Source organism: Saccopteryx bilineata, chromosome 6 (assembly GCF_036850765.1).
Source record: "Saccopteryx bilineata isolate mSacBil1 chromosome 6, mSacBil1_pri_phased_curated, whole genome shotgun sequence".
Lineage (NCBI taxonomy): Eukaryota > Metazoa > Chordata > Mammalia > Chiroptera > Emballonuridae > Saccopteryx > Saccopteryx bilineata.
In genome coordinates, this window is record NC_089495.1 from 126578235 (window position 1) to 126824459 (window position 246225).

Consider the following 246225-nt stretch of genomic DNA (forward strand, 5'->3'; position numbering starts at 1 on the left):
CTATGATCTCTCTCTCTCTCTCTCTTTTTTAAAATTGATTTTAGCAAGAGAGGAAGGGAGGGAGAGAGAGAAAAAACCAAGAACATCAATCTGTTCTTGTATGTGCCCTGACTGGAGATTGAACCAGTAACCTCTGTGCTTTGGGACAATCGCTCTGAGCAACTGAACTATCTGGCCAGGGCCAGAAGTACAATATTAACCACAGAGTTCATGGAGGGTAATGACAGCTGACAGAGGGGGAGAAAAGTGAAAGTGATAAAGACCCAGTAGAGCCAGAAGGAGGGAGGAGGGGCTGGGACTGGGGGCGTGGGGTGTGGTGCCCCCTACCACTCTGGGGGCCTAGGCTATGACACCTGGGCTCTGTCTCAGTGTGCCATTAGTTCCTGCTCAGTCTCCTCTGTTACAGGATAGAGCATATCAGTTTGTGCACCTGCATTTTATCACGCATCAGGGGGAAGGATGATACGTGAACTTTTTACTCTTTAAAATTTAGTGAATTCCATTTAAAAAATATTCTCTTTATAACTGATACTTTAAAATATTTTTTAAACCCAGTAATACATGTTTACTGAAAATATGTAGGAAAGCTTTCAACGGTGAAATAAAAAATAAAAATTGCCCATACACCTGTGGTCCAGAGATGGTCATGGCCACTGAGTCATCTTCCTTCTGAGTCCATCCGTCTCCTGTGCACGCAGGCTCAGTGGCATCCGTGGCTGGGTTACTGTCTCTCTCCATGCATGTATACACAGCATTTTAAAACAAGTAATGATGACAGTATTTTTATACATCTGTGTCCTGCTTCTCACTTAACTTCCTTATCTTGCCTCCTCCCATCAGGGGCTTAAAAAACAAAACAAAACCAAATCCACATATCAATGTTATGTGATAGCCTTCAGCTAAGATTGCCAGATTTTGCACTTAAGAATATAGAACACCCAGCTAAATTTGAATCTTGGCTAAACAATGATTGTCCCATGCAAATATGAGATGTATTCATACTAAAAAAAATGATTTGTCATGTATCTGACACTCAGATTTAACTGTCTTATATTTTATCTGACAGCCCTACTTTCTTCTGGGTGCTGAGTGGCTTCAGACCCTGGGGACTCAGGTATCCTGGAGGGACCGAGTCTGCTCACACCTACAGACACAGGGATGGACTCAACCTGTTCCCAGTACCTGGCAGTTGTCTCTCTGGCCTCGTCCCACTACTCCCTGCCAGGTTCCAGACCAGGTGTTTTACAGGCATCTCACAAGAACTGTGAAGCCCATTTTCCAAAAAAGGAAGGCGAGGCCTGAGCTGAGTAATTGCCCAGGGTTTCTCAGCCAGAAAGAGGATTTGGGTCCAGGTCTGCCCACTGGGATCCCCCTTGCTTGAACTGAAGAGCATTAAAGGCAGCTGAGCCAGGAGGCCAGTGAATGGGGCCCCAGGGCCTAGCCCAGAGTGCCACTGCCAATGCCACCTTCACAAAGGAGACTCCTCCCCTGAACAGCCGTGGGACAGACTCTGGAGACAGCCTGGAACCCAGGACAGCTGGAGGAAAAGCCATTGACTGACCTCAGGGCTCAGGGCCTTTGAATTGCTGGCAACAATTTCTTCTGAGCCCTCAAGGGCTTATATAAATGGAGTTAAAGTGCTCTGGTCCCTGGTGAGAGGGGTTAAGTAGCAGGGCTGGAGGATTAAGTCCTGGCTTGGGGGATGGGCAGGGCCTTTGGAAAGCTCTGAAACCAGTCTCTCTGTCTTCCTTCTCTCCCTGCCCTGGACCCCTGCAGACTCACCCTGCTTCCCCACCAGGCCAACCTTGTGTTCACCCTTCACTCTCTTGTCCTCACTTAAATGTGGATGCATGTACCTGTGATCAACTGCAGAGAGGCAGGTACAGCGTGGGCCAGGAGCGCCCAGGACTCTGCATTCAAGCAAGCCAGCCAGCCTCCTTCTGAGTGCTCATCCCCAAGACCTCACAGTGTAGACCCTGCCCACACAGGTAGACCTCAACCAACACTTACTGAGTATTTGCCCATTTCCCAGTGTTCCAGATCAAAAATATGTGACGTGCATTGTGATAGTGTGGCAGGCCCATTGGCTAGCTGGGTGGTCAGGAAGACCCCTCTGAGGCCCTGGCACTTAAGCGAGGCATGAAGGACAGTGCTGTCATATCCTGTGTGTCCAGGTAGGGAAGGAGTCGGTATCTGGCCACCTTTGTGGGGAGGGAGCTCATGGGGCTGAATGGGAGACCGAGGTAAGGAAGTTCATTCTATTCTGAAGACCAGGCATGCCTCTGGGCTCCTGCAGGCGAGCCCAGCCCTGCTGGGGCGGGGTAGAAGGGAACAGAGGCAGGAGGACAAGTACCGAGGTGTCTCAGGCCTCCAGGAGTCTGTGGTGGGATGGGCGTGGGAGGACAGACAGAAGGATGGCTCCAGTGATGGCTCTGAGAGGGTGGAAAGGGAAAGAGCTTCTGGCCTTGGGCGTCTGAGAGGATAGAGGTGTTCTCCTGGGGTGGGAAGCCTGGGAGGGGTACCTGTTGGCCAGGTAATGTGCTGACGTTCTGAGGACACTGTTGGAAACTGATGGGGCTCAGAAGTCAGAGATGGACACAAGATTATCTCTGGCTTTCAAAGCTGGCTCCTCTGGTTTCTGTTCAAGGTGGGGGAGCCCACTTAGCACCCACACATGTGCAAGCACAAGTACAACCCTCGGTCACCCTCCTCCAATGGGAGGAGGCTCGTGATAAACACGTTTCTCCCTTTGTGAACCATGGTCCCCCAGGGCCAGGCACCGGTTGCCTGTAGTGATGGCAACTCCAGAAGCATCCTCGTGCTGGCCACTTCCTCCCTGCTTCCCTCTTCCCCTCCTCCTAATCCTTAAGGTCCCTTTGCTGTCATTTGAGAGAAACCAGGAAATCCAGGATAAGCCATAATCTTGAATGAAGAGAAGTCTGGAGCATGAGCTGATGCATTAAACAATTTATATTTAAAGTAAATTATCAAGAAATTAGGACTTAAGTCTCTTTTGTTATTGATTTTCTACTTGCTTGTTCTGTTTCTCTTCTCTCACCTTTCCGTGGCTTCCTGGGACATTGAGAGTCCATGGTGATTTATGAATGAATAGTAATTTTGGTGTGTCTGTGTATCCGTATAGTTTTCCTAGTGGTTGCTCTGGGTATTACAACACACACACACACACACACACACACACACACACACCCCCTCATAACCAGTGGAAAGTGTCAACATTTAACCACTTAGACTGGAATGTGGACACCTCCTTCTCATTTAGGTTCCTTTAAACTTTTTCAGATGGGTTGGCAAGTCTCAGGATACAGAAGGAATTAAAGACAGAGTGAATCTTGGCTCATGAAGATGCCCACACCCGCCAGCCCCTTCCTGTCCCCCAGGGGCTGTGGCAGGTCCTCCGAAGGAGCTTGTACCATCGCAGACTTCCTCCTCAACTCTGCCCTGCTGGCCCAGCCAGCCAGGAGTTGACATCACCCGCACCTGCTGGGCTGAGACAAGCACTCTGCAATTAAATTACTAAGATGGAGTCTCGTGAGCAGGAGGGAAAATAAAGCAATTTCCTGTTCAACACGTCAAAAACTGCTCACTCAAACCACCCCAAAGAGACATCGAGCAGAGGGAAATTGCATCAAGGCCCCTGAAAGAGACACTAGCAGTGGGGAGGCAGCAGTACCCAGCCCCCTTTCCTCACCTGGTAGTGAGGCTGTTCTGTTTGTAGGGATGGGGAGGGGAGGGTGGGAGCCAGGTGTGATGGACAGGGGTGCTGGGCATGGGGTGCAGGAGCAACCACAGCCTCATCATATGGGTGCCAGGACGTAGAGAGGCTGCCACAGCAGACCAAGTGGTCTACATAACCCTTGCCAAGGTTTAGGTTGGCTGCCCTGTTCCCCACAGCCCTGCTGCCCATCTTCTGCTTCCCTGTGGCTCCACCCCTCACCCTGGATCTTCCTGCTGGAGCATGCCTGGAACACGCCCTTCTCCCCATGCTGTACTTGTGATACATGTATATGTGTACATGTGTATCGTGTGTGTGCATGTGTCATGTATGTGATGCTTATGTCCACCTGATGTGTGTGTATGTTTGTGTTTGTGTGTGTGCATGTGTGAAGTAGTATATGCATGTTTGCACATGTGTATCATGTTTAACTTCCTCAAACTGCCAGAAGCCCATACAATTTTTAAGAAACAGATAACAGCAAAAAATAAATAAAGGATATAAACATTTAATTCATAAAAAGGTGATTTAAATGGTCCATGGAATTTAAAATGTATAAAGCCTAATCAAACATGACAATGTTATTTAAGGATATGAATGCAAATACCACATTGTTTCTAGTGGGCAAAATGAAAGAACGTGACACCTCACTCACAGGGATATTCAAGTTAAGACAATGAAATAACACATTGTTCACTCTTGAGTTGCTAACATTTAAGATAAACACTAAGGAGCAGAAGTTAATCTAAGTCCATTGAGACAGAAGGACATGTCCATCCAAGATTTGCTACAGAGAAAAAACACACAAGAAACAGATGTTGTATGATATGTTTTCTTATCATCGAGTTTTAAGAGTTCTTTTTATAACCATCACACAATCTGTCATTGACTATATGATTTCCAAACATTTCTCCTAGTTTGTGTCTTTGCATTCTCTCAATGGTATCTTTCAACAAGCAGAAGTTTTAACATTGTTCTTTAAAAAATTTTTTTTTTAATTTTTTAAAAAAGATTATTCATTTTTTACACAGACAGAGAGTGACTCAGAGAGAGGGATAGACAGGGACAGACAGACAGGAACGGAGAGAGATGAGAAGCATCAATCATTAGTTTTTCATTGCGCGTTGCAACACCTTAGTTGTTCATTGATTGCTTTCTCATATGTGCCTTGACCGCGGGCCTTCAGCATACTGAATAACCCCTTGCTGGAGCCAGCGACCTTGGGTTCAAGCTGGTGGGCTTTTGCTCAAACCAGATGAGCCCGCATTCAAGCCAGCGACCTCAGGGTCTCGAACCACTGCGCCACCGTCTGGTCAGGCTGAAAAAAATTTTAATTTTTAAAAATTAATTAATTTAATTAATACTTAGTTTTATGGAGATGTACTTCACATACCTTACCATTGACCCATTTAAGTGTACAACTCAGAGATTTGCAGTATAATCACAGAAATGTGCACATACCACTGCAATCGATGTTAGAATATGTTGAACATTTTTCTTACTCCCCAAAAGAAACTTCATCCCATTAGCAGTCACCACCAACTCCAACTCTAGACAACTGCTAATAAAAGTTTTTAACTTTGGTGATTCTGATTTATCAAGTTCATCTTCTGTGGATCACACTTTTGGTATTATATCTAAGATATCTTTGCTGGGCCTGACCTGTGGTGGTGCAGTGGATAAAGTGTCTACCTGGAATGCTGAAGTCTCCAGTTCGAAACCCTGGGCTTGCCTGGTCAAGGCACATATGGGAGTTGATGCTTCCTGCTCCTCCCTCCTTCTCTCTGTCTCTCTCATTTCTAAAATGAATAAATTTTTAAAAATTAAGATATCTTTGCTGGGTAGCTCAGTTGGTCCTGATGCACCAAGTTTTCAGGTTCGATCCCTAATCAGGGCACATTCAAGAATCAACCAATGAATGCATAAATAAGTGGAACAACAAATCAATGTTTCTCTCTGTTCCTCTCTCTCTAAAATCAATCAATAAAATTTTTTTTTTAAACACAAGGTATCTTTGCCTAACTCAAGGTCACAAATTTTCTCACTTTATATTTTAGAAGTCCTATAGTTTTAGGTTTTACATTTTGGTCAATAATCCATTTTGAGTTAATTTTTATATATGATGAGTGGTTTGAATTGAAGTTTATCCTGCAACCTCACTAAACTTACTTATAAATTCTAGCAGTTTTTTTTATAAATTCCATTAGATTCCCTACATAGATAATTAATGCTATCTATATAAATAAAGACAGTTTTGGGGTTTTTTTCCTTTTCGATCTGGTAGTTTTTTTCCCTTTGTTAAATTTAGTTTGTTACTGTACCACTTTTAATGAAATCTTGCTTAGAATGTTTGCACCTATGTTTATAAGGCATATTGGACTATTGTTTTTTTCCCCTTGTAACACATTTGTCTACTTTTCATATCTGGGTGACACAGGCCTCAGAGAATGGGGTGTTCCCTGTGCTTTGGTTTTCTGAAAAAGCTTGTGTGCCTTTGGCATTATTTCTTCCTTCAGTGTGTGGTAGATTTCACCTGTGAAGCCCCCTGAGCCTGGGGTTTCTGTGGAAGTTTCTTCACAGTTTTTTTTTTGTTGTTGTTGTTGTTATTGTTTTTTAGGTGAGAGGAAGGGAGATATGAGACAGACTCCTGCATGTGCTCCGACTGGGATCCATCCGGCAACCCCATCTGGGGCCAATGCTCGAGTACCAAGCTATGTTTAGCACTTGAGGTTGACATGTTCAGACCAACCCAGATATCCTTAGCATGCTGGGCCACGTTCAAACAAATTGAACCTTGACTGCAGGAGGGAAGGAGTGAGGGAGAAGCAGATGGTCGCTTTTCTTGTGTGCACTGACTGGGAATCAAACCTGGAAAGTCCAGACGCTGGGCCGATGCTCTCTACCACTGAGCCACCAGCCAGGGCCCTTCACACTGTTTTAATGAGTCCAGACAGATTATTCCATGAAGGAGAAATGTGTAGAGTTCCCAAACAAGCTCATTTATTTGTTTGTTTTAAAAAATGAACTCTAAAATAAAAGTAATACATACATACAGATTTTTCAAATGGCGCCAAAAGCATATATAAGTGATAAGCAGTAACTCCCTTCTCTCCTTTCTGACTCGGGGCCCATTCCCCAGAGGCAAGCACTGTGAGGACCCTCACTCAGTTCTTTCTGGCTCATTCTTCTATAGCTCAGATGGCTTCCTATTCCATTATCCACTTGACAGAGGTTTGTTTACTGAGGGCCTACCAGGTGCTGGACACTGAGCTAGGACCTGTGGAACATCATGAATGAAACAGAAAAAGATTCCTGCTGTCCCAGTGAGGGATGGGGAAGCTCATCTTGGATAAGACGGGCAGCAAACAATATACATCAGGAACAATGTCATTTAGATGTTACCTGGAAGTGCAGAGGAAACAGCCAGTGCAAAGGCCCCAAGGTGTGAGTGTGCATAGTGTGTTCAAGCACCAGCCAGGTAGCAGGTGGGCTGCATGGGCTGGGGGTCAGAGAGAAGCTCAGAGAGGATGGCCGGGGCCCCAGCACTTGGGCCTTGCAGCAACAGTAATGTCTTCAGCCTTTTCTACCTCCTGAGTAAAAGGAGGAACTAGTGTTGGACTCTGAGCACAGGAATAGCACTGACTTGATTGATTGGAGCCTCTGGCTTCTCTGCTGAGGATCGACTCTGGGGCAGCAGAGATGGACAGCAGGGAGATTGGCTGGTAGATTCATGCACCAATCCAGGCAAGAGACAATAGTGGTCAGCAGAGCCAATAGAATATGTTGATGGAGGTGGGGAGTGAAAGAATGAGGGAGTGTTGGATACTCTGAGTTTTGTTTATATATATATATATATACAGAGACAGAGTCAGAGAGAGGGATAGACAGGGACAGACAGACAGGAACAGAGAGATGAAAAGCATCAATCATTAGTTTTTCGTTGCGCGTTGCAACACCTTAGTTGTTTATTGATTGCTTTCTCATCTGTGCCTTGACCGGGGGGCTACAGCAGATGGAGTAACCCCTTGCTTGAGCCAGTGACTTTGGGTCCAAGCTGGTGAGCTTTTGCTCAAGCCATATGAGCCGGTGCTCAAGCTGGTGACCTCGGGGGTCTCGAACCTGTGTCCTTCGCATCCCAGTCCGATGCTCTATCCACTGCGCCACTGCCTGGTCAGGCTGGATACTCTGAGTTTTACCTGCCTGAGCACCTGAAAGAAGGCGTTGCCAATGTTCTGCTGGAGAAGTTGGTCAGTGGAGCACATGTGGGGAAGGTCAGGTGTCCAGTCCGGGCCATGTTAATTTAAGCTTGGGCTGCCTCCTTTTAAGCCAGGTGGAGATGTCGACTCTGTAGTCGGATGTGGCTGACTGGAGTTGAGGAACTGGTCTCATATAAACTTAGAGGTGTAAACTTAGGAGCTGATGCACAAAGATTCTATTTAAAACCATGGGCTGGAGGAAATAAGTGTTCATGTCTGATCTCTTAATCCTCAGTGAGATACTATCTACTACTGCCTGCTGAGGAGTAAGCCCATCTCACCAACCCATCTGATATGAGTGGGCCACTTGTACACCCCCTGATGCTTACCCACCTAACTGTGTTACATCTCTTTTTTGAAGCCGCGGAGGACACTGTCCCAGCAAGTCCAGACCTCCCTCTGGGAGTGAGAGTGTTGGAACCCCTGCCCTCCCCCACACCCACCCTCTGGCTCTGCTTCTTAGGTATTGCCAAGGCTGCTGAGGTCGGTAGTCTGCTCTGTTACCAGTTATGATCCGTGCTTTCTGTACAGGTGGCTACTAAAAGCTGAAGATCAATATGGTTATGTTATTATGACTGTTCATAAAAATTCAGTGCATAGCTGAGTAGCATAGGACTGTGGCTTTGGCGATTTTCCTTGAGCCCCTGTCTGTCCTCTCTTGGTTGGCATTGCCTGCCTTTGTCATGTCCTGGCTTCTTTCAACTTGTCAATAGCAGGTAAAGTCTCTGGAATGCCTCTGTTTTGGCAAAGACTCTCCGGAGGTCTTGCCTCTGCTCCAGAGTGGAGGGTGACTGGTGAGTGCTGCTGCTTGGCCACCGTCCTGGGACCGAGTCGCCTCATGCCTCGCCTGGGATGGAACCGCAGACTCCTGTGCCCCATTGCTGTCCCCAGTGCTGCGAGTGCTCCCAATGCTGTGAGCGTTATTACTACAGGCAGGACCACTACTTCTTCTTTTTCTAAATTAAGGTGGAATTCACATTAAATAAAATTAATCTCTTTTTTTTAAGTGAGAGGAGGGGAGATAGTGAGACAGACTCCCACATGCTCCTCAACCAGGATCCACCCCACAACTCCCATCTGGGGCTGATGCTCAAATCAACCCAACTATTCTCGGTGTCCTGGGCTGAGGCTTGAACCAGTCGAGCCACTGGCTGTGAGAGGGGAAGAAAGAGGGCACATGGGGAGGGGAAGAGAAGCAGATGGTGGCTTCTTCTGTGCACCCCGACCGGGGATCGACCCCAGGATGCCCACACAGAGGGCCAACGCTCTATCCATTGAGCAAACCAGCCAGGGACTAAATTTTTTAAAATTGATTTTAGAGAGAGAGGAAGGGAGAGAGAGAGAAACAGGAACACAGATCTGTTCCTGTATGTGCCCTGATTGGGGATCAAACCAGCAACCTCTGCACTTCAGAACAATGTTCCAACCAACCGAGCTATCTAGCCAGGGCTGGTATGATTTTCTTCATGTGAAATGTCCAGAATAGGTAAATCCACAAAAACCAGAAAGCAGATTGGAGGTTGCCAGGGGTTGGGGTAGGGGCTTAGGGAGGTGCTTTCCTTCTGGGGTGATCAGACTCTTGAAACTGAATAGAGGTTGTGGTTTCACAACTTTGTGAATGTTCATATGCTCAGCTGGTTGGCAACCTTAATTCCATCTGCGGCCTTAATTCTCCTTTGCCATGTGACCTAACACATTTACAGCTTCTGCAGTTGAGGACGTGGATGTCTTTAGAAGGCTATTATTCTGATAACCACAGGAATGGACGCAGTTTCAGAGGCTTCCACTTGCTTTCCGAATTACAACAGCTCCTGCTTCTTGGACTAATGAACTAATGTGGGGGTGGTGTTAACCACAGGGCATGTCTACGCCAGTGACACATTTAGGGACCGGGAAATGAGCAGTGGGTTGGCTCTCACGGCCAGGAAACCAACTATGAGCCAGACCTAGTCCAGGACAGTATCGATCCCTTGGCCCTCCTATGCCTACATTCTAACAGGGGCCATAATGACACTGGGTCCTAAAATATAAGCTTTTTCCTTCCTTCTTTCTGTAGTCTGTCTCTACTTCTTGTGGGGTCTTTTTTGTTTGTTTGGTTTGTATTTTTCTTAAATGAGAACCAAAGAGACAGACTCCTGCATACACTGGACCAGAATCCACTTGGTACACCCACCAGGGGGCGATGCTCTGCCCATCTGGGGCGTTGCTCTGTTGCAACCGGAGCCATTTTAGCACCTGAGGCAGAGGCCATGGAGCCATTCTCAGCACCTGGGCCAACTTGCTCCAGTGGAGCCGTGGCTGTGGGAGGGGAAGAGAGAGAGACAGAGAGGAAGGAGAGGGGGAGGGGTGGAGAAGCAGATGGGTGCTTCTCCTGTGTGCCCTGACAGGATATTGAATTCGGGACTTCCATATGCCAGGCCGACACTCTACCACTGAGCCAACTGTCCAGGGCTTGTTGTGGTTCTTTTATCTGCTATTTAATGCTGCTCTAAATAAAGAAAAGCAAAAAGTAAATTTTATAGAGAGAAAAGGAGAGAGAGAGAGACAGGAACATAGACTTATTCCTGTATGTGCCGTGATGAGGGATCCAAATGGCAACCTTTGTGCTTCGGGATGATGTTCTAACCAACTAAGTTATCTGGCCAAGGCGAAAATTTAAAATATATAAGCTTCAGTTTTACCATCCCTTCTTGTATTGCACAGTGACAATCATCCCTCCTTGTATGTGCGCTGACAGCCATTGGTTGCAAGTGTGAGAGCATCTCATTAGTACATGGATTACCCGTGTGCAGTGTGCCCCTGCATCTGCATTCTGTTTTCATAGGAGAAGCAGAGACACCGTGCAAATGAGCTCAGCTGTTTTTATTTTATTTCACTTCTGGTACGTGTCAGTGTCCCCTACCCGCTCCCTGCAGCTCCTCCTGGGAGGAGGGCGGTGCTGAAAGGAAAGGAATGTGGCTGTCTTGTTGCTCCTCCCTACACCATCATTTCAGCGTGAGGGGCGGGCTGGCACAGCAAGGGCAGGACAGGCTTTCTTGGTCAATCATACTTCTTAGAAATCCTTTGCATTTTTCCTGCACTTGAGGCGGGCTCTGGCTCAGACAGAAGGCAGGGCCTCTCAGAGCTGCTGGTGACCTTTGTTAGTCATAGGCAAATATTCTCACCTGTACTCACTGGGCATCTCACCGAATCCCCACGGACATGGGTCACCAGAATGCTGAGTTCACAGGCAATGAGAATGCCATGCCTGAAGGGGCTATAGATGATGAGTTTCTGCTCATAAGCATGTTCCATTGTCCCATGGAATTCACTTACACAAGTTCAGAGGTAAAATTATTAAGAATTTTGGGATGTCAACGGCAGAGTGTTAACTCAAGAGTAGGGCTATCTGGGCAGGGGATCCCCCATATACCTGCAGAAGTGGCTTTCCTGTAGTAATACCTGCCCTGACTGTGCACGCAAATCTGTGTATGTGTACAAACCAGGCAGATGTTTTACACCTTGCTCCTTTTACTTAATAATATACCTTGGAAAACTTTCTATATGAGGATATATTTTATATATCCTGTAAAATAGATTAATTATTTTACATTGATGCATAAAACTCCATGGAATGCGTCAGAATGTGTTTAGTCAATATTCAGCTTATGGATTCTTTTTTTTCTCCTCAATTTTTCACTCTTACAAACAGTGGTGCTGGCCCTGGCTGGGTACTCAGTTGGTTAGAGCGTTGTCCCGACACGCCAAGGTTTAACTCCAGTCAGAACACACACAAGAATCAAACAATGAATGTATAAATAAGTAGAACAACAAATTGATGTCTCTCTCTCTTCCTAAAAAAACCAAAAACTTTAAAAATTTTAGAAAAAGGTACACTTAAAAAATGCTGCTATCGCCTGACCTGTGGTGGCGCAGTGGATAAAGCGTCGACCTGGAAATGCTGAGGTTGCCGGTTCAAAACCCTGGGCTTGCCTGGTCAAGGCACATATGGGAGTTGATGCTTCCAGCTCCTCCTCCCTTCTCTCTCTCTCTCTCTGTCTCTCTCTCCTCTCTCTGTCTCTGTCTCTCTCTCTCTCTGTCATCTCTAAAAAAATGAATAAATAAAATAAAATAAAAAATAAATAAAAAACTATGTTTAAAAAAAAAAAAAATGCTGCTATCATTTACTTACCTCTGTGCACTTGAGCAGATGTTTCTGTCCCAAGGCTCCTGCCGGCTGTTTCCAGAAGCAGAATTCTTGCTTCACAGGGTGACAGGACTGACTTTTATGACAGAGACCAATGAAGTACCCACTTATTCGCCCCCAGCACTGCATACAGCACACTGCTTTCAGAACACCCCCACCACCATTTGGGTATTATTAGTTTTCATCTTTGCCGACTAGATAAGCAAAAATATCCCATTGCTGTTTTTACTTACTCACTTATTTATTTATTTAGAAAGGCAAGGAGAGAGAGAGAGACAGGAACATCGAGCTGTTCCTGTATGAGCCCTCACTGGGGAATCGAACCAGTAACCTCCTTGCTCTGGGACGATGTTCCAACCAACTGAGCCATCCGGCCAGGGCCTAACTTTTCTTAATTTTAGAAAGACAGAGAGAGGAAGGGAGAGAGAGCAGAAGGGGAAAGGGAAGGGAAGCATTTGTTCTTTCAGTCGTGCATTTTTTGGTTGCTTCCTGTGTGTGCGCTGACTAGGGATTGAACCCTCAACCTTGTTGTTTTGGTACAATGCTCTTAACTGACTGAGCTAACCAGCCAGAGCTTATTTTATTTATTTTTAATTACAGTTGACATTCAATATTATTCTGAGTTTGCTTCAGGTGGACAGCATAGTAATTAGGCAATTGTATACTTTACAAAGTGTTTCTCCTTTTCTTTAACATTAAGATTGAGGATTTTTTTTTTTTAAACAGGGACAGAGAGAGAGAGTCAGATAGAAGGATAGATAGGGACAGACAGACAGGAACGGAGAGAGATGAGAAGCATCAATCATCAGTTTTTCGTTGCGACACCGTAGTTGTTCATTGATTGCTTTCTCATATGTGCCTTGACCGCGGGCCTTCAGCAGACTGAGTAACCCCTTGCTCGAGCCAGTGACCTTGGGTCCATGCTAGTGAGCTTTTCTTTTTTTGCTCAAACCAGATGAGCCCGCGCTCAAGCTGGCAACCCCGGAGTCTTGAACCTGGGTCTCTATCCACTGCGCCACCGCCTGGTCAGGCAAGATTGAGGATTTTGCCATATTTATTCACCCACATCCAGTTCTTTTGTAAACTCTCTGTACCCTTCAAATGTTATTCCATTGCCTTTCTTTTTGTTTTCATTTATGTTTTTATTTATTGATTTTAGAGAGAGAGGAAGAGGGGAGAGAGAGAGAGAAAAACATCAATTTGTTGTTCCACGTATTTATGCATTCATTGGTTGATTCTTTTATGTGTCCTGACCAGGGATTGAACCCAAAACCTTGGCATATCGGGATGATGCTCTAACTAACCAACTAAGCTACCCAGCCAGGACCTGAAATAAACTTTTAATGCTACAATGATTTTTTTTTTTTTGTATTTTTCTGAAGCTGGAAACGGGGAGAGACAGTCAGACAGACTCCCGCATGCGCCCGACCGGGATCCACCCGGCACGCCCACCAGGGGCGATGCTCTGCCCCTCCGGGGAGTCGCTCTGTCACGACCAGAGCTACTCTAGCGCCTGGGGCAGAGGCCAAGGAGCCATCCCCAGCGCCCGGGCCATCTTTGCTCCAATGGAGCCTCACTGCAGGAGGGGAAGAGAGAGACAGAGAGGAAGGAGAGGAGGAGGGGTGGAGAAGCAGATGGGCGCTTCTCCTGTGTGCCCTGGCCGGGAATCGAACCCAGGACTTCTGCACGCCAGGCTCTACCACTGAGCCAACCGGCCAGGGCTGCTACAGTGATTTTAGACTTACAGAAAAGATTTGAGGCCCTGGCTGGTGGCTCAATGGATAGAGCATCAGCCAGGCAAGTGAACATCCTGGGTTCAATTCCTGGTCAGGGCACACAGGAGAAGTGACCATCTGCTTCTCTCTCCTTCCCCCTCCCCCTTCTATCTCTCTTCCCTCCCACAGTCAGTGGCTCAACTGGTTTGAGTGTGGCCCTGGGCACTGAGGATAACTAGTTGGTTCAGCTTCAGGTGCTAAAAATAGCTCGGTACTCAAGCACTGGCCCAAGACGGGGTTACTGGGTAGATTCTAGTCAGAGGGTGCATGCAGGAGTCTGCCTCACTATCTCCCCTCCTCTCACCTAAAATAAAAAAAAGATTCAAAGACAGTACAGAGAGTTCCTGTTTTACACACACGTCCCCACTATGGTCAATGTCCTACATTAGTGTGGAACATTTATCACAAATAACAAACTAATGCAGGCACATTATTAGTAACCAGAGCCCATACTTTATTTAGACATTCTTCATTTTTTATTTAATGTCCCTTTCCTGTCCCGGGAGCCACACGGCATTATTTCTTCTGTCTCCCAGGCTCTTCTTGGCCGTGAGCTTCTGACCTCCCTTGTTCCGGTGACTTTAGTGTCTGGGGGAGCACTGTCAGGTGTTCACGCAGCACCCTTTCCCATGTCTGATGTTTTCCTCATGACTGAACTGGGTGATGAGTCTGACAGGGAAGACTGCAGAGGTGAAGGGCGCGCTCATCACCTCCTACGACACCCATCTGAGTGACATGACATCACTGTGGGTGCTGAGCACCCGTCTGAGTGACATGACATTATTGTGGGTGTTGACCTTGATCTCCTGGCTGAAGTCGTGCTTTCAGGGTTCTCTGCAGGCAAGTCATTCTATTTCCCCTCGTCTCATGCTGCGGGGATGGCACCAGGCGTCTTCTGACTCCTCCCCCAGAGTCAGCTGTTTGGGCCCAGCAGTCTCAGGGCTCTCACCTCTTTTGTCAGCATCTCCCAGGACCCTCCAGGCTCCAGATCATTTTCCCATGTGGTCAGGGGGGCTGCCCTCAGTGTCCTGGCCCTTGGCTTCTGGTTCCAACACTGGCCTTGCCAGAAGTGTCTAGCAGGGTCTGGCTGCACTGCAGGTTTTAGGATGACCCGCTGGAACTTCAGTCTCTATGTGTCCAGAATGAAACACGTCTCCCAGCCACTGCCCCTCATGTCCTCACTCCTCCAGACATTCCCAGGACCTGCTCCCTCCTTCCCTGCCTCATGCACGATCTTACCCAATGTGTGACAAGGGCTCTGGCCAGCAGGCTGACAAACTGCCGCTCGGAGCGTGGGTCTATCAGAGCTAAAACAGGACGGATGTCAGTGAACAGCTGCGAGGAAGTCACTCCTAGAACTTAAATCCCATGTCATTTCTCTCCTGCTGAAGACACCTAAGCACTCCCAGGATAAAGCCATCCCATAGCACGCACACGAGGCCCTCACCAGCTACCTGCCTCCACTTCCCACATATCTGTCCTCACCCCGGTCTGGGGGAAAGGTGATGTGTGCAGACAGACAGAGTCCTGATGTCTTCAGACCACGTTTCCTTTGCAGGAGGCCCTGGTACGGCCTCCTCTGTGTGTCCTGGGTGGCTGAAGCGATTCAACACAAAGCGGGGGCCTAAAACAACAGCCTCAATTGGCCCGGAGCCTGGAATCCAGGTGTTGGGGTGCTGGTTCCTCCTGGAGGCTCAGGGAGAGTTTTAGCTTCTGTGGTCTGTGGCTTGGCTTTCTCACATCACTCCAATCTCGACCTTCATCTCTGCATGGCCTTCTATGTGTCCCTGTGTCCTCTCCTCTTCATCTAAGGACATCAGTCATTAGGTTTAGCGCCCACCTTAAATCCAGGAGGATTGCAAGATCCTTAATGTATCACACCTGCTAGGACCCTGTTTCCTCCTTGCTGGAGGTTCTGAGCAGATGTGGATTGAGCGAGGACACTCTTCAACCCATCGCATATGTCCTGGAGGTGGGCTGTGTTGGCGGGGAAACTGAGGCAACTGTCTGCACCAGGACGGGGCATAAGCTCTGATGAACCCGGCCTGGCCTTCTCTGTGGAGCCTAGTTACTTGTTTGCAGGGTGGGTCCCCGGGAAGCAGACTCTGAGCAGGAGACTCATGGTCAGAGGGTGTAATGGTTCTCATCTGAGGTAGTTCCGAGGAAGACTCACCAGCCCCGGGGAGTTCTGTGGATGGGGTGACCCTCAGAGCCCCACATTTGGACAGAGGTGGATGGGCCTTGATACCTGCTTCACTGGTCATTGGACACCCTCTTCCCTGGGTGGGGGCAGTGCCCTTGGCTGAGGACCTCTCTGCCACTGAGGGAACCCCTCCCCAAAGGGGAGAAATCAGCTCCTTATTCTAGAAGGGGGTCTTGGTGACCACCACTCAGCATGTAGGTGGACCTTTGGGTCCACGAAGCACCCTGGTGCTCATAGGGCCTTGGTTTTTCAGGGCAAGTCAAGGTGATGACCCCTGAATCTGGCCATGCCCAGAGTGTCCTCCCCAGAGAAGCCAGCCTTCTCCAAGGAGATTCTTTTCCTGTGGGCCTGACCAGCCTGCTCTCTACCACATCCCAGCCTGAGAGGCTTCCTGAAGCTTGACCACTCACCCTCAACACCCAGGAGGCATTGTGCCACTTACAGAGGGGAAACTGAGGTCTGTGGGGGAGGGGCTCTCCCTTTTGTTGGTTTAGTCTGTCCAGCTCCAGAGGCCAAGATCTCTCTGGTTCAGACTTTCCTTGGGGACTGAGGGCCTCTGAGCATCCCCAGCCTGGGTCCAATTTCCTGAAGACACCAGATTCCCTGGAGATTATAGCTGCACTGAGTGATGGCCACCAGGCTGCCGTCTTGGCCCCTTTTGGGAAGGGATGTAAAAATAGATGGGCTGACCTCAGAGAGCCAACAGAACCCAGAACGCCCCACACACACAGCTGCCCTGCTCTGGGCCCCAGTGGCTGGGAAGGTGCCAGCTGGCAGACACTATTGAGGGGCCACATCAGAGGCCCCTATAGCTAGGGAGGGGGCAGCCATGGCCACAAAACAAGTGGACACGTTTGAGTATGAGGAAGAGAGGGCACTGGGAATTTTCGCAAAGTTGAAAAAGATTATGGGGAAAAACTTTTCAGAACCATGAGAAATAGCTTAAAACATGCTAAGTCGCCAGGGTTAAATGTATGGGGTGGGGAAGGAGCCTGAATGACTGAGTGGTGGGCCCTGAGACAGGTCATCTCTTACGGTCAGACACATTAAGACAGGACAGTAATAATAATGACAGTATTAACATTAATTCTTCTAGTAATAAAATAATAACAGCCATCACTTGTTAAGCACAGACTACATGTCAAGCACTTTGCATATATCATTTATTGCACTGAGCCCTCCATGGACTTTGGGATCCAGTATTTTTAACCTCATTGTACAGTAAAGGAGCCCCAGGCTCAGAGAGGTGAGCTAACTTGCCTCAGGTCACACAGCTCGAAAGAAGCAGAGATGTGAAGCAGGGTTGCTGGCATCTGCCACTATGTCCAGTGTCTTCTCTGTGCCAAGTTGAGCCCGTGGCCCACCCACACAGTGAACTTTTCTTCTGCAGGAAGCTGGCCGCACCTGTGATCTCCTGGGCTCCCCTGGGCTCGAGGGCAACCCCTCCCGCTTCCCCATGTGCCAGCGGGCCAGCAGCAGCGTAGTGGAAGGGAGGGCTAATCGTGGCTCCTTATTCACGGTCATATCCCTGTCCCCTGAGTCAATCAGGATCTGACGAACAGCTCCCCGACCAGCTGTACAGCGCTGAGCAGACCAAGGCGCCAGCTTTTGCATCCCTGTTAGCAGGACTCAGGCCCTGATTTGGACACTGACCCCCTTGATTGAAGGTCAGAGAGCTCTCAGAGCAGACAGGCTAACCCAACCTCCTGTCCCTGAGCACTATGTCCAGGAGTCTGCCCCCCTGACCCTTGCCTGCCCCAGATGCCTTCTGAAAACCTCTCTTCATCCCCTCCCCCAGGCCCCAGATAGCCCTGGTCTTCACTCTGGGGCTGAACTGCCTACTGTGATCCCACCAAGCCCCCAGGTATCCTCCCTGCCCAGCCTCCAATGGCCTCCAAGGTGCCAGGCAGCTGGCCTGATTCCTGGATCCTTTCCTTTAAAAGGCCAAGTGCAATTCCCACCAGCTGGGAGGTGACATGCAGGACCAGTCCCACCTAGTCCATTCATCCGTTTGTCCACCAGTTTACTGGGCCAGTTCCTTTGCAGAGCCCTGGGATACAGCTGCTCAAAACACACTCCAGGCTAAGGGTTTGCTAAGGGCTCAGAGTGGCAGTCAGGCTGAGACCCTAATGCTGCCCCCCCCCAGCCGACTCCCTCCCAGACAAGTCCCACTGCCTGACTCTTGGAGGGTCACCAACAGCCTTGTCAACTCTGTTACTAGACATTGCCACTAGGCAGGCCTTTGGGCACCAGGGGTGACCTCTGTCCTCAGGAATGAAGGAGGGTGCCCGCTAGCCTGCCCACCTGCCTGGTGGGGTAATTATTGCTGGACTCCTTCCTGACCTCTCCTGCTTGTTTGCCCTGAGGGGAGCCAGCCAAAGCTCACAGCCAGAGTGGGTTTCAGGCCAGCCTGCCCACCACATCCCCTGCCTTGCCTACCTCACCTACCTACCCACTGGCCCTGCAACGTTCCCTCCCCAGGGAGGAGCTGACCCCTGGCTGCCTCTGCTGTGAGCCACGGTCCCCTGAGGCGAGCTGTGCTGGTCCAGGGGCTCGGCTGGGGCTTCACCGGCAGGACTCTGGATGCATCCTGCCCCTGGCTACTGGTGCACAGAAAAGAACAGCTCCTCTGATTCCTTTACCCAGACAAAGTCACTGTTAATATTTTGTGTGTTTCCTTTCTGTCTCCTCACTACATATACCTGTGCACATATTTTTAAAGAAAGATGAAATCAGATGTAAATAGTGGTTAATACTGTCAGGAATATTTCCCCAGGAGACTGAAAATCTCCTACAGCTTTATGGAGATATAATTAATTCCATAAATTCTCCCGCTGAAAGTGCAATATTCAATGGTTCTTAGTGAATGTAGAGAGCTGTGCAACCAACACACATCTGGGAACATTTGCCCCCAAAGAAACCTGTCCCTACCAGCAGCAACTGCCATCATCCTCCCTGCCCCGGCCCCAGACAAGCTCTAGTCTGTCTGTCTCTACAGGTTTGACTATTCTGTTTCCTACAAATGGACTCACAGAAAGGTCTTATGGGACCTTAATATACTGATATTTTTGGAAACCCCATATTAGATGAGTGCTGAGTGTTCTGCTCTGCGGACACCAGCGTCCTCTTGCTGGTGGTTTCGGTCATCTCGAGCATTCCTCTGCTCCGGGAGGACTCCCTACCGCGTCTCCCTTGCAGATCTCAGGTGGGATCATAAAGGGGAGGCCTCTGCACAGAGCACACAGCCCCACTGGAGGGGTGTGTAGTCCTGCACAGTCACCAAGAACGGAGGCAGCCTTCTTAGCTCACAAGGGTACCCCTGGGCTGTCAGTGTCTGCCCAGGGGGGGTGTTGACTACACAGAGATCGAGCTGCCACCTCTCTGGCAGGCAGGGTGCCATGTGGGGCCCACACTCAAGATGGGTCTGGGGCTCCTGGCCACTGGTCCTGGGGCAGCCTTTCTGGTGGGAGATCATCATTCTTTGATGATGGCAGTGATGAGTGGAGGAGGCCCCCAGATCAAGTGGGAAAGATGGGCCGTCTATCTAGGAAGAAAAATTTGATGTAAAATCAAGAGCCTGACCAAGACGAGGCCTGAATGAGGCTGCAGAGCAGCGGGAGTGGGCTCTTCATGTGTTCTGTCCACTGATGCTGAAAGACAGTTCCCAAAATGTACTGGGCTAGGGCCGACCACTAAAGTCACTCAGTCTCTTCCCAAAGTTCTGGCTTCTGGGTGACTCGAAGCTTGGGGACGTGTGTCAATGACTTCCTTCCTGCAGACCTGGGCAAGGGGGACAGTTCTGGCCACAGGGCAGGGGGTCCCTGCAAAGTTCGTAATATGTCAACTCCCTGTCATGGCATAATTGCCTGTGTGTTCCTACTTCTGTAGGGCCCAAGCTATTTGGGAAGAGTGTCTTCCTTCCTGCGTCCAGAGAAAGATAGTTTGGAGTGTGTGTGTGTGTGGGGGGGGGGCAGGTGAAGTAGCAGCTGACAGTACCTTCTTTACAGAGGCCAAGAGCAGGCCTGAGGGTTGCCTGCTTCTCCCAGGGACCCCTGAGTGCTTCTACCTGCTGGTTCCGTGAGCCCTTCCCATGAGGACACCCCCAACCCCCACTTCAGAAATCCTGCCTCCTCAGCCCACATCAAAAGGCCTCCCTTCCCCAGAGCGTGCACAGTGCCCACCTTCTCTTGCCTCTCCCACAGGGTGGCTTGTGCCCAGGGACACATGGCGAGGGGACAACCCATGGGTCAGCATGGGGAAGAGTCAGAGTGGCTCTCCAAAGGAGATCCTCCTCTTCTACCTCTCCAGGATGCTGGGGAGAGAGAAAACTGTGGGTGTCAGCACATTATCTAGACCAGGGTGGCTCACTTTTCCTGAAAGGGGGCCCTTTTGAAGTCATAGAACCTGCTTCCGATGGCAAGGGCACTTTTAGAATCTGATAGTAACAAGACTGGCTTTGAATCCATCAGACCCTGGAGAAATTTGGTTTTTATCACAGCAGGCAGTCCAGAAGTTATGGAATGACTCTTTTGTGAGCGAGTGATCACAGACTGGTTCTCAGCAGACCTTCTCCTGTATTTGTGGGCACAGAAGTCCTGGAATCTGACAGGACCGTTGGTGCAAGCATCTGGCTATGGCCCCTAGTGGTGGACGTCACAGTCTGGGACCTCCAGTCAAGACAGGGGAGGGAGGGGACCTCCCATGGTAGCCTCTGCCAGTTCCCCTAGCCAGGTCTTCAGGGGTAGGTGGACTAGGGGCTCAAATGTGACCTCCACCAACCCCCCACGCTCAGCTCCAGCAGGTGGCTGGTTGGCTTCCCTGTTCTGAGACCTCACCATTCTGGAGACTAGAGACATCGAAGCCCTGGGTGCCTCCCTCCTCAGCTGCCCCCATGTCCCAGGGGAAGTGAAACAGCCCAGGCCAGGGGAACCGTTGGGCTGCACCTGGCCGTGAGCCCCAAGAACGGCACCTGCCGGCCCTCAGCCAACCTCTGCACACCCTGCCCCGCAGCAGCCAGGCCTCACTCATTCCTTCGTGTGGACAGTGCCTGGATGGCTCCCAGAGGCAGAGCCGAGCAGTGGCTTCCCAGCCCTGTGCCTGGTGGAGGCCTGCTCCCAGATCCAGGAACCGCTTCTTCTTATAAGCTGGAGAGGGTGGTCAGAGAAGTGCAGGCTCCGGAGGCCACCACCCACCGAGCACAGGAAAGGGCCCTGTGCGGAGCGGCTTTCCAATCCTGGCTCAGGTCATCGCTCGCTGTAAAACCTCGGGTAAGTAACGGAACCATGCCAAGCCTCCGCTTCCCTGTAAGGAAATGACCCATCTTCTGTGAAAAGTGACCCTTTCCATCTTCCTGGGACACCCCAGGCAAACAGCCAAGGGGCATGGCAGCAGGCGAGAATCGCGCCCTCTCGCGGGGAGGGTCAGTGCCCAGGCAGGGATGTCCAGCGATGGGGGTCCCACAGTTCTCCCACGACTGTGTAAGGGAAGCGAGAGGCGGCCCCCAGGATGGGGAGGCTTAGCGGAGCTGTGGTCCCACGCCTAGAGGCACAGGCACCAGGCCCTGCTGCCTGGATTCGGGTGCCCCAGATGCACGAGCATCTCCACAGGCAACCACGTGGAGGCAACCTGGCACAGGGCAACCTGCATGCCCCAGGCCTGCCGCAATCCGGGGAGTCTGGGGGGAGGGGGCGTTCCGTGGTTCCATGCAGCCTCAGCCTGTCTTACCTGGGGTGCTGATGACAGGGGGGCCTCTGGGCCTGCCCCAGACCTGTTGGCCTCTCCCTGCAGGTGCTGGAGGGGGATAGGCAGCCACGTGCTGGCACCTGGGGGCGGTAAAAAACCAGGGCTTCGCTGGGTCCCTGGAAAGCCCCTTCCATCCTCCAGAAAGAGAATTTGCAAGGCTCCCAGGGCTGGGCAAGGAGCAAAGGGGCTGCAAGTAGAGACACCTGCTGAGTCCCGGGTACCGAGAGGTTTCCCCGGACACCACCGGGGTGCAGTGCCCATGGATGGGGTGTTGTTTCAAGGGTTGGAAACTAGGATGTCTCAGATGAAGTCTCTCTGGAACCCCCTGAGGACAGAGGGAAGCATCAGGGACCCCAACGCAGCCAGGATCATCCACAGAGCTCTGTCAGGTTTGGGGTTGTCCCCTTGGGGTACCTGCATTTGAGGGTGACATCAGCCTCTTCCTGCACCTCCTGATTTAGTATTTCCTCACCACATGAAGTCACACACTCCAACCCAGAAGCCACAGGATTCCACATCTGAACCCCAGGCCCAAGTCCAGGATGCGGCGTGAGGCAACTGTGTCAGGCTTCCTTGTAGGGTTACCAGTTACAAGTACTCCGCCTGATTGGTGTGTGAGCACATGGCTGTGTCACGTGTGTATGGCCTATGTAAGGCTATGGATGATTGCAGTCAGGGGGATTGGGGATTGCTTGCCTGCAATTGTGAGGGACCATTTTTGCTGTTTGTTTGCCGGAGAAGCCATTTTCCCCCGCCCGTGAGCTTGTGCGCCATTGTGAGATTTTATTAAACGGAATGGCCCAACGCTTTCCGGCTCCACAGTTTCTCTACTGTGTGCCTGAATCCAGTGTGGACCTGCCTGACCTTGGCCCCTGGTGTCAGACAGTCCCTGGACTAGAGACAGCTATGCCAAGCTTGGGCTCAGTCTTGGGCAGGATGTTTGGGCTGCTGCACAGATGAAATAGATGTAACTAGTCTCCCGAGCCAGTGTGTGCCCGATTCTACAGCATATTGTCAGCACCTGAAACACGGCTCGGCACTCACCCCAATTCCTGTCATTCCCCCAAGCACCCCAGTGACCCTGGTGGGTCCCGGGGTGCTGAGAGGGGCACACAGGCTAAGACTGCAGGGCTGCCGAGTCCCAGCACCATCCACACATGGCAGCTTAAAATATGTCTTTTTTTTTAAGGACTTTATTTATTCAATTTTTAGAGAGAGGATGGCGGGGGAAGGAGCAGGAAGCATCAACTCCCATATGTGCCATGACCAGGCAAGCCCAGGGTTTCGAACTGGCGACCTCAGTGTTCCAGGTCGATGCTTTATCCCACTGTGCCACTACAGGTCAGTGACACACATGGCAGCTTAGACCCCCATGCTTGTCTTCTCTGGGTTCTGGGAAACAATTCCTCCCCTACTTCAGGTCTCTGGGGCTTGTTTGGCCCATGCCACCCCTCAGTGATGGGGAGGTTCACTCCCCCCCTCCCCAGAATCCCCTGCCTGGCCTCAGAGGAGTTTAATTGGGTTGGACCACCTCCCGTCTAGGTGACCTTGAGCAGCTGACTTGGTTTTCCTGGGCCTCAGTTTCTCAGTCTGTAAAATGGGGACAAAAATAAGGCATTAGAAGATTAAATGAGAAAGTCAGCATGGGTGGTGTTCAGAAAAGTGCCTGCTGGTGCCAGTCTCTCCTTTCCTGGGTCCCCTCCAAGTCCTCTCTGCCTTCCTCCTGTCTAACCTGCATCCCACCCCACCCCACCCTGCTTTTCCCATTGCTGTTTCTTTCTTCTTTGCCTCCTTCCCCTCTCTACACTTCCACTTCATCTTTCTGTCTCTGCCCTTCCCTTTTTACTCTTAGTTTCTTTTCTTTGCCAGCATGTTTGGTGGGTGAAGTCCTGCAGTGTGTCTTGCCCAGTGGCGGCTTGGGTCCTGCCTGCCTGCAGCTCAGGGGTTGGGGCCGGGTGGCAGGGACAGGGTGCTGATGTCACGTTTATCAGTTTCTCCTGCCCAGTGCAAATTTCATCCTCATTCTCTCTGAATCAATTTACTTTTATTGCCTCAGCTGCTCAAAAGCAATTTTTCAAGAACAAAAAGGTCAGCACGTCCAAAACTAATCAATTCTGGGAGAGCTCCTGCCGTCACCGCAGGGGGACCTGGGGACTGGCACCCCCATCCCCCCCCCTGCCACCAACCCCATCACTTTTATTGCTTCATGATGCCTGTCATTAGCAGTGTGTTTAAGATGCCCCACAGTGTTCTTACAACATAAAAACCTGGGCCACTTGCAGACGGGGGGGGGGGGGGGGCACATTTATAGCCACTCCCAGGCTCTGGACAGTAACAGCTGAGCTGATAGATGGCCTACGAGGGAGCCAGAACAGAAGCATACAGCCACTTGTTTGAAAGCTCGGCTGCAAAGGGCCACGCCAGAAGAGCCAGAGCCCCCCTGGTCTGCTCTCAGGCCCTCAAGTTCCCCATCACTATGGCCTTGGCGCCTGCCATCTGTCACTCTGTTCAGGCCTTTCCACTGAAGTCCACTCTGGTCCCCACTGCATTCCTGCTGAGTGACCCCCTTCCCCAGCACAATGCCAGGCCCCTCCATGCCCTCCATCAGGCCTAACATCAGAGAAGAGAAAGGAGCAGACCCAGGCTCCAAACATTTATGTGACCTGCCTGGGGTTGCTCAAATGAGCCAAGCCCCACAGAAAACCAGGTCTCCAGGTGTGGGCTCTGTTCTTTCACGGCCCCGGCTCTGCTTGTCCCACACTGCCCTGATGACCCCTCTGTCCCCACATCATCCTTAGTATGTATGACTCATGTATATGCCCATTTTACAGATGAGCAAATAGACACAAGGGGGCCAGAGTCTGATGCTCAAGCCCAAACAGCTGGAAACATGCCACAGAGGGCCCAACAGGCTGCTTTCTGCTCTTTTAAAAATGGCTCAGAATGTGAAATAGCAAGAATGGGCAAACCCACAGATGCAGGAGGCAGATTGGTGGTTGCCGGGGGTACAGGGAAGAAATACTTAGCAGGTATGGGGTTTCCTTCTGGGTGATGGAAATATTCGAAAAACTGTGAAGGCACTAAATGCCACTGAATTGTACCACTTAAAATGGTTTTAACTTCATGTTATGGGGACTTCACTTCAATAAAACAAAACACAGCTTAGGTTTTTCTGTCACCTGCTTGGCAAGAGGCTGGGTGACTGCCAGCTCTGGATGTCCCATTGTAGGTGCCTGCCTGCTGTTGCTCTCCGGGGGGAGATATGACAGCAGGAGAGATTCTGAGTCACTTCTTCCAGGAAGCCTTCCTGGCTCACCCTGCCTGCTCTGAAGGCTCCACCCAAGCACCATGGCCTCATCAGAGTCTGGGGATGTGTCTACATTTGCCTATGAGCCATGGGTAAGAGGCCTCTATATATTTCCTCAGTTAGGCTGCTGCCTTCTCATCTGGCTCTATCCAGGGGCTCTGCAGGGTGGCCTATGACTCTATTCACAGCATGCAGGGCAAGGTGTCCCTAACTGCCCCCCAGACAGGACCCATGCATTTCTAGCTCCCCTGCCTCCACCCTAAAGTCTGAATCAAACTTCTAGAACCTCTGGCTTTCCTTTTAGGGTTCAAAGGTCATCTGGTAGACCCTGAGCCTGCTAACCAGCAGCCCTTCTAGGCTTTCTTGCACTGTACAATGACACTCATTGCTCCCCCACAGGAAAACTCTACCTACCAGAGAGTTCTTCCTGGATTGAATCCAGGTGTGTGAGTCACTGTCGAGCCCTAGACTGCCTGCCCTCTCTATGGAAGAGCAAGCCTGTCTCCGCTCTGCAGGACAGACCAGCACACGCGGGGGCAGCTCCTAGTCCTCACCCAGTGGTCTCTAAAAGTCTCTGCTGTAGGCTTTTTCCTGCCTGGCAGCCCCTCTCACACCCTCCAAGGCTGTGCCCAACAGGAGCCCAAACCCTTGAAGGTCCCTGGCTAAAGGACGATGATGTCCTGCAGGTCCTCTTCTGCTGTCCATGTTCTGTCCCAGGGGCCTTGGGGAGCCTCTGTCCCCAGGTCAGAAGGGGTCTCAGAGCAGAAGTAAAGCCTGGGACTGGTGAGCCTCCATGGCACCTGGGTCCTGGGGTCAGCCAGACGGCCGGATTCAGCCCTTGCCAGGAAACTACCCCCAAACTGACCATGGACGTGAAAGTGCTCCCTCTCCCTGTCAGGAGCCTGGTGAAGTGCTCAGAAGACAGCAAATACCATGTCTTCAAGCACATTTTCTTTAATGATGATGATGCCTGCATGTGACCTGTCTCCTGTTCTAGGCACGGTGTCAAATGCCAGCTAACCATGTCCCCATTTACCCAGACCAGCCAGCAGAGGAAAAGTTAGGCTGGGAGGGGCCACTCTGCAGACAGAAGCCATGAGGGGCGGGGTAGCAGGAGGTCCCCAGGAAGTGTAAGGTCTCAGTGTCCACACCAGGCACCTTGCCGCCCATACCTCCTGCCAGAGCGCCTGGCTTCCAGGCCTCGGAACTGAATCTGTTTCCCTGTTCCGGCTGCTGGAGCCCCTGCCAAGTCCTTCTGAATGTGTAGTAACTGCCAGACATTCTAAGAAATGCCTCCTGGGGCTTTTCATGAGCTTGGGTGAGGCAGGAAGTCCCCTGGGCTAAGTAGTCAGTGTAGCAGCTGATACCCAGAGCTCTCGGCAGGGGACCTGTCCTGGGGGCCCAGACTGGTAGACTGGAGCCAGGGGCTCCTGCTGGTGGTTGGCACCTACACATGGACTGAGGTTTCCCCCTGGCAGGTGGGACTTCACAGGGACCCTATTTACAGATTGTGGGCCCAGGAGAGCCAGTGTGCCCAAGGTCACGGAGCTACACCAGCAAGGGGAAGGGGCATCCCTCTCTTGGTCCCTGACTCCTTCCCCATAGCAGCATGTGGCCAACCAAGGGCACACATCTGATGGCCCATTGTTACTGACATTCAGATGAATCTGTATCAGCTCTATCCAGCCACTGAGTCCTATCTGGCTCACAGAGGAGGTGAAAATTATAAACCTATTTGATTTCTTAGTAACTGAAAAAACACTGGTGTTTTGACAAATAACTACATATTTTAAAGCCCAGCCAGTCCAGTTGATACTATTCCCAGGTGACTTGAGCAGAATAATGTCCTTTAGCTGCTGAAAGACTTCCCTGATTATCTCTCTGGTTGCCTCTGGGTCCCCCTTCTCTTCTCCGTCCCCTCCTCCCCAGCCTCCACCACCCTTTCAAGCTTCGAAACTCAAGGGTCACACCTGAACAGACCAATCACAATGGCATCATTATAGTTCTAAATCTGCAACACGAAAAAAGGTGTATGGGGGTGGGGTGGGGGAGGGGGGTCTAGGAATTCAGCCGCACCCAGGAGGGCAGTACAATCAGCTATTGTTGTGTTAGAAGTGTCCGTGATAAGAAGGGTGTCTAGAAATGCCACTTTCTGATTGCAAAACAGAATAGAAAGTTCAAGGACAAGAGATAACCAAGAACAGCGCTCAGAGAGCAGCCTCTGCAGGTGGCCCCCAGGCACTCTGCTGACCAACACCTTGGTAACAGACAGGTGTGTTCCTGTGTCCATGCTCACTGGGCTCCTAGGAAAGGGGAGGCCTGGCTCACTAGCCCCCACATCTTCCCTCCTGTCATAGGTGGGATGTCGGAAAGCTCTGTAGAAATTATCTCAAGCAACTGCAGGTGGTTGAAGGTGTGCTAGGTGCCAGGCACTCTGTGACAGGCATAACTTACCCCAGTGTCTTACTGACTCCCCACACCCGCTATGTAGAAGGTGTTCATGCCTCTCACTTGGACAGGTAGGGAAACTGAAGCACACAAATGGGAACAAGATGCATAGGTCTGTGTGTCCCTGCTTTCTCACCATCCCACGCTGCCTCTTGATTATCTCATAAGACTGTCCGTTTGGGCCCTGGCTGGTTGGCTCAGTGGTAGAGCATCAGCCTGGCATGCAGGAGTCCTGGGTTCAATTCCCGGCCAGGGCACACAGGAGAAGCGCCCATCTGCTTCTCCACCCCTCCCCCTCTCCCTCCTCTCTTTCTCTCTCTTCCCCTCCCGCAGCCAAGGCTCCATTGGAGCAGTTGGCCCGGGTGCTGAGGATGGCTCCATGGCCTCTGCCTCAGGCGCTAGAATGGCTCTGGTTGCAACAGAGTGAAGCCCCAGATGGGCAGAGCATTGCCCCCTGGTGGGCATGCCGGGTGGATCCCGGTTGGGTGCATGCGGGAGTCTGTCTGACTGCCTCCCTGTTTCCAACTTTGGAAAAATACAATAAATAAATAAATAAATAAATAAGTAAATAAAATAAAATAAAAGACTGTCCTTTTGGACGTCTGGTTTGTGGGGAGGACAAACACCAGCCCTGAGCTTCATGGGTCACCTCTTGTTGTTGATTCCTGCATTCTCTCCCTTGGGACATTAGCTGAGGTCCCAGACCAGGTCATAGTGCCCTCTGGTAGGAGCCACCCTACCCCTGTATCTGGGACCTGACTTGGGCCAGTATTTCCTGGGGACACTGTCCTTGAGCTGTAGTCCTCATTGGTCATCAGCATTAGCAACCTAGAGGGCAGATGGTGAGGGCAGGAGGGACTGCAGTGACATGGTTGGAATGGGGGCTCTAGGGCCAAGCTGCCGGGTTTGAATCCCATGGCCACTGAGCAGCTATGTGACCTTGGACAGGTTACTTAATCTCCCTGTGCCTCAGCTTTCCAATCTAGAAAACAGGGATAATAATAACCCTACCTCGTGTGGCGCTGTAAAGCCAGTATCTAAGGCCACCATGACAGCCGCCTGGCCCATGCAGGTTCGCATTGGATTTGGACAGTCGGTAAAGAAACAATGGAGCCAAAAGTTGATGGGCCATCATCTTTAATCCTAGTTTGCACCCGGCGGGCAAGTAAAAACACACACTGGGCTCCAAAACCCACTCACATTCAGTGCTCACAAAGCTACTGACTTATCTGAGTTTCCTAGAATCAAAGGTTTCTAGCTCACCAGACTTATTCACCTCTGTTCCCCATCTCCTTCCTGCACAAACTCTGCACAAACTGGCTTCTCCCTCAGCACTCCACCATCTTGGCTGCTTCTCCTGGCCTCTTCCACGTGGCCTCTCTCTGCTCTCCTCTCTCTGCTCTCTCCTCTAATGCTAATCTCAGGAACCGAGAGAGAGCAACCTCCCATTCTGCCCCATTTTATAGTGTAGAAATCAAAACCTTTAATCCAATATACAAAATAGGGAAGTCTCTAATACAAAGTCACTTATCTAGGGCATGATGGGATTGCACCCACATCAAAAAGGGTGGGAGGCCCTGGCCGGTTGGCTCAGTGGTAGAGCGTCGGCCTGACGTGCGGGAGTCCCGGGTTAGATTCCCGGCCAGGGCACACAGGAGAAGCGCCCATCTGCTTCTCCACCCCTCCCCCTCTCCTTCCTCTCTGTCTCTCTCTTCCCTTCCCGCAGCCAAAGCTCCATGGGAGCAAAGTTGGCCCTGGCACTGACGATGGCTCTGTGGCCTCTGCCTCAGGTGCTAGAATGGCTCTGGTTGCAACAGAGCAACGCCCTAGATGGGCAGAGCATCGCCCCCTGGTGGGCATGCTGGGTGGATACCAGTCGGGTGCATGCAGGAGTCTGTCTGACTGCCTCACCGTTTCCAACTTAAGCAAAATACAAAAAAAAAAAAAAAAAAAGGGTAGGAAAGCACCCTGAACACACCGGATCTCGTCTGATCTCGGAAGCTAAGCAGGGTCGGGCCTGGTTAGTACTTGGATGGGGGGAGAAAAAGGGTGGGGAAGGCTTAGTCCTAAAACCAAGCCCCAGGCTACAAGGATCCTGCCTGCCCACAGCCCACCCCCAACACACATTAATATCACCGGGGCGACAGGCTTCCATGTGGGCAGCGCCATCTTTAACGAAGTGAGCATAATATATTTTATCTGCCCAATAGGCCCCCAGGAGGAAGATCTGACAGTGCTTGGCTGGGTCCCTGCCATGTTTAGGGGCCCAAATCCTTCACCATATAGACCAAGCATGGGACCAAAAACTCAGGGCTTCCCTTGTCTGAACTTGAGGCTATAATCAATCACTGCATCATGCCAGACTCCTGGCTTTTCCCCAACAGGCATAAGTGTGGGAGTGGGTGGTAGCTGGGGTCCTTGGGCCACAGCCACAGGTCTGGGGCATGTCCCAGATGAGTCACTGCAGGTGAGGCTCTTGTAGGGGCAGGATGGCACTGCCAGTTAAGCCTTGTGACATCACCGCTCAGCTCTCTAGCCTTCTCAGCTAAGGGCCCCAATGCCCCACCCCCAGCAGGTGGTTCCTGGCCAGCAGGCCCATCATAGTGGTATCTCCAAGTCCCTCTCCCAGGGCAGGGGCCCTGGCCCAGTTTCCCTGGCTCTCTCCCAAGGACATAAGACCTTCTCGAGGTGAAACCTCCTCTGTTCCCTGGTCTCTGCCTCTTGCACCTGTCATGGGGCAGGCACTGTACCCTTGGCGAGGTCCTGAGATGGGGCCTGTGTGACAGGGGCAGTGCAGGGCAGCTGAGCTGGGGATATGCCGAGGCAGGTGAAGCCTCGCTCCACATGAGGCAACCTCATGAGCCAGGCCAGACACATGGGACGTGTTTTATGTTCTCCCGTGCTTTTTGTTTAATTCCTGAAATGAGTGTTAGAGGTGAGTACTGTTACATTTTACAGGTGAGCAAGGCTCAGAGAAGCTGAGTAACTTGCCCAAGGTCTCACAGTGAAAGAGAGGCCTGGGGTAGAACCAAAGGACCCACAGTGCGCAGAAGATTCCAGAAAGCAACAAGAACATTCTCAAACTCCACTCTAGGCAGAAAACTCATCTCCCCCATCTGCCCCCCTCCCCCATCCCTTGGTGACCTGCTGAGGCAGCCTCTGGACTCCAAGCTCTAATCTTATCAGTCCATCAGCACTTGTCAGAGCTGCTTCTATGGTCTGTGTACTCTGACATAGTCCGTGTTGGTAGTGACGTGCCTTCGTTCTGACAATATTTGCTGAGCGCCAGGGAGGGGCCCTTGTTTATTCATTTATCATCAAGCACCATGAGGCCACTGCAGGCCAGCACTGTGGGGCCTGGGGGCTGTGGGCAGAGCCTGGGATGCACTGCCAGGTGAGGGTCCCTATGGGAGGTCCCGGGTGTGGTGGGTGTGGGTGAAGAAGCCAGCTCTGGGGGTAGAAACCGTCCTAGTTGCCGGGACTCTAGTTCAGAGAGGTCACAGGATGTGCTGAAAGTCCCAGAGTGGATAAAGGAATTTGGGATTCAAACATAGGGCCCCTCCATCCCGTACCCCTCCCCCACCTCTAACCCCTGCTGTGGAGAGTACTTGAGTCAAAGTCCACATTAAGAGAGTCCCCTGTTGCCTAGGAATGAATGGCCTGCTCTGGGAGCAGTTGTGGGCTGGGGTGCCTCGGGGAGACCCAACCTCTGCAATGCTCCTCCTGCAGACTAGGGCCTGAAGCTGTAAGGTGCAGTGGGGGGATAGGGGAGGGGAGGGGCCACTTGGTGACAGCTGGGCTAGGCCTTGAGGCCAGCTGGCTCCAGCTGAGTGGAGGTGAGAGCAGTGTGACGCCCCCCCCAGGTGTACCAACCCAGGGGCACTGCAGCAGTGGCCCCAGAGAAGGTGGCAGGTGTCTGGCAGGCAGGGCAGGTCTGGCAGGGGACCACCAAGGATTTCTGGGGCTGGTTCTTCTCTTACAAGGGGTGTGGGACACCTTGCGACCACCCCAGCTCAGTACTCTGGAAAATCAGCCAGTCTGTGTACTTGCCAAGGTCTAAGCTTAAAGAAACAGGAAGGTTCTACTTCTGTGGTTTCCAGAATATAAAAGAAGGGGTGGGGTGAGGTGAACAGCCCCCCCCTCACCCCCGGCCAGGGGCCTCCCAGCACCTCCACCTGGGTCCCAGTGCCTCCCCTGGGAGGAGGGTGGGCACCTCCCTGCACCCCCTTGAGCACCCAGACACTGGGTGCTAGAAACCCTTCCCCAGGAACCCCTGCAGCCTCAGAGGTTGGTAAGGAAGGGGCAGGGAGGGGCTCCAGGCTGCACTGGAGAGCAGCCCCTTTAGAGGGCAGGGAGGGGCTCCAGGCTGCACTGGAGAGCAGCCCCTTTAGAGGGCAGGGAGGGGCTCCAGGCTGCACTGGAGAGCAGCCCCTTTAGAGGGCAGGGAGGGCTCCAGGCTGCACTGGAGGGCAGCCCCTTCAGAGGGCAGGGAGGGCTCCAGGCTGCACTGGAGGGCAGCCCCTTCAGAGGGCAGGGGAGGGCTCCAGGCTGCACTGGAGGGCAGCCCCTTTAGAGGGCAGGGGAGGGCTCCAGGCTGCACTGGAGGGCAGCCCCTTCAGAGGGCAGGGGAGGGCTCCAGGCTGCACTGGAGAGCAGCCCCTTCAGAGGGCAGGGAGGGCTCCAGGCTGCACTGGAGGGCAGCCCCTTTAGAGGGCAGGGGAGGGCTCCAGGCTGCACTGGAGGGCAGCCCCTTCAGAGGGCAGGGGAGGGCTCCAGGCTGCACTGGAGAGCAGCCCCTTCAGAGGGCAGGGAGGGCTCCAGGCTGCACTGGAGAGCAGCCCCTTCAGAGGGCAGGGGAGGGCCATTCACTCTGAGGCTTCAGAGGACCTTCAAACAGGGCCCTGAGACCTGTGGGCCCCAGGTGGGCCTGTCCTTGCTTCCCCTTTCTCAGGGGCTGCCTTCTCTGCCTTGGGGGTCCCTGAAGCTAATGGCCCTGCCTTCCACCCCCAGGACCAAGCCTAGAGGTACAGCCAATTGTCCCTGTCCCGCAGGCACCAGCCTGAGAGGCCAGGATCTGTGCGGTTTCCTGCCAGCCTGTTTCCTGGGAGCAGCCCCTGGCACCCTCAGCCTGGGTGACCTTCTAAGTGGTCCTTGGCTCCTTCCCGCTGGGAAGTGGGGCTTCTGTCCTCAGGCTGGGTATCACACCCCAACCTCCTGCCCAAAGACAGAGGCCTAAAGAGGGCAGGGAGTAGCCCGAGGTCACACAGCAAGTCCAGCCCACACATCAGCCCCTTACCCCAGGGTGGGCATGAGGGAGGATCCAGGGAGGATGAGCAGCTCCATTCAGAGTCAGGTAAATTGAGACTCAAGGTGCCAGCTAGACAGTGCTCAAAGTGTCCCCTCCATTAAGGAAGGATGACTCAACGCCCTTGTTGGGAAACAGCCCGAGCACAGGGAAAGGGGAATCAGAAAGACCTGTGTGGGTCTTGGCTCTGCGCCTCCCAGCTGGCTGGGTGACCTTGGGCAATTACTTAACCTCTCTGTTTCCTTCTCTATGATGTGGGGTGAAACTAGCACTGCCCCCATCTGGTTACGGTGAGAATTGAATGTTTCAAATGCCCAGTGCCTGGTAGTGCCCAGCCCCACCCTCTGGCCTGCCTCATCTGTATATAGGTCTCTCGTGCTCCTGGCCAAAACACAGCTCCTGATGGCAGGTAGTGAGTTCTGTATTATAGGGGATATTTCAGATGGCAGGATGTGGCTGGGTGGTTCAGCCCCAGCCTGGAGTGGGACCAGAGTCTTCCCTGACTTCTCCAAGAAGGCCTCTTCACAGCCAGGGGGAGGATCAGCCACCCCGCCCTCCTTGGAGTTTCTCCTGAAGACAGTCTTGGGGACAAGTGAGGACCAGCCAGCGGGGCCTGCTTAGCCAAGCACAGAAGAAAAAGCCGCCTCTGCTGCTGCGGTCCAGGAGCCAAGTTGCCTGTCCCGACAGGCTGTCTGTTGATCAAGGGCCAGGATGAGTGAGGGTGTCTGGGCGGCCTGATGGGAGTGCCAGGTGCGCCCTCCACTGCACCCTGCGCCCGTCCTCATCCACGTTGCCCGGCCCCAGCTCCTCCTGCTCGCTGGACGTGGTTTTCCACGTCAACGAAAACCTGAAGAGCACCATTACTTCACACAAGGGACCTACATCAATCTTGATTTCAAGAGAAAACGAGCCCCGAGAGCTGGTGCCAGGGCTCCACCAGGCAGACGGTGCAGCGAGGGGCCGGGCCCTGGACCCAGCGAGGCCTCTCCCCACCGCCAGCACGGGCTGCTCTCAGGGGCTGGGGCGTGGCCCTGCTGAGGCGGTCAGGCCAGTTGGCACAGCTAACAGGCCCACTGCCCGCTAGGGAGCCCTAGGCACCCAGGGGCTCCTCTGAGGCCTGAGGTTCCCTTTTCTTTGCCTCCAGGGGGAGGGGGCTGGTGTGTATGCTCAGGAGAGAGAGCATCAGCCAGACACAGAAAGACAGACAGACACAGGGGGAGGATGACCAAGCTGAGGGGTGAAGGCCCTGGGACAGGGGACGGGTGGCAAGGTACCCCAGCCTCAGGCTGGCTCCCAGAGTAGTGCTTGAGAGCAGTGGGGGAGGGCAGAGGTGAGGAGGGTATGGGGCTCAGAGGGCACTGGAGCCAGAGGCTTGGTCAGGTCCTGAGCGTGCTGCCTGGGTAGGGGAGCTGGAGGGGGGGTCAGCCAGCAGAACTCTCTAGCAGGGGTGTCTGTGGGGTGAGGGTAGCTTCATCTTCCTCTCAGGGGCTCTGTGTGGCTTCCGCTCCCAGCCCTTGGGTCTCACCGGAGTGTTTCCTTGGCAAAGCTGCCAGCTTGTATGGTGTCCTTTTAATTAGATTCTCCCAAATTCCCCTCTGTCACTGGGTTATTAATATTATCTGGAGTGCACCTGATATGATTGGATTATGGGCCCATGGAGGGGACGCCCCTCCTGCCCCTACCCCTACCCCCTGCCTCTTCCACATTCCCAGCGCAGCCCCCTTTCACCTGTGCCCCTTCTGCTCCTCGCCTCCCCTCCCCTCCCTTCCCCTTCCCTCCCTCCAGAAGCCCCCCAGTCCCTGTCCAGGCTCAAGTGCCTCTCTGGTCCATGTGTTCCTCCCTGTGGGTTCCCCCAGGTGGAAACGTATGCACACAGCAGCTCTGAGGAGTGTGCTGGGCATAAGGTGGGCTCACCACTCAGAGGAAAGGCCCACAGGGTATGGAGGCAGGGAAGCAGCAGCAACACCCCTCTGCAGAAGACAGGAGGGATCTAAGTGGTGCTAGCCTCTCCTGCTCCAATGGAATTAGCAAGGGGCAGGATTGTTGGGGACATGGGCCCCATCGACAACTCCTTCTGCTCAGGCACCTGTGGAGCAGCTTGGGGAGGCTGTGGACTGGAGCTGAGATATGAGCGCCCACCTCCTTCCTTCCCCCCCCCCCCCACCAGGAGGCCAGTTCCTGGTGAGAAGCCCAACACAACCGACTAACCAGTGCTGCAGTCCCACAGACCTGCCTTCCTGCAGGATTCCTTAAGACAGCTGGGGATAGGACAGGGCAGGGTGAGGGCACCAGGCAGCCTGCCTCCAGCCTCAGCAAAGCTGCCTAGTCTCCCAAGGCCTGGGGCCAGGGCATACTGAGCAGGCCCCCATCTAGGCTTTGGAACTTGCTTTCTAGAAAGGAAAATATCCTATGGGGTCCTGGTCCTGCCTGGAATTCAGCAGTCTTGGGTCCCTTTTATGGCTTGGTTGGAAGCCACAGAAGTCTAGAGCCATCACTGGGACCCTTTCTGGTGGGCTGTCCCCTCTGACTGAAGCCATCATTAACCAGCTGTTGGGGGCCCAGCAGCCCACTCTAAAGCAGATCTGGTCTGTGGTCACTGTCAGGCATGTGAGGAGGGTGGGGTTTGTGCAGAGACCCAGGAGCCCAGACCAGGCTGGTGAACCTGCAGCTGTGTTTTAGACCCTGGGCCCACTCTGGAGTTACCCTGGAGGCTACACTCCAGCCCAGAGGACCAAGGGGAAGGGTCGTGGTGAGCAGTCCCACTCTGGACCCGGGATGGTCCCATCAGGAAGCCTCTCAAATCTACAGAATCCTTGACCCCTGGGTGGGGGAGGGGAGATGCAGAAGTTGGGGGGGAGCTGCAGGCTAAAAGTGAGGGGTACCTACTCCAGCCTTATTGTACTGTCCCACTTGTGGGCACCTGAAGAAATAGCTGTGAGGGCAGCACTTCTTTCTACCTCCCCTAACCTGAGTTCGGTTCCTGAGTCTCACCCACCCTGCAAGACTACCCTTGCCCCACCAATAGCTGTGAGGTGTGCATTCCAGGCAAAATCTGAAAGTGCAAGGTTCTTTATCTCAACCCCACATCCCCACAAAGCCAACTGTTCACTGCCCGTGAAACACCTTTACCCCAACTCCCTGTGTAACCAACACCCCGCACCACTCTGTTTCAGACTGGCCAATTCTGAGACCTAAAAGTTCACTTCTCTTCATCTGCCCAGCTCAGGTGGTCATGTGGCCCAACTGAGCAGTGAAGCCAAACACTGGGGGAAATTCCCATCTAAATTAATCATTTGACAGAACCTGGGGATTTATCAGAAAACCGAGAGAATGCCTGGGCTTTGGAGAAAGACATTTTTGGTTGCCATTTTTTAAAATTCATTTTAGAGAGGCGGGAGGGAGAGAAAGAGAGAGGAAGAGAGAGAGAAAGAGGGGAGGAGCAGGAAGGATCAACTCCCATATATGCCTTGACTGGGCAAGTGCAGGGTTTTGGTTTTTGTTTTGGGTTTTTTTTTTGTATTTTTCTGAAGCTGGAAACGGGGAGACAGACAGACACCCGCACGCGCCCGACCGGGATCCACCTGGCATGCCCACCAGGGGGCGATGCTCTGCCCATCTGGGGCGTCGCTCTGTCGTGACCAGAGCCATTCTAGCGCCTGAGGCAGAGGTCACGGAGCCATCCCCAGCGCCCGGGCCATCTTTGCTCCAATGGAGCCTTCGCTGCGGGAGGGGAAGAGAGAGACAGAGAGGAAGGAGAGGGGGAGGGGAGGAGAAGCAGACGGGCGCCTCTCCTGTGTGCCCTGGCCGGGAATCGAACCCGGGACTTCAAGTGCAGGGTTTTGAACCGGTGACCTCAGTGTTCCCAGATCGACGCTTTATCCACTGCGCCACCAGAGGTCAGAAAGACATTTCTGGAAGTGGAACTGACCCCCCAAGGACACCTGACCAGATGTCTTGGGGCAAAAGGTACTTTTTCTCTAAAGTTTGCCAATAGGGCAGGAGGTGGGCAGAATGGGGGGGGGGGCTGGATACCTGGGACCGGCTTTGGGCGAGCCAGTCTTCTATCCAGCCACCCTTTCTGGTTGGTTTCTGTCTCAGTTGTCACCAAGCACACTTGGATTTCCTTTTATGGAAGGAAACCGAGCTAAGACAAAAAGCCAAAACTCCCCATCATGTTTGCTTGGACATAGTGAGGGGCCCTGAGGGACAGGCTTCTGCCCACAAAGGCTGAGTGCCACACTGGAGTCTGCAGGGCTCTAGCAGGCGACGTGGACAGGGCTTGAGTTCAGTGCCTCTAGTGTCTCTCCCGATGCTCGGCCCCTTGGCAGTGCCTTTGGGAACAGCTACTGGGTGCTCTCTTCCCTAATTTATAAACCCTTGATAACATTTATTATCCTTCAATCTTTTAGTTATTTTGAGTGTCCCTCTCAGAATCCTCTACCTGCCCCCTGGAGTTGGTGTCCAGCAGACACTGACCACCGTTCTCCAGTGAGCCCAACCCAGAGCTCTGACCTTCCACCCCAGAAGGACTGGTGTGCTACTGTTAGATTTACAAACTGCCAGAGCACTGTGCTCACTCATCATTAACTTGTAGCCATTAGGACCCTCGATGTCTCTCTCTACTGTGTTTATTCATGGCCAGGAATCAATGATCTTTATCAGTAACCTTTACGTCTGGCCCTTGGTGAAGCCTTCCCATTTTGTGGGACTGTGTATATCTAATCCCCAAAACTAACCCATTTTGTTAGTTTGAGGGGATTTAGAACCTGCTTCTGCCTGCTCCTCCAGGCCCAGGCACCAGACCACTGCTGCACCCTTATTTCTGCATCCAAACACGCATTTAGAAAGGCAAACCATTTTAATGACTCAGAAGAAACAAGTGCCCTTTTTTGTTCAGATTGCTGATGGAAGAGCAGTGGCATCTGACCTGTCACAGAGACTGCATGGCATATTTGCAAACCACTTTGTCTAAATTATAGTACACGCCCAGGGAGCCTGGCAATCTAGTTTCTCTCGTGACATGTAGGGAGGGTGGGGAAGGACTGGATTATTAAGTAGGACTTGCAAAGTGTCCCAATGCCCAAACCTGAGTGTGGCCACGAGGCCACTGGCAGGATCCTCTGGTTTGCAGTGAGGTCACCCTTGTGGCCCAGCCACTTGAAGACGACCATGCTCTGTCCTCACAGTTGTTCCTGCCAAGTGTTTCCCAGATCTTGTCAAGCCCTGTGCTCCTCTCTGTTCAGGAGGCAAATGCTGTGGGGTGGACCGAGCCTGCCTTCAGTCTGCTGTGGGTTCTGTTCTAAGAGGTGGTGCTCCTGAGACGAGGGAGGGGGCGAGAGGGCACTAGTGACCGGGGAGAGGAGTGGTCTGTTTGAGGCCTTTCTTGTGTGTGTACCAGGCCTCTCCATTAGGGTTTGCTAAATGTTTACTGAATGAAGTGTGTGTGTGTGTGTGTGCGCGCGCGCATGCGCGCCCTTTTGGTCCCAAGGTTGTGGATGCCCAAGTGACCTTTCCTGGTGGCTTTGCTCATTGAAGGGTTTGCAGGGTGTATGTAGGCCTGCCTCAGAGATCCCAGGGACCCGGCGTGCTCTGGCCTCAGTCCCCTGCAGTGGGTCCACAGTGCAATGGCACCAGGCCTCTCCATTAGGGCTTGCTAAATGCTTATTGAACGAATGCACAAGTGAATGATGTGGAATTGGGCTGTGCACAGGACATTCAGTCTTTGAAGTGAACAAGGCCCCTAAAACCTCCTCAGGGGAAGCCCAGACTGTGATGATACAGATGGCCGGCCGTCTACACTGCCACAGACGAGCCATTCCCAGGCCTTTAGGACCACTGGACAGCAGAGGGCAGGCCCTTTCCGGGCCCCACCCTGAAGTCTGGCTCTTGGGCCTGCATGGTTGTTTATGAGAACCAGAGCAAAAGCAAACATCCTGACTTGGGCCCCACCCAAGGAACCAGCTGCCTCATGGGTTGGAAAGGCCCTTTTGAGAGGGGCAGGGGCTACTCTCTGGCCCTAGGTGGGGGTCAGAATGGGCCTCGTCCCCCTGTGGGACTGTCTTTCAGGGGCCCTTGATTCACCTGCTGTTTGTTCACAGTGCCCATAGCAGCCTGCTGTGGAGGGGGTGATGGTAGGGCTCCTGTCCCTGAACGCCAGCCTTTGTCTCTGCCTGTGTCCCTCCATCGGCCATGGCCAGAACTTCAGACCCCAGGTCAGGGCTGGGGCTCGGTGTCCAGGCACGCTGGGGAAGCAGCCTCTCCCACCCCAAATGACAAACTTTCCTTTAAGTGGAGCCACCAGTCACACTGGGTAACTGATGTCACCTGGGCCAAGGGCCCAACCTGCCCTTTGGTATCTCCCTAGCTAGCCTCCACCCCATGCACCCACAGAGGGGTGATGAGTCTCTCAGACATCTTAGCCATGGCCAGATAGGTGGAAGATAAGAAAGACCCTGCAGAGGTGAAACCCCCAGGGTGTAGCTGTGCACACGCACCCTCTTCCCCTTGCAGGCAAAGGTGTGCAAAGGCCCAGGGAGCCTGCACCGACCACCATACTCCAGTAGAACCAGGAACAACCTGATACCCTAACCACCCTCCCTGTAATCCTGGGGCATGTCTTTGCAGCAGGATCCTGGGTCTCTCAAGGAGCTGATGCCTGAATTCTTCCTCTAACTCCCACCCCTGACAAAGCCACATATGCACAACTCAGCTTTTCCTGAAGTGGGAGTGCTGGTGTCTAAGCCTTGGTGCTACACTGTGTGTTCCAGTCTCAGGGCCACAGGCTCTTTCCTGTTCCATAAATTCTCCATTGAACCTCTACATCAGGGGTCCCCAAACTATGGCCCCCGGGTCGCATGCGGCCCTCTGAGGCCATTTATCCGGCCCCTGCCATACTTCCAGAAGGGGCACCTCTTTCATTGGTGGGTCAGTGAAAGGAGCACAGGATGCGGATGCTGGAGTACCGTATGTGGCGGCGCCGCTCACGTACAGTACTACTTCCAGTGACACGGGAAGCATGCGTCACGGCTACAGAAGTGCATCATATCACTTGTTACGGCTAGCAGTGACAAATATGGAACTGGACATTGACCATCTCACTAGCCAAAAGCAGACTCATAGTTCCCATTGAAATACTGGTCAGTTTGTTGATTTAAATTTACTTGTTCTTTATTTTAAATATTGTATTTGTTCCCATTTTGGTTTTTTTACTTTAAAATAAGATATGTGCAGTGTGCATAGGGATTTGTTCATAGGTTTTTTTTAATAGTCCGGCCCTCCAACGGTCTGAGGAACAGTGAACTGGCCCCCTGTGTAAAAAGTTTGGGGACCCCTGCTCTACATGATGGAGGCAGAGCCTTCTGCCTCCTGGCCCTCCCCCTGCAGCCCAAGAACCCGTTAGCACCATGGACTTCCTGGGAGGAGCCTGCCTGCTACCAGCCAGCCCTGCTGGCTCCCCCAACCCAAAGGACACTGCCACCCACTAGTTCCATTTGCTCCCCCCCACACACACACCCTGGACCAGCCCTTGCTCTTCTGTGGGGTCCTTTTTGCCTGGCACCAGAACCTGCTACATTTTGATCTAACCCACTGGCCAGTCTCCTGGAGGCGCTTAAGTGCACAGGTTTGTTGCCAACACTTTTTTATTTACTTCGCATTGGAATCTGTGAGAGCCAGAAGCATTGTCGGGGTCGTGGCCAGCAGGGGCCACGTGACCAGTCCAGGCCTGACCAGTGGTGATCATGTTTAAAAAACAAAACAAAATACAGAGAAGGAATCAGTTGCTGTGGACATCAGTCATTTCTTGGTACTGGTGTCATGAAACTTTCCCTTAAACAAGAAAAACCTGTCCTCTTTAAGCCCAAGATGCTGGAGAGAAGATGGCCATGTGATTTGATCTCCCTTCAAATTTGAAATGTTACCTTCTTACTTAGAAATTTGGACAGATGTCTGCAGGCTATTTGTAGCCCCACCCCCACCCATTCTGCTCCTTGGAGGCCCAGGGACCCAGGAGGCCAGGGTCCAAGCTCACGTGGTTTTCACAGTTGAGGGGTGAGACCTTGATCACACATACCACGTCCCTCCTCAAGAGCCTTGCAACCCACATCCACACAGACACACACTTCACAGGGCTGCCAAGGTTCTGGGTCATGGTTGATTCTTTTTCATGGCAAAAAGTCAGGTGGTGTGAGGTGAATTTTACAGAAAAGAGGCACAGAGCGGTACTGCACTGAAGGGAGTCCTTGAGTCCCGAGCAGGACACTCTCAGCCAAGGTCTTTGAAGGCCAAGGTCAGTGGTCTCTTCCCTGAGTAGCAGCAGGTGAGGTCCCAAGAACTAGATAAGCCTCTTCATAACAGCTCTCACATGGAGTACTCATGTTTGTTCTGTGAAGTAGGGATCACCATTCATTCCACAGGTAAGAAAACTGAGGATCAGGGTGGTGGAAGGCCAGGCATGGGAAGGGTTGGAGGCAGGATAACCACCAGGTACCTGACCCCTAGGTGAGTGTCTTCCTGAAATGCAGGGCTGTTCACTCCCTACAGAGAAACCATCCTGCAGCCTCACAACTTTGGGAGAAATGAGCTGTTTAGTTTGGGGTGGTTACCTCTGAGCCAGGGACAGAATGCTCTCACTCCAAGAGACACCTTGCAGCCTGGATAAGAAACACAGGGCTAATTGATCCTGGGCTGCCTGGTCCTCTAGGGTCTCCAGGGGAAGTGCCCAGCCTCAGGCTGGACCTGTAGGTTCCCTCACTTCCCCGTGCCCCTGGCCCTGGTTGCACCCACGACACCCTGCAGCCTCCCTGCAGGGGGAGGGGAGGTGGGATGGAGGATGGAGGCTTCTCAGGGCATAGCCATGAACAGATTCCCATCACCCAGGAGGCTGCCCCCCTCCAAGTTATTTCTACCAAACTAGAATCAAGAGCCCAGAGGAACCTCACATAAACCATCGGGAGAACCCTTCCTGCCCACCATGGTCCACTGTCATCACCCCGTTTCCTATGTCTACCTGTCAAAGGTTGGAATTGGGTGACCTCTGCCAGCCACTCCCACTTAGCCCCAAGAAAGCCCACACTCCAGGTCCATGTTCCTCCTATCCGCTAGCTGCCTGTCCCCCAAAGAGCAGCAGGCAGGGCTCTTACAGAAACTCAGAGGACACATGGGTGAAGTCCTGGATTCAGTAACCTCCATTCTGATGCTTGTCCAATCGGGACACTATGGGGCAGCCTGCTGACGGCATCCAGACCGTGGCTGCCCTTCTGGACTGCTGACCATCCCCCCTTCCCAAATGGCTCAGGGACACTGATTCCCATGACTGTGAGTTCCAAGTCACCCTGCTCGCACTTGTGTCCAGAATCTTATGCAATAGCCCTGTTCCCCTCTAAGCCTTGAACGAACATACAAGGCTCCCTGTTCCAGCCCAGATCACGGAGTGCCAGTTAAGACCCCAACCCAAGCACCTGTGTCCCCCACCCTCCAGCCCTCCCAGGCTAGGAGCCCCACCACAGTCCCCCTTCCAAGCCAGCACGTGTGTATCAAAGGTTCCTTCTCTTTCCAGTGGCCAGGTGACATCCTGTAAGGTCGGCACATTCGTGTGGGGAAACTCAGGTATGTGTGTGCACACACACCGGCCAGTAACATTGTCATTTAAAAAAATCGGTTAAATAAGCAGCAATGAGGACCGTGGCATGGGCTGATCACCCCCTATTTGCACATCCTGGTGGTGGGAAGACTGGAAGTCTAATGACTGAATTATCACCCTAATGCCTTGTGCTGGGAATAATCCCAGGCAACAGCTGCCTCGGGGTTTCTGGCTGGTTTCCTCTAATTGCATCCAGTTTAAGGGATCTGGGCAAAGGGGGGCGGCTTCTCTAGCCCTCAGAGCAGGGTGTTCCCCCCACCCACCCATCCCCACCCCCACCCCCGAGCCCACACATCCAGGGCTTCGGGGCTCCTGGTTGTTCCAGGAGACAATCTCACAGGGCCCAGGCCAGCTCTCAGGGATGTGGAGTGGGAGCACTGAGGGCAGCGTAGCACTTGGTTCAGGGTTTTGGGGAGCTGTGGGAGCCAGAAGATTCAGGATAAATGCTTTGTACCAGGACCCTCCAAATGCAGGGATCTTGGACACCCCCCAGCGGCCCAAAGTATTGCAGAACAATGCAGGACTCTGCCACTGCAGCCTGGGGTGGGGGTTCCTCTTCCACTCTCGGGCACTCCCTGCCTCTCCAGGGGAAGTCACGCCCCTGCTGGGTAAGGCGTGTTCCAAAACACTGTTATTTGGGCCAAGACTTCCTGGTGGTGATGAGACTGTACCAACTGCCCAGTCACCATGCAGCTCCTCTCACTACAGAGACAGACAGTCCTTTCCCACCCCTTGATGCTGAGTCTGGTCATGTGACTTGCTTTGGCCAACAGGATGTCCGCAGATATGACTCCTGCCAAGGTTTAAACAGGTGTCTGAGCCTTTCTGCTTCTGCACCCTTTCCCTGGCTAGGGCTAACCTGCAGGAGAGGTGCAGTGACATGAAGCAGTGCCGATTCCGACCTCCACACAGGTGAACACCCCCCGAGACTTAACAGCAGGTTGACCCCCCAACATGGGAGCAAAGCCAACCAAGGCCACAACTGCCGAGCTTAAGTTGCTGATCCTCAGGCTCACATGTGGGACAAGTGCATGCAGTTTGGGGCCACCAAGTTTTGGGGTTGTTATGCAGCATCACAGTGACAATGGGTCACTGACATACCTGTTCATGGGGACCTGGTTTCTAGAGGAGGGTCAGTGTAAAACGTGGTTAACTTGAGAAAATTTTATAATGGACCAGGAACCAACACAGAAAAGCAATCCTCTTTTCCCAAAGCAAAGTGGATGTGAAGACTCCCCCACTCAGCCGGGGCCTGTGCTACTGGACCGTCGTGGTCAGCACCCCAAGATCTGGGCATAGATGGGGCTCCACGATGACCTCCCCAAGAGGCTCTTGGACAGGAGGGCCAGGAACTTGGACTTGCCAGTCTCAGTCACCTTGCCTGTTGGAGGACTTGGGCTCAGGGAGCAAAGAGAATCTGAGGAGAGGAGGCTGCTCACTTCTTCCTTCCTGTTGATAAACATCTTTCTAAATATTTAAATGGATAGCACCCCCAGCAGTTGTCAGCTCCATCCAGGGAGAAATGCTGAGTAGAAAGAAACCCTCAGTTGGGGCTGTGCCTCAACCCTCATACCTCATGGGGTCTCCTCCCCTGAAGAACGTGCTGGAGAGCTGAAGCATCCTCACTCCCACCAGTCTAATGGCTTACTGCACAAACTGCTGGGAGGACTCCGCCTACCCTGGTCCGTCCACTTCTAAATCCCAAGGAGCAAGCAATTTAAAATGTTTTGGAGGAGGGAGAGGGTGTTGGGAAGACCTGATTCCTACCCAGAAAGCAGAAGTACCCTGAGTGCTGGCTCCTTTCTTGCGGTCGCTCTTGCATCCAACCACCTAGCTGTTTTCAAGTGCCTTGGTCTTGCTGGGTAAGTTAATGTGTGTACTATCATTTCCCTCAGACATTGCCAACTCTGTCCAGAGGGTTTTGTGTGCATGTGCATGCATGCACACATGACACTAGTTGATGCATTTGGTGACATTAACCTTAATGCCAAAGGACTTCATGCAGAAATCCCCCAACTCAGGGAGAAAGCCAGCATGTCTCCAATACCTCATGGCTCAGGCTCGTGGGCAGGCAGTTACCTTCACATATCAGGGGTGTAAAATGTTTATACAGACACTGGGAAAGCCCCTAATTTCTCAACCTCCACCCCAATGATTACACCTCTCTATCCTGAAATCAGTGGGATATTATTTTTAGAGGGGAGGGGGTGACAAATGTCTTTACGTCAGAGTTGCCACTGTGGTCGGAGAAGCTGCAAGGGGTAGTTGGCTCGCTCAGAGTGCTGCCTGATAAGTGGGGTGTCCTGCTTGCAAAGAAGTCTCTGCATGGGGACCCCCCTTCTGTTCTGCACCCCCAGGCGTTGGTGGGTAAACTAGACCTTCTTTTCCTGTCCCCGCCCTTTCCATTGCCTGGCAATGCCCTGCGTTTGCCAACACAGCTGGAGGAAATCCTGGGCCTCATTGAGATGCATCAGAGCAAGGTGACATGACACAAGAAGCCAGCAAGCCTGCGGCTCTAGGTGTAGGGGTTGTGTGTTCCAGTCCTGTTGTTTGGGGAGCAGACTTTCCTCTGGGCGGCTGGCAAGACTTCCTTCTCTTACCTTCAGACTCTGCTTTCGTGGTTAATATGAAAATGTTCCCTCATGTCGCCTAAAGTATTTTCCTTATGTTTCAACCACCCTGTCCTGTCCACGCCCATCCCCACCCCCTCCCATGCCCTCATGACCTGGTGAAGTCCCCTCAACAGTGTAGGGAGCCTGACCTATCTGTGGAAACCAAAGCCTTCCTGAGGTGTCTTTGGGCCCTTCTTGCATTCTCTGGGGGGCTTGGGTGAAGGCATCTCCACCATGCCCCCATAGGGACAGCTCTCCGACCCTGGGTGGTGGCCTGTGCACTCCACTGCAGGTATGTAACCGCTGTCCCACATGCCTGTCCCACACAGCTTACACAGGTCATGCAGGCTGCAGGGGATCCGGGGCAGGAGGCGGAACTGATACAGCAAACTCCTCGCCTGCAGAGAGAGGATGGGAGGTGAGGAGGGGCAGGGGACAGCAGTGGCCAAAGAGCACCAGCAGCAATGGCCAACACCTGGGGCTGACCATGTGCCAGGCTGAGTCGAGGGCTCTGCCTGCAGTATCCCATTCAACACTACCATGGAGGGACCCTTGGTCCAGTTGCAGCGACAGGAACCACGGGGTTCTTGGAGCCGTCTTCATACATGGCTCCAGACAAAGAAGGCTCCCCAAATAGCCTGCATTTCCTGAGCCCTCACTCGGCCCCCACATGATGCTCTGGGGCTCTGCCTGCCCCACCACTCCACCTTGCAGCCCCAGTCTGTTTCCAGGTTCAAGCCCTCTTCCTATGCCCTGACCACGGACCCCAGAGGAAGACTTCTAGGAAACTTTAAGAAGCAGGAGTCTGGGAAGTGGAATGGCAAAGCTCACCACCCACTTTTATTCCGCTGAGCCTGGATGAGAAGTAGCCACTCTCCCCACAAGCCTTCTATTTTCCTGGCTCTGGGCTGCGAGTGAGGTGCCCCAAGGTGGGGAACTTGTCTAACAACCCCGGTGATTTGTTCAGTCCACATGGTGAGAGAGGCTCTTGTGTCATGGCCTCATGGGTGATGGGGCCTAAGGAGCCTGCAGCCTGGTTCAGGCAGTGGCCATAGCTCCTACCCAGCTGGCCTTGGTGGGGAGCTCCCAGCACTACCAGTGGGGGTGGGGCCTGAGTGGAGGAGGGGGCTCTGCATGCAGGGGAGGAGCTTTGCACATGGGTGGGGCTCTACACATGATGGGCTTGGCTCTATAAGCGGAGGACAAGGCACTCACCTTTCTGAGTACCAGTTCCCCATTCATGTGCATGGCCAAGTTTCCAAAGTGCAGGAGCATCTGGTCGGTGGCCAGCTGCTGCTCAATGACGTCATCCCCATAGATGGCCATGATGGCCACACAGATGAAAAGGTGGAAATAATCTGTCTGGGGAGTGTGGAGAGCGGGGTTCAGACAAGGCCCCTGACCCAGCCCAGGGCCCTGCGTGCAGGTGGAGGCTGAGGCAGAGGGCAGGTGAGGATGTCTGGGTGGGTTAGAGGCCCTGGGCAAGCCACTCCGCCTCTTTTGTCCTCAGTTTGCCTACCCGCAAGGGCCAATGTCAGTGCCTATAATAGTCTCCACAGGCTGCTATGACACCCAAAGGGAGGATGCTGATCCTGGCTGCCACAGCTGCTGGTACTCTTAGGGAAGCCCTTGAGGTGCTCTCTGTCTGGGAGGCAAAGAGCATACTTCACCTGAAGACTGGCCAGTGCTCCTTCTGATGCCTTGTTGGTGAAAGTCTTGAGATATAGTGGGTGCAAAAGGCTAGGTCAGAACACACACCGGCAGCTTGTGGCACATACCAGTGAGAATGAACCTCCTGGTAGCTGCCCACTGGTCACTGCCTTTCTACCTCCAGGCAGAACATTCCAACTCCTGCCCTAGAGATGACTCTTTAAGTTTTTGCTAGAAGGTGGGAAGAAAAGCGTGATGGAGTGAGCATGGCAACCCCCCGAAAGTCCCCACAGAGTGGCAACACCTGACCCGCAGCAAGGAAGCCAGAACTTGGTTCTGACCTTGGTACATCCTGTTCACTCTCCTACCCGGATGCTCTGAAGGCACGTGGACTTTGATCCAGATGCATTTCCGGGAGCAGGGGAAGGACAGGGAGCACCAGGAAGCCCGTGTTTAGTCTCCTAATGTTGACTACCCAGCCTGATGGAACCATGTTTCCACACTGGGCTGGGCGCAGCCCACAGTGTGCACAGATGTGAGGGAAGCAAACGGCCCGTGCCCCACCTGCCCTGGAAAGGAGATGCCCCCGGCTGCAGGGCCCACACTGCCAGCCCCTTCCTTCGAACTACCCTGGAATGGTCTTGTTTGGGCTCAGAACGCTCCTTCCATGGTAACTCTGGCTGGGGCGGGAAGGCAGCACAGGGGTTCTAGGAAGGGGGGTACCCAGCTCCTCTCAGAGAGGACAGTGGGAAGGAAAGGGTGTCTCACATCCTAAATTGGGCTGGACAGGAGTACAGGACTAATTTCAGTCCCCGGGACATGGCCCAGGCAGTCCAGACACCGCAGGCAAACCAGTGTTAAGTGGATAGAACAGAGCCTTTCTCACTCAGGGGTCACCTTAAAAGGTAAAGGCAGCACCTGGTAGTGCCCTCCACCCAGAGCTCACTGCTGATAAATTTGCATCCCCAAACTATCATCATCCCCCCACAAACACACACCTGTTATTTGACCAAGGGGAAGCTGAATGTGGCTAAATTTAGCCTGAAGTCGGGAAATGACGTGAACTTGATTTATGGACCTCAAGCCAAGAGAGGCTGCCCCCGAGAATTCTTTTTAAGAGATCACAGTAGCTGGCCCTAGCTGGTTGGTTCAGTGGTAGAGCGTCAGCCTGGCGTTCAGGAGTCTTGGGTTCGATTCCCGGCCAGGGCACACAGGAGAAGCGCCCATCTGCTTCTCCACCCCTCCCCCTCTCCTTCCTCTCTGTCTCTCTCTTCCCCTCCTGCAGCCAAGGCTCCACTGGAGCAAAGTTTGCCAGGGCACTGAGGATGGCTCTGTGGCCTCTGCCTCAGGCGCTAGAATGGCTTTGATTGTGGCAGAGCAACGCCCCAGATGGGCAGAGCATCGCCCCCTGGTGGGCGTGCTGGGAGGATCCCTGTCGGGCGCATGCGGGAGTCTGTCTGACTGCCTCCCCGTTTTTAGCTTCGGAAAAATACAAAAAAAAAAAAAAAAGAGAGATCACAGTAGCAAAGTCACCATGAGAAAAGGCCTCATCTGTTGGGTGATGTTCAGGGTGCACTTTTAACATTAGCCTACACATGATGCAATGAAGGTGGCCGAGTTGCTGCTAGGGACACACATGTCATGAGGCCTTGCAAAGCAGACGCAGTCAGAAAACATATGTTGCAGTGTTTCGGACCGTGCACGCCAGTGCTCGTCCTCATGGGCAGACATTTCCTCCCAAACACGCGCGTGGGGCTCGGGGTGCCCCCGCCTAGCGCGTGGTCTGTGTAAAGAAGCTGCTTGGGTTGCCGCAGTGAGAATGGGTCTGTGGAAAGGGTCCTGGCCACCTCCCAATGTGTCAATCCTGTTTTGTTTTGTTTTTAATTTATTTTTCCCAACATTTATTTTATTATTGTTATTTTTTTAAAAAAACCTTTTTCCCATTAATTTGAAAGAGAGGGAGAGAAATGGGGGAAGGGAAATAGAGCCAGAGAGAGAGAAGCATCGACTCTTTGTTCCAGTTAGTCGTTCTACTTACTTGTGCACTCATCGATTGCTTCTCGTATGGGCCCTGACTGGGATCAAACCCATAGCCTTCTCAAGCTGGGATGATGCTTTATCCACTGAGCTGCCTGGCCAGGGCAATCCTGTTTTGTTTGTTTTTTAAAGCTTGTGGAGTCAAAGAGACTTGCCCTTCCTTTAGTATCACCAGCTTGGGGCTCATTTGGGTGTAAAAGCCATGTGACAGCACTGCTTTCTCAGGGAGAGTTGCTGAGGAGAAGCTAATCACAGTGTACGGCAAGGGGAAATCGACATGACAGGGAAGGGATGGCAGGATGGTCCTGGGCTCTCTGGAGGAGGCGCGGGGTCTCGGCCTATTCCCTGAGCCATCCCAAGGGGAGAAGATGGGTGGGCACTGGTTCCGTGGGCACCAGCCTCCCAGGCTGCAATGGGCCTGCCTGGCCCTGGAAATGTCTTTCACACTGATTGGTTGTGACAGGAGCGAGCTCAGCCCCAGAAGGTGGTAATGAACGCAGTCAGTGGGCAATTTGCATCGATTTCAGTTCCTTGGGAAGCGAGTTGCAGGTCTGAAGCCAGCCACATGGGACAGAAGGCGGTGGTAGCGTGAGGGGCTGACCTGAGGCTAGTGGGGGAGCTGCGGGTTTCAGAGGAGGGAGACTCCCAGAGGAAGTCCTGCCCTCCTGGAAGACAGGGTGCAGCAGCATGACTGTTGCCCCAGGACAAGCGCTGACCAGCCCTCCCCGGCTCACCTGGTAGTGGGCCCAGCAGGCCTCCCAGATCCGCAGAGCCTCCGCCTCGGGGAACTCCCGCTTGAAGCAGAGCAGCAGCCAGCGGTGGCAGAAGAGCATCTGCAGGCCGTCCTCGCCCAGGGAGACCAGGTGCTGGTAGAAGCGCAGGTGCATCAGCCGTAGCAGCTCCCGTAGGTACAGCTGGGGTAAGGCAGGGCCAGTTAGTTCCCCAGCCCATGCTGGCCTGCCACCTGGCCCAGGAGCCCACTACCACCAGGGATCTGAAACATACACCTTCCGCACACAAGGTCACTCTGTGCTATGTGCCTGTACCTGCTTATTTCATTCTATTGCTGGACTCTGACCCACACCTGTCTTTGCCAGTTTATCCCAGACTTGAGACTATTCCGGAGGCCATGGTGTGGCCCAAGGCAGGTTGAGCATAGTACCCCGCTGTGGATGGGAGTCCAAAGGCAGCTCTGTGTTGAGAAAACTCCCTGGGCCTCAGTAACCAGATGGGGCTTTTTCTGACACCCCCTACATCCTCTGAACCCCAAGTCCACCTTCTTCTCAGATTTGGAAACCGGATTTGGAGCTGACACTGAGCAGGGAGGATGCAGTTCTGAGCCCCAGGATGCTCGCTCCCTGCACTTAAAGTCACCCTAGTGACATGGGACAAAATCGAGGCTATTTGTGGCTGCCCTTGGTTCAGGCTGCTGACTTCATCAGCACCATTGAAAAAATCAATCTCCAGCAGCTAATGAGTCACAGGGCCACATGCTTTGTGAGCACATCAGGGGCGAGTGGTGTCAGACCCTGTAATTGCCTCCCCAGGTACCACAGAAACTTGACATCACATAGAAGTGGAGAGTGAGGCAGGCTTGGCTGGGATCACATGCTCCCAAGATCACAGCTGGGGGATTCTAGGGCAGGGGCTCAGTGACTCACAGGCCCCTTCCCATACAAGCAGCCCTTTGTTCCTGCTTGAGACAGGAATGGGGCACACGGGCCCCTTGTAGGAATTGATTCTGCAGGTCCTTCCCATCATCCACTTTCTCCATCCTGCAGCCCACAGCAAGGTCAAGTCCGTGCATGTGGCTAACCCCTCCCTCACAGATGTCCCCCAGCCCCTCTGCACAGATGCCTCTCACCATCTAATCCACACCTCCCTTTTTTCTGGCTGCCTTTTTTCAAATCCTCTGCTGTGTTCTCCTCTCTCATCTGCAGAATTCAGCAGCCCCCTAACGGTTGCTCTAAAGGACATGCTCCTTGCTGTGGTGTTCAAGGCCTTTACTGCACACAACACATGTAATCTAACATGACTGGGCTGTGCAAGGTCACTTCCCAGAACACACTGGTCAGCCACGTCTTGGCAGTGTACAGGGCCTGACCTTGTGCAGTGGAGTCTGTTCCATCTGCCTTACTACTCATCCATATCGTCCCCCCAACCCCCAGCATCCTCCTCTCTGTCAGCTCTTTCCAGGACTGGGGAGTCCAGACCACATCCTAGAGCCCAGCACCTGGCAGGTACCTGGAACCCACAGGTGCCCTAGTGCCCTCTCCAGCTTTGCCCACCTCCCTGTCCCCCAACATTTAGTGCTGCCTGGCCTAGGTGTAGGTTACAGGAGGATGTGGAAGGAGGAGTGCTGGCTGGGCACTACAGGGAAGGCATGGATGCCCTTGGGGGACTGTGACTACTGCCGAGTGGGCCTCAGGGTGGATTCAGGAGCCCCTCACTCCTTATCCCCACTCAGGAACCCTGGCTGTGTTGGACCCAGCAGGGAGCAGCACAGATGTACCTGAGCACTCGTTCTATAAAGCTCAGGGTCAGGTGTGGTGGAGCTCCCGCCTTCCCTGCCCAGCTGGGGAGACTAGGCTGGGAGACCACGTGCATGCAGGAGGTGAGGCCACAGGGAGGGCCCTGTGCAGCCCAGCCTCTGTACCTGCAGTGATTGTAGGGTGGGGATGAAAGAATGCATCCTGGGACCCAGGAGCAGCATGTGGCTCTGCCCCAGAGGCCTCAGGCTATGCCTCCTATACCCATCAGCAATGCCCACCCTGTTTTTTTTGCTGACCCACAGCAGCCAGCTAACAGGCAGCCACCAAGACCTCTCCACACACATCCCCAAGCCTCACCAGCTGCTTCTCCATGTCCTCATCCCGAGGAAAACTGACGAAGATTGTATTCTGCATCAAACCCACAAAGCACCAGAAGGTATCTGATTCATCTAAGACCTCGGCCAGGATGGGCGCCACCAGGTCCGACATGCCCTGGGAGTAGCTGACGGCTGGGTTGTACACCGCGTAATTCAACAGGATCCTCCTGGCGATATGGTCCAGAGATCAGGCAGGTCAGTGAGGGTGGCCGAGACATACCTACCCTTTCTACCCTAACAGTGACATGCCACCCGGGGCCAGTAGAAGCCCAGGCTGGAGACCTCAGGCTGCCTGAACCACTGTCCTTCGCCTCAATGCCAGGGGGAGGCAGGCAGTGTGGGGACCATCCCCAGAGCCTCGGGAAAGGTAATGGCTGGCAGGTAGCCATTCATAGGCCTTGAGTGTGGGGGAAGGAGGAATGTGGGTCTGATTTTCTTAATGGTAGGCTGCCTATGCCAAAGGGCTAGTTTGCAGGGACATTTTTATGGGCTGCTAATTTTGTGCAATTATTTGCTAGGCAGCAGCCGAATGTCAAAGATGCCAGCCCCAGGGCTGGGCATGGCTTCATCACCTGGAGGGCCACCCATGGGAGACAGACACTCCAGGAGGCTCAGCCATGGTTCGTGTGAGCCAAGCAAGGCCTGCGTGGATGCCCAGGGGATGATGGTTTTGTTGGCACCCTTGGGAGAGACCTACAGGCACCCAGGGACACCATGACTATAGGGGCTGAGTGCAGCTGGCTAAAATAACTAATGGAATTATTGTATGAACCTGGAAGAAAGACCCCCACCTTCTAGGAGGCACAGCTGCTCCTCCACTTCCCAGAAGGTCACCTGAGGCCAGAGGGGCAAGGCGGGTAGATACCTCATGCTCTCCACATTCGGATTGCCTTCGCCTCGGAAAAACTGGTTGCTTCGATCTGTCCGGACCACATCCTTGTCCACAGTGAACTGCACGTTTCGCCAGAATGCTCTGTGCTCCTCAGGACTCATGGAGAGCCTGGTGCAGAGCAGGGAGCCCAGCAGAGGTCAGCGAGGGCCATGGGCATTTCATCCCTCCCAACCCCTGACCCCGATGAGAACTGGGGACCCTTCAGCTCCCCACTGACTTAGGGGGTGGGCATCCCTAACATGTCCCCCAGCATACACCCAGCCTAACTGGAGGAGAGCTGTCTGCAGCCCTGGGATCCACAAGACCTAGGTGGACATCCGCTGTCCTGGCTTCCATCGGCTACTGAGGACCCGCAGCCACCCCAGAGCCTAGTTAAGTCTGTTGGAAAAGAATTCTAAAACATGTGGGCTAAAAGGCGCCTGGGACGATGACCGCACTCCGCTGGGGAAGGCCATTGTCGGAAGAGGTGGGTTACAGAACAGACGACTAAGGCCAACGCACACCTCCCACCGCCCTTTCCAGCGCCCTCCCTCTGGACTCAGGAAGCTACCTCCGCTGCTGGATCTCCGTGTATTCCTTGCGCTTCTGTGTGCGCAGCGCCTCCCTCTCGTCTGACGTGGACTCGTGGCTGTAGTAACGCAGCAGGAAGGGCCAGACCTCCCCCCGGATCGACACGTCAATACCACCGAAGAAAATGGCCTGGAGGAAGAGGCAGCAGTTGGGGTGGGGCCAACGCAGGGCCGCACCCAGCACCTCCAGGTCCCCCCACCCCCACCCCAGGCCCCCCCACCCCCCAGGTCCCCAGGGACTTGGGTTTCGGTGGATGGCTGCGCCATCTGACAACTGATTCCTAGATTCAGGGGGCGCAATTTGCACTTGTTTGGAAGGAGAAAGTGCCGGCCTTCTATTCCGGGCTCATTAAAACCTCAATGTCCCATGTCCCATGTCCCATGTCCCATGTCCCTGCCCCTACACCGCCCCTCCCCCCGGGGGGCGGCGCTTGGAGGAGCATGTGGTTCTCACATCACGGCCTAATCCCGGAGTGTGGACGTGCTGCAGGGCACCGCGCGCTCTTTCAGATGAGCGGGCGCGGTACTCCCAAGCTCCACGAGTGTGGCTCTGATTGCGGCGCCCCGCGTGTTCGCGCGGCTCCTCCCGCGATGGGGGGGAGGCCACCCCGGTCCTGGCTCTTCCCCGCGGCAGCCTCACCTTGCGCAGCTTGTACTCTTCCTCCACCTGGCCCAGCTCGTTCAAGTGGCCCAGCCAGGCGGACACGTCTAGCCTGCGGTACATGCTTTCCTCTGGGTGCGTCTCGCGGGAGGGCAGTTTGGGTCGCCGGATGGAGAATTTCATGCATGTCTTCTCGTCGGCGACCTGCTGGACAGGAGAGAAGGGGAGAGGTCAGTGTCCATCCGCGGGAGTCGAAGCCAGCGCTGATCTTCCGGGGAATAGAAAAGCCTCCCCCTCTCTTCCAAAGGGAGGGTCGCTTCACCTCTGCGTACACACCCCGAAGTGGCAACTGTAATGAGATGCAATTAAGATGAAAATACCTTAATCTTCACGTCGGTTTTCCTGGCCTGGGCTCTGTGGCTGGCTCCCACCGGACCTGCCGCCTCCGGAGCCCCCCACCCCGCCGCCAACCCCCTCCTCCCCACCCCCCCATCCCCGCTCTCCCTCGGACCCCCAGCCGCAAAATGGAATTAATGCCTCGTTGGGCCCAACTTCCCTCTGCCTCTGCCAGAAGGGCCTGCAGTAAATTACATGTGATTGGCCACATACAAAGGGATTGCTGTTTAGCGAGCAGGGAGCCTGCCTGTCACAGGCAGTCACGAATCCAGGGCAAAACTGCAGCTGACATTTAATTCAAAAATCAAAGGTTGTTCAATGTGGGGGGGGGGTGAGGGGGGGGAGCCACGCTACTGTAATAAGGCGAGCCAGCAGGAGGCTCCGTGGGAAGGAAAAGGGTTTTAAAATCAGCCCCGTTTCTAATAAGCATATACAGTATCTTAAGCAGCTAATTAAAGAGCGCTCATTACATTTGTATGTAGATTGAGCAAAATATGGCAAGAAGGCCTTGTCAAAACATGACTTTTCGAGTGCAGAGCAGTGACTTTACAGAAGCCCAGGGCACTTGTTTCCAAGCCAGAGTCGCTGCCCTATCAGCCACTAGCAACCATGGTCACAGCCCCCCAGGCCCTGGGTGAGGGGAAGAGAGATGTGCAGGGGAGACCTGGACACTGATGGAGGCCAGCAGGAGGCTCAGCAGCCAGGTGTCTCCCAGGGGCTTCTCCACTCGGCCACTACCTGGTCTTTGAGGTGGGTCTCCGCACAGTACTTCCACTGCTGAAACACATCCGCCAGCTTGTCCAGGCCACCGTGGTGGAAGTGGAAAACTTTGTACTGGCTCTCCCGGCTGGCGACGACCAGCTGGCCACTGGTGCAGGCCTCATCGCTGAGTGGCCACCACAGGAGGGGGAGGAAGGGGATGAATATGTAAACAAGGGTTTTTATTTCCAAGTATGTATAATCAGTGGCAGCTATCACTGACCTGGAGGCAGGAAACAGGAAGTCCTTTGGAGTTTAGCTGCTGGCCCAAGAGGGGAACAGAGTTACATCCCAGCAGAAGCCAGCAACCCATTTGCTGAAGAAGGCAAGAGCTAGTTCCCTTCTAGGGAGGCAGGCACATAGGATTGTCCCCATAAACTCCCCAGGAGACTTGCCAGAGAGGCCTTCTGTCCCCACTGTGGACTGCCAGGCAGTATAATCCCTTCTTTCCAGGAGAGTGGGGGCGAGGGGTAGATGCTGTTGGAGGAATCAGATTTTGAGCCCGAGGGGGCAGTGGTCAGAGAGCCACCTCCAGGGTCTTCTCCAGCAGACGTGGGTGGCACTCTGGAGAACCCTCCTGGGAAAGCACCACGTATCCATCCATCAGGGCTACCAGCTCAAACTTTGATGCCCTTCCAGGAAAGGCTGGAATGTGGCCCTGGGTCTGGGAAACCCCTTGGGTAACACTCCTGCTATTCTTAGCACAGGTCTTTGGTTGGTATCATTTTACAGCTGGGCTACCCTGCCTTTCAGGAGGGATTTGATGTGGCTATTGGGCAGGACACCAATAGGAATGGTCCGCCCATCACAAAAGAAAGGGTGCCTCCCTCCAGAAAGCCCCCTCCCATTTCAAGAACCACTTGCTGGGATATGGGGAGCAGTCTTCAACTACTAGCTTGGCTTCCCCCCCTCAAGCCAGAGCCCCAGGCAACAGCTGGCCACCACCACTCTGAAGGTGGTGAATGAGTTTGAAAGCTATCCTAACCCACTTCTTATGGGGCACCTCTCCCTCTCCCTCCCATTGCTGACAACATCAGTGATGCCAGGGCCCTGGCCCCGAGCACCACCCACAAGGACACTGCACACATGCCCACCTTCTGCAGAGAGCCAGCTCTCACCTGAAGAAAAGTCGCAGGGAGAGCATGTGTCCCAGGTCCACGCGGAACACACCACAAGTCTGCTCCAGGGCTTGTGCCCTCTGCGGTTTGTCCCAGCGCGGGGTCTGCAGGAGACCGTTGCTGTCCAGGAACTGCAGGTGGGCATCCAAACTGGAGGGGGAGTTGGGGAAGCATGTAGTATGATGGTCACATATCTCTCGGGCCTTGCAGCCCACAGGGAAGGACAGGGAGGGTGTGGGGGAACCATTTAAACATGTGCACCAGGCTTAGACACTCACAGATGGCCAAACATGCATGCAGGTAGCAGCTCTCCAGACGCCCATGAATGAATGAGTGAATGAATCCAATACAAGTCACACCCAGTGACATTTACATGTGGATGGGAAAGCATTTTCTTGATTAAATTCCATTCCACTTTATAATGGCAGATGAGGTCATACTGACAAGCCCTCGCTCTGTGACCCTGGGCAAGTTACCAAGCCTCTCTGAACCTTTGTTTTCTCATTTGCAAAGTGAGGCTAATAACAAGACTTAGTGTAAGAGAAAGGATTGTAGAGTGCTCAGTACTGGGCACCCAAGGTCCTTGGGGCTGACCATTTTAGACAGCATGGGGCTTCTGTTAGGGTTCAAACTGGTTCACTGTTTTCCTGAAAAAAATATTAATTCAGTTAGGAAACATTTGGGTTATTAATATTATTAATACTAACAGTGAACATTTATTAAACACTCAGTTTGGGCCTGGCTCTGGGTTAACCACTTCTTGTGTGCTATTATCACCCTCACAGTAATCCTATGAAACGAGGAGTGTTATTACCCACATTGCACAGAGGAGGAACTGAGGCCCAGAGAGGTTGAGTAACTTTCCAGAGGTCACACAGCTAGCAGGTGGTAGAGTTGGGATTTGAACCCAAGCTCTGTAGCCCATGTCCTCACCAGCTTATTTTTACTGCTTCTAAATCCGAAATTTAACAATACAAACCAATTTATTTTGCTTTAAGAAAAAAAATTCAGGAATTTGTTTAGAACCCCAGATATAAAATGTTTTATCACATAGATTCAGCCACACTACAGGTGAAATGCAGTCTCTTGGGATTTAACAGTTATATCTGCCAAATGCCGGCTAAAATACAAGCCAGTATGGCTCTGGTCTGCGGCCCCAGCATCCAACTAGGTGCAGCTGCAATCATTATATCCTGCTTCCCTGTTTCAACCCAGAATCTCAGTGCCTAGGGAACTGACGAACCCCCAAGCACCCCTTCTTCAGGTGGGCACATGTCTCTACGGAAGCTACTCTGGATTGTCTGAGCATAATCCCTCAGAACGGGGAACTTCCTGGTAGACAAAGACATGACTTTTTAGGGTCAGCCAGTGGTGGGATTTAGCCAGTTCATACCAGTTTGGCAGAACCATTACCTAATTTTTTGTTGAATTTGGCCAACTGGTTGTTAAAATGGCACTTGTAATGAGGGTTCTCTCTAAGGTGGGCGCTCGGGCAGCTGCCCAATGTGGAAATCACAAGTTTACATTCCTTATTCTTTTTTAATATTCATCTATGCAACAGCGTGTTCTAAGTGCCCGTAGTAATGTTCATTCCGTCCATAGGTGAAAAAAGTTGCAAGTGAGGATGTCAATCAAGAAGCAATACGGAAACATCTTAACCCTTTGAGTAGTAGGAACGTTCATGTACGTCCTCATGCCCTCCTGACCATCCAGAGTACAATCACACAAAAATTTTTATTTTAAAAATGTCTAAAGCAACATTAAAAAAAGGCAAATGTATGTTCTTCTTGTTTCCATAAATTGGTTATCAAACAAGCATGGTTTTAAGTTAATAAAACTGGAACTGGAACTAATTTCATTTTTTGAAAAAAACTCACTCCAGTGAACATGAAAATAACTCACTACTCAAAGGATCAAATAATAGTTTTATTTTTTTTGGTCAGGTATTAGTTAATATTTTTTCATTAATATTTTTAAACTCTTATAATTTAGTTTTGTGTACCTCTTTTATTGTTCTTATTTAAATATTAAATGCATGAAATAATAAACTACCTTTTGGTGTATCACTTTTTTATACTTAAAACGGTCATTAGGGGCCCTGGCCAGTTTGCTCAGTGGTAGAGCGTTGGCTGGGTATGTGGATGTCCTGGGTTCGATTCCCGGTCAGGGCACACAGGAGAAGCGCCCATCTGCTTCTCCACTCTTCCCCCTCTCACTTCTTTCTCTTTCTCTATCTCTTCTCCTCCTCTCCTGCAGCCATGGCTCGATTAGAGCAAGTTGGCCCCAGATGGGCAGAGCATCGACTCCTGACAGGCTTGCCGGGTGGATCCCGGTCCAGGCGCATGCGGGAGTCTATTTCTGCCTCCCCTCCTCTCATTAAAATTAAAAAAAAAAAAAAGCAAAAAAAAAAAAAAAAAAGGTCATTAGGACAGAGAAACGGTTGTTAAATTATTTGAATCCCGGCCCTGGCCGGTTTGCTCAGTGGTAGAGCGTCGGCCTGGCGTACAGGGGACCCGGGTTCGATTCCCGGCCAGGGCACATAGGAGAAGCGCCCATTTGCTTCTCCACCCCCCCTCCTTCCTCTCTGTCTCTCTCTTCCCCTCCCGCAGCCAAGGCTCCATTGGAGCCTAGATGGCCTGGGCGCTGGGGATGGCTCCTTGGCCTCTGCCCCAGTCGCTAGAGTGGCTCTGGTCGAGGCAGAGCGACGCCCCGGAGGGGCAGAGCACCGCCCCCTGGTGGGCAGAGCTTCGCCCCTGGTGGGCATGCCGGGTGGATCCTGGTCGATCGCATGCGGGAGTCTGTCTGACTGTCCTCCCTGTTTCCAGCTTCAGAAAAATACAAAAAAAAAAAAATTATTTGAATCCCACCACTGGTCATAGCAGCTTCTGGAATAACACCAAACCTGCTGTGTGGGCCCAGGTGGCTTTTCCTCCCTACCTGCCTAAACAAGTGTGCTGAGCCAGGAGCACCTGGGCTGGCCAAGGAAACAGACCCAGGTGAAATAGCCCAGAGTCAGTGAGTAAACTGAATCACTGTGGCCAGAGGGCAAACTCAGACCAAAAAGGCTGAGAGGTTAGCCTGTCTACATGGACCCTGACTCCGGCTGTACTGGGCGATAGTTATTGGCAAAACAAGGCAAGTTGTAGATCTGAAGACAACCCCCCACCAGGCCACTTCATGCAGTGCTTCATAATCTCCTTATTGAACAGTGAGGCCACCGCGGTGGTCAGGAAAGCCTGCTCTCAGCCTATCTCTCCTGCTGGCTGGCCTTCCTGGCTCGCTTCCAAATCCAGCCGGGGAGGGGCCAGGGACCATCAAAGAGTGCCTTTATTCCAAGCCCTCTCCCTAATTCTCCCCACCCCCACTCCGCACACACCCAGCACCACCCTCCAAAACCTGCACATCCTTCCCAATACACCATGTCATGCTGACCCCGAGGGGCAGGCCAAGGGTTCCAGAAACCTGATGCAGGACAGACTCGGACAGTCATGGGTGGAAGACCCCTGCTCCACTGCTGGGGCCCAGAGCACTGGTTCCTGTCAGGGAAGGAACCCTGGAGAGTCAGCACCCCCCTAACTCCCTACAGTAACTTACCTTCAGGCAGAAGTCTGCTTAAGCCCTTAAGCTCCTTAGGGGGAAATTATTTGCGTAAATTAATTGATTGATGAATTAATTCAAGATACTATGCTTTCGACCTATAGCTGGGGTTTCACGGGTTCATCTGGGGCAAAGCTGATGGCAGCCTCAGTTCTTTATTCCTTAGGACCTGTCACAGCAGATGACTGCATGGTCACCTGGGTCCCTAGTACGACAGCTGTGTCCCCCTAAAGACAAATTGCCATAGTGTTAGGGGCCAGATCATGGTAGCCTCTGCAAGCCCAGCCCCCAGCACCAGCTGGGCATAGAACACAAGACATTTACTACTCCTGCCTGAACTGAAAACATAAATGTCTGAGAAGCTTGAGGTTATAGAAAAAAAAATCATAAGGAAATAAAACCTCGGGAAAACTGAAATATATGCAGTTTCAATTTTTTACCATGTTATGCATGTGGAGCAATTTGGTTTTAGAAATAGTCATATGTGCTGCATATAATTTGGCTTGTCCATAAAATTATGTGTGGTGCATTAAAGTTAAAAGGATGGTTTATTTAGGTAGTAACTTTCATTGTGCCGTAAGTTAAAATGCTTTGTAGCTAGAAGATGCTAAATGTTAAGAAATGTCGTGTTTCTCAGTATTTTTCCTTTTCTGAGGGTCATCAAAACACAGAAACAGAAATGAAAAAGGAAGCCAGCATGGTCAGAGTGAACAGAGCAGGTGAGTTCTCACTACCTCATAGCTGATGCAGCCCCTGGCCCTGAGGTGGAGATTAGGAACGGCCTCAGAGTCCTTGCAACTCATCCCATTTGTCCATCCCTGAATCTGGGTAGGCCTTGCGAGTTGCTTTGGCTAATGGGCTGCAATGTAAGTGACACTCTGTGAGTTTCAGGACCTGGCCTCAAGAAGTCTGGAATCAAGGGACCATGAAGAGAGAGAGACAGAAAGTCAGCACCTGAACCCCCAAAGCCTGGACAGAGGCCATCTCAGATTCTCTGCCCCATCCTGACCCCAGATGGCTATAGTAGTCTGAGCAAGCCCTAGCAAAACACCCTGATTTAGCCAAGCCCAACCAGGACAACGGCTAGCAAATAAAAGTTTGTTTTAAGTTGCCACACTTTAAGTCATTTGTTCACAGCAGTAGATAACTGATGAATACAGGAAGTGTCAGCTTTCAGAAAAAGCTTGAGCGGGGAGGAAGAAACCTCCAAAATGACTTCAGTTGTGGTTCTCAAGGTTAAAGAGAACTTTGGGCCAGATTTTAACATTTTCAAATAACTAAACGTATAAACTGGCTCTTCTTTTTCTTCATTTTGAGACTTTTTTCTTAATTGAAAAGCGGGGAGATAGAGAGAGACTCCTGTGTGCGCCCTACTGAGATTCACCTGGAGAGCCCACTAGGGGGAGATGCTCTGCCCATCTGGCCTGTTGCTCCACTGTAGCCGGAGCCATTCTAGCCCCTGAGGCAGAGGCCATGGAGCAGTCCTCAGCTCCCAGGCAAACTTTGCTCTAATGGAGCCTCGGCTGCAGGAGGGAAAGAGAGAGAGAGAGAAGTCAGAGGGGGAGGGATGGAGAAGCACATAGTCGCTTCTCCTGTGTGCCTTGACCCAGAATTGAACCCAGGACAACCACACTCCAGGCCAATGCTCTACCACTGAGCAAACCGGCCAGGGCCCATCTAAAACTTTTTAAGTCCACTAAATAATAAGTTGCTAGAACTCCAGTGGTAAGTCCCAAGCATAGTGTCCTGAATTAATTCATCAATCAATTAATTCATACAAATAATTTCTCCCTAAGAGTTAGAAATGGCTTAAGCAGACTTGTGCCTAGAGGCAAGCTGCTGCAGGGAGGTGGGAAGGCTGTCTCTCTGGGCTCCTTTCCTACCAAGGACCAATCCTCTGGACCACAGCAGTAGAGAAGGGGTCTCCAGGCCATGACTTTGTCCAATGAGGCTCTGTCCTGCATCTGGTTTCTGGAAACCTTGGCCTACCCCATGGGGTGAGCAAGACGCTGAGTGTTGGGAGGGGCGTGCAGGTTTTGTAGGGTGGTGTTGAGTGTGTGTGGAGTGGGGGTGGGAGACTTGGGGAGAGGGGCTAGAAGTAATGCCACCCTTTGATGGCCCAGAATTTGGAAGCTAACAAGATCCCCTTCAGTAGGTGAATGGATAAACCATGGCACCTCTGGATAATGGTATTATTCAGCCTGACCTGTGGTGGTGCAGTGGATAAAGCGTTGACCTGGAATGCTGAGGTTGCTGGTTCAAAACAGTCGACATTGGGAAGGTGGTAATCTGACCAAATGTATCTATGTATTTATTCAACCCAATCCTGACCAAAATTCTAGCAGGATTATTTGAGGGTAAATATTGACCAGCCGACTCTAAAACTCATATGGAAATGCAACATACCTCAAATAAACAAAGCAATTATATATATGAAGAAAGTTGGAGGACTTATCTGATTTTGAGACTTGTTCTAAATCTACTGTAATCAAGACAGCTTCGGTATTGGTGAAAAGGTCGACTTTCAAATCAATGAAACAGAATCAAGGGTCCAGAAATAGACAGATAATGAACAACTGATTATTGACAAAGAAGCAATTGACAAAGGATAGTTTTCCACAAATGGTGTTAGTGCAACTGGATATCTGGTTGGAAGCATCAACCTTGCCTCATGTCATACACAAAAACTAACTCAAAATGGATTACAAACCTTGATATGATACCTAAAACTAAAAATTCTAAAAGGATCCATGAGAAAAAACTTTTGTGACTTTGGAAGAGGCCAAGGTTTCTTAGAACATAAAGTACACAAACCACAAAAAAATTAAGTAAGTAGAAATTAAAAATCGTTTTCTTCAAAAATCTGGCAAAAAAAAAAAAAAAAAAAAACCCCACAAGCCACAGCCTGGGAGAAAATATTCACAACACTTGTACTCATAAAAGACTTGTACCCAGAATACATATAAGCAACTCTTAAAACTTGATGGCATTGCTAGGCAAAGATTTCTTAGCTATGACCCAAAAGCATGAGCCATAAAAGAAAGGGGAAAAAAACTGATAAACTGGACTTAGTTAAAATGAAAAACTTCTGCTTGTTGAAAGACACTGTTAAGGAAAGAAAAAGACAAGCTGCAGACTGGGAAAAAATATTTGCAGGACACGTATCTGATCAAGGATTTGCACGCAGAACCCTCAAAACTAAGCGATAAGAAAACAACACAAGCCTGACCAGGCGGTGGTGCAGTGAATAGAGCATCGAACTGGGACATAGAAGACACAGGTTTGAAACCCCAAGGTCTCCGGCTTAAGCGTGGGCTCATCAGCTTGAGCACGGGTAGCTGGCTTGAGCAAGAGGTCACTGGCTCTGCTGGAGCCCCTTGGACAAGGCACATATGAGAAAGCAATCAATGAATAACTAAGGAGCCACAACGAAGAATTGATGCTTCCCATCTCTCTCCCTTCCTGTCTGTCTGTCCCTATCTGTCCCTCTCTCTGTCTCTCACTCTGTCTCTGTCACAAAAAAAGAACACCATAACATGATTTTTAAAAATTGGCAAACGATTTGGAAAGACACTTCACCAAACAAGGTGGTAAAGAAGCCTATGACATCATGGGTTATGAAAGGCATGTAATGGAGCCATGATATGATATAAAGCAGGGGTCTCCAAACTTTTTACACAGGGGACGAGTTCACTGTCCCTCAGACTGTTGGAGGGCTGGACTATAAAAAACACTACAAACAAATCCCTATGCACACTGCACATATCTTATTTTAAAGTAAAAAAACAAAACGGGAACAAATACAATATTTAAAATAAAGAACAAGTAAATTTAAATCAAACTGACCAGTATTTCAATGGGAACTATGGGCCTGCTTTTGGCTAATGAGATGGTCAATGTCCGGTTTCATATTTGTCACTGCTAGCTGTAAAAAGTGATATGACGTGCTTCCGGAGCCATGACGTGGGCATCCCGCGTCACCGGAAGTAGTACTGTACGTGAGTGACTCCGTGCTTTGCGCGGCCGCCACATACAGTACTCCAGGAGTACTGTATGCATCCTGTGCTCCTCTCACTGACCACCAATGAAAGAGGTGCCCCTTCCAGAAGTGCGGCGGGGGACAGATAAATGGCCTCAGGGGGCCGCATGCGGCCCACGGGCCGTAGTTTGGGGACCCCTGATATAAAGGAACAACAGGGGACATTGTGCACCTGTCATAATGACTATGAAGCCAGTGAATGAAAACGGACAGCACAGAGTGCTGGCGAATGCAGTGCACCTGGAATCTCATGCACTGCTGGTAGGAGTGTGAAATGAACAATGAATGTAACATAAAACTCAGGAAACAGTTTGTAGGTGTTTGAGGTCAAACATCTCACGCCTAAGTGTATATCCAAGAGAAATGAAAAGTGTTCACACAAAATTGTGTGTGAATGTTACAGCAGTTGCCTTCATAGTTGAAAAAACAGGAAGGAGCACTCTTCCCCCTGATGGATACAGAAACAGACAGAGGGACATCGGTACAATGGAACAGCACTCAGCGACACAAAGGAGCAAACTGTGGATACACAAACAGACTAGGGGAACCTGAAGGAAGCCAAACTCAAAAGGCCACATGAGGCCTGACCTGTGGTGGCGCAGTGGATAAAGCGTTGACCTGGAACGCTGAGGTCCCCAGTTCAAAACCCTAGGCTTGCCCGGTCAAGGCACATATGGGAGTTGATGCTTCTTGCTCTGCCCTCCCTTCTCTCTTTCTCTTTCTCTCTCCCCTCTCTCAAATAAATAAATAAAATCTTTTTTAAAAGGCCATGTGAAATGCTACTCAGCATCATTAGCAATCAGGGAAATGCAAATAAAACCACCATGAGCTCCTCTTACACACCTGCTGGAAGATTAAACTCAAAGACTGACCATACCCAGTGCCGCTGAGGACAGGGAGGAATGAGAACTCTCCCACACTGCTGCTGGGAATGTAATAAGTTAGACACCTCCCACATGACCTGGCCATTCCACTCCAGTACTGTGTGTGTGTGTGTGTGTGTGTGTGTGTCAGAGAGAGGGACAAATAGGGACAGGCAGACAGGAAGGGAGAGATGAGAAGCATCAATTCTTTGTTGTGGCATAAATGTGCCTTGCCCAGACAAAACTGAGAGGACTGGATGAAACATGAATCGACATGCCCAGAGCAGTGAAGCTTCTAACGGTTTATACAGGATCTCCACTGCCCTGTCAGCATGCCCACTTTTCACATGTGGAAACTGAGCCCCAGAGAGGCCCAGTCCTGGCTGGAGGCCACATCGTGCCATGACCACAATGCTAAGTTGTTTTCTTTGCAATGGGGAACACATCCACCTACTGTCATGTTCCATGCATGAGGCATTGTCTCGTACTGGGCTTTTAAGCACTGGCTGGCTGGAAGAACGGCAGGTTCTCTGGAGTGTGAACGTATGAGGAGATGATGCAGGGTGACCGGGACGTATCACAAGGTGGAGTATGTCCCATCTGGTAATGACCAGGAGCCAAGGACAGCTAAAAATAGCCCTTCTGCAACATCTGTGCTGCAGCCTTATTCAGCCATCACCCCCTGCAGTGATGGTGTCCCTGTGGTCTTTGCACCCTCACCCTACAGGGATGCAAATGGTTGACAAGGGAAGTCTCACTCTCTGCACCTCAATTTCTGTCTGTGCAATGTGCCATGGAGGTGACAGTGGCTGGACTCTCTGAAACCCCATTAGGCTTTCAAATTCCCAAATGCAATTTCCCAAGTGCATACTAAGCTGATCAATCCAAGCAAAACCAGAGGCGCTACCCTAATGAACATCATACATGTACACAGCAGTGTGGGATCAATCCACCCACTGGGTTAGATGCTGCCTGGCTCCCACAGACCACCAAGGCCTGCCCAGTGCAGGGGTGGGCTGGCTTTCACAGCACCAGGAGCACAGTCAATGCCGGCCAGAGCAGGCCACCTGGACAATGGTGGCCACTCCCACCACCAGTGTGCGCACTATGGGCTTCAGAGACCTCGAATGCAGTGGTCAAACAAAGGCCTCCAAAGATTCCATTATTCCAGCCCTTAAAACCTGCGGTGGCTGAGCTGGGGAGGAGAGATGTCATCAGCACACACCTGGAACCAACAGCTGCAGGCTGGGCAGACAGGCCGAGTAGGGCATAAAGCACAGCTCCCAGGACCTGCAGCCCGGCATGCAGAGCGGGAGGACAGCGCCTCACCCGGTGATCAGCCAGCCCTGTCATCCTGACACCACGTGAGCTCGCTGAGGGCTAATTACGAAAGGTATAAATTATGGGGAGGAGAAGAGTGGACACATTCTTCAGGTTTATTACCAATACAATTTAGCAAAAGATAACATCTCTGCTGCCTAGGGAACGTGCTGGGCTGGCCAGAACCCAGGGAGAGGATGCACCAACCTTTGGGTGCTATTTTTATTGTTAATTTTTTTTTTCCTGAGTCGAAATAGAACAACACTGTCAGAGTTCTAAGTAAAAATAGGAACAACTTTTATTTACCCAACCCAACTGCATTCATGAGTCTCAGCTTCCTGCATCAGACGCATTCATAATCGCTAAGCAGGTAGATGCCGGCTGGCCACGGAGGCTACCAGGGCTTTTCCCACTTAACGTAATTATTCGGCACCATTCATTATGGGCAGGAGACTCTGACGGCAGAAATCATTTGTTTTTCTTTTTCCCTGAAAGCATTTGCAAATATGCTTGGAGGCTAAGGGACACAGGGTACATTAATAAATAAATCAAAATAATTAATAGCCCCAGCAGCCTAGAGACCACGCCTAGCTGCTACAGAGCCAGGCTGCTGAGAACCCATTGCTCCGCTCTGCTCCTTACTGATTGCATCCTGTGACAACTGCACCAGGAAGACAGCAGCAGAGAGATCTTTCTGAACCCAGAAAGAACAAAAGTGGAGCTATGCGTTTCTCCCCAGATTTCACAGGAATTTTGCGATAAGAAATAGGATATTTCTCTCTTTTTTAAATTTATTTTTTGACAGAAATAGAGACAGCGAGAGGGAGAGATAGAGACAGACAGACAAGAAGGAAGAGAGATGATAAGTATCAATTCTTCATTGCAGCACCTTAGTTGTTCCTTTCATACATGCCTTGACGGGGGGGGGGGGGGGCGGTTTCCAGCAGAGCGAGTGATCCCTTGCTCAATCTAGCAACCATGGGGTCATGTCTATGATCCCATGCTCAAGCCAACAACCCTGCACTCCTGCGACCTCGGGGTCTCGAACCTGGGTCCTCCGCGTCCCAGTCCGACGCTCTACCCACTGCGCCACCACCTGGTCAGGCAAGAAATAGGGTATTTCTAAATCAAGGCATTCTTATTAGCTGTATGTGTTCGACCCATTTCTGGTGGAACCTGGGAAGTTTTCTGTGACTGAGATAAAATGAAGAGCAACCCCAGTTCTGGCAAGATCCAGTCCCTGACAGAGGCAAACCCCCCGGGAGCCACCCTGGCAACTCCCCAGCTGGCAGAGAAAGCCAGAGCCTCACGCTTGTGCTGGGTTCACATCTGCTCCCAATGCCCACCTGACATTATGAACTCAGGGATCCTCAGGGTCAGGCTCAACCCAGTGCTCTGGCCAGTCATGTGACTCTTTCCGACATGAAGTATTCACCCCCACCCAAACCAACACTGAGATGCTTGAGGAAGACAAGGCAGGGTGGGAAGAGCAGGAGAACCAACACCCGGGTACCATTTACTAGGAAGAGACTTGGTCCCTCACAGGTCAGGGTATTCGTGCACTAAACAGGTGCTATAGTGCCCATGTGTGGTTTTTTTGCAAAAACACCTGGAGTCTGTTGGGCCCCAATCCCACAGGGCTACCTACTGGGAGCAGGAAGGGACCCTGTCTTCCACCGCCACACTTTTTGGGAACATCACAGCTACCAAACATCAGCCCCAGACTACAGGACCAGCAGAGTCTGAGGACAGACTAGGCAACTAAGTAACTAAGAAACACAGTGAGTGAGCAACAAAGAGTGGGCTTGGTGGAGAGCATCACTGACTCCGGGTCTTGGTGTGGGTGATGGGCACCCATTCCAGAGCCTGGGTGGATGAGGCCTAGGTCCACATGTGGTTCCCTGCAGGTTTCTGAGGGCAAAGACCGAAAACCCTCAGGTGTGCCTGACCCCACTATGGGCAGCCGCTCCTCCTGGACCCTCTGGCTGCTGGTGTGGGTACCACCGGCGGCGGGTTCATGGTTGTCAAGACCCTGGTGGTCCTGGAATGTCCCTTGGTGCTGCAGAAACAGAATTGTCACCACCCAGGCTGGTGGTTTCCCAAGTTTTCCAATGATGTTCCCTTAGGCTATTTAAAAATGGAATGAATACTAATAATAATTTCACTAAATTTAGGTGTTCCCCTTAGGCAGCTGATTAAATTTCATGAACTCTTTTTCGGGCTTGCAGCCCAAATGCTCCTTCTTTCTCTCAGCTTCACGCGAGGACTCCTTGGCCACCCCGTGGGCCCGTGAGCTCTCTGGACAGGCTTGGGGTCCCTTCCCAAAGGGAGGAGAAAATGGGAAGAGGCTGACAGGGGTGTGGAAACCAAGGTGTGAGTACAGGAGGAACATGTGGTTACAGAAGCGCCATAAAGATGAAAGGAGCCATCAAGACATTGTCCTAACAAGAACACAGAGGGGCAGAGAGGGAGGGGACCAGCTGAGAAACACAGCCATGGAAGGAAGGGTGGAGCCAGAAGCCAGAACCTTCCAATTATGAGCTCTGAGCCTGGTACCACTCCACGCACTTGGGCCCCAGTCCCACTTAGCCAGTCTGGGTCCCATGAGCCACCTCAGGAGCCCCTGTGGCAGATGGCCAGTCCTGAATGGGTCATTGCAAACACGCTGTCTGGGACGCTCACAATGACTTCCTGGGACCGACTGCCCAAACCTGTGCTTGCCCATTACTCAATCCTTGCAGGGTGGGCGGGTCACCGTGAGTGATGTGAGACTCACACTCAGGACTTAGTAAGGGTAGCAAAATAGCTGTTCACACATCTGGGAGGGTGGGCTTAGAAAGGCTCTTCTCAGGGCAGCACAGCCATCCCGTCTGTCAGCCGGACTCTGCACCCCTCACTGGAGCTCATTGACTGCCTAGACTGCCAAGCAACTGTCCGTCCTCAAAGCTGGTAGAAGGAAAGGAGACCCCTGGGCATCACATGTGGCAGATCCCAGGGGAATGGTGCATCTCCTGCATGAATTATGGTCTCCATGAACATGGTTCCAGCAGGGTGGCACTGAAGGGGGCTTTAGGAACCCTCCGAGGAGAGCTGACACCTTTTTCTCTTTGACTCACTCTTCTAAAACATCACAGAGACCAATGATGCATACTTCACAAAAGGAGAAACAAAGGGGCCCTGGCCAGGTAGTTCAATTGGTTGGAGTATCCTCCCGATACCCAAAGCTCGTGGGTTTGATCACCAGTCAGGGCACATATAGGAATCAACCACTGAGTGCACAATTAAATGGAACAACACATCAATGTTTCCATCTCTCTCTCTTTCTTTTTCTCTCTTGCTAAAATCAACAAATAAAAATTTATTTAAAAGAAAAAGAAACAGCATAAATAAATAGAAACATATTAAAAATCGTCAGTCATAAAGAAAAGCAAATGAACATGGATCTTCAGCAGGTGTATCAGCAGTGGATTGTTTCCAAACACCCAAGGCGACCTGACTATCGGGTCTCTACCCTCCCCATCCGCTCACCTGTTACACACCCAGACACTCAAAAGTGTGTACACTTCCAGAACTGCGGTCCCCTATCCCTCCTTCCGCATCAGCCCAGATCCAGTCTCACTCAATCCTGTGTTATGGCTAAGTTTTTTCACACCATATTTGGGGTCTTTGGTCCGTACATTGGGTTGGCCACACCTCTTTTTTTAAAGGGCTGCTTCAGATTCCATGGTTTATTTAAACATCCACTATAGACAAAGACTTAGGATGTTTCTCATTTTAATCTTTCTGTAAACTAAATAGCATCACATTGAACTTTAGTGTGTGTGCATGTATGCATACAGCGGTAGGTATTGAATGTCTGTGCATGCACACATTTATACATCGGACCTTTCTACATGTATATGATGGAACCTGTGTGTACGTGTGTGTATACATGTATTTATGCTTTTGTGCACACTTGTGAATTTGTCCACAACCAAGGCTCAAACCTTTAAAGCAGCAATGGGCAACATGTCCCCAGAATGACAAACTATTCTCTTCCTTTATGGGGAACCGACAGAAGGAATAGCCCTATTTGTACACAAGTGCCAAGCACAGATGTGTTCCTCCTAGGAAGAGCTGAAAATCAGAAACAATGAAATATTTGAGAGGTGTATGGTCAAGTGTAACATCATATATTCACCCAGTAAGATATCCTGTAGGTGTTAAAAATGATGGCCCCTCAGAAGGCACAACAGCTTGGGAAGAACTTATGATTGGACGTGAATTGGATATAGCAGGATGGAGCCCACAAGGTCCTGGTGGTGGGCGTGTATGCTGGCCCAACACCTGCAAAAAACAGTGGGTGCATCTTATGAAATTGAGCTCACACACACCCAGGTGTGCCCCCAGAGGGATCTGCTCCCCTGCACCAGGGAGCTGTCACAGTGGTACTGCTTACAGAAAAAGACCCCGAAAACAACCAAAGGGTGAGAGACAAGAACATGGGCATACTAGAGCACCATTGCCACTTGGGATCTGCGTGGCAGTCAAGAGAAAGGAAGCACTGAATCTTAGATACAGCTGGATCACAACGGGTGGCAAAGGGCAAGGACATTTTTATAATGCACACAATCAGACAAAGCTAATAGATGCATTGTTGGGAAGTATACACATATGTGGACAACCTGCTTTAAAAGAGCAAGGAAGTGACGCATACGGCATTTCAGAAAGGATGCCTTCCAGAGACCGGATTCTGGGGCTGAGAAGGGAGGAAAGAGCCGTGGTTGGTTGCCCCGTTCATGGCACTGCCACAGCCCCAGGCGTCATGCTATTAGTATGCTTCATGGTTTGTTTACACATCCTACATGTATTTTTGCACATATCAAATATAGCAAAATTTTAAATTATGGTTTAAATTTTTTTCTAGTGATTGATTATTGAGAAAGAGAGAGAGAAACATCAGTCTGCTATTCCACTTATTCATGCATTCACTGGCTGACCCTGCATGTGCCCTGACTGGGGATCAAACCTGCAACCCTAGCATGTCAGGACGATGCTCCAAGCAGCTGAGCTGCCAAATAGCAAGCCTATACTTCTGTGAAATAACTTAGGCCTCAGAAACAAAACAAAACAAAAATAAACACACACAAGGCCAGAGGAAGCATGCCCAGATGCTAACAACGGCTGTCAGAAGCAGAGCACTGGTAGGGTGTCACCCCTTCTCTTATCTGTCTTTTCTTTATTTTCTAAACTTCTTTAGTAAGTAGGTATTACTTTCATAATTAAAAAGAAAAAGACATCCCCCTAAAAAAAAGCATCAGAGGCAAAAATCAGAAAGAGCGAAAAGCTAACCTCTATAAACAAAAAATTACACTGAGCAAACCAGTTTCAGCAGAGAAAATGAAACAAGTAGGTCAAATGGCCACACCTGAGTCAGTCCTTAGACGGTAAGAAGACAAAGGCTGTTCTAAGAAGACAAAGGCTGTTCTGGCACCGTCCTCACCTTCCCGGGGCTCCTGCTTCCTTCTCTCATTAGCCCTTCTCTGGCTTCAGACATCAGCCTCCCACTCTGGGCCTCCTACCCCCCATGGACCGAGGTAAGGTCTTTAACAAAGTGACAATGTTTCCCAGGGTTGCCACAACAAATTGCCACGAACCAGAAGCCTTAAAACCACATGAATTTATTCTGCCATGATTATGGAGGCCAAGAGTCCAAAATCAAGGTCTCCATGGGGCTGTGATCCCTCTGAAGGGCCAGAGGGGAATCCTCCCTGCTTTTCCCAACATCTGGCAGCTGCTGGCCTCCTGGAAGCCCTTGGCTTATAGAAGCATCACTCTAAGCTCAGCTTCCTTGTCACATGGCCTTCGGCATGTCATGTGCCCTTCTCAGTCTCTTATAATAAGGTGACCAATCGTTATCCTTTAGGGAGGACAGTCCTTCTTTTGTAAGTTACATCCTCCCTCAAAAAGTGTCCTCCACATGTCCTCCTTTTTGATATTGGAAGACTAATCTGTAAATGTCCATATTCAATCTATGCAGAGTCGATCCATTGTGTGTGATATGATGTATCTGTATCTAAATGAGTACTTTTTTCTTACAATAATTATTAAAAATTAACAGGTATGTAAGCATAATTATAATATAAAGTGTTACAAATGTTTTTATTATGCATTTATCATATTATAGTGTATTATTGTTTCAATGAATAAAATGTTTCTTTTATTTATGATATTGTTTTCTACAACTTATTTTTGTCCTCCTTTTCATTGTAAAATAGTTGGTCACCTTACTTATAAGGGTGCGCACTGGATTTGGGGCTCACCGTCATTCAGGATGATCTCGTCTTGACCCTTACCTTCTCATTAAGGTCCCACTCTGAGGTTCTGGGGTGGAGGGACATGGATTTTGGGCACACTATTCAGCCCAGTGCAGACACATATGAAGACATATCTAATTTTTGTGACGGGGAAGCTGGGCAGCGAGTGTGAGGAAGGATGGCCACTCCAAGGCCAAGCAGATCTCTCAGGTGGCAGGCACCTCCCACTGTCTCAGAGTGGCTGTCTCCCACTCTCAAAAGGGATAGCTCCTGGGGACACGGGCTGGTCTGCCTCATGGGTCATGCTCGGGTCCTTCCATTCAACCCACTAGGGAATTCCCACCCCACACCCCAAGACAACAGGACTGAGTAGACAGGAGGGGTGGATGCCAGTTGGCCAGAACTATCATCTCCTTTGGCAGCCGTTTTGCAACAGTCCCCACTTCCATCCCCCTCGTAAACTGTGTTAAATGCTATTTAGAAGCTAATTAACTTTCTCTCTGAAGACCTCTCTAATTGCACTCCCCCCCCCCCATTTCTGACCTTCGGGAAACAGAGCTGTCCCCAGGCATTTGTCCTGCTCCCCCTCACTCAAAGGCACACCTTCCAACCTGACAACAAACTACCAATCAAGGCTATCACGGTCAAGGGAGACCAAATTCGGAGCCCCCCCATTACTGCCAAACTTGCTCAGTGAAGCTTAATTTAAATAGAAAGCAAAAAGGTTACAGAAAATATCCCCCCTCCCCCGTGAAAGTCTTTGCTCTCTGGAATGGCTGATTTATTTTTCTTTCAAATGTTATGGCTGGGATTGGTTTATATTTTGAAGGCGCTGGCATCTGCCATCCATCAAATGGAGAAGTAGTCAGAAAACAGAAGCGATTGCTGAGCACTTGCGTGATCAGCACAGTGCCGATGACTGCACGGTGCCCAGGTGTGGGAGCCATGAGTTTGGTCCCCATTTCCCTGCCGTGAGTCAAAGCCATTGCTCCACCTATGCCCTGGACCCAGACCTTGCATTTTTAGGATGCACTGGGCACAAGCTCCACGTCACAGGTCTACATTCCCTTTGGAAATGCAAGGATATCTCTGACCGTCCTCCAAGACAGAAGCCAACCCGAGCCGGACGTCGGGTCAGCGTTCAAGAGCAAAGCCCTCCACCTGCACCCTGGCACCGCCACAGCAGCCACGCAGCCCCCGCTCTGGAGAAGTCCTGTCTGCAGAGCATCTGGGTGACATCTTCCCCTCGAGAACCTCATCACACAAGACAAACAGGAGGGGCCAACACCAGCCTGAGGTGTTTCCCACCTTGGAAAGCAGAGGCACCGGGTGGTGACACCGTTCTGAAGGATGAACAACAAGGGGTGCGTCAGCTGGGCACTCGCATGCCCAAGTCATCGCCCAAGTCATCGCTTTTTATTAACCCTTTGAGTAGTGAGTTTTTTTTCATGCTTGCTGACCCCGGCGAGTGAGTTTTTCTTTTTCCAAAAAATAAAATTAGTTCCAGTTACAGTTTTATTAACTTAAAATCATGTTTGATAACCAATTTATGGAAACAAGAACATAAATTTGCCTTTTTAACGTTGCCTCACACATGTATGATCGTACTCTGGATGGTCAGAAGGCATGAGGATGTACATGAATGTTTGTACTACTCAAAAAAGAGCGAAGCCACTACAGTGAATGAATCGGTTTGATCTCAGAAACCAATGTCCCTGCTGGGTTTTCCATGCACCAGCAAAGGCCTGCAAACCGAACCCTGCAGGAAGCTGTGCTGAGACCAATGTCCTCAGTGGGACATGTCACCGGTTAGGTCAACAGGAAGGTCTGGTTGAGTGAGAAGCCTAAAGCCACTCCCATGTCTGAGGCCCTTCCCTGGGCGGTTGGGCAGGGCTGGTAGCTGGGGCTTTGAAGCACAGCCTGGGCTGAATATGTTATGACTGCTAGGAGGAACTAGACTTGAGGCTAAATGTCCCTTCTCATCCTATGGCCCCCTCCTGGCAGCAGCCTGGTAGCAAAGCCATCTGGGATATAGCTTGTGTCCCTGGAAGGCCCCCACATGGGGGGGGCCAAGCACCTCCCCCGTGGGCAACAGAGGGTCAGGACCAGGGTTGACCCTGGGGCTGCAGCCAACTTCCCTGCCCAAGGCAGAATTGAACCTCTAGCCAGGAGCAGGCACGAGGGAGCATCTTTTCGGGCCATGGTCCCAACCCTGCAATAGGAGGAAGCATCCCAGCTTGGCGGGGTGGCGAGTGCTTCTTTGAGGATGGCTATTTTAAAAACAAAATAAATAGGTGCCTGGTGACCAGGAACCACTACTGTCAGAGAGTGAGGCTGGAGTGGAGAAGGGGACCCAGGAAGCACAGTTGTTCCCAGCTTTGTGACAGGGGCCTCACTCCTCCTGGAGAGCCCTGGGCTCTGTCCCAGACAGTTTTCAGGGCAAAGGGTGTTACATGAGAGCAAGGAGATCTTGATTAGAGGGTGCAGGGGCTCTTTACACCCATGGCTGGTTACAGGCAGACAGGACCTGTCCTTCCTGGAGCCTTTAATCTGTGTGCAGCTGGGAAAGTGTGTGTGTGGGGGGGTGCCGGCCTGGGGCTCCCTGAGGGTCTTGGATGATATGCCCAAGTGCAGTTCGGAGGGGAATAACACATGCTTGCAGGAATTAGGCAGCCCAGCAATTCCAAAAGAGATTTAATGCAGAAACATGAGGGGAAAACTAAACACGCAACAGAGAGTGAGAGGGTAGTGAACATTCTCTTCTGACTCATGCACATGTGCATGTGTGAGTGTACGTGTGTGTCTGTGCATGTGGTGTGTATGATATGTGTATGTGTGTCAATGAGTGTGAATGAGTCAGGACCCCCTGTTCCCAGTTCCAGGCCAGTGTTCAGTTATGAAAGGACGAGAGTATCCCTGTGGTTGCAGCCTTGGCATCAGGCTTGGGGCTCGAGGAAGATCTCGTGCACACCCAGGAATCACTGTATTTACTTGCTTTGCATGTTTTCCTGATGCCTACCAGGGAGGGGCTGTCCTGGCTACCAGCCGGGACTCCTTGACAAGTGGGCGTCTGCCTAGCCTTTGACATTCTTTCCAAAGTTACAAAACAAAAACAACACCAGCTGGAAGAGTCATACTGGCCGACGAGCCTCTTCCCCCAGCTTCAGGGGTGATTGAGGCTAGTTTGTCCAAACTGCAAAAAGTTTCTCCTCATCCACTGTCAAGAGCTGGGCGTTAAGCCCAAACCGCGCACACTCAGCTCCATCGGGTATGTTCCCCAGGGGTGCAGCGGGTTCTACCTGATAGGGCTCCAGCCACGGAGCTGCCCAGGGGCACAGCCCGCCTGCACCCTGCTGAACCAGCCAGGGCTTCTCCTGGTGAATTTAAATCTTCAATTTCCAAAAAATTCTGTCAGCTCAGCAAACTAATCAGAACACAAAGGGAAGGTGGGGCCAAATCAAGACCTCTAGGGATGAAGGCAGTTTTTCCTGAAGGTTCTATGGGTGGAATGTTAGTCCTTTAATTGCAAATCAGTTCCAAGCAAACCTCAGTGGCCCCCACTTGCTTTGTCAGTTATAGCCTTGCAAAATCGAAATCTAATTCTGATGAGTACAGTGAAGTCTGTCTTGACCCTGTCTTTGACACGGCCACGTCTCCTGGGTTCTGGACAGGCTGGATGGTGTCACCCACATCCCCACCCAAACCTGCCCTCCCATCCCAGGCCATTTCTGGAGACCTAGTGCCCTCAGTCCTGCTGAGGAAAAGCCTTTCAATCAATAAGAGAGAAAAAGATTCCCCCAAAGGACAATCCTTAAATTAGAAAAAAAAAAAAATAGCAGAGGAGGTAAGTGGGGACATTTTCCACTTGTCCATTATACAAGCCTGAATTCTGGGTCACTGCAATGAATATATTCATGGTCAGGGAGCAGTGACCTAGGAACCCCACTCACAGGATTCTGGGGAGCCCCAAGTGCGAGGGACCACAAAGACCCTCCTACGCAGTTCTGCTTTCCTTAATAAAAAACCTCTTCGAGCCCAGGCCGGATTTTACCCATTTAATACCCGGAGTACAGTCCTCCAGCCAAGCCCCTCCTGGACCCGCTCCTGGGTTCTCACTTCTCATGTGGGTTAACCACCCACGTCGCCTTGACCGGGTCACCTACATGCATGAGCTTCATGAGCAGGCTGAGCTGGCAGGGCACCTTTCCACTCTGAGCCTTATCTGAGTGGCAGAGAGGCCCCCAAATGCACACAACACTGGGTTATTGTGAGGATGATGCCAATGTGATTTTGGTGTGCCACACAGAGAGCCCTGATAAGGGCTGGTGGCCTCTTCTTCTCCCCACCACATGTGTGATGCAGGCCTTTACAGGGTGCAGGATTGTTCTAAAGACTTCTCCACATGTGCGCAGGCTGCCTGAGTCTCCAGGGGACAGGCAGGCCTCCACAGGCTCCGGACGGCCCTGTCGCAGCAGGGACGGGTGCTGAGTCATTGGGAATTGGGCTCCGGCTGGGTCATCCTGGGAGAATTGACCCCAGGTGTGGGTCCCAGGTCTTCACTGGGGGGGACCTTGCACCCTCAGGGATGCTGGCCTTCAAAAGCAATTTTCAGTCTGATGTTGGAGCACCCACAAATTCAAAGGTCATGTGTTTATTGTCTGTTTCTGGACCCCTGAACTTTGCATCAGTGTTCCTGCAAGACGACAGGCTCTGGCCCAGGACCTCAGCCCTCAGCTGTACCCCAGCCCCCACTGCTTTGCTCCAAGACAACAGGGAGCATGCTCTGGGCCCGGGACCTCGGCCAGAGTGTGGCTGTGTGGCACGTTCAGCACGCTAATGGGAGGTGAGAAGTAGGAAACAGGCCACTAGCCCGGATTCTATAAGCCAGGAGCCCTCTGCTTGCCTTGTCACATTCTGGGAAGACTCTAGAACCCTCATTCAAATTAGAAAAGCCAGTGCTTATGCTACAAGACACTGGTCCCTGCCCAATCTCATCATACTGTCATTAAAAAAGATTTCTGGGGTTACAGAGGGGTCTCTCTGTGCCTCAAAGCAGGTGCAACCAGCCAGCCCCTCCCTGACATCCTCCTAGATGCTAGCACTGGCCACAGACAGTGGGTCAAGGTGCACTGGTTGACACATACCCTCCTGGGGTGGCCAGGGGTTCGGGGGTGGTGCTTAGAGAGCCAGGCCCGTGGGTGCCCTGCTTTCGGCGCAGGCCCAGCGCCACCCCCACCAAACAGGCATGCTCACATTTCCCCATTCCCAGAAGACAATGCAGTCTCTTTTTCTAAGTTCTGGAAAAGGCTATAAGAGCTCCCCCCACATCAGAAGAACAAGATTCCAGGTCCAGCTCCAGGATCTGCTTACAGCTGATTTCGAGTCAGACGGGAACATGGACAGTCATCTTGTAGGAAGGTGTGCACCTGACCAGTCCCGGTGCTCCAGCCAGCAAGAGGACACGGGGCAGGACCACAACCAGCATGGTCAGTCCCAGGCCTGACCTGGTGCTGAGCCTGGATTTTCAAGCCTTTCCTTCCAGCTTGGGCAGAGGTGATGGCTGAGGGTTGCCACAGTCCGCAGACCTGGACCACACCGGCAAGCTTCCCAGCCCTGTGGCCAGAGCAGGGACAGTGTGGGCAGGCTTACTGGACCTAACCCAGAAAAGCTGGTCCTCAGGATGGAAGGAAGCCCAAGGTGGCTTCTCACAGTCCCCGTTACCCTAGTGCCTCACTTCCCCTTCCTCCTCTCTTTTTTCTGTTGTAATAAAAACACATAAGATAAAATTTACCATGTTAGTTAGCCCTTTGTAAACCTACAGTTCCGTGGTGTTGAGCACATTCACATTGTTGGATAATCACCTCACCATCCACTCTAGACCTCTTTCATCGTCCTAAACTGAAGCTCCATCCCCATTAAACACTAATTCCCTCTCCCCCAGGCCCTGGCACCCTCCCTCCCACTTCCTGTCTCTGGGAAGGGACTCTTCTAGACACCTTACGCAGGTGGAATCACACAGTATTATCCTTCTGTGATTGGCCTGTTTCACTTGGTATAACATCCTCCAGTCCCCCATGCTATAGCATGTGTCGGGCTTTCCTTCCTGTTCGAGGTTGAGTCATACTCCACTGTGATCACTGTCATCCACCCACAGGTCTGTGGTTGCTCCCATCTTCAGCTGCTGCGAACAGGGTGTGCACATAGCTTTTCTAGTCCCTTTGGGATGACTTCTCCTTATTTCTAACATGTTTATATTGACCACATATTATCTATATAATAATCGTAATAATTTTTTAAAGAGCAGGGAGTTCAGCAAAGTACATTCTAGACAAGACCACCCTTAAGAGTCAGCATGTCAACACAGAGGAGTGAGAAGGACAGGAACCGGGCTGCATCCCTGTGTCCGGTTGACCCCACCCCACCCTGGGTCTAACATCAGCTGAGTGACTCTGCTCTTAGGTCAGAGGCCAACACTAGAGAGAACTTGTTTGGTCCCTGGGAGGCTGTGGTTGGTATGAGGTGAGGTGGGGGGCAGGTTTGCTGTAGAGGAGAGAGAAGGTCTGGGGAGACAGTGGTGAGCTCAAAATAGAGACAGGACACAGGGAAGAAGCAGCTGGTGGCCCCACAGCCCAGGGAGGCTGGCTGAGGTCTGCGCTTGCATCCTCCTCCCTGACAGCACACAACCAGCCAGCCTTTAACTGTCCCTGATCAGAGAAGAAACCCAGCTTGGGAGAAGGTGGTGACAGGTGAGGGAGGAGGGCAGGTAGGCCACCAAAGGCAGGTGGAACTTCCTTCCTTGGGTCATCCTTTAGCCCTTAGCAGCTTGGTGGGGGCCCTGAGGGTGCGGGTGGCAAGTGGCACCCCTGGCTGATCTGGGGGAAGCCTGCCACCTGCTGGGCACATGGAGACTCCTCCTTAGGACACTTGGTGCCACCACCAGGAAAATGGAGCTCAGTGGTGGTACCTGCAGTCTTGTCCTTCACCGGGGAAGTGACAGGACCTGATACCCAGACAGACCCGACTCTGGGGATGGAGGAAACGAGCCATCCCTTTGCCGAGAGCAGGGCCCAGGTAGACCTTAGTGCCCCGTGTCCACACCAACCAGCTTGGGTGGCACGTGCCCCACGCGTCTGCACGGTGGGCCCGACAAAGACTCCTGTCTGCTGGCTCCCTGTGCTGGGACACACAGTGCGTCCTTCCACCCCAGGTGGGGCCACTGGGGCACCAAGACCTCCCCGTGCCCAGAGGCCCTCGCCCTCCACTCTGCTGCATGCAGTTTGGAAGCTCAAGAAACTGTCACTTTCAACTACCGTCAGGGAAACTTCTGAGACGTGAGACCCACACTTGTCATGTTGTTATTTCCCTGAAGATAACAGCCTAGAAGCCTCTGTCCATGCTCTCCCAAATGGGGTGGGGAGACCATGACCCCAACTATGACGTACCATTGTAACAGTGACCATGCTAAGCACAGGCAGCATGCAGTGAGCCATCTGTCACCTGACACCCTGCCCGGCAGCCTGCCAGGCTCAGAGAACGACCATAACTACCAAAAATAATCTTCCCGGTGTTTAAATATTTACAGAAGCAGAGGGATCCTGATGCCTCCACCATCCACAGGGCCTCCGTGACTGCCAGCCCTGCGGCTCTTGCAAGAGGCCACTCCCATCTTCCAGGTCCCTGTTCCTCTTCCCTTCCCCATGACATGGGTGGGTCTCCTTTCCCAGGACCCACAAAGGAGCCAATCTGCCTCCTTTCAGAACATTTCCACTCCAACTTCTTGTTACTTTGTTACCCCAATCCTGTCAGGCACCTCCTTCTTATAGCATTTTCTGGCCCAAATGCCCCTGGGAAAGACCTCCTTTCTCTAGAGGGTCTGCATCCCATTTTGGAAGCCAGAAAACAAACTGTGACGGTAGGGTGTGCCCATTGGACCCCTCGGGCTGGTCTCAATGTTTCCTGGGCACTCGAGGATGAGATGGGTTAGGGATGGCACCCGGTCATGGTTCTCAGGACCTCCGGTGCACTCAGAGCCACTCCTCATGACAGTCTCATGGGCATGTGTGGCCCCTGTCTCGCCTCATGGAGAAGAAAGTGAGGAAATGAGGGTAATGACTCGCTGCGGCCATCAGCAGGCAGAGCTGAAATGCGACCAGGTCTGAGCTCTAGCGTCGTCACACTCAGGGACCTTGTGTCACCACCTGCGCTTAGGAAATCAGGGACGTGTTTTAGGCCACCTGCTGGACACTGCAGTCCAGGCCTGCCTCCTGATATCTCAGCTGTCAAATGGCAGTCAGTTAGGAATGACCTGGGTGGCTGGATCTTCAGCGGCCCTAGATCACCATGGAAACCACATTTTCAGGTTCCCCAAAGCAAAGCAAAGAAGCAGTTCTGGAGGGGCCATCAGGAGCCCTCTGTCCCCTAGACATCCCAGGCATGTAAAGAACACAAATAGAATTGAATGGAAAACCCCAGTAGGAATGCCTGTTCTCTTTCCTTTGCTGGGCATGAACTCTGAGACGAGCAGAGGGGATACGGAACAGTCAGATCAGAAACAGAGGCCGCCTGCCCACCACTTTCCATCTAGGGTGATTTTATCAGGTATTAGGTTACATTGTGACAGCCAGACGTAGGTCTCCAAAGCCACAGCGCAAGCTCCTGTCTCACGGCCTGTGACCTCACGCTCACAGAAGATCACGTGGGACTCTGCGGGGTTGCTGGCACAGGAGTGGGCCCCTGGGGTGCAGGGCTTCCTGCTCCTCAGGGCCCTAAGCCATTGGAGAGCATCCCCATAGCCCCAGGCAACCGTCACGAAGTTTGCGTCAAGGGTCCCCCAGGGAGGCTGCCATGGTTTGCAAGCAAGAACAGTTTCGTTCCCCTGTCCTTATGCACCAGTCCCCAGAGAGCGCTACCTCTCTGGGCAGCTGACCTTCCTTCTCTCCCTTTCAGGAGGGCCGATGCACTATTTCCTCCCTGTCCTGATAGCCATAGTAGCAAGAGGCAGCTGTAAAGGGCTGTCAGGCCTTTGGAGGGCAGTCGACAACAGCATGGTTTCAAGAAGACCTACCAGTCACCTCTTCGGAATCTTGCTTCCTTGTCAAACTTGGCTGGTGGCTTCGAGAGTCTCAGCTCAGAGCCAGGTACAGGTCAGGACAACAGAACCTCAATCTCCTCCTAGAAGCCACTCACCCATTGAGGACAAGGAAAAGGGGGACCAGGAGAAAAGGGGTGACCAGAGAATGTTTAAAACAGAGCTGGACACCAACCTGCGAAGACCCAGGCTGGCTGCGCCAGGGGCTCCGAGCTATGTGTGCCCGGGAACCCCTGGCAGGTAGTGAGTTCTCAGGAAAAGGTTTGCACAGATTCCCAAGACTTAGTTCAAACATAAAACACAAAGCATTTGCCTGACCAGGTGGTGGCACAGTGGATAGAGCGTCAGACTGGGATGTGAAGGACCCAGGTTTGAGACCCCGAGGTCGCCAGCTTGAGCACAGGCTCATCTGGTTTGAGCAAAGCTCACCAGCTTGGACCCAAGGTTGCTGGCTTGAGCAAGGGGTTACTCGGTCTGCTGAACGTCTCCCGGTCAAGGCACATGAGAAAGCAACAAATGAACAATTAAGGTGTCGCAATGAAAAACTGATGATTGATGCTTCTCATCTCTCTCCATTCCTGTCTGTCTGTCCCTATCTATCCCTCTCTCTGACTCTCTCTCTGTCTCTATAAAAAACAAAAAACAAAACATGAAGCATTTTTCATCAATGACTTGTTATATCTACTGCATGATTAAAATGGCAATATTTTAGGTATATGGGTAGTTATTAAAATTAATTTTACATGTCTCTCTCTCTCACTATTTTTAAAAATGTGGGTATTAGACCCACACAAATAAGCTCAACTGACTTTTGGCAAAGGTGCAAAAGCAGCTGAAAGGAGGAGATGGCTTCTCAGCAGACAGTGCTGGGCAGTCAGACACCCATGGGCAAAAAGATGACTCACAACCCAAACCTTGCCCCTTTTGTGAAAATTACCTCACAACAGATCATGGACTTCAGTGTAAAACTATAAAGGTTTCAGGAAAATTACATAGATCATCTTTGGGAATCCAGGACCAGGCAAGGAGTTCTTAACACCACCAAAATCCAAGATCCATAAGAGGAAAAAATTGATAAGTTGGACATCATCGAAATTACAATCTGTTGCTTTGTGAAAGACCCAATTAGGATCATGAAAAAAAAGCTACAGACTGGGAGAAATATTTGTACTATCATGTATCTGACAAAGGACTAGCATTTAGAATAAAGAACCCTGAAAAATAGAGCAATTACAAAGTAAAACCCAATTCGAATATTGGTAAAAAACATGAAGATACATTTCACCAAAGAGGATAATTGGGGGAGGGTGCAAATAAACACATGAAAATATGCTCACCAACACTAGGAAAATAAAACCACAATGAGCCACTACTACACACACATCAGAATGCCCCCCAAAAAAGGTGACCACACCAAATGCTGGTAAGATGCAGAGAAAGTGGGTCACTCATATATTACTGGTGACAATTGAGGACGGCACAGCTGCTCTGGAAAACAGGTTGGCAATTTCTTTTAAAACTAAACACGCAATTACCATTCACATGACCAAGCAACTGCACTCCTGGGGTTTATCCCAGAAGTGAACACTACTACATTCAGACAAAAACCTGTACTGGAATGTTCACAGTAGTTTTGTTTGTAAACCCCATACTGGAATGCCCTTGGATGAGCAGACAGTTAAACATCATGGTACACAACTCCGTGGAATACTACACAGCAATAAAAAGGAGTGAACTGCTGGCATGCACAACCACTTGGGTGGAATGCAAGGGAATAATGCTGAATGAGAAGAGCCGATCTCAAAGGTTACTTGGTGTCCAATCCCATTTATAAAAAGTTCTTATATAGATGGAGAATACAGAAGTGGGTGCCAGGGTCTAGGGAAGGGGACAAGGACTTAGATATGACTATAAGGGATAGCTTTCGGGAGCCGTGTGGTGATAAAACAATCTGTATCTCATTTGTGGCGGAGGTTACACAAAGCTATAATGTGGTACAACTGTCCAGGAGTCATACACACACAGTGTGTATATAGTATATGTGTGCAGAGTTCCTCGGTATCCACAGGGCATCAGTTCCAGGGCACCTCGGATTCCCAAATCCACGGATGCTCAAGTCCCTCATCTAAGTGGCAAGTATTTGCATAGTACCTGCACACATCCTCCAGTCTACTTTACATCCTCTCTAGATTTCTCACAATACCTGATACAATGTAAATACTCTGTAAGTAGTTGTTACATTGTGTTGTTCAGGGAACAATGACAAGAGAAACGTCTGTGCATGTTCAGAACAGAGAAGGCCTATCCACACAGGACAGATTGGCAACAAGATATATACTAATAGAAACTTCTTTTTCAAATATTTTTGATCCATGCTTAGCTGAATTGGCAGGTGTGGAACTCGTGGATACAGTGAGCTGACTACACACACAAAAGGAAGATCTTAAAATAGGCGAGACCCATGGACTGTGCCCAGCCGGAGGTGTTGGTTTGAAATGTGTCCTGTGGTTTTATGCAGGATGTTGCCAACGGGGAAGGCTGGGTGAAGGGTGAGAGGGACTTCTCTCTATGTTTTTGTTTTTTTTTTTGCAACTTCCCGTGACTCTATAGTTATTTAGAAATAAAGTTTTTGAAGACATCACTATTAGACAATTTTAAATCACATTATGCGACTCACATTACATTTCTATGGGTCAGTGCTGGTTTGGACCAGGAGTCAGCACAATCCTGACTTCTGTCTGTCATTGGTATTTCTTAAGAATTTATTTTTTTAGTGGTTTTTGGTTTACAGAAAAAACTGAGCAGAAGGTACAGAGAGTTCCTAGACAACCCCCTACACACACACACACGGTTTTCACTAGTATAAACATCTGCTTTAGCCTAGTACATTTATTATAATTGATGAACCAATGTCAATAGATTATCAATAACCGAAGCCCATCAGGGTTCACATGTACGTCAGGGTTCACTCTGTCATATGTTTAAGGGTTTGGATAAATGTGAGATGACAGTAGCCACTGTTGCTGTATTGGACAGAGCAGTGTTTCTCAGCTGTCAGTCCACCAGAAATTTCATGCTGGTCTGTGAAAGTGCCAACCACCCTGATGTTGCAGGAAGATTACAGACTCATAAGGACAGGCAGTTGAAAAACACTGGTATGGAGTATTTTCACTTAACCCTCACAACAGTCCCATTTCACAGATGAGGAAACTGAGGCACAGGAGATAAACATTTGGCCAAGGTCATGCCCTAGGGATCACATTCCCATGGAGGTGCCCGACCACAGAGCTCACCAGGCTCCCAGCCCTGCGGGACCCGTGGGACTGCCCTCCCCTCCCCAGACAGAGCATGTGAGCCAAACAGCCACCCTGAGCCACACATCAAAGGACTGGGCACTGTCGAAACCCAGCCAGATTCTTTGGCAGCCCCTCCAAGCTCCCGGTGCTGGGGCAGCCACCGCCTGCTAATGAGCTCCCTGCACTGACAGGGGACAGTGAAGGAATGTCCTGGCTCTGGGCACCACCAGGCTTCCTGGACTAGCAGTGAAGCTCCGGGCCATTTCCAGACTGCCAGAGGCTGAAGGCCAGTCCACAGGGCTCAGACCTGCTGGCCTCCCTTCCTGGTGCAGCTTCCTTTGGACTCCTGGTCTCAGCCACCCTCCTCCAGGGACAGAGGTAGTGTGGGGAGCAGCTGGTGACTATCACCTTGGGGGGACCTGGAGAAGAAGAAGAGATGCGGGTACAGAGCATTGCCGAGTGCTACAAAAACATACAAGATGAATCCTAACGAACGAAGCACAGAACATATTGTAGGGTGTCAGAGATGAGCTGTTTTAAAGAAATAAATCTCAGCTCTCAATTACAGACACACAAACAAACCCAAACAACAGATCTTTGGAAACTGCCAGCTTGCCAGTTGCCGGGCTGCTGCCAGGGGCCCTGACGGGTGAGGGAGGCCGTCCTCCAACGGCTCAGAGGTGCCTTCCCAAAGCTGGGAGGGCGGGGGACACAACCCACCCCAATTCCTGGCTGCTCCACCGCCCTTGCCATCTCTCTCCTCTCTTCAGGACCTGCTCACACCTCAGCACCCTGTTCACAACTGGTCACACAAACCGTCACCCTCCTCTCCTGGATGGGCAGCCCCCAGGCACCCTCACCCATTTCTCAGAGAACTTTTTCCCCCACCCACCCACCTCAGTCTGCTGCCAGAGATGGTTGGATAGAAAAGGAGCAGCAAGACTATTTATAAAAATGCTAGAAGCAACTAAGAATCTGGTGGTCTCACTCTTTCATAGCCCTTCACAGGCTTTTTGGGTGACCCTGCTGATACCCTCCAGGGATTCTCGTAACAGCTCCTGACAATGACACTTCCAGGTGCTCAGACCTCACACACCAAGCGCATGGGTTCCAGATCCGTCTCGGAGGCTGGGGTTCTCCCCAGAGCACCTCATTTCTGTTTTCTCAAGTGGAAGGGACAGAGCTGTTACACCAACAAGCACGACACAGGTTAATAATTCAGCTTTGCAGCTGATACCCAGTGTCATAGGGACCTTCCCTCCTACCAGCAAAGGCACTTAACGTACCATTTATTTCAGCCTCACTTGTCCTGTGGCAGGCTGAGCCTGGCTGGACCCTGAGGGCAGAAACTGTCACTCCCTCTGTACTGGCTTCTGCCCATGGCTTTAGGGTAACCGAACCCTCCAATACCCCTACAAAACCTGCCACCCTGGGGCAGGGTGAGGGGTACCTATTTGCTTGTCCTTCTCCTTTCTTTTGGACAGACCATTCTGGGGGCCTGCCCTGTACCAGGAGGTGACAACACTTTCACCTGCCTCCCAGGACTGGTCCACACAGAAGCCCCCTCTCACATGAGAAATTTAAATTTCTTTGAGATGAATACAATTCAAAACCCATTTGCATAGTTGCCACAGCCACATTCCCACGGCTAGATGGCACCTGTGGTTGGTGGCTGCCACACTGGACAATCCATCCCTGCAGAACAACAGACAGTGAGTCCCACCAACAAGCATGCATGCAGGGCAGTATTTTAAACATCACCCCAACCAGACGCCCAGGGAGGGGCAGGAGCTCTGCAAGGGGAAATGCAGATGCAAGCAAGGTTGGCTGGGGCTTCCGCCGTATAGGGGAGAACAAGCCAGCTGAGGAGGGAGCAAGGCAGGGTTCCCAGTGTGTGCGGGGAAGGCCGGGGGAGGCTGAGTAGGCAGGCAGGCATCGGAGCAGGACACCGATGCGGGGAAGGCCGGGGGAGGCTGAGTAGGCAGGCAGGCATCGGAGCAGGACACCGAGGGCAGGTGGGCTGTGAGCGCCGGTTCCCCTGGCCCTGCATCCGAGTGGACTGGGTCACTGCCCAAGTGCAGCCACTGACACCCTGTGTGGCCAAGCTGCCCAGCTGGCTCTGCAGCCCACACGCCACCACCCTTCACTTGTGCAAGAGCAACAGGAGGACCCTATGAGAGAGGAAATCCACACATCTTCCCTGGGGGTTGGGGCACCAATGACAGTCTCTGGGGACCAAGGGTGGCAGGTCATTAGCATCCGTTTCCTTGAAAGGACCTGGCATAGCCCTAGAGAGCTTTTTTATTAACAAGTATGCAAGACAGCTGGGGGGGTGGGAGTCAGTGTCCACCATGCAGGAATTAACTGGCTATCTATTTTTAAAACATGGTCTCATTATAGGATTCATACAGTGACAGCAGAACGTTTTTGAAAATTGAGAAAAGAAAAAAAAATTACTCAAAATTATGTGATCCCAATCTTTTGGCATATCTTCCTCTCACCCATGCCATCTAGTAATATGGTGGCCCGATGTACTATTTAAATCTGTATTAATCACTATCCTGTAAAATTCAGCATCTCAGTCACACTTGTCAGGGTTCCCAAGCTGCACAAGGCCAGTGGCCACACAGCAGATGGCACAGACCTAGAATAGCTCCATCTGGGCACCAAGTTCTGCTGGGCAATGCTGTCTGCACTGCCCTCCGCGTACACCAAACCTCTTCACAGACTTTAATCAGAATGTGCGTGTAATTTGCTAGCCGCTCTGTTCCTGATACATTATGACTTTCCATGTTGCTGCACAGTCTACAAATACCTCCTACTCTTCCATCGGGCAGCACCGAGGTTCTGAATCTTTGGTGGGGACATCACAGGCCCTTTGGGAATTTGGATGATGTCCCCTCCTCAGAAAAGTGCACACTCATGAACACACATAAAAACAGAGCATAAGCCCTGGCCGGTTGGCTCAGCGGTAGAGCGTCGGCCTGGCGTGCGGGGAACCCGGGTTCGATTCCCGGCCAGGGCACATAGGAGAAGCGCCCATTTGCTTCTCCACCCCCCCCTCCTTCCTCTCTGTCTCTCTCTTCCCTTCCCACAGCCAAGGCTCCATTGGAGCAAAGATGGCCCGGGCGCTGGGGATGGCTCCTCGGCCTCTGCCCCAGGCACTAGAGTGGCTCTGGTGGCAACAGAGCGATGCCCCGGAGGGGCAGAGCATCGCCCCCTGGTGGGCAGAGCATCGCCCCCTGGTGGGCGTGCCGGGTGGATCCCGGTCGGGCGCATGCGGGAGTCTGTCTGACTGTCCTCCCCGTTTCCAGCTTCTGAAAAATACAAAAAAAACCCACAAACAAACAAAAAAAAAAACAGAGCATAAGATTCAGGGGCATGCGGGCCCCATTTAAAGCCTTGGTCTGAGAGTTGAATTGAAACTGATTTATCTCCTTCTCCTCTGTTGGACATTTAGGCCTTTCCTTCCCTCCATTATAAAGAACATCACGAACATCTCCACGCACATGAGTTTGACTTCTATAACTTAGACAGCTTTTTAGAATAGGCTCCAGAGGAGACGCTTTGATTTAGGGGAGGAGAGATGTGTCAGCTCATACACATCACACTTCTGACGGACATGGCCAACCGACACGCCATGTGGAGGGCAACACCGGGGGTGGGGGCGCAGGTCCTGTCATATTACTCACTCATCCACCAGCCCTTGAGGCTGGACTGGGTGGCTTTTGGGACAGAAACGAATGGCTGGCAGGCCACTGATCTGGCCTGGCAGTCATGCTCACCTTCACCCCAGCACAAAGCCTTGATTTCTTTCCTTTTTTTTTTTTTTACAGGGACAGAGAGAGAGTCAGAGAGAGGGATAGACAGGGACAGACAGACAGGAATGGAGAGAGATGAGAAGCATCAATCATTAGTTTTTTGTTGCGACACCTTAGTTGTTCATTGATTGCTTTCTCATATGTGCCTTGACCGTGGGGCTACAGCAGACCGAGTAACCCCTTGCTCAAGCCAGCGACCTTGGGTCCAAGCTGGTGAGCTTTGCTCAAACCAGGTGAGCCCACGCTCAAGCTGGTGACCTCGGGGTCTCAAGCCTAGGTCCTCCGTACCCCAGTCCGACGCTCTATCCACTGCGCCACCCCCTGGTCAGGCTAGCCTTGATTTCTGACCACTGAGGATGCGAGAGTATGAGCCACAGCTGATAACCCTGCTGGCAGGACTCCAAAATCAGTGAGGGGCGGGTCTGTCATGATGAGGCCCCTGAGTGCTGGCTAAGTCAAGGATTTTGGGCCATCGCTGTGCAGGGGGGCTGGGAAGGTACAGCAGGTAGCTTCGCCACCTAGAGACCAGGGCCTGCCAGCTGTACCCCACAGTTGGCACAGGGATGGACAATGCCATCTTTAACCACTTGGCCCTCTGTGAACTATCTGCCACATGACAAAATGGGGGGGGGGGGCTCTTGATGAGAGTGCTGCTATTCCTCCTGGCCCCTCCCACACAACATGCTCAGCCTCCATGAAGTTCTTTGATTCTGCCACTAGAGGGATCCCATGAGCTAGCCTGCCTTCTCCCCTCTTGGGGACCCAATTCCCAGTTTAATTGCACTTGTTCAAGGAGCAATTATGGGCGCATGCATGTCCTCCAAGCCCCCTGAGGAGTTTCTAGTCCAGTCAGATGCCTGCACTCCAGGACCTTGGTCCAGACACCCACTGCCAAAGGAGCAAGACAGCCTCCCTCTTTTTGGTCCTTCTCCCAGCAGGGTTCTTTACCCCATCTGCACACTGGGAACCCCTGGGAGCTCAGACATTTCCCTTCCTTAGGCCTCACTCCCAAAACCCCTGGTTCCATTGGTCTAGATGAGGTCTGGGCATCAGAGTTTATAAGCTGCCCAGGGTACCCCCATGAACAGCAGGGATCAGGAATATTTGTCCTGTGGTGCCCAGTACAACTGGTCATTGAGGCTGGGATTTCTAGTCCCATCACCATGTGGGTGCTGCAGGGGATAGGAGAGAGCAGAGGGTCTCCAAGGTGATGGGGGAAACACAAAAACAATGAGGCCTGGGGACCACCCGGTGTCCACATCTGGCTCGCACTAAAGCACCTATGAAAAGAAACAACACACAGATTCTTCTGTAACCCCTTTTGAAATCCAAATCTGCACTTTCTCTGAGCTCCAGCAACCTAGCACACATGACTGGGTCGGGAACCAGCATGCCAGATTGGCCAGAAGAGCAGCCAGGTGGTGTTCCTGGAGCCCCGTGCGAGGGAGGGAGCTCCCTGACCACCCGTCTGCAAGCTCACCCAGGAATCAGAGCACCGTTGGGTAAGCAGCTCTGAGCAGACAGGTGAGCCCTAAATTAACCTGGGCAGGGCAGTGTCTGGGAGACAGAGATGGTTCCTGATCTGCAGGATGGGCTCAGAACAGGGTGGACCCTGTACCAGAGAGACAGCACCCAGTGTCGCCCAGGCACCTGCATGTAGTACCGAGTGAGGCTCAAATTCAGCTGCTGGTCAGAATCACCTGGGGCACTAGCCAGCCATTAAAAGGAAGTCCTGACACACATGACAATATGGATGGATCTTGATGGCATCATGCTGAATTTAAAGAAAGGCCACCTACTGCACTACCCCAATTACAATAAAATGGCCAGAACAGGCCAACCCACAGAGGCAGAAAGCAGACCGGTGGTGGCCAGGGCCTGGGGAGGGGCTGTGAGTGTGCACAGGCTCTCCTTCTGCAGCGATGAGAAAGTTCTGGAACTAGAGGTGGTGGTGCCTCACAGTGCAAGTGCACTAATCACTGCCGAATCCTACACTTTAAACTGGTCACATTAGCAAATTTGTGTCATGTATATTTTACGACAATTAAAAAAACAAAATGATCTCCCTACTCTAGGGCCTCACATCTGTCCATGGCAAACAGAACCTCTAGGTAGCCCTCAGCCTCAGCACTGCAGACATTTGGGCCCCACTGCGCTGTCACAGGGCCTTCCCGTGTGTTGTGGGGTGTTTATCAACAGCCCTGACCTATATCTACTAAAAGCCAATAGCACCACCACCCTTGCTTGTGACAAAAATATCTCCTAACATTGCCACACGTCCCCTAGAGGCAGAATCAGCCCCGGGTAAGAATCGCTGCTCATGGGATCAGCTGGCATCATGATCGTACAGGTTTCCTGAGGGTTTCCATAGCAGCCAGGGTGAAGAGCCATCATGATCGTACAGGTTTCCTGAGGGTTTCCATAGCAGCCAGGGTGAAGAGCCACCATGATCGTACAGGTTTCCTGAGGGTTTCCATAGCAGCCAGGGTGAAGAGCCACCATGATCGTACAGGTTTCCTGAGGGTTTCCATAGCAGCCAGGGTGAAGAGCCACCAAGGAAGACAGGAAGGAGGGGCCGGGGGTGAATTCCCAACATAACCCTGTAAAATGAATATCACTGCCCCCATCTTACAAACAAGGAAACAGCAGCTGCAGGACGGTAAGGAGCTTGCCCAGCCTCATGCCAACCAGGTCCCCCAAATCCCAAATCCAAGCTCCTATAACATAGGAGCTATCCAATCAGGCTGCTGAACAGAGTTGAGAAGGCCAGGCCCTGATTCTGGTCCGGCCACTAAGACGGAGGCTATGGGACTCATAAGCCAGGCCTGCCACCTCTCTAAGGCACAGTGAAGACAAGGGCTGGGACATCTTGCCCTCCACCTGGACCCTGGGGGCTCCAGACACTCCAAAGCATCACCACACTGGCAATGTGGCACCACCAGGGGGCGCAATAAGGCCCACCTGTAAGACCCAGGCAGGGGCTTGAGTTTCCTCCCCAGCCTAGTTCTCAGATTGGAAACACCACACAGCTCAGTGAACCTCATCGGGTACCAGAGCCCTGGGTCACAGCCGACTGCTCCTTTTATATGAATTCTCCAGTACTTGAAACAAATGTTATCTGTTCACCCTTGGGCTTTAATGGACCACAGTTTATTGAGGCTATAATATCAGAAAGATTTCATCTCAAATTCCTTCCTGCGGAGGCCAGCAAACCATTCGGTGTCCCTATACCTACTCCTTGGCTGCTGGGCTTATAGGGGTCCCAAGTGATCATACATGCTCCAAGTCCGGTGTAGACTCAGCTGGGCTTGAGTCCGACTTGGCTGGTGTACTGGCTGGGTGACCTCTGGCAAGTTCCTTACCCTCTCTGAGACTTACTTCTACCTTCTGCACACAGAGGTGAAGTGGGGACCTCCCTCACAGGGTTTGGGGTAATTGTGAGCACATACCTGCTGCCCATGCACTGCTGGGCTTCATCTATACCTACCACTCACCAGACTCCCTCACTGTCATCATTGTCATTGACACTGTCAGTGTCAATGCTGTTTGCCTAGCAACCTAATGAGAGTGAAGACCACAGGCAGGCCACAGGAAGCTGACCCGTCCTGCGCTGGCCCTGGCCACGCAGGTTTACACAAGCCGCTACACCTGAGCCTTGTGCACAGCCACCTCTTTGGAGCCTTGAGGACCCCTAGGGGCTGCGTGGTAGCCGTGACCACCAAACCCTCATCAGGCCCACCACAGGCACAACCCTTCCAGTGGCATAGAGGGACGGCACCTCGGTGCCGCGGCCCTGGCATGGGGACAGCGGGCATCTGAAGCAGATGCAGGAGGGGACACAGGCCATCCTCAGCACTCAGTGAACAGAGCTAGTGACACAAGCAACTGTCCCCAACATGCCTGCTCAGAGGAGCCGGGACTGGCTCGGGGACTCACCTGTTCTCACCCTCCAGGAACACGGAGCTGCTGCTCTCAGCCAGCGCAGAGCTGACCGGCGACAGGCAGAAGGGGGAGGAGAAGGCATCCGAGTCCGAGTCCAAGGAGCTGTCCCTGCTCACGCCATCAGCCAATAGCTCCAGGGAGCCCTTCTCCTCGCTGGCCTCAGGCTGTGGCTTCCGCCCCTCCTTAGTCCCATCCTGCAAACTAACCATGGACAAGATCCCAGAATCGCTGTGGGCCCGCTGTGTGGCCAGGAGGGGTCTGTCCAGCCCCAGTCCCTGGGCCAGCTTCTCTCCGTCCTCAGGAGAAGGGCTGATGTGCACGGCGTCCCGGAGGCTCTGGGTCACCATAAGAATGTCCTCATCTCTGGGGGTCAGGGTAGGCCTTGGCTCTGTGGGGGAGGCCTGCTGAGGGGCACCCAGGCTCTGGGTGCCCCGGCCCCTCAGACGGGGCACCCTGCGCACAGGGGAGCTCTCGGGGGTGATGTAACGAAGCGCCTCCTCATCCTGCCTCTGAATCCGAGAGTTGGGGACCCAAGCGAGAATGAGGGTGGCCTCGAGCAGCTCATCCTTCTCCGTGTACAAGCACAGGTAGCCTATGAGGATGAAGAACAGCAGTGAGGAAGGGCCATGCACACGGGTCTCGGGTCTCACAGGGGCCATGCCACGGTTAGTAGCGTCCTGGGGCTGCGCAGACTGGGCCAGTTTCAGATGGCCTGGTCCTACATGAAACACTCCTGGGGGCAGTGGGGCTTAGGATGAAGGTAAGCCATGAACATTGGCCAAGCACACACACTTAGAGACCTGGGGGGCCCGGCATCCCTGGGCAATGACCCATTGTTTTGTGCTTTTCTAAGCACGGGAGACCTCCTGGCACTCAGAGCCCCACCTTGTCCACTGCCTGGTCGCCCCAGAGCTTTCCTGCCTGTGGGCAGTCACATCCCAGTCTGGCAGGCCAGGAGCCTAGCTAACGGCATCACGAACTGCCAGGAGGGGCACAGGCTGCAGACTCTAGCTCACAAGAAGAAGTCTGAGGTGGGCGGCTGGCATGTGAGTGTTGTCCAGTAAGCCGCGGCCCCCTTGCTTGGCATTTTTTCTCTAATGCAGCTTTTTGGAGAAGAGGTCATCTTTCCACGTGACACACTGGGGTTGCCAACAGTGACAAAGGGCATTTTTTCCAAGGCTAGCAGTAAGTGGGTGGGCTCCCTGGGCTCCTGAAAACTCAGTTTGGGAGACAGTAGCATTTCCCATGGCAGTACCTGCCATTTTGGGGTGGCCTTATTCCCAGGCCTATCACACAGGTCCCCCGGCCTCCTGGTCTCTGTTCTGAAAAGTGGTCTAGGGCAGGAGCTGAGCCTCTTACATTCCACGGGGCTGGGCCCGGGCCCCATGCATGGCTCCTGTTCCAGCAGAGCTCAGGGCTATCAGCCAGTTGTGCATCCCAGTTAATGTCTGGGGGGCCGAGAGTTTCCACACTCAGATCACATGGCTTTGGGATGAGGAAGAGAGCCTCAGACCTCTGTCTGTCCCTCTCTTTCCAGCCTTCCATCACAGCAGGACTAAAACCACAAAGCTCTCCAAAGGCCACACTCTTTCTTTTGTTTTGTACCCAGAACATGGAGCACCCTCAGACCTCAGCCTAGAACCTCCTTCCCCCCAACACACATGACTGCGGAGTTGGCCCATCGCTGGTCAGTTGTCCACAAGGCCAAGGTGAGGGCAAATGTGGAAGTGGGGCAGGAGCCTCTGAAGCTGGAGCTGGGTGGTTAGAACTCATCTCAGGGCTGGGACCCCAGTCCCTCCCCCAAACTGTGACTCCAGGCCCTTCCTCCTCCCGGGCTCACCTGGGTGGTGCTCCCCCAGTCCCTGCAGCCCCTCTGGTGGGTGCACGCAGACATTGTTCTTGGAGTAGATGATCTCCCCATCCAGGACAGAGGGGGGCCCACCACCACCACCCGGGGTGAGGGTCAGGAGGTCCGAGGCTTTGGAGGAGGCCCGGCGAAGAAGGCGGCCCAGAGACATTGCCAGGGGAGTGTTCCCATCTTCTGCACACTTTGGCCCAGGTGGGACTTGTCCACACCTGCCTGGGGGAGGGAAAGAGAGGACATGCATTGGGGCCCAATGTTGTGGATGTGGCCAGTGACCCCAGGGCTGCATTCTGCCTCACACCTGTCAGACCAAATTGATGCTGGTTACCAGTCACGTAGGCCCTGCCAGCCCAGGCCACATTCCGGGTTCTCAGCCCAGACATGATTGACGTTTGTAGCCGGGTCATTCCTAGTGGGGGGGGGGGACATCCTGTGCCTTGTAGAATGGTAAGCGGCACCCCTGACCTCTAACCCCTAGAGGCTACTAGCACCAGCCCCCATGTCTCCAGACATTGCAAATATCTCCAAAACAGCTGCCCCCTGACTTAACCACTTTCCAGGCACTGGGGGCAGGACCAGTGCCCAGTCCTCCCTGCGGAGCAGCTCTGGCAGCTTCAGGTTGAGAGGTGTCTCTCCCTCCTCTGTTCTTTTTATTTTTTTTTAATGTTTTTCTTTAATATTTTGGGTGTATAACAGTGAATCTATATACCTTATGATGTGACCACCACACTAAGTCCAGTAACTGCCTGCCCCTGTGCAAAGCTGTACCAGTATCATTGGCTCTCTCCCTGCATGGGGGGCTAAGCTCCATGGGGCATCATGACCCCGGTACATTCTACTCTCTGGGTACTTCAAGCCATGCCATGGAAGATGACAATCATATTACGAAACCTTTTTTTTTTTTTTTCAGTGAGAGGAGGCGTGATAGAGACAGTCTTCCACATGCACCCTGACCAGGATCCAACCAGCAACCCCCATCTGGGGCTGATGCTGAACTCAACCAAGCTGTCCTCAGTGCCTGAGGCAGACAATCTGACCAACTGAGCTATCATCAGTGCCTGGACTGATGCTTGAACCGATGGAGCCACTGGCTGCAGGATGGGAAGAGAGAAGGGGGAGAGGATGGGGAGAGATGCAAATGGTTGCTTCTCCTGTGCCCTGACAGGGTATTGAACCTACGAAGTCCATATACCAGGTCGATGTTCTATCCACTGCGCTAGCCAGCCAGAGCTGTATCTTTATTCTAGTAATAATTTCCATGGACTATTTGTAAAATTAAAGAATTCTTCAAGAATGACAAGGTCAGTTAACGAGCCATGAACCCCTCTTTTCTAGGCTGGTGCTGCCCTGTGGAAATACCATGGGACCACATGAGCAATTTCAAATATCCTGCCAGCCAGGTTTATGAAAAGGGAAGAGAAATGAGGGACATGGACTTTATTTTTTTACTTAACCCATTGCATCCTGTAAGGCCGGTGGCCACTACTGTGGCCACGCAGGTTCCCATTGGGTTTGGGCAGTCAGTAAAGGAAATGTGGAGCCAGAAAATGTTGGGCCACTCTGTTTATTAAGGTCTCCTAATGGCTGATGAGGCAAACAGGCAGGGAAGACCACTTTCCTTTCACTCAGGGCTCCCAAGCCCCTGAGCACTCCTTCTCTTTCTCTAGACTCTCCAGCAAAATAGGCTGAGGGCAAAAACCCCTTCTCTAGCAAACAATAGCAAGCAATTACCCCTCCCCATGGAGGCAGGCAATTCGCAATTAGCAATCTGCTGCCCTGAGAGCAAGCACCCCCAGCCTTCCACAGACCACACACACATGGCTGCCCCACACCAATGCAACAATTAGGCAAAATATGTGTAAGCGAGCAAACCTGTTACAAACTTGTTTGCCTAATACATCCCAAAGAGTGCCATTGTGGCATATAAGCAAATATAAAAAAAAAATCACTGATGGACTAGTTCACATTCTAGAAGTCCCGGAAGTCTGACATGTATTTTGCATGTAAGCACCTCTCATTTGGGAGCAACCACGTTCCTGGGGCTCAGTGGCCTCCTGTGGCCTTGGCCAGGTGGAACTGGGGAGGCAGCACCCACCTCCTTGGAGCCTCAGGTGGTATTACCCAATCCAGTCTCCAGAACTACCAGACAGGCTGCAAAGAAGTCTCTGCTGGCTTCCCAAACCAAAGCATCTTTCCCTGAAGATGGTTTACTACCCTTGAGGATCATTAGAAGAATGTACCAGAAGGCTGGACAGAGGTTCCAAAATACAGTACTAGTGTCTGCAATACTAGTGTCTCCCCATATGTCATCGGATGTGAACCTCACCTCAGCTCTGTAAATTCCGTCCCAGAGTGCTGATACGCAAATCAGGAAACATGGTTAGAGCGCCCAAAGTCACTCAGTGATCGCAAGATCCCAGGACAGAAGACCTTTGTCCTATGAGAGCAGAGTTTGGCTCCCACCCTCCCACCCTACCCTGGCCACCAGGGAGAGGACAGCCCCACCCGGCCCCAACCCAGATGATTCTGGGGAGACAGCATGCCTTTGGGGAAATCAGGGCACATGTGCCAAATGCCAGCCACAACTATGTACTCTCTTCCGACAATTATCATCTATTGTTTAAATGTATTTTTTTTTTTTTTAATTTAGGAATCTGGTCCATTCAAATTGAACCTGGTTCCCAATCTCTGGTCTCTTTAGAAGTGAAGACTCCTTGACCTATTTTTATTAAAGCTTTTTTTAAATGAAATTTGCTTAGAAGTATAAAAAAGACCACATATCCCTGAAATCACACAGTCCAAAAATATTATGTGTATTTTCTACTCACTTCTGTGCCTTTCTTAAAAACAAGAGCACTCACTGGGATTATGTCATACCTGCTTTAAGTCACCTCAAAAATATATTACACAGGCCCTGGCCGGTTGGCTCAGCGGTAGAGCGTCGGCCTGGTGTGCGGGGAACCCGGGTTCGATTCCCGGCCAGGGCACATAGGAGAAGCGCCCATTTGCTTCTCCACCGCCCCCCCCCCTCCTTCCTCTCTGTCTCTCTCTTCCCCTCCCACAGCCAAGGCTCCATTGGAGCAAAGATGGCCCGGGCGCTGGGGATGGCTCCTTGGCCTCTGCCTCAGGCGCTAGAGTGGCTCTGGTCTCGGCAGAGCGACGCCCCGGAGGGGCAGAGCATCGCCCCCTGGAAGGGCAGAGCGTCGCCCCCTGGTGGGCGTGCCGGGTGGATCCCAGTCGGGCGCATGCAGGAGTCTGTCTGACTGTCTCTCCCCGTTTCCAGCTTCATAAAAATACAAAAAAAATAAAAATATATATATATATACATATATATATTACACAGGTGAAAGTCCTAACCTCTAGAACCTGAGTGTGACCTTATTTGGAGACAGATCTTCATAGAGGTGATCAAGTTAGAACTAGGTTGGAAGGTTGGGTCCTCATCCAATGTGACCGGTGTCCTTTTGAAAGAGGACATCTGGAGACAGACACCTGTATACAAGGACATGAATATGGCTATCTACAAACCAAGGAGAGGGGCCTGGCCCAGAACCTCCCTCAAAGCCTCGAAAGGAACCAACTCCCCAACACCTGGATCTCAGTGAGTCTCTGTTAATTAAGCCTACCAGTCCATAGGGCTTTGCTAGAGCATCCATAAAACATAAATACACCATGTTGTTAGCAAATTAAGAATTCAACATGCCGACCATCCATCTTCATGGCTGTTTATGTTATAGGGTGCACAATCCTCCCTCCAGCCACCATAGCCTGACATCTGGTTTTCAGTGTCTATTTACATAATGACCTCTATATTTTTATACACAAATCTCCACCTGTATTCCATCTAGTTTCATAGGATAACTCCTTGAATTCCTAACTAAACTGGGCCCTGGACACATAACACCCAGTGGACTTCCAGATGGTCCCAGCACCATCAGAGGTTTGAATCTTTGCCAATTTGGGTCACTGAGAATGGTTTCCCGATGACTGACTCACACGAACAGATCCTGTGCTTACTAGACATCTGTGATCTCCTTGGAACTTGTTTTTGGGCATGCACTGCCAATGTTTCAGCTGGGCCACAGGTGTATTGCTGATACACAAGAACTCTTTATGTAGCAACAACCTTTATCCTTTGCTGGAATTGCCACATGTTTTCCTAATTCATGATTTGCCCTTTAATTGCATTATCTATGTACAGTATGCCTGACATGTCTAGGAAGTCACATTGATGGTGACTTTTCCCTAATGATTTATTTTTATCACTTTTATACTTTACATCATTCTTCCCAAGCCAAAGATCTGTTCGTTAATTGTTGGCTTATATTTTCTTTTTCTTTTTTTAAATAATTTTTTAATCTATTTTTAAAAGATTTTATTTATTCATTTTAGAGAGAGGAGACAGAGACAGAGAGATGGGAGGGAGGAGCAGAAAGCATCAACTCCCATATGTGCCTTGACCAGGGAAGCCCGGGATTTCAAACCAGCAACTTCAGTGCTCCAGGTCGAAGCTTTTACCCGCTGCGCCACTGCAGGTCAGGCGGCTTATATTTTCTTATCATTTCAATTTTCAATGGAGCAAAGGCCACCTGTGTTAACTGAAGTACTGACCAGTGTATTGATGAGTGTTTTATGTTGTTTTTATTGTGTACCCAGCTATTTGTCTGAAAGAAATCAGACATGAATTATAATGACAAAGCTGGAGACTTGTTATAGAAAACTTTATGGAAATTTAAAAGGGGGGGGGCCCTCAGTTGTGACCCAGAGACCTGTATGGCCTGGTCCAAGTTCTGGCCACACCCTCCAGCTTCTCCCCCATTGCATACACGATGGACACACCTGTTAACCCATGGTCTCACACTGTCGGTATGCTCTGATGAGAACAACTTGTCCCAGGCGTGTTCCCACAAGAAGTGGGAAGTGAGGTCTCTTTAACCTCCTCCCCAGGCAGCCCCTACCCAACGGAAAGCACCACTGATTACGTCTCAGATGCTCACAGGCCGCTGATCAGAGCGGGGCAGGAGCCTTCCTGAGTGTGCTGGGCTCTGCTCCTTGGCAGAGGAAATGGTGATCATGCCCAGCCAGTAGCTGCCCTCCTTAGGACCTGGTTGTTTGGGGCACCCACCAGCCACAGGCTCCTCATTGGGGCCAATGGAAGGCACCCTGAGCAAGCTTTCCAAATGCGTGTTTCCTGCCCTGTCCCCAACCCTGCAGCCATGTTCCTCTGGAATCCCCTTCCTGCTTTAGTTTGCATCTGTTTAAAGAGCCCTCTTCCTGCTAGGCTGATGTGAGACCCACAGCACAGGTCACTCCATGTGGCCCTACCAGGTCTTCCAAAAGTCTGTCCAGGCCAGGAGTGACCACTACCTCTCATCCACTTTACCTCATGGGACCTCAGCCACTGAGCCGCACAGTGGGCGCCCCTACCACTGCCCCCAGCCCCCCCTTGTGTCCTGTGATTGTTGATGCCACAGTGGGAAGGGCTGGGGGGACTCGCGAGTCGTTGTGGCTGTGGGCTCCTCATTCAGTGTGAATTTACATTCAGGTCCCACAATCCAAGTTGGCAGCGTTGTACCTTGGTAGCTCTCTACTACACCAACTGGTGAATGTGAACCTGAGTTTACCCCTCATGCTGTCAGAAGAGAGGGCAGAAATAGGGTCCCAAAGGGCCAAGTGGGTGAGGCACCTCCCAGGTGAGCACAAGGCTTCACCCCCAGCTCAGGATGTATACCCAGGGACCGTGGTGGCTGTGAGAGGCCCCATGGTGACCCAGCCCTGGGACAGACTTTATTTAGCTGAGGGTCATGACACGCTGCTTCTCCAAGCCAGGGGCTTTAAGGAACTCAGAGGGCAGAGCCTGGACTTCTGACCCACTAGGTCTTGGAGAAGGTCCTCCCAGGTGACTCCAGCCCCAGATTGGGAACTAATCTCCCCTCACTGTTAGAGGAAGGCAGGTGGGGGGTGGGGCTCTGTCAGGAGGTGCCTCTCCCTCCCCTAACTGTGTCACCAGTGAGATGTTAGGGTTCAAGGGCAGCCGCTGGATGGACCCAAGACTACAGAAGCATGTCCCTGCTCATCAGCCAACCTGTCACTGAGTTAATAAACTCAGCTGGACCCCCTTGTCGCAGAGAGCAGGAGGAAGTACACGGCCCAGGTACCCCAAAACATGGAGTCAAAGGAGCGGCCAGGAGCCGACCAGTGGAGAGGTCCTGAAAGGAAAGCCGGGCCTCCTGGGCTTCAGTCTCCCTGGTCTGGCATGAGCTTGTCTAATCAGGGATGATGACACCCATCCCAAGTGAGGGACAGGTGCGCAGAGAAACTCCGAGCCCCAGGAGAAGGCCCGGTGAAGAGGGTGGAAGGCTTATATGGCGGCACAGGATGCACTTAATGTCTCGGAACTGTGACCTCCTTACTCAGAGCGGTTAACATGTGGCGTGTGCTTTACCACAATGAATAACAGTGGTGTAAGGTCAGTGGATAATGGGGGATGGTCACGTGGGGAACCCAGACCCAAGAACTTTGGCTAGGACCGCCCACAACCAAGCGCACCAAAAGAAACTTCCCAGGAGCCCTTTGGAAAAGAGCAACATCTCTGTCAGCCAATGAGATTTCACCACATCATATTAACTCAACCACCCTAGGGACCCTTTAAATATCTCTCACATGGGTCACCCCTTGCGACTCCTCTGGTCTCTGTCCCGCAGGACCAGAGGACCTCATTGGGCGGGATGCACGCTGTACTCAATAAAGCCTTTTACTATTCCACACTTCATGGCTCCAACCCCTTCCTTCTTTCTGGGTGGGGAAAAATACCTTACAAGTGGGACCTGGAGGGGTGAGTGGACACTGTACTTTTGCTCATTTTTTTTTTTTTTTTGTGAACCTAAAGCTACTCTAAAAAATAATAGCTACTGCTTGACCAGGCAGTGGCATGGTGAACAGAGCATCAGACTGGGATGCAGAGAGCCCAGATTCAAAACCCCGAGGCCGCCAGCTTGAGTGTAGTTTCACCCAGCTTGAGTACAGGGTCACTGGCTTGAGCGTGGGATCATAGACACGACCCCATGGTCGCTGGCTTGAGCCCAAAGGTTGTTGGCTTGAGCCCAAGGTCACTGGCTTGAGCAAGGGGTCACTCGGTCTGCTGTAGCCCCCCTGTCAGGGCACATATGAGAAAACAATCAATGAACAACTAAGGTGCTGCAATTAAGAAATGATGCTTCTCATTTCTCTCCCTTCCTGTCTGTCTGTCCCTGTCTATCCCTCTCTCTGACTCTCTCTCTGTCTCTGTAAATAATAATAATAATAATAATAATAATAGCTATTAGTTTTTTTTAAAGGGTGAAGAAGCTGGCAGCTCTTAGGTTTCATTCCTTAACCCTGCCAGTAGGTCTGTTTCAGGGCTTGCAGCAGATGGCCAACCTCAAAGGAATGTCTGACGTCACAAGCTGGGAAGTCCTGGCAAACTTCCATAAAAGACCCTCCTTAGTCCAGCAGCCAGTGGGCTAAATGCCCCAGGACCCTTCCTACCCCCCTCCCAAAACACTTAAAACCTGGTCCCAGGCTGTGCCAGGCATGTGACTCTCCCTTGGGTCACAGCTCGGCAGGGTTCCTTTCTTCCTTTCAATAAAGCCTGTCACTCTGGTCTTTTCGGACTCCCATGGATTCTAACAGCACCCAAAGAGGCAGCCAAGGGTGCAGTCCTGAAGGTGGATGGGAGGAAGTGGGCAGGGAGCTGGCATAGGGCAGGAGTGATGGCAGGAAGCAGAGCCCACTTCCTGGCAGAGGGAAGGCAGCAGTGGCAATGAGGGGCTTGCAAGACTGCAATCTGATAGGAAATCTCCCTAAAATTCTTGGAAGCCCTAGACACACACCATCCTGAGTGGTTCTTGCTCACCACAGGCTGAGCTGTTTACGATTTTAGGGAAACTGGGATCCTATAGGGTTGGCAGGAGCAAAGATAACCATCCTCCTAGTAGACCAGAAAGCCATGCTCCTAGGTACAGAACTCAGGACAAATACAACACCCAGGTCCCTCCCACAGGTCTGGAGTCTTTCTACGGACCAAGCAGACTATTCTCCTAATTATATGCATGGAGTTGGGGGCACAGGCCCATGCTGCACAGTCTTCACATACCATCAGAGCTCCCAAGACATGCTAATCAACTAATGCTCAATAGGGAGAGGAAGAAAGAAGCCTGGAGCTGGGAACAGTGGTGCAAATCCTCCCATCTTTTGCCAGGACTTAGAATCAACTGACATTCAAAATAGCAGCTTGAGATGCTCGGAGCACTTTGTGCCAATATAACGAATCCTCCCTCCAAATCCTGCACCATCAAGGTGGATAGAGAAACAGCTCAAAGTAGAGCTCTGACAATAACTAAAAACTATACTCATTCTCCTCACATGCCTGCACTTAATATTGTTATTTTTAAACGGTCATGCCCATCTCAGTTTTGTTCATTTTAGATGATCAGCTCCCGAGTCCTAGGCATCTCTGAAAGCTCCCTTTAGGAGGAGGCCACCAGAACGCTATCTCTAATCAAGTCCAAATGCCCCATAGTTGTGGATGGAAAGGGTAATGATGCCAACTGGACAGCTGGCACAGAGAATGTGCCTCAGCAAGGGCACAAAACAAACAGGTCATGAGTTAAAAGGTATACAGTAAAAAATCTCAGTGCCAGTTTTAAACCACCCAATGGCAGTGGGGTTACCAGGTGAACTTTGAGCTTCTCTAGAGCTATGAAGGAGCATTAGCCAGGGCAGGGGTCGGGAACCTTTTTGGCTGAGAGAGCCATGAACGCCACATATTTTAAAATGTAATTCCGTGAGAGCCACACAACGACCCATGTACATTATGCATTATCCAATAAAAATTTGGTGTTGTCCTGGAGGACAGCTGTGATTGGTTCCAGCCACCCGCAACCATGAACATGAGCGGTAGGAAATGAATGGATTGTAATACATGAGAATGTTTTCTATTTTTAACGTTATTATTTTTTTATTAAAGATTTGACTGCAAGCCAGATGTAGCTATCAAAAGAGCCACATCTGGCTTGCGAACCTTAGGATCTGACCTACCCGAGCTAGGGGCTAGGATTTTGCAAAATAGGCTCTTGTGTAATTTAAAAGGAAAGAGCAACTTGGCCTCCTCTCAGAGAAAACAAAAACTCCCCACAGAGACTCCCTGACTAGGGGGACGCTCTTTCCCTGTTGACCTGCACCTCCTGAAGAACTGGAGCGCCTCTGAGCACCATGAATTCTTGGCCATGTGCTTGTAAGTCCAACTGTGGTGAAGGTAGCGTGTCTGGCTCCAGGAGGAGAGGGGTTTTGAGGTGGCTGGAGTAGGGCAGCTGCTTGGAGAGCAAAGAGGGCAGGAACCACAGAAGCCCCAAGCAGGGAAGGAGAGGGAGGGGCTGGGAAGGCGAGCAGATTCCTGATTCCACATTCTACATTCCTGTTCAGAACAGGCCCTGCTGCTGTGCTGGAGCCAGTGGACAGCAGTGGGCCTGCTGTGAGCCACACTGGTTCCCCCCCACTGTCTCAGAGGAGCCAGGAGCCACTGACGCTTGACCCAGAGGCAACCAAGGCTTTTGTAACTCAGCGGTGAAGCTCAGACATCTACACCCAAAACTCATTCCCCAAGGTTTGGTGATTTACACTCAAGGAAAGAGAATCATCTCAGATAGAGAGACACAGTCATGGAAAAACCGGAGATGAACACAAGACAGATTATGAAAGGACGCCCTTTAGAAAAGACACAAGCTGCTGTGCGGCTGCCTTCAGAAAGCACTATCCTTCCTCGTGTCATGGGTGCCTGTGGCCACTATAACCAGTTATACACTCAGCGGCTAGAAACAACACAAATGTTACCGTCCCGCAGCTCTGGAGGCCAGCGCCCATCTGGACCTCAGTGCGCCGAGGTCGCAGTGTGTCTGCAGCAGAGCTGGTCCCTCTGGAGGTTCCGAGGGTGCGGGCTTTCACTCCCTTTCTAGCTTCCAGAATCACTCGCATGCCTCCTCTTTCAGAGCCAGCAGTGACAGCCCTGTCTCCCTTATGTGGCGTCACTCTGACCCTGACTATCTGCCCCCTCATCCTCTCAAGGGGTGCTGTGATGACACAAGGCCCCCAGGGACTCCAGGACCCTCTCCCAGCTCTAGGTCAGTTGATTAACAACCTTAACTCCATCTGAAACCTTAACCCCTTTGCTGCATAACCTAATATATCCGCAGGTTCCCAGGATTAGGACTTGAACAACTTTGGGGACCATTTTTCTGCTGCCCATACCACGCCAAGGGCACCGTCAGGAGCTGACTCTAACTTGGGGAGGTTTTTCATTCTCTCTTCCACTGGCCATCAGAGCCATTGCCCTCTGAGCAATGACCCAGCCCAGAACCAGGAGGGAAGAGCCAGGGCCCATGACCCATGGGAGCAGGGGGACAGGACAGAGGAAAGCTACATGCTCACAGACCAGTGCCTGTTGTGGGCGCTCCCTTGGCCCAAAGCCTTGGTTTCCTGTCCTGGAAGAAAGAGCCCCATAAACTCCCAAAAGGAAAGCCAATAGGAGCTGAGGTGTAAACGTTTCTTCTGGAACCTTCCTAGGAAGACCAAAGACATGACAGCCTGAAGCTACTAGAAGCCTAGACTTCTCCCATTCACTGCTCTGGGCTTCAGGGCCACCTTGGGTCAGGTGCTGGGAGGGGGGCAACTCTGGACACTTAGGGGGACATGTCATAGGATGAAGCTCACAGATGATTATCCCCCTGGCCGTGTTGCTATCAGGCTGCTCCCCGACATGCGGCTCCAGGCATGTGGCAGCAGAAATTGGTTCATTTGCTTTGCCCTCAAAGCCCAATCACCAGTCAACAAAGAGTGATGATAAGGTAATGCCATGTTAAACACAAGCCAGGCACACGCAAACAGGATCTTTTTCTTCCCACTCAACACCTGCTGCAAACACACCTTGGTGAGAAACCATCTGCTTCTCCCTTCCTGGGACCAGGCAAACTGGCCACCCACACCGTGGTCTTTGGGAAAGCCCCAGTGTCCTGTTCAAAGGGTAGGGAAATATAAACCCTGCCGGTGGCCCCGGTCAGGAACCCTGTTCTAGGACGCATGGTTTGGGGAAGCTGGGTCTCCCTCACACCTGCAGGCTGAGGTAACCTCTCCCCTCAATTGTATTTGGCTTTAAGTTATGGGATCACTGCAGAAGAGAAATATGGAGAAAACAAGGCAGTGTGGGCACGGCCTCCATGTAGAAGTGAGGGCAAGACAACTGGCATTAAAATGAAGAAACAAAATTTATGGCATAAATGGTAGGCTGGAGCCTTGGAACAGGTGCCCTAAGAACAGAACCTCTGAGAAGCTGTAACCAGACAAGACGATTAAAAGAAAAGAGGGTGAGGGGAGACTGAGTGACCTGACTTAGGTGCCGCTCAATTGAAATACTATTCTCTCCTTAACGAGCAAGGGAGTGAGGCCTGGGAGACGGAACTAACCTTGAAGAACCAGGACTGGGGACCGAGAGACAACTGAGCCCCAACGGCGAGAGAAAGCACCAGTCCAGCCAGGAGAGCAACAACCGACTCCAAAATGGACTGGCTGCATCTGACTTCTATAACACACTATAGACTTTAGTATGGAGAGCTTCTTGCTGTCTGTGGTGAAGGAGTGGCTGACACCACAAAACAAAAACTGTAATTGGGGGTTAATGTATTGAGAGCACCCCTGAAAAGCCACACACCTGATCTCTCCTAAGGAAGGCATTTTAGTTTAAGAAATGGAAAAGCAAAAAAAAAAAAGAAAAAAGAAAAAAAGAAATGGAAAAGCCAAAGGCATCCAGTCACATCAAACCATGCCTTTTGCCCTGATTCCAGAATGTGGGAGTGTAATGACCAACTTATCAGACTACTGAATTCAGGGTTGCTCAGTGTGGAAAAGTGCGGACTAGTGAGTGTGGACCAGGCTCTGAGCACAGCCATATTATGATGGTTTCTACAGTGGCCAATCTAGAAAGAGCACAGGAAAAGTAAGCTGAATCTCAGTGTCGGCAGTCAAGCGGGTCCATAGGAGCACTCATCCCATACGTCCACTTGAAACACCTGAATGGACCCGCTACTCATGGTTCTGCCAGAGAAGGGTGGTCGCTCAAATGGAACAATGGATTTGAGCTCTCTCCATTCCTTTCCTGTGCTGTCCATTGGACCGAACTTCTGTGATCAGATATTAAACTCATTCTTCCAGCAGCCTGGCCTCTCTTCCTTTGAGGATGTGCTTCAGATCATATATCAGCTATCAGCTCATCGAAGTAGATTTATTAGAGATGCAAAGATCAGGTGACCGAAGGATGCACAGGTGGCCAACAGCATTAAAAAATCACCAATGAAACGAATGAGAAAAGATTTCCTACATCATTTCCCCAAATTTTGGGGTGGGGTAGAAGAGTGCAGACTTGTGCTCTTTCCTGTGCACTGGACTCATCAAAGTCTGTCTACAGACTACAGATATGTACAGTAACCCTCACTGAGCATCACAGCAGGTTCTGTGACTTGAAGCAAAATGACCTGTAGCAAACTCATATTACCAAAGACTAATTAAGTGATGTAAACAAGAGTTAAATTCCAACAGTATTTAATCAATGTTACAATGACACGGTTTTGAATGAAACAATGTTATTTGAGGACCCCCAACTGTTACTGAGGACCTGCTGTACAATAGAACAATGAACACCAGTAACCCCCCCCCACACACACACCTCTGCTGCTACAATTGTTTCACCTTCAACAGCCATCTTCCTAACATATGAAACTAAGTAGCTAATCTTACAAAAGAGGATTCAGGCTTGTGAAAAATTCTGGGTCTCTCAACTGGTTGTGGGGAGATGAGGTGAAATCTCTACTCAAGATTTGTGTGGCACCCAGTGGATAAAGCGTCGACCTGGAAATGCTGAGGTTGCCAGTTCGAAACCCTAGGCTTGCCTGGTCAAGGCACATATGGGAGTTGATGCTTCCAGTTCCTCCCCCCTTCTCTCTCTCTGTCTCTCCTCTCTCTCTCTCTCTCCCTCTTCTCTCTAAAAAAAAAAAAAAAAAAAAAAGAATAAATAAAGATTTGTGTGGCACCCTGGCCAGATAGCTTGGTTGGTTGGAGCATTGTCCCAATATACAAAGGTTGCTGGTTCGCTCCTGGGTCAGGACACATACAAAACAGATCCATGTTTTTGTCTCTCTCCCCACCCCCTTCCTCTCTTTCTAAAATCAATAAGTAAAAATTTTAAATATTTTTTTAAGTGTTTAAAAAAGATTTGTGTTGCCAGGCAACCTGGTGGCCCTGTTCCCTAGAACAGCCAGCAGGGACCCAGCCCCCTGCCCCCTGAAAAGTTAGTTACCTGTGAAAAATCCAAAAGATGGCCACTAATAATAACAATAATAAGTAGTAACAAGCCTGACCAGGTGGTGGTGCAGTGGCTAGAGCGTCGGACTGGGATGCGGAAGGACCCCAGGTTCGAGACCCCGAGGTTGCCAGCTTGAGCGCGGGCTCATCTGGCTTGAGCAAAAAGCTCACCAGCTTGGACCCAAGGTTGCTGGCTCCAGCAAGGGGTTACTCGGTCTGCTGAAGGCCCGCGGTCAAGGCACATATGAGAAAGCAATCAATGAACAACTAAGAAGTCGCAACGCGCAACGAAAAACTAATAATTGATGCTTCTCATCTCTCTCCGTACCTGTCTGTCCCGTCTATCTCTGCCTCTGTAAAAAAAAAAAAAAAAAAAAAAAAAAGGTAGTAACAAGCCCTTAGCATGTGCCAGGTACTAGATAATTGTTGCAAAAGACCTTTGACATAGGTGGTATTATCTCCATTTTACAGGAGAAACTAAGATACAGAGGAATTAAGTCAGTACTATGTGCCAGGGTTGCTATTTGAACCCAGCTATCTGCTGTGGAGGCTGTGTTTGTCATCACTACACCAAGCCAACAAGAACCCAGGCTGAGGCCAGCAGTTGGAGGCAGGCTGTGCAAACCCCATGGCTGTCTTCTCAGATGCAATAGCCACTAATGATAACACGAGATTAGTACCTACTTCCTTGCATTTTAATAAATCACCTGGCAGAGTGAACCACACCGTCTTCCTGCACAAGGTGGACAGGGAAAACATACATGCGAATGATGGGGACCAGTTACAAGAAGGGAGGCCATGTGGCACAGCGGGGTTTTTTTTTGGACCTCGAGCATCCCGTGCCCAAGGCCCAAGTTCCGTCATTCCTAGCTGCATGAACAAAGGGAAGTTACTTCTCTAAGCCTTGGTGTCTCCATCAGTAAAATGGAGATAATCTCCATTCCAACTTTATGGGTTTATTTTGTGGGTTAAGTGAATTCATGCATGAATATCAGAAGTTAGTTACACAAAAGCCATCAGTATTGGAGGATTTAAAAATTCCATTGATGCCTGACCTGTGGTGGCGCAGTGGATAAAGTGTCGACCTGGAAACACTGAGGTCATGGGTTCAAAACCCTGGGCTTGCCTGGCCAAGGCACATATGGGAGTTGATGCTTCCTGCTCCTCCTTTCTGTCTGTCTGTCTGTCTGTCTGTCTCTCCTCTCTAAAATGAATAAATAAAAAATATTTTAAAATTCCATTGATAAGAACTCTCCTTAGTCATATTCTGAGGCTTTGCTTCCCATGAACATTCAGAAGTCAACAAGGGCTGGAGGAAGCGCAGGAGCTACCCTCGACACACACAGTACCCATAACATTAGTGAGCTTTGTGCTTACTAGGGGAAGGCACTCCTCACATAAGTAGCCCCTCTTTTGCAAAAGCATTCATGTTTAATACTCGCCAATCAATTAAATGTTAATGTTGTTAATGAGGAATTTCTACAACTAACACCCAGATTTTTTCTTTTACCTATTTATAGCATATCTTTAGTAGAATAATTTGCTAACATGCAGGTGTTTAAAACTTCTCTACCAGTGCTTTCTTCAGCAGCACATATACTAAAACTTCTCTACTGGATGGATGACGGACTTGGAACGGAATTCTCAAATCCAGGCCTTTGGTCCGGGCCTGATAGTGTGTCCATCACATAGCCTTTTTGGAGAACCACTGACCTCTTATTTCCACATAAAAGAATTGTGCCTTCAGGTGGTAAGAAAAAGTGCGAAGGACCAGTTCCCCAGTGGGCCCCCCACCCCCCCATCCCTTCTGCAAGTCGAGGAGGCAGGAAAAAGAGCAGCAGTTCTTTCCTTTTCTATTTCTGAATAGAATCTGAATTAGATGTGGCCAACGTATGACATCAACTTCCCAGCGTGGGAATAACAGGATTTCAAGATCCACTGACTTCTGGCAAGGTTCTCTAAGCTATATTTAGCAATCTTAAATTGCATATTTTTCTCTTTCTCCTTTTTTTCTATTCTCTCTTCTTTATTTTTTTAAAGTAAAAACAAGAGGGAAGAGCCTGGGCCTAAAGGAAGTGAGTTTCCTGACAAGCGGTTCTAGCCAGACACCCCACCCCCATCCCCGGCCCCTGGAATGTAAAGAGCGCGCGTTGTGGGATGAACAGGACATTTTGGGGGGCTGTGTCCGCAAACAGCAGCCCCCTACAACTTCTCACCCGCGTGCTCGTACCATCCAGCCAAACAAAGACCACAAGTTCTCCAGTCCAGAGCTCCAGGCAGGCAAGGACAGAGTCTCCCCGAATCAGGCTCACCCACGGCCCACGGAAGGGGTTCCCACGACGCTCTCCGCGTGGTCCAGAGTACCTGCTCGCTGCCAGGCCCCTGCTCCCGCCCCGCACCTCTCGAGGCTGCGGCCAGACCCTGGCCCCTCCCGGGTCTCGCGGCTGCAAGCCCACACGCCCTGCGCACCCACCCAGTCCCCGCCAAGAGGGCGCCACACGGCCCCCCGCGGGCCCTCAGACCCGCCCCCGTAGCCCCAGGCCGGACTCCAATACCCACCCGATCCCACACCGGGGCCGGATACGGGCCGGCTCCAGGAGCCGCCGCCGCCACCGCTGCTGCCGCCAGAGAGGCGCGGTGGGGCGGGGACACGCGACAAGGCCCGGCCCCGGGCCCGCCCTCGGCCCAGCCCGGTCTCCTCCTCCGGATCCAGCCCGGCTCCCAACCTCGACCCCAGCCCGACCCGGCGCAAAGCCCGGCACCGCCGCAGCCGGCACCTGCCCTCGGGCCCCAGGCTCCCGAGCCGGGTCGTCCCAGTGCCCGGCCTCGCGAGCCCCGCGCCCCCCCGCCCCCCGAGCGCAGCGGGGCCCCTGGGGCCGCCCACGTGCGCGCTCGCCCTCTCCCTCCCGCGCGGGGAGTGTTTCCTGTCCTGGGGCACGGAGGGAACGACGCCCGGCAGCAGGCCACTGGGCATCCCGCCTCCGCCGGGGGTCCTTCGCCAGGACTTCGCGAGCTCCCCCGGTCTGAAGGTGGGTTGGCGGGCACCAGGCTGGGGTTCCCGGTTCCCCGAAGATGCAACCGGCTCCAGGGCTCCTCGTGTCCCCGCCTGCCGCCCTGGGGCACTTAGCGGTCCCGGGTCCCCTGGTGCCTCGCGCGGTCCCCTGGGGCATCGGAGTTGCCCGGCTCGGCGCACGAGGACATGATTGTCGCTTGACAGAGACAAGGCCAGGTAGGGTAGAGCTCGGAATGAGAGATAAGAGATGAATAATCCATATTTACGCTTTAATATATCTATATATTAGTTTGTTTCTAGTGCACGTAGACGATAACAATGGCCTCCCGCGGAGGCCGCTCGCCAGGGCCCCGCCCACCGGATGTTGACGGCGTCGCCTAGCAACGAGAAATGGCGGAGCCGGATAGCGGGGTCGGCGGGTAAGCCGGGTCCGGGGGCCGTACGTCCGGAGCGGCCCCCAAGGTTCCCCTTCGCATACCCCCCCTGTATCCCCCAGGGCGCCCCTTTCCCTCTCGCTCCTCTCCTCCCGCCTCAGCCCCTTCCATCCCCGCTCTCTGGGAAGTTCCCGCCTCCCCGGCCATCCCACCCCCTGCGCGCCCCTTCTCCCTCCTCACCGTCCCTTTTTCTTCTCCAGTACCCTCCCTCTTTCCCCAGGCTCCAGGCGCTCGGTTCCCGAAAACCCGGGACCACTCGCCCGAATGTAACCATAGCAACCATTACGCTTGGCAGCCTCCGCTGTGGAGCCTGCACAAGCGTCTCTGCGAGGCCGGGGTCCTCCGGTGCTGCCCTTGCGGTGACCCCGAGAGCGGGAAAACAGCCCTGCTCTCCCTCTCTCCTAGAAGGTCGATTCCCTTCCACTCCCAGCCTGGGAGGTCCCCGTGGTCAGGCAGCACCTGGACCGGTGTCCTGAGCCCAGGTAGCTGGCAGTATTCCACCATCACTTAAAAGCATGAACAATGTTTTAAAGAATGTGCCCTTCACCCAAGACTCCTCTGTATTGTCTTATTTTCTTTAAGGGTGGATCTGATCTGGGAATACATACACGGAAAAAAGTCCAGGTTACATTAATTGAAAAGTCTAGCCTGACCTGTGGTGGCACAGTGGATAAAGTGTTGACCTAGAAATGCTTAGGTCGCCGGTTCGAAACCCTGGGCTTGCCTGGTCAAGGCACATATGGGAGTTGATGCTTCCAGCTCCTCCCCCCCTTCTCTCTCTCTGTCTCTCTCTCTCCTCTCTAAAATGAATAAATTAAAATTAAAAAAAATAAAAAAATTAAAAAAAAAAAGACATAGGAACACCAGATAGAGAGTGACTCAGAGACAGACAGAGACTCAGAGCGATGGGTCTAGAGATAGAAACCCAGGACAGGGCAGAGAAGCTCAGAGAAACAGAAATAGACAGAAAAGTCTAAATGCCAAACAGTATTCAGGACGGTCTCCAAGTTAGGGTGCATGCTGGACTGTTTAAATGCACACACCCTGGAACCTCTGACTGTTAACCCTGATTACCTTGAGAAGGAGAGGACTAGTCACCAGGGATTTTATTTTATTTTATTTAACAGAGACAGAGAGAGAGTCAGAGAGAGGGATAGATGGGGACAGACAGACAGGAACGGAGAGAGATGAGAAGCACTAATCATTAGTTTTTCGTTGCGAGGCCTTAGTTGTTCATTGATTGCTTTCTCATATGTGTCTTGACCACGGGCCTTCAGCAGACCAAGTAACCCCTTGCTCGAGCCAGCGACCTTGGGTCAAGCTGGTGAGCTTTTGCTCAAACCAGATGAGCCCGCGCTCAAGCTGGCGACCTTGGGGTCTCGAACCTGTGTCGTCTGCATCCCAATCCGACACTCTATCCACTGCACCACTGCCTGGTCAGGCGTCACCAGGGATTTTTGTCTGTGACACACACTTCTGTTTTAGTTTGGCTTTTTTTTTTTTAAATAGGCTTGTATTTTTAATAAGAGAAGAAAAAACAGCCTGACCTGTGGTGGCACAGTGGATAAAGTGTCGACCTGGAAATGCTGAGGTCACTGGTTCAAAACCCTGGGCTTGCCTGGTCAGGGCACATGTGGGAGTTGGTGCTTCTAGCTCAGCTCCTCCCCCCTTCTCTCTCTCTGTCTCTCTCTCCTCTCTAAAATGAATAAATAAAATAAAAAATTAAAAAAAAAAGAGAGAAGAAAAAACAAAACAATTTGAAGGCTGTAAATCAGACCTCCTCATACTAGCCAACTCAGAGTTGCCAGAGCACTTGTCCTTTTCTCTGCAATTTCTTTACTTTGTATTGCTTTCTCCTAGTTCCATCGCAGACACAAACATATTTAAGGTGACTTTCTTGGTGTATCCCGGCCTGTGCTGTTCCTCTGATATTTCTTTTCTTCTTCTTCTTTTCCAAGTGAGAGGAAGGGAGATAGGCTCCCACATGTGCCCCAACCAGGATCCACCTGGCAACCCCAACCTGGGGCCAATGCTCTGCCCATCTGGGGCCATGCTCGCAACTGAGCTATTTTTGTTGCCTGACACCAAGACTCCACGAAACCATCCTCACTCAGCACCTGAGGCCGATGTGCTCAAACCAATTGAGCCATGGCTACAAGAGGGGAAGAGAGAGAGAAGAAAGGAAGAAAGGAAGAAAGGAAAAGAGGGAGGGAGGGAGGGAGGGAGGGAGGGAGGGAGGGAGGAAGGAAGGAAGGAAGGAAGGAAGGAAGGAAGGAAGGAAGGAAGGAAGGAAGGAAGGAAGGAGAGAGAGGGTGAGGGGTGGAGAAGCAGATGGTAGCTTCTCCTGTGTGCCCAGACTGAGAATTGAACCTGGGACATCCACACACTGGGCCAATGCTCTACCACTGAGCCATCCAGCCAGGGCCTCTAATGTTTAAATAGTTGCATTTTTCATTCATTTATTCATGAAGCCACTCTTTCAGGGCACTCCCAACAAAGGACAGGCACAATCTAGTGCTGGGGTTAGTGACAAACATGATGATGAACAAGTCAGTAAGTAGATATAAAGACACTGGGGAGGTGATCAATACCAGGGGAAAGAATGCTATTATAGCCCGACCTGTGGCAGCACAGTAGATAAAGCGTCGACCTGGAAATGCTGAGGTTGCCAGTTCGAAACCCTGGGCTTGCCTGGTCAAGGCACATATGGGAGTTGATGCTTCCTGCTCCTCCCCCTTCTCTCTCTCTCTCTGTCTCTCTCTCTCCTTTCTAAAGTGAATAAATAAAATAAAAAAATATATAGAAAGGGAAATACATGAAATAATGAAATGTACAACTTTGCTTTAAAAAAAAAAAAGAATGCTATTATATGAAACCATTACATTGCTTCTCTGCAACCAGGTCTCATGTGAAAGAAGATGCAACTTCCAATGGGGAGGAGGACCAGAATACCAGAGGCGACAGGGTAACTTTCCCCTTGGAATTAGTTGGTCTGGGCTTGTGTTTCCTAGGAATTACAGAGAGTTAGGACATGCTCCAGAAAAGTGTACATTGCCCGAGAACAGACTTCATTCAGTTGCAGAGAACCTTAGTTTCCTTATACCCATGCAAAGTGTTGGTGGCCAGACAGAAATGCCAGGGACACCATGCCCTTTGATTTCCCTGAGTTGTTCAGAATTCATTTTCTGTGACGTAGGATGAAAAGTAATGACAACAACCAAAAAAAAAAAATAGGGCACAGATATGTTAAAGCACAGAACACTCTTAGTGGCACTCAGAATTGTGCAGGTGTAGGGGTATAACTACACTATTAATAAAGCCTCACCAGACCCCTAACACTTTGTTTCCTAATTTTATTTTCCTGCCACACGGCCACAGGTATCAACAACAGAGAAGAGCAGCGAACAAAAAAATGAAGAAGCTGTTCATGCTACAGAGAATTTAGAGAGGGAGGTCACAACCCTTGGGGAAGTCACACCAGAAGGGGAAGCTGCACTGGAAGGGGAAGTCACACCAGAAGGGGACGTCACACTGGAAGGGTACGTCGCACCCAACAGGGAGATTGCACCTGAAGAGGAAATTGAAAACCTTGGGGAGACTGAAAACGAGGAAGAAGCAGAAATGAAAGAAGAAGAGGAATTGGAATTTGGAGAGGAATGGGAATCTGATATGGAAATCGTGTCCCCTGAAGGGAAAGTCAGTTCTATAGATGTGACTTATTCAGACATCAATCCTGTGGAAGTGGCTCAAGAGGAAGGTGACTTCACATCCCCTTATGAAAGAGCCAGTCTTAGGAACAGAGAGCTCCTCCATCCATCGGCATCCAGAGAGGTAGGTGGCATCTCCAAAGAGTCCTCCTAGCAGGCATCAGGCTCACCTGAGCAAGTGGGCCAAGATGCCCCTGGGGACAGTTGGCTCTGTGAGTAGCCCTGAGGTTTGTCTCATGCAAGTGTGTTACTACCCATGTGAAGAACTTAGGGTACACCTCAAATACCCATTGCAATCCCTGTTAGAAATTGCTTAGCAAACACTGGTCTCAATGCCAAGTTTGGGAACACTCCGTGTGAGGGCTCTAGGTTTCTGGTCTCTGAGCAGCTTATTCCATGAGACTCTCCACGATGATGGAAGTGCCCTTTACTTGCTCTGTCCAATGTGGTAACCATTTGTCATGTGCAGCTACAGAACACTCAAAATGTGACCAGGGAGACAGAGGAATTACTGTGGTGCCCTTACCCCCACAAGGATAGTCTGTGCCACATGCCTCCTCACTCTGTTCAAGCCCTTCACCCCACATTAGGTGAGCTCACCTGCTGGCTTCAGGTTTAAATTGTTCTGAAAGGGAAACAATAGGCAGGGTGGGGCAGAAAGAGAGCACACTGTACACTGCATCAACTCTGGGAGGGGCACCGCTATGCCCTTGTCAGTACTATCTCAGGGAATTCTGACAACAGCTCTGTGAAGTGAGAACTAGCATTATTCCCATTGCACAGATGAAGAAACACGGGTGAAGGGACCTCTTAGCCTGGTGTCATGCTGGTGAAAAATGGTCGTTCTTGCTCCAAAGCTACTGTTCTGAACCATGAAGAAATGATATCTCCCTGCCTCATGGAACTTAAAAGAGTTCATAACTTTGGAGAATAACACAATTTGATATTTAATGGGCCCTAATTAGGCTTTATGATTATAAGTGGCAAATACATGATCAAGACCACTTTTAAGAATTTGACAACAACCCTGGCTGGGTAACTCAGCTGGTTAGAGCATCATCTTCATACACCAAGTTGCCAGGATTGATCCCCAGTCAGGGCACACACAGGAATCCACCAAGGAATTCATAAATAAATGAAACAAAAAATCTCTGTTTCTCTCTCTCCCCCCTCTCTAAAATCAATGAATAAGTGAAAACAAAATTGACAACATCAAAACAGTGTCTTCACCTCCTAAGATGATTTGAAATGTAGGTTGCCATGGAGCCCTAAGCCCATTTCCATCCTTGGGCCTAGTTTCTAGAAAACTCACTGAGAGTTTCCAAAGGTAATCAACCAGAAAACAGAGACAGACCTGAAGAGAGAACCCTATTTCCTTGCCCCCCACCCCCTGCTAGCTGGTGCCAGATGTGTAGAAGAAATGGGAATTGTGGAATGCAAGCTGCTCTGTCCAGTGGTGTGCATGGGCACCTCACTGACTTCTCATCAGGATAACCCCTTTCTGGACAACCCAGAGGTGGGTGTTTGACTCCAGGTCCCCTTTGATGTCACTGAGCCTCCGGGTGCCTCAGATATCATTTCTAGAGTCAACATCATCTGAGGAAGTACAATTAGGAAGTGTGTTCACTGGGGGCTGAGACAGCCCGACTTTGAACTTGTTCTTGGCTGGCTGTGCAAATTCAAGCAGGGTCTTTAGCTACTGTGGGGCTGATTCTCCTCCAGGTGAGAGAAACACCCTCCCAGGGTGGTTGTGCAAGGCCACTGTTGTTACTAGTATTAGCCAGTTTATCATCAGCAATAATTATTGCCAACAATAATATATGCAAGAGTTTCTTTTACAACTAAAAGGGAGCCAGGTGTTTTTATTGAGAGACAATATTTTCTTATCAAAATGTCCCTTATGTGAATGATTTGAAAGAAAAGAAACAGCCCTCTTGGGAGACCAATGCCGAGGCTGAGGCTTTCCAGTATGCTTTTAGAAAAAGGATGCTCAGAGGATGCTTACTGTCCTCAGGGAATCAGCATTCAGAGGAAGGAAACTCACACACAACACTGCCACTCCTCAGCATTTGCAGATCTCAGCAGGCAGACTGCTCCTGAGTCCCCTGTCAGAATGGGGAGTAGATGCTTTCCATTGTGACCATTTGCAAAAGACACGTAATCTTTCCATCCAAACGCTTTTCTATTCCTTTAACAATTATGTTGAAGGTTGAGCACAGTAATGAATTGAATCCAATACCTTCTCTGTCCTGAATGCTCATGGATTCAGGCTTCGTTGTTCTTGCTCTAGAAAACATCTGGTGAAGACCTCCAGGAGAAGGCCTCTCCTTTGGGGGCACAGCAGCCCCTGAGCCCAAGCCTGAGGAGCTCTGTCACATCCTTGGATGAGCTGTCTCCAACCATGGAGCCAGGTACCATGGCCCTTTCCAGCAGGATAAGCCACTCCTCAGCCCCTTCTGCACCAGGAACACCACACCATTACCGAATTTCCTGCTTGGCTCTGACCCTGAAGATAAAAACATTATTAACAGATAAGGATAACATTCATGGAGCATTGACTCCCTTGTCTCATTTAATCTTTACAGTAACCAGTGAGGTGGGAACTGCCCTCCATTAAGACCCTGAGTCATTAAATAACTTCAATGAGTGCGTGGCAGAACTGGAGACCCAGCAATGCCCCAACCCCCAGCCCTGAACACCATCTCTCACAGTCACCAGTCTCAGACTGGAACTCAGCAAGGGCCCCCTGAATGGGGGTGTGTCTGCTGTTTCAAAGGTCTTCCCCTCTGCCCTGTTCTTTTTACTTGGTCCACAACACTGCGACCCGGGAAAGCAGATGAGGACCCTAATGACTGAACATGACACAAGCGTGTCACTCATGAGTGACATGAAGGCACACGCATCTAGACAAGCTAAACTCAGAACAGGCTGTCTCCAGCTCAGGGGGGTGGAGAAGCTGGAACCACAGCCTCACTGATATTCCATTTCTTTTCCATCATATCAGCTGTTTCTGTTTAAAAAAATAAATCCATCTAACCCATCAGTAAAAAGCCAACTTTCTCTTCACTATTTATGTATGTGACCCTTTCTACAGGGCATGTTGAATTGGTGAATAGAAGGTTCATGAACAGAAGAGACTGTAAATAGTGCTCTGACCCTCAACCCACTGGGGAGCTTTTTTTCTAATTTCCCTTACATGGCACAAAGCTGGGCATTGGCTTTGCCTTCCAACTAGCTCTACTAACTCCTCAGTGACATTCTTGTCCCCGCAGGGGTCCCCCTAGAGGAGTCCCTGCCCTCCTTCCTGGATGGGATCCAGCAGTTGAACGTCTCCGAGGAACGGGTCACGGAGAGAGTGGAGTCTGAGGGCAGTGACGAGGCAGAAGACGTGTCCCAGCTGGTGGTCTTGGATCCAAACCACGTAAGGAAGTCCTCCCAGTTCTGCTCAGAGGAAGAACGACTTAGAGACAGTCCTTTACCTGCCATTTAGGCCTCTTTCTGCCCTGCATCTCCACGGGCCACTCCCATCACCCAAACACTGTGCCCCCACATCACCTGTTCACGGAACAGTTAGTCTGTGTGGTTCTGGCCTGCATATGCTTTGTAAAGCATACCCTCTTTTTAGGTTCATATACCCCAAAGCTGCCTTTCTCAGCCTGGGCTCTGCTGACATTTGGAACCAGGTTGTTGGTTGTGATGGGGGCATCTTGGGAAGGCAGGTCTCGATGAGATGAAGCCACCTGGAAAGCCTGTGCTCAGGTCCTGCAGAAAGGACAGCAGTGGCTCTGAGGAAGGGGCTGAGTGCTCACCTGGTGCCAGTGCCCCCCTGGCCCCTGCAGTAAAACCAGGACCACCACCCAGCTTGCCCTGTCCTTCGGCCAAAACACCACTCAGGTCTCCAGTACTGAGGAAGAGACCTCTCTTGCTGTTATTTTGTGGCTTCCAGAGTAAGGGTCTGGGGCAGAAGTGGTGAGCACCCAGCCTGGAAGTCATTCCAGTCTCCCCTACTTCCCCACCTCCAGGGAGAACAACTTAGGTGAAGCCAGGATGGGACAGAAAACTAACCCAGTGCACTGCCTTCGTTTCAGCCCCTGATGCTAAGGTTCCAAGCTGCCCTGAAGAGCTACCTGAACCGGCAGATAGAGAAGCTGAAGCTGGAGATCCAGGAGCTGGTGCGTGTGCCCGCCTGTCCCGCCCGCCTGCTATGCGCCCATGGCCTCTGATGTGTCTCTCTCTGCGCAGGGTGTGGCCACCAAGCAAAGCCAAGTCCAGCGGCAGGAGCTGGGGGTGGGACTCTATGGGGTCCAGCAGCACCTGGCCCGCCTGCAGAGGCAGCTGGAGAAGAGCCACGACCGGCACTCCAGCGCCGCGTGCGCTCGGCGGCGGAAGGAGGAGGAGCTGCGAGCCATGCGCGTGCTATACACCGAGACCTGTGAGGCCGCCAAGGAGGAGCACAGAAAGCGTGAGTGGCTTTGAATCCCGTGGTGTCCCCCCACTCGGTGTCATCGCATCTCCGAGGGGGTCCTCCTCACATATCGTGTCCCCGCGTACCATTACTACCCCAAGGGCCATCCCCGTGTGCCATCGCAGGGCATAGAGAAAAGCGCATCCTGGAGGGGTTCCCAGACTTTTTAGAAAAGGAATGCATGCATCTCCGAAAAGGCACCTACTTAGCTCCCACATCAGGAGGCACAGAGTCAGAAGCAGATAAGGCAAGTGGACGAGTGGACGCGGAGCCCCACTGGGCATGTCCAGAAGGCAGGGAAGAGCGGGAACCAGGGCAAAAGCAGGTGGGAACACTTAGGTGAAGCCAATCCACAGCACAGGGCCATGCCTGGGAGTCCGCCACCGATTTAAGGAAACGGGATGGCTTCAGCCTGGATGGACAGCAGGACTATGCCTCCCTGCACACACTGTTGCTGCTAAAGTGACTCTGCCCAGAGTGGTGAGTTGCAGTGAACAGTGACTTCCTCAGACCCACAGATTATTCTAGTCTTTGTGCTTTTTTATGTTTCCAATGTTATCAGCTCTGTATTTCTATTAAAATGGGGGAGATGGCCTAACAGAATCCGGAAGAGAAGGGAGGTACATCTGTCCCAGCCAGTGGCTGGGGAGAACCGTTTTTGAACCCTGGGAACTGCAGGAGAGTTTTCCCCACTGACGGTGTTGAGGCCTGTGCTCACTTACCAGACACCTCTCTCTTGACTACTACCAAAGTAACCGAAAATACCAAAGAGAGAAGCACAAGACGTTCACGCTAAACCAATAGAGCCGCGTCCTGCAGATGTAATAGATTTTAGAACAACCTGAAAAAGGGCACAGCCCCTACGCCAGCCTCCATGTGCCCCAGGGAGTGCCCACCAGTGCCCTGCAGAGTGTGGGTGGGCTTCTGGAAAGATCCAGGCATCTCTGCAACTTTGTGTCCTTTCTGGAGGTCGCCAGGAAGCAGGAGCAGAAGCTGCCGGCCAAGGAGGGTTCCAGCTAAGAGCACTGTTTCTCCTTCCCCAGCCCTACCCACCAGTGCTGCCACTACTCTGTCCCTCTGGTCAACAGAGGGCTTTGACACTGGACAATGTCCATGATTGCCTGCCTCACCTGGGAAGGAGGTGAAGCCCACCAGTCACTAAACCTTCACATCAAAATGTGAATCAGCAGCAGCAGTCCCCACGGACAAGAGGAGGTGGGACTGGTCAGACAGAGCAGACACCTCCACAGACGGACCAGATTCTGGAAAAAACAGAGCCTGAGGGTACACCAGTTGGCCCCCCGCAAAAGATTTTAAAGGGCATTTCCGTAGCCACACATAAGAGCTCCACATTCTTGGCAAATTGACTTGAAAGTTCACTTGGAAAACTAAATGCACCTGGTTCCATCTGTCAAATGAGACCGAAGGGAAAGATACTTGGAATTTAAAAAATAATCATCAACTGAAAAAAAGGCACTGAATAGTCAAATCAATAGTGCTAAAAACTGAACATGTAAACTAAAAAGCCAGTTTGAAGAAGTCTCCCCAGAATTCAGGGCAACACCCTGAGTGATGTACGTTTTGAGAGAGAGAGAAAAGATGTGGTCGGCAGATCTAGGAATGTCAATATTCATCAGCTAGACATTCCAGAAGATTAGGGGCACTAACTAATGCCATCAGAGGACAACGTTCTTGTTAGTTCAAGGAAGATGAGACTTCAGATATAAAGACACTTGGAGGGCCACACAGGTGGCAGAATTAACAAGTGTGCCCAGGTATAGCTGGTGACATCTTTAAATTTCAAAGGTAAAGGGGAGAAATGCTATAGGATCATAGGCAGGACAAAACTTTCTATGTCATTCAGCCCTCCGTGGGTGGAAAATTTGGGAAGCGCTTCTCAGGCTCATTTTATAATGCCTAGAATAGTCCTTACTGCAAAAGCTGGCCACATACAAACATAGAAAACTATAAAACAGTCTCATGTAGAGGAGGTCCACAAGTCCTAACTAAAATATTAGCAAATATTAAATACTTGTTCAGCAGCAAAAGATTTAAGTTCATGAATATCTGAGAAAGAAAAACACCCCTTCATCAGGAAAAGCTTACTTCTGGGAATATTTGAAATTTAGAAACCGAATTTAATAGATTACATTAATCAATTAAAGGAGAGAGAAAATGTTTTCTGGGAGGATGCCAAGTGGGTGTTTGATTAAAAACAACAACAACATTGTGCACTCTAAACTGGGATAGAAGGAAAGGTCTCGATAAGTATTTATCAGGAACTAGCAAGGAAGCTGAACTCCAAGGAGAGCACTGGAGATATTAGAACCAGGAGAGGGGAGGGTACCCGCCAGTGACCCTTTTGGCAATGGGAGAAACAGGAGAAAGAAGGGATCGTTGGGAAATGCAGTGATGAAATTCTCATTCTCTACCAATGAAATGATTGTTTGCCTAGAAGATTGAAGATCACTGATGATGGGGTCGGGGAGCTAATAGGAACAACAAGAAGTCAGTAAAGTAGACGATTAACCAGGTGTCTAGTCTCCTTCCATCCCATAACATCTAGTTAGGGATTATGGTTTTGTGAACAACTCATCCACAACAGCTGTAACCACCCTAAAATGTTTGGGAATAAATCTCACAGGTGAGCCTGTCTGAAGAGCAGCACAATTTTACTAAAGAACATGAAACGAAAAAGGAGCAACCACCTCGCAGGATGGGAAGACACACCATACACAATGTCATTTCTCTCCAAATTTCCAGTTAAAATCTATAGTGGGACAGTTCTGGGTGAACTCAGATTAATTAACATAGTTATTTATTTATTTATGTTCAAGAAGTAATAATTCAAAATGCAAGCACTTTGGAGTGAAAAGTCTCCTGACCTCTCCCCCTCTATCCTCCATAGGGCACCCAGTATTACTGTTTCTCGTGTATTCTTTTAAAGGTATTTTTGCACATAAAAGCAAAGTTCCAAGGTTGTTTCTTTTTCCCCTCTAACTTTTACACAGCAGCTTCGCACTATACCCATGGCTCTATTCTTTGCTTTTTTTTTTTTTTCCACTTATCAACATGTGCTGGAGTTTACTCCGTAGCCACACATAAGAGCTCCACATTCTTGGCAAATTGACTTGAAAGTTCACTTGGAAAACTAAATGCACATGAACATTCAAGGAAATGTGTGAAAAGGAAGGCTAATGAAGGACAATTGTTTTATCAGGTATCGAAACACAGTACCAATCTATCTCAATAACAAACAGACAAACAGATTGATGGTGGCAAGCAGAGAGTCCTGGGAAAACACTGCTGTCAATGTGGCTATTATAAATTATGTAAACATAAACAGGTTGCATTTTTAAATCACTGAAAATGTTTGATCATTTGGCCACCTGAAAATAAATGTTTAGACCTTCTGTGTCACACTATACAAAAAATAAGTTCCAGGTACAGTGGAGACTTAGGGAAACCACAAGGCCATTGAGAGAGTGTGTCAGATAATACTTTACATATTCTCAAGGTGAGGAAGGTCTTTGTAAGCAGCACACAAAGTATGGGGGCCAGACAGGAGGAGTTTGACAGGTTTGATTACACAAAAATATAAAACTTACTTTTCAGGAAGCATGTAAAATTAAAAGGTAAACACATTTGTGACCACATCCACATTTTCTGTTTTGGTTTTCCATTGCCATGTAACAAATTGCCACAAACCTACCCACTGGTACATCTTCCCCAGTTTGTGGGTCAGAAGCCCAGCGTGGCAGGTAGGGTCTCTGCTTGGGGCATTGCAAAGCCTAACCCAAGTGTTCTTGTGAGGCAAACTGGGGAAAACCCGCCTGCAGACTTGTTCACGTCCTTGGTGGAATTCAGCTCCTTGTGGCTGTAGGATTGAGGTCCTGCTTCCTCACTGGCTGTCAGTGGGGGGCTGCTCTCAACCCATACCCCTCACCATGTGGCCCCCTCCACTTTCAAACCAGCAACGGAGGACTTGCCCCTCATTGCATCCCATTCACTCTGAGAATCTTTCTCACCTCCTCTTCTGCCACCAGCTGGAGAAAACTCTCCATGTTTAAAGACTCACCTGGTTAGGTCAAGCCCACCTGATAATTTCCCTTCTGCTACACAAGGGAACATAATCACAGGAGTAACACCAAGGGCAAAGATTATGGGAACCACTTAAAAATTCTGCCCCACCCCACCCCCTCCTCCACAAAGAGGTGTTAGAGACCAATCAGAAGAATGGCCAAGAACATGAGCAGGCCCTTCAGAGAGGGACAGGGGCAGCTGGTCTTAACAATGCTGGCCTGGCCTCCTTGCTTTCTCCCCAGTGGCGGCTTTGCAAACCGAGATGGAGAACCTGGCTCTGAACCTCTTCTACATGCAGAACATAGACCAGGACATGCGGGATGACATCTGCGTAATGAAGCAGGTCGTGAAGAAGTCAGAGGTGGAGCAGATGCAGGCTGAGCTGGACAAGAAGAAGCAGGTACTCTGCAAATCTGAGGCATGGGGACTTCCCCCTCCTTAAACCAGTTTTCCTGAGGGCACCCGGATATGCCTCTTGTGTGAACACCACAGCCCAGAGAGGCCATGGCCAGTCTTGGCGCCACCGGGTCAGGTTAAGCATTGGGTCCCTGAGAGGCCAACATGTGGTCTCATTTCCCAGGACCTACACATAGACCGGCTCACCACCCAAGCCAACCAGCTGGAAAAACAGATTGCCCTGTATGAGGCTCAGTCCTGCGCCCAGGCCGAGGACACCCGGATGCTCAGGAAAGTCGTGAGTGAGGTAAGAGTGGCCCCCTCAGTGCTTGACTGCAGAAGCACCCACTTAGCGCCCTCCACGCGGTGCCCACAGTGCCCACATGCCTGTTGAATGAATAACTTTGCTGTGGGTCCCCGTCAGCATTTCAGAACCTCTGGCTGACCCGTGTGGGATGAAATAGGTACCAATATCCGGCCGGTGTGGTTATTCCTCCTATAGCTTGACAGACTGAGGGGCCCCTGGGAAATGAGACACCATGTCCTGCTGGCTGGGCAGACCCTTAGCCACAGTGCAGCTCTCTGGGGAGGGCTGAGACCTCTGTAACATTCCTCAACCCTGGGCAGTGCCCACATCTCTACTCCTTGTGGAGTAAGAGTGGGGATGGACCCTATGCAAGACAAAATTCGGTGGCCAACATTGGACACCGAAGTTGCTGTGACTTTTCTATTTTAATCTGTGAATCACCATCGGCATCTCTGCGCAGGGACACAGGAAGGAGAAGAAAAGAGCTTGGACAAGCACACCTAGGTCCACAGACACACCTGGGTTCACACCTGGGTCCACAGCCCTTTCCCACCCAGAAATATACTTAATCTAGCTGTTTTCCATTCAGACCCTCAGGGAAAAAAAAAAAACCGTTTTAGTTAGCAAAGCAATTCTTTAGTTTATCTGAAAAATGAATTTAGAGGACCAGCCAAAACTTGTTCTGGAAGAGGTGCATGTAGGGTGACTGACCATCGCAGACTGATCCCCACTGAGGGCTTTCCTGAGACATGGGGCTTTCGGTGCTAAAACTGGAGAGTCCTGGACAAACTGAGATGGTAAGTCACCTCAGCAGTGCCCAAGAGGCTAAAATAATGTGTTACTGGGTCAGGGGTAGATGGGTAGGCCATAGGAACCCATGCGAGCCCAGCAGCAAGCAAATATTTATGCAAAAATGTAGTAGATTGTAAATCCTGGAAAATGAGTGACTTATACACCCGGTGGGGTTGGGACCTGTGGTTAATCACTGGCGGGGAGGGGGGCGGGGGGAGGCAGTTAGACTTTTTCCTCATACCAGACACTAAAATAAATTCCAGATGGGATCAAGAATTTAAATGGGGGAAATGTACCAGAAGAAACTAAAATAAAAATATTTATAAAGTCTTGGACTGGAGAGGTCTTTCTAAACAGAAACTATAAAGGAAAAGATGAGGAGGATGAACCTAGCTTCCGTGGATTGGGGACAGCACCAACCAAGCAGGAGACCTAGGCGTGCCGGGGGATACCTGCATGAGGGTCGGTGCCCCAAGTCCCCACCTGCTCAAGGGTCACCTGTGAATATTTGCTGACGTGGATACCCATTCACAATATGCTAATTCTTAATACTAAGTTACACAACAACAGGGAACATGATCACACACACAGAGGAAGATAGCACCAGGGTATTAGAAATGGTCAACTCTAAGAGGGGGTAATTTTATATTTTTATTATAATCATATAATTTTATATGATTATAGGTAATTTTATATTTCCTTTTTGCTTACTTGCATAGTCTAATTTGCATAAAATAAACACTTTTTTTCAACAAGCAGAGTATAATATTTTTTTAAGTATTTTTTTAAGTCTTTTATTTATTTTTATTTATTTATTTATTACAGAGACACAGAGAGAGTCAGAGCGAGGGATAGACAGGGACAGACAGGAACGGAGAGAGAAGCATCAATTATTAGTTTTTCATTGCTCTTGCAACACCTTAGTTGTTCATTGACTACTTTCTCATATGTGCCTTGACCGCGGGCCTTCAGCAGACCGAGTAACCCCTTGTTGGACCCAGCGACCTTGGGTTCAAGCTGGTAGACTTTTGCTCAAACCAGATGAGCCCACGCTCAAGCTGGCGACCTCGGGGTCTCGAACCTGGGTCCTCTGCATCCCAGTCTGACGCTCTATCCACTGTGCCACCGCCTGGTCAGACTATTTATAATATTTAAAGACTAATTTCAACCAAGGTCTGTACATTTCAGCCTGCACCTTGGTCACTGTGGCTCACCCCCCACCTGGGGTCAGGGGGGGCAGGTGTCCATCAATATCAGCCCTCAGCCTCCTCTTCCCCCGCCATCGAGCCCAGGGGCCCTGAGTAAAGGCTCACATAGGGATTTGACAAACCTTTTTTTATTTTAATTGATTGATTTGAGAGGGAGAGAGAGGGAAGCATTCCTTTGTTGTTTCACTTAGTTATGCATTCACTGGTAGCTTCCTGTATGTGCCCTGGCCAGGGATCAAACCCCCAACCTTGGTGTTTTGGGAGAACGCTCTAACCCATCAAGTTAACTGTCCAGGACTCAGATGGGGGTTCGACAAGACTTTAGAGCCACGTTGAATATCATGTTTGTCCTTTGGCTGGAGCACGATAAAAATAAGGCAGGGTGACAGGGAAAGAAGATGTCCCGGGGAGGTCAGGGCTCTCCAAAATTCTCTCTGGGGCTCTGACCTAACTAAATGAGACCGGAACCCATCCCCGCCCAGGCATGTGCAGAAATAGATGCCATCAACATGGAGAAAAAGCGGATTCTTCAGCAATGGGCCACCAGCCTAGTGGGCATGAAGCATCGGGACGAGGCTCACAGGACCATCCAGGACACGCTCAGGTATGGCTGCCCAGGAGGGCCTCCGGCTGTGTTTCTACGGCCCATAGTGGAGGGAACAGGGCTCAGGACACCAGGCAGGGCCAGGGCGAGTGGTCATAGATCAGCAGGCACCATGAGAAGGATGGACTGTGGAAGTAGGGGGTGGCCTACCTCATCCCAGGTGAGCAGGCCTCCTGGGACAAAGGAGGCACCTGCAGCCCTCACTTCCGTCCTGAAATCTCCCGTATTGTTCACCAAGATATCAGCGTTTCTTAACTCCTTTCAAACTCTCTGTGGCATGGGGAACAGCCAGTCCTTCATGCTCAGATTTCCTAGGAGGATTAAGGAGAAACAGGGAGAAAGAAAGAGGTGTTTATCCTCAGGAGATAAGGTGTCCCTTTGATTTTTTTTTTTTTTTTCTGAAGCTGGAAATGGGGACAGACAGTCAGACAGACTCCCGCATGCGCCCGACCGGGATCCACCCGGCACGCCCACCAGGGGCGACGCTCTGCCCACCAGGGGGCAATGCCCTGCCCCTCTGGGGCATCGCTCCGCTGTGACCAGAGCCACTCCAGCGCCTGGGGCAGAGGCCAAGGAGCCATCCCCAGCGCCCGGGCCATCCCCGCTCCAATAGAGCCTTAGCTGCGGGAGGGGAAGAGACAGACAGACAGAAAGAAGGGGGGGGGATGGAGAAGCAAATGGGCGCCTCTCCTATGTGCTCTGGCCGGGAATCGAACCCGGGTCCCCCGCATGCCAGGCCGACGCTCTACTGCTGAGCCAACCGGCCAGGGCCGGTGTCCCTTTGATTTGAAGTCTTACCACCTGAGTGCAGAAACTCGGTCCACCCTGATTGTTCTGCCCTGGGCTATGTTCCTGCCAAAATCCTGTTTAATCTCTGCACCTCGAGGGTGAAGAAAGAAGTCCCTCTGTCATTTCTTGCTGGGGTGGACTCCAGATGTTGGAGATGGGGGTTCCAGGTCCAGCACTGCCTTTATTCCCTAAACTGCCCAGGTGATGGGGACCCAGATGTGATAACCCAGTGACATACCACTTACTCGCTCAGCTTTAACTTGGTCTCTGCTTCTGGAGCCAGCACAGAGCCTGTTGCTAACAAGAAACAAACTGCAGGCTCCAGGCAGCACCTCTGTGGACCCCCGTTGTCCAGTGTTCAGTGCCCCTAGGACTTAACTTGAGTGTTTCCCACAACCCTCCTCCTAGCCTAGTCCCAGGCTATTCCTACAGAGAGCACCCATTAGAAACATGTCCTCAGACAAAGGGATGTGGGTGAGGAGGCTGGGATTTCTCTAATGACACATGTCTCATCCCTCCTTCCCTCTTGGGGAGGCCAAATGACCATCCCTTCACCAGGATCCCGAGGCTGGTGGGCATGGCACTTTGATCCGGCCCTGGCTACCCAGGGAATCTTCACAATGTCAAGAACAAAGTCACATCAGATTGGGTTCCAGCCATGGTGGATAGTCATGATGGGGACTGCAGGAAAGGAACGGAAAAGCCGTGCATTCAAAGAAAATAGGTCATTTCTATATGAAACTTCCCAAAACCAACCAGAAAACACAAAGACTGCTGTGCTTACTTGGGGGACATCCTCTAAATTACGTCCTCTCACAGATAGGGCCCCACAAGACCCACCTGTACCCTGCTCCCTGCCTGTCTGACTTCCAGAGGAGCCCCCTGCATCCTCAGATGGCCCAGCCACTCAGGACACTGTCCTGACCTCACCAGTTTTCTGTTTCGATGATTTTCTGTCTGTAGCTGCCAATCAAGGGAGTTTTGTTTTTTTTTGTTTTTTTTATAAATAAATCTCCATTTTAATGGGGTGACATCAACAAATCAGAGTACATATATTCAAAGAAAACATCTCCAGGTTATCTTGTCAAGGGAGTTTTTAAGTGTTTACTTTTATAAAATAATTTTTTAATCAAGGATAAGTGGTCACATTACAGGAAAATTGAAAACCCAAGGAAGGGCCTTTAAAATGCCACTGTCTCCTTTTGGGACAATGCCACTTTATCAGCATTTGGGGCACTTGGAGGCATGTGGAGGAAGGTAGGTATGAGTCCAGCAGGGAGGACAACTGAGGGTAAAAAGGAAAAAAAAAGTCTCATCGACAAAGAAAGAGCCAAATTTCGTTATCCAGATCTGTGCTTCTTAACGTGACATCTGTTCACAGGTACTTCTATGGCCAGTGTGCTGAGGGGGAAACAGTACAAGTCGCAGTGACAGCCACAGAGGGCAGGGGCACGCATCTCAAATGCTGTTAGCCTCAGTATTCACATCTTTAAACTGGGACAAATCTCCCTTTCTAGAATTCCATCATCGTGACTACAAGAGACAGGCAGATGACCGACTCTGTGTGTCAGCTTCCTTCCCCTTGCTCACCCATCATCGTAATCTTAAAACAGTTTTAGAACTTGGACTTGACGTGGGTGATAGTTCTATCAATGTGTCAGAAAGTGATAGTCAAGACTTGGCTACTATTAAGTGTGGGTTTCTCCACTCAGTGACTGTATCCTGGGCCCTAATGCCCGGCTTTGCTCTTGTTTTGGCAGCGAGTGCCAGCACCAGCTGAGGTCCCTTGACAGCGAGATTGAAACCTACAAGAAGTCCATTGTGAAGGAGGAAGAGAAGAACGAGAAACTGGCAAGCATCCTGAACCGGGTGAAGACAGAGGCCAGCCTGATGCAGAAGCTGACCACGCAGTGTCTGGCCAAGGAGGAGGCGCTGCAGAACCAGTTCAACACCTACCAGCTGGCCCTGCAGGACACAGAGGACGCACTGGGCAAGGCTAATGTGGTATGGCCCTGTTCCCCGCACCCCACCCCACCCTGCTTCTCCATGGCAGGGCAGCCTCCGTGGCCCCCTTAGTAGGGCTCACCCTGTGACTCTTCCTTTCCAGGAATATATGGCAGTCATGGGCGAATTGCAGATGGCCCACCAGGCCATCGGACACGAGCTGGATCTGAGGAGGAGGCTGGATGCCTCCATCGTGGAGAAGCTGCAGGAGCACACGACCTCCAACAAGATGACCAAGTACTTCCATCAGCTCATCCTGAAGCTGCAGAAGGAGAAGACCAATCTGGTACGCCCTCTTCCCACCGTGGCCGCGAGGGGCCTGAGACAGCAGAATTGGGGCCTGGCTCCCAGAGTACACGCCACCGCAGAACCCTTGTGGTTGGGTCCTCAACGGGTCTGTCTGCTTTTCACTTTTCTAACTGCAAAGCCGTGCATTTTTACTATAGAAAACCTGGACATGCAGAAAAGCAGGAAGAGGAAAACAAGGCGGCCATAATCCTGCCATCCAGGGATAGTCCTTCTAAGACATTGGTATATTTCCTCTGGAAAGGTTGCTAAACACAGGCGCTTGGCCATGTTCCACCAAATAAATGCCCACACGGAAGGACACGTGGACACACACATGTTCACACCCCCATGCACATGGGAGCAAACACAGACATGAACACACATGAGCCCATGAACACACACAGGTACTCACACCTTAATCTGGGACTCATTATGTATCAGTGTTTAAGTCCCTTTTAGTCCATTTTTCATTAATTTTACTTAAGTACAACACAGAAGTGCAGAAATGATAAGTGTAGGAATCGAATTTTTCACTGTGTATGTGATATTTTATGAATCATATTCAACATTTTCCTTCAATATTCTTTGAAAACTTACATTTTTAATTTTTATAGCACCTTTCATCATCGACTCTATGCACTGTGGCAACAGTTCTCTGGTTAGACACAGGATGTTTCTAGGTCTTAGATACTGTTACCAACCCAGCACTGAATGTGTGTGCTCTAGGTCCTCAGCTGCATCTGAAGGGGCATCGCGGTGGCAGAAACCCTGGGTCACAGGGTAGGAGTGTTTAAACAGGTTTCAGAACTTCCAAGCCTCTGCCTTGCTAAGCTTTGGCCTGGAAGTCCTGAATGGGATGTGGCCTACCCCCCATCCTATGAGCTCTCTCTTCATCTCCTAGGGTCTTGTTTCCCTCTGTACTGTGGTCCCAGGTCCCTGTGTCCTTGGAAAAGAAGTTATTTACTTGAATTGTTTCTCCTTTTCCTTGGGGGAGTGCCCCCCCCAGTGGACCCCACGGAGGCCGCTGCATCCTGCACAGGCAGAGCCTCCTCCAGCCCCCACTTAGGTCTCAGGAGGACAGGAGGGTCCTATCCAGCCTCCCGGATCTATGGAGCAGCCACCACATGAACATGTGCCACCCAGGCCAACTGGTGGGGCTCACCTGTCCTCCTAGAAGGGCAGGGCTGCTATTTACGGGGTGGCCAGCAGTAGCTGCCTCAGCACTCCCAAGTACCTAGAAGGAAAGCATCTGTTCTGGCTGTGCCAAGGAAGTGGGGGACACGAGGCTGGAGCCAAGCCTTACACATAACTGGAGCTCCTTGAGATGTCCTGGTTGACAGTGGGGGTCCTGCCAGTCCATTCTCTGGGAATTGGAGGCAAGACCACCAGCTGGGAGTAAAAGTGGTGGCACTGGGTGCACTGGAGAAGCTAAAGAGTGTGGTGGGTGTGAAGTATCCAATCGGGCCCTGCTTTGGCACCTCCAAGGCCAGTCTCCAGATCCCCAGGCAGCCAGCCCTACCCTGTCCCCAGGGACCCACAAAGTTCATGCATGTAGTACCATCAATTTCCAGAAGAGGGCAGCAAAGAGTGCTCTGAAACCCTGGGGCTAGGCTACTGGCAGGCAGGGTGGAGTGTGTCTGGGATGAGGAGCTGGGGTCCAGAGAGAAGGTGGGCACCGGCCAGTGGTGAAGTCTAGACAGTTCATTCAGGAGCAGTACTGATGTTCTGGGAGGCTAGGCTATCTCAAGAACAACAGCTTGGGAGTGGAGCAGGGGGGAGGCCGGGTGTTCTGGCTGGTGACTGGGTGCTCAGTGCCAGGGTAGAGAGGAAGGCGGGGTATTGTGAAGACCCCAGAATGGGCTGGTGATCTCTGACGATCTTGTTAATGAAAGGGACAGGCTCAGAGGTGTTACTGGAGGGTACTGGTGCCTTGAGATGCTAGGAGCTTCTGCCCCAGGTGGGTACGGTCTGGCTTTAAAACCTGGAAATGGCGGGTGTCCTGTAAACCTACCCCTGGTGACCAGTCAGAGGGTGCATGTAAGACTGAGGTCAGCTGAGGTCACTGGGAGGAGCCTAGGTGACCAGGTGGGGGGGCAGGGAGTTGAGAGCCATGGGTGGTAAGAGAGCTGAGGCTTCATGTGGGCAGCAAAGGCTAAGGGGCTGGCTGGTAAGGACAAGGAAGAGCCATGGCCCCCAGAAAAGGACCTGTTCCCAGAGTGAGCTACCTTCTTGCCTCTCACAAATACCTTTGTGATAAACCATGTGCCACAGGAGGGGACCCGAGGGCATCTGTCTTCTGAAAGCCCAAGGAGAAGGTGGGGTGGGCTGGTCAGAACCTCAGGACAGTGGGCAGACCCTGCAATGCCCTCAGCTGCTGTACTATGGATCGCAGCCCCTGCCTCTAGAACCAAAGATGGACAGGAGACCCAGGGTCACCCACACCACAGTAGGACCTTATCTTTGCAGAACTGTGTCCAGCTTTTTAGTAAAATGGAGAAACATTTGTCCCACAAAATAGAAACCATGAACTGTTTGCCACAGGTTTATTTAGAGTGGGAACATTGGTAACAGATTGCCAATGGGACCGACACCTTGGCACACCAACCACCTGAAAGGCTCTCCGTTAATATTGGAGCACAGATGAGGTGTGCCCAGCAACAGCTGTGACCCGCACCCAAGACTGCACTGCTCATAAAAATTAGGGGATCAGGGACGTGCAGACACTCCAGTACTTTCAGCCTTTTGTATGCTGTAGTGCATTTTCACCAATGAAATAAAAGTTGGTTTTGCATCTTATTTGCATAATTGAACAACTTTCTTTGACTTGTCGTTTGCTTTTCTGATCTTGTTTAATTAAAAAAAAATCAAATGCTTCTTTTTTTAATCACTTAATATTCATTTTGAAATATCCCCTAATTTTTGTGAGCAGTGTATATTAGAAACACAGGGCATTGCATGACCATCAGAAATGATATGACAAGAATATAAGACAGGACTTAACAAATTAGAAAAGGGCTTACAAACCTATGTGTAGAGTGTGCTTTTATTTGGGGGGTTATATAGAAAGGCTTGGAAGGAGGGACAGATTCTAGGTGGTGGTGGTGGCCAATCCTGTGGCAAGATTATGGGCAATTTCCTCCTCTGTATTGATATATTTCCACACAGTGTGTGTTACTATTTGTTTAACAAGAAACAATGATGTTCCCTTTCTTTGCTGTGAGAAATCATCAGGGTCCTGGAGAAGGACAGCAACCTGCTCTCCTGAAGGGCCATAAAACTTCTTCAGACAACCAACAAAACAGCAGGTCAGCGGCCCCTCCACAGCTTCCCAGGAGAGTCCAGCGTTCCGATGGTGTTTCCTTTTGCTGACTCAGGTGACACATCTTTCCAAAATTGATGGTGACATTGCTCAGACGACGCTGGAAATCACAATCACCTACTGCCGTCTGAACATGCACCAGAGGACGCTGGCTGAGCTGGACAAGGAGGTGAAGAGAGCCAACGACCTCACCAGCAACAGCAGAAGTGAGATCTGCAGGCGCACAACGCTCATTGAGAGGAAGCAGGGCCTCATCAACTTCCTCAACAAGCAGTTGGAACAGATGGTCTCTGAGCTGGGGGTACGAGTCTGGGCCAGTGGGGGCACCCCTTTGCTGATAGGTGCACCTGGCCATGTCAGGAACATCTTACGGTTAAAAACGAACCAATGTTGAATACAGTCCCTACTTCCCCAACCATCTCACGGGTTGTGCGGGATGCTCTAAGCCAGGGGCCAGCAAGTCTTCCATTGTCCAGGGCCAGAGAATCGATATTTCAGACACTGAGGAGCAGACCACTTGTCCCTGTGTTGTGGTAGAGGAATAGGTGTGGCTGTGTCCAATAACACTTTATTTGCAGCCACTGAAATGTGAATTTCATATAACTTTCACCTGGCATGAAATCTTCCTTTGATGTTTTGTGCAGCCTATGGACCATGCAGAGACAGGCAGCAGGAGGGTTTAGACCTGCTGACTGCAGCTCTAAGTGAAGTAGTCTCATGAGTTTGAGGCTTGAAGTCCTATAGGTGATCCAGGTGCTCCTAACCTGAGGACCCCAACACGGGCACCAAGCCCCAGAGTAGAATGAGCAGCAAACTCTTAGGTCGGCCCTGGGCATCTGAGAGCCCTCTCAAAGCCACACCTGAATGGATTTGAGGGAATAAAGCCTCTGACCGTGACACTCTGCTGTTAAGACAATTTGTCAAGCCCCTTTGGGTAAGGAAGGCCCTGCCAACCCTGTCCCTGTCCCCACAAAGCTGTGGCATGGTGGGGCCATGCCAGTCATGGGACACAGGGACTACAGACTCCGTGAGACCCGTATCTTCCACAGCGGTTCAAGGGCATGCGCCGGGGCCCTCAGGGGAGGGCCCACAAGGACTGGGTGCAGGCCTTCTGAGTAAATACCCTCCCCAATCCTGGTGCAGGTGTAAGATCTCAGGGGTCTGGCCCTCTGCAGCCCACCCAGAAAACAGGCCTTTGCCTACAAGGAGACTCATATTACCTTTCCGCGAATTTCCTCTCAGGGGGAGGAGCTGGGGCCCCTGGAGCTGGAGAACAAGAGGCTGAGCAAGCAGCTGGAGGAGCACAGCATGAAAGTGACGCAGGGCCAGGTGAGCTGGCTGCGCCTGCAGCAGGAGATGGTCCAGGCCACGCAGGAGCGCGAGGAGCATCTGGCCTCCCTGAACCTGTCCCACAAGAAGGTGCACATCCTGGAGCAGAAGAAGCTGCGTATCGAAAGTAAGTGCCTTGTGCTCGGCACCCCGTGACTCCTACAGACCCCAGGGACTGCCCAAAGCCTTAAAGGCAGACACAACAATGCCTATGGCACAGCTTATGAATATGAGCCCAGGCCCACGGGGGGTCGCAGTCACAGTAGCTGACTTCAGGATGCTGCCAGAGTCGCGTGCAAGGGTTCTTTCCTGTCTGCGACAAGACGGCTCAGCTGAAATCACCACTATGGTGCGGGTCCTGGTTGTCCCCTGCCCAGGGAGCTAGTGACACCTCAAGCCCCAAACTCAGGGCTTCAGGAAGAGAACCTTCCTTCCTCTGAGGCTGAACTCAGAAAACTGCCCCACGCCCCACCCTCAGTCCCTGTCTCACTCCAAGTTGTGTCTAAATCCTAGAGGTTTCCCACATGCCAGGGTGTCTGGAGGGGAGGCGGGCATCCTTCCTGGTCGCCATCCACCTCACAGCCATCTGCTGAGGCATCCTGGTCCCTCTGGCTCCACTTGAGTCATAACTCAGGATCCACGCAGGTCAGCCCGGCCAGGAGGCCCCTCGGGATGTTGCCCAGCAGTTGGGGCTCCTCCCACGGGGGCACAAAGCACCTCATTCCTTCCCAGCGGTCCTGCCACCCTCTTGCCCTGACCTTGGGGCACCCAAACCCACCTGTTGGAGACTAGGGTAGTTGTTTTCCACCTCCTGCCACTGAGCTTGGTGGGGCCAGTGAGGAAGGACAGGACCCTGTTTGCTAGACATCAGTGCCCTGCTGAACCAGGAACCTGCATATCATCCTTTATCACGTCCCCCACCTGCTTGTCCTCCAGGCATTGGTCCTTCCAGGTTTTTGAAGGGACAGACTTTGGAAACCAAGCAGCAGAAAGACCCTTTTCCTCTCCTTTGGCCCTGGGGGAATGTGATTGGGGGAGGGGGAGCTGTGGGAGGACACAAACCCTGCTCTCCAGTCTCGGGGGCTGACCTTTGGCTGCCCCCTGGGTCCCCACTGCCTGGCACAGAGAAGATCGACCAGGAAAGGAAGGAGCACAGGGACATCGAGCACCATATGAAGCACCTGGACACTGACCTGCAGAAGCTCAATGTGCTGCTGAGCAGGAACTGCAGCAGCTCCGAGGACCTGCAGCAGGACAATCTGGCGACCGAGAATGAGTTTGTGCACGCACTCAAGGTCAGGCCCCACCATCCCTAAGGGCACAAGCCAGTGGGAGGGCACAGCTGTGGGCACACGTGTCCTCCAGTGTCCACCACACAGCTATCCCCATCCCTGTCCCCTGCCCCACACAGGCCTCTGAGAGGGAGACCATTGAGATGCAAGAGAAGCTGGACCAGCTGATCGAGGAGAAGGCGTCCATCCTCAACAACCTGGTGGAGACTGAGTGAGTGCTGTGCCAGGCACCCTGGCCCTCCTGTCCCTCCTGTCCCTGCCCCCACAGGGCCCCCGGGTGCATCTAGCGTCCATTTATACCCTCTGGGGCTGGCTGACTCCAGACATAGCTGACAGTCACTATGTGGTTCTGTTCCCCTGCCCTTGAGGGCAGCCCTCTCTCCAGACCAGGTATTGCTGGACATAGAGCAGCTTTCGTTGGGGGTAAATTTTTTAAAAATTGTATTATTTTTATGATGCCTGATTATGAAAGCAGTTCATGCTAACATTTTAATAGCTTTTAGGATATTGGTCTATCCAGGCTTTTTACTTCTTATGTCAACTTGTATCGCTGCGTTTACTGTTCTTAGCTCCTCTTGAAGTTACATATTCCACTCTCTCTGTCTTTCTGTCTCTCTTCTGTCTCTCGGTCTCTGTCTCTGTTTCTGTCTTTCTCTCTCTTTTTATGCCACAGGTTTGTCTATTTCAAGGGCTGGCAAACCTTTTTCTGGAAAGAGACATGGTAGTAAATGTCTGTGGCTTTCTGAGCCTTCCAGTCTCTGGAAGCCACTCGAGTCCGCTGTGGCAGCTCACGCGCAGCTGTGGACAGCGCATGAGCCCCGGGGCTGGCTGTGTGCCACTCGAGTCCGCTGTGGCAGCTCACGCGCAGCTGTGGACAGCGCATGAGCCCCAGGGCTGGCTGTGTGCCACTCGAGTCCGCTGTGGCAGCTCACGCGCAGCTGTGGACAGCGCATGAGCCCCGGGGCTGGCTGTGTGCCACTCGAGTCCGCTGTGGCAGCTCACGCGCAGCTGTGGACAGCGCATGAGCCCCGGGGCTAGCTGGGTGCCACTCGAGTCCGCTGTGGCAGCTCACGCGCAGCTGTGGACAGCGCATGAGCCCCGGGGCTGGCTGGGTGCCAGCCAAACTGCACTGAGAGAGGCTGCGGTTTGAATTTTACCTTCTTTTTTCCTGTGCTCTGCCTTTGAAATCTGCTGTGTGTTTTACACTCATCTCAAGTTCAGATGCACCATGGCCACAGGTGGCTGAGGAACCATGTTCGGGCAGGAGAGGCCCACACTGGCAACTGGTCGGTGCTGTCGACAGTGTCATAGGCCCAGGTCCTTCCTGTCACATGCTTGGCCCCCTCAGACCTGCAGACCAGACACCCACCTCTGCCCCTGCCTGGGATGCCAGTCAATGGGCCTCTGAGTGCTAGGTGCCATGGAGGTCCAGCATGTGAGCCCCACCTTCCCCTACCCTACACGGGGTGCTCTAGATGGGAGAGACCACTGGTCGGCCCCCCTTCAGGAGAAGGGGGTGGGTGCCGGCAGGCTGCCTGTTGTCCCTGAGCGCCGTGCCTGGGCAGCATGGCTTCAGGGGCACAGAGGAGAGAGGAGGAGGAAGGCAGGGCATGGTGGGATGATAAATGTACCCTCCACCTCCATGGAAACCACCAAGGCTCTGGCCCCAGACTGTTCTCCAGGGTGGACTGGCAGGAACTCAAGAGAAGATTTAGACCCAGGGATTTAGGTTGACCTCCCAATCCCAGAATGGGGAATATTGGTTCTTATTTAACAGTCATGCCTTTCACTTGTGCCTGGGTATGAAAATATGCTACCTGCCCCCTAAGGGCATCCCTTCATAGAAAAAAAGGCAAGGCCCTGGCCAGTTGGCTCAGTGGTAGAGCATTGGCCCCACATACAGAAGTCCTGGGTTTGATTCTCGGTCAGGGCACACAGGAGAAGCGCCCATATGCTTCTTCCCCCTTCCCCCTCTCCTTTCTCTCTGTCTCTCTTTCCCTCCTGCAGCCAAGGCTCCACTGGAGCAAAGTTGGCCCGGGTGTTGAGGATGGCTCCGTGGCCTCCACCTCAGGCACTAGAATGCCTCCGGTTGCAAGGGAGCAAAGTCACAGATGGGCAGAGCATCGCCCCCTAGTGGGCATGCCGGGTGGATCCTGGTTGGATGCATGCAGGAGTCTGTCTGCCTCCCTGCTTCTCACTTAAGAAAAGAAAAGAAAAGAAAAGAAAAGAAAAGAAAAGAAAAGAAAAGAAAAGAGGCCCTGGCTGGTTGGCTCAGCGGTAGAGCGTCGGCCTGGCGTGCGGGGAACCCGGGTTCGATTCCCGGCCAGGGCACATAGGAGAAGCGCCCATTTGCTTCTCCACACCCCCCCCCCTCCTTCCTCTCTGTCTCTCTCTTCCCCTCCCGCAGCCGGGGCTCCATTGGAGCAAGGATGGCCCGGGCTCTGGGGATGGCTCCTTGGCCTCTGCCCCAGGCGCTAGAGTGGCTCTGGTCGCGGCAGAGCGACGCCCCAGAGGGGCAGAGCATGGCTCCCTGGTGGGCAGAGCCTCGCCCGTGGTGGGCGTGCCGGGTGGATCCTGGTCAGGCGCATGCGGGAGTCTGTCTGGCTGTCTCTCCCCGTTTTCAGCTTCTAATAAAATAAAATAAAAAATAAAAAATAAATAAAAAAAGAAAAGAAAGAAAGACAGGGGCCTCCCCTAGCAACCACACGCAGTTGCAGATGTTGGCCATCATTCCAGGTCCTGCCCAGTGCAGAGCTATGCCCACTGCTGCTGGGACCGGACTTCCAACCTCCCCATCCCCACCATGGCTTCTCAATCCACAAGGAGCCCTTAGAGCTTGATCTCAAGGAAGCTTCGGGAAGGAAGCTACCGAGATTCTCTGGCTCTCACACGGCCTCTCCTGCCATCACAGACACCAGATCATGCTCTGGGAGAAAAAAATCCAGCTGGCAAAAGAGATGCGTGCCTCGGTGGATTCTGAGACGGGACAGGCAGAGATGTGCGCCATGAGGGCTGAGATCCACAGGATGAAGGTGGGTGGACACTTATGGGGGGGTAGAGGGGCCTGTGGCACTGGCCATGCAGGGGATGCTGGGAGTGAGCCGCCCCCGCACAGAGAGACTGGCACTCCAAGCACAAGGGAAACGCACTGTCTCCCTTGCCAACCTTACATCCGGGTGAGTCCTTCCTGTGCTGAAATAATTACAGGGCAACAAGGACACACACAGCCACGTGCATCACATTTCATGAACTGCTAGTTTATCAACCCATGTACTTCTTTGTCTTAAGATGCTGATTATGACCCTGGATCTCACAACCCACTAGTGAGGTGTGACCAGAGTCCCACTTGATAAAAGGGTTCAAAGAGCACACCCACCGTTTCCCCAGGGGCTCTCTCCTCATGACTGCTCTCTCTCTGATGTCACCTTTCGCTGGATTTCATCTTAGAAAGGCTGGTTATTAAATCACAGGCTGTCATTGAGCCAAAGGTCCAGGGCTTTTTTTTTTTTTCTTGTTCCTTAAAGATTTTATTTTATTGGGCACAACAGGAACTAAATTAATAAGGTCCAGGGCTGTAAGGACACAAATAAGGCCAAGTAATAAAAGTAAATGTGACATTACTTTCCCAAGGCTGTTTTTTTGTTTGTTTGTTTGTTTGGTTTTTTGTATTTTTCTGAAGCTGGAAACGGGGAGGCAGTCAGACTCCCGCATGCGCCCGACCGGGATCCACCTGGCATGCCCACCAGGGGGCCATGCTCTGCCCATCCGGGGCATCGCTCTGTTGTGACCAGAGCCATTCTAGCGCCTGAGGCAGAGGCCATGGAGCCATCCTCAGCACCCAGGCCAACTTTGCTCCAATGGAGCCTTGACTGCTGGAGGGGGAAGAGAGAGACAGAGAGGAAGGAGAGGGGGAGGGGTGGAGAAGCAGATGGGCGCTTCTCCTGTGTGCCCTGGCCGGGAATTGAACCCGGGACTTCCACACGCCAGGCCGACGCTCTACCACTGAGCCAACCAGCCAAGGCCCCCAAGGCTGTTTCTAATACTAAACCCCTCCAGCTGCTGAAGGCAGAGGAATTCTGATCAAATCCATATGCGTCTAATGCTTTAAAAACACACCCCGTTGTCCTAGCCATGTGGCTTTGCAGATAAAGCATCGACCCAGTGGGCCAGAGGTTGCAGGTTTGACCCCCTAGTCCGGGCATATATAAGAAGTGATCAATGAGTGCACAACTAAGTGGAACAACTAAGTGAAACAAGGAGCTGATGTTTCTCTCTCTCTCTTCCTCCCTACCTTCCCCTATCTCTCTCTCTAATCAATGGGAAAATTTTAAAAAACAAAACAAACAAAAAAAGCATTTACTTAACTTTTGAACCACAGCAGCCACGTCTGTTGCCGCAGCAGATATGCCCCTCTCAGCACAGCTCACACAAGCCCAGACAGGGGTGCCGCCTCCCTTGCTCCTACTGCTTGTTCCTCTTTTTCCCTTAACAAGAAAATGGGCTTTGTACATAGGAATTGACAACGTATTTTTAAAAAGCAATATGGAGGCCCTGGCCGGTTGGCTCAGCGGTAGAGCGTCGGCCTAGCATGCGGAGGACCCGGGTTCGATTCCCGGCCAGGGCACACAGGAGAAGCGCCCATTTGCTTCTCCACCCCTCCGCCGCGCCTTCCTCTCTGTCTCTCTCTTCCTCTCCTGCAGCCAAGGCTCCATTGGAGCAAGGATGGCCCGGGCGCTGGGGATGGCTCTGTGGCCTCTGCCCCGGGCGCTAGAGTGGCTCTGGTCGCAACATGGCGACGCCCAGGATGGGCAGAGCATCACCCCCTGGTGGGCAGAGCATCGCCCCATGGTGGGCGTGCCAGGTGGATCCCGGTCAGGCGCATGCGGGAGTCTGTCTGACTGTCTCTCCCTGTTTCCAGCTTCAGAGAAATGCAAAAAAATAAAATAAAAAATAAATTAAAAAAAAAGCAATATGGACATTAACCTATTCTTCAACAGTTACAAATGTACTACGCATATATCATAATTTATTGAAAGGAACCCAGGTTAATGAAAATTCAGGTTGTTTCTAGTTTGCTGTTTGGTCACTGTAAACAATGTTAACAACACTATCGTTACAATAGCCCCCATTCCAAGACTCAGCGTGGATGCCTAAAACAATTGATAGGAACAAACTCTACATATACAGTTCTTTTTTCATAGACATACAAACCTTTTCACTTCATGGAAGAGCTTTCTGCCTTCTCTGGCGTATCTCAGTTGCCAGCATCACTCCTCTTGCACTTTGGGGCCCTTATTACTAAGTAAAGGAAAGGTGACTAGAATACAAGCACCTCGACTCAACAGGCTACCAAATGACCAATAGGCAGGGAGCACCTACAGCGTGGGACACTTGGGACAAAGGGATGATTCACATCCCAGACAGGATGGGGCGGGATGCGGGAGAGTTCATCAGGCTACTCAGAATGGTGCCCATGTAAGATATATGAACTGTTTATTTCTGGAATTCTCCATTTGATTTGTTGGACCCTGGTTGGCCATCCATGACTAACTGAAACCTCAGATAAGAGGGCATGCCGTATATTAGTGGTTTTTCTTTGTTTTCTGTAGGCTAGATTCCCAAAAGTAGGATTACAGGGTCACAGAGTTTGTAACTTTTTGACTATACTAGAGTCTGACAGATTATTTTTCCAAAAATTACTGAGGGTCCTGTGTCCAGACCTCTCTGGGCCTCTTACCGCTTCTCAGTGGTTCTGTTTGCCTTTCATTCTCTATGAGGACTTTAAAATTATTCTTACCTGTTGACAAGGCCTCTAGATTTCTTGACCTCTGATGGCATCACCCTCATCGTCTCCCAGCCGGTTTGGTCGGGTATAGTGGGGGCAGACTGGCCTCCCACCCAGCCGCCTGCCCTGTGTACCCAGGTCAAGCATGAGCAGCTGCTGAAGTTGCAGGAGAGGTTGATTCGGGACATGGAGCTGGCCGTCGCCCACAGAGAGACCATCTCCACCCGTGCTGAGGAGCAGCACAAAATGGACAAGAAGTTGCTCACACGGACAGACTTCCACCACATGCAGACAGAGCTACAACGGAAGATCAGGGACCTTCACAAAGTAGGGAACTGGCCAGGGGACACCCTGTCCACAGGCTGGCGTCCACTTGTCCTCCTCACTTGTGGTCACCATGTGTCACCTGCCTCGCTGGCAGGCGTCACTGGCCAGGGACACCCTGTCCACAGGCTGGCGTCCACTTGTCCTCCTCACTTGTGGTCACCATGTGTCACCTGCCTCGCTGGCAGGCATCACTGGCCAGGGGTGCCCAAGCCATGATTGCCTCCAGGGAGGCAGTGTGGGCTTAGCTGGGACTCACACCCCGCACTACCCAGGTCACAACTCCCAAGAAGCAGGGCCTGTCCTTGTCCCCTCTGCGGATCTCCCACTTTAGGTACCCAGAAGGCTCAGCAGGGAAGCCTGCTGGAAAACCAGGACAACAGGGCCCCAGGGCGATCCTGTCTATCCCCTAGGCCACTGAGGAGAGCAACAACTCTGTCCTGGAGCTGGAAGAAAGACAAAAAGGCCTGGCCAACTCCCTCCTGGAGAAGCAGACGCAGCTTTCAACCATGCAGAGATACACTGAGGAGCTCAGAACCAACCTCGAGCAGCTCGGGGCCCTCAAGCGGCAGGTAAATAGGCCCCAGGGCCACTAGGGCTGTGAGAGCCCAGGCCACGGGGTCTGCCTGCAGAGCAGCAGTACACGCAGCCACGGGCATGGCCTCCTCCTGACTGGTTGAGTCCGACTGGTTCTTGGCGACCCTCTGTCCATCTCACATGCATTGGACTTTCTCTGTGGTCCAGGCACGACCTTGGGAACCACGGATGCTGAGTGGAATAGAAAAGACAACTCCTGCCCTTCCTGAGGTTATGTTCTGGCGGCAGGAGGACAGACTACAGTCAGGAAGACATCGTTTGTTAGACAAATATTTCCAAGAAAAGTAAACAGAGAAACAGTGTGGGGTGGAATCACTTTTAGATGGTGGTGGTGGTGGGTGTCGGAGGAAATGACATCTAAGTCAGACTTAAAGAAGGTGAGGGAGGGAACTCCCCCAGGAAGAAGAGACAGTGGGTAAAGCTGGAGCTTGAGACTGCCCCAGGGCTACCAGAGGCCCACAGGCTGGACTACAGGGCAAAGAGGGTCCTCCTTGGGGTCCGCGATCATGACTTTGGGCTTCTCCCTCAGGGAGGTGGAAAACATTGGAGGCGTTTGGGGCTGAGGGTGACATGTTAGCATGCAGGCTCATTGGCTCTGAGGATGAGTGAGTGGAAGGTGAAGGGTGGACATGGGAGGCCTGTTTGAGTCCATGGCCACACATAAGGAAGATGTTAATGCACAGACAGGGCCACCGCCTGCTGCAGGGCTCGTGAGCAGCCTTCCAGTTCTCACAGAATGTCAGTCATCTCAAAGGGGTTTCCTGCAAGTCTAGGTGTGGTATGAGCAGAAGAGGGAGGCCAGGTAAGGCCACGGGGTCTGGGCCTGGCCAACTGAGATGGGGAGAGAACAGAGGGAAGCATCAGGCAACAGGCATCTGACACATGGCCAGTCACCTGCCTCTTGGATGATGGAGGAAGGCTCCACCCATCCTCACCCCTTAGACGTGGGGACTCAGTGCCTCCAGCTGTCCCATTCCTGCACAGCTCTACTCTTTGTTTCTTTGAGTTTGGGTTTGTGTCAGGGATGGGGCCGTGGCTGTCCTCTTTCAGTTTGCACAGCCTGACGTAAGTCTCTTGTCCCACCCAAGAAACTCTTCGAGCTTGTGACCCTGCAGACGCGTCTCAAGCACCTCCAGGCGGTGAAGGACGGCAGATATGTGCTCCTGTTTTGTTCCAAAAAGTCACTGCTGGGGGAGCGCAGGCACTTGGATGACCGGCTGGCTGCCATCAGCACCATCCTCCACCATGTGAAGGACGAGTACCCCCAGTTTCAGGAGGCCTTGCTCGAGCTCAGACAGACAATCACCACCAACAAGCTAGACTCGCCAGGGCCCTCTTAGAGAGCAGCCTGGCCCGCATCTTCCTGGGCTGGCCCCCTGGGTAGAGACCAGGATTTAGTGTACTACCAGGGATTTAGTATCCTTTTGTGTCACTGAAAGCCATGCCTACCCTCAGAGAATGGCACTGAATTACGGTAGAGAAATAAACAGGCCAGCACCGTAGGAATTTTTTTCTAGCCACCCACAAGTTTAAACCAAGTCAAATCCCAATGTTCCCAGTTGCATTAGGCAAGTCTCCCATTTGCAAAGGCAGCGCCTATGAATGCAAACCCTGTGCCTCCACGGAGGACATGCTCATCTTTGTAAAACCTGGGTTTGTGGAGGGTCCCGTTTCTGTACGTGCGAGTGTCAGAAGGGACCTGTGCTTCCACCTCACCACGTGCAAGTACCTGTGCAGTCTTACGGGTCAACAGAGAAGGAACCCTATGGAGAGCAGGAGTGTGGTGGCCCTTAGGCCTCAACAACTCTGCTAGAACACACCTGAAAACCCACCCAGCTTCGCATCCGCAACTGGCCCTATTCCTGTCCCTCCCCCACTCCCCACTGGAAAACGTGGGTCCCTTCTCCTGCCCCCATTCCCAGTCTGGGCTAAATCCAGATTCTCAGCTCACCTGAGAAAGTGCAGGGTCAGTGACCCCACGGGGATGTTTACAAGACCTAACAACTTTAGTAAGACTGAACATGCTCCTGCCTTCATTGTCACTTAAGTGTCCTCTCACACCCCATTCCTGAGTACCTGTTACCTGTGGCTTTCCTGCAATAAAAAGAGTATCAAACAAAGTAATTTCACTTACAAGCTTCTCAACAGAAAAAAAAATTTTTTTCTGAATATGGAGAAAGGCATAGTCATTCTAAAATTTTTGAGAAACTCAAAAACCATTAAGAAAGAAGCAGGGACACCCTCTGTCCCCAGGCCCAGAGGCACCACTGTCTGTGCCTAACGGGTCCTCCTGTGTTTTCCTACTAAGAACTCCACTTGGCGGCCCTGGCCGGTTGGCTCAGTGGTAGAGCGTCGGCCTGGCGTGCAGGAGTCCGGGTTTGATTCCCGGCCAGGGCACACAGGAGAGGCGTCCATCTGCTTCTCCACCCCTCCCCCTCTCCTTCCTCTCTGTCTCTCTCTTCCCCTCCCGCAGCCAAGGCTCCATTGGAGCAAAAATGGCCTGGGCGCTGGGGATGGCTCTGTGGCCTCTGCCTCAGGCGCTAGAATGGCTCTGGATGCAACAGCGACGCCCCAGAGGGGCAGAGCATCACCCCCTGGTGGGCATGCCGGGTGGATCCCGGTCGGGCGCATGCGGGAGTCTTTCTGACTGCCTCCCCGTTTCCAGCTTCGGAAAAATGAAGAAAAAAAAAAAGAACTCCACTTGGCAAGATCACATTGTGTTTGGCTTCTGGGTTTCACTTTGAGAAGTCAGTTAAGCCTCAGTGGTAGAGCGTCTGCCCAGCTTGTGGAAGTCTCGGGTTCAATTCCTAGTCAGGGCACACAGGAGAAGGGACCATCTGCTTTTCCAACCTTCCCCAGCCATGGCTCCAATGGCTTGAGCAAAGTTGGCCCCAGACATTGAGGATGGCTCCATGGCCTTGCCTCAGGTGCTAAAATAGCTTGGTTGCTAAGCAGCCCCAGATCTTCAGAGCATTGCTGCTGGTAGGCTTGCTGGCTGGATGCCAGTCGTGCATGTGTGAGTCTGTCTCCTCCTCCTCCCTGCCAAGAAGAAGAAGGAGTAAGCAAGAGAAGGAGGGAAGGAGGGAGGGAGGGAGGGAAAGAAGGAAGAAGCCTGACCAGGCAGTGGTGCAGTGCATAGAGCATCGTACCGGGACGCAGAGGACCCAGGTTCAAAACCCCAAGGTCGCAGGCTTGAGCACAGCTCACCAATTTGAACCCAAGGTCACTGGCTTGAGCAAGGGCTCACTGCTGTAGGCCCCCTGTCAAGGCACATATGAGAAATCAATCAGTGAACAACTAAGGTGCCACAACTTCTCATCTCCCTTCCTGTCTGTCTCTCTGTCTCTGTCACACACACACACAAAAGTTGGCTCATCTAAACGTGCTTTCTCATTTTATGAAAAATTCCTTGTATATGTCAACTAATGTTTTCACAATAGGTTTTTATGGGTTGACAGTGTTTTCCTTTTCCTTTACGCAATAAGTAAGCTTAAGCTAAAATTGTTTCCAACAGCTGTTGTCTCTGCCATTTCGGGGCTGAACACCTGTGCTCGCCTTTCAGGCTAGACTCGCAGCAGGTGAGCAGGGAAGTCCAGCAAGCCCGACAGCCTCGGGGGCGGGCCGATAGGATGGTGTCGGCCCATCCCCCAATCCGAAAGGCAAGGTCGCGACCTCCGAGCACTTCTCCCACAGTGCGTGCCCCTGACCCCGCCCACATTGCTGATGAGCGGTTGGAGGAGGGCGAGGATGGTCCACAAGGCCCTGCTCGCCCCTCCACCACCGGTCGCACGGTAAAAGGAGCGCATCCTCACCCAGGGCGCCTGCACGGCAGCCGATCACGTAACCCGCGTTTCTACCCTACACACACACACACACACACACACACACACACACACACACACACACACACACACACCCTCCCACCCGCCTAGACACGCCTAAACACGCGTCCTCTAGCTGCTGGAGTCTAGCACCTAACCTCCAGTCGCAACTGCGGGTCGGAAGCGCGTGCGCAAAAGGCTACGGTACCCGGAGCTGAGCGCGCGTGCGCAGGGCTAAGGCGGCCGGGACCCGGTGCGCATGTGCGCGGAGGAGAGCAGGCCGCGGTAAGTGTGCCGGGGGAAGCTTGCGGTCTTAGCGAGGTGCTGGGGCGGTCCGCTGCAGCCTTTCCGGCGAGAGGCTTGGCTAGTTGGGGCAGCCTTGACACCCAGAAGGGGGAGGGATTGCTGGATAAATTGACCTACCGGCGGTCAGTGATTTCCTATGGGAGAAGCTGGGCACGTCGTGCCAGGGTCCGCGCGCGGCGGGACAGCAGCCAATACAGGTACTCGGGAAACCGCACGGTGTTCATTCAGCCCCGCAGTGCCGCCCCGGGAAGGCTGTGCTGGCCTGTTTCACCTGGAGGAAACTTGGAGGCACAGGCGACCCCGTGCCTCCCCCTTCAGTGGTGGAGCTGGGCTTTGAACCTGGCTGGCTGGTCTACACCACTACCCTGGCCTGGGAGCAGGGCCTGAGCCACCTCCCTAAGAACCGTGACAGGCCTCTGGCGAGGATCAGCGCTGCTTGACCTCCTAACCTTCAGTTCTTCCTCATTTTTCTACGTTGTCGCCCCCACCCCGAGACTTGCCCCGTTTCTGGGATCTCTTCCCAAGCTGTAGAATGGAAGCCGCGGGAGGGAATTTGGTGCGCGTCTCGCCTGTGCCCCGGCACCTCTGCAGCTTCTGAACTCTGGGTGGGGATAGGTGGACACTGCCCAAGGGCTCCCCACCAAGGACCCTGCTCTGCATTCTTGAGTTCCTCGGTTTCTGAGTCGTCATGATCACAAGGTATCAGATGTATCTGGAAGGGTCAGATGGAGCCAGGATACCTTGTGATATAAAAAACATTCAGGCTTTGTCCCCCACTCCTAAAGCCCTGGTATCTTGAGAGTGATGAATGTCTTTTATATGCTAATAAGGTGACGTGTGGCTTGGGGCTTGGTACCCAAAAAGACAAGCAGGACTCCACCCCCAACTTCTGGGGAACTGAAAAGGGCTGGTGATCGATTGTGCCTACATAATGAAACCCTAAACTACTTGGGGGTTTTTTTGATGCTGGGAGGGTGGCAGGCTCCAGGAGGGCATGGAAGCCTGTTGCCCCTTTTCCCATACCTCACCATCTGGTGGTTCCTGAGTTGCATCCTTTATAATAAACTGGAGATAATAAAACTGTGACTTGTTCTAGCCAATATTGAACCTAAGGAGGTGGGGGGCTTGTGAATCCCAAATGCATAGCTGGCTGGTCAGAAATGTATCAGCTGGGGACTTAGGATTGGTGTCCTTGTGGGGGCAGTCTTGTGGGACTGAACCCTTAACCTATGGAGTCTGCTAACTCCAGGAGGTGGTGTTGGAATGGGATGGAGTTCACACTCAGCTCAGCTGCTGTGTTCTGAAATCCACCCCTGTCCTTAAACCAGGCTGTTTCTGGCCGGTGACACTAGAGCAAGCTGCTTCCAGAAGCCCTGGGCCTCCTGATGGCCAGCTTTGGCTTCAGGATCCCCTCCAACCCTGAGGCCTTGCTGAACCTTCTTCAGCCTGCATGGCATTGTGGGATACATGGATTTAGCCACCAACCCCACGGGAGGGTCAGACTTGCCTGGAGTGTGATGGCTCTCCCATTTTCTCTTAGACAGAAAGGCCTTCTCTAATAGGATCTCTGCATGCTTAGTTCCATGATGGTGCCTCTGCTTGTAGGAGGAGCCAGAGCAACAATGTTTCTTAGAAAATATTTAGAACATAACAGATAAGTAAGACATAATAACAGCCTTACTTCTGGAGTAACCAAAGGCTCAGGTACAGTTGCTATGACAGAGACAGACTCAGGACCACTGAGGCTCCCTCAGCTGAAGCTGGTTTCCCCTGAACCTGACCTCTGGCCAGGAGGGTCCATGGTCTTCTGCTCCTGGAGTCCATGTCTTTCTCCTGTGGATCTGCCATCCCTCAGTGTTGCCATCCCTCCGAGTTGCCCTCAGCTGCAGTGCCAGAGCCTTCTGCCCGGGCTGTATCCACATACAGGTATGCAGGAGGGGAGCAAAGGGAAGGTGGCAGCTACCCCTAAGAGCACCCCCACTTCCACCCCACTAGTCACAACCTAATAACAGTCTTTATGAAGAAAACGGCTCACTTTGTCTGCTGTTGAAACTTGCTCATTCCAGTTGTCACTCTATCATGGGAATCTTTTTATGTCGTGAAATCATTTCTTACAGACCTTCTAAATGGGTTTAATTTGTAACATTTCCCAGTACTCTGCAACCCCCTATTTGAGACATTTCTCTCATTTCCCTTTTCCCCTCCCCTACATCTCTCTGAACAATATTAGGTAAGTTTATCCATCCTTGCCTGCCTGCCTCCCTGGCAGACCTCACCTCCACTCTGGGCATGGCTGACCCGCACAAGTTCACACTTGGAAGCTGCTTGGAGTGTTTCTGAAGCCCCAGCCATTCCTCACTTCCCTGTTGAACCTGCTTCCTCTCTTCACAGGCCTCCAGGACCAGTCCCACAGGCACTGAGATCATTAACATGAGGTGGCTGTCCTGTTCCCACCCCCTGCTGGGGGTCTGCACTTTCCTCTTCTTGGCCACAGCTGCATTCCTGGGGCATGTCCTGCTCCACAATTTGGCAGTGGTCCCCCGAAAGCTGCATGGCTTCTCCCAAGTACCCAAAGAGACTTACCGAGCTCACCAGCAGGGAGCCAGCGGCCCAGGGCCAGAGCCTTGCCCAGGAACAGCATCCACACAGTGTAACGTGCCCCCCAACAGCCGCTTCGACTGTGCCCCCGACAGGGCCATCACGCAGGAGCAGTGCGAGGCTCGGGGCTGCTGCTACATGCCTGTAGGCTGGCCCCAGGGCTCCCAGATGGGGCAGCCATGGTGCTTCTTCCCACCCAGCTACCCAAGCTACATGCTAGGGAACCTGACCCCCACAGACGTGGGCTACACAGCCATCCTGACCCGTACCACCCTGACCTTCTTCCCCAAGGACATCCTGACCTTAAGGCTGGACATGCTGCTAGAGACTGAGAGCCGACTGCACTTCACGGTCGGTGGGCTGATTGGGGCTGGGCACATGCAGAGACGGGCGGGGTGTGGGGATGGAGGATGAACATGGGCTCGACTGGGTGTCTGGTTATTGCACAATGTATATGTGCCCTCGTGGGTAGACCCAGTGCCCACTGAGGGAGCAGTGACCACCAAGACAGTGACTAGGAGGTTCTAGAGCTTGCTGTGGAGCGCAAGGCTCAGGTTTGGAGGAGGAGGCTGAGCCTCCCCCAGAAGTGATGTCTTACCCAGAACCTAGAGTCAGCAAGTAGGACATTGGAGAGGAGGGAAGGGGGAATGTTCCAGGCAGTGGGCAGTGGGATCTCAGCTGCCAACTATCCGTCCCCAAGGCAGGGCCTCTTGTCTGGTTTCCCAGCCCCTGTAAAACCTTGTCGACTGAATGAATGTATAGACACAATAGCGAGAGCCTGACACATGGTTCAGATGGATATATATTTTTTTTTTTAATTTTTTTTTTCTTAAATGAGAAGCATGAAGTCAGAGTGACAGAATCTCACATGCAGCTGACCAGGATCTACCCGGCAAGCCCACCAGGGGGTGATGCTCTGCCCATCTGGGGCGTTGCTCCATTGCTGGGCAACTGAGCTATTTTTATCACCTCAGGTGAAGCCATGGAGTTGTCCTCAGTGCCCTAGGCCAGTGCTCCCCAACCTTTTTTGGGCCACGGACTGGTTTAATGTCAGAAAATATTATCACGGACTGGCCTTTAGGGGTGGGACGAATAAATGTATCACGTGACCAAGACAAGCATCAAGAGTCTTTTTTTTTTTTTTTTTTTTTGTATTTTTCTGAAGCTGGAAACGGGGAGAGACAGTCAGATAGACTCCCGCATGCACCCGACTGGGATCCACCCGGCACGTGGGCGACACTCTGCCCACCAGGGGGCGATGCTCCGCCCCTCCGGGGTGTCGCTCTGCCATGACCAGAGCCACTCTAGCGCCTGGGGCAGAGGCCAAGGAGCCATCCCCAGCGCCCAGGCCATCTTTGCTCCAATGGAGCCTTGGCTGCGGGAGGGGAAGAGAGAGACAGAGAGGAAGGGAGGGGGGTGGAGAAGCAAATGGGCGCTTCTCCTGTGTGCCCTGGCCAGGAATCGAACCCGGGTTCCCCGCACGCCAGTCCCACGTTCCACCGCTGAGCCAACCGGCCAGGGCCAAGAGTGAGTCTTAAACAGATGTAACAGAGGGAATCTGGTCATTCTTTAAAAATAAAACATTGTTTAGACTTAAATATAAATAAAACAGAAATAATGTAAGTTATTTATTTTTTCTCTGCGGACCAGTACCAAATGGCCCACGGACTGGTACCAGTCCATGGCCCGGGGGTTGGGGACCACTGTCCTAGGCCAACCTGCTCCAACCGAGCCATGGCTGCAGAAGGAGAAGAGAGAGGTAGTGAGAAGGGAGAAGGGGAGGGATGGAGAAGCAGATGGTCGCTTCTCCTGTGTGCCCTGACTGGGAATCGAACCCAGCACTTCCGTACGCTGGACCGATGCTCTACACCTGAACCAACTGGCCAGGACCCTATTGTTTTAAGAGAACTTAAGACACCACTCTTTACTAAGTGCTTACTACAAACCAGACAAAAGCTGGGGTTCATTCTCTCTGTGACAGCTGTGCCAGGTTGAATAGCGTTGCCAGATTTGCAGATAAAAATACAGAATGATGCCTATAGTGAATTTGAACCAGATTACCAGGGAATGAGTTTATGTTTTTGGTGTAGGTCCCATGCAATACCTTAGTCATACTTCTACTTAAGAAAAGTGTTATTCCTGGCCCTGGCCGGTTGGCTCAGTGGTAGAGCGTCGGCCTGGCATGCGGAAGTCCCGGGTTCGATTCCCGGCCAAGGCACACAGGAGAAGCGCCCATCTGCTTCTCCACCCCTCCCCCTCTCCTTCTTCTCTCTCTCTTCCCCTCCCACAGCGAGGCTCCATTGGAGCAAAGATGGCCTGGGCGCTGGGGATGGCTCCTTGGCCTCTGCCGCAGGCGCTAGAGTGGCTCTCTGGTCGCAACAGAGCGACGCCCCAGAGGGGCAGAGCATCGCCCCCTGGTGGGCAGAGCGTCGCCCCCTGGTGGGCGTGCCGGGTGGATCCCGGTCAGGCGCATGCGGGAGTCTGTCTGACTCTCTCCCCGTTTCCAGCTTCAGAAAAATACAAAAAAGAAAAAAAGAAAAGAAAAGTGTTATTCCTGTGAAATTTGGGTTCACCGGGCGTTTTGTATTTTACCTGACAACCCACAGCAGGTGTGCTACTGACTCTATAGGTGAGGAAACTGAGGCTCATTGAAAGTGACCAAACCACCCAGGTTCACACACTGTGCACTGCCCTACTGGGACTTGAACTGACCCTTGGTCCCCCTGAAGGGTAAAGGACAGAGCAGGCAGGTGCAGCTATCAGTCCAGCAATGGCCTTATGACACTGCTTTCGCCTAGATCAAAGATCCCGCCAGCAGGCGCTATGAGGTGCCCTTGGAGACCCCACGTGTCCACAGCCAGGCGCCATCCACGCTGTACAGCGTGGAGTTCTCTGACGAGCCCTTTGGGGTGGTCGTGCGGCGGAAGCTTGATGGCCGGGTGCTGTAAGTGCCCCAACCCCAGTGGGAGGGTCAGGGAATTGGGATGGCATTGTCCTTGACCTTATCCTGGTCCAGCCTCTCCTTCAGGCCTTCTTGCTAGGAGCTCAGGGCCACAACTCCTAGGTCAAAAAGAGTTTGGGGAAGCCCTCACCCAGTACCTGCCTGCAGCCAAGGCTCATGGGGGCAGTCCAGCAGGGCTCTCTCCCAGTGTGCTCTGGGCACTCTACATTGCATCGGGTACCCTGAGTTGTTGGACCTCACATGGCTGCTGCTGTCACGAGGTCACGGTATCCAGAGCTAGCCAGGTCACTCCAGCCCCCCTCAGGGACACCAGGGCCTGGGGATCTCTCTAGGAGGGTCTGTGTGGGTTTTGTCTGACCTCTGAGGTTGTGAGGCTGCCTGATCTCTTCCCAACAGGCTGAACACCACAGTGGCACCCCTGTTCTTTGCTGACCAGTTTCTGCAGCTGTCCACCTCACTGCCATCCCAACACATCACTGGCCTCGCTGAGCACCTCGGTCCCCTCATGCTTAACACCAGCTGGACCAAGATCACTCTCTGGAACCGAGACATTGCACCCATGGTAAGGGGGTAGCCAGGTTGGGGCCTGGACTGGAGGAGACGCACAGGCAAGGGAGCCAAGTGGCATATCCTCTGTGCTCCAGCCCAACGTGAACCTGTACGGGTCCCACCCTTTCTACCTGGTGCTGGAAGACAGCGGGTTGGCTCATGGGGTCTTCCTCCTGAATAGCAACGCCATGGGTAAGAAAGCAGCCAAGTGCCCCACCCCCCAGCCAGTTCTGAGCACCCAGGCCAAGGGTTTCCCTGGGCGTGGCCACATCCCCTCCTTTGTAGATAGAGCATGGGGTCTCTGCATCTGCCCCAACAGGCTGAGGGTGGGGGGGAGAGGGGCTGTGGACAGGGGTCAGGTCTCATTTGCTATTCTAATAAATAAGTCCAGTGAGCTGTGGTTGCTCCAGCTCTGCCCTTTGGCTCTGGGGGTGGGCAGAGGCCAGAAAGGGGTGTCCTGAGGTCCCACTGCTCAGCATCTTCCCATCCTCCAGGGTCCTCAGCAAGTCCTCAGGGTCCTCCTGTACCCTGAATAGACTGTTCCCAGGTCCCTGTAGGAGAACCCCCCCTTCCTCCAGAGATAGTTTGTGAGGTGCCAAGGGCTTTGGGGGGGAAGTGGGTATTTGTCCCTGAGCCCCAGGGTGCTCCCCTCAGATGTGGTCCTGCAGCCAAGCCCTGCCCTCAGCTGGAGGTCAACAGGTGGGATCCTGGATGTGTATGTCTTCCTGGGCCCAGATCCCAAGAGTGTGGTGCAGCAGTATCTGGACATTGTAGGTAGGCCTGCTCCTGGTCCTGTCCACACACCCCCCCTCTACCCCTCTCCGCCCACTCACTGAGTCACCCTGTCTTTCACATAGGGTACCCATTCATGCCGCCATACTGGGGCCTGGGCTTCCACCTCTGTCGCTGGGGTTACTCCTCTACTACCATCACCCGCCAGGTGGTAGAAAACATGACCAAGGCCAACTTTCCCCTGGTGAGTGCTGGGAAGGGTCCTCGGGACCCAGCCAGATGGGGTTGGGGAGGCATGGAGCTGGACCGGGATAGCTCCCCAAGCCCCACAGCTGCTCCGGTGCCAACCTGCAGGATGTCCAGTGGAACGACCTGGACTACATGGATGCCAGGAGGGACTTCACTTTCAATAAAGATGGCTTCGGGGACTTACCGGCCATGGTGCAAGAGCTCCACCAGGGCGGCCGGCGGTATGTGATGATCGTGGTGAGTGCCCCTTCCTGCAAAATGTGCAGCTGACTCTGTGTGAAGAAGAGCACCCGGTGCCTGGTGGCTCCAAATCTAGGTAGCAGCTTCCTTGTGCCTGCCATGGTCACTAAGGATGTTTTCTGAGTGTCCTTGGTATGGAGGGAAAAGGCCAGATTTGCAGACCTGGCCTTTGCTCTCCATTGACATCCAGGTTAAAGGTCCCTGGGGACGTCTGTCTGTCTGCTCCTCAGGATCCTTTTGGTTGTAGGTTGCTTGACCAGCTTAAAGCAAAGAGGAGATGGTCAGATGACATCACCCAATACTGGAAGGGCCAGGTGGTCTGAGTCCAGGGTTCATGGGTCTCCTAGCCTTGCCCCAAAGGCTAGCTGTCTCTTAGGAAGGCAGCAGCACTGAGTGGCCCAGCACAAAAACATACCCTCCCTGGGCTAGTCCCTGCAGCCCAAAGGATAAGATTTAGGCACTGGTACAGCCAGACGAGTGCTCAGCCCTGCGTCTGGAGGAAGAGGGGAGGGCAGCTGAGACCAAACAGCCACCACCCCGGATCCAGTAGAGGAGGTGCATTTGCTGAGAGACTTGTGATGGTGCTGGTCCCTCATCATTGTGGCCCTTCTGAGGGCAGAGGGCAGCCAGCACCAGTGGTCACTCAGAACAGGGAGACAGATGTACACCTGTTCTTTCTTTTAGTGAGAGAAAAAGAGAGAGGGACAGACAGACAGGAGGGGTAAGATATGAGAAGCATCAGTTCTTCATTGTGGCACCTTAGTTGTTCATTGATTGCTTTCTCATATGTGCCTTGACTGGGGGGCTCCAACTGAACCAGTGGCCCCTTGCTCAAGACAGCGCCCTTTGGGCTCAAACCAGCAACCACTTGGTCATGTCTATGATCCCACGCTCAAGCCAGCGACCCTGCACTCAAGCTGGTGAGCACGTACTCAAGCTGGCGACCTTGGTTTTGAACCTGAGTCCTCAGTGTCCCAGGTTGATGCTCTAACCACTCTACCACTGCCTGGTCAGGCTCCCTTTCTTTCTTTCTTTTTTTTTTTTTTTTTTTTTTTTTGTATTTTTCTGAAGCTAGAAACGGGGAGAGACATTCAGACAGACTCCCACATGCGCCCGACCGGGATCCACCCGGCACGCCCACCAGGGGGCGATGCTCTGCCCCTCCGGGGCGTCGCTCTGCTGCGACCAGAGCCACTCTAGTGCCTGGGGCAGAGGCCAAGGAACCGTCCCCAGCACCTGGGCCATCTTTTGCTCCAATGGAGCCTCGGCTGCAGGAGGGGAAGAGAGAGAGAGAGGAAGGAGAGGGGGAGGGGTAGAGAAGCAGATGGGCGCTTCTCCTGTGTGCCCTGGCCAGGAATCGAACCCGGGACTTCTGCATGCCAGGCCGACGCTCTACCACTGAGCCAACCGGCCAGGGCCTCCCTTTCTTTCTTTATGCTGAAAGAAATAAAAGCTCATTGTACAATGTGTGTGAAATTGGGCCCTTACAATGGAGGTGGAGCCTACATGCAGGTGTGCCCGTCTTTGGCCAGCTGGTGCCCTGTGCTCTGCCTCAGAGGCTGAGTGTGCGTGTATACGACATGTGTGTAATTCACATGGATGGCTCTTCCTCATCATTACCATTCCCAGTGCCATGTTTCGTTCTTCTAGCAATTGGTGTCATGGCTTTGGGCATTTCCTTCTCCAACTGGTTTCTCTCACCCCCAGGATCCCGCCATCAGCAGCTCCGGCCCTGCTGGGAGTTACCGACCCTACGACGAGGGCCTGCGGCGAGGGGTCTTCATCACCAATGAGACTGGACAGCCGCTGATCGGGAAGGTAGGGTGGGGGTTGGGATGAGGGGTGAGAAGGCAGGGGTCCCAGCCAGTGGGAACAGGGAGCTGTTCAGGAAGAGGGTGTTGTCCAGTGGGACAGAGTGGGGTGGGGTCCCAGTTGGAGGTGGCAGTGGCTCCTGACAAGGGAAACCTGAGCTTCTCCCCTGTGGTCTCTCACCTAGGTGTGGCCGGGGTCCACTGCCTTTCCCGACTTCACCAACCCCACAGCCCTTGACTGGTGGCAAGACATGGTGGCTGAGTTCCATGCCCAGGTGCCCTTCGATGGCATGTGGATTGTGAGTGTGCCCCCCCCCCCCGGCTGTCCCTTAGCCTTGGGGACCAGCTCCACCCTCTGCTCTGGGTGGGTGCCCACCTCCGGGTCCTCTCTTGTAGGACATGAACGAGCCGTCCAACTTTGTGAAAGGTTCCGTGGATGGCTGCCCCAATGGCGACCTGGAGAACCCGCCCTACTTGCCAGGTGAGCTCTCCTACCTGTTGTCCCCCTGGTACCAGTTGTTGGGATTGGGTGGCTCAGATCTGGTTCTCCGGTTTGGGACACTTGAAGATGTCTTTCTGAGGAGTCGGTGGGCGCAGCCAGCCGGGAAAGCAGAGGTAACTCAGGAATGAGGTTCAGGTATGGGAGACGCCAGCCACATAGCACGGACCCCGGCCGTGCAGCTGAGGCGAGACCTCCCTGAGGAAGGGCATCCGGGCGAAGGTAAACCAACAAGGAAAGACTTGAAATGGTTCAAGGGCAGGAAGCTGTGTCTGGGGTCTGCAAAGGTCAGCCTTCGGCATCCTCCTTGTTTCTGTCCTTGGACAAGTGGAGACTGTACAGGATGTGCCCCAAATTCCAAGGTAGCTCTGATGACATAGCAGCACCAGCCCGCTGGGCTGAGCCTCCCTGGGAACAGCACCCTTTCCTCCAGGGGTGGTTGGCGGGACCCTTCGGGCAGCCACCATCTGTGCCTCCAGCCACCAGTTCCTCTCTACACACTATGACCTGCACAACCTGTATGGCCTTACTGAAGCCTTGGCCTCCCACAGGTGAGGACCTCATGTGAAGGGCTTTGGGGGAGGGATGGAGAAGGTACAGGGAAACAGGGAGGGAGCCCAGGCCACCCCCAGGGGCCAGCAGGTGGTCCTAGCACTGTCCTCAAACACTGTGCCCAGCACTTCAGAGGATGTTGTATGCTGACCAGGTCTCTGGCCCTGTAAGCCTGGAGGGCACTTATCCTCCTTGTGACTCAGTGCACCTTTGCAGGTAGTAAGGTGGTATGGGCAAAGCTGACTGCCCAGCAGATGTTGGCCACGGCCTTGCCTCCCTCCACCCTTCTAGCTCTGTACCCTACTGCATGGCCAGGCGCTCTGTGGGGCCATGACTCGCTCTGCACAGCTCTCTGTCCCCGTTCCACCCAGGGCCCTGGAGAAGGCTCGGGGGACACGCCCCTTCATCATCTCCCGCTCAACCTTTGCTGGCCACGGCCAATATGCTGGCCACTGGACAGGGGATGTGAGGAGCAGTTGGGACCAGCTGTCCTCATCAATACCAGGTGATTGCCTTGTCAGGATAGGGTATAGGGTCCCTTTCGGGAGGTGCATCCAAAGCTGGGTGCTGGGCTCAGCAGGGCGCAGGGACACACTGCTGCAATGGAGGGGGCACTGCTGACTCATGTGGGGCTCTGTCTGACTCTGCCTTGCAGAAATCCTGCTCTTCAACCTGCTGGGGGTTCCCCTGGTGGGGGCCGACATCTGCGGCTTCCAGGGCAACACCTCAGAGGAGCTGTGTGTGCGCTGGACCCAATTGGGGGCCTTCTATCCCTTCATGCGGAACCACAATGACCTGCAGAGCCTGGTAGGCAGGTGGTGGGGGCTTCTGTCCTGGGATCCCACTCCTGATGAGGTGGTGCCTGATCGAGCCATTGCAAGATCCTAGAATGGGGGCCTCGAGGCCTAGAGCACACTGCTTCCTCCACCTGTCTCTACTGCAGCCTCAGGAGCCGTACAGGTTCAGTGAGATGGCGCAACAAGCCATGAGGAAAGCTCTCACCCTGCGCTACACACTGCTGCCCCACCTCTACACACTGTTCCACAGTGCCCACACCAGAGGTGACACTGTGGCCCGGCCCCTCTTCCTGGAGTGAGTGTCCCAGGTCGGGGATGATGACTTATAGGCACCCTTGGTGGAGGGGTGTGACCATGAGCCCAGTGACACCAGGGCCACCCGTCCTGCTGCAGGGGTCCTGCTCCCTGCCCCAGAACCGAGCGAGGGAGCAGGTTGCAGCTGAGTGAACCAAGGCCAAACCTGGGCCCTCCCTACTGGGGTGCCCCCTGCACCTGCAGTTCCTACCCCTTAGATTCCAGCTCAGGGCTGGGGGCGTTCAAAGTCCAGAAAACCCCGGGATGCAGAATGCTGAGTAGGGACCAGGTCACCAGTGCAAAACCAAGTTATCAAACTGCCATGATTGACTCTGTTTGGGGCTGGCCAAGGGAAAGGTGCCCTGGAACAGACCTTGGTCACACGTGAGAAGGCACCGTGCCACAGAATGGCATCTCAAGCCAATGGCCTAATGGGTTCTCATTTGGTGAGGTGATTAGTTAGTTGTGGAATAAGTCAGGTTACTTTCCCCTCACCACACAGACCTAAGTTCCAGGTAGATTCAGTAGTTAAATGTCAAAAGTAAAGGTGTAGGAAAGGACCCAGGGGACAGGTGTGAGCGTTTCCCAGTGTTCTGGCAAGTGACAGCTTTCTAAGCAACAGAAGCTTAGAAAATCGGTGTTGACCAGTCGGCTGGAAGTGGTTCTGCCCTGTCTTCCTAGATTCTTTGGCTCTAGGAGCTCCATACACATGGGAGCTCCAGCTGCTTCCCAAGCCACCTTGCAGGCCTGGTATGCACACTGATCTCGGGTCTCCGTGCAGGTTCCCAGAGGACCCCCACACCTGGACCGTGGACCGCCAGCTCCTGTGGGGAGAGGCTCTGCTCATCACCCCGGTGCTGGAGACTGGGAAGGTGGAAGTGACTGGCTACTTCCCTGCAGGCATTTGGTACAACCTGCAGGCAGTGAGTCCTAGGTCCCTAAACCCTGGGTCTTTAACCCTGGGAGACTGAACGGTTCCCTCCCTCTTGTCCTGTCAGTGTGGACCAGATGGTAAGAGAGGAGCTGTCTGTCCCAGCTGCTCGCGGGCTTCGCCTGGGCGTTCCACGGCATTATCCCATGCAGTCCTTGCAGGAACCCAATTTCTAGATGAGCAAACCAAGTCCCAAGCAGTAACTTGCTAGGGTCCTATAGGCCACCCTGCCATAGACTGAGCTGGGACCCCACTTCTTTTGCTCCCGACATCCTGCCCCTCATGGTCTGGGGTTTGGGCCCCTCATGCTCTGTTCCCACTAAGTGGCTGGGTCTCTGCCCCTGAGGTCACACTAGCTTGTTTAAGCCAGGCCTCCTGGGCATCTTTGTGGAGCCCTCTACTCCCAATGATAGCATGGGGCTTTGGCACTGTCCAGGACCCTTAGTGACATGCCGTCCCCACCCAGGTGTCAGTACAGGCCCTTGGCAGCCTCCCACCTCCACTTCCAGCACCTTTCAAGTCTGCTATCCACAGTGAGGGTCAGTGGGTGATGCTGCCTGCCCCACTGGACACCATCAACCTCCACCTCCGAGCTGGACACATTATCCCCATGCAGGTACCTGGGCCAGACACCTGAACCATTTGTCTAGGCCCCCACATTGCTTCTGTTCAGGAGGGCGGTCCAGTTGCCCAGACCCCAGGCAGAGGTGGTGGTGTCTGAGAGTAGAGGATGAATGGGTCAAGGGAAGGAGGCTCTGGACATAGTGTATGGACTTGTGGCCAGACCAGGCAGAAGATGGGGCCTCAGCCTTTTTCAGGAGTCAGTCTGCAGACATCTGTGGCCCTCTTACATCCTCCGGGGCTCCACCTCAGACAGCTGGTCACCACAGGAATCCAGGTGACTTGGCTGTGGTGTCTTGCAGATCCAGGTTTCCTGGGCACAGGGTTGTCCCCACGTCTTGATCTTCCCACGCTGGGTCTGGAGGTCTCTGCCAGGCTTTAGCGGTGATATGTGCCACCCTGTTTCCAGGGCACTGGCCTCACAACCACAGAGTCCCGCAAACAGCCCATGGTGTTGGCCGTGGCCCTGACCTTGAGCAGGAAGGCCCGAGGGGAGCTCTTCTGGGACGACGGGGAGAGCCTGGGGGTGCTAGAGCGTGGAGCCTACACACATGTCATCTTCTTGGCCAGGAATGTGAGTCTAGACCTGCCCAGGCTGAGGGTAGGGCATGGGGGCTATCCCAGGGGTGACTGCCCTGATCTGGCAAAGGGATCTGGCCACCTGGACCCTAGAGGATCAACCCAAGTGCAGGTTGTCTCAGCCTCACAATGGAGAAAGGCCTGAAGGTCAAGGGCCTTGGCTGGAGTCCCGAGCACTGCCAGACTGCCAAGGGCTTACATTGGCTGGGGCCTGATGCTGATGACCCACCCTTCCCTGTGTGCTGCCCAGAGGCGTCCTGCCTGGGCCGTCTGCTCACACCCTGGTTCTGTCTCTCTTGGGGCAGAATACCATCATGAATGAGCTGGTGCATGTGACCAGTGAGGGGGCCAGCCTGCAGCTGAGGAAGGTGACTGTCCTGGGGGTGGCCTCGGCCCCCCAACAGGTCCTCTCCAATGGTGTTCCTGTTTCCAACTTCACCTACAGCCCCAACACCCAGGCAAGTTCTCCAGATTGGGCCAGAGGGCTTGTCCCCAGGATGGGCGAGAGGCAGGAAGTGCCAAGGATCTTGGTGACACGGTGTCTGCCAACTAGCATCATGAAACATGCTATCTAGAAGCTTGTGCCACATGAGGGGCAAGGAGGAACTGGACCTGGACCCTCGTGAGGGGGGTTGGGGAAGGATCAGTTGCTTTGCACTATATCTTCGGCAACTCATTAAATGGCTTAAGGTGGCCAGTGCCAAGAGCACCTGCCACCACCCCCCCCGCCCCCGAGTGAGAGGCCTCCCTGGGCCAGCCGGCTGCCCACCTGCCCATGTCCAGACTCCTGTCTGCCAAGCACTCAGGTCTCACCTCTGCAGGTGCCAAGTTTGACGGCCAGTGGTTCTTTCTCGTTTCCAGACCCTGGACATCCCTGTCTCACTGATGATGGGACAACAGTTTCTCATCAGCTGGTCTTAGCCGGGCCCATGGAGTATCGGGGCCCTGACCAAAGGAGCATGGGTTCCCAGCAGCCCCGGCACTCAGCCCAGGTTGCATGGCGCTGACTTCCCTCCAGTAGCCAGATTTGTTCACGTCTACCTCCTGTGCTGGGCTCTGTGCCAGCAACACCTCTGTCAGTTTTTCAGCCCAGACCCCAATTTGGGTCAGTGCCCCAAGGGTTGCCCGGATTTGGAACGTTTTACTGGAAGGCTTGCTCTGTGTAGCGGGTCACTGGAACGCATGTAACGTCAGCCGCTACCAGCTGCCTGTGTGACAGCAGGGAAGATCGTGCGTAGGGCCCTGAAGTTGTGCCTGCGTGGCTCCGCTGCTAACTCATGACGGGACAGAGCTGGGCGGCCACTGCAGACTAGACTGCTTTCTGGGGAACTGGGGAGAATCCACAGGACTAGGGAAACCTTTCATTTTAAGTGCTATTATTTGTAGTAATAGGAGCATCTGAAGTCAAGCCTCTGCTGGTCCCTCTGGCATCCAGGGTATGGAGGGCGTGCCTGAGGGCCATGACATAGTGGCAGACAGTCCACCCTCCATGGGCCTGTGGGGGAGAGAAGTGAACTGTGCAGTCTCGAAGCAGCACCCTCATACCCCTACCTTACCCTTACCCCTGTATGCCTCACCTCTAAGGTGACTGGTGTCAGAGGCACATGTGGCCCCCACCAGAGCTGTGTGGGCAGGGTGCCTCACCCAACTCCCTTGTCCCCAGACAACTGCTAATCCAGTACTGATAAGTTCACGTTTTCTAGAACCTCATCTAAATGGAATCATCTCACTAACATTACTCAATGTAATTTGCAATTCATCCACATGTGTGCTGTCAACCTTATCTTTTTTCACTGCCAAGTAATTTCTCATTGTGTAGCTATGCCACAATGTATCCACTTTTAACGGACATTAGCACTGTTTTCAATTTTTGGCTATTATGAATAAAGTTTCCATAAGCAATCATAGTATTTTTTTTCTTTAACGTTTACTTCATTGACCTTAGAGAGAGGGAGAGAATGAGACAGGAACATCAATCTGTTCCTGTACGGGCCCTTACTGGGGATTGAATCCACAACCTCTGCACTTTGGGATGATGCTATCTGATCAGGACAGTCTTGTTAAGTCTTTGAATGCATTTCATTTCTCTTAAGCAAATACCAAGGTGATACAGTCAGACTGTGTGTGTGTGAGAGAGAGATTACTGTACTTAAAAAACTGGCAAACTGCTTTCCAATTCAACTGTATGATTTTGCACACCACCCAGCAGGGAGCACTGCAGGGCCTCCAGCTCCTCCCCAGCGCTGGCCTCAGTTTGCCCATCCTGTCCACAGGAACGGAATCAAGCAGCAGGCATAGCTCCCCTCCCACTATCGCCCTGTTGGCTGCCAATGAGCTGACTACTGTGGCCAAGCTGTTCTGTCACCCCTCTGCTGCTGCCATAAACACACTGTACCTGAGTCCCAAATAATCACTCTTGTTGGGACTTCATAGAGCATAGAGGACAGTCCTTTCATAAACTGTACAATTTCAAATGCTTTTGAGTTAGAGACACCTGATGAACTTTAAAAGTATTTTGAAGCTGCTGCCCCACTAGAAGTGGACACTTACCACCATCCCAGCCAGCATGGGAAAGCCGGGCACTCCTACCTCTTCCCTTTCACCATTTCACAGTTCAGGAAACAGTGAAGTGACCCACACAGCAGGTTACCAGAAAACCTGGTAGCACCTTAAGAAACAGAAATTTTGTGGGAAAAGTTTTAAAGATTTAATGAAAAAGAGCCAAGCATTATTTACATGTGGGTAAAAAGTCAACTCAGGTCATGCGTTATGGGCCACACATCCCTTACACAGAACCTGTCCTGAACAGCTTGTGAGGGACCACAAAATAGCTCCATCCGCCTCCTGCTCAGACTTGTCGCTCTCAGATCAGATCAGCAACTGAAAGGGGAGAAAGCAACAGACAAAACGAGAATGTTAATGGCTCACAACAGACTTCTCAAAAACAAACAACAAAACAAAAAAGGGGAGAATCCCAGTGCCCAGACTGCGCCCTCTCTGCACGCTCACCGTTCATGGGCATCTCATCAATCTGTGTGGAATAGTACTGCTCGATGTCTCGCAGAATTCGGATGTCGTCATTCTTCACGAAGTTGATGGCCACGCCCTTCCGGCCGTAACGCCCCGACCGCCCAATCCTTCAGCACACAGTACAGCTACTTTAGTAATTACAGCAAAAAGACCCCAGTAAGCCCTGATGACAGTGAGGCTGCGGACAAACCCGCACCCCGTACCTGTGTATGTATAGTTCTCTGTTGTTGGGAAGGTCGTAGTTGATGATGAGGGACACCTGAGGGACATCCAAGCCCCGGGCCCAAACGTCTGTAGAAATGAGCACACGGCTGCAACAAGGAAAAGGTGGTCGAGGTGATTGCCTCAGTCATGAAACTTAAAAACTGAACACTAGTTCAAAACCTATCAGGTCCCGGCCCTGGCCGGTTGGCTCAGTGGTAGAGCGTCGGCCTGGCATGCAGAGGTCCCGGGTTCGATTCCCAGCCAGGGCACACAGGAGAGGCGTCCATCTGCCTCTCCACCCCTCCCCCTTTCCTTCCTCTCTGTCTCTCTCTTCCCCTCCCGCAGCCAAGGCTCCATTGGAGCAAAAAGATGGCCCGGGCGCTGGGGATGGCTCCTTGGCCTCTGCCCCAGGCACTAGAGTGGCTGGTCACGGCAGAGGGACACCCCGGAGGGGCAGAGCATTGCCCCCTGGTAGGCAGAGTGTAGCCCCTGGTGGGCGTGCTGGGTGGATCCCGGTCGGGCGCATGCGGGAGTCTGTCTGTCTCTCCCCGTTTCCAGCTTCAGAAAAATACAGAAAAAAAAAAAAAAAGAAAGAGGCCGTTTCAACAAAAACCTCTCCATGGAAGCTTGTTTCTTCCTCCCTTTCAGAGCGTTAGGCAGACCATCTAGTGGAGGTTGGTAGAAGCTCGTGATTCAAATATCCGCTCATGACGTAAAGCAAAAAATCCCCACTGTTCATCTCTCAAATTGCTCATGATTTAAAGTGCTCGTGTGTTTCAAAGTACCACTGTAGTCTCCATGGCAACCACCACATAATATAAAGAAACAGGTACTTCCAAATGAGTAGAGAAAAAGAATGATTTTTTCTTTTATTTTTTTTTTTGTATTTTTCTGAAGCTAGAAACGGGGAGAGACAGACAGACTCCCGCATGCGCCCAACCGGGATCCACCGGCACGCCCACCAGGGGGCGATGCTCTGTCCCTCTAGTGCCTGGGGCAGAGGCCAAGGAGCCATCCCCAGCGCCTGGGCCATCTTTGCTCCAATGGAGCCTCACTGCGGGAGGGGAAGAGAGAGACAGAGAGGAAGGAGAGGGGGAGGGGTGAAGAAGCAGATGGGCGCTTCTCCTGTGTGCCCTGGCCGGGAATCGAACCTGGGACTTCTGCACGCCAGGCCGACGCTCTACCACTGAGCCAACCGGCCAGGGCCAAGAATGATTTTTTTCAAGCCCGATATAAAAAAGGAGTCACAGAAGAGGTAAGAGATATACTTACAAGATGGTCAGTGTGAAACCACACATCAGGATTTGTGTTAAACGATATGGGACTACATGCTCTCATGACAAGACAGTGATTCCCCTTAGACTAAAAGCAAAGCACAAACAGCCCCAGCATGCTAGCTACTGCACAACAGACATGAAAGCTTAAGGTCACACACAGGACAGAGGTTGAGAGGACAACCAAGTGGACACGAGCTGAAGCAGAGCTGGTGTGGCTTTGCTAGCACAGTAGGGTTAAGATATGAGGAATCACTAACATATAGACAGACACTTCCTGACAAAGTCAACACTCCAGAAACACTAGTTTGGATCACACACAGCCTCAGGATACACACACAAGACCTGACAAAGACTCAGAAGGAACCTCATCCCCTGCACACTCACAAAAAGGGGGCAACAAACAGGTGAGGACATGACAACTTGAAAAACACAATCAGCAGCTGAAACCGCACAGGCACATGTGGGACACTGAAGACCACCCACCCACAATCCCTGTCCTGCTCAAGGGCACAGGACATGTGTACAAGGAGCCTGTCCTGAGCCACCAGGCAACTGTGAGTGCATCACAGGAACAGTCACATGGGCATGCTCTCTGACCAAAAGAGAACAAAGCTAAAACCAATTAATAAAACATACATGAGGCACCAACCTACCTTGTGAGGGCTCCCATCACCCAACCTCGCCTGCCACAGCAGTAGGACCCCCGCGATCACAGGAAAGAAGGCCGCCCAGTGCCCGGCCCGGATGCAGAGGGTGCCCACCTACCTTGCGCCAGAACGGAACTCCTTCATAATGGACTCCCGCTCCTTCTGTGGCATGTCCCCATGCATCGATGACACCGTGAAGTTGGCTTCTCTCATCTTTTCCGTCAGCCAGTCAACCTACCAACCAAATCGGCAGATGCTATGTAAGCTTATCCACAAACCAAACATGGTACTCAGGATTGATTTCAATTACTACTTGCAGAGTCAATGTAATCAATCATAAAGCAAGTGCCCTAGAACTCAGAGTAATCGTTACTGGATGTATAGAAAACTTAACTTTGCCCAGTAGGTAGTGGGGCAAAAATCCACTTAATTTGTCCATTATCAGGTAGCATAAAACCATGACCCTGGGCCTTCTGTGGTGGGACTGGCAACAGCACTTCTGCAGTGTCCCTGTGCATGTTCTGTTCACAGCTTGTCCATGGCAGCTTCTGTGCTAACAGGCAGTAAGTGGTTGTCCTAGAGCAGGGGTCCCCAAACTTTTTACACAGGGGGCCAGTTCACTGTCCCTCAGACCGTTGGAGGGTCGGACTATAAAAAAACTATGAACAAATCCCTAAGCACACTGCACATATCTTATTTTAAAGTAAAAAACCAAAACAGGAACAAATACAGTATTTAAAATAAAGAACAGGTAAATTTAAATCAACAAAGTGACCAGTATTTCAATGGGAACTATGGGCCTGCTTTTGGCTAATGAGATGGTCAGTGTCTGGTTCCATATTTGTCAATGCTAGCCGTAACAAGTGATATGACGCGCTTCCGGAGCCCTGACGCATGCGTCTTGCATCACTGCGCTTTGTGGCGCCACCACATACAGCACACAGGATGCATCCTGTGCTCTCTCACTGACCACCAATGAAAGAGGTGCCCCTTCTGGAAGTGCAGCGGGGGCCGGATAAATGGCCTCAGGGGGCCGCATGTGGCCTGCGGGCCGTAGTTTGGGGACCCCTGTCCTAGAGACTCCATTCCCACAAAGCCTGAAGCATGGACATCCACCCCTCACATAGTCTGACCCAGTTCTGCAGAGAACCAAGCTTGTGTCTACCACAAGGGAATCAGAGCTGAGACTGCGCACCTTCCTCTTGGTGTTGCAGAAGATGACCGCCTGTGTGATGGTCAGCGTGTCGTACAGGTCACAGAGTGTGTCAAACTTCCACTCCTCTCTCTCCACCGCCACAAAAAACTGCTTGATGCCTTCCAGAGTCAGCTCATCACTGTGGGGCAGAGATCAACACTGCTGCCCACCCTGCCAACCAACTGGAGAGTGCCTGCAGGCCAGAACTCAGTGTCCTGCCAGCACAGCCATACCCTCTGAGAAGTCACCATTCCCACATGGCCCAGCTCCAGATCAGAATTAACAGTTACCGCCACTCTGAACACAGCGCTGAACAAGACACTCCACTGCTCAACAGTAATTCCTTTACTCTCAAGTGACTGGTAAACACTAGCAACTAATTTTTAAATTTGGAGTTAGTGGGTCAAAAGGGAATGCACGTCAAAAGCTGGCTTTTCAGAAAAGAAAATTAGAATTTCCGTGTTTTGGCCCTGGCCGGTTGGCTCAGTGGTAGAGCATCGGCCTGGTGTGCCCAGGTTCGATTCCCGGCCAGGGCACACAGGAGAAGCGCCCATCTGCTTCTCCACCCCTCCCCCTCTCCTTCCTCTCTCTTCCCCTCCCATAGCTGAGGTTCCATTGGAGCAAAGATGGCCTGGGCGCTGGGGATGGCTCCTTGGCCTCTGCCTCAGGCGCTAGAGTGGCTCTGGTCGCAACAGAGCAATACCCCGGATGGGCAGAGCATCACCCCCTGGTGGGCGTGCCGGGTGGATCCCGGTCGGACGCATGTGGGAGTCTGTCTGACTGCCTCCCCATTTTCAGCTTCAGAAAAATACACACACACACACAAAAAAGAATTTCCGTGTTTTACATCTCAAAGACACCCCATGTTGTCGGTTTAGGACCGCTAGAGAAGCAGGGCATGCTCACCGTTTCACCAGGATGCGAATGGGATCTGTCATGAACTTGTTGGTCATCTCCAGGATTTCATGAGGCAGCGTGGCGCTGATGAGCACCACCTGCGTGGCTGGGGGCAAGTACCTGTACACATCATAAATCTGCTCTTTGAAACCTGGGTGGGGAACAAAACACACGAAGACATGCAAGACCATACACTGTGACAGAAAAGCTGCACGTCCAATGCTCACGCATCATTAGGAGCAGGGCTGTGGCTCAGGCCTCAGGCTTCACAAGGAGTCCTAACCACACAGCAGAAAAGCCACGCATTCCTTCTCCTCTCCTACCCCCACCCTACCCTCGGTGCTCTGGGGAACACAGCCCCACCCAAGATTCTAGATGCCCAGTCACAAGCCACAGACACCCTAGCCCTTAATCACCCAACCTGGATGTCAGCACACAGATCTCAACTAAGACCCAGCTGCTGCTGCCTGTGAGGACTTGTGTCCACGGTGGCCAGAGTTACTATGTTTTAAGAGAATCTAGAGATGTGAATCTTTACCAAAAAAAAATCTCCCAATTAAAAAAAGAACAAAACACTCCCACAAATATCAAATTATTATGTTGTACATCCGCAACTAATGTTATATGTCAATTATGCCACAAAAAAATCTGCCTAACAAACAGACAACCAATTTATATTTTGAATATGGTGTAGGCTGAATAAAACAGCCCAGAAACCGATAAAACTAGTTCATGAATTACGGGTCACCTGGATAACAGAATGCCCTATTACCTCCACACCTGGCTCACAGCCCCCAACCACCCCCAGGCTCCTCTAGGGCCTCAGCTCAGCTCAGCTCATGCATAAGCCGCCTGGGCTAACCACCAGACACACAGAAAGAAGCATGTGTCTGTCTGGGTGACAGGCACCATGCTGATTGTGACAGCCTTACAAACACGGACCATAAAAAGACCTAAGTGTAGGCCCTAGCCGGATGGCTCAGTGGTTAAGAGCATCGGCCCAGCATGTGGAAGTCCCAGGTTCGATTCCCAGCCAGGGTACACGGGAGTAATGCCCATCTGCTTCTCTACCCTTCCCCCACTCATTTCTCTCTCTCTCTCTCTCTTTCCCTCCCTAGCCAAGGCTCCATTGGAGCAAAGTTGGCCCAGGCGCTGAGAATGGCTCCATGGCCTCTGCCTCAGGTGCTAGAATGGCTCCAGTTGCAACAGAGCAATGACCCAGATGGGCAGAGCATCGCCCCCTGGTAGGCATCATGGATCCCGGTTGGGTGCATGAGGAAGTCTGTCTGCCTCCCAGCTTCTCACTTCAGAAAAAAAACAAAAAAAAAAACACAAAAAACCCTAAGTGTGAGTCTTATCTTCATGACCCCTGAGGCACAACTGTGTTCCACAAGGACACATTACTCCTACTCAGAGCATGTTCATGAGGCCCACATCTCCACTCTGCTGTGAATATTCAGAATTATATTACAAGAAATCAACTCTATTGGCATGAGTACCTTTGTTTAACATTTCATCAGCCTCATCCAAAACCAACATCTTGATAGCACGTGTCCTCAAACTTCTGCGACGAATCATATCTACAAAATTAGATTTTTAAAGAATTAGCCATCACACTACAAGGAAACAGGCAGCCACCTCAGAGCCCTAGCTTCCACTTCCTGCAAGTGAGTCCAGAGCAGACGTACAGTGTAAGGAACGGAGGGAGCATGACCCTCACCATTCTGGTGCATCTCACCACCACCACTTGCAGCACAATGTTACAAAGTGCTTACCAAAGACACGACCCGGCGTGCCGGCCACGACGTGCTGTCCGTAGTCCAGTTTCCGAATGTCCTCACCCACGTTGGTGCCCCCGATGCAGGCGTGGCACTGCACGTTCATGTAGTCACCCAGAGCAAGCAGGCCCTGTGTTGGAACACAGGATCATTTTTACTACAATTTTAAGTGACTACCAAGTATTACTTATACCATTAATTTTATACCATAAAGCCCAATTCTCCTCCTCCTACTCTTGTACCAAAATGAAGTTAAGTTTTAATGGTTTCTTACTATAAAAGTTATACATATTAATTATAGAAAAATCAGAGAATATGTAAAACTCATACTTCCACCCAAGAAACAATGTTAACATATTAACGTACAGCCTTCTGTTGTGTTCACAGTAAGAGTAAAATACATTTTAATTAAAATGGGTTTTGCTGTTAAAAAAAATAATTCTAAGACTGCCAAAACCTACTGTAATCACACAAATCATACTAAAAATAAAAACACAAACCAGCAATTCATGTATGATTTATGTCAAAATGTTAGGGTTCAGGAAGAGATGTTTGAGGGTATACAACTGGCTGCTCAGGAGGGACCTATGCATACAACCCCACCTCCTGGACGTGTCCGTCTCACCTTCTGGATCTGCACAGCCAGCTCTCTCGTCGGGGCCAAGATCAAAGCCTGGGTTTCACGAACCTGGCAAAATAATGTGCCAGCAAAGAGACGCTTCAGTATTTTTAAGAGAGACTGCACTAATTCAGGCTCTGTTCTAAATATTATTTCTAATAGAGGCAAACAAAACCTAACATTCTGGATGCCACAAATCCAGCAATAACAGGAAGTACTGGGGAAAATTCTTGGATAAAACTGTTCTTCTCAATACCACCATTACAGAAGAGAAAGGAAGTATTTCCCAGGATGAGACAGAGCAGCAAATCACCTGAATATCCAGACACTGGAGGACAGAGATACTAAAGGTGGCGGTCTTGCCTGTGCCAGACTGAGATCTAGTAGAAAAAACACAGGTGAGACTCAGAACCATGAGCCACATACCACTGTTCCCCTTCACAAAACCTGCCACAGTCATGCTCCAACGGGTGGGAGCAATGGGCAGCTTCTCCCAAGCTGATGCCCGATCCCCCCAAACAGACCAACACCTTAACTGCAAGGGGGTGGGATACAGGCACAACATCACTACTTTTAAGTCACAGGTAATGAGGACAGTAGCTACATCAGAGACTGATGGAGCTGCAAAATCTCTGACTCCAGCAGGTGGCATTCACCTTTACACAAATATGAACTGGACTGAAACCATCCTCTATTTTTTTTCTTGTAATTGGGTCTTTAAAAATTAGTTAATAGGAACAAAGCTATTTAAAGAATACTGGTATATACAGCCTGACCAGGCAGTAGCACAGTGGATAGTGTCAGACTGGGATGCAGAGGACCCAAATTCAAAACCAAGGTTGAAACTTCCCAGGAGTCCTTGGGAGAACAGCGACTGTCCGTCAGCCAGTGAGATTTCATCACGTCATATTAGCTCGACCACCCTAGAGGAGACCTTTTAAATATCCCCCACGCAGGTCACCCTATCCGACTTCCCTGGCCTTTGTCCCCGGGACCAGGGAACATCGCGGAGCGGGATGCGCTTTGTACTCAATAAAACTTTTATTATTAAAAAAACAAACAAACAAACAAAAAAACCCAAGGTTGCCAGCCTGAGCATGGGTTCATCCGGCTTGAGCATGGGCTCACCAGCTTGAGCACAGGGTCGCTGGCTTGAAGCCCAAGGTCACTGGCTTGAAGCCCAAAGTCACCGACTTGAGCCCAAGGTTGCTGGCTTGAGCAAGGAGACAAGGTCACTCGCTCTGCTGGAGCTTCTCTCCACTCCATCAAGGCACATATGAGAAAGCAATCAATGAACAACTAAGATGCCACAAAGAAGAACTGATGCTTCTCATCTCTCTCCCTTCCTGTCTGTCTGTCCCTGTCACACATACAAAAATAAAGAATATTATATAAAATTCCATGTCAACTGACAGATAATAAAACTGGCTAAAAAAATAAATGAAAGCTTTCTAGAAGACCACAAAAATAGTAACAAACAAAACACCCTGGGGCTAAAGTCAAGCATTTAACCACACAGTTGACCTTTCAACAACATGGGGGTTAGGGATGCCACATATGAAATCCACATACAACTTTCAAGTCTGCCAAACTTACCGCTAACAGCCTACTGTTGGCCAGAAGTCTTATCATTAACATAAACAATTGTCATTCGACATATTTCATACATTACATACTATAACCTTACAATAAAGTAAGCCAAAGGTAAGAAAACGTTATTAAGCAAATAAGGAAGAGCACATACATTTGCTATATTTATTGATGAAAAAGAAAAAAACATGTATAAGTGGACCCATGCAGTTCAAACCCATGTTTTTCAAGGACTTGCTTTACAACTAGCAACTGAGTCCCTGTCTGAGCAAGTGAGCAAACTTACTGTGCGATGACATCTCTCCCTTTAATTATCTGCTTGATGGCTCGCTGCTGAATTGCAGATGGTTTTTCAAATCCTGTAAACACAGAAAAAGTTAGCTCTGACCACTAGGTAAGCATGTTTATAACCAGACACTGTAAGCAACTTGAGGCAGAGATTTTTTTTACTCTCCCATCCCCTGCGTAAACCAATATTCAGCATACCAAGCTCTTACCAAACAGCTGTTGAATGAATATATTGGGCCACAGTGGATTTTTATGCTAACATGGGATCTTATTTTAATGACAACATCCCTGTAAAAGAAGCATCCTTGTAGAATATATAAACCCCAGAGAGGTCTAAAACAAGCAAACATAAACATACTCCCGGAGAATGATCAGGGTAGGTTCACTTTTTACTTCAATTGTGTTATTGTTTTACTACATTACAATAAGTATCCAACACTGCTTTCTTCATTACTTTTTTTTTGTGTGTGTGTGTATTTTTCTGAAGTGAGAAGCTGGGAGGGCCTGACCAGGCGGTGGCGCAGCGAATAGAACATCGAACTGGGATGCGGAGACCCTGAGGTTGCCAGCTTGAGCACAGGCTCATCTGGTTTGAGCAAAGCTCACCAGCTTGGACCCAAGATCGCTGGCTTCAGCAAGGGGTTACTCGGTCTGCTGAAGGCCCACGGTCAAGGCACATATGAGAAAGCAATCAATGATCAACTAAGGTGCCACAATGAAAAACTGATGATTGATGCTTCTCATCACTCTCTGTTCCTGTCTCTGTCTATCCCTCTCTGAGGCAAACAGACTCCTGCATGTGCCCAACCAGGATCCACCCGGCACACCCACCAGGGGGCGATGCTTTGCCCATCTGGGGCATTGCTCCGCTGCAACTGGAGCCATTCTAGCGCCTGAGGTAGAGCCTTGGCTGAGGGAGGGTAAGAGAGAGATAAAGGAGAGGGGGGGGAAGGGTGGAGAAGCAGATGAACGCCTCTCCTATGTGCCCTGCCCAGGAATTGAACCCAGAACTTCCACATGCTAGGCCGACACGCTCTACCTGCTGAGCCAACTGGCCAGGGCTCATTACTTTTTAAATTAAAAAAAAAAAGAAAATCAATCCATCAGTGCTATGGTCACCACACCTTCCTAATCTGCTGTTGGGGCGACTGTGAGATGTCCTGCACTGTCTGCTGTCCTGTCTGGACACAGCTCCGTGACCTACACCCTACACCCTTCTCCCTCTTGCACAGCAGTCTAAATCACCAAGGATCAAGGCTACTCTAAGGAGTACAAGTACCTTCCATGTACACAAACAAAACTTTATGTACAAGACGGTATTTTAATTATTTTTGGTAGTCTTTTAAAATGTAGTACAAGTTCCCATTTAACACAAAAGCAAGTGTAACAGATAATTTAAGAGACCTCATGCTGACCAAGCACACAGATGGGAAAGTAAAAAGTGTTTAGGGCAGGGATGTCCTGGATGCTAAGAGGCAGGTCAGGCTGTCAGCCTCCCTACCAGATGGGTTGCATTGGTCCTTTACCTCCCACCCCTTCAGCAACTTCTCTTCTCTGTCTAAACTTTTATGACAGCAAGGACTGCAGGATAAAAGATGGACCAGTCCCAGGCCTTAAGTACAGATGCAAACCACTCCCATTAGAATCCCCAACCCCATCTCTTTTTTTGGGGGGGGGGGAGGGGGACAGAGACAGAGAAAGGGACAGACAGGAAGGAAGGGAGAGAGATGAAAGCGTCAGTTCTTCGTTGTGGCTCCTTAGTCTTCTTAGTTGTTCACTGACTGCTTTCTCATATGTGCCTTGATGGGTGGGGGTGGGAAGGCTACAGCAGAGCGATTGATCCCTTGCTCAAGCCAGCGACCCCATCGGCGACCTCAAGGCTTTGAACCTGGGTCCTCTGCATCCCAGTCCGATGCTCTATCCATTGCACCACTGCCTGGTCAGGTCGCAACTCCAACTCTTAACTTAGACAACTGCCTTCCCACATTGCCAGTGGGATGGCATGTGGGCCCCCAAGCTCACCACATCCAAGACAGAGCCCCAATCTTGCCCCGGTCAAGTGCTCTTCACCTAAGCTAATGGCGGCATCACACGGACCGCTCCCCTCGCTCTTCACACTCTCCCACCAGTGAACCCTGGTAGCAGCACTCCACCTCCAAATGACAGTTACCTCTCCCCTGGACACCCAGCACAGTCTCCTAACTCAGACCTGCTTCCTCTCCTGCCTCCCCCCTCCCCCCAAATTCACAGACAACTAGGACAACCTCTGTAACTCTAAACCTGACTCGAACTTCTCAGGTAAAACCCTCCAATGGCCACTGCACTTAAACCCTTTATCGCCTCACATGACACTTTGCAAGCTCTGGCCTCTGCCTCCCTCTACAGCCTCAACCCTGGCCTCCCAAGAGGGGAGGCTTCTCTGTTCCTGGAATGCACCGGCAGCTCCCTCTGCCCAGTTTCACCAGTCTTCTACTAACAGCCTCCTTTAACAGCGCAAATGTCACCCCTTCCTGGACGGCCCTGACCTATCTGCTAAGTGTTAGCCCTCTTCTCTCCCAGGTACTCTCGATTCCATTATCCCGCTTCCTTTTCTTCACAGCCATTACTACTGCGAAGGCACCCCGGCTACAGGCTACCTTCTCCCAAACACAACTTAAGTTCTCCAAGAGCACAAGCCTCACACCGGGAGATACAAGACAGCTGCCCGTGGAATGACTGACTCCGAAGCGCCTGGACGAGTGCGCAGCCTGTGGGGGACCAGCACACTGCTTTGCGCTGAGGACAACACGCCGAAACCACGGACTCGGAGCGCTGATGGCGTGCTGGGGGCGGGGGTCGCCCATCAGCGGCCTCGCCTCGGGGCCCCGGAGTCCAGGCCCGGCCAGGGACTCTCAGCGACCAGACGTGGCCCTGCCCTCAGCCTCCCCGCCTGCGCCACCGACCGTAAGCGTAGATGCCGCGCAGCAGGTCCTCCCGCAGGCCCATGGTGTCGAACGTTGGGGTCACATCCACCTCCTCGCTGGTCTCGAATTCCACTTTGGTCATGTCTTCCTCCTTGAGCAACCGCTTCCGTGCCGAACCTGAATTTGCCATCGTGGCCGTAGCCGCCATGATCCAGAGTAGGTAGAGAGGAGGGCGCGCGCCTCAGAGGAAAGCGGAAGCAGGACCACTGCGCCGCCTCCGCCGCCGCCAGGAACTGACGTCACCAAGCGCCCGTAGTGCCTACAAACGTGCGTTGAGGCCACGCCACGGGAGGGGCGGGGAGTTCAGCATCCCGTGAAAGGGAAGGGATGCTTGACGCGAGAAAGGGGCGGTGCTTCGAGGCTCCTGTAAAATCTGAGCTCTCATAGGATCTCGCGAGGAGCGGGACCCCGCTCACCCTTTTATAAAAGTTGCGGATTATGCGCGGTGCTGGAATTTATTGAGTAAGAGGTTGGAAATTGTGTTGTGTAGCTGTCGCTTATTTACTGGATCCTTCGCGTTGGCGGGGTCAGGGCGCCCTGCTCCGGTGGGTGTTGCCAGGCGGTTCTATTTCGGAGGAGAACATGGGCGCAGGTCGCCAAATGCGCACATTCTCCCGTTTATACGCTTATACGTCGTCACTGGCCTAGGTCGGAGCGCGCCGGGCACAACGTGGGGAGCGGGTTGTTAATACTCGCTGCTGCTCCCCGCTGGAAACCCTTACTGCGGATAGTCTACTCCTGGAACTCCTGGAGTCAGGTCTGGCTAGGCGGCCTGTGTTTAACTCCTTGTGGATAAGCCCTTCATCGGGGTCACGTGGGGAGACACAGGGTCACGCCTGGGAGCGCCCCCTCTCATTTCTTTCTATCACTTCTCCCGCAGCCAAGGCTCCATTGGAGCAAAGTTGGCCTGGGCGCTGAGGATGGCTCCATGTCCTCACCTCAGGTGCTAAAAAAATGTCTCTAATTGCAACGGACCAATGCCCCAGATGGGCAGAGCATCGCCCCCAAGTGGGCTTCCCAGGTGGATCCCAGTTGGGCACATGCGGGAGCCTCTCTGTTTCTCACTTCAGAAAAATACACACAAAAAAAAAAATTCTTGCAGAACACTAGTTGAAAATCGCTAAGTTACAGACATAACAAAAATCGGCAATCTTATTTGAGGCAGCGTCCGCCCCAGTCATGAGCTCCAAGGAGGCCCTCTCCCAGCAGGCCCCTGCTCACTGCTCAGGGTGCTAGTGCTCACTCTATGTTCTATTTTGATAAGAGAGAACCTTCCCACTTGACTTCAGGACTCTAATGACCACAAAAGTTTAGTCCTGGGTCAAAACAGGCCCAATGCTCACCATGCAACAAGCAGTGCTCGGTGGGACCAGGCTTTCCTCCTGGATCCCCCAGCTCAGGGTGGTCACTGCACTGCTGAATGGGAAACTTTCTCTGGTGGATGTCACAGGGATTTCGGGATTGCTCTTTGACCTTCCCAGGCTCTCGCCAGAGTTTCTTTCCCTTTAAATGAGATGGTGGAGAGGGTCCTGGGGCCCCTTCCCCTGCCTGGCATGGGCTGCATGAGTGACAGGGCTTGTGCACTCCACACCCCTCCGTCAGCTTCATGCTCATCTGCCCTTTTTCAGAGTTTTTGGCAGAAAGTTGTTTCCGCCTTTCTTCCTTTTGTAGCTGCTGCTTTTGTTCCTTTCTTTTTCTTTTCTTTTTTTTTTTAAACAATTCAGCCTATTTTACAAGGCACAGGGGGAGAGAGTCTGTGAGTCTGGCCATTCAGCATTTGAACTAATTTTCCATGTTGAGTGTGACCCAGTGTGGGGCAGCTGTGTTAGGCTTGCTCACTGGTGATTAGTGTGTAAGCACCTGGCAGAGGCACATGTGCACAACCTATTTAAGGCTACGGATACTTGCACTCAAGAGAGATGGGGGATTGGGGATTGGGGATGGCAGATTGCCGGCCCGCCACTGTGAGGGGCCATTTTGCTATTTGTTTGCCTGAGAGGCGGTTTCCCCTATCTGTGTGCTCATCTGCAGTTGTGAGACTTTGTTAAGCGGAATGGCCCAACCCTTTCCGGCTCTGCAATTTTTCTACTGTCTGCCCAAATTCAGTGTGAACCTGCCTGGCCTCAGCCATCAGCATATCTATATGGCACTGTGAGCAGGATTCGGAGCAGATTGGTATGGAGCCGCCGACACCCTTGAGGGGTGGAATAGAGGAGTGGCTGTTTCCAGTGGCTCTCCTGTTGGGGACCATGGGCTGGGTGTTTTTTACAATCCTGCAAGAAGAAACCAGGAGCTCTGTGTGAGAGGCTGAGCAAGGTCAAAAGCTCCAGGGTGAGCTGCATACTGAGCGCCAGTGGTGCCTGGAACTTGAGCAGTCTCTGGACAAAGAATTACAGGTTCGCGAGTTGCAGTTTGCCCTGGAAGGTGAACATTGCCAGCAATAGCTGTTGGAGAAACAAATGCAGGATCAGGAGCTTGAGAGTTAATTTCAGACTGAGAACTGGCAGCTCTAGTTGACTCAGAGCCACTCTGCTGGCAGGAATGCAAAGATGGAGCTGCATTCCTGCCCGTGGAGTGGCTCTGAGTTGACTAGAACAGGAGTTTCTGGCTCCTCCTTTTCTGAGGGGGAGGCTCTGGCTGCAACTGCCATCCACAGACTCAGAACCTGGCTAGTGGTTGCCAAAAAGGTAAAATCTCAGCAGCAAAGAATCCCTCAGGGGCAACCACAGCCTCCTCCACAGATCGTAGGGCACTCTGTGTTCCTCCCCCCCCAGGCAGAGCTGATGGAATTGGGGGCCCAATTCAGGCAGAAACCCACCAAGTCGCTGGCAGCCTGCTTGGTGCAGCTGCAGGACATGGGGGTGAATGGCATCATGCTCTCTGGAACAGAGACGGACTGTGAGGCTGTGAGGGCTGCTGCCCGTGCTGCCCTTCTCCCCAACTAACAAGAGAAACAGGCCTGTGAAAGTTACCCAAACACAGATGTGGGTAGATTTGATTGCAACTGGGGCAGAGAGAAATTATAATCTATTGCCCTGGCTGGTTGGCTCAGCGGTAGAGCGTCGGCCTGGCGTGTGGGGGACCCCGGTTCAATTCCCGGCCAGGGCACATAGGAGAAGCGCCCATTTGCTTTTCCACCCCCACCCCTCCTTCCTCTCTGTTTCTCTCTTCCCCTCCCGCAGCCAAGGCTCCATTGGAGCAAAGATGGCCCGGGCGCTGGGGATGGCTCCTTGGCCTCTGCCCCAGTCGCTAGAGTGGCTCTGGTCATGGCAGAGTGACGCCCCGGAGGGGCGGAGCATTGCCCCCTGGTGGGCAGAGCATCACCCCTGGTGGGCATGCTGGGTAGATCCCAGTCCGGCACATGCGGGAGTCTGTCTGACTGTCTCTCCCCGTTTTCAGCTTCAGAAAAATACAAAAAAAAAAAATTATAATTTATTTATTTATTTATTTATTTTGACAGAGAGAGAGAGAGAGAGTCAGAGAGAGGGACAGATAGGGGCAGACAGGAAGGAAGAGAGATGAGAAGCATCAGTTCTTTGTTGCAGCTCCTTAGTTGTTCATTGATTGCTTTCTCATATGTGCCTTGACTAGGGGACTACAGCAGACCAAGTAACCCCTTGCTAGAGCCAGCGACCTTAGGCTCAAGCCAGTGACCTTGGGCTTCAAGCCAGCAACCATAGAGTCATGTCTATAATCCCACACTCAAGCCAGCAACCCCACACTCAAGCCAGATGAGCCCACACTTAAGCCAATGACCTCAGAGTTTCTAACCTGGGTCTTCCACATCCCAGTCTGACACTCTATTCACTGTGCCACCACCTAGTCAGACTAGAGAGAAATTAGATGGCAAGCCTAATAAAGTCTTGTTGGCACCGTGGAGTGGGGAGTTGGAGGTGGGCCTCCAGTTAACTCCCTTTGGCAGAGTGCTCAGGGGTACATTGTGAAGGGCACCTTTGTAATTGTCATTTTTGGAATGTATGGAATGTACCTATTGTGAGATGAGCAACCCTGAAGGGGTGGAATGTGGGCAGCTGTGTTAGTCTTGCTCGCTGCTGTATCCGCTGCAGGCACTCTGCTTGAGTTGTGTGTGAGCACCTGGCAGAGGCACATGTGCATAGCCTATATAAGGCTATGGGTGCTTGCGTTCAAGAGAGATGGGGGATTACGGATGCCTGCAGACTGCCTGCCACCACTGTGAGGGGCCATTTTGCTATTTGTTTGCCTGAGAGGCAGTTTCCCCTGTGTGCTTGACAACCATTATGAGACTTTATTAAACAGAATGTCCCAGCCCTTTCTGGCTCTGCACTTTTCTACTGTTTGCCCAAATCCAATGTGAATCTGCCTGGCCTCGGCCACTGGCATTAACCCAGGATCTTTGAGTCAGACACGATGTGCAGCGATGTCACGCATTTATCCTCTGGGTTGTCATCTAAGAAGGCACAAGGGGAACCCCCAGTGCCTATGCCCTGGAGAGGCATTCCCAGGTCATGGGACAATGAAAGAGCAGGGTGCTGGAATGAGGAAGTAGGAAGGGGGAGCCTGGCAAGGGACATGGAGCTCCTCTCAGCCCCTCTAGGACAGAGGACCAGAGCTTGTGCAACACTGGATGGTCAGCGTGCCTGCAGGTTCAACTTTGGCTAAAAGGAAGAAGAAAGACCAGGGGAGACTGGTGTCCTGTATGTCAGGGTGCTGGCCTTAGGGAGGCAGGGGCAGGGTAGGCCAGGCCAATGAGGGGACATCCTCACTGTCTCCCTTCTCTGCATCCTGTCCAAGTGGGGTCAGAGGGCAAGTGGGAGTGGTAGCCAGCTGCTCTGGGATCTTTCTGCATTTTTTCCAAACAACTTTATTGGGATGTAATGTATCTGATGCCCAGCTTGCCCATTTAAGGAGCATAGTTCCATGGCTACTAGTAGATTGACAAATGTGTGCAGCCATCACAACAGTCAATTCAGAACATTTTCATCACTTAAAAAGAACCACCAGGCCTGGCCCTGGCTGGTTGGCTCAGCGGTAGAGCGTTGGCCTGGCGTGTGGGGGACCCGGGTTCAATTCCCGGCCAGGGCACATAGGAGAAGCGCCCATTTTTCTTCTCCACCCCCACCCCCTCCTTCCTCTCTGTCTCTCTCTTCCCCTCCCGCAGCCAAGGCTCCATTGGAGCAAAGATGGCCTGGGCGCTGGGGATGGCTCCTTGGTCTATGCCCCAGGCGCTAGAGTGGCTCTGGTCACGGCAGAGCGATGCCCCTGAGGGGCAGAGCATCGCCCCCTGGTGGGCAGAGCGTCGCCCCTGGTGGGCGTGCCGGGTGGATCCCGGTGGGGCACATGCGGGAGTCTGTCTGACTGTCTCTCCCCATTTCCAGCTTCAGAAAATAAAAATAGAAAAAAAGAAAAAAAGAAAAAAAAAAAAGAACCACCAGGCCTGACCTGTGGTGGCGCAGTGGATAAAGCGTTGACCTGGAAATGCTGAGGTCGCCGGTTTGAAACCCTGGGCTTGCCTGGTCAAGGCACATATGGGAGTTGATGCTTCCAGCTCCTCCCTCCTTCTCTCTCTCTGTCTCTCCCTCTCCTCTCTTAAAAAAAAAAAAAAGAACCACCACACTTTATCTACCACCCTCACCCTCTCCCCTCAGAGGACAGACATCCAAAGTTGGAGCGTCAGCAGGGCCCATCTCTTTCAAAGGCCTGGGAAAGGACCTATTCCCCACCTTCTCCGAGCCTCTGGGGCTGCTGGCAGTCCTCGGTATCACTCCAGTCTGTGTGTGCTTGTTGTCACCTGGCATCCTCCCTGTGTGCATGTCTCTGGGTCCCTTCTCCTCTTTTTCTTTAATTTATTGGTTTTTAGAGAAAAAGGAAGGAAGAGAGAGAGGAACATTGGCTGGTTTCACTTATTCAGGTTGTCATTGATTGATTCTTGTAGGTGCTCTGAGTGGGGATCGAATGTACAACCTTGGTGTGTTGGGATGATGCTCTAACCAACTGAGCTACCCAGCCAGGGCCTTCTCTTCTTTTTGTAAGGACACCTATCATATAGGATTTAAGGCTCATCCTAATGACCTCATCTTAATTTAATCATATCTGCAACAACCTTATTTCTAAATAGATCACGCTCAAGTATTGGGGGATTGGGACTTCAACATATTTGGGGGGATACCACTCAACCCACAACATCCTGTCATCTTTTTTTATTTCATCAGCAGTCCCCTGGAAACCAGGTATGAACTGCCAAGGGGCAGCGAGACAGACTTGCTCAAGGACCTGCTCCCCCTCATCTCCACTTACCCAGAGCCTGTCTAGCAGGTCCTCCCTCTGGCCAGAACACTGAGGGAGGATATCTGTGGGGTCAGGCCTCTGGTGAGAGGCCCAGGGAGCCCCAAGCATGTTGATAACCATTGTACCTGACAACTCTCCTTGGCATTCTAGGCTTCAAAGCCCAGTTCCCCAGTGGTAGAGTGTCGGCCTGGCGTTCAGAAGTCCCGGGTTCAATTCCCGGCCAGGGCACAGAGGAGAAGCGCCCATCTGCTTCTCCACCCCTCCCCCTCTCCTTCCTCTCTGTCTCTCTCTTCCCCTCCCGCAGCCAAGGCTCCATTGGAGCAAAGATGGCCCCGGCGCTGGGGATGGCTCCTTGGCCTCTGCCCCAGGCGCTGGAGTGGCTCTGGTTATGACAGAGCGACGCCCTGGAGGGGCAGAGCATCGCCCCCTGGTGGGCATAGCGTCGCCCCCTGGTGGGCGTGCCAGGTGGATCCCGGTCAGGCGCACGCGGGGAGTCTGTCTGACTGTCTCTCCCCGTTTCCAGCTTCAGAAAAATACAAAAAAAATCCAAAAAACAAAGCCCAGTTCTCTTCTAGACTTCTGCTTTCTAGTTCTGAGGAAGCTTTATATTTACTGAGTAAACCACAAACGTGAAAGAGCTGTCCCCTTGTTTCCTGGATCAATGTTTGCCCTTTCTCCTCCTTGCACCAGTCCCAGGGCCTGAACTTTGAGTTTTGGAGCAAGTACAAGGTGTAAAATAGTTGTAAGATCACCTTGGCACTGGTTTGTCAGGTTCTACCTGCCCAGCTTTGTCTCACTGCCTAGAGTCCTGCAAAGGAGCCTGAAACTGCACCTGGCCAGGAGGGGGCATCAGGTCCCATTCCACCACTTTCACCGTGAGCAGTTCCTGCACAGACGGATGTGAGCATGTCTTGGTGAGTGTGTACCCTTTGGGTGGCTATCCACGGAAAAGGACCCTCTACTGGCCATTCCCCATCTTTCTTAGTGAACACAGGCTGACTTGCTCTGGTTCTGAGCACATTTAGTGTATACACCTCTTCAAGAGGCATTAGACTCTGCCAGTGCAGCTGTCATCCCAAATGAAAGGAACCAAGTCACAGGAATGTTCAGGCCCAAGAGAAACACTCCCACCCGTGCCCTACCTGAACACAAGGAATCAGTGGGATGAGAACAAGTAGAAACAATGTAATGCCCAGCCACAGGCCCGTGGATAAATCTGCTGTGTTTTATTCACATAATAAAATCCAGTGCACAGTGAAAAAAGGCTATGTGGCTGTATGTATCCATATGCTAAACCTCAGACGACTGTTAGGGTGGCGTCCCGTCCAGCATAGTACTGCTGATGTCAAGCAAGAGTTAACAGAGAAGTTACTGTTTGCATACAGAATCATGCCAGCTATGTAGTGATTGTCACCACCTTGTTTGAGCAGAGGGTGGGAGGAGAGGGACTGAGACAACCCAGAACTGAGTGCCTCTGATGATGCATTTCCTTAGAAAGGAGTCTGAGGTCCAGAATGTTAACACGGGTTGAATGTGTGTGGTAGGTGCATGGGTATCTGTGATATCACTTGTTTTTTTTTTTGTTTTGTTTTGTTTTTTGTTTTTTTGTATTTTTCTGAAGCTGGAAACAGGGAGGCAGTCAGACTCCCGCATGCGCCTGAGCGGGATCCACCCGGCATGCCCACCAGGGGGCGATGCTCTGCCCATCCGGGCGTTGCTCTGTTGCAACCAGAGCCACTCTAGCACCTGGGGCAGAGGCCAAGGAGCCATCCCCAGCACCCGGGCCATCCCCTGCTCCAATGGAGCCTCGGCTGCAGGAGAGGAAGAGAGAGACAGAGAGGAAGGAGAGGGGGAGGGGTGGAGAAGCAGATGGGCGCCTCTCCTGTGTGCCCTGGCCAGGAATCGAACCCTGGACTTCCGCACGCCAGGCCAACGCTCTACCACTGAGCCAACCAGCCAGGGCCTCACTTGCTTTTTTATATGCTTGAAATAGTCCACAGTTTAAGACCATTTTAGAAAGATTCAGATGAATGAATACAGAGTGAAGACCTCATGCCAGGGCCAGAAGTGAAGAGAGGAACATGACCGGATCAAAGCTGTGGAGGCAGTGGCTGCAGAGCTGGGCTCTGTGAGAGCCTGGAAGGAGCCCTCTGAGGTCCTCCCAATAGAGGGCTTGGATTTAGTGCAGTCAGCATACTATTCAGAAAGACCTGGCCATTTGAAAGCTGCATGTGTACCAGCCAGGTGGGGTGGCCTTTACTACTTACCTGAGGAGTTGTTTTAGTTTTTTTGTTTGTTTGTTGGGTATTTTTCTGAAGTGAGAAGAGGAGAGGCAGAGAGACACTCCTGCATGTGCCCAACCGGGAACCACCAGGCAGGCCCACTAGGGGACGATGCTCTGCCCATCTGGGGTGTTGCTCAGTTGCAACCAGAGCCATTTTTTTTATTTATTTTTTATTTTTAATTTTTCTGAAGCTGGAAACGGGGAGAGACAGTCAGACAGACTCCCGCATGCGCCCAACCGGGATCCACCCGGCATGCCCACCAGGGGGCGACGCTCTGCCCACCAGGGGGCGATGCTCTGCCCCTCTGGGGCGTCGCTCTGTTGCTACCAGAGCCACTCTAGTGCCTGGGCAGAGGCCAAGGAGCCATCCCCAGTGTCCGGGCCATCTTTGCTCCATTGGAGCCTTGGTGCGGGAGGGGAAGAGAGAGACAGAGAGAAAGGAGAGGGGTGGAGAAGCAGATGGGCGCTTCTCCTGTATGCCCTGGCTGGGAATCCAACCTGGGACTTCTGCACGCCAGACCGATGCTCTACCACTGAGCCAACCGGCCAGGGCAAGAGCCATTTTTTTTTAGTGCCTGAGGCAGAGGCCATGAAGCCAACCTCAGCGCCCAGGACAACTTTGCTCCAATGAGCCTTGGCTGTGGGGGGGGGGGAAGAGAGAGAGAGAAAGGAGAGAGGGAAGGGTGGAGAAGTAGATGGGCGCTTCTCCTGTGTGCCCTGGCTGGGAATCGAACCTGAGACATCCACAAGGCAGGCCGACACTCTACCACTGAGCCAGCCAGCCAGGGCCAGTTGTTTTAGTTTTATAGCGATCCATAATGTGCTTTTACAGCGTCATTCTCCTAACACATTTCCTAGGCACCTAAATACAAGTGCCCGGGGCTGCTGAATGTGACATGTGTCCACTATGCTAAGTATATATAAGCAGTGTGCTTTCTGGGTGAGTGCCCATCCACTTCCCACTGATCACCCCAAAGCCCTGTGATGTGGATCAGGGCACTACCTCTGTTGCTGGATCATCCAGCTCATGTTAACCCAAGGCGGTGCTGTCAGGGCTCCTCCACCATCACCCCTGAGGAAGCTTTCAGGCATCTTTTCCCTTCATGTCCTGCCCCAAGATATCACTGAAACAGGTATGCTGTGATCTGTGCACAGCTGTGCTATATCCACAGAAGAGTAAAAATTTTTTGCTCAAGACCCAGTTTTTAGCCCCATGGGACTATGTCCCCATATTGAGAATGTGTGATCTAGACCAACCTCCTAAGTCAGTCTACTGGGTTGGGGGCAGCAGCCTGCATGTTAGAGCCAAATCCAGTCTCCCGAAAGCAAAAGAAACCCTGGTCTTGCTCTGCCCCAGGTCCAGGATTAATGTTCCCCTCCCTCCAGGTCATAAGACACCAGGGCTAAGGCGGGTATCATCATCCTCTCCTAATTGTTCATTTCCTTCCCTACCTGTGACATGGGTTAAGATGGTTTGAATTGGAAGGCCTCCCCGGGCCCAGAAGCCATGGCACTGACTTCAACCCTCCGTCACTGCCCTTTCCACGCAGGGAGCCCAGTCGTGGCGGAACTGTGCCGCAAGGACTCCTCTAGACGAGGAGACACTGTGGGAGGTGACAGAGAGCCATTGCTACAAGATGGTGTGAAGCATCTGCCCCAGCTGCCTGACCCCTGACCTGCACCAGGCCAAGGTGCTGGGCCAGCTGGAGGAGGAGGAGGTGCTGTACAGCCCTAGGTTCACCAACACTGCCATGCGAGTTGGTGAGCCCTACACCTTGGTTCTGTGCACTGGCTCCCGTAGGCCATCTCTGCCCAGCCAGAAGCGAAGGGAACCCAAGTTCCAAATGTGGGAGCCCTGTTTTGGTGTCCCAGGGCTGTTGTAACAAATGGCTACATAGCAGGTGGCCTCAAACAGCAGAAATGGCCCTGGCCGGTTGGCTCAGCGGTAGAGCGTCGGCCTAGCGTGCGGAGGACCCGGGTTCGATTCCCGGCCAGGGCACACAGGAGAAGCGCCCATTTGCTTCTCCACCCCTCCGCCGCGCTTTCCTCTCTGTCTCTCTCTTCCCCTCCCGCAGCCAAGGCTCCATTGGAGCAAAGATGGCCTGGGCGCTGGGGATGGCTCTGTGGCCTCTGCCTCAGGCACTAGAGTGGCTCTGGTCGCAACATGGCGACGCCCAGGATGGGCAGAGCATCGTCCCCTGGTGGGCAGAGCATCGCCCCATGGTGGGCGTGCCGGGTGGATCCCGGTCGGGCGCATGCGGAAGTCTGTCTGACTGTCTCTCCCTGTTTCCAGCTTCAGAAAAATGCAAAAAAAAAATAAAAATAATAAAAATAAAAAAAATAAAAAAAAAACAAAAAAAAAACAGCAGAAATGGATTCTCTCACAGCCTGGGGGCTAAACATCTGACATTAAGGTACGGTATGGGCACGGCCACATTTGTTCTGATGGCTCCTGGGGAGGGTCCCTCCTCTCTTCTAGCTTCTGGTGGCCCCAGATATTCCTCAGCTGTGGCCCCTTCAGCCCTCATCCAACCTGTTTTCCAGGGCCTCCTCTTAGCCCTCTCCTCATGTCTCTCGTAGGACACTTGTCATTGAACTCAGGGCCCACCCAGGTTATGCAGAATGTCTCCCCTTGGTATTTGTAACTTAGTTACATCTACAAAGACCCTTTTTCCAAATAAGGTCCTGTTGACAGCTTTCAAGTGGACACAATTCATCCTGTCCCAGATGTCTTTGGAGCTGATACTGACAGTCTGTGTTTATTCATTCAACACAGGGAAGCTCATAGCTTCATCAGATCAGGTTGTTAGGAGGATTTAGTCAGTTTTTATTACAAGATACTTGTCTCCAAGCCTGGGCCATAGAGAGCTGGCAGTAGGTGGTCGCTGTTGACATGAAACTCTTTGTGCCTGTTTTCTGATGAACCTTAAAAGGAGGAGCAGTGAATCTAAGCTATGACTCGAAGCTGAGAGCAGTGGAGTCTGAGTGGGCTGGGCCCCAGGGTACTGCTGTTTGCTTCTTTCCTCCATGAGCTAAGTATGCACGCCTGCACATGTCCATCAACACACCTGGCAGGTATGAGCTCAGGGACCATCTTCCTTAGTCTTTTACCTCCAAGGCCTAGCACTTGGATCAAAGTAGTGGCTCAATAAATATCAGCTTCGCCCTTCTCAAGACTGTCTGCCACTATGTGAACAGAAGAAGCCCACAGGAACACCCTACCCCTGGGACCCTGACTCTTAGATGTGCAAGGATTCCCCTTTTCCATACCCCCCTCGTGTAAAAGCCCATTCCACTCCATTAGTTAACACTGTTCTGTCCCCGAGGGCACTTGCTGGATTTGCTGAGGACACAAGGAAACGATGGGGCCATTGCCTTCCTAGAGAGCCTAAAGTTCCACATCCCTGACATCTACACCCTGGTCACTGGGTTGCAGCACCTTCAGTGGTGAGAGCTCAGCCTTCAGTGGGGTTGGTGGGCACTCCTTGGAGCCTCCGGTTCCTAGTAACCGCTGGGGTCCCACCTTGCTGGAGTGCTATTCCTAACGCTCTTCCTCATTTCTTCAGGCAGAGCTTCCGTCCCTGTGCCATATCCAGCACTCTGGGGATAGGAGACCCCCTGAACTAACTGTAGTGGGGGTGGGTGAGAGAAAGATCCCATGACTTTGGGCTCTAAAAGGAAAAAAATCTGTCCCTAATTAGCCAGCACCATGGAAGAGAGCCCTTGTGGGGTGCAGGTGAAGGGAAGAGTCCTTTCCCTAGAAAAGCTCATGAGAGGGCCCCAGTGGACTCTGCAGTCTCCTGCTTTGGAGAGTGGGAAATTCCAGGGTGTAGAGGCAATATGGATGCCAATGCCCTGAGACTATGCCTGTGCTTGGGGGCAGGCAGCCCAGTCCTGGGGCCTGGCCCGGCTCTCAAGAAGACCACCAAGGATAGAGAGGCACCTGCCGGGGGGAGAAAATGGAGGCTGCAGCCCTCCGTGCATGTGCTCAGCCCCCTAAGTCAGGGTTCACTCCGACTGGATGGAGGTAAGACCATTTTTGTTAACTGAGTGACGTTAGGTTTCCCTAGAGCAGCTATTGACAGTTTGGGCATTCAGAGGAGCAGGACAGACATCACTGAAAAGTGAATAAGAAAGCATTTCTGCTCATCTGGCCTCACGGTCCATATTTGTGTTATTTAGAGATCTGTTATACAGATTTACACTCTTTGTTTTTCTTTTTTTTTTTCTTTTTTTTTAAATTTTTTTTATTTATTCATTTTTTTTAGAGAGGAGAGAGAGAGGGAGAGAGAGAAACAGAGAGAGAGAAGGGGGAGGAGCCAGAAGCATCAACTCCCATATGTGCCCTGACCAGGCAAGCCCAGGGTTTCGAACCGGCGACCTCAGCATTTCCAGGTCGACGCCTTATCCACTGTGCCACCACAGGTCAGGCCACTTTTTTTTTTTTTTTGCGACACCTTAGTTGTTCATTGATTGTTTTCTTATATGTGCCTTGACCGTGGGCCTTCAGCAGACCGAGTAACCCTCTAGCTCGAGCCAGCAAACTTGGGTCCAAGCTGGTGAGCTCTGCACAAACCAGATGAGCCCGTGCTCAAGCTAGTGACCTTGGGGTCTCGAACCTGGGTCCTCCACATCCCAGTCCAACGCTCTATCCACTGCGCCACCGCCTGGTCAGGCTGTTTTTCTTTAGAATGACATTAAAATGCGTTAATATTGAACAGGGTTGGGCTGATGAGGGGCAGTTGGGTCTGAATAGTGGGCCTGTACGGGGAGCCACGAGTGGGTAATCTCGACTCCTGTGGTTTATCTACCAAAGTCTCGAGTGCAGTTCAGCTGGAAAGCCTTTAAGGAGCCAGTCAGGCTAGGAGGGGGTTCTGTTGAGAGTCTGGGTGCAGGGTGAGGTGTGATGCCCCGGCGTCCTGCCCCTTCCCTGCAGGGCATCTTGCACAGTACACCTGTCAGCACATGACCCTCACCAGCCAGTCACCTGATCTCTCAGGGTCTCAATTGCTTTATATATAAAGTGGGACAGTCCTGTCCGCTTCATGAATTTAAGGTGACACAAAGTAGCTCACAGAGTGCTGGTACATAGTAGGTGCTCAGCTAATGCACCCTGGCTGTGTACCCCTTCCTCTTTTCTCTGCCCTGATGTGAGGAGCCATGGCTTCGTCCCTTTCCACAGCAGGCCAGGGTTATGCGGGGTCCTGTGTGAGCTCCATGTTGACACTGCTTCCTCATCCTCCCATCTCAGATCTGGTCAGCCCTGAGCCCCTCATCCAGCTGCGAGCTGGTCGACAGCTTTCACTCTAGTAGCCTGGTGCCTCCCAGCCAGCTGTCCCTGTGTATGTGGGCCACAGAGGACTTCTGGGAAGACCCCTGGTCTTCTGGGTAGAGAGGGGTGGGCATCAGGGTGGAATGATTCAGGTGCGGGTGGCTCTGGGTCTGAGACTGGAAGAGGCAGTACAGTCTGAGCTGGCTTCCTCTTTGCAGCAGCTTCCCAGAAACCTTGCAGGTGGAGCAGGGAGCCTCCCCAGGAGCTAAGGCAGGTGACGAAGACCTGGATTATGAGATTGTAGACAGAGCAGGTGAGTGCCAACCTCTGAAGCTGCCCACCGCCCCGGGGCTAGGCCATAGAGCCAGGAAGGGTAGTGATGACAGAGGTCCTCAGGGAGGCAGGTGAGATGACCAATCTCTCCAGGGAAGAGAGGCATGAACTTGACCACTACCCTGACCGGGACCTCTGGCAGTTTAAGCTGGTGCCCAGCCGCTGTTTCCTGGGTGTCATTTCCATTGTCACTTGGAAGCTAAGAGACCTGATCCATCCCCAGGTCCAGCTCAGCATAGGTATCTGCGCAGCTGCGCTCTCTGCCCTTCCCTGCTTTGCGCCATAGACACTTGGACCTCCCAGTGACAGCAGATAGCAAGCAATAGGCTGCAGTGCTCCTGCTCCTGGCCGAGGCACCTGTGGGAGCACTTCTCCTCCTCCATGTTGGCACCTAGGACCTTCCCAATTTTCCTGTGGCTTATTTCTCATATTTGTATCTTAACTAGTTCTCTCTCCTCAAGCCGTGGGCCCCTCACAGTCAGCCTCCTTTCCTGTCCCACATTGCACATCTGCCCCAGTCTTCGGCCTCAAGCACAGTGGGTGCGTAGCACCCTGTCTGGGATTCACCCTTGGGCAACCAGGTGGCAGACGTACCCTGGCGCATGTATCCCATGCTGGTCTGCCCTGATGTACCTGTATGGCCCAGCAGTGGGTCACATGACCAGAAACCTTACCCCCCTCCAAGACCTTTGGAGGTTTTATTTGCAACAGTATCCGTTGGGAGGATCCCCCAGGGCCACCCAGCCTGGGTATGAGAGCATGAAGAGAGGGGTGGTCATTGTGACATCCTAGGTGCAGGCCACCAGCCATGAAAACTGAGTACATCCAGTACATGGCTGGAGGAAAAAAGATAAACAACTGTTAGAAATGTAGCGATATTTTTCACTGAACTCTATGTACCCAGCAGCTAGGAAGCCCCTACCCTAGAGACTTAGCTAAGAACAAGGTCAGCTAATCGCACCTCTTCCGCCCTTGTAAACACTGCTTGCTTGCTCAGCCTAGATAGCCACCCTATAAAAAGGAGCCATTTTAGAAGCTCAGGGCTGCAGTGCTCCCTTGTGTGGGTTGCCTGCAGTCCCTGCGCAGGTTTGCAATAAAACTTATAAAATTCACTTTGGGTTTGCTGTGGTCTGTCTTCTGGGATGTAACAGTCATTTCTCTTTTCATCTCTGGTGATTCTACCTGATGTCCTGTTTTCATACAGTTTTAGTGGAATGGACCTCAGCTACATCAGGAGTATCTAATTCACCTGGCTTAAATGTAATCATGAATAGATTTTTGTCTGTGAGCCGGGCACAGGCTGTCCATGGCAGGTGACAGGCAGCTGTCCATCCTCTCCTGGCCCTCTGGTCCTCATGTGTGGTCAGTCCACCAGGTGAGAGGAGCAGCCTCGGACTGCCCTCAGGGAAGCTGCCGCCTGGGCAGGGGGCCCATCTGCTTCATAGGCTGCACTTTAGAATGCAGAGCTTAGAGACCCCCTGGGGGCATCAAATCTTTGGACTGCCAACTCAGAGGCCTGCACATACAGCTAGGTGTCATGTCCAGCTGCTGGCATGGCCTGGGGTAAGCAGGAAGCAGCCAATGGCCAGCAGCAATTGCTGCCATGCAGAAATGCAGGTCAGTACAGAAATGTGGGCCCACCAGATTTGATTGTTCAACTGAAGCCAGAAGTCCAGGTTCTGCCGGGGTCCAGCCCCAGGGGGGGAATCCAGGGGTCCCATAGGAGGAGACGGCGTCGGCGAAATCGAGTGAGAGAGCCGAATTCTTTTCTTTCTCTTTATTCTCTAGTTAGCATTTACTGCCAGGCATCTCTCTCAATGGCTGGTCTAACATTACTTTTTATGCATACACACTGAGTTAGTCACATGGTATTTTGTTTCACTATGGTTACATGTTTCCAGATAACAGTTAATTCATATCTATAAGCTACAAGTCAGGTGGTAAGTTATTCAAAGTACAGTTACACAATAGTAATAATAATATTGGTACAAACTTCTAAAAGATTAGTACTAATTAATAACTCTATTTTACTCTTGTTGTGAGTCAAGGGCACAGAAAGAGATAGCAGACGAAATCATCAAGGACTAGCAGAGGACCACCGCTTGCTCAGGCAAATAGCCTTGAGTTCATGTAGTGTCCTAATTCTTTTTTCACAAGACTACAAAAGGCTTGCTATTAAGAAACTGACATAGTATAAAGAGTAATTTTTACTTAGAGATACATAGAGTGCACCTGCAAGATAGCTAGTAGCAACATAATATCAGAAGGCATTAGTTGCTATTGCTGCTATGAATCCCACCACATACCTCTCCTATTCTTGGAAAATATAAAAATCTCATGAGAATGTTTTACTGAGAAAAGCCCAGCAACTGCCTTCAGTGACAAAACAAGTCTTTTAACAAAACATTCTTTACTAGCCAGCTGCACTCCTATCCAAGGCCACGCAACAGGCCACTCCACTACACTTTACCTAAGATTCTAATGTCTAGTTAAACTTTATTTATTTACTATATTCATATACTAGCTAAGTTCTAACTATATTCTTTCTAACATGATTAATAAGAAGAAATTCTCCTACAAACTTAACCCTTTATGAGGGATATCATGGCCAGCCTCTTATGTTTATGAGCCCAGTTCAAGGGGCTTACAGGCTTTTCTGTGGAACTTACACCTTCTGTCTCACTTCCAAAGAAATTACTACAAATCTACAGGGAAAGCACGGTACTATTATCCCTGTGCCATAAATAATAGCACACACCCAGAAAAGGGGGGAATATAAGGCCAGATTAATTCAAAAGATTAAAGGGGGAAGTGTCGTTGTGCCTTTCCTTGCGGTGACTTTGTCAACCCGCAGCTGTTGGTCTTACTGCGGTGACTCTATCTTCTTTTGCTGTGACTTTGTCAACCAGCAGTTGTGGATCTTCTCCTGCTGTGACCTAGTTAGCCAGCATTAGTGGATCGGCTCCCGACAAGGTTCTAGATTCTGTATCTTATAAAATGTTAGCAACATTCAGGTATCATAAAGGACACATATAGGTTAAACCCTGGCAAGTACAGCTCCCCACCAGCGCCTCCTGTTTGGGGGATGGTGAATCAAAGAAAGAGAGGAGAATGACAAGGGTTAGCCTCTGCAGAAGGGGCTGAAGGGAACTGAAGTAGTGTGGACGGGCAAAGTTCTGTCAGGAGTAGGTGACCCCAAGGGCCATCAGTGTCTCAGCCTCTGCAGACCTTCTGGAGTCTGAGAGCAGCCCGCAGCCGCCTCCCAGGAGCCTCTGCATATCAGCCAGGTGAGTGAAGGGTGGGGCTGGGGCCAGCAGGTGGCAGAGTGAGGGCTGTTGGCAGGTGACAACCTTTTTGAGTATGAGGTCATGGTGGGAATGGGGGCCATAGAGAGTTCCAGAATGCTGGGGCTGAAGAGGGCCAGTGGGAGATGCCTTGGCTGCACCTCCTGCTCTGGGCTGCCTGTGAGCTCCATCACTCCCTTCTTGCGGCAGAGACCAGCCTGAAAGATCCTGAATCAAGTCACGGTGCTGGTCTTCCAGGGGAATGCAATGCTGGAACAGATAAGTGTCATCGGTGGGAACTACACTAGCAACTTGATTCACCAGATCACCCCTGGCTCGGCAGTAGCCGAGATGGCCTTGCACCGGGGCACCCAGATCATGATAGTGAGATGTGGATTGGAGGCTTCTTGTTGTCTTGTTTTTGAAAGGTGGGGATCTCACTATCAGTGCAAGTGTGTGCGCACGCATGGCTGTATGTGAAACATGTAACATAAAACTCACCATTTTAGTTGTTAGGGCAACTTTTAAAACTTTTTATTGTAAAATATTTATTAAACTTCACAGAACATAAATGTACAATGTAACTAATTATTAAGTGAATACAGTGGCAGGTAGGTGACTTTGATGTAGCCAAAAAGCAGTATTATTGAACTTCAAACTTTTTATTTTATTATTGATTGATTTTAGACAGAGATAGGGAGAGAGAGAGAGAAGCATTTATTGGTCATTCACTTAGCTGTGTGTTCATTGGTTGCTTCCCACATGTGCCCTGACTGTGGATCAAACCCACAACCTTGGTGTATCCAGACGATGCTCTACCAGGGGTCCCCAAACTTTTTACACAGGGGGCCAGTTCACTGTCCCTCAGACCGTTGGAGGGCTGCCACATACAGTGCTCCTCTCACTGATCACCAATGAAAGAGTTGCCCCTTCCGGAAGTACAGCGGGGCCAGATAAATGCGGCCTGCAGGCCATAGTTTGGGGACGCCTGCTCTAAGCCTCTGAGCTAACTGGCCAGGGCAAACTTCAAAGCTTTTTAACAATAGCAAGAAATCTACAAAACAGGCACCACCCATTCTTGAGGCTCACCATTCCTCCAGGAGGAAAAAGGAGGGAGTGTGTGCAGGTGTGAAGATAAGAGCTGAGAAGGGGTGGGAGGGAGGCTGGGCCCCTGCCTCTGGAGCCCCACAAACCCCACAGGTTTCTCCCTCTGAAAGGCTGTCCATGTGCTACACCACATTTCCTGTGTATCAAATGATCTCAACTCAAGCTCCTGATAGTGTCATCTTGTATTTTCCACTCCATACAACATGAAAGTCCTTCATTCCATTTCTAACACTCCTCTTTTTTTTTTTTTTTTGTATTTTTCTGAAGTAGGAAACAGGGAGGCAGTCAGACAGACTCTCGCATGCGCCCGACCAGGATCCACCCAGCATGCCCACCAGGGGGCGATGCTCTGCCCATCTGGGGGGTCACTCTGTTGCAAACAGAACCATTCTAGCGCCTGAGGCAGAGGCTACGAAGCCGTCCCCAGCATCTGGGCCAACTTTGCTCCAGTGGAGCCTCGGCTGCGGGAGGGGAAGAGAGAGACAGAGAGGAAGGAGAGAAGGAGGGGTGGAGAAGCAGATGGGCGCTTCTCCTGTGTGCCCTGCCGGTAATCGAACCTGGGACTCCTGTATGCCAGGCCGACGCTCTACCACTGAGCCAACTGGCCAGGGTCTCTAACACTCCTCTTGAAATCTCAGTTGTCAGCTTACATTGTGGCGACTGCTAGCAGAACCTTTTATGATGTTTGGGGGACAGTCCTGAGACCCGAATGGGGTCAATTCAGTTCTAGTAGTGTTACAGATACATCTTAGTTTTCATCTCATTATAAAAGTACATACTCTCCTCAACTAAAAGCAACACAGAGAATGAATGGAGTAGACCAGGGGTAGTCAACCTTTTTATACCTACCCGCCCACTTTTGTATCTCTGTTAGTAGTAAAATTTTCTAACCACCCACCGGTTCCACAGTAATGGTGATTTATAAAGTAGGGAAGTAACTTTACTTTATAAAATTTATAAAGCAGAGTTACAGCAAGTTAAAGCATATAGTAATAATTACTTACCAAGTACTTTATGTTGGATTTTCACTAAGTTTGGCAGAATAAATCTTTATAAAACAACTTACTAGAGTTAAATCTTTTTATTTATACTTTGGTTGCTCCGCTACTGCCCACCATGAAAGCTGGAACGCCCACTAGTGGGCGGTAGGGACCAGGTTGACTAACACTGGAGTAGACAGTAAGAACCAGGGAGCTGGGGGTGGGGGGTTGCCATGACATTAGTGAGTGGAGGCCAGGGATGCCACTAAACATTCTACAGGGCCCAGGACTGCCCTACAACACAGAGTGACCTGGCTCCAAATGTCAATAGTCCCAAAGTTGAGAACCCCTGATTTAGAACACTCTAGAATGCTCTAGTGTTGTGGACCATAAATGGCAAAAAGCCATTGTAGACTCAAGGCTTAGCAAAAGGCTAAGTTCTCCCCCCTTCACCTCCATGTTGGCTATGATGCTGAGTATTTGCACCCACTTCACTTGCTTCCTTAAGTTGCTGGAAGCAATTTACATGCCCTTCCTCTTACTCTTTGTTTGTTCAGATCTTGGTTGATTTCTCTTATGCATGGTGGGGGGATTCCTGTTTTTGCCTTGAGAGAGTTCCTGTTTTAGCCTCTGACGTGTAACTTTGTATCAAGGACTTTCTTCATTTGCATATGGTTATATAATAAAGCAAACTGTGGCTATAGGCCACTTGGATATTGCCATCAGCATTTGAAGAGTCCTCCTGGTCCCATTTTTTCTTGATGAGTCTGTTTCCTTAATTCCATACCGTTATTAGGAGCTGCACTGGTCCGTGGCAAGTGGCGCCTGAACAGACGACTTGAGTATGAGTACGAGGAAACTAAAACTGAAGGAAGATGACAGAACTCCCCAAAGTGAAGTGCGCACAGTGAGTAAAGAAAGTTTTGGAGGAAAGTGTAGTCGGGAATAAAGATTATGGGACAGATAGGGTAAAAAATAAGGGACCTTTTTGTAGAAATGTTTCTGTATGAAGACAAATCATTGTCTGAAGAGTATCAGGGTGAGCTGGAAACAGAGGGATGTGAATACGAGGATAACTTGGAGTCTGAGAATGACAGGGGGGATAAAAAATCCGCGGCTATGGCTGCCTTAGCCGCGGGGCCTCCGTTGCCCTCAGCTCCTTCCTACATTCAACCCTCTGCTCCTCCACTCCCTTATCAAGCTGATTCCAGAGTCTATAGCTCAAAATCTGGGGAATCCCCTCTCCAACAATCTATAGACCAGGCTCGAAATATAGGGGAAACAATAAATGATGGCTTTACCCATTTTCCTGTCGTAGAAAGACAGGATGATACAGGGAGACTAATGCGAGAACATGAACCTGTACCTTTTAGAGCTCTGAAAGAGCTTAAACTCGCTTGTGTTCAGTATGGGCCTACTGCCCCTTTTTCACTTGGTTTATCAGATACTATTAGTGCAAAGGCTCTTCCCCCAAATGACTGGAAGGCGATTGCTTGTGCTTATCTCTCCAAGGGTGATTATTTGCTGTGGAAGTTGGACTTGCTTGAGAATGGATAGGAGACTCAGGACTCAGGTATTAGGAAAATGACAGCTTTTCCTGTCATGGTCTGATTTTCTTTAATGTTTTAACTACAATCTTCTGAACTATCATTTTGTTTCTTTCTTATTCTTTGCCTGGAAATTGAGGTAGGGGACCTGTGTTGGATCTGACTATGGAAAATATCCCAGCAGCTGCCGAGAGCAAATTTTCTCAGGGAGATTTTGTTTAGTCACATCCTTCAGTCCCTCTGTCAGAAAATGCCCTTATTAGTGTCAGGCAGGCATCTTTCTAATCTGGTTGTGCTCTGAAATCCTGGGTTTCTCTCTGGTTTGTCTGGTTCGTCTAATTCTTGTTTCTGTTTAGTCTTTGTTTAATGTTGTCTAATATGTGTCTGTTTTTAAGGCCTGAATTAAGGTTTTTTGCATGCAAAAATTGGAAATGCTGGCTCTAATATTTAGGAAAAAATAAAATGATTTTAGAACTTGTAAGGAGCACTCATTTAAATTTAAATAAAATAAGCCTTGGCCGGTCGGCCTGGCGTGCAGGAGTCCCGGATTTGATTCCCGGCCAGGGCACACAGGAGAGGCGCCCATCTGCTTCTCCACCCCTCCCCCTCTCCTTCCTCTCTGTCTCTCTCTTCCCCTCCCGCAGCCGAGGCTCCATTGGAGCAAAGATGGCCCGGGCGCTGGGGATGGCTCTGTGGCCTCTGCCTCAGGCACTAGAATGACTCTGGATGCAACAGAGCGACGCCCCAGATGGGCAGAACATCGCCCCCCTGGTGGGCATGCCGGGTGGATCCCGGTCAGGCGCATGCGGGAGTCTGTCTGACTGCCTCCCTGTTTCCAGCTTCGGAAAAATGGAAAAAAAATAAATTAAATAAATAAAAAAATTTAAATAAAATAGAATGTAGATCCTTAAGACTTACTGATTTGGTTAGTGCATTGTGAGGTGTGTTCAGAGTTCAGAGTCAAATAACAATTTAAGTATTAGGATTAATCAAATTTATATGTTATATTTGTGTTTTTTTGTGCGTAAATGCCTTGTTTGTGTGTAAAGTTATTCTCAGTTAGGCAAAACAAAGGAATTGAGCAAAATTAAGCAGGGCTCTAATAAGTCATTTCAAGAATTTGTCTCACGGCTAATTCAGGCAGTTAGAAGAATAGTATAAAGATGCTAATTCTGCTTCTCAGGCCACATCCTGCAAAAGGGGCCCCAAGGAAATTGGTGATTTGGCTCCTCTGATTTTGCCAATTAGGTTTAAAAAAAAATAGGTCAGGAACTCCCTGAAATGGAACTAACAATACAAGGGCATAAATTTAAAAGACTTTTAGATACTGGGGCTGATGTATCTGTTATTGCTAAGCTACATTGGCCTCCTTCCTGGCCCACTCATGCAGCAGCCACAGAATTACAAGGTATAGGGCAGAGTAAATCACTCAACAAAGCTCTAGTTTTTATAATGGGAAGATAAAGAAGGTCATTCTGGATTTTTTCAGCTTTATGTGCTCCCTGGATTGCCAGTTAATTTGTGGGGTAGAGGTGTTTTGAAAAATATGGGAGCGTTGCTTGTCAGTCCTAATGGTTTAGTCAGTACTTAGATGCTTGATCAGGGATTTTTGCCCACTAAGGGACTAGGAAAAGAACAGCGGGGAATTCTCACCCCCATAGAAGTGGCACCCAATACCAGAAGGAGTGGATTAGGATATCAAAATTTAGCATAGAGGCCTTGGTAGCTCCTGCTACCCCAATAATGCATTGTGCAGACCCAATTACTTGGAAATCAGATAATCCTGTATGGGTAGACCAATGGCCCCTTTCTCAGGAGAAACTTAGGGCAGCTGCTCAATTGGTACAAGAGCAGTTACAGCTTGGGCACATTGAACCATCTAATAGCCCATGGAATACGCCTATATTTGTAATTTAAAAGAAATCAGGAAACTGGAGGCTATTACAAGATTAGAGAACAATAAATAAGACTATGGAAATTATGGGTCCTCTCCTGTTAGGACTTCCTTCTTCTACTGCCATACCATGGAATTATCACCTTGTAATTATTGATTTGAAGGATTGCTTTTTTACTATTCCTTTAAATCCACATGCTTGCAAGAGTTTTGCAGTGTTCCTTCACTTAATTTCCAGGCTCCAATGGAGCGATACCAGTGGAGAGTTTTGCCTCAGGGTATGGCTAACAGTCCTACCTTGTGAAGGCAGCACCCTAAGGCATATATAATTCATTATATGGTTAATATTCTTATTGCTCACCCAGATAAAGACACTGTGCTGACTATTTTGCAACAACTAGAATATTCTCTGAAAGAATCAGGACTTTATATAGCTCCTGAAAAAGTACAGCAATCTGTACCCTTTTCTTATTTAGGACAAATTATTGAGGGACAACAAGTTTGTCCACAGAAAATAGAAATCAGGACAGATCATTTGCAAACTTTAAATAATTTCCAGAAACTGTTAGGAGACATTAATTGGCTTAAACCTTCCTTGAAATTAACTACCGGGGAACAGAAGCCACTTTTTGATAGTCTTAGAGGCTCTGCTGAACCAGCTTCTCCTCGGCTACTTACAGATGCAGGACAGCAAGCTTTAAAACTTGTAGAAAAAGCCTTGCAACAAGCACAACTAAAACGCATAAATCCTGAAGAATCAATTGCCTTACTAATTTGTCCCTCTAGTTACACTCCAACGGGACTATTGAGGCAAGCTTCAGGTCCTACTAAGTGGATTCATTTAGCTGTTACTCCTAAGAAACTTTTATCGCCATATTTTGATCTTGTCACTTCCTTGATTTTCAAGGGGTGTAGGTGACTCTTACAGTTTATAGGTTTTAGGCCTCAAATTATTTTTTCTTTTTTCAAATGATCAACAACAATGGCTCTGGGAAACTTCCACTAAATGGCAAATTGCTTTTGCAAATTTTACAGGCCAAATTGATTCTCACTACCCAGCTGATAAAATAGTTATATTTGTATTTTGTAAAACAATTGTTAATGAGCCCATTCCTGAAGCACCTACAGTCTTTTTTTGTTTTGTTTTGCTTTGTTTGTTTTTTTGTTTTGTTTTGTTTTTTGCATTTTTCTGAAGCTGGAAACAGGGAGAGACAGTCAGACAGACTCCCGCATGTGCCCGACCGGGATCCACCCGGCACGCCCACCAGGGGGCGACGCTCTGCCCACCAGGGGGCAATGCTCTGCCCATCCTGGGCGTCTCCATGTTGCGACCAGAGCCACTCTAGCGTCTGAGGCAGAGGCCACAGAGCCAACCCCAGCGCCCGGGCCATTTTTGCTCCAATGGAGCCTTGGCTGCGGGAGGGGAAGAGAGAGACAGAGAGGAAGGCGCGGCGGAGGGGTGGAGAAGCAAATGGGCGCTTCTCCTATGTGCCCTGGCCGGAAATCGAACCCGGGTCCTCTGCACGCTAGGCCGACGCTCTACCGCTGAGCCAACCGGCCAGGGCAGCACCTACAGTCTTTACTGATGGGTCTAGCTCAGGAATAGCAGGCTTAATAATCAATGGATAACTTTATACTGAAACAGTCACCTTAAAATCAGCTCAAAGACTAGAATTACATGCCATTATCATGGCTTTTCAGCATTTGCCACGTTCCTCCTTTAATCTGTATACAGATAGCAAATATTTACTTATGGTTGTTTCCACTATAGAGACTGCTATCTTAGGGACAACTGCTGATGAAGTATTTCAGCAGTTTCTCCTTCTTCAAAGACTTGTATGTAAACATAGAACTCCATGTTTTATAGTACCTATTCGAGTTCACTCCATGCTCCCTGGAGCTTTTAGCAGAAGGGAATGCCCTTGTTGATCAAGCTACCCAAAAGAAAATTATTGGAGCAACCATGACAGATCAACCAATTCAGTCTCACACTGTTCATCAGCAGAACGCTGCAGCCTTGTGTAAACAGTTTCAGCTTTCTTGGAAGGCAGCATGGCAGATTGTTAAATCCTGTCCAAGGTGCCCTATATTACAATCTGTCCCTTCATTTGGAGTTAACCCTCAAGGACTCCTACTGGGACAACTTTGGCAACATGTTCCAGGGCCGCAGCTGCTAGCACACCCACCGCATCGGCCCACCGCATACAGCACCAAGGACACTGAGCACGGCACCATCCCCAACTACTCACGGAGAGCAGCTGTGGTGCACCTCCCAGAGAGGGGACACCACCAGGCCCGCTTAGCATGTAGGAAGAGTGGTCTTCTGGAGGCTTGCAGGACCAGGGTGGGCGTGATGAGATGCCCCAGAGAGTGGAACCCCCAATGTGCCACTCCTAAGTTCACTGCTTGGACAGGTTTTGTTTGTGCCAAGGGATGAACCTTGGTTTTAGAGCATTCTAGAGCATTCGGGACCAGAGTTTCTCAGCCTCAGCAATGCTGACACTTGGGGCTGGCTCCCTCTATTGTGAGCCTGTCCTGGCTACCACTGGGTATTGAGCAGCATTCCTCGCTTCCCCTATGTCTCCAGACATTGCCAGTGTCCCTAGGAGGTAAGGTGACTGTGACATTCGAATAAAAGCTATAAAATATATTAATAGGCTTTAGAAATAACTTCAAAGGAACTAGTCCAGTAAACAGGTGAGCCCAGACTCCCAGGATGGCTAGGAGCTGAAGAGTCCTTGAGATAGAGAAGTCGTTAGACTCTCCCCAGGATGGTTAGGAGCTAGGAGTCCTTGAGATAAGGAAGGTCACAAGAACCCTAAGGACAGTAAATGTAACCACATCCTAGGGGATAGATAGGGATATTTCCAGCTGGGGCTTTCAACTGTAGGACTGGTTACTAAGGCACGTGACTAGAAATTTAATTTGGGGGAGCCGAATTGCTAAATGCCAAATTTGCTTCTGTATGAAACTGCCTGCTTGCTATGCTATAAGAACCCCTAGACTGTAGGCGCTCGGTGTGGCTCTGGTGACTACCACTTGATTCACCCCTGCGCAGGTTTGTTTTGTTTTGCTTGTTTTCTTTTTCTCTTGGCCATAAAACTATTGTCTGAAAAACTCTCCAAACGTTCCAGTGTTTTGTTACTCCGGGCGAGTGCAACCATTTTATGGGGGCTCGCCGGGATTTTTGGCTGGGACATGGGCGGAACAGCTGCGAGTCTGGTGAGTATTGTTGTGGAATTCCCTTGTTTCTGTAATCTGTCTGGCTCCAGAGCATTTGCAGTCTGTGGTGGCAGACAGGACGCTGTCAGAGACCCGCCCAGACGCTCGGGCCAAAGGGCAGGACGCTGCCGGCCGAGGTTTCTGTTTCTGTCTGAAATCGAATCGAGTCGTTTCAAAGTAGTGAGCTCACTCGGCGCTGGCGCCGCGCTGCTGTCTGGTTGTTTGTTTAGCCTGAATGACTGTGTAGGAAATTTTGTGTATTGCCCTCCTGGGATTTGCTGCACTGTTGTGTTTGGTGTTAATTTGTTTGCCAGTACAGTGTGATCAACGCTCATCCATCTGGATCACCCTGCTTATAGGGTAGGGAATCCTGTGTGTTGTCTTTGTAGGACTAGAAGCATACCTGGCTGAGAAGAACAAGTACCGCGAGGTGGGACAGCAAGAATCTACTCTTAAATCCCCTCTTGATTGCATTTTAAGTAACTTCTCTGATTTTCAGAAGAGAGCTCAGGGTTATGAGGGACCTCCACCCGATCGAGAAACTCTCCGGACCTTAAGCCAAGTGGAGTGGCCATCTCTTAAGGTTGGATGGCCATCTGAAGGAACCTTTGATCTGCCCATAGTTTTTGCAGTAAGAGCCATTATATATCAGGTGCCTCACCCAGACCAATATGTGTATATAGATGTTTGGATAGATATAGCTATAGACAAACCTGGGTACATTAAGAGGTGCATAAAAGCAAATCAAAAGGTTAAGAGAGCTATTTGTGTGAGCGCAGCGGACATTAAGCCTTGCCCTCCCTCCGCTCCACTTGCACCTAAAAGAGAGCCTCCCAAATCGTATCCGGTCCTTTCTGATGTTACTGAGGATATAGTAGACCCTGTAAATTATCCTCCTCCTCATCAGAAGCCCAGGGAGCCAGATTCAACTGTGCCCGAGAATGTCCAGAGTCCTCCCCACACCCGGGGGGGGGGGGGCCCCTTATGCTCAACCTTCCTTTGATGGAGGTGCCCCAATGTTACCTCTTAGGGAGGTGCTGCCCCCACTAGATGAAGGACCACATGCACCGTCCCGAATGATTTATATTCCTTTTTCTACTAGTGACCTTTATAATTGGAAACATCAGACCCCGTCGTTTTCAGAGAAACCTCAGGGGTTAATTTCTTTGCTTGAGACTGTTTTCAGGACCCATCAACCAACTTGGGATGATTGTCAGCAGCTTTTGCACACCCTGTTCACAACGGAAGAAAGAATCCGCATCAGCCAAGAAGCTGAAAAAGTATTTAGGGAAGAGGGGGACACTGAAAGGGAACTAGAGAGGACGCTCCCCAGGAGCCCCCCCAGTTGGGATCCAAACAATGTCAGGGATAGGGAATCGCTTACCCAATATCGCCAGGCTCTATTAAGGGGAATAAGGGCAGCTGCTAAGAAACTAACCAACTTTAGTAAGGTAGGTGAGGTAACTCAGGGGAAGGATGAGTCCCCTGCTGCATATTTAGAGCGGCTAATGGAGGCCTACCGGGTTTATACGCCTATTGATCCTGAGGCAGAGGAAAATCGCAGGCTAATAAACATAACCTTCGTCACTCAGGCAGCCCCAGACATTAGAAAGAAGCTCCAGAAAATAGAAGGATTTGAGGGAAAGAATAGGAGTGAATTATTAGAAATAGCACAGAGAGTCTATGTCAATCGTGATGACCCTGAGTTAGGGAGAGCAGCTGTAAAACTACTCTTGGCACAGCAATCAAAAGGACCAAAAGGGAAACAGCAGCCCTTTAAGGGAAAGAAGGGAACTTTCCCGCAGAAGCAACTAGATAAAGACCAGTGTGCTTATTGCAAAGAGAAAGGTCATTGGAAGAAGGATTGCCCTAAGCTACAGGCCGTAAATCAGGAACAAAGCTCACAAGTTTTGCTCCAATTAGATTGACGGGGCCAAGGCTCCATTTCTGTTGGCCCCCAGGAGCCTATGGTCACACTGTCAATTGAAGGGAAACCAACTACCTTCCTAGTTGACACGGGGGCCACTTATTCTGTCCTAAAGAGACCACTTGGGACATTACAAAAGGAATCCACAAAGGTAATAGGGGTCACTGGCAAAGCTGTCTCATATCCTCGAGCCACTGCTCGGATTACAGACCTGGCGCGAGGGACTATTATTCATTCCTGATTATTCCAGACTGCCCTTACCCGCTGTTGGGACGAGATTTGTTGCAAAAATTTCAAGCAACAATAACCTTCAACCAGGAGGAGAATACAGAAGGCAAGGTATTAGTGACTGTGCCAATATCAGAAGAATACCTGATTGCCTCCCTCCCGGAAGGTAAGAGCGGGTTTACGGGCATCCCCGAGGAAGTAAAGCAGCAGGTTCCTGGAGTTTGGGGCGAGAGAATAATCCTCCGGCATTGGCAATACATCAGCCGCCTGTAGTAGTGCTGTTGCGGAGCGATGCCAGCCAGTACGCATCAGACAGTATCCTCGTACCTGCTTCTGGGCTAAACAGGTTATAGCACAGCACTTGAGGCGCTTATTAGAAGCCGGGATTCTCCGGAATGCACAATCTGCCTGGAACACTCCTCTACTGCCAGTACAAAACCTGAACTCAGGACTATCGCCAGTGCAGGACCTGCGTGAAGTGAATGCTCGGGTAGAGACCATACATCCTACTGTGCCAAACCCCTATACCCTATTAAGTTCATTGCCACCAACTGCATGTTTTCTATTCAGTATTAGATTTGAAAGATACCTTCTTTTGCATTCCATTAGCAAAGCAAAGTCAGGAAATGTTTGCCTTTGAGTGGAATGATCCTGAGAATGGACTTTCAGGCCAATACACTTGGACCAGGCTCCCTCAGGGTTTTAAGAATTCACCAACCATATTTAATGAGGCTTTGTGCAAAGACTTACAGGAGTTTCGAGCCGGCCACTCTTCAATTGTGCTGCTGCAGTATGTGGACGATCTCCTTATCGCAGCCCCAAACCAGGAGAGTTGCCAGAAGCTACATTGAACTACTCCAAGAACTGCAACGGATGGGCTATCGAGTATCTGCTAAGAAGGCCCAAATTGTCACCCAAACCGTGAGTTACTTGGGGTATGACTTGAGGGAGGACAACGTAGTTGTCTAGCCAAAGAATTCAGACTATATTACAGATTCCTGAGCCTGTAAGTAAGAGGCAAGTACGAGAATTTTTAGGTGCTGTGGGATATTGCAGACTTTGGATACTGGATTTGCAGAGCTGGCCAAACCTTTGCATGAGTTAACACGGGGAAAAGAGGAACAATTTGTATGGACAGAGGAGGCACGAGAGTCTTTTCAAAAACTTAAGGAGGCCCTAGTTGCAGCCCCGGCATTAACCCTGCCAGACTTGTCTAAGTCTTTTCAACTATTTGTGACTGAGAAAAGGGCATTGCTCTAGGGGTCCTCTGTCAAGAACTGGGACCTTGGAAGAGACCAATAGCCTATCTGTCCAGAAGACTAGATCCCGTGTCATCAGGTGGCCAATTGTTTGAGAGCACTTGCTGCTACCTCCATCCTTGTTAAGGAGGCCAGTAAACTGACTTTGGGTCAAGACATTCAGGTCATTGGAGAGCACTATTTAGAACAAGTGCTGCGGGCTCCACCGGATAGGTGGATCTCGAATGCCTGACTAACACAGTATCAGGCACAGTTGCTGAACCCCCCCGCAATACAATTTTTGAAAACAACGGCCTTGAATCCTGCTACATTGCTCCCGTTGCCAGACCCATCGGTGATCCATGACTGTAGACAAATATTAGATACCATTACAGGAGCCAGACCAGATCTACGGGATCAGGCCTATGAGAAGGCAGATTTAACTCTGTTTACAGATGGAAGTAGCTATGTTCGGGATGGGCAAAGGTATGCTGGAACTGCGGTGACCACTCAAGACACTGTGTTATGGAAAAAGGCACATCTGCACAACGGGCTGAGCTTATCGGACTCACACAGGCCCTTAGAATTGCTGAAGGGAAAAGTGCCAACATCTATACAGACAGTAGATATGCCTTTGCCACTGCCCATGTACATGGCGCCATCTACCGGGAGCGTGGGTTGTTGACTACTGCAGGAAAAGAAATTAAAAATAAGAATGATATTTTAGCTCTATTAAAAGCCATTTGGTTGCCTAAAAAGGTGGCAATAATACATTGCAAAGGACATCAAAAGGGGGATTCCCCTATAGTAAAAGGAAACCACTTTGCTGATCGAGCGGCACGGAATGCAGCAGAAGAGGAGGAACACACTAACCAACTACTGCTCATCCCACCCCCTACTTTACAAATAGAACCGAGGTATGAGCCAAAAGAAGAAGAAAGGTAAGCAACTAGGGGGTAAGAAAAGTAAACAGGGATGGAGTAGAATTACCAGACAGCAGAATATACCTACCGACAAGGAGTGTTAAGACAAATAATTCAAGAAATACATTAGCAGCTCCCTACTTAGACACAAAAACTAGAACATCTTAGTAGAAAAATATTATGAGGGAACAGAAATCAGAGATGTCATACACTCGTTTTTCTAGGTGTCAGGGCCTGCGCCAAAGTAAATGCTGTCAATAAGAAATTACCTCCTCTCATCAGGCACCGAGAAAAGCTCCTGGAGAACTATGGAAGTGGACTTACCGAAATGACTCCAGGGAAATTAGGCTACAAATATTTACTTGTTCTAATAGACACCTTTACTGGATGGACTGAGGCTTTTCCTACAAAAGGAGAAACTGCTTCAACAGTTTGTAAAATACTTTTAAGAGAAATCATTCCACGATATGGCATTCCCATTGCTGTAGGGTCAGATAATGGACCTGCTTTTGTGTCCAAGATATCACAGGAATTGGCAAAAAGATTAGGGATCAATTGGAAATTACATTGCATTTATTGGCCTCAAAGTTCAGGGCAAGTCAAGAGGATGAATAGGACCCTTAAAGAGACTATAATTAAGTTAAGAGAGGAGACTAGCGAAAATTGGGTAGAGCTACTCCCTTTTGCATTATATAGGGTTCGAAATACACCTTATACAGGAAAATGGACTCCTTATGAGCTAATGTATGGGCAACCAACTCCTTTGGTTCCACAAATAACAAGGGAAGAAATTGAGGGTTCTAATCAAAGTTTTCTAAAGTCCTTACAGGCATGATACGTGCAGAAGTACGGGCGCTTAGAGACCAGCAGAAGGACCAACTCAAAGGACTTCCACTGCCAACTCCACCGGAGCCAGGACAATGGGTATGGATTCTTAACCACCGTCGCGGGAACCTTGACGCTCGGTGGCAAGGACCATTCCAGGTACTGTTCAGCACGCCCACGGCTGTGAGGATAGCTGAAAAACCTTACTGGATTCATCTATCACATGTAAAGTTAGCTCAAGAACCGAGCTTGAAGGAAGCCAAATGGAGAGTCAAAGCGGATCCCCACAATCCCTTAAAAGTGCGGTTCTTACCCGAATCATAGCAATAGTTTTCTTTTGTATGTTATCCAGTATTAAACCAGTACCTGCTTTCCAGGAAACCCTGAATCATCCAGAGAATTTATGGGTGGCTTTAGCACGCACCCTAAATGTCTCATCGTTTTGCCTTGAACAGGATAGTCATACTCATTTCATGCTAGGAAAATGTCTACGCCCGGTATGTAAACCGGCAGCTGACATAAGGAATTTAACTTTCTTCTCCAGTATCCCTAATAAGACTGTAACTTATCTAGATTTAGCAAACTGGGGAAAAGCTTCTTATCAGTTGCCAAGCCATGCATTACAGATTCATACCCCCCATAGCATTATTGTACCCAATGATACTTGTGTTCTTTTTGTTAATTGTAGTAAAAATTGTAAGACAATCCCTGGTTTTTTGCCCTGTAATAATACTATCAAATACCCTTCCATTTATGGCTATATTACCCTGCCTACTGGATGGTTCTTTACCTGTAACTCTATGACATATAATTATATTCCCCCTAATCTTACTGACACCACTTGTTGTTTATCTAGGATTGCTACTTTCTTACCTAACAAGAATGATTTGTTACTTCTTGAGCATAATACCACTCTTCGCAGTAGGCGTGCTGCCTCCATCCCTGTAGGACCTGAATGTCATGATGAAGTACGATTGTTGTCAGAAGCTGAAGGATATGCCATAATTTTAAGTGTTGTAGGGAATCTAGTATGGGGTGCTTACAATCATAGACAAATCCAGCATTTAGCTTGTAACTTAGCTAAAAGCATCAACGAAACGTCTCAAGCATTGACTCTTTTTAATAATGAACAGCAGCAATTACGTCAAGCTATTTTAGATAATCGGGCGGCTATTCATTATCTATTATTATTTCACCACCAGGGTTGTGAAAAAATAAAAGGAATGTGTTGTTTTAATTTAACTGATAACAGCAATGAAATCCAGGATAAAATTGATAACATAAAACAGCAGAGCACATTCAGCAAAATAATGACAATTTAGATTGGTTCACCTCTATATTCAAACTGTCACCTTGGCTAACTACATTGATAACTACACTAGCAGGACCATTGTTAGTATTATTATTGGCCCTCACTATTGGACCCGTAATCCTTAACAAGTTATTTGCTTTTATTAAGGAAAGAATAGAAACAGTTAAAATAATGATTTTATCTCAGCCGTACCAACGCCTTAGTGCAGCCGAAGAATCTCCGTTATAGTTAAGGATTTAACTAGAACAAAGAAGAGGAGGAAATATGACATTCGAATAAAAGCCTATAAAATACATTAATAGGGCTTTAGAAATAACTTCAAAGGAACTAGTCCAGTAAACAGGATGAGCCCAGACTCCCAGGATGGCTAGGAGCTGAAGAGTCCTTGAGATAGAGAAGTCATTAGACTCCCAGGATGGTTAGGAGCTGAGGAGTCCTTGAGATAAGGAAGTCACAAGAACTCCTAAGACAGTAAATGTAACCACATCCTAGGGGATAGATAGGGATATTTCCAGCTGGGGCTTTCAACTGTATGACTGGTTACTAAGGCACGTGACTAGAATTTAATTTGGGGGAGCCAATTGCTAAATGCCAAATTTGCTTCTGTATGAACTGCTTGCTTGCTATGCTATAAAAACCCCTAGACTGTAGGCGCTCGGTGTGGCTCTTGTGACTACCACTTGAGTTCACCCCTGCGCAGGTTTGTTTTGTTTTGCTTTGTTTTCTTTTTCTCTTGGCCATAAAACTTTGTCTGAAACTCTCCAAACGTCTCCAGTGTTTGTTTTACCCGGCGAGTGCAACAGTGACCAATCACACTGGTGTATCCAGGACTGTCTTGGTTTTAGCACAGAAAGGTCCCACATCCTGGGGAACCCTCAGTCCTGGGGCAGCTGGGAGGGTGGTTACCCTCCCTGGAAGCAGCATCACCCTTGCTGAGAGCTGTGTCCCAGATCAGCCCATGCAGAGAGCGTGGGGTCGGGTGTGGGGCAAACCCGAGTTTGGCGCTCAGCTTAGCTGGTGCAGGTGGCTGGGACTGAGCTCCCACATGCTTCCCATGGAGCCAGGCCACATCCTTGGACACACTGGAGTAGCAAGAGTCAGGAGCTCTGTCTCCATCCAGGCTCACACCCAGGACATTCATTTGGCATCTCCATGGTGGGTCAAGGCTTTGCAAGTCTCACAGGGGCTGCCTGCGGTAGTGGGGGCATTTGGTGCCCTCTTGCAGCTGGGAGCATCTGTCCTCGTGCAGGGCTCAGGAGCTGCTGCTTGTCCTCCTACAGGAAGGACATGGCTCAGCAGAGCACCACTGCCCGCAAGGTGAGGCGGCCTCCCACTGGCCCAGATCCTGGAGGAGGTCCTGCTGGGGTGGGCCCTGCCTCTCTCCCCGGCCTCCCTCCTCCCCCAGCTCACATCACCTGTGGGTAGGGACCCAATCCACCTGTCCTTGCACTTGGGGTGAGCTGGAAGAGGACTGGGGCTGGCTTCAGGTCCCATTTGGAGGGTATGGGCTACTGATCTGAGGTGTCACCCTGTGAGTTCCTGCCCCATGGTCCCCCACAGACCTTTATCCAGGTCTGCCTACTGTACCCAGTCTGCAGGCTCTTCTGACGTGAGCAAGTACATTCACATGGGCTCTCCCTGTGTGCCCAGCTAACCCCATTGCCTGTCTGTCTGCACCCCATCCTCACTCCCTGAGGTCAGAGACCTGGTGTTCTCCCGACAGAACCCTCAGTTGCCCTGAGCAAGGCCCCAGATTACAGCAGGGCTGGACTGCTGGGGCCCACACTTCCTGCCTCATGTGGTCCATGCATCCTGCCCTCACTGCAGATGCCTGCCGGGGAGTGGAGAATGACTCTGCCTGAGGACCCCCTCCTGCCTCCCTTCATCATCCCCCAGCGCAGGGCCTGGGCTGTTCAGTGGGCACAATTGAAGGTCCAGGGATCAGCCTGGATTCCCCAGTGGAGTGGGTGCCAGGCCCCCAGCCCTGCACGAATGGCTGGGACAACAACTGGCCCCTTCCCCTTCCTTCAGCAGTCTTGTGGAAGAACCCAGAGGTTGGTCTGCATCGCCACTGTGGACAGAACCAAGGCCAGCTCCCTGAGCCATTCTTTGACAGGGCCCAGTCAGACCCCAGCAGGCTGGAAGGTGAGGCAGGTGGGGCTGTTGGAGGGGCCACTGGCTCTAGGAGGTGAGGGTGTCTTAGGGGTTACAGGCTGGTCAGCTTGGTCAGGGTGCTGCCATCCAGTTGGGCCAGAATCAGTTTTGTAAGGACCAGAATGATGTCTGTATATCTTACTGGAGAGCAGGTGTGCTATGCATCTTTAATATCCTTCCTCCTATCATCTGTCCAGTGAGAGTCAACACCACTGGTACAGTTCTATGGACAGCCGTTCCTTTAGACTAGTGACAGTGTGACACTATCCAAATGTGGCACAAACAGTGGCCCCCACAGACCACTCCAGAGTAGTTGGTGTGGGTCTGGGCATAAAAGGGAGGTCAGCACTGCACATGCCCTGAGCTGGTAAGATCGAGCTACAAAGATGATCAAAAATGAATTTAGAGTAAGCTGAGTTGACCTGAGTTTATTCCCTTCTTGAAAAGGTTTTGGGTGCATAATATAAGAGGGCTGCAGAAGATGAAACCTAAATGACAGGGAGGGAAGGAGGGGACCTGGATGAAGGAAGCTGAGGGACAGTGTTCAGGCTGGCACTGAGAGGGAGGAGGGGCTGTTTGGAAGGGAGAGGTCTTCTCTATCCTCCTGCAGGCCCAACAAGGCAAACAGATCAAACCACAGCTGCGAGCTGGACCTTGAGAGTCACAGGGCTCCATGATCACTGGGCACAAAAGGCCCACTCAGCCAGGGCGGGTGTGGATGTGGGTCCTCGTGCTGGAGCCCAGCATATCCCGTACTCCTGTGGGTGCAGAGGCTGTGGCAGTGCACGCCCAGTGCCTCCCGTGGGGCCAGGGCCTGGTGAACAGCCCAGGACAGCTGACAGCTGGGAGCCACTTACAGCTCTTCTCCCTGCAGGCCCCCCCCCCCCCGGTGCTTCTGGGTCGAGAGCTGCATCTCCCTGGTGCCCGACATGCGGGTGCACCCACACAGGCCCAGCAGGCCCCAGCCTGTGCTCTTTGTGCCCAGAGTGGTCAGCAAGATCCTGAGTGAGAAGCTGTGCCTCCTCCAGGGGTTTAAGAAATGCCCAGCAGGTAGGTTCTCACCTGGAGGTCCCACTTATCTGTCAGGTGGAGGGCAAGATCTTGGCAGAATCCTTTATGGGCTCTCCGGAGAGCAGCATGAGTGTTACTGGCTGGTTCCCTGGGCCTCTGTCACAAGTTACCACACACCTGGGGACTTAAACCACCGAGGTTTATTCTCACAGTTCTGGAGGCTGGAAGTCTGCCCTAGGTGCTGTTTGGGTTGTACTCCTCCGGAGGGTCTGGGTAGTGTTCTCCTGCCCCTGGCTGCTGGTGCTGCCGGGTCCTTGGGCTCCTTGGCGTGTGGTGGCTTCCCTCCTTTCTCAGGCTCCTCATCACGTGGCCTTCTCCCCATGCCTCTCTCCCTTCACTTGACCTTTTTATAAGTCATTGGATTAGGGCCTCCCTAGTGCACTATGATCTTTTCTTAACTAATCACATCTGCAAAGATCCTGTTTCCAAATAAGGTCCCGTTCTGACATTCTTATGTGGACATGGATGGGGGAGACGTTATTTAATCCCATGCAATTACTTCTGGCTCGTACTTCACTGGGGTGGTCACACCACCCACCAAAAGCAGACCAGCAGAGTCCTGGAGACAAACTGGTGTTGGATCCCAGATCCCAGGGGACAGAGTCTGCGTGTCCACACAGCAGGAAGGGTGAGTGGCTTACAGGGTGGAGAGCTAGAGGGAGGTGTTGGTTGGTGCTTTCATTCCCCCACCCATCACTAGGTGGCGTCTGCCGTGGGCCTGTCTGCGAGCTGGGGCCGCTGTGATCTGGGGTGCTTTGGACGGTGGGGCCAGGTGGAGGGCATGTGCCTCCCCTGACTGCAGGGTCAGAACCAGAAAGGCACAAGTGGGGGTGAGCTCACAGGGTTACTTAAGGCAGGGGTCTCAGCCATGGCATCTTGGGTGGGACTGTCCCATGCATTGTGGGATGTTGAGTAATACCCCTGGCCTCAACCCCCTAGATGCCAGGACCACACCCCCTCAGCCCCAGTTGTGAAATGTCTCCAGACACTGCCAGTGCCCTTGGGAGCAGAACTGCTCCTGGTTGAAAACAAGGGACCTAAGGGGTTTTTCTAGGTTGAAGTTGGATGTGTAAGTATGAAGCTTAGAGAAGTGATGGTGCGGTTTGTTTATCTACATCTGTCTATCCATCTGTCCATCTGTCTTTCCTTCCTTCTACCCTCCCCCCCCGGCACTGATGGACCACTGTTGTGTCCTTTGGTTTAAGGCAGTAGTTTTCAACCTTTTTACACTTGGGGAGTGGTGAAAATAGAATTATTTTGGGGACCACTAAGACAGAAATCACCCTGAGCATAAGCGAATTCAACTAATGTCATTGGGTTTATAATCGTCATACAGTATTAGGTAGTTAACTCTTTCATGGACTGGCACAAAATTTCTGGCTGACTAGTCTGCGGACTGGAGGTGGAAACCACTAGTTTAGGGTGCATGTGCAGGGCACAGCCTCCTCTGAGTGAGAAGAATAGGGCTAGGCTTATTAAGAGGGTGCCCCAGGAAGCACTTACCCTGGAGCTGGCAGGGTCCCCGGGGCAGGGTGTGCAGTGTGGGTCTCCATCAGGACTCCACACAGCTGGGTGTGTGATGTGTCTGTCCACTGTCACCTTCAGAGTGTTTGAGTGGATGAGTATGATGCCTCCAGCCAGAGAAGGGACATCATCCAGGAGAGGGAGGCCTCCAGTGGCCACTGCTGGGTGACCCGCCCAGCCGTTGAGTTCCTAATGGAAAAGGTAAGTGCAGAGGCTGCTCGGGGTATTTGGGAGTTCCATCTCCGGAGGAGGCTGCTGGGACAAGGCAGGAAGCACTGACTGTGACACCTGAGGGGTGCTGGTCGCAGACCTGCAGGGTCCCCTGGACGCCCCAGGCCATGCCCAGCTTGTCCTGCTCGATGTGCAACTGGGACAAGGCAGGAAGACCAAGGCCTGTGTTCACTATTTAAGGTCTTTGTACATGTTTAATAACATTTGTTGTACGAATCAGTGAGATGGAAGTAACAGTCCATGTTTTGTTGGTTTTTTTTTTATTTTTTTTTACAGAGACAGAGAGAGAGTCAGAGTGAGGGATAGACAGGGACAGACAGACAGGAACGGAGAGATGAGAAGCATCAATCATTAGTTTTTCATTGCAACACCTTAGTTGTTCATTGATTGCCTTCTCATATGTGCCTTGACCGCGGGCCTTCAGCAGACCGAGCAACCCCTTGCTGGAGCCAGCGACTTTGGGTCCAAGCTGATGAGCTTTTGCCCAAACCAGATGAGCCTGCGCTCAAGCTGGCGACCTCGGGGTCTTGAACCTAGGTCCTCAGCATCCCAGTTCGACACTCTATTCACTGCGCCACCGCCTGGTCAGGCACAGTCCATGTTTTAAGGCTCAAACAAATGTATGAGAAATAGCTCGCTGTAAACCTGGAGGTTTTCCATGGATACAAAGTGGCTGGGCCAGACTGAGCCCATGGTGGCTCCCTCAGTCCCAGCTTGCAGTGCCTCAATTGATAGGTGAAAAATCAAATGAATGAAAATTCTTTTATTACTAGAATTATTTTTAAATTGAAATGACATTGGTTAATAATATTATGTGAGTTTCAAATGTGCAACATTGTAATTTGATCTCTGTATAGATGCTGTACCACCAGGTCTAGTTACCATAGTCAGTAGGTTTGACCCTTCCCGCAGCACACCCTCCACCACCCCTCCCTCCCTGTTGCCTGTGTTTAGTTTTTGTTTCCCTTGTTCATTTTTTTGTTTTCTATTCCATGTGGGTGGAGTCATGGTTTTTGTCCTTGCCCACCTGGCTCGTCTCACTCACCACAGGCCCCTCGAGGTGGACAGAAAGGCGCCCTGTGCACAGCACTCTGGGAGCACAGCCACTGGTATGCGCATCGCTCTGGCTCTTCACAAATGCAGCCCTACTGGGTCCCCTAGGCAGTGCTTCCAGGTGTGGGCTCTCTCCCTTTCCCTGGAGACCGAATCCTGACTCCTTCCTTCTCCTCCCTCAGAACACCCACACCCTTTTGGACCTTCAGCTGGATAGCGTCTATGCCCAGCACAAGATGCAGATCTTTCCCATCACTGTGCACATGTCCATCAAGGAGAAGGCGGTAAAGAACTCAGATTGGTAACCCCCTGGGGCTGGTGGTGGGGCTTGCTCCTGGCCGCAGCTTTTCGTTAAGTCCTCGCGCCTCCACAGCACATAACAGTTGGAAGTATCACGGGGCAGTCACCCACAAACCTGGGACAAAGGTCTTGCTGCCCCCCATATGCTGGGAAGACAGCACAGAGGACAATGAGAACCTGGAACCTGCTTTAACTTGCGAAGGCTACCTGTGAACTGGGCACAGGGAAGAGCCCTCCACAATAGGTGAGAGCCTGTGCTGACACCTGTAACTTGATTTATGGCCAGATACAAACCCAGATGTCCTGCCAACCCCATTTACAGTTTTGATAGCTGAGACTAGATAGGCAGCCCCCATCCATGTAATGTCATCTGCGGGCATGTCTTTTTGAGACCTTCTTGAAACTGGCTGCCTGTATCCAGGAGCATCTGGTCCCCTAGAATTCCAAGTTGGGGGTCAGCTTCCTGGGGCTCTGCCCTGCTATCCCTAAGCCCACCATCTCTGGCCCCTACAGGAAGGTCATGCAGCATCTGGGCACCTCGGAGGAGCAGCTGCTGGAGGCCAGCAGGCAGGAGGGCAAGCTGGACAAAATGCCATGTCTGTACTGTAGCCTGGCCCCTGACGGCTGGAGCGACCTGGACACCCTGCTCAGCTGTGTCCGCTTTGCCATCTTGGATGAGCAGAAGGTTGTATGGACAGAGCAAAGCCTCCACTGACCCCCAAGTTCGAGCAGTTGTGTCCTTTGTGCTCAAGGCCTGGCAGGGACAGCTTCAATGCTCACCATACATGCCCCATTAGCTCCCCATAACTGGAATCTGATCACGAACTCTTACTATATGTAGGTGACAAATGGGCATTCAAACCATCTGCCCACTTTTCTGAGTAAACAGTCTCAACTCACCAGGGCTTGGCATGGTCTGAACCAGATACCTGAGAATGTTCCCACGGTGGGGGTGTCCCTGGTGCCCTCCTTGGAGCTGGAGGCCCAGGTGTCTCCAGATATCTGTCCATCTGACCTGACCACTGCACTTTCCTTCTGCATTTCAGTGTCAAAGGGCTCATCCCAAATTCACTAGGGCAGCAGGCTGGCAACCCTACTGGCTCCAAGGACGTGGTGCCACTGCCCAGAGCAGAGGTACAAACCCACCTGTCATGTAACTCTGGCTAGCTTTTCTCAGCTCCTGACAGCTGAGATTCCTTAGTAACTTGTTTAGAGACTGAATTTGCTGGAAAATCTCTCCAAGTGATGGAAGCAGTCTTTTCAGTGGCTCTGTGACTGATAACTACTGTGCCAGAGACCATGGGGGCACCCTAGACAAGCCTCAAATGACTTCCTACAGGGTGCTGGCTGGGCTCCTTCCGAGACTGGTGATCCCTCTATCCAGACTCCCATCCTGGTCCCCCGTCTTTGGCCACCTTCATTGTACCTCCAGGGTATAGGAAACATTGAGACATGGCTCAGGTGAGCATCCCCAGGTGTCCCATCACCAGGTTTTGCTTCCCACTATCACAGTGAATGTCACCGGACAATAGTGCCCCAAATCTGACTGCTCTAGGAAGTTGCTTTAGAATTCAGGTCAGCATTGTCACAAGTTTGGAAATGGACTTTGGTATATTTACTAAAATAAGTTTTACTGTGTTCTGGCCTGGGGCTCTCCCCCTTAACCCCCAGGATGGAATTGATGGGGGAGGGAACGGTGGCAGGAGACCCCCATGTGAGGGAGAAAGCTCCCACCCTGGGTTTCCCAGGCAGAGCTCTGGTCACAGGCAGAGGGAGGTGGGGGGATAGAATATTCTAGGAGCAGCATCTGTATCGGACCCTGGTGCCCTCCACATAGAAGGGACCAGCCTGAGGACAAGGAGTTCCCTTCATGGACATACAAAAAGATGGATCGCCACTGGATTAACCTCTTCTCTCGGGAGCTTGTTAGGAATTGCTGGCATAGTGGAAACCCCTCCTGGGGGTTGGGAACGTGACCAGGGGCTGTCACAAGGTTTCTTTAAGACCCGAGATTGAGCTTGACCAGGCGGTGGCGCAGTGGATAGAGCATTGGACTGGGATGCAGAGGACACAGGTTCAAGACCCCAAGGTCGCCAGCTTGAGCGCAGGCTCATCTGGTTTGAGCAAAGCTCATCAGCTTGAGCCCAAGGTTGCTGGCTCCAGCAAGGAGTCACTCGGTCTGCTGGGGCCCCCAGTCAAAGCATATGTTAGAAAGCAATCAATGAACAACCAAGATCCCTGCAACGAAGAATTGATGCTTCTCATCTCTCACTTCCTGTCTGCCCCTCTCTGACTCTGTCACACACACAAAAAAGACCAGATTGATAAAAAATCCAGATACTGTGTTCCCACCTGCCATGTGGCACACATAGGCCCCCAGTCCCAACCCAGAAAACAAGGCCCCTGTCCAGACCACCGTTGTCTGTCCTAGGTTAGACACCCTGCCCTAAGGACAGTGATGTCCCATACCACACTGGTTGGGGGCTGAGGCACATGTCCTCTACCTCTTGCCTGGGCAGAAGGAGACTGAAGCCAACATCGGGGAGAGCCCCCCTCCATGGATGCAGGGGAAGGGTGGTAGTCCCTGTGCCCCCAGGCTGGCTGTACCCTCACTTGGCATTGTGAGCATGCAGACCAGGACTGGGACAGGAGGGACATGTGCCCGGGGCTCAGAGCTCGCTGTGTAGAGGCCGGCACTGTAGTGATGGCTGCTCCTCCAGGACCCCATCGGGAGCACACACCCATGGGTCATGTGTCTCCCACTGCCACTTAGCTAGCTGGGCCTGGAGCAGTTCCAGAACCTGGGCATAGCGTGGGTCTGCGGCCAGGTTCTGGGTCTCGTGGGGGTCCCAGCTGTGGTCATAGAGCTCCCAGCGCTCCCGGTAGTAGTAGTGGTGGAGATCCGTGTACCAGCTAGTGGGCTGGCCAGCCATGGTGCGGTTCAGGAGGTCCTGGAAGGTGGGCGAGACATAGACGTCCTGGTCGATGGGGAAGGGCAGCTGGAAGTGCAGGTTGTGAATGAGGTGGAAGTTCCCGTGCTGCACAGAGCGCATGGGGTAGGACATGGTGACCTCATGGTAGCTCTGGCTGCCAAAGACAGTGGTCCACAGGGGCTCTGCCTCCAGTGCCAGCAGGAGAGACTGGCCAGTGAGCTGGACAGTCTTTGATCCGAAGATGGTGTAGCGGGGGTAAGGGATGGAGAACCAGTCCAGAATAGTGGGTGTGAGATCTGTGAAGGAGGTAGCGTCACCACACAGGCCACAGGGTCCACCCGTGGAAGGCAAATTCAAGCCACTTTGAAAGGCTGATGGTTGCCTCACACATAAAGTCACCAACTGAGAGGGGCTCCTGCAGGCTGACACTTGTCCCTGCTGCCTGCTCTATCTGGGCCACTTTGCCTCCAATGGTGACACTCGGGGTACTTCTAAAGTCCCTTGGGCTAGTGACAGTTCCTAGAGGCTCATCCATTCCTGTCTGTGCCATGGCCACAGCATTCCCTGGCTTGTGCTTTGGGGCCAAAGGAAAATGCAAGCCCTGAGCTGCAGGAGCCTGAGCGTGCTGCTGCCCTGACCCCTCAAAGCAGGGTCCCCAGGGCTGCAACATTAGTGTCACCTGGGAACTTGTCAGACATGCAAATTCTCAGGCCCAACCACGATCTCCTAAACCAGGCACTCTGGGATGCAACACGTGGGTAGTGACAAGGGACTCTGACACTCATTGGTGGGCCAGTGGGAGAACTAGTCCTGGAGGTGGCGAGACCCAGGCTAGAATCCTAGCTGGGTATGCATGCTGCGTGACCTTGGGTAACTTACTTTACCTCTCTGAGCCTTATTTTTGACTCATCATTTAGAATGGGGGTCCCTTCCTCACCCAGGTGAGTGCAGAACAGTCAACACGGTGGTTCCACTAAATTTGTGCTTCTGCCGCCCCCTCCCCTTCCCATGAGACACAGACCCATACCTAGCAGGCTCACGTAGGCCTCGCTGACCTGACCCCAGCGTTTTGGGTGCTCTGGGGATGACACCAGCAAGGGTTCAGCAGTGCCTGGCCAGTACAGGTTGGTCCTGCCGCTGGGGAAGGGGATCCCGTTGTCAGATGTGAAAATCACCAGAGTGTCATTCAGGACACCAGTTTCCCGCAGTTCCTGGAGCACAAGTCCAATCCCTGTGGAGCAGGGAGGGGACACAGAGCTCAGGCACAGGCAGCTGGGAGACGGGAGACATGTGTGCTCTCACATGCACCTCCTCGGCCATAGGACCCAGCACTGTCCTGCCCACCAGCCTAGGCCTCTTGCCCAGTCCTCCCAGCACCCATCCTGGAGCAGGCCTTGCAGGGCCTCCACCTGAGACCTGCCCTTCAGGAACACTGGCCATCCCTCGGTACCCCCCAACCCCCACCCCAGCTGCAAGCTGCCACACGCTGGCTGCTGTGTTATCCAGAATCTTGTGTCTACTCTGTGAAACTAACAGGGACAGTTTTGGGCAGAGCCAGAGACAGGAGTTCCTCTATACCTACTCCCTTTTCAGGTCATTGTGAACTAATAGCACTAGCAGGGAGACTATGACGTACCAGCATTCTATAGCAGATAGAAAGGTGGTCCCTCAACACATATGTCCACCTGGGACTGTAAATGTGACCTCATTTGAAAAAAAAGTTTTTGTGGATGTAATTGTCATCGCTCCCGAGATCACTCTGAAATACCCAGGTGGGCGTTGGATCCCATGACAAGTGATAAGGGGCACAGACAAGAGGAGATGCAGAGAAGGTTATGTGACTATAAAGGCAGTGACAGGAGGGACACGGCCATGAGCCCAGGATGCCTGGGGCCACTGGAGTCTGGGAGAGAAAGAGCTCTCCCTGGAAGGGACATAGCGTTGTTGACACTGATTTCAGACTACTGGTCCAGGATGGAGGCCCAAGCCATGGCACAGCCCACTGCTGTACTCCCTGACCCACCTTGGTCCATCCGGCCGATGGTGGTGTATTGAGCGGCCAGGTCAGCCCGGGCTGCTGGGGTGTCGGGAATGAAGTAAGGCACCTGGGGACAGGTGAGCGGAGAATCAGATTTAGAAGAGGCTGGGGCGTGGCATCCAGTCCCTGAGTTAGGGTAGAAGGAGGAAGTGCCAGCATCCTCCCAGGACCTGCAGTCCTCCTCCTTCCTGTGAATGGGTTCACCCCCAAATCCACAATTTTGGACACATCATCCACACCTTCATGCCTCTCTCTGCAAGCTTCACAGACAAGACCTGGATCCAGTGAGTCAAAGGGTCCCTTCCATGCTAAGTCACACACTAGGGGCTAGGGCTGCAAGCTCATGGGGGGCATGGCACCCCAGATTTGTAAGGCAGAGGAATCAGGGTTGGGGTGCCTTGGCAACTTGGGAAGGGACCCTCCTACCCGCACATCCTGTGGGTTGTAGATCTGTGGGGTCCAATCTGGGATCCGCCCCATGCCACTCTCCCCATTGCCGAACTTCTCACAGAAGACCCCGTACTGGGGCTGGGAGTGCCCACAACGGTGGGGGTCATGGAAGGCGATGTATAGGAAGAAGGGCCTGCACAAGGGGTGGGGACTTTAGCGCTGAGGCCTGGCTTTCCACCCTGGGGAGCCCCATCCTTCAAGAAGGGACACCGCTTTTAGCTTTGCCTAGTCCTCTTTCACCCAAAGTCTCCTGTGATCCTCACTGCCTCAGTTTTCCCACGTTCCCTCTTCCTTTCACCAGATTAACTCGAGTACCTGGAACCTATTCTGAGATGTGTGTCCCATGTTAACTGCCCAGATCCCTGGCCATATGAGGGTGGGTAAGGGGGCAGGACCATCACCACACCTGCTGTCCCCAGTCTTCAGGAATTTCCGGACCAGCAGTTTAATCCTAGTGATGTTCCTCCCCACCTGGAGGACAGAGCCATTCTCCTCTGTGTACGCAAAGTCGAACGGGAACACCATCTCTGGCCCCACATGCTTCTTCCCAATGATGCCTGGGGGTGGGAGAGGCCTGTCCAGAGCCCCTTCTCACATCTCCCCTCTGCTCCCCTCTCCACTCCCAGCCCTGCACCCTGCCGTGGCCTCTAGAAAGGCAGCCCAGACCCTTGTTCTCATGGAGCCAGGGCCCATCCAAGAGGTCCAAGTCCTCAGGGACCAATGCTCAGAGCAGGCAACACAGGACAAGGCCCCATCCCTCTGGGGCATGTGGCGTGAAGCCCCTCACCCGTGCGGACGGCGGCTTGGCGGAGCAGCAGTGGCAGGCTCTGCACCCTGTCGAAGGCGTTGAAGTGGTGGACGTCCTGGTGCAGGCCGTACATCCCGTTCTGATGCTGCCAGCAGGGTCGCTGTGAGCCAGGGTGGGGGCCCCTACCACCCAGCAGAGCCCTGCTCCTGCTCCCTCTGACCCCTAGCTCATCACCCTGCCCTTTGTGGGCCCCGTTTAGCCTTCAGGTGGCCAGCACCCTCTCACCCCTTGCTCCACAGGTCCCTCCCAGGGACATCAGCAGAAAATACAAGGCTGGGAGGCTGTGCACCAAATATAGGGCTGGCTTTTGTTTTACCTTTTTTGTGTATTTATACTTCCCTACTCTTCTGTTGTAAGCATACATCGCGGAGTAAAATAGAAAGCTTCCCCTTTACTAACCAGCTATTTAACGGTGTAAGAAAAATCGTACGTGCTGCAAACTCTGAGCAGAGAGATGGCAGCAGGTAAGAAAAAGTTCCCTCTTTGCTGCTGCCACCACTGCCCACAGCTGCCTGACTAGCCTTCCAGGAAGTGTCTGTGCTCAGGTCAAACCCCCCAGTCTATGGAGGCTCCAGCTTACCACGTTGGCCTCTTAGGCAGGGAGCACCTGCTCACCATAAGATAACATGGGGAGTGGTAGTGGAAGGTGACTGCATCTCCTGGGGTGGGGGGCACCACAGGAGGGTTGGCCACTCCCTCCACCAGGCCCTGCTTCTGCCCCCTGCCCCCTCACCTGGGGCAGGCCAGTAAGGAGGCTGGCACGGCTGGGAGAGCAGCTGCTGACAGAGGTGAAGGCATTGCGGAAGACCAGGCTGCGCCGGGCCAGGGCATCCAGGTGGGGGGTGGCAATGGCACTGTTGTTGTAGGCGCCACTCTCAAAGCCTCCATCATCCGCTGAGGAAGGTGGGAGAAACAGAGGACACGGTAGGCTGGGCTCAGAAGGAGCCATGTGTGAGCAACGGAAACTTGGGTTCTGCTGCAGTGGCCTGGGCCGATGATGCTCAGGTGGGTGTGATGCCCAGGTGGGCAACACAGCTGGGAAGGCATGATGCCCAGGTGGTGGGTGTGATACTCAGGTGGGCATAATATTGAGTAGGCAGGATACCCAAGTGGCAATGCTACCAGGCTTGTGAATGCTACCAGGTATGTTAGCAGGCACAGAACTTAGGTGGACGAGGTACTCGAGTGGGCGTGATACTTTGGGTGGGCATGTTACAGGCCTGTGAAACTCAGATGAGCAGGTTACTCAGGGAGTCATAAACTTAGGTGGGCATATTAGCGGCAGGCATGAAACTTAGGTGAGCACTGCTTTAGCAGGCAGGCATGAAACTCAGGAGGACACATCAGGAGGCAGAAGGATATGGAGCAGTGTTAGGCTCCGCAGACAACCACAAGGATGTGGATGTGGACCCACAGCCAGGTTCTTCACTGCAATCCCCCAAAGGAGAGCTGACAGGAGACCCTCAGTGGAGAGCTGTTCAGGTTTCAACTACCAAAAAGGCCTGGCCAGGGACCACAGAGTTATCAGGGTGACCCTAGCAGAAGGCCAGACCTCAAAAGTGGAAAGGACAGAATTGATGGGGTTGCCTTGTGACAGGATGGAGGAGGAACTTGGAATTTCTGGAAGCGGTGGCGTTGAGAAGGGCAGGTGTGGGTTAGCGAGCAGACTGACCCAGAGAGCTTTGGAGGTCTGAAAACCGGCGTGGGAGAAGATGAGGGCCCCAGGGCACTCTGGCTGGCCTCTGGGAACTTGGGCACCAATCCCTCTTCTGACACCCCGCCCGAGATCTGTGGACCCCGAGTGACGAAAGCGGCCGGCCTCCGGAGCTGGGGGCTCTGGGCACGGGACAGGGTAGAGGATCACTGCTGGTGGCAGGAGTTGGGTGCTGAATGCTGGGGCCGACCCCCGCAGAGGGTGAGGCTGTCCTGCCTCCCTCCCCAAGGTGCCGACCACAAAGAGTATGGCGTCAGCAGAGGGAGATGGGGAGGGCGTGGCAGTCAGGGCTCCAAGACAGGATGAGTCAACACTGACCGCTATTGGGGCCACCGAGTAGCCGCCATTAGGGGCGACCACAGGCGGTGGCGGCGGCCAGCCGTGTCGCACTCACCAAGGATCAGCAGTACATTCCGGGGGCGCACCCGGTGCGCGCGGCAGATCCCCAAGGCGAGCAGCAGCGCCCAGTAGATAGCCCCGGGGCGGTGCATGGCGGCTACTGCGGGACCAGTCCGCTTGTGGTCACGTGGGACACCGGGCCCCGCCCCCGGCCCGATTACGTGAGCAACGCCCCCCCCTCCCCGGTCACGAGGCGCCAGGCCCCGCCCGGTCCGCCCCTCGCTCCTCCTCCGTGTGTTATTCCTGCAGACGCTGCTGCAGCGAAGTCGTCGAGAGAGCAGGAGCTGCTGCGCTAGGTGAGTCTACGGCGGGTGGGGGGCGGCCAAGGACCCGGGGTGGGGTTGGTGAGCTGCCGGGGACACACCGGGGTCTCCGGGAGGATGCTGGCGCGGCTCACGGCACAGGGTAGGAGTGTGCGGGCGCCTCCCGCGGAGACCCCTTTCTCCTGGTCTTCACCCACTGCACCCTACCCAGGCCCCTGCCGCCTTTGCTCTTCCGGGGACCAGTGGGCTGCAGACCATCAGCGGGGTGAGGTCCCAACCTTTAGACGCCATGAGCCGGGGCTGGGGTCGCAGCCCAGGCAGGGGCTTCGGGGGTGGGGGTTGGTCTCATTGTGTCCAGAACGGTCCCCGAGGGTCCTGGGGGCGGGGAGGGGTCTTTGGAGGATGCTGCGCATTTGTAATTAGTGAAGGGGTCTCTGACGTACTTTCAGAACCAACTAGAATTCCCGGGGCTCCTCTAGGGATGCGAATGCTACAGGTGGGGGTTGAGGTAATGCGCAACCTCAGGATGCAGACTTCCTCCGCCCCCGCTCCTGCCAGCCGCAGTGCGCAGTAGTGGGTGGAGCCCGCCTAACTGCGCACTTGGAAAACCTGGGGCTCTGCGGGCCTCCAGTTTCCTCCTCACCCACGCTCCCCTCTTCACTTATATCCCCCCTCCATTTAGACATAGGTACCTCTGTGGACCCTGCTTCTCTCTGCGCTGCTTCCAGTTTCCTGGGCAAGAAACAGAAAAGAAATTCTCCTCGGAAGACAAACCTTGAGTGTAATTAGTGTTTAAGGTTCTTATTGAGAAATTGGGTGTTTTTTAGGGCAAGCATTGATGGAGGGAGAGAAGGCACCTGTGGTTTGAGCAGGTGAGATTCAGGGAGAGCAGTGAGCAGGGCAAGGAATAATGGACGGAGGAGAGGAGAGGAGAGGAGAGGAGGGGAGGGGAGGGGAGGGGAGGGGAGGGGAACTCCACCACTGGTCTTTGGCTTCTTCTCAGACCAGCAAGGTGAGGGGATTTAACCCATCTGGCTAAAACCTCGGGGTGGGGGGAGACAAAATGTGTCTGTCCTGATGCCCCTGGACCTTTGCTCTGTTGCTGGGTTCTCTGAAGCCTGGACCCTGATTGCTGGTGTTGGTCCCCCTCCAGCCCACCACAGGCATGTCATCGTCTGTGAAAGCAATGGAGCAGGCCAATCCCTGGCCTGTTGGCATGGCCGCACTCTGCTCCCCTGCTGTTCTGCATAAGTGGCTGCCCTTCCTGGCCTGGATGCCCAAGTACTCCATGCAGTGGCTGAAGATGGACTTTATTGCTGGGCTCTCAGTCGGGCTCACAGTCATTCCCCAGGCGCTGGCCTATGCTGAGGTGGCTGGACTTCCACCCCAGGTGAGGTGGTCTGGCCCCATATTCCCTCCACACTGCCTGACCTAGGCCTCAGTACCCACCTAGAAGCAATCTAGAAATGTGTAGTACTGCCTCCAGACCAGAGGCCACCCAGGAGTTCAGTGTATGGGACCTGAGAAACCTTGGTTTACAATCTGGAACGTGTGACTGCTGTCGTCACACTGCCACACACAGGTGCCAAGCTCATCTGGATTGCCTGCTGGGGCTAGCAGGATGGCTCACAGAAGAGCGCGTTTTCAGAGTCAGACCCAAACATAAGCACACAGGCTTTTGTGTTCTAGCGGGTAGAGGAAAAGGTTCCCTCATCACTGCAGGTCAGAAAACGTGGGTGGGACAGGCTGAGCAGTTTCCCTGCCTGTGTGCGCTGATGTTCCCTGAGTCCACAGTGGACACCAAGATCCCGTTCTCAGATGGGTACCCCAGGGACCCTGTGAGGTCTCCTGGGTGCTCATTGCTCTTTCTCCCCAACAGTACGGCCTTTACTCTGCGTTCATGGGGTGCTTTGTGTACTTAATCCTGGGCACCTCTCGGGATTTGACTTTGGGCCCCACGGCCATCATGTCCCTCCTGGTCTCCTCCTACACCTTCCAAGAGCCTGCCTTCGCTGTGCTGCTGACGTTCCTGTCAGGCTGCATCCAGTTAGCCATAAGGTTTTTGTGCCTGGGTAAGACTCTTGGGCCCTCCTGCCTTGGGGAGTGAGGGACTGTGGTTCTCTTATTCTTGGGGAACCAAGTCACCTGTCTCCTGGGGATATCCTGCCATCAACATTTTCTTCTTTGCAATTCATGGACTGTCCCTGTGAGGGAGGGGTGGGGATGCACTCCACCCCTAGCACTAACCTATTCTGCGTAGGGGCCAGAACCTCAGACCCTAGCCTCCCCTACCTTCTCTCTAAACCAGCCCAAACAGTGTGCTGCCCACCAGACTTAGCCCTGGTCCCACTGCACCCCTCCCAGCCCACATTTATCAGTATCATCCAAAACTAGCTCAGTATTTCCTCTTGACCACCAGGGTTCCTGCTGGACTTCATTTCCTGCCCCGTCATCAAAGGTTTCACCTCTGCTGCTGCCATCACTATTGGCTTCGGGCAGCTCAGGGTAAGCGTGCTAGTTGGCACTGGGACACTTGGTAGTAGCAGGACCAAGGCCTGCCCCTGTAAGTGCAGTCTGGTAGACATCCTGCTATTCCAGATTTCAGAGCATGAGGTTTCCATTAATAAAACAATCCCTCAGGGAGCTTTGAGTGACGGTCAGAGTCTACAGCAGGTAACTTGGGCCAGAAATGCTGGCCCTGCTCTTACAGGTGTGCTCATGCTGACGTGCTTGGTTCAGTTCACAGGGTGATTCTGTTCTCCTTCACAGCATACTGCCAAATTCTAACAAGTTATTCACCACACCGATTTAGCTAGGTGATTTCATGCATTTTTTTTCTAATTTCTCCTTAATATTTTTTAAATACCGTATTCCTTTATATTTCTGTCTAAACATCTCTAAGAAGTACTGGAATCATTTTTTTGCTTACATCAGACTTTAAGATTCTGGTGGGCAGGAATTGTTTGTGCCTGGTGTAAAGAAGGTGAGTGCTCAGTGCACAAATGAAGCCAAGGGGCCCCTCATCGCAGACTCAGGGCCTCTCCCCTACCTGGTGACTTGGTGTCCCTATCCCAGCCTCTCCCAGGCATAGTGCCCAGGATGACCTATGAACGTCTTCCCAGTGGAGACAGAGAAAGAAAGTCAAGGAGGAGATGTGTGTGTAATAACATAGCTGACACTTCCTGTTCTCTGTGTGCAAAGAATTGTGTTCAACACTTTTCTAGTGTTTAATTTTCACGGCATCCACGGGACGGAGGTTTATTATTAAGGCATCCATTTAGCCTGACCAGGTGGTGGCACAGTGGATAGAGCATCAGACTGGGATGCAGAGGACCCAGGTTCGAAACCCCAAGGTCGCCAGCTTGAGTGTGGGCTCAGCAGCTTGAGCAACAGGGGCTTGAGCGCAGGCTCACCTATTTGAGTACAGGATCATATACATGACCCCATGGTCACTGGCTTGAGCCCAAGGGTCACAGGCTTGAAGCTCAAGGTCACTAGTTTGAGCCGAAAGTTGCTGGCTTGAACAATGGGTCACTAGCTCTGCTGTGGCCTCCCGTCCCTGTCAGGGACATATGAGAAAGCAATGAACTAAGGTGCTGCAGTGAAGAATTGATGCTTCTCATCTCTCTCTTCCTGTCTGTCCCTTTCTCTGTCTTCCCCATCTCTAAAAAAAAAAAAGGCATCCATTTAGAGAGAAGGAAAACAGCTTAGGGAAGGTGTGGATGGTCATCAAGAAGTGTGTGCAGGCCTGACCTGTGGTGGCGCAGTGGATAAAGCGTCTACCTGGAATGCTGAGTTCGCCGGTTCGAAACCCTGGGCTTGCCTGGTCAAGGCACATATGGGAGTTGATGCTTCCAACTCCTCCCCCCTTCTCTCTCTCTCTCTCTCCCTCCCTCCCTCCCTCCCTCCCTCTCTCTCTCCTCTCTAAAAAAAAAAAAAATGAATAAATTAAAAAAAAAAGAAAAAGAATTAAAAAAGTGTGCATAATGTAAGCTCGGTGAACAGTTTTGTGGGATGGTCTGTTTCTGTTTCTGGAAACAACATCCTTCATTTTTATTTATTTTTTTAGATTATTTTTTTATTGTTACTCATTTTTTTAGAGAGGAGAGAGAGATAGAGAAGGGGGGGAGGAGCTGGAAGCATCAACTCCCATATGTGCCTTGACCAGGCAAGCCCAGGGTTTCGAACTGGCGACCTCAGCATTTCCAGGTGGACGCTTTATCCACTGCGCCACCACAGGTCAGGCCAACATCCTTCATTTTTAGTGTCAAGAGTGTTCTTTTATACAATCAATGGGTATAGAGGTTAGCTTTTTTTTTTTTTTTTGTATTTTTCTGAAGCTGGAAACGGGGAGAGACAGACTCCCGCGTGCGCCCGACCGGGATCCAGCCGGCACGCCCACCATGGGGCGACGCTCTGCCCACCAGGGGGCGACACTCTGCTCCTCTGGGGCGTCTCTCTGTCGCGACCAGAGCCACTCTAGCGCCTGGGGCAGAGGCCAAGGAGCCATCCCCAGCGCCTGGGCCACCTTTGCTCCAATGGAGCCTCGCTGCGGGAGGGGAAGAGAGAGACAGAGAGGAAGGAGAGGGGGAGGGGTGGAGAAGCAGATGGGCGCTTCTCCTCTGTGCCCTGGCCGGGAATCGAACCCGGGACCTCTGCACGCCAGGCCGATGCTCTTCCACTTGAGCCAACCGGCCAGGGCGAGGTTATCTTCTTTACGGACTTGTACTTGGAGAACTTACATCCCTAAATTCCAGGTCATGACAGCCATCAGACACCCTGGGCTATGGTGCCAGTGGGGGACCTCCAGATTCTCTCAGGACAAGCCCCCGCCCATGTCTGCCTATCCCCATCGGGCTGTGTATGGATGGGTTTCAGGGTCCTCGAGCTGACTGCCCTGGAGTCTGGGCCTGGACTTCCCCTTCAACTACTCCTCACACCCCCCACCCCGTCTCAAGCAGAGTGAAAGACTAAATCAGAGTGGAGCCCCTTTTCCCTCCCGAGGACCTGAGTGCCAGGATCACAGTGGGAGGCCCCTGACTTGGCCGGGTCCCCCCGCAGCTTCTCAACGCTCCTTGATCCCGGGTTGAGGTGGGGGTTGTGGGGTGAGTAGTAGTAGTTTTACCTACCACAGCTGTGCCACCTGGTTTTTCCCACGGGCAGAGGACTGTGCTGGCTGGCCTCTGTGTGGGGGACGTAATGTCAGGCCAGTGGGAATAGGAGGGGCAGGGCACTCTCATGGACACAGCTGTGAGCCAATGACAAGATCTCAGGGCCTGACCACTAATAAGTGTGCAGTCAAAGTGGTCTACCTTGCTTTGAGGCCGTCCAGACTGATACTAGAAATGGAGATAATTTGTAAGGATGCATCCATGACTCCAAACGTTGTAAAATGCTCTTTCCCCTGAAAATAACTTTGTCTTCGGGAACTTTAGGAACGGACAGGTGTCCCCAGGAGGCACACCTGTGGGGAGGGGACCTCAGGCCTCCTTTGGAGAAGGTTGTCTAACCAGAGCCTCTGTGTTTGAACAGAACCTGCTGGGACTGTACTGTATCCCTCGAGAGTTTTTCCTGCAAGTGTATTACATCTTCCGCTATATTGGAGAGACCAGGTATCCTGCTGGGTTTTTTTGCCCACCTTCCAGGGAAGCTATTCCAGGACCCACTCTCGGCCCTGCCCCTCCCCTTCCACTCCCAGGTGGCATTTGTTCCATCCTCTGGGGTCCTTTTGCTCAAACGGGTCCCTAGGACATCACTAGGCAGCGGGCCAGCCCAGACCTTCTGAGTCAGTTGCACATGGAAGGGTGGGAAATCTGCTCAGCCAGTATGACCCCTGTGCAGAGCTGTATTGGGCAGTAGCAGTGGGAAGAGACCGGGAGACAGAAGGACCAGGCAGTCTCTCTCAAAAGGTTTGTAGTTCAGTGAGAAGGAGAACGTACAGAAGTCAGCAGGTTGTGCTGGTGTCCAAGGTTCACTGGTAGGTGTAGCAGTGTTGAGAGCTGGGGTTCCTGCATCGGGCACCTCTATGATGGTGGGGTACCTCCCATAGGGTGGGCACATCAAAGGACAAACAGGAGAGGCTCCTAGATGAGTCCAGCTGAAAGCTGGGACACCTCTGACTGGGGGGACAAAATGAAGATGTGGACTAGGGGGAGCTGCGTAAGTGCTGTGTCAGAGCAGTGCTGAGGACTAGAGGGATTAGGGAGACCCTGTGACCACCCTTTCCCCTTTGATCTGCTGTGGAAGCTTCCCTGGGGTCTGATTCCACTGCGAGCCTGGGGCACTCTGAGCAAAGAGGTAGCTGGTGGGGGTCAGAAGTGGAGACTGGATGGAGAGCATCATAGGCTGTCAGTGAAGCTTCTGGAGCAGATGAGGCACATGTAGCCCACAGAACCATGTGACTAGAAATGTGCTCTTGTTACTCTGCTGCCTTTATGATAGGGGCCACTGCCTAGTCTCACACAGGCCTGTGTACTTCCTGAGGTTTGAAGTAAAGCAGGGATGTAGATACTTTAGGGAAAAGCAGAAGGAGCCATGAAGAAAGAAAACTGGTTACCAGTTGAGGTGTCACCTGTAGACCAGAGGACACGTGCTATTGGCAGATTGGGTGGTGACTGGCCTCTGTCTGCAGGGTGGGCGACATCGTTCTGGGGCTGGTCTGCATGCTGCTGCTGCTGGTACTGAAGCTGATGCGGGACCATGTGCCTCCCATCCATCCTGAGATGCCCCCTGGTGTGCGGCTCAGCCACGGGCTGGTCTGGACTGCCACCACAGGTGAGGGACCCCTGGGCGAGGACCCACTCCCTCGGCGGCGCTGCATGACCTGGACATGCTCCCGGGGATGCACTGGAGCTGGTTTCAGGCCTCTTCTAGAGACTAGTATCACTGGTCTGGGCGTGACTAGAGCCCTGGGATAGCTGAAACTCCCTGGGTGGTTTTGTGTGCAGCTAGGCTAAGAACTTTTTTTTTTTTTGTATTTTTCTGAAGCTGGAAACGGGGAGAGACAGACTCCCGCATGCGCCCGAGCGGGATCCACCCGGCATGCCCACCATGGGCAACGCTCTGCCCACCAGGGGGTGATGCTCTGTCCCTCCGGGGCGTTGCTCTGCTGCAACCAGAGCCACTCTAGTGCCTGGGGCAGCGGCCAAGGAGCCATCCCCAGCGCCCGGGCCATCTTTGCTCCAATGGAGCCTTGGCTGCGGGAGGGGAAGAGAGAGACAGAGAGGAAGGAAGGGGGGGGGGGTGGAAAAGCAAATGGGCGCTTCTCCTATGTGCCCTGGCCAGGAATCGAACCCTGGTCCCCCGCACGCCAGGTCGACGTTCTACCGCTGAGCCAACCGGTCAGGGCCAAGAACTCTTTTTTTTGCATGAATTTTCCACCCTGGGCGATTTTGCCCCCAGGGACATTTGGCAGTGTCTGGAGGCATTTTGGTTGGCTCTACTGGGCAAGGCTCTACTGGCACCTAGTGGGTAGAGGCCAGAAATGCTGCTGCACATCCTGCATTCCACAGCCTCCTGTGGCAAAGAGTGATCCTGCCCAAAGTGTCAGCAGTACTGAGGTTGAGAGACCCTGGTGTGTGGGTAGGTCCTTATCAAGGGTGGAGGGTTAGGGGGCAACAATTCTGATTCCGTTTTAATTTTGCAGTTGTTTGCTGGAGGTAAGTATTTTGCTTTGGGCATGAAAACGGGTCTTGTAAAGAGGGGCTGCAGTGAATGCTCCCAAGATGAGGAGGGTTGGGGTGGCAATCACTGGTAAAGGGCCCCGTCTGGGGAGGTGGAGATCTTTCCGCAGCGGTCTTCAGGGCTGAGCTGCCAGTTGGTGGCGCAGGAGAGGAAGGCAGGCACAGGAAAGCAATAAAGTGGAGATATTTGCAGGACTTGCTCAGAATGGAGGAGCAAGTGTAAGTCATACTGCATTTGGCCCCACTCCTCCGTGGCCACCAAGTCCAGCCAGCACCATGGTGGGCGGTGCTCAATTCAGCCCTTGAGTCCCTTTCAGCTGTTCAGATGGTCCCCAGGCCCCAGAGTCTCTCAGTGGCTCCTGTTCCTCAGACTGGAGCCCTAAGTAAATGCAAAGAACTAAGAAGATAAAGGAGTCCAGGACTTAGAGGGAAAATATGTGGCTTTAAGTCCTGGCTTTGCCACTTACCTGGTGTTTGATGTTGGTGCAGGTCATGTGCCAGAGAGAGCTTTAGTTTAGTCATCAGGAAATGCACAGAAACAGGCATGTACGGTGTTCTCCAAACCTGACCACTGGGAGTGTGGCTGATGATCTACACCTGGCTTATTTGAAATGCAGATTCTTCTGTCCCACCCAGGCCTGCAACTCAGAATCTACCTGTTACCATGCTCACCAGGTGAAGTGAGAGAAGTGCTGCTGTGACCCTGGAGACTTCTTGGGCTGCGTCTCCAGAATGTTTCTTATCTCATGCTATGGGTTTGATTTCTAGAAGTTCAGTTTGGGAGCTACACAAGCACATGCCTTCTCCTACGTTTTGTCCAGTTTTTAGTTGTCTTAGGCAGCCAGGAAAGCCTATTTTGTTCCTCTGTCTTACTTCAAAGCAGGATTGTCCTGGGACATCTGATCTCAAGAATGGGTTTCAGCTATGCTGTGGGCCATGCGGTCACTGGTGACTAGAGATGTCAGATGTACTGGCCCTGTACTTGTCCCTCCTCCCTCCCACCTTTGTGCATTTTCTGTGGTGTCACATGTGGGCAGCACCACAGGGTCACTTGTAGCCACACTGTTTCCCAGGTTAGAGTGTAAGAGGCCATGGCTTCGTGGCTAGGATGGCATCTTCTACTTTCTTACCCAGACGAGCTGGGTCCCACCATGGGTCTCCTGTCTGTCCTAGCTCGGAACGCCCTGGTGGTTGCCTTCGCCGCTCTGGTTGCGTACTCCTTCGAGGTGACTGGATACCAGCCTTTCATTCTAACTGGGAATATAGTCCAGGGACTCCCTCCATTCAGGACCCCTCCTTTCTCGCTGTCCACTACCAACGGGACACTCTCCTTCACTGAAATGCTGCAGGTGAGTAGGAACAGGGAGCCAGGTCAGCTTACCCCCGGGCCTGGCTCTGCCCTGTAGGGCATCTGCTTGGTGGTAGGGAGCTCTGAGCTCAGCTAGGACTGATGAGTCCTCAGGAGGGGCTTTCTCTGGGTGGAGGGATAGGCAAGAAAATAATTCCAGATTAGGCACATCCTCAGGGGACCCCTTGTTTATTTTCCTGCCTTGAGCCCAGGGGTCTTCTGCCATCACGCACACTGGTATAGCAGGAGTGTGCTGTATCAGTTCCTTGTATGGTCAGGAAAGGCTTCCCCTCTAGCTCATAGCCCTGGGGCCGGGCTGCATGTGCTACTCTGTCACGTGGGAGAGCCAGTGCCTGTCTCGGCTTTACGGTTAAGGACCAGAGGGCAGCCAACATTCAAGGAAAATGGAAAGTTTTCTGAGTAATGAACATGAACAAGATAAGTAAAAGCTGTAACGTGTAGACTCCAAGAAATCCTACCCCCCAACCCCCACAAAGGAAATAATCAGGAAAACAGAAAATGAAGAATGATGTGGACTGGACATGTTACGAACACATGCAGTGCAACCTGGAGCAGCTGCAGGTGTTTGGGAGGAGTGGACATTAGTTGGAAGTCCTTTCCTCCCCCCGAGGGTCACCCACCATCCCTCTCTCCCCTCTCAGGAAATGGGGGCCGGGGTGGCCGTGGTGCCCCTGATGGGTATCCTGGAGAGCATCGCAGTGGCCAGATCCTTTGGTAAGACACCTACCGCCGTGCCTTCCCTGGCAGCCCTGCCGCAGCCCCGTTCGCCTGCCCTCTTTATCTTGTGAAACTCAGACACGCCCCTGTATACACTTGCATGTGTGTATATCTTACATGTTTATAAGCTTTCTTTTATGAAACCTAGGTAGTATTGTAAAGTAGAAACCTGCAACCTGTGTTTCCATTTAATGAATGTTTTTCTGCGTGATGTCACCTACGTAGTGACCATGTTTTTCCTGTCCTTTCTCTTTAGCGTCTCAAAATAATTACCGCATCGACATCAACCAGGAGCTGATGGCCATTGGTGAGACCCCTGTTGCTCTTACGAGGGCTGGGGGTGTGTGTGCTCAAGTTGGGGCAATTGGAGTGGTGGTCACAATGAGAAGCAGGGAGCAGAGGTGGCCCTGAGTTGGGCCTTTTGCAGCATTAGCGTGGATTCATCCTCAGAACTCCAGGGGATTCAGTGTAACTGCTCCAAGTAGGTAGCTGGCATCTGGTGCCTGTTCTGACAGAAGCTTATTGAGTGCCTGCTGTGGACCAGATCCTGAGGTCTGCGGCCAAAATGCCTAGGATGTGTCTCCTCAGGGTCAGGTTGCTGAATAAAGTGGCCAGGAGGACCCTCAGGTGAGCTTGCTGATTGTGTGGGTCCCGGAGTGCCTTTGCCCCACCCAGTGACCTCCCTGCAGGCTGGGCAGGTGGATGAGTGAAGCCTCTGGTGACCCCAGGCTGCCTGTGGAGGGGCCTGTGGCAGGTGTCACTCTAAGTTTTCTTGTTTTCTGTGATGGTTCCTTTTGAGACTAATCTTAACTTTGTTTACCATTGTTTTCAATTTCATGGGTGTCAGGCATCTCTGCTTTTCCTTTCAACCCCTTGTGAAGGGGGCACAGATTTAATAGGCAGCGCTGCTCAGTTCCTGAAGGGCCACGGGAACTTCCAGCAGACAACTTCATGGCAGCATTGGGCACCCCAGCTACTGGACTTCTCAGTAGCAGATGGCATGAGGCCCCAGGGGTATTGCCAGTGCTCCTCTGGGCTTACAGCGGAGAGGGTCTTGCCTAGTTGATAGACTCAGGGCGGCCCAGGAATCGCCTGCCCCACACAGAGAGTCTGCAGCTTCCCCATGTGCCTACCAGTAAACGCTCCAAGTGTGAGTTGTCAGAGCTTCCCATTCTCATCTCTGCAAGTAGCGCAAAATCCTCTCCTAATATGGTGGGTCCAGGTCACAGAAGCGACAAGTAAGGGATGGTCATGGGGCTGAGTTGGTGGTGGCAAGCTGTGCTGACTACACGAACGCTGACCTGAGACGTCAGCCAGGTCAGGCAGCTCTGAGCAAGTACAGAGCAGGAAGCTAACTAACCTGGCCTCTCTAGATGGCTGGCACTGGGAGGGGTCCCCACCTGGGTCTTGTGGAGCTGGCATGAGAAGTTTGGGTGACCATGGCCTTTGCCATGCCTGCTGATGTCGGGCCCTGATCTTAGGACATGAGTGGGGCCGTGGGACTCATGAACGCTTGGTTCTAAGTGGACCCCACCCTAATCAAGACTTGAACCTTGGATGCTGTTGTGGGTTTTCCAGAGCAGGGGAGTCTGTGGTCTTTGCGAAGGTCTCCGGATGAAGTGGAGGCTGCGGGCTGGTTGTGATGGACATGGGCCAATGAGCCCAGTTCTTAGGTCCCAACCAGGCCCCAGGCTTGGGTACCACCCAGGGTTGGCTAATCTGTTGCATGGGGAAGATGGCTCACTAGCCATGACCAGCCCCTCAACTTGGAGTAGGGCAGATGGCACCTGACTTGCCAACACGTTGGGGTGCCAGTGGTCCTGAGAGGCGGGGTTCCTCTCCATCCTATGTGGGAAGAAGGCACGTTTAACTCACATAGACGAGGCTACAAAGCGAGAGTCCACCGTAGGGAACTTGGTTTCTTTGTCCTTCCCTGAAAGAGGGCATTAGGAATGGGATGTCCCCCTGGGGGCTTCCTCCACCTCTGCCTTCCTGTTTCTGTCTGGTTTTAGCTCCCCCCACCTCCCATCTCTTTCCCTCAATTTTGTGCTCCTTCGCTTTCAGAGAAACCTTTTCTCTCTTTTCTCCCCAGGCACAACCAACATCCTGGCCTCCTTTTTCTCTTCCTTCCCAGTCACTGGCAGCTTTGGACGGTGAGTGCTCACTGTCCTTCTCTGTGCTGCTGGAGATGGGGGGTCCTAGCCCAGGCCGGAGGGTCCTTTCTAGCTCTCAAGTCCAGCTTCCCCAGCCAGGCCCAGGCCCCCATCCAGACAGGTTTTATTCCTCTCTGGGTTATGGATCTGCCTGTTCAGGCCACCGATGGCCCTTGGTCCGCTGCTCTGGCATCTGGGCTTGGGAGACAGTAGGGGGCTTGCCCTGCTTCCCTTCAGGACCTGGTTGGGTGCTCTTCACGCCCACATACTGAGGATGAACACTGAAAAGTTACAGGTGTGCTGGGAGGGTGCTCTGGCGTCTTGCTACAGGAGCTGACCCCTAAGGAGGTGGGGCGGGAGGGGTTGTAGAAGGGGCATGGGCCAGCTCAAACTCCATGGGGGAGGCGTTGCCCTGGGGCCCTCTGAAGCCAGGGGGCAGTGTGACCTGTGGGGAAAAGAGAAAAAGAGGGTGCGTCTGGCAGCACCTGGTTCCCAGAACAACTGACCCTCAACCTGTCTGAGTACTGGGCCTCCTGACACTCCAGAACCAGTGTCCAAGGGACACAGGACACACTGACCATCCTCCCCGTGCCTCATGGTCCTCATCTGTAAAGTGAGTATCTTAATAGGCTTATGTCAGAGCCATGTATTCAGTGAAAAGCATGTAGGACAGTGCCAGTGATGTGGGTCCTGTGTTGGTGTTCATGCAGTAAGGCCTCAAACCCTTTTCTAAATTTACTTGTCATGTGTTTTTTTGTTTGTTTGTTTGTTTCCATTTTTCTGAAGCTGGAAACAGGGAGAGACAGACTCCCGCATGCGCCCGACCAGGATCCACCCGGCACGCCCATCAGGGGCCATACTCTGCCCACCAGGGGGCGATGCTCTGCCCATCCTGGGCGTCGCCATGTTGCAACCAGAGCCACTCTAGCACCTGGGGCAGAGGCCACAGAGCCATCCCCAGCGCCCGGGCCATCTTTGCTCCAATGGAGCCTTGGCTGCGGGAGGGGAAGAGAGAGACAGAGAGGGAAAGTGCGGCGGAGGGGTGGAGAAGCAAATGGGCGCTTCTCCTCGTCATGTGTTCTTGTTAGCATAACTGGGTTACAAGTCTGTTCAGTCACGTGGCTATTTCTGCCCCCCCCCCCCAGTCTACACAGCACCTTGTATATAGAGGGCACTGAATATTTAATAGATGAGATTCGTTAGCTGTAGGGAGTGCTGTTTTGCCAGATCCACTGTATCTGCAGTGACTGGCAGCTTCAACAGCAGATGTTTCTGTCACACTTTGGAGGCTGAGACCTGAGTTCAGGATGCTGACAGGGTTGGCTTCCCCTGAGGCCTCTCTCCTTGGCTGGCAGCCAGTGCCTCCTCACCATGTCCCCAATGTGGTCATCCCTCTGTGTCCATCTTCGTGTCTCTGTACTGACCTCCTTTCCTTAGGATACCAGTCAGAGTAAATGAGGGCCTTGTCTTAACATAATCGCCCCTTCAGAGGTCCTCCCGGGTACAGTCACTTCCCGGGTGCTAGGGGTCTGGCCTTCAACTTGCTAGTTTAGAGGGTGCTCAGCCCACAGCAGGGAGGTGTACAGATCCTGTTGGATATTTGGATTTATGACTGGACTTCTCTCAGATGTGCCAATGGGTTGTTTCAGGCTTATTTAGGTCGGGGATGCCCCCCTTTGGTGAGGGGGCCCAGTGGTCCCTCTAGAGCACCCTGTCTCTGGAGGCCAGCTGCCTCTGTGTGGACTAGCATGTCCCCTGCTCTGATTACCACTAACAGGTCTATGTGTTGCCTTCTAGGACGGCTGTGAATGCTCAGTCGGGGGTGTGTACTCCCGCGGGAGGCTTGGTGACCGGTGAGTACCCTCACAAACTGAGCCCCTTGTGCAGAGGCAGCGACCTAGGAAAAAGTAAAGTGAGAGGGAGCATGGTGCAGTTGGCTTGGTGCCCAGGCTGAGTCCCCTAGATGGGGCTCCTCGCTCACCCTGTGTGAGTTGGGTGGCAGGCTCAGGTCAGTGCTGTCCCCCTCCTGCAGGAGTTCTGGTGCTGCTGTCGCTGAACTACCTGACCTCGTTCTTCTACTACATCCCCAAGGCCGCCTTGGCGGCTGTCATCATCATGGCCGTGGTCCCCATGTTCGACGTCAAAATCATCAAGACGCTCTGGCGCGTGAAGAGTATGTAGTTCCTCATCTCTCAACACAAGGTTCCCGAAGCTTCTCCCACAGTCTCCACTGGACAATGGTGGCTGGGTTGCAGCCAGAGTGTCCTGTAGTTCTGGGAAGTGTCATCGCAGGGCCAAGGGTCAGGCTGCCTCCTTCAGATTCTCAGGCCTCCCAAGAGTACCTTAAACCAGCTCAATTCAGTGCTGGGTCTGCAACAGGCTGGGTCTCTGCTCCCTCTCTCCCCCTCCCACTTCCCTCCGCCTGTCCCTCCCCCTGCCCCTCCCTCTCCCTGTGCACCTGGCACCAGCCTGACATGGGGTAATGCTCATTAGGGATGACCAACAGGGTCCCATGGAACAGCTGAACCAGCCAGTCCTTTGATGTAACAAATTTCTGTTCTTCCAAGCAATCAGGGAGTTTATGTAGCTTATCTGGTTCCTTCCTCATCAGCCACACACTTCTTCTCCCAGTAGTTACCAAGTGCAGGGGATGTGACTAGATCACGTGCCTGTGATGTTCCAGGCCTTCCACGTGTCATTGTGTCCCACCTTTGAACAGCCTTCGACTGTGCAACACTGAGCCCAGTCCGGGACTGACCCCCACCCTGCCCCATTGCTCCAGGGCGTCTTCCACAGTTCAGAGAAGTCCAAAGTTCTGGCTTAGGAGTCTGGTGCTCTGGGATGAGGGGTCATGTGGTCTCCTGGCCCTTCACTTCTCACACTTGGCTATGTGCCCAGGTCTCTTTCTCAATCCCTGTTGGCCTCCTCCCAGAGAGCAGAGATCTTGCCCCCCCCCCCAAGTCCCCTCCCAGGCAGGTCTCAGCTGCCGCTCAGCCTGGTGGGGAGGGGACTTTCTGCCTCTGGCATGTTCCTGAGCTCACGTGGCTGTCCGCAGTCCCTGGGGTGTCTCAGTCCCTGAGTCCCGAGTCCCCAGACAGGGGTCCCTGGGGGCTGCTGGGGTCTGTGACATCTTCACTCATTACATGCAAAGCCCCCCGAGTCTTGTGCTGGTTGGTAGCTAGGAGCCTAGCTTACTGAAGAGGGACTGTCAGCTGAACACCCTCTCTTCCAGGGCTGGACTTGCTGCCCCTGTGCGTGACCTTCCTGCTGTGCTTCTGGGAGGTCCAGTACGGCATCCTGGCGGGGACCCTGGTTTCTGTGCTGATTGTCCTCTACTCTGTGGCCAGACCTGACATAAAGGTACCAGTCTTCTCCAAAGGGGGCCCCACTGGCCTTGGCCTCAGGGCTGAAGGGGCCCGGGACAGAACCTCTGGCCTTTGCATTTTGAGGTTTCAGTGTGGTTGTGGCCCAAGGCACTACTAAGTGATGTTTAGCTGGGGGGCGGAACTAACCCCTAGATCTCTCTTGCTGCAGGAGGTGGTGTGGGCTGAGGGCTCTGCACCCCTTCCTCCGTCCTACTTGACTCCAGGGCTCACTGGCCTCCCCTGCTGCTGTCCCCAGGTGTCTCAGGGGCCAGTGCTGATTCTGAGGCCGGCCAGCGGCCTGCAGTTCCCAGCCATCGAGGCTCTCCGAAATGAAGTTGTGAGCTGGGCTCTGGAAGGTGCGTGGGGCAGGGTTGGCCGTAGTCACCCCAGAGCTCTCCACTGACCTCTCTATCCAGCCTGCTGCCCAGGACCCCAGGGCCCTGCCCTTGTCTGTGAGAGAGGCGCTTGCTCGCTGGAGTCCAGGAAGTCCGGGGTATCAGCAGCATCCCCATGGCCACGTCTGCCCTGCGCATCCCGGGGCACCCACTGCCTCCAGGCAGCAAGGGTGGCATTTCCCCGTTATTTGTCCTGGAGGACCTGTATCTCCTTTTGGGTGTTGGTGTTTGGAGAGAAAGAGGCTGGTTCTCCCTCTGAGGGAAGCTGCTGCTATTGTCTTGGGTCCCTTGACCCTTCCCTGCTGGGAGACGGAGCTCTCAATGGCCTTGCTTTGCTTCATGCCACTGGTCAGGGCCTCTGCCCAGCGTGACCCACACACTCCTACCTCCACAGTGTCCCCCGCGTGCTGCGCGATCCTGGACTGCAGGCACGTCTGCAGCATTGACTACACCGCGGTGCTGGGGCTCAGGGAGCTCGTGGAGGACTTCCACAGGCAGGGCGTCAACATCGCCTTCGTCGGCCTGCAGGTGGGCATCTCGTGACAGCCGTTACTCGTCATTCTCAAACCAGCCCATGAGATCGTTGTTATCACTATCCTTATGTTAGGATGAGAGTGCTGAGGCCCAGAGAAGCTGAGTAAGCTGCTCAAGGTCACACAGGATGACAGCCTGGCATCTGACCCGGGGCATCTGGCTACAGAGCTCTGCTCATAGCTGTCACTTCTGTGCTATACCTTCAGGGCACTCCTCTTTGTGTTCTTGGGAGAGTGCTTGCTTAAAACATGTTCCTCTTAGCACCAGTGGCCTGGTTTTCTCTGTTTCCCTGAGTTGGGGACATGGTATCTACCCAGAGACCATGGTAGTTATGCAGCCTGTGGTCAGTGCGGGTTGCCTGCCCAGCACTAACTTTTGTCTGTCCTGCAGGGGCCCATTCTCCGTGTCCTGAAGTCTGCTAACCTGAAGGGCATCCGGCACTTCACCACCCTGGAGGAAGCAGGTGGGTACAGGCAGCATCAGTGGAAAGAGCCTCCACCCTGCGGTTGGGACAGCAGGCAGAACTCGGGGAGACGGGAAAGTCGGCTGCTAGAGTCTGTGGAGATGAAAGGACGATGGGTTGTCAGGGATCCTCTGGCACTGGGGTTTTATTTCTTATGGGAGTGTGTCTTCAGTTGAGGTGGAGTTTATAAATTCCAGTGACATGCACAGATCTTAAACCTCAGTTTAGGTTCTGACAGCTGTATCCACCAAGCAGGAGTTAGAAAGTTCCATCATTCCACCCTCATCCCTTTCCAGTGACCCCCACAAGGGGGCCCTGTCCTGTTTCTTCCATCAGAGTTGGTGGAATGAGAGGTTCCACCTCTTCTAGAATGTCCTGTAAATGGGGTCATAGGACTCTGGCTTCTTCAGCTCAACATGGTGTCTGAGGCTCCTCCATTTGGTGCTGGAAGAGAGCAGCCAGATGCCCCTCCGTGGGATGCAGTGACCAGTGGGTTTGCCACCAGTCAGAAAGGGTCATTATGGCATGGGAAGGGATGCAGCAACAACGGGGAGGTGGATGCGGCTTAGGGACCCTCTGCTCCCTCTGCACTGGGACCCTGACATACAGCCTTTACTCTCGCTCTGTAAGCCAACCCGGCCTCACTTCCCCTTTTTTAGTGCTTTAAAAATGTTGGTCTCTGCAGAGAAATACCTGACTCAAGAACCAGGGACCCAGCCCTACAACATCAGCGACGATTCTGTCCCGGAGCACAAGGTGGCCCTGCTGAAGGCTTGAGTGGGCCATGAAAGGGCAGCTGATGTGCGGAGAGTCTTACAGAAGGTTCTTGTCATCGTGAGGCTGGATGCTGTGCTGGCTAGAGGGTTTTAGAGTGCTGGAGTGCTGGCGTGCTGGCATGGAGCCCCCAGGTGGGCCTTGCTGGCTTCCCTTGGGGTGAGTGAGACATTGCTCCCTGCCATTCTGGGGCATGAGCCCTTTTTTTGAAGAATGGTTTGGAGAGAGCCTTCTAGACAGATGGACCCCGAGGGAAAGGGGGAGTGGGATGAGAGCCTGGTCCAGGAGTGGAGCCTCGCAGCCCAGCACCTTTCTGGATTGCGGGGAAGCGTGGTGGTGGCATCTGCGAGGCGGGCTCTGAACTTGACAGTGTCTGCTGTTCTGGGAGGAAAACCAAGGTGTGCCAAATGACTCAAGTGTCTGTGCAGGACAGTTCTGTGCTTTTCAAACCTAAAAACGTGTAGTAGCTTGGTGTTTTTGTAAAATTCATACATGCTTATTGTGGAAACTTCAGAAAACCCATCCCCTGACCTGTGTGAGTGACCGCTGTAGACCCCCCTGCCCCAGCATGTGGGAGTGTGTGCCATCCACATTCGTGAAGTCCTGTCATCCGTGGTGCGTGTACTCCTCAGTTCCACGCAGTCATTACTGTGAAGTGTTTATTGTGATGATAAATAGAGAAGACGTGGTTCTTGCAGTTACCTGGTGTCCTGTGTCCTGATTTACCGAGTGGGCCCCTGCGTGTGGGCTGTGGCCTGGTTCGGCATGTGAGTGCATGTTTTCACTGCAACTTGCTGAGAACCCCAGCTCCACTCACTCCGAGGAGAGTGTGCTTCTGACTCTTCCAGAACTTGCCACACAGGTGGCTGTGGTGCCCCAGCGTCACTTGTCCCTGACTCTTCATGTCGCATGGAGGAAAGAGAGGAAAAGGGAGCAAGGGGCCTGGTGTGCAGTTGGCAATAAGAGGGACTCGTTCCGTTCTAGTTTGTTCCGTTCTCACCTTCTCTCAGTGCACTTGAGTCCTCTCACCTTCCCGCTCAGTGCACTGACTGACGCACTTCACGCAGCTCCTCCCTCAGGGTCTGGCGTTACTGAAAAGCCTGTCTCTGGGGAAGTTGTCAGTAGGAACCCTTATGACTGGACAGGGAGGGAAGAAGGGGAGGGGAGGATTTAGGATTCAGGCTGTACATGTCCATCCATCCCCCCCTTCCCCATCCCCGTGCCCGAATGATCCCGCTACTAGAAAATGAAACGGCAGGGATGTCGTGGACACTCTGGTCCTGTGTCCCAAAGCCACCCTGCGCTGTACTTGACCTCAGTGCCACCGATGAGGTGGCAGCTTCAGGCTCTGCAGTTGCGTCCCTGTAGGCCCCTTGCTCTGTGAGGCCTGAGGGCAGAGGAGGCTGGGGCTCTGTGAACATGTGGGGGTGGAAGGCGTCTCCATTAGTGCCGTTGGGGACCGGGACCTCCATCTCTCTCTCAAAGACAGTTGGTGTGGAGCAGGGCTAACCTGGACTAGCCTGAATGTAAACAGCAAACCCTTTTCTGACAGAAGCATGACAACTTATAAAATCTGTTTTGTGGAGCTCTATCTACCCTTTGTAAATTCAGCTGCGGAGTGTAAATCCTGAGCCTGTTCCCCGTCTCCCCCTCGCTTTTAAAATAATTTAATTCCCTGGAAGGACCTCAGTTTTTCTAAATCCTATGAATTTGCAGTGCCAGATGTCCAAACTGAGCTGAGGTCTTACAGTGAAGCCGCTGGGACTGGTGCCCACAGTGGAGTGAGTTGTGTCCCCTAAGTCCCCGTGAACACACTGTATTTGGAAATAGGGTCTTCGCAGGTGCAATTAAAGTTCAGATGACATCACACTGTGTTACAAATTTCTTTACTGTTTGGACTCACGAGGCAAAAGACACACCAGATGCAAGTAAATGGGCAGAGGCTGAAACTCTTAGGTGGAATCAGCTCTGAGAAACTGCGCCACTGCATATTTATTGAGTTCCAAGAGCCATAGCTCAGCAGATAAAACCAAAAAGCTACAAAAGCCTTTTTCCCAACCATACCATCCCCAACCCTGCACGTCTACTGTTTCTTTTCATGAACAAGGACACAAGAAGAGTCAGAGTCCCAGAGTTTATCAATCACAGAGTACATCTGGTTCTTGGAGGCATTCCTCCAAGAATCCTGCGTACACGCATTTAAGTAACCCTGGCCATTGCCTTTCCATGGCCAACACACTCCAAGATCTGTCTCCACTTAACCCTTGCTCTGCAGTTAACTGCCATCTACATTGGTGCAGAGTTGTCTCCTACAACACTGGATGACGGTGGGTCCTACCCTAACTGCTGGTGTCCTTATAAGATGAGCAGAGAAACACATACAAGGAGAATGCTGTCCTGGGAGCTATGGAGTTGTTCAGTGACCACCTTCCTCAATCACCTGTCCTGTCTCATAGATAAGACAGAACTGTGAGGCTGTTCTGTCTGTGCCAATCTACAGTCCAAGGTAGGTGCACCCATCCCGCCCCTACTGTTCTAACCTGGGCACGTCTGACTCTGGGACAGTTTTCGCTCTGTGGGGCCAACAGAGCAGGATCTGCAGAGCTTAACCCCGATGGGGAGGGGTCCCCAAACCCCACAGTGAGTGACATAACTGCCAAGTCTCACACGACCCCTTGTAATCCTTCCATGGGGAAAACCAGAGCTGAAACCCAGATCCAGAGGAGGCTGGTAAGTAGATGCCATCGAAGCTGGCACTACAGGCCCTTATTGTTTGCAATTTTTACTGATGTGGCTTGGAATAAATGCGGCATTCTATGATGCCTGCCTGGTCACACAAGCCCTGCTTTGAGCTGGCTGGACACCCGGATCTGGCCAGGGCCATGAGCTGCGCCGCCAGCTATGGCCCAATGCTTCCTGCACAAGCCCCCTGTTCTCGGTCGCCCACCACACTTCCCCACCCTGCAAAGTGCCTCTTTGCTGGCCCAGAGCTGTGGTAGGACTGCTTCCTTCCTGTGGGTGGCCCCCAGATTTTCCAGATATGCAGATGAGCACCCAGGCTGGCCAACAAGGTGTGTTTGGGACCTGAGGAATCCATTCTACAAACGCTAATGGTGGCAATGACAAGATCAAGGACGTTTCAATGTTCCAACAGCCACAGGACCATGTGGGATTTAGCATAGTAGATGGTGTGGCTAAGTCAAGGGGCTCCTCTGCTGATGTCATGCTGCTGATCTGGGGAATAATGACCAGCAGATGTTCCCCCAGGGCATCTTCCAGGAGGAGCAGACCCTTTGTGAACACTGGGCCAAAAGGAGATGTCCAGGCTTACACCTGCAGCATCTACAACATGGTCTTTCTAGGGACAAAGCTGGAAGTGGTGCCTCCTGAAGCCTTCCTCAAGTTTTCTGCCTTCTTCGTTCCCTTCCTCCTTCGTCCTCCTCTCCCACCAACTTGGAGCAACCCAGTCTGCTCCTGGCTCTGCTCCACAAAGTCTCCTGTGCCTGCTATTGTTTTTGTATTATTTTTCCTCTTTTTAGCAAGAGGGAGAGAGACAGAGACAGGCAGGCAGGGAGAGAGATGAAAACATCAACTTGTAGTTGAGTCACTTTAGTTGTTCATTGATTGCTTCTCATAAGTGCCTTGACTGGAGTGCTCCAGCCAAGCCAGTGACCCCTTACTCAAGCCAGCAAACTTTAGTCTCAAGCCAGTGACCACAGGGTCATGTCTACAATCCCACACTCAAGCTTGTGGCCCCGCACTTAATTTGGCAACCTTAAGGTTTCGAACTTGGGTCCTCAGCGGCCCAGGTCAACACTCTATCCACTGCGCACCACCTGGTCAGATGTAGTTTGTTATTTTCTAATTACAGTATATCAGATAATTTATGCGTTATGTCACACGCTTTGTTATTATTTTAAAATGTCATGTGATACTTCAATGTATACAGTTATTTCATTGCTATCAGCTGGGAGAGGAAAGGTTCTTTGTGGGTGCCCAGCCCAGACAGCTTCTCATTGTTCTCTTTTTTTGGTATATTCATGAGTTTTGACTTGGTCCTTTGGAGTGCTGCTCATCTTCATGGTGTAGCCATCCTTCTGATGCGGCCACTTACCACCAGATTCTTGGCACTGAGAGATGGACAGTGTCCACAACCTCTACTTTCTTTGGAATACTTGTTGGCTCAGACCTGTACCTGTCAAAACAGGATGTCCAGTACCAGTGCCTCAGGAAGTAGGATGTCACAGCCTCCTTCTCTAAGCAGGCTTCCTTTCTCATGAATGAATGCTAATGCTTCTGGTGCTGCTCTAAGGTCCACACCTTGAAATGCATATTACAGCCACAGCGCCGGGTGGATGCGGCTAGACTAGACCCGCTGAAGGAAGACATGTTAAGAGGAGGCAAACTGACAATCCGGCTGCAGCTTTGTTTACCCTGAAGCACAGATGGAGTTGGGAGGGCAGGTGCACTGAAGGTAGGACAGTGGCAGAACAGTTAGAATCTCTTTCCTGTTTTTCTTACTCCTCTAAGGAGTGGACAAGGATGTAGAGGTGGGGGTGGAGGGATTCCCCTGGAGACTGTAAAATGGCTTTAAAATCTAAAAGGTGTGTTCCTTGATAGGCCTGGCCTCTTCTTGGAAGAATTCTCAATTGGAAGGACTACCTCCTGAGTTCTGTGAATGTCCAACTTCTATGCTTTCCACATGAAAGTGATGCAATATTGACTGTCAACTGTAATTTTCTTTTTCTTTTCTTTTTTTTTCCTATTAAATGAGAGGAGGGGAGGCAGAAAGACAGACTTCTACATGTGCCCCTACTGGGATCCATTCAGCAAGATCCTACCAAGCAGTGCTCTGCCTGGCTTGGCCATAACTCTTGCTCAGCAACTGAGCTATTTCAGCACCTGAGGTGGAGGCCATGGAGCCATCCTCAGCGCCTGGGGCCAACTTGCTTAAATCAATTGAGCCATGGCTGCAAGAGAAGAGGAGAGAGAGAAGTGAAAAGGGGAAGGGTGGAGAAGCAGATGGTTGCTTCTCCTGTGTGCCCTGACCAGGAATCAAACCTGGGACCTCTACACACTGGGCCAATGCTCTAACTGAGCTAACTGGCCAGGGCTTTCAATTGTAATTAAAAAAAAAAAAAAAGATTTTGAAAAAAAATTCTAATCCCTAAAGGCTGCATTGACTTTACAGTCAAAGAGGCTGTACCAGGCAGGTAACCACTTTCTCAGGCCATGTGACTTGACCAGGCCGTGTGGTTAGACCCCGGCAGGCTACAGTGTTCTGACTGTAGGTCCTGGGCCTACTCTGCTGGCCCCTTAACAGCTCCCTGTGACTTTGGGGAAGGCCTGGAGCTCTCATGTGCACATGGGTGTTACCCAACAAGGGCTCACTGCCTGCCACACGTAGGAACTGATACTATGGCACCAGCTTTTGGGAAACAAAAGAGCTTTTACTGTGAGTTTGGCCAGCAAGGAGACTGGAGGCAGGACTCAACATCTGTCTCATCCAGGGTTTGGGTGGGATTTTAAGGGGTTTCAGTACCGGATCTTCCTGGACAGCAGACCCTTTGCTTAGACCAGCGGTTCTCAACCTGTGGGTCGTGACCCCGGCGGGGGTCGAACGACCAAAACACAGGGGTCGCCTAAAGCCATCGGAAAATATGTGGCTTTAGGCAACCCTTGTGTTTTGGTCGTGGACCCCGCCGGGGTCACGACCTACAGGTTGAGAACCGCTGACTTAGAGTTCTGGCACTCAGGTTCCCAAGGTGTCCTGTACTTTGGTTCCATGGGGAGAACCATTAAGGGTTCACAAGTGTCACTCCTAAGTGGGGTTCACATGTTATTTGTAAGTATGGTAAACTTTAGTTTTAAGTATTGATAGAAGCAGGATAGGACCGATTTGAGCTGATTCTGTGGTTATATGAGTAGGTCGAGAAGCCACCTGCCCCTCAGGGCACACAGGATGTGACACCAGCCTGGAAAGGGTCAGGTTTTGGCCCATGCTCCACTGGACACAGAAGGGCTTGGCTAGCATCCCCCCACCCCAACCTAACAGGTAGCAGTGGCAGGGTGGGGCATGCAGGGTTTCCCTTTTCTTGGTGCCCAGAGGACTCCCACTGTGGAGTATATCTGAGCACTGGGTTCTCACACAGCATCCTCCTGCTAGGACTCAGAAGGGCCAGCCTAGTGCAGTCCACTGCCATCCAACAACAGGCTTTCTGACCAATGCCAGCCCCATCCCTCATACCCCCCTTTTCAGGCAAGCTCTTTCTCCTGGGACCTCCAACTAACTAACAAGGTCAAACACCAAAGCAGTGGATGCTGCCTGGATCCTGGCCAGATCCTAGATGAACTAGACAGTGAGGGGTGGCTGGTTGTACCTTGGAATTTGTGTCTGTGCAGGCTGCAGTGAATACAAGATAACAGTGGGTGACCTGGCCTAGTAGCTCAGTTGGTTGGAGTATCATCCTAATGAGCCAGGGTCAATCCCAGGTCAGGGCACATGCAAAAGTCAACCAACAAATGCATAAATAAGTGGAACAACAAATGTTTCTCTCTCTCTCTCTCTCTCTCTCTCTCTCGCTTTCTCCCTTCCTCTCTATAAAATCAATTTTAAAAATTAGAGAAAAAAGAAGGTAACAGTGGGCAACCTCTGCTCAGTGTCCCCCCAGAATTTCATGGGCTCAGACATTGATGCTGGGATCCAGTGGCTGGGATAAGCCAGCCCTGTGAGTGGGGGGCATGTGGGAGGGGCGCCCTGAGAAGGACCGAGCTTGCTGTATGCAGCCTGGAGCAAGGACAATGTGACTGGACAGTG

The 246225-nt window shown here is 51.8% G+C and overlaps 7 protein-coding genes and 1 non-coding gene across 22 annotated transcripts; 5 read left to right on the forward strand and 3 right to left on the reverse strand.

Annotated features, from left to right (window-relative positions):
* Positions 1-23094: 23094 nt before the first annotated feature.
* TBC1D16 (TBC1 domain family member 16) lies at positions 23095-110259 on the reverse strand. 9 transcript variants are annotated; one of them, XM_066237751.1, is made up of 14 exons: positions 110170-110215; positions 108666-108810; positions 94201-94440; positions 92355-92952; positions 56099-56248; positions 54960-55107; positions 53865-54032; positions 53206-53354; positions 52629-52763; positions 51744-51930; positions 49629-49808; positions 46423-46569; positions 45357-45605; positions 23095-23485 (listed from the first exon to the last, which is right to left on the reverse strand). In XM_066237751.1, exons 2-13 carry the CDS (start codon positions 108712-108714, stop codon positions 45357-45359), a joined length of 2400 nt encoding a protein of 799 aa, XP_066093848.1. In that variant the 5' UTR covers positions 108715-108810; positions 110170-110215; the 3' UTR covers positions 23095-23485. The 9 variants fall into 9 exon arrangements, with proteins under 9 accessions (XP_066093848.1, XP_066093849.1, XP_066093846.1 ...); XM_066237752.1 differs by lacking the exon at positions 23095-23485 and having other exon boundaries at positions 40709-45605; positions 53865-54029; XM_066237749.1 differs by lacking the exon at positions 23095-23485 and having other exon boundaries at positions 40709-45605; positions 110170-110214.
* Positions 29225-29300, forward strand: TRNAV-GAC (transfer RNA valine (anticodon GAC)). Its single transcript has one exon. It is a non-coding gene; the product is annotated as a tRNA-Val (tRNA).
* Positions 110260-110356: 97 nt separating the features above from the next.
* On the forward strand, positions 110357-144477 carry CCDC40 (coiled-coil domain 40 molecular ruler complex subunit). Its single transcript, XM_066237136.1, has 21 exons — positions 110357-110839; positions 110913-111042; positions 113959-114022; positions 114436-114888; positions 117055-117175; positions 118037-118185; positions 118853-118936; positions 119007-119226; positions 123555-123712; positions 123893-124015; positions 126498-126619; positions 129169-129412; positions 129516-129698; positions 133075-133320; positions 134262-134475; positions 135474-135643; positions 135760-135851; positions 138552-138672; positions 141564-141752; positions 142163-142321; positions 143435-144477. Exons 2-21 carry the CDS (start codon positions 111014-111016, stop codon positions 143684-143686), a joined length of 3393 nt encoding a protein of 1130 aa, XP_066093233.1. The 5' UTR covers positions 110357-110839; positions 110913-111013; the 3' UTR covers positions 143687-144477.
* A 1799-nt stretch (positions 144478-146276) lies between these two features.
* GAA (alpha glucosidase) lies at positions 146277-161789 on the forward strand. 4 transcript variants are annotated; one of them, XM_066237140.1, is made up of 21 exons: positions 146282-146452; positions 148865-148908; positions 149363-149422; positions 151870-152015; positions 152430-152595; positions 152678-152774; positions 153237-153356; positions 153440-153558; positions 153669-153800; positions 155511-155621; positions 155800-155913; positions 156011-156095; positions 156547-156664; positions 157037-157170; positions 157321-157472; positions 157609-157757; positions 158538-158679; positions 159154-159303; positions 159718-159882; positions 160193-160345; positions 160749-161789. In XM_066237140.1, the coding sequence occupies exons 3-21, from the start codon at positions 149387-149389 to the stop codon at positions 160806-160808; spliced, it is 2349 nt and encodes a 782-aa protein (XP_066093237.1). In that variant the 5' UTR covers positions 146282-146452; positions 148865-148908; positions 149363-149386; the 3' UTR covers positions 160809-161789. The 4 variants fall into 4 exon arrangements, with proteins under 4 accessions (XP_066093235.1, XP_066093234.1, XP_066093237.1 ...); XM_066237139.1 differs by adding an exon at positions 148265-148399 and having other exon boundaries at positions 146352-146452; positions 148865-149422; XM_066237137.1 differs by having other exon boundaries at positions 146279-146452; positions 148865-149422.
* Positions 161790-162580: 791 nt separating this feature from the next.
* EIF4A3 (eukaryotic translation initiation factor 4A3) lies at positions 162581-174603 on the reverse strand. Its single transcript, XM_066236262.1, has 12 exons — positions 174355-174603; positions 171411-171483; positions 169848-169914; positions 169541-169603; positions 168913-169045; positions 168637-168717; positions 167147-167288; positions 166241-166379; positions 165164-165279; positions 163121-163228; positions 162897-163024; positions 162581-162767 (listed from the first exon to the last, which is right to left on the reverse strand). The coding sequence occupies exons 1-12, from the start codon at positions 174521-174523 to the stop codon at positions 162751-162753; spliced, it is 1236 nt and encodes a 411-aa protein (XP_066092359.1). The 5' UTR covers positions 174524-174603; the 3' UTR covers positions 162581-162750.
* A 1712-nt stretch (positions 174604-176315) lies between these two features.
* On the forward strand, positions 176316-215523 carry CARD14 (caspase recruitment domain family member 14). Its single transcript, XM_066237542.1, is given in 18 exon segments — positions 176316-176339; positions 177150-177281; positions 184477-184687; positions 186253-186373; positions 187863-187875; positions 188178-188314; positions 188417-188511; positions 191758-191818; positions 192001-192199; positions 199458-199541; positions 199544-199649; positions 208244-208335; positions 209050-209119; positions 209122-209169; positions 210058-210258; positions 211859-211968; positions 213234-213352; positions 213865-215523. Coding segments are annotated over 18 exon segments (2025 nt in total). The 3' UTR covers positions 214067-215523.
* A 153-nt stretch (positions 215524-215676) lies between these two features.
* Positions 215677-221842, reverse strand: SGSH (N-sulfoglucosamine sulfohydrolase). Of its 2 annotated transcripts, none has more exons than XM_066237200.1 (8): positions 221689-221842; positions 220314-220474; positions 219560-219665; positions 219179-219329; positions 218749-218905; positions 218308-218389; positions 217312-217515; positions 215677-216580 (listed from the first exon to the last, which is right to left on the reverse strand). In XM_066237200.1, exons 1-8 carry the CDS (start codon positions 221783-221785, stop codon positions 216021-216023), a joined length of 1518 nt encoding a protein of 505 aa, XP_066093297.1. In that variant the 5' UTR covers positions 221786-221842; the 3' UTR covers positions 215677-216020. The 2 variants fall into 2 exon arrangements, with proteins under 2 accessions (XP_066093297.1, XP_066093298.1); XM_066237201.1 differs by having other exon boundaries at positions 216126-216302.
* A 29-nt stretch (positions 221843-221871) lies between these two features.
* On the forward strand, positions 221872-240109 carry SLC26A11 (solute carrier family 26 member 11). 3 transcript variants are annotated; one of them, XM_066237197.1, is made up of 18 exons: positions 221872-221989; positions 222639-222737; positions 223110-223346; positions 223836-224028; positions 224376-224461; positions 227489-227568; positions 228588-228730; positions 230812-230987; positions 231649-231721; positions 231981-232031; positions 233817-233877; positions 235675-235730; positions 235910-236050; positions 237110-237237; positions 237499-237598; positions 238032-238165; positions 238562-238634; positions 239320-240109. In XM_066237197.1, exons 3-18 carry the CDS (start codon positions 223122-223124, stop codon positions 239409-239411), a joined length of 1812 nt encoding a protein of 603 aa, XP_066093294.1. In that variant the 5' UTR covers positions 221872-221989; positions 222639-222737; positions 223110-223121; the 3' UTR covers positions 239412-240109. The 3 variants fall into 3 exon arrangements, with proteins under 3 accessions (XP_066093294.1, XP_066093295.1, XP_066093296.1); XM_066237198.1 differs by having other exon boundaries at positions 221922-221989; positions 222645-222737; XM_066237199.1 differs by lacking the exon at positions 222639-222737 and adding an exon at positions 222784-222828 and having other exon boundaries at positions 221933-221989.
* The last annotated feature ends 6116 nt before the right edge of the window (positions 240110-246225 follow it).

Coding starts and splice junctions, on each gene's coding strand:
- TBC1D16 (XM_066237751.1), bottom strand. CDS start 108,714: ATGACCTCAGTGTTTCCAGGTCGACACTTTATCCACTGCGCCACCACA. Junction 56,249..92,354: donor TTCCTGGAGGGTGAGAACAG/GTGAGTCCCCGA, acceptor CTCCCCCTCCAG/TTTGGATGCCCACCTGCAGT. Junction 46,570..49,628: donor CCTGCTGGGCCCACTACCAG/GTGAGCCGGGGA, acceptor CACACTCCCCAG/ACAGATTATTTCCACCTTTT.
- CCDC40 (XM_066237136.1), top strand. CDS start 111,014: ATGGCGGAGCCGGATAGCGGGGTCGGCGG. Junction 129,413..129,515: donor CACTGGGCAAGGCTAATGTG/GTATGGCCCTGT, acceptor CTTCCTTTCCAG/GAATATATGGCAGTCATGGG. Junction 142,322..143,434: donor TCGGGGCCCTCAAGCGGCAG/GTAAATAGGCCC, acceptor GTCCCACCCAAG/AAACTCTTCGAGCTTGTGAC.
- GAA (XM_066237137.1), top strand. CDS start 148,904: ATGAGGTGGCTGTCCTGTTCCCACCCCCTGCTGGGGGTCTGCACTTTC. Junction 149,423..151,869: donor AGAGCCGACTGCACTTCACG/GTCGGTGGGCTG, acceptor GCTTTCGCCTAG/ATCAAAGATCCCGCCAGCAG. Junction 160,346..160,748: donor CCTACAGCCCCAACACCCAG/GCAAGTTCTCCA, acceptor TCTCGTTTCCAG/ACCCTGGACATCCCTGTCTC.
- EIF4A3 (XM_066236262.1), bottom strand. CDS start 174,523: ATGGCGGCTACGGCCACGATGGCAAATTCAGGTTCGGCACGGAAGCGG. Junction 169,915..171,410: donor GGGAGAGATGTCATCGCACA/GTAAGTTTGCTC, acceptor TTTTTCTACTAG/ATCTCAGTCTGGCACAGGCA. Junction 163,025..163,120: donor AGAGAACTATACATACACAG/GTACGGGGTGCG, acceptor TGTGTGCTGAAG/GATTGGGCGGTCGGGGCGTT.
- SGSH (XM_066237200.1), bottom strand. CDS start 221,785: ATGCACCGCCCCGGGGCTATCTACTGGGCGCTGCTGCTCGCCTTGGGG. Junction 219,666..220,313: donor TCCTTACTGGCCTGCCCCAG/GTGAGGGGGCAG, acceptor CCCTGCTGGCAG/CATCAGAACGGGATGTACGG. Junction 218,906..219,178: donor CTGAAGACTGGGGACAGCAG/GTGTGGTGATGG, acceptor CCCCTTGTGCAG/GCCCTTCTTCCTATACATCG.
- SLC26A11 (XM_066237197.1), top strand. CDS start 223,122: ATGTCATCGTCTGTGAAAGCAATGGAGCAGGCCAATCCCTGGCCTGTT. Junction 224,029..224,375: donor CATAAGGTTTTTGTGCCTGG/GTAAGACTCTTG, acceptor CTTGACCACCAG/GGTTCCTGCTGGACTTCATT. Junction 232,032..233,816: donor CCAGGAGCTGATGGCCATTG/GTGAGACCCCTG, acceptor TTTTCTCCCCAG/GCACAACCAACATCCTGGCC.